The sequence below is a fragment of the Phalacrocorax aristotelis genome, chromosome 6 (genome assembly GCF_949628215.1).
Source record: "Phalacrocorax aristotelis chromosome 6, bGulAri2.1, whole genome shotgun sequence".
Lineage (NCBI taxonomy): Eukaryota > Metazoa > Chordata > Aves > Suliformes > Phalacrocoracidae > Phalacrocorax > Phalacrocorax aristotelis.
This window is the reverse complement of record NC_134281.1, coordinates 41,488,526-41,728,164: the sequence shown is the minus strand read 5'-3', so window position 1 is coordinate 41,728,164 and position 239,639 is coordinate 41,488,526. Positions and strand designations below refer to the sequence as shown.

The 239,639-nt window shown below is 40.9% G+C and overlaps 1 protein-coding gene and 1 long non-coding RNA gene across 4 annotated transcripts; one reads left to right on the top strand and one right to left on the bottom strand.

The window, feature by feature from the left end:
* The first annotated feature begins 3,559 nt into the window (after window positions 1–3,559).
* On the top strand, window positions 3,560–178,011 carry ROR1 (receptor tyrosine kinase like orphan receptor 1). 3 transcript variants are annotated; one of them, XR_012661197.1, is made up of 10 exons: window positions 3,560–3,772; window positions 121,606–121,677; window positions 134,161–134,448; window positions 135,916–135,946; window positions 162,946–163,073; window positions 164,294–164,611; window positions 165,524–165,769; window positions 170,169–170,380; window positions 174,999–176,592; window positions 176,810–178,011. XR_012661197.1 is itself a non-coding variant. In XM_075097368.1 (9 exons), exons 1-9 carry the CDS (start codon window positions 3,673–3,675, stop codon window positions 176,421–176,423), a joined length of 2,820 nt encoding a protein of 939 aa, XP_074953469.1. In that variant the 5' UTR covers window positions 3,560–3,672; the 3' UTR covers window positions 176,424–178,011. The 3 variants fall into 3 exon arrangements, 2 of the variants coding, with proteins under 2 accessions (XP_074953469.1, XP_074953470.1); XM_075097368.1 differs by having other exon boundaries at window positions 174,999–178,011; XM_075097369.1 differs by lacking the exon at window positions 165,524–165,769 and having other exon boundaries at window positions 174,999–178,011.
* Window positions 178,012–200,808: 22,797 nt separating this feature from the next.
* LOC142058362 (uncharacterized) lies at window positions 200,809–203,436 on the bottom strand. Its single transcript, XR_012660936.1, has 2 exons — window positions 203,349–203,436; window positions 200,809–201,424 (listed from the first exon to the last, which is right to left on the bottom strand). It is a non-coding gene; the product is annotated as an uncharacterized LOC142058362 (long non-coding RNA).
* Window positions 203,437–239,639: the final 36,203 nt, after the last annotated feature.

Sequence of the window (239,639 nt, the reverse complement as noted above, 5' to 3'; positions counted from 1 at the left end):
CCCATCTGCCATAGACTGCTTTTGTATCTTTAGGCACCCACTGTGGGTTATCCCTGGGCCCAGCTCAAAGGTATCTGGACCTCATGGACATCTTACTTCATTACACAACAAATAGGGAGATTAAGGAAACAATTTTGTGTTACAGGTAAACAAGTCTAATGGCAGGTTGCTCCCAAAAGCAGTGGTTCAACTGCTTCTACCCCACCCCTCAACTAAGGTCCTACTCGTCTTCGCTGGATCTAACACCCCAGCAGCTGTGGGGGGAACTGGCCCAGCTGGATGATCTGGAGGAACATTGCTCTTCTTTTCTCTCATCAGGGGGTTAGTTTTCCACAAGACCGGTTGGCTGAATGGACCTGTCCGGATGAACGTACAGGAAACAAAAGAGATTTTTTTTATTGCGGGTAGCTTGCTGTTAGATCAGCTTAGAAGTAACTTGAAATGTCACCTTAGAGGATCAGTGTAGGCAAGTCTGGGCCGGTACTGCAGAATTCCAGCTCTACGGCCTGACCTTCTCACCGGTATTAGCTCTAGTATTCCTCTACCTAGATGATGAGTGTCAGGACCCTGAGGGCACTCATAGCTCTTAATGACTGACCAGCCTCACCTGAGACCTCCCACCCTACCCTTGGCCAGGGGCTCTATTTAAGCTCAGCTCTGCCCCACCCTTATGTTCTCCCTGAGCTATGTTAGAGAACTAGTAGTCTATAACTTGGGCATCTCTGTACCTGCCTATGGACCCTGCTGGTCTGGACCCTGACATGTGGGATGACTTCCCTGCTTGATCTGCCTTATCACTATGGACCTGGCTGGCAATCACTGGGCTGTGTCCCAGTGACCATTGCTGGAATGGACCCTGACCTGTGGTTGACCTCTCAGCTTGACCTCTGACCTACCTCACCATCACAAACTTGCCTGATGATCTAGACCCTTTGTTGGACCTGGCCTTTGCTTGAGGGTAGTGGGACAGGTTTTGGCTGGTGAGACCCCTGCTCTGCTGGCTGTTGTACCCCTTCAACTCCCTGTCCCTTAAAGACCAAAGAGCATTTGCTGTGCCCTGGGAAAAAGGTGGTTTGAGGACCTAAATTGGCAGAAACATCTCTGCTCTGAAGATGTAACTAGCTGTCAGCTTAGCACTTCAGTTGTCTCAGCTCCTAGTTCCTTGTGTCAGAAGTGATGTGCAGGACTGGAAAGACCATGTGGCTGCCTGGGGAAGCTAATGGTGTGGTTCCTTCCTAACCTTGATTTGAATCAGCTCTGGCTGGTATGGAGGGGTTTGGCTTTGTGGTCAGTTTAAGCAGGTCCTGTGTGGCTGTGCAACTACTAGAGCTGACACAAAGAATGTATTGGGAATGTATGATTGGGAAAGGGAGGAGATGGCAGCATGGCTGCCTTCAGCCAGCTGTGAAACTGCATCCTAAGGCATATCAGAGCAAGGTCCTGCACCCTGAAAAAGGAACTACTTTGTCTAATACTGCAGAAACTAAATCCTACCATGCTGCAAACATAGGCACCCAGGTCCTAGAAGCAGACAATCCCTTCCATGTGTCATACCCAGATCATACAACAGCTCTGGTAGTATCAAGCTTGGCTTGCCTCTTCCATTTAATCCACATCTGTATATTGGTGAGTTTTCACTAGGAAATGGGTACTATTTTATCATTGTCCTCCTTGGTCTGAGAAGGAATATGTGCATGTTTGTATTTGTGAGGAGAAGGTGGTTTCAGACCTCAATCTCTTTCCCTAACACGCAGCCAGATGCTTATCTGGGTTTGTTCCTTCTCTTGAAACTCTATTAGTGTCTGACAAGATATACAAGATTCATATGGCAGAACGCAAGCCTAAGAGGGGCGAGATCTGATCTAGCAGGAAGTGAGGAGGAAATTCCTTTAATCTTGTCCTTGTTTCCACTCTGCTTATGAACTTTTTATTAAACAGTTGCTGACTTTTGAAATCCTAAACCTAATATAAGCATCCCAGGAATGTGATCATTCTCCTGAATGGAAAGTAGCTATCACTCCTAGTAGCTTCAACCAGCTCTGGCAGTGTCCTTCAACTCCAGCAAAACAGTGCTATCTGCTATCAAATCTTCCTGATCACAGTTACAGCTGTGATATAATGTATGGTGAACTGGTACTTTGTGTTGGCAGAAGAGAGTAAACTGCAACCCTCCTGCCCACAAAGCCCAGCTTCCTATCACCAGTGAGAGGGGAAAAGCATGTCTGAGGGCTGGTTGTGGGCACCATGTCATGGGCTGATGGAGCCCTTGTAATGAGGCCACAGCTGTGTAGGAAGCATGCTCATGGGGATGGTCGCCAACCCGGCCAGAGACGTGCTGGAGAGTGGGGGAATTAGAGCAGGATTAACATGCTGCTCTTGGCACTTAGGATCTTAGGCAGTAGCCACACCTGAGTCTTTTTCAGGTATTTTTGTATAAAAGCTAAACTAGGAGAAATTAGTATGTTAATTGTTAGTTTCACTAAGGTGGGGGGGGCTGAAAATTATTCCTAGGATGCAAACTGGACTTCTGAGGTCCTGACTGACAGGAAAACTAGGAGAGATCCAGTAAACTGGAAGTGTTGTGGGGAGAAAATTAGAAGCTCTTGACTATAAACCCACATATGAAGAACAGTTGAGAAGTTGCTTTTCCACACTGCTGGTTCTCTGTTTCTTTGCTTTGTCTCACCAGAAATGGTCCAAAAACTAGAACACTACATCCACAGAGCTCAGTGGGAAAAACTTTAAGTTACATAAACCTGATCAGCTGCCCTCCCCATTGCCACAGCTGCATCTGGGCAGTGAGTGATGCCCTTCCCAGGGACAGAAGGTGGCTGGTGTCGGTTGAGTCCCTCCATTGTGGCTCAGACATGCATCAGTAGCTCCTGACCACTGGGCCACCCCAATGCTATGAGCCCTCTGGGAGGCTTTGCTGTGGGGGCAGGAGGAGACCTTGGAAAATTAGGGATGGAGGCAGCAAGTAACAAAACTGGACTCTGTTGGGAAGAGTGAAGAGTGTTCCCCCCTGCACCCAAATGTAATAATCCCAGGCATCGTGTTTATTGTATGAGCAGCAGACCCTCGGAAAGAGAAATAGGGAGGGGAAGGGATGAAAGAGGAAAGCACAGAAGTGGTGCTTTCATAAATCCACCTGCTCGGAAGGGGATGGAATGAGGTGGGTTGTGAGGAAGGGCACCTCAGCCGTGTGGGCACAGCGGCCGACACCTCCCCTTGCCCTGGCTCACAGGGCAGGGACGCGCCGGGAAACCGCAAGGGTTTGGGGGGAAAATGGCGCCCGGCGGGGAGCGGCGAGGCCAGCGCCCCCCTGCGGCCGCCGGGCCCGGGCGGGGCGGGGAGGCGGCGGCACGGGCGGGACAATAGGGGGCGCTGCTCGGCCGGGCTGCGGCGGGGCCGGGGGGGGCTCGGCCGGGGCCGGGCCGGGCCGGTCTGTGAGCGGAGCTGGCGGAAAGTGACAAGTGAGGGGCTGAGGGCGGCGGAGGCGGCGGCCGCCCGCGCTCGCTTCCCCGCCCGCCAGGAGAGCGGCAGCCCCGAGGGCGCGGCGTGGGACGGGTCGGCGGCGCGGGAGGAGACGCGGCCCCGCGGCTGGTGCGCGGGCCGGCCCGGGAAGCCGGCGCTGCGCGGTGGATGTGCGAGTAGCGCGGCGCCGGCTCAGGAATGCAGCAGCCGGGCGGCGGGGACGGGAGCCTCTTGCTGCTCCCGCTGCTCCTGCTGCTGCGAGCGGGCAGTCGGGCGGAGCTGGGGGACGCCACGCAAGGTAGGGGGTGCGCGGGACTGCGTGCCAGGTTTTGTCCCGCGGGAGCCTCCCCTCGCCCGCGGCGGGACGGGGATGATTCTGTGAGGGGGGCCGTGATCAGCTCCCCGCCCCCCCATCCCCCGCTCCCCGAGCTCGCGTGGGGTCCGGCGCGGCGGGGCCGGCCTGAGGCGCGGCGGGGCCGGCCTGCCCCGGCTGCGGGAGCGAGCGGTGCGGGGCGCGGAACCGAGCGGCGCTGGCCGCCGGCGGGACGCCGCCCTGCCCGGGGGCTCTGCGGGGCTGCGCGGCCCCTCCGCCCGCCGGGGAGCCCGCCGGCTCCAGCGCTCCCCCCCACCCCCTTCCCGTTAACGAACTACGAGTTTTATGCTCGATCTGTGTTTAATTGCTTCGTAAAGAGCCCTTCCAAGTGTTTGGCCGAGCTGCTAGCGAAGTGTAACCGGTCCCAGGCAATCCCGCTTTTGAGAAGTGATTGATGGCTCCCGAGGTGGCGTTATCAAACGATGACTTGTCCTTTAGCTCCGGCTTTGGGGATGTTTTGCCGTCTCGTCGCCCTCGTTGCCTAACAAGAAGTTTTGTTTTGGCCTTTTTTTTTTTTTTTTTGTAACAATAACCTTAAAGAAAGGCTCTTTGATTCAGTTTTAACGAGTAATATTTATTTTGCGATCCTTCTGTTTTTTAGGGTTTTGATTTCAGCCTTTTGCAAATGATTTATGTTTGAAGCCTAGCACATGCATAAAGGGACCTAGATGGAATTAGGCAAGAAGGACTGATTTCTGAGGCCAAGTCAGTAAAAAGTGAGCAGTGCTTTTGGATGCCTGCATGAGAATTTCAGTGAGAGGTGGATGTTCATGAACTCCCTCTCCTTGAAGGTATTTTATGGTGGGTACTTAAATCACAAGCCACTTCTGAAAAGTGCTGGTTGATAATACAGCCGTACTTAGTATTTAAAGAAGGGAAAAAAGTGAACGCTAAAGAGATAAAGCCGTGAGTTTAAATACTTAGCAGTTCAGAACTGAAAAAGCTGTCGTTATGAAACCTCTGAGCCACATCGCAGATACTGTAGGATAATTGCCTTTAAAAAGCCAGTTGTAGGGAACGGATAGGACACTCTTGTTGTATACCTGTGGCTGAATTTCTCTCTGTGTTTCAGTGTGTCCCTAATGATGCCATTACTGGGGACTGCATGTTAGGTAGCAGATCTGTTTGAATGACTTCCAGATATCACAGTGCGACTCTGTTGGACAGAGGAGTCTCCTGGTGCAGATGCAATGGCTGTAAGATGTTCTAGCTTAGGGTAGGAATTCTCCCTGACATCTCAGTGGGAAGATTTTCAAATGTCATTTTCTAGTGTCTCCAGGGAATGCTGTATGTGCTTAACAAATAGCTGTAGTTTTAAAAGGGGTGGAAAAAAAGACAGGCCATCTTTTTTTTTCTTGTTTTTCAGTTAATTTCAAAACTTTAGGGTTATAATATGAAATTTTGTGGTTTTCAAAGAGCCTGGAGGGGACACCCCTACCCCCCAAAAAAACATAAAGCAACTGATGCATTAGGTCCAAAACCGGCCATTTTTTATTTACTGTGAATTCTGCTAGGAAGTATCTTTCCTTATATGAATTCACCTTTATGTATGGCTATTAATATAGTAATTATGCACAATTACTTTCCACAGTGAAATATTTCCTGTATTTTAACTAACATCTTTGGCAAAAACTTACGATGTTGACTCATGGGCAGATAAAGTGATTTATTTTTTTTACCGATAGACATCTATCACATATGTTACAACCACATTTACATTTTCCCCAAACTTGCCAAAGATCTAGGTTTTGAAGAAGAATAAGGGAACCTGAACATCTAATGCTCTAATTAAAAACAAACAAAACTATTATGAAATGTTTTACAAATTTCTTTAAGATAACTGTAGTGGCTGGGTGAATAGATTTTGTTCCATCAGAAACCCAGCCAACCATAGAGCACCCTTCAATCCCTACCCTTCTATCTCTAGATTTTTCAAAAAGATAGAATATGGACCAGCAAATAAGTAAAATACTTTATTTTTCCAGGCATGTCAAATAAGGACTGCAATGAAAGTTCGTCTCTCATGGTAGCTTAACTTCTACTACCAGAAAAGATGGGCTGGGAGTCCAAGATCTGACGGTCTAACACAATGAAAATATTGAAGAGTAGTTTGGGCTGTTAGCCCCCTGAGGTCCAGAAGGATCAGAGCCTCATTGTGCTGCACTTGGTCCAAACATCTGTGAAGACATGACTCCCACTCCAGAGACTTCCCAGTTTGACACTCTGATCCAGTAAATGTATACAGATGTGCAGAAATGGCCTCGTGAGTAGGCTGATGCAGCTCAGTAGGACAAGTCAGATGTGAATTTGCTTGGAGGCCAGGAACCTGTGCAGCCATTGTCACATCTCTTCTGGGGGGATTATTACCAAGTCATCCATTTAGTTGAAATATTGTTAAGTGACCAAAACTGTTTTGCTGTGTTGCCTTCCAAAAGCTCTTTTTTGCCTTTTCCTTTTCACTTTTCCCTGCTCCTGCTGCTTCCTTTTTGTCAATGACCTTTCCTTGTAGAGAGCAAAACAAAACAAAAAGCACATTTTCCTTTGTACGTTCGTACCGTCTTCAATGCGTGCTCTTCCCAAGGGTGCTCACCGGCTGGCCCAAGTGTTCTGAATAAAACCACAAAGTTAATGTGAATAGAAATAACAGGAACTCCCTAACTTGTATTTTTTTTTAATTCTTTGCAGTGTCTGACTATGAATATTACCACTTCAGCTTTATTATTCCACATCATGTAACTTTGCGAGGAGTCACAATGGAAGAAGCGTGAATAACAAAAGCTTTTTAAAAGCATATAGAATAACCATAGATCCCTAGATTATGTTTCAGGTTATAGGGGGTACTGTTGATTTCCTTGAAAGGCGCCTCTTGTGAGATAAAGTTCCACAGCTCTTGAGTAGTCCCTGTAATACCCCAGTGGTTAGTTGTTTCATCCATAGGTCAACAGGCTGCTGTTTCAGCCAGTATCCACTTATTAGTTTACAAACAAACAAAATGCTTTTGTTGCCATAAGCCTATAAGAAGATGAGAGTAGATGTCACTGTTTGACTTACCGTGATTGTAATCTTGCATTTCTTAAAGTTGCTCGAAGTATCAGCAGATTATCTTCAGGACATAATTTCTTTGTTTCTATAATTAACGTCTACTGAAACTGTTGTGTTGATTAGGTACACACAGGCATTTTAAGTTAAAGCATTGCAAATGAGATCTGGGCAGGTAAGGGTTTTAAATCCTGTGTATGGATTTTAAATACAGATACCCAAAGCTAGGCAAAGGGGGATGGTGGGGGAAAGCTTCCCTGAGGTGTGACACTAGATACCACTCTTTGGAAACACATGTAGAAATGCAGCAGTCTTCTGAGACTCAAAAGAGCACTTCAGAGTTGAAAACTCTTTAAAAAAGTCTCTAACTAAATGCAGCTGCTTTCCACATAGCAATTGTCTTTCAGGCCAGAAATATCTAGAAAGTCAAGTAATACAAAATGAAAAGTGTAAACCCTTTTTTCCCCAAGCCCCAGAAAAAAGCTCAGTCATCCTCAATTGCAAATTTTATGTTCACACAATTGTGCGTGTTTTTGAAATTTTGTATATTAAGAAACAATTTTTAGTAATCTGGTAGACTGTGAGCTGCAGTTATTTTGGGCTGCAAAGTCATGTGTTTTGTCCACTGTTCTTGTCTTGTTGTAGGTACCCAGGTAATATGTGCTGGTACTTCACTGGTGAAGTTGCTCCTGAACCAAAAGAAATGAGGCAGCTGGTGTCAGGGCTGGCCTTGCCAAAGCTGGAAAGTCTCACAACCAGCCTCGCATAGGTAGAGGCATGACAGTGATAATGCAGTTTGTTTTGATGGTGACTCCTATGTGTTGAAACACTTAAATGAATATCAAATTAAATGATTTTATTATTTAGATGCTATCTTTGATTCAAGTTTCTGCTTTTAAAAACTAGCAAACTGGGGCTGTTGTCTTATAATATTCTCTTGCACTTGAAAATGGAAGGAAAGTTTCTGTGAAATATGAGTCCGGTTATATGGTAGGAAACAATTCCTAGTGGTAAGGGTCAAGCAGCACTGGGAGGGCTGTGGATCCAACTCCCTTTAGCAGAGCTTAAAGAAATTCTGGGTTGATTGGGGCTGGGGCAGCAGTTGAATAGTTAAGTGACTTTGTAGGGCTGCTTCTGTCCTGATTTCTTTTTCATTCTAATCATGGAGATACTGGAAGTCAATTAATCTGCTCATTTATAAATGCAACAGCAGTGAAATGAATAAATGAGAGCAATTGTCTATGATTCTTTGGAAATAACAAAATACTGGTGTTAGCTGAAGGATGGTTCTGTAGTTCTCATTTTTTCTGTTTGCTTACAAGCAGAGTCACCACCACCCCTTGCCAGGAGTGTGGCATATGAGAGGCTTGGTCATGTTTACTTTCTTAGTTGGGCATTTCAGCCCAGACAAAATGCATGGAGGGGTTATGAAATTTGCTAAGTTGAAAAAACAGAGTAATTTCAGCTTAAATAGATACTACTAGTGTATTATGTAATAATAAAGATCTAAATATTAGCATTATGTAACAGTAAAGTTCTTTTAGGTCCTCTTCGGAATAGAATGTAAAATAAAAGAACTTGCATGTATTTGGAATCTAATGCAATGTGATATTGGAAGTTGTGCTCTGCCAAAGTCAGACAGCTTGGGAAAAAGAAGTAGCTTTAGAAAGGAACCCTTTAGTGAGGGAAAGCAATAACACAGGATTCTCAGCATAATTCCATGCCAGCATCCCGTAGTGAGGAAGATTGCTTTCTAGGATCTCCTCCTGAAGTGGAGACACTGGAGTGCCACTGTTTCCAAGTAAATCTGCAGAGCAGTATATGAAAGGAAATGGCTAGTGACGTGTGAAAAGAATCCCATGGTGCACATTGCTGGGATGGACACAAATTTGGAGGATGATTAGTTAGATATGATTCCTGAAAAATAATGCAGAATGGTCACCAACAGGAACAGAAAGCCACATTGCTCCCATTGAGGTAGATCTGACAGGTGTAAATTGATTGTGGGGCCAGTACTGTGTTTCAGCTGTGCTGGGTACAATGCTAGGCGTTTTCTAATGTATTTCAACAAGTCATTAGCTGGAGTTCATGCCAAAGGCATGAAGTAGGCTCTAAAGCAGTAGAAAGCCTCGGTCAAGTCTGCTTTGTTACTGAGTTCCATGGGGTAATTGTACTCGATACCCTCTTTTAGCAAAATCCCTTCAGAGCGCTGCATAGAGGCTCTGGTTGTGTTTAATCTGTGAGGTGGTACAGAACACCTTCACAGGAGATTGAAGAACAAGAAAAAATTGTCTCTTGTAGGAAGTATCCTGTATCGCTGATGGTGGCGAGGTCTGGGCAGTGTGTCCCTGTTGGCTGGGTCGGGACAATTGCATGTCAGTTCAGTAGTGCTGGTCCAGGCATGGCTTAACCCATGCAGGCCTTCCTCTTGCCATGTTGGAGGCAGGGAGCCAGGGCACGCTCATAGCATTTTGGGAGCGTCAAAGGGAAAGATCATCTGTCTGGCCTTGGTGTCTGGGAAGGTTTAAAAAAAAATACAGCTGAGGTAAGTCACTGTATGTAGAGGCAAGACACATTCCTCCTAAAGAGTTTGAGCAAAAGTGCTGGTTACTTTGTGCAGATATTGCGTGTTTTTTGTAAGTGCTGCTGATGCCCTGTTCTTCGTTGTGTTGTACAAAGATATGCTTCCACTTTGTAACAGATATTTGGTACTAGGTTTACATTAGGACTTAGCCATCCCAATACACAATGGCAAAGTTTCATAACTAGATGAGTTCTTGAGAAAGCAGTTGGTGGAGGCCCTGGTGGAAGCCTGTATTTTATTAAAAGATTTTTTTCAAACTGGTCAGGTCATATGTTGAAACTGATACTTCACAATGGCTTCCTGTGACCTTCTGCTCCTTTCCTCCAAGGGGTGTCAGTTGTGCGTACTCCTGTCCCATTCCCAGATGCTCTGCTCTGTCTGCAGCAGAAGTCTGAACATCTGCTCCATGCAGATCTGGGAAAGAAGCGGGATGGTGAAGCTCTGTGTCAGAGCATAGCAGCAGGCCATGGGAAATTGAAAGATCAGAGATAAGAAAGGAAAAATGTTCGGCAACTTTATAACCCCATCAGACATTCCCTCCAGAGACTGGAAATACATGAGGGTATGATTTTCTTACCCTTAGAACTTGAGATTATCTTTGGAAGGATATGTACTTCCAGATTTGCAGCATGAGCATTCCTCTTAAGAGACAGCTGTTTTGTCCTCCTCTGAAGGAGGTGACATAGTCCCTCCTGAAGACGCTAAGCCATGCTTTAAAGCATTGATGGTGCAAGTGTGATGTGCTGCCTGAGAGTGTCCGCATTGTGGCTGGTCAGTACAGAACATAATGGCTACTCAGAGAAACTGTGTGCTTCAGTGCTGAGAATACATGCTGGAGAAGGAGGGATTTTAGGACCTGTGTGACCTTATTTTCAGAACTCCCGAGGACCTTTATCTCTTCTCACGTTTACTTGGGAGAGCTGAGCACTTCTCAAAATCTCATCAGAAAAGGCATAGGGTGCAGGTCAGTCCAAAGGCTTCAGAAGAAGCCTGGTCAGGAGAAACGAAGCTGCTTGAGATCATGTAGTGAGTGAGAAATTTTACTAGAGCCCCTTTTAAGTCATGTTTGGTACTTCATCTCTTCTTGTTGGGCTAATACCACTTTGAAAAGAACATGTCTTTGTACTCAGTCTCCTAACCATGTCCAGGTAAAAGGCAGAAATGGCATTTATAGGGAAAAATGCTATCTTTCTTTAGCCTAGGTGACAAGCTTTTGGGTGCCGAATGTGGGCTTACACCTGAGAGCAAGAGTGGACCCTAATAATAACACCACCACCCTTCCTTGTTTCTTTGAATTGTTACAATCTTGTAACTGCCATTATTTGAAAAATAATGGCAATACTACCAGTAGTACATAGGCTAATTTGTGCTAGGCAGAGGCTGCAGGTTAGTATTTTGCTTTGTTTTCATCTAAGCATTTCCTTTAGCAGTAGCACCATAGAAAAGTTATTATGACATTTGCTATATTAAAGTATTTTCAGTTAAAGTCACTTTTCCACCATCTTCCAGAGAACTTTTGTCTGATTTTGAACAGAATGTCAGCGTCTGATGATAGGATTGTTCTTCCTGAAGGCTTTAGTTTAAAAGCAGGGATGTAAAGGTACATGGTACATGTACAAGGATTCTTGGGTAACAACAAAAATGCCAGGATGGTAGAATGAATTGCAGAGTGTCGTGACAAGGCTGGGCTGGTGGACATCCTAGAAGTTTAAAGCAGATACAATAAGGGCATAGGAGTATTGAAGTTCTCCTAGGAGAGTGTGTTGGTTGTGGTGAGAACTTATCTTTATTCTTAGACCTGGTACCAGCTTTTATTACACAACATTATGCACTGGGTATGTTGGATAATATAAAACAGCTTGCCAGAGATATTTTGTTGCAAATATGAACATGTTATGGAACTGCTAATCGTTGAAGTCCTTGGGATAGTCAGACATCTGGAAAAAAACCAGGAGGGATTAGTCCAGACTCAGCACACCCCATGAGGTCGGGAAGGTGTATTCTTGACCTTCTCTTACTACAAATTGAAAGGGGTTTGAATGTTTTTAGATGATTCTTGAATCTGATGAGCCTTTTAAGTTTTCATCCCACTCACAGAAAAAATTATCTATGCCTGTGCTTGTTACTGCTCTGACCTACAAAGCTAGTGTTAAGGTCACCTTTTTGACTTGGTTGGAGGAGGAGAAATGCTGTGTTGGAATGCTGTCATTGTGGTGTTAGCAGCAGCTGAATAAAGCGTACAAGCCTGTCCCACCACCTCAGCTTCTATATCTTTGAACATTGTGGAATATATATCTTGGAGAGGGGTTTAGTTTTCTTTCTGTTTAATTCATTTTCAGTAATTCTGTCCTCAAAGTTAAGTGTGACTGTGTACACAGAGCAGTCTCTAGGATAAGCCAGAAGCTTGGCCAAATGACAAAAAAAAGTCAGTGTTAGAACTAAGATCAGATCAGTTTTTGATCAAATGAAGTCCTCTTTGCAAAACTTGTTACCTCACCTTCCTCTTCATGGAGAGGCATCATGTTTATTGTACAGTGAATATCATTCTTATCCCTGACACCTTTATAGAGTTATTGTATATCTGAGCACTGTGGGTCTGCACTGTATTTGCAACAGTTTTAGCCTCTCCCAGTTTTTCCTGTAAGAGGTCAGTTATCATGGTTGAACATCTCTTCTCCAAAATTAACTTGGCTTCAAATAAAAGGAAGTATCTGTAATTGTTTTGTTTACTCTGAAATGTTTGATGTGCTGTATAAGTAACAAGCATTCTGTACATTTTAGTTTTTAATTTTATTTTATATGTTAATATGCATTCTGTATGTTTTGATTTTATTTTTTAAAATACATTATCACTCTGAATTTAGTGAAAATTTGTGGCATGATGGAGACATCTCTTTCTCCAGAACAAGCTGACTGCAGAGAGCACCATATTGAGCTCTGCTTTCTGTGTGTTTCACCCAGAATGACAAGAGGTCATTTAATTCTCAGTTGATTGTTAGGAAAATGGATTTATGTCATTAAATGCTTTCAAAAGGTCACAGAATAGCACTAGGTGGATCTTTGCGTCTGACCATTGACTTACTGTTCCAGTGTCTTGAACTGTTTTCTCTTCCTACATTTAAAGCTATTCTCCAAATGAAAAAAACAGTTCTCAGTTTGGATTTGTGTGCCCTTTGCTTTTTTATGAAGAGTAAAAGCACAGAGCTCTCCGGGGAGCTGAGTAGTCCTGGAGGGCTAGTAATACCCCACAGCTGAGAAACTGGCAGCGAGAGGGAAGCTGGTAATTAGAAGTGAAAATGAGGTCTTTAAAAAGTAACTATCAGCCAGCGATTAAATCTGAAATTCCAAGTGGGTTCTTCTTTTGTTCTGGCCCTGTCTGGGCATTTGGTGCATTTTGCTACTGCTGGGCAGGAGAGATGCATTTGCTCTAATTAGCAGTATGTCAGAAGTCCTCCTGGAAGCTCTGGCTGGTGCAAAGCTGGCCCCCTTCTAGCTGGTGTAGATGCTCATGAGGCTTGACTCTCTTCATCAATTTCCTTCTGATATCTGGGGCAACTTAATAGTGCTGCTGATGCTTTTTATGGCTCTGAATGGTCCGGAGTTGTGGTTTGAGTGCATGGTCCCTTTGCCCAGTACTGCATGAAGCAGTTAATCATAACTGGGGAATGCCGGACTGCTGGCATCTCTGAGGTTGAAACACTTCATGTTCATGATAGGATGTTTTTGAACTGAGGGCCCCTTGCTTTTAAATTCACTTTTCTTGGCAGTCTGACAGAGCCCAAGTCTGGCAACCTTTGTAAGTGAGATGCAACAAGCCTCACTTATTTTAGCTATTGGTCTGTCACTGTGTTTTTAATTTACTGTAGTTTAATAACTGACACAATGCTGGAATAAATAAATGGGCTGTGAACATTCTCATAGACTTTGGAAGTCCAACTCAGGGCAAGATTTAGCTTTTAATTAACACTGCCCATGAGATTTATTGTTAAAATTGTATCCTTTTAAATAAGTAAATCTGAAGTTGAGTAAGAGATGAATAATTGAAACCTGGTGTGGGATAATAGAATGCATTCTAATGCATGCAGTAGTGGAGCACAATGCCTTCCCCAGCAGAGTGAGTGGAGGCCCATCATAGCTGTAGATTCTGTTTCTCATAAGTTAAGGGTCATTCCACTGCTGGGCCATACATTGGATGTTGTCATTATTTATCCTCTCCCTTTATTTTTCCTGTGTATGGTATGTTGCTATATGTTGAAAAACACGCGTTGTTCATGACGTGAAGAACTGTAGTATCTCACATGTGTATAAACCAGATTTTTAGTACAGCAAAGAGCTTTAGGAAGGCCTTTGGATGCCCAGCTAAAAAGAACAGTCAAAGGGTTTTTGACTGCTACGTAAATTTTCCAAAAAGAGGCCCAGGCAGGGGAAGAAGCTGTACAGGCATCCTTTCACTGTAGAGCAATCTTAGTCATTAGCAAAGTTCTAATTCATCAGGGATCAAAAGAAGATGTTCTCCTGATTTTTTTTTTTTTTTTTTCCCATTATGTAGGGGGAGATGATATCTGATTTGCCATTTTTTCTTTTGAGTCTGTTTGTAGGGTGTGATTTATGGTCTCATGTTCCGGTTTTGTGATTTCTTTAAATTTTTTTTTTACCACAAAATCTTTTAAATCCTGAGGAGTGTTTCTGACTCTTACGACGGATTGTGTAGTGAACCCTGAGCAGTATTAAAAGGTTCACAAAACTTGAGAATATTTTATGGGCAGAAATTTGATGTCCCATATGGAATCTTCTTAAGATCTTTGGTCTCATACTTTTCGTAGCAGCAATATCATCCAGATATGAGGAGCTCTGTGACCAACCCTTTTTATTTACACTGAAAATCTATAGGGAATGTCAAAGTCAGACTGATTTGCTTTTAGTTTATTTTGTTGGCTGTGCTATTCAGGGCATGACAGATTAGGTTGGGCATTACACTAACTGCCCCATTTCTTTCTTCCTGAACTGGTTTTAATGCTCTCTTATTTGAGGCCATTCTGAAGACTCTGGGCTTGGAGCTCTTAAGCACTGGGCAAATTTTTTGGCCCGCAATATATTTATTGTGGGGTACCACTGGTATAATGGTCCCGTCCAGCTTTAAAAATCCACGGGTAGCTCTAAGAGCAGTCCCCTTTTTCAAGAGATTGACTGAATGCTGCACAAACATCTTAACTGGCATCGTTCTTCCTGTGGTGTTAATAAATGACTGAAGCCGTTGCCTTGGGTGTTGTAGACCATCCAGCAAGGGTCGTAACAGGGAGAGCAATGCTATCACTGCCTTTGGTTTGGGAAAAATGCAGTTTGAAGTGGTCTGTACTGTTTTGTATGTTAGGTGTTTTTTTGTCAGCTCTACAGAAATCCCCTACCCAAACCCTGTAATTGTCGGATGTTCTGTTTTACTGTTCCCCCTGCCAGTTATCTCCTAAGATTATCAAGAGTAACTTCATATGGACTAATTGTAGCAACTGAAAAGGCCTAAGGGGAAGAATTCTGTCTCGATGTTGCAAGTAGGGGATTAAGTGTGTGTATATTCCATGTAATTTACTGAGAGGTGTCTATGGACATATCTGTCAGAAGAACTGTAAAATAATTTGAAATACTGCAAAGGATAGTTATGTGGTGAAATGGAGGCTCAACTTTCTTTTGCTTTTGTTGCCTTACTTTATACACTTTTTTCTCCCCTTGCCTGTATGAGCTAGTGTCAGGCTCCTTGAGAGAAGGCACTTATGTTCTTGAAGGATTATTGTTCTAATTTAGCTTCCATTTCATCAGATATCAAGGCCTGTATTATCCTGCTATTTGTTGCTGTACTGTTACTGCAAATTACTGACACCAGAGATGGTTGGTGATTACAATGAAGATGACTGAGGTGCGGGAAGGAAATGTTAGTTTTTGATCTCCACTTACTTTGCTGTCTTAAAGATCCTACAAGTGGTTATGATCCTCTGGGGCTCAATCATTCAGTAATGCTGATTAAATAGTCAATCTGAGCAGCAGAGCCTGACAGATTTTCTGCCAGAGTCCTTTAAAGAATACATGTAATGAATCTTTTAGGAAATTTAGCAGGCAATTGCTTTCAGTCAGCTAAAATATTTCCCATATAAAATAATGCCTGCTCTGCTGGACTTGCGATGGGAAGTACTGTCATTTTGGAAATAACAGGCTGGATTCGTTACATCTTCTCCTTATTAGATATATATATTTTTAATGATCACTGTTTTTGTTAAAAATAAATATTAACTGCACTAAGTTTGTATTTGTTCCTGGGTTCGAAGTTGTTTGCTCTGAACTGGAGCGCATGGTGTCTGAAGCTATTCAGCATATCAGTTTTATTCAAATAAGGGGTAAAAAGTGAATTAAGTAACTGTTCAGGAAAGATTTATCTGTCTTAATTTTGGCCTCAGTGGAATCACTCTCTAAGCTTTTCTTGGGATTTCTGGGTAAAACTGAGTTGCTTTCACTGTGAAAGTGATGATGTGTGGTACAAACCCACCCCTTGAGTGTGATGATGTTGCCCTAAAAGATGTATCTTTAAGCAGTTAGCGTGAACTTATTCCTATTAATGATGGTACTTGTTACTAGTAGACATAGAAAGTAAATCGAAAAGTTACTTTGATATATTTTCTGTATTTTCAAAATCAAATCCACTTCTTTCATAGAAAATAATTTTGCTACTTTGTGTCCAGCCATGCTTCATCTAGCAGTGGACGAGGAGAGTTGTTTTATAGAAAGCACTTTCAGTGCTGAGTGTCCTAGAATATCTTGCCTGGAATTAGAGAAGTGCAATTCTTCTCATTGACTTCATTGGGACTTAAAGTACACGCGGTGCTTTAAAGAAATGGTGTTTTGTTTTGTTTTGCCACATTGCTCTGTCATACTGGTACGACTCCTGAGTATTTCCCGTCAACTTCAATATTGTTCAAATGTATGGTGGTACCACTGAGATGGTTTGTGCAGCAAAGGAAAACTAATTGACAAACAGTGGTAGTCTGGAGTTCTGCTGATGCCCCTTTTCCCATAGATGTTAAGTATCCTCTGCAGAACGTGTGAAATTTGAATACTTTGGATTTTGTCTTTAAGCAGAATATAGTGTTGCTTTTGCTTCCTGCACCAAATGCCATGGGGGAAAGGGCAGTTTTGATCTGTGCTATACATACTGTGATGCATAGCTGTCTCAGCTTTCAGGGATGAAAGACGACTGTCATTTAAAGCGCTCACCATATGAGAAAATAGCGTCTACTCTTGCATAGCTGTATGGGGGAAGGGAGGAAGCAAATGCTTTGCATACAGGAAAATACCTGCTCGGGGGGTATTTGATTTCACTAAACAAAATACTATCCAATCTTCTTTGCATGACTTTCATACCATAGTGGGGTTAAAATGAACAGCCAAATGCAAATGGTTGTTCCATATATGTTCTCATGCCCTCTACCAACCCTAATCATAATATCCTGTCTTTCTTCTTAAAGAAATATATACTAGGAAATTAAAAGGCATCTCATTTGCGTAGTAGTAAATAGTATAGAATTCAGTCAAATCCTAGTGAAAAGATACTGTTTATTTCTACTAGAAAAATTTCTCAGACTGGATTATGACTTGAAATAAGCAGTTTAATTTCCAAACTTTAAATCTATCGGTATGTCAGGAAAGCATTCGCAGTATCTGATGAAAGCCGTTGCTACTTGAGACAATATTTTTTTCTTGAAGCCTTTATTTTGTAATTGCTCATGCAGTTCAAGGAGAGTAATAGGTGTTCTATGAGTATGAACTTACTTTTCACATTTTGGAGGAATATAAAGATATAAAAAAAGGAAATATTTAATGCTGCAAGTATAAATTAGCTCTCTTGATTGGGAAACAACTCCTGGTTTTAGTCTCCTATGTGGCTTTTTTGCTTTTATTAGTTTCTCAAAACTTTTTGGAGTTCTGAAATGAGTGACTTTGTGTATGTAGAAAAAGGATTTTGTAATCTTCAGGATTTTTCTGTTTTGCCTGAATCTATCTAATGTTTGTTCAGATGAAGTGAAAGGGAAGACAGCTTAAAGTGTCTTTTTCCTGTTGCACAAGATTTGATCCTTGCTTGAGTTCTGCAGAATTTACTAGTTTTAGCCAAACTAGGAAACATTCTGGATATTTTATGTTCATTCATCTTTGATGTTTGGGATTTGGGACCTCAGTGGTTTATTTTGGATATAAGCCCAGGTGAAAATGTGCTGGAAAAGAGGTGCACCTGGCAGGCAAGGTTCTGGCAGCCCTTTTCTGGCCTGCACCAACAGGTTCTGTCCTGGGCCAATTTTAATCTGAGGTGTTTCTAGGGTTTCTATCTCCCTTGTATCTGTATACTGGTATGTCTGAAGATGCAATATACAGGAGGGTGACCCGTGGAGACCACAAACACTGAAGGTTTGGAAATTCATTGTTAGTGCCTGCTTTCCATGGAGGGTTTTTTGTTATTTTTTTTGTTCTGTGTTTTTCAATGAGAACTTGCCCCCTATGGAACTCTGTTTTTTGTTGAGATTTGGAGGTGAAATGGCGTTCACTGAACTTTGTGATTTATATTGCCTTTGGTAGAAGGCTTATTCAAAGATGCCAGGAGTGTTTGGAAGCATCATCTGATGCAGAGTGCAGCTGCATTTTCACTCACATTCTTTTATGAGGAGCAGAGCACACTTGCTATTGAGCTACTCTGACAAATAATTTCTATTGGCAATTCAAAGTCCCAGAGTTTTGTTTGGGTTTTAGCATATTCTTGTGTCAGCCAACATCTGCTTAGATGTTTTCTATTAACATCCCTTTAATTTTGGGGTATGCTTTGCTCAATTGAAACTTTGAAGTCACAGGAAGATGTTTTGACCAAACCTGTTCTTCCTTCAACTGATGTAAATGCTGAATAAATGCATACTGTGACTGATGCTGGTAATAAATTCTGTTTGTTGAAGAGTCCCTGATTTGAACGTTTCCAGTTCCTTTGGTTCATCCAAACTTCTTGACTTTCCAAGCATGCTGCAAGACTTGCCTGCTTGTCTGAGCTGCCTAATAAAGAATAGATGGAAGGAAGGGGTAGCTGTTAGAAATCATGAATGGGTAGGGGTAGTCACTGATAAGTGCTCCATGACATACTTTGTATGCATTGTTTTTAAAAAACTGTATTTCAAGGCACTTTTTTTGTACATGTGCCAAAAGCATAGGGCAGTTACAGTTTTAAATGAACACCCTGATCTGGTGTTAGAAACGTGGTATGGTTCAATTCTTAAGTGCACATGACGAACAGCAGGGAAATATAACATACCATGAAGTTATGCAGCAGTGCCAGCTCTTCAGTTTTGTGTTTATAAGCAGATGCTTATTCTTTAATCTAGGGAATGATTGGTATATTATCCACAGTGTGACTGATTTACCAAGAGATGCAATCAATTTGTTTCCAAGCAGAGACATGTCTGGTCTAATACAATACAGGCACATTAATGACAATGCAGTTTCCAGTGCTTTTTCTTATTTTCAAATTTTTAGTGACTGGGGTTATTAAAAAAAATCCATCTGTACCAATTTACTTTTTCAGGGGAGAATGTACTGGGCAGCAGGATTACAGATGTTCACATGCCCAAACTGTATAATGGTATTAGCAAATGACAGAGCTGCAATGCTATTTGGGATGGTAGCTAAAATGATTGACCTATTTTTCTTTCAAAAACTTTGTTTATATTAGAAGCTTTATATCTCAGATAAAATTAGCTTTATGTGAATGGGAACTATACTTGTAATGATTTAGTTTAGAAAAGTAATGTCAACACCCCAAAGGATTTCTGGCCTTTGATTTTTCCAGCATCCAATGGAAGCCTTTCATAGAGGCTGGATAATGTCTCGTTCTGACTTCTGTTGCAGCACACAGAGAAGTGTCTTGACAGCTTCCAAACCAATAATATCTTGCTTATGTTTCAATATATGAACAGCAGCACAGACTTTCTAGAGATTATCTTTTTGTAATGTCTTTAGTTCTGTAACATACTGTAGCCAGATGAATATAAATCCTTCAGCATTTTGAAGAACAGGAATGTAACCCTTTTAAAAATGTGTGTTATAGCAGGGGTGTGCAGTAACATCAATTCACTGAGCCAAAGTTGTATTCTTTTAATTAAGAGGTGCAGTTAGCAGAGCACATGACACTTCTTCCTTTTCATGCTGTTTCTTTCCTCTTTTCTAATCTATGTTCTCCAGTGTGGTTTTTTTTTTTTTTCATGGTCTTTGGGAGTCTGTCTTTTTTCAAAGAGATCCCCTGCTGACTATTTTGAGGTCTGTCTAAGCAGTTTCTTCAGCTCTGATTTAAAAGAAGTAGTTCCCTTTGATTACTTAAATAATTCCATTGCTGTCCGAGTGATTAGTTTCTTTGCGGTGGAAGAGCTGGGAGGAGAGGCCAAAGAGCTGCCAGTGCTTCATGGACCAACTGCTCTGATGATGTCTCATCCAACCAGGATGTGTCTTTGTGCAACCCTGGTTCGTCACCCTATGTTGGGGACTGTCTAAACAAGTCTTTGCATCAGATAGTGCAAGGACAGATGGGTGGAGAAGCCATTCTGTGCAAACTGGTGCTGGATATTCTCTGCTTCTGTTGAAAAAACTGTTCCACATGGTGTTGCTGCAGATGTCTCTAGTGGTTCTCAGCAGGCAAGTCCTATGGCAAGTTCTGGTGCTTTATCAGCTACAGCCAGAAGTGAGAGCTCCTCCTGCTAATCTTACAGAGGGAAATGCTGTGGCAAGGAAAAATGCCTCAAGCTGTTACCTCCTCTGCAGGGCTAGTTTGTTTTCCCGTTTCCTATTGTCTCCCTTTGCCCCACAGCATGTGCACCACTGCCTCTGTTTGCTTTTTTTTTTTCTATTGACAGTGAAATGTTGCTTATTTATTCTTGTCCTAAGGAAAACTTTGGAAATAGTAACTTGCTTTTTAATTTAATATCTGCTTGTTCATAGATTACTGTGGTGGCAGAATCTGAAGTGTTCAGACTGGGGACATCTGTCTTTGTTCAAGAAACAACAGGAGATGCAGTGGGTGGAAAATAGATGAAGTTTGTTTGAGGCACAAGAAACTGGCAAGATACCTTCAAGAAAGTGTTAAATAACAATCTCTGCCTTAAGGCCCCAATCCAGCAAAGCACTTAAACGTATATTGTAACTGTAAACAGTTGAGACATCCAGTTGATTTAAATGGGGCTAGTTTTGTGTTTAAAGTTAGATACTCGCTTGAGTGCCTTTCTGGATCAGGGCCTAAGTGAGTGAGAGTTTGAGCTGTTTTTCATTTACAAAAGTGAGACTTGAAAGTGAGACCTGACCAGTGGTTAGTAATGTCCCAGGGCATCTGAGATCTCAGAGAGACTTTTTAAGGCTGTGTCCCTGCTGCTACTTTCCTGCCACTTGCAAATATGCTTCTTTCTCCTCGCTTATTTTTCTGCTGACAAGTCAAATGACTTATGCAGAATGTGAATCTAAAAGGTGCAAGTAATTCATCGCATGCCAGGGTAATGGTGCAACTGGTCACATTTTTCAAGGGCCTCAACCCAACTTGTGCAATGGAAGAGCAATAAAAGTAGTGATGTAGAGGTGTCTTTCTAGTTCACTGGCATAAGTACATGTAAAATTCTTAGTTCTATGTAAGTACGCATCAAACTATAGGTGAGGTTTTAAACTATATAGGTCCTGTGTAGATAATCTGTATCTTTTTAATGAATATTCAATCTATACTAGAAGTGTTTCATAGGGAAAAAGGATTTTTTCAAGCAAGTATTCCCATATGATTTTCATTACTGGGAGGAACTTGCTTAGAGGGCTTGATCCCACAAACTATTTCTCTTGCAAGTTGTCTTTACTCCAGAGAGCTGACTGATGACTTCAGAGGAGACTGCTGTACAGAGAATGCTATTCTGCTTCAGGTTTGCCATTAATTTATTCTTCAAGAATTTGTCTCCTTCCCAATCTGTAAGAAGCAGGATAATAATGCTTACCCACCTGTGTAATACAAGTTCAGATGCTTGAATGAAAGGCCCTACTGTGCAAAAATATTAGGTAGAACTATTGAGGGGTGGGGGGAGAAGTATTCTATACCTGCAACTTCAGACAATCTACAGTGAATGCAGTAAAGTTTTTATTAACAGACAGGTAAGCCATACTTTGTTTGCACCAGTGCATGGTGTTGCTTTACAAAGAAAGAATATTAGGAAATAACACTACAGTTGTTACTATCTTAGTATTGGCAAAAATGTGAAGGGCAGCTTTCTAATCTTTTGGGTGCGGAAATTCTGCTGCTGCTATCCCTGGTTATTGCACTTTTCTGCTTCTGGCTAATGTGCTGCCTACCTCCTGTTCCTTTCCTGGCTTGCATGTCCATGTCATTTCTGACTCTAAATGCCATAGTACTTTGAAGGAGCTGGTGGAGGAAAAAGGTTGCAATAGCAGGGTGATGAAGAAGAGAATCAAATTTGCTGAAGAATAATACTTAAAGAACAACATTGGTTTTACTGTGTATTGCACCTGCAGGACCTGGACAAGATTTATGCCACAGTTGAGGTTGTGTACAAATGCCTGGTAAGGCACAGGCTCCTTTCTCTTGCACTTTTATAGTCTAGATCTCAGTGGTAAAACTCTATTGACTTCAACACAGACAGGAGTTTGCCTCTCCCTTCAATATATAATGAAGTGTATGAGGAGAAACAGTAGCCCAGAGCAGAGATTTGGCTGAAAGTCACACAACAGGTTAAAAATAAAGCACAGACTCTCCCAAGTCTCCAGCAGGCACTTTATAAGCTGCCCAAAACACTTCTCAAGAAGTAAAAGAATATAGCAAATGGTGAAATAAGCAGCTCTTCTGTTTATCTTCAGTCATCAGCAGTGTGTGTGGTGGGGGTGTGTGTGAACAGCATACTCAGTAACAACCCTTAAAATTGTTCCTACGCAAGCTTTGGGTCAGGAAATACACCTGACAAAGCCATAATTTGTAGACCTGTGCAAAATGCCTTTTCATAAGGCTTTGTTTCATATTTGTTTGACTAAATCTTCTCACAAAATTTCCTAGTGTTTTACGTGCACAAACTATATAATTGTTTTGGAAAATGCAAGTCCAACCACTGTAAATGGGTTTATATTTCCAACAGGGCAGTTATTTAATTTCCTGTTGGAAGTCTGCAAATGTTGGCACTGTTCACTCATTGGCAGGAAGCCAAAAGAGAGTACGGTATCATTAACATGCTACAGTCCATTCGAGATTTCAGTTGGCTTCATCCAAACTTTAAGACCGGACTATAACAAAATATGTATTTCTGATTAAACTTCATCAAAGCAGTCAGGGAGATGGGGGTGAAAGGGGGGTGATAGAGTATTCTTTAGCATGAAAACAGGTTTTTTTTTTTCTTCCTTACCTAGTCTTGTGCCGGGGTAATCCTCATTTTGCTGCAGACTTAATCTCACTTTGTAGTTTTCCATTAAAGCACCACAAAATGAAGGCTGAAGTCTGATCCTGAAATTGTCTCTTTCAGTATAAACACATCCCCTGATGCAGTTACCTTCCTTGGGATCTGTGTGCGCAGCCCCTGCGGAAGGTCAGGTGCTAAGGTTTGAACCTCTAATAGTCACGGTGATGTGACTGAAAGTCCTGAAGTCACCCAGGTATGTGTATTTCCAGAGGATTCCTCAGCATCCAGAGGACTGAGATATTTGGAAAATGCTGTCTTTAGAGACAAGTGCTTAGAAACGGTTTGGAAAGCAAACTCTTATTAAAAAAAAAATTTGTTCAGAGATTGTTTTAAATACACAGGTTTAACTCTGCAAAAGTGAATCAGACTAGTTTAGTGTAAAAACACATAATTTACTGTGGGTGCCTGGTGTAGGCTATCTACAGCTGCATGATGCTTCAGGCAAGGCACCTTCCTCTGTGTAACAAAGTTACTGGCTTGTGGACCTTTTGGTGCACCATTTCTGGTGCCCAGCTTGCTCGTGGAATTCCTCATTTCACTGCAGTTTGCAATGGAGATATATACTCTTAACATCTACAACTTGAAATAGAAGCCCTCTTCAATTTCCTTTTGTAATTTTTTCACTTTGAAAGGAGCTATATGTTGAAATCAAATAGTCAAATGATGTGGTAGACTCTTCATCACTTGGAAGCCTTTACATCAGGGCTGACTTTCTGAACAATGCACAGTGGGCTATGTGCAAGAACTGCTGGATGTAGGAAATTGTGGTGTGTGTCATGCAGGGGATCAGACTTAGTCTTTACTAAATCTCTTATAAGGCAATACTTCAGTGTAATCTGTTTGGATTTACCCTGTTCTGAACTGGAGTAGCTGCTTTTTTCTCAGTGATTTGGTGTGAAAGAGGAGGCGCTTATAGAGAAACTTGGACAATTTATTATTATAGTTAATATTTGCACTCACTTTTCCTAGCTTATCTGAAGCTGTAGTAAGTAAAGCTGTATGATGGAAAGCAGAAGGATAAAAAGGATGTTTTGAACAACTGTCATTCTTTGGTATTTCTTGAAATTCTTGGCTGCTGATAATATGTAGGTTAGACTATTGATATGTATTGAATCAGAATGGGGAGTGCCTAAACAACTTTGTGTGTCAAAAGATCAGGTTCCTTTTTTCATTGCACCCTGAGAAATACACAGTGCAACTAAATGAAAATGCACATAAAACTTACCAAAGCATATAAAACATGTTAAAAATTATACACCTGAACTTGTATACTGCAATATACTTCTCTCATGTTTTTTGTGATACTCATAAGATCTGTAGGTTTTCTTTTTTTTTTTCCAGCACACAGATGAATGCACTTACCTGTATTTACATCCTGAAAGGCAAACTCTAGAGAGTGTTCTTTCCATATGTGCATGGAGCTTACAGCAGTAATAAGTTCTGGGTGTTAAATTTCATGCAGAAAATATGATTTGCATTGCAGCTTCACAGGCTTTAGAAAAAAGCAGGTCTTTTTGATGCTCCATCTAAAAGAAATACAGCGTACTCAATTTTCATTTCTTTGCTGTCTCGTAGTGATATTATCCAGAAGTTATCAATTTCTTACAGTAGGTTTGAGCAAAGGATCTCAGAACTGTTTGTAAACAACTTTTAATTTTTCACTGTGTCTTGCTGTGAGTTAGTTATGTATTTTCTCCTTTTAGGTATGTGTAGAGGAGCACAGGTAAAATAGCTTGTTCGAGATCCCAAAAGAGAACCCATAGCAGGTCTGGGAGTAAAAGCCAGGGATCTTCTCTTCCACACACCTCTGTTTTACCAAAATTTTAAGATCAAAGCCCTGTGGGGTTTGGGTTTTGTTTGTTTGGGTTTTTTTGGTTTTGTTTTTTTTTCAGTAGTCTGGGACCTTTCCTACGTCTGACTCTTTTTCATGCTGCACATAAGCAGCCATCTTACATACATTTGGGCTTGCCCAAACTCCTCAGTTGCTGTCTCCAGCCCATGTACCTCCCAAGTCCTGCAAAAGCCTTCTGCTATTCCCAGCTGCCTACCTTCCAGGTCTGTAGATTTGGGGGTGGGAGTGGGATGCTGACAGAAAAAGTTGCTACCAGTTTGGTTTTGAAGTTGCTAATTATTTCAGAAGTTGTTACCTTCCTGAAATAAATGCATTTGCTAGCATTTCTTGAAATGGCATGACATTGGGTTGAAATACTCTTTTCTACACAACATTGCATACTGGTTTGTTAACTCCAGTTGCAATTGAAAGCTTGCTCTGCCGCTGGTGGAGATTGTCCCCGAGTTCTGTCTGCCACCTAAGCATGAAGAAGAAGCGTGAAGAGGTCATGGTGCACAGCAAGCTGACAAGAGTGAGGTCCTATATGGTGCTTTATGCATTTCAAATCAATGTAAGACATGTCACCTGTTCTAAATGCAGATTTGGACTAAAAACCAAATGTCTATAATTGACGTCTAAAAAACGAGGTTTATAATGCAAAGGGAGAATAAAAGAACACCTATCTGCCACACAACAAACAGTGATATCTTACCTGTATGCTAATATATATCCTGCTAAAAAATTGAATTCACAACATCATGTAAGTAGCATGAAACACTTCTTGAAACGTAACAACTGAGATGTTATATAATGTGAGAAAGTGCTTTTAAATTTGCTATCTTGACTTTGAAAAGTATTTTGATTAACGCTCTTGAGTGATGGAGTGAAATCCTTAGGAAATAGGGTTGATATAAAAAAATACTCTGATTTGGTATACTAAAGACTATAGTTCATAAATAAGGTCCTATGAGAAGCAAACCTTAAGAGAAAAAGTGTTTAAGGGAATCTATAGTTGCTTATAGAGATTGTACTTCTAATGTGTGGACATCCTCTTAGCATATGGGAATGATAGGTGTGAATAAGAGATGGCAACCTCAAACACAATAGGGAGGCATCTAAAAACTGTGAATGAGATTGCCAGAGATGGGTACGAAAGCTTAGGATAAACACAGCAACAAAATTAGAAAAGCTAAGGCACAGGATAGGACTAAAGCTTTAAGTGATAATAAGAGAAGCAGAAAAAGAGAAAGCTAGGAAAAATGCTGACTTGTGATTCAGTGCACAGGAAAAAATCCTGATAGGTGAAACCAAAGGCTAAAATCCTTAATGCTCTTTTTTTTTTTTGTGCTGCTTTCCATCCTGCCCTGAAAAAAACATCAAACATAATGAATGTACAGATGTAAAGACTGCAATCTCGGGTTACAACAAGAAAAAACAAAGAATATTTGGATAAATTAATGTTTTCAGGTTGTTCCTGTCAATTGGATCGGTCCTGTCAGTTGGATTGCTCCTGCCATCTAACAAGACCTGGACATGCTGAAATGCTGGGCCGAGGGGAACCTCATGGAATTCAACAAGAGCAAGGGCAAGGTCCTGCACCTGGGGAGGAACAACCCCATACACCAGTACAGGCTGGGGGCTGACCTGCTGGAAAGTGGCTCTACTGTGAATGACCTGGGAGTGCTGGTGGACAGCAGGCTGACCCTGAGCCAGCCGTGTGCCCTTGTGGCCAAGAAGGCCAACAGTATCCTGGGGTGCATGAAAAGGTGTGTGGCCAGCAGGTCGAGAGAGGTTATCCTCCTCCTCTACTCTGTCCTAGTGAGACCACATCTGGGGTACTGTGTCCAGTTTTGGGCCCCCCAGTTTAAGAAGGACATGGAACTGCTTGAGCAAGTCCAGCAGAGAGCTACCAAGATGATCAGGGGACTGGAGCATCTCCCTTATGAGGAAAGGCTGAGAGACTTGGGTTTCTTCAGCCTGGAGAAGGCTGAGGGGGGATTTCATCAACACCTATAAATATCTAAAGGGAGGGTGACAGGATGATGGGACTAGGCTCTTTTCAATAGTGCCCAATGACAGGACAGGGGGCAACGGGCACAAGTTGGAACACAGGAAGTTCCACTAAATATGAGAGAAAACTTCTTTCCAATGAGGGTGCCAGAGCAGTGGAACAGGCTGCCCAGAGAAGTTGTGGAGTCTCCTTCCCCAGAGATACTCAAAACCCACCTGGATGTGTTCCTGTGCCCCCTGCTCTAGGTGTGCCTGCTGAAGCAGGAGGGTTGGACAAGATGATCTCCAGAGGTCCCTTCCCATCCCTACCATTCTGTGATTCTTTGAATTCTTTAACTTCTGAGGAAGTTGTTCAGTTCCAGTCGGTCTCAGGAGTGAGAGCTGCTGTCCTTGTGGGGGTAGGCCTAGAAAATTGGGAAGAAAAGAGGGGGAGGGTGTGGGCAAGGACATATGTAAAACCTGTTAAGAAGAGAAGTGCCAAGGAATTATACTTCAATCCGCTTCACAACAGATAAGTTATGTGCAAGGAACTGGAAGATAATAAGGAGATATATAGCAGGCTAAAAAGGTTTTGTCAAGATCAAATCCTGTCACACCAATCTCCTTTCCTCTTACAGCATCTTATTGAGTCTTGTGGAGAACATGAGATGACGTATCTTGAGCTCATGTAAAATTTTGGTGTTGCATCTCATGTGCCATTTTTACAAGTCATCTACAGACAGAGGGTCTTAGTGAAACTAGTACAGCGTAAAGGCAAAACTGGAGTAACTGCGTGCCAAGGATGGCCCTCAGGGTTTGCAGGGGAAATGAAGATCCTCTAAATAAATGGAAAGCCTTGGGCCCTGTGGTTTGGAAAGGGAGTAGCAATTGTGCTGGAGGACACACAGGTGGAGGGACTGTGAGGGTATCAGCAGGCAGGCAGGTTTTAAAATGATCATGCTAAACTGGAGAAATAGAAGAAATATGATGGAGTGGAATAAGTGGAATACATTAAACTTCTAAAGGAGTTATCACCTGTATAAATTAAAGAATAGGAATGTGGTTAGGTTACAGCTCTTCTAAAATTATTTGGGAGTTTTTGCGGAACAGAAATTGAGCAGAGTCAACAGTGGCGTACTGTAAGGAGAAGGCAAACATTGTGTTTGGCTGCGTCAACAGCAATAGAACCAGCAGGGTACAAGAAGTCATCTGTCCCGCTGCTCAGCATGGGCAAGACCTCAACTGGAGGAATACTGTGCCTAGTTTTGGGAACCATATCTTGGGAAAGTTGTGGGCCAGCTGGAGAAAGTCCTGTGAGAACAGCAAGAATCATCATGGAGCTAAGAAAACATGACCCATGAGGATGAATGAACAGAGGTTGCATCACCAAATAGGAAAGGGAAAAAAAACCAGCAGATATTATGAGTTTCTAGTACATAAGATGTTACAGGGAGGAAGAGAATAACTTACTCCCGACGGTAGTGGTTGCTAGGACAAAAGATATTTGGCTTAATTTACAGCAGAATAGATTTAATTTAGATATGAGGAAAAAAATTCCCAGGGTAAGGAGAATAAAGCCCTTCACAGTCTTGGGAGGCTAGAGGTCTTTAGCAAGAGATTAGGTTTACATCTGTTAGGACTGGGTTTGGGAAGGGAGATGTGGCAGAGTCCTCTTGCCATCTGTTTTACCCTGGTTGACTTGGTGACTCTAAAGGGATCATAGAGAAACTAGCTTCCCTAGGCTCCATTTAGTCTTTGTGACTATTGCCCTCACTTATTTCTTCAGGCCTCTACAAATATACACATTAATTAAAGCAATAGTAGTATACTGAAATAGTTTCTCGCCTAAGACCTGATGGAGTATAAAATGTTTTCTTAATATGAAAGCTCACAGACAACAACCATTATTCATACCTAAACTGTAGTACGTGATCGTGAAACCTTCTTCTGTCCTTTTTCCTGGGACTTCTTATCAAAGGAAGGGAGCTCCTGCGCTACACATCTCTTGCATGTTGGGGGAAGAAAGCAGTGCTGTGGGTGGTACTCACCTGTGGCGTTTCTCTAAAAGCCTATTAGGCTTTTCTTGTAACAAAGTACATTTTTAGTTCTGTCCAAGGAGATGACAAATACATCTACTTTATTAATCACGAGTCACTTGAGAACAGCAAAACATCAAACATTTTGAAAGGATTGAGTATGTCAGAATCTCTAATGTTTTTTTTGTATCGGTGTAATAGTCTTTGATTCACTTCTGACTTCCCAAGTAGTTCAAGTCTGCCAAGAAGCCTAATCACTCAACACCAACCCACAAAACTGAATAGACTTAGGTTCACTGTCGTTTTGAGTTAATATATCAGTGATGAGTCTAGTCTAAGAGCAGAAAAAAAAGTGTTTTCCAGAGTTGTGTGAGCCATTAAGAGGGGTAGCTCTGCTGGGACTAGTTTACATATAAGTTAAATACCAGATATGAGGGGTTGTCTGTACTGAAAAATAAGTAGTCTGCGATTATAGAGAAAACAGAGGCCCATTTCTCTGTGTACATGTGTCTAACTCACAATTTAGGCCCCAAAGGATGTGTCTGTTGAAAAGAGGAGGCAGAGATTGCCAAGAAAAAAGGCATGCACTACTCAAATAACAAGTATTACTTTCCCCTTTCTCCTTCCTCCACCCCCAAAATACATATATACAAGTATTGCCCCCCTTTTTTAATACTCAGTTTTTTATCCAAATGGGCTGCACTGTAATCTCATGAGTCTGAATCCTATATTTAGCTTTTCTTCCTTCCATTGGAAACCCCACCATGGTTTTTTTCGTCACCATAACTTCCATCTAACATCACCGTCTTTGTGAAGTCTGCTGCTGCTCAGTGTTCTGTAAGGGTCAAACTCAGCTTTTTAATATTTATTAGTTAGACTTCAGTTAAGAAGTTTTGTGTCGTGTGTAAGGGTGTCAGTCACTTGTGCCAAATCACACAATTTTCCAGGATGCAGAATGCCTGAATTTTATAGAATCCTTATAATGCTTCTCGAAGGGAAGTGGGGACACCTAGTCCAACCCCCTGCTTGGAGTGGGACTGCCTTCCCTTCTGTTAAATTATCCACATGTGCTCTACTTTTCTTGGTGGGTTTCACTATTTTTCTTATGGTAGTTCCTCAAGGCCTTGTTAAGCTGCACATGATGCAAAGACATTTTCTGTAGGCCACAGCTCCTAGTAAGCTCGTGGCCTGGGTAATAAAGCCGAGACAAAGGAAACATCCAAGGTGACTTGCCAGAACAGAGCTGCAGTTTAAGCTCTCCTGGTTCTCAATGCCAGCCTCATCTCTTGCCCTAAATGCTCATTAACACAGCAGCCTTTAATATGAACCTTGCACATCGTTTATTCAAGTGTGTGTGTACGTATATAGATGCTACACTGGGGAGCACTGCAGAGGTGTTTGGGTTTTTCTCCTAATTCTGAATGTTTTTCTTTCTTCTGCACATGGAAGGAACCAGCTCATCTACAGCGTATGTAGTCACTCCAGGGAGCACTGCTAAAAATTTTTTGGTTTTTCTTCCCCTTTTTTTATTGATCAATAATGTATCCAGTTTTTCAAACACTGCTTAAATATAGTTTATTCTCATGCTGTGTCCCATGAAGGCAATGTTAACCACTTCTAATGCAGGAGTGGCGTCTGACCAGCTGCAGTTTGGTTGAGCGTTTATCTGTAGCCTTTGCTGGGGTACTCTGCATGGTATCATCACAAAAGAAGGAAAAGGGACTTAGTCAACTATAAATACTTGTTCCTAATATCTTGTAGTGGTAAAAACCACGCCCAGCTGATTTCTGTTATTTGGCTGAAAGGAACCTGAAAACAAATATACACAAGGCCAGTGAGGTTAGTGGGCTTTCTCTACAGCTGTCATGGGAGCACACCTGTACTGTTAATGTACAGCTGTGGGAAAGTTAATATTAGAAAAGCTTTCAACAAATTGTGGTGAAACTTTAGAGGAAAAACATCAAAATCAATTCCGTGATTTGTTTTTATTTAGGGAAAATGAAAACATGTTGAAGTTAAGAAGGATGATCTTTTGTGCACATGTATTTTTGATTTATGTTACTAGCAGGGAAAGGGGTATTATTCAATGCAATGCAAAGGAAGATATGACTATAAACAGGAGGAAGGAAAAGCAGGCAAGGAAGCCTAAGCTAAATTTCAGGAGCAGTTTCTGAAGACTAAAATTTTTTGGATTGAATAATCTTGCAAGGGAGGTTATTGAAGCTACATTGCTTGAGATGTTTAAATTGGACGGGGCAGAACTATGGGGGAATAAGTTTTTGGCAGCAAGTCTTCCCTGGCAGTGGATTGGATGTACAGGTTGGTCCAGCACCTTGGGAAGTCAATGTGAGTCTTTCAGCTTGCTCTGGATCCGACCTCTACTGAGTGAAGATGTTGCTTCTGTTTCTGTGATCTCAGTCGTGTTTAAATGTCTGAGCAGATTTTCAGTTTCCTAGACTGGTAGCAGGGAGGAGTGGCTGAGTGGTAGGACCACATTTGCCATCATTCTTTAATTATCTCAGACTGCTGCCTGTAAACGCTGCCGTAGAGTATTATTTTAATAGGAGATTTTAAAAGATATTTCTCTTTTGAGATGGGAATGTATCTTTTTTTCCCTCCTGGATTTTCGTAAACATATTTTTAACCTGCATCTATTTTATTAATATTAAAGTTGCAAGATTTTTCTTTTTTTAAAAATGTTTTTCTCTTTAATGCAAAGTCCCTGTAATGTGAGCCTTGTTTGGTGGTCTTGAAAGAACCCGAAATATAGATTTGGTTGATAATGTGTAATGTAAATACAATTAGTCGCATGTGCTTACTTGTTTGTTTGTTTTACTAACGGAAAAACGTCTGCAGAAAAATAATGGGTACCAAATTCAGGTCACAGGAAGGAACTATAATACATCCTTAGGTTTGTTACCTCAGATTGTGTAACTGCTCTTAGTCTTTAAATTCCAGAGCAATGAAGAACAGTATTTTTAGTCTCACAAATTTAAATAACACAGTATGATCCCCTGATATTGCTAATAAGTCTCTGTGGGAAAGAACTGTGGCATATTGTGTTTTTCCTCCCTCATTTCCCTGCCATATGTAGTTAATAGAATAATAGTTGGTGGTATGCCTATGCCTAGCTGCGGCTACCACACTGGAGGGAAGTTGCAGGGCCTTTGGGTTTTGCAGTTCGCCTATCTCAGCAAATCAGTTGCTTAAACAATGGAGCAAGTTCTTCACAGATATGTGAATCCCTTATGCTGGCACGTGGCAGCCTGCCTGCTGCTTAGCTTGTTGGCATAAAAATCTGTTTCTTAGGTATTTAAAGCTTTCCTCTTTGAAATTAGCTTTTGTTGAAGTTTATATAAGTCTTTGGCATTAGAGCACTTTTTTTTTTAAAAGTAAGAAAAATTACTTAAATCTATAAAACCATATTTTTGTTCCTAGAATTGTTTGGAAGAATAGAAACTGGTTTTTTTGTTTTGTTGGTTTCTTTGTCGTCATCTGAGCTTTGGCACCGTTGACACTTTACTACTTATTTCTGCGGTAAGTGGGAAGATACTTTTTCAGTCATTGCACAGCATGCTGCAGCTGCACAGAAATGGAGACAGCCTGAACTCTTCTTCTGCCTTGCCCAAAATCCACAGGGCAGATTTGTGGCCACCATTTTGGATCATCTCCTGAATGCGAATTCTTTCCCACAGCCATTTAAGCCTTTCTAAATGTGTTTTTCCATTGGAAAGAGACATTTGGGTATTAAACATGCGCTTAGAGTGTTGCCTTAACTGAGTATAAAGGAGAGGAAGAAAGTATTTTAAATGGGCACAGCAGACTAATTTCTTCATTCCCTGGGGGAAGCATTCTCCTCAGGAGGCTGTGTGCTGCGCATACCCCCGGCTGGCACCTAGGCACTTTGCTTCAGGGGAAGCAAAAAACTCTGCAATGGACCATGCGTTAGTGTGTTGGGATGCCAAAATTTTACTAAAGCAATCAAAGTTGTTTGGAGTTTCAGCCTAAAGAGGAAGCATCATTTAGAGGCAGTTCCAATTGTGTGCAGGTATTTGCTGGCAACGCAAGGAGGGATGAAGAACATTTGTAATTATCCATCCATTTTTAAAATATTACTGCTGGACGGAACCTATGGTGCTCATCAAAGCACTGTGAAGTGATTTCCGTCTTGACTTTTGGCTAAGACACAGTTTTTTCCTGTCCTCTGGTACTTAGGCAGTTCTTATCACTGTAAATACCCCAAGGCCTTACGATCTTTGACAAGATTTTTCTCATTACACTCCTTCTGAGGCAGGCAAAGACTGCTATTCTCATTGTTCACTTGGGAAATGGAGACACAGACAGGCTAAATAACTTTGTCTATGATGACACCAGACAAAGAGGGAGTTATGCAAGATGCAAACCTTGAGCTTTCCTTGCTGAGATGGATACTGTCACCTCCAGCCACTCACACAGAGCCTGGAGGGAGTGGTAGAACAGCCAGGGCACAGGTAGTGGAAGCTGCTGCTCACACTGGCTAGATACTGAATCTTGGTTTTATACCCAGGGTGACAAAACACTAAAGACCATCCAGACTCCCAGCATCCCCACCACTGTCATTCTCCACCCAGTTCTGTACTTCCAACCACTTATTTTTGCCTAGAAACATGATTTCGCTCCAGCACTGTTTCATTGTCAAAACACCTGAAGCCAGGAATCTTTCTGGCATAGCAAAAAAAAAAAAAAAAAGTAAGGGGATACAAATCCCCAAAGGTCCAGAGTGTGTGCATTTCTCCAGGTCCAGTCTGGCTTGTGGGAGCCTCTGGATTCCCAGTACCGTCAGCTCCCACTCAACTAGTCCTTGGTTCTGCCTGTCTGGTGTGTCTCCTTCTAGCTTGTTAACACCTTACCTGGTAGGTGTTTCTGTGTTCCTTTAAGATACTTCCTTGGGTTTTCTCCTGGTTTTTTTTCCAAGCTGTTAACTCATCAATGAACAGCAGTTTGTCAGCCTGTGGCAGCAAGGCAGTGGTAGTGGATGCAGGTGAGGAGGCTCAAGGAGTGCTTTTGTGTCCTGCCAGCTCTTCTCCAGGGAAAACCACTTCTTCCCTCTGGCATCTTAACTCCAAACTGTGCAAAGCACAAGGAGCAAAACCCCAGTCTCTTTCAGGGTGGCATTCAAATTCTAGTTAAGAAATCTTCATTCACATGTTTAGTAGACAAATTGTTTGGATCTACTTTTTATTGCCCAATTTTTTAAAAATCTGATTTTAGTTGGAAATCTTGAATTTACAGCAACATACTTGTTTAAAAATACTTCAGTGAAGAAAGAATGTCCTCAGGTGAGGAAACCACTGTTCTCACCTGCACTAACTGTAGTTGCTTAGCATTCAGATGCAACTCTCCTATAGCATTTGATTGTGTCCTAGGTGGGACAGTTCAGGGGTGTAGCCTTGAAAAAATCCAAACCAGCCCAGCAGTACTTTAGCAACAGTGTCAGGGAAAGTACCTGCTAAAAGTGCCAGGTACTTGATTCAGCTTTTAACTACAACATACAAAAAGCGATGAGATATGGTGAAGTATAGCCATAGACATGAATTAGTGTTTGTAAAATGCTGCATTTTATGGTTTTTAATCAACTGCATAATGCTTAACATGCAGCACAAACACCCCATTCCTCCATAGGGTATGCCTGAAGCAATTTTTTCATGTACTTTGAGTTAACTGTTCCTGTTTTGAGCACTTTGTGTTTTACATGTCCTGTTCTGCAATGAAAAGGCAATGAATTATTTCCAACTAGTTATAAGCTGCTCTTATTCTGTCAACACAGAGTAGAAATCCTGGTCATCTTTCTCTGTGACACAAATTTTCACGCTTTCTGCAGTTAATGAAATTGCAAACCCCGCCAGATAGTGGCCTGCTTTCTGGGCACGGGACTGAGAATGTGCATATTATCCCATATTTTAAAATAATTGGCCTGTACATGTTACAGAGCTTGGAACTTAATTTTGGAGAGCAGCACTGCTTCTTGGCAGTACTTCTTGGCACCAAGCAGTGTGCGTTTTTGTCCGAGGCAGCTCTGTTGAGGAGCATGAAGAGGGTTAATGCTGATAACACTGCAAAAGTCTCCTGGCTGCGTGGCGGGGGAATTGACCTAGCCTGCTTGAAACAGCAGGGAACTAATACAAGTTTTCTGCTCTATTCAGAGCAGGGTAGTCAAGCGTCTGAACTTCCCACCAAACTCTGTTTTCTATTGTACTTTTGATGCCAGCTTTCTGTAGCACTCTGCACTAAAAGACAAACATTTGCAACTCCATCCTTCCAATTCCAGCTATAAGGCATTTAGTCTTAAATAAAAAAAATAAATCTGTAACAATGCTAGTCTTATTTAAACAGACTGTTTGGGGAAAGGACCTTTGCTATTTACAACTAAGAACGTTCACTACGTTTCAGAATAGAGTATGTAAATAAATAGAGTGCACTTACGCTTGTATGCTGAGATAATGCTACTGAGTTAATCTTATCTTGAGTTTTCTTTAGAAGTAAAGCTTCTAAGTTTTGATTAGGGTGAATGTCAACTTTATCTCTGTTTAAAGCACCTATCGTATTGCAGCACTCTAGGTAAACAGCGAAGGCAGAGGACCTAATTTCTGCTGTCAGCTTCTCACTGTAGTCTGAGCACTGATTTTACATAAGCATTCCAATAAAATTTGACTTTCAAGTTAATGAAGCTCATTTTCCTTTGTGACATTTCCCTTTCTTATTTTTTTCTCAGTACATGCTTTGCTTTTGCATGTAATTTTATTTTTAAACAAAAGTACATGAAGAAATTTGCTCTACACTTTATATACATATAGACATGAGGATGACTTTTATCTGTATACTGGAAATATGCCTTTGGGTGGATTGCTAAACTTATATACTGCAAAAATTTTGTCCATCCATGCCTGGATATGGCACAGTGTGTAGCACATAAAGACGCAGGGTCATTTTGCCTCTGTGGCAGGGTAGGTAAGAAGACAGACACTCTGTAAAATGTATATTGCATTTGGATCTACACATAACTCTTGACCTAGTCCAGACAACTGATTGACATAATGAACAGGGGATATCTGAGCTCAAATACTTGGCAGAAACAAAACTGCCTTGTCCTGACTTTCTGTGATCCCTCAGTTGGAATCTTTTCGAAAATCATAATGATGGAGACCCTGTGCTGAAAGACTGTCTGGTAAGATGCAGAGGCAGGGTAAAACAGTTTCTGAAGAATTTAGAGCCTTGTTGATCTACTAACCCTATTGAAAAGACTAGCTGAAGCAGAAAGTCCCAAAGGGTTAAGTGGAGGCAGGTGTTCAGTGGACATGATAAACTATATCCCTTTCAGCTCTCAAGAAATATCTCATTTCTGCTGTGGGATGGAGACAGCAATGACTCTATGCACCTCTTTATACCTAAATACTTTCTAAGGACTGATTAAGTTTCCCTGATACCTGTTAGGAATATTCTGATTTTAAAAAAAAAAGAAAAAAAAAAAGCTTTTTTCCAAGGGACAAATGCTTACTGATTAGATGGTGGTGGATTTATTTTTTTTTTAAATAGGGACATGTTAATTTGCTCGGTAGCAGCAGATATTTGTGTGCAGCTGGCCCCAAGCAATTCTTGTGTGTCTCCTGCTGTAATGAAGGCAGTTCAGGTCTTGTGCTGTGAGCCAGTACAGCCATGTAGCATTGGCTGCTGTGAAACATTTAGTATGAAGTATGGACTACATCCATGACAAGACTGCATCCCTTCCAGATGAGCGATATCAGTATACTAGCTTGCAGTGTGTTTGAATGCATGTCAACAGGAGCGGTTATTTTAGGCTACAGAAAGTTTATCTTGAAGCAAGTGTGATAAAAGAATATCCTTTTTGTCATCCCTCCCCGCCTGAACCTAGACAAGCTCTGATTCATGTGCTCTCCTTCTCTTCTAAAACAACATGTAGGGTCTGAGCTACCTCATCCATTTGGGCTGTGTTCACTCTTTCAGTGCTTATTTTACACACAAGCTGTTTTCCTTTGTCTCCTTGTTCTCCTTCCCCTGTTCCAGGCATGGCAAACTGAAGTAGTCAAATTCAGGCTTGTGAGGGCTTCTTCCTTGTTCTCCTCTGCCAATAACACGTGTCTCCTAGTTTTACTGGACATCCTGAGAAGGTTGCCAGATGACATGTCTGGAAATATTGATGAGGTTAATGGGACATCAGGAGAAATATTAAAAATCCTGATTTATATTGGCACATCTGGCAAATTTTATTTCCAGAACCTCTTTCGGTGTGTAGTTGAATCCTGAAAACTCTTAACTTCATAGGATGTGCTTGTACGCTGCAGGATCTACTCTCCCCTTTGCAGCATTGTCCCCCCGTCGTGGCAAGTATTTGATGCTGTGTACCCAGAGCCACAACTGATTTTGCACAGAGCTTGTTTGGTCTTCTGACATCTGGCATGGCACATTAGTTTATTTCTGTTGTTTTCCTCTGCCCTTCCATTTCTCCAGCACTTTTAGAGTTGGTTGCACTTAGTTTTCATTTCATATAGTAGGCCTGGTAAAAAGTAATAGAACATTTTAAACTTTTAAAAAATGGGGCATTTGTACAATTTTTGGAAGGACAGACTCATTTTTTCTTTTTTTTTTTTTGTGTAATTTGTTTAAATTTGAAATATTACAGCACATGTTAGCATGAACAAAAGATTTCAGGAATTTTTCATTTACCAAAATGAATTTTAATTTATCAAAAGCTCCTGACATCTTGAGGCAAGCACGATGTGTTCTTTGTGTTTCAGTCTAATGCTGGCTCCCAGCCATGAGGCTGTGAAGGATCGTTTTCACCCGAGGCCTCTTGTAGTTGGAGGAAATCAATCTTGTGTGATACAAAATGCCTGAGCATTGGAGGCATGTCCATCTTCAGGAACTTCAAACTCATTCCCCTCCTTTCAGGGACTTGGCTTGAAGGCAAAGGCTGAACTCTCTTCTTGTCCAAGAAAAATGAACAAGCCTTGTAAAGATGCTTTCTGCTCTGACTGGATGTCTATTGAGCTGGAAGATTTTGACTTCTCCCTGGAGTAGGGAAGATGTGGGTGGCCTTCAGCAGAGATGAGGCTGCTGAACAATGCAGCCATTGTTTGAGCTCCTCCGGGAGGTAGCAGTGTGTTGCTTTAACATGGTGGTTCTGTTTCTGGTGGGCTGGTAATACTAAGGCATTGCTTTTTGTCATGTAATTATAGCACTATTAGCTAAAGTTTTCTCCCTTGCTAATATTAATTAATCAGTAATGTTGATGGGATAGTATTTGGGTTACCCTCTCTCCATGTGCAAGAAATAAGTACAGAATCAGAAAACATGTGTTTTCCCAGGGAACGAATTTGAGGTAGCAGCTTTTGAATGCTCTCTCCGTTATGGTTAAAAACGAATACTAACAACAACAACAAAAATCAAACTGCCATCTTGAGTCTCATAGCCCATTGCACTAGCATGACTGAGGCACTGGTTTCTGCAGCTGATGATACCCAGGCCCTGGTGTAGATAGGTGGTGTTGTAGTCTAGATACCCATTTAGAACAAGGGCTGGAGTAAGGGTTCAGCTGCTCTTTGCAGACTGAATTGGCTCAGGCCTTTTGTAGTTACTCCCTTTTCTCCTTTTTTTGATTAAACATGTTTAATTTGGGAAATTATTTAATACAGACTTCTGTTTTCTAGTTGTAATTTCTCTCTGTTGTTGTTTGGGGAAGAATTGTTATGGTCTTTGCTCAGGAGCAAGAAAGACACCTGACTGAAGGCCTCTGTGGTGGAAGCCTTTATTTTTTTGTGCTAATCTACAGTTTGTTCTGTTTCCCCACAGCTACATTTTGGAAAAAGTGTAATTCCTTCAAGTTGGTATTAAATTGAGCAAATAAGTAGTCTGTTTTCTCTTTGTTGGCTTACATGGCATTTTACTTTATAAATCTTCTGTTGGAAACATGTGGAATCTGGACCAATATCCATGGTGACACATTATGCACACATTGCACAGCTGTAAGTCTACGAGAGGTGAAATCTGGATGTCACTGAAGGGCATGCAAAATTCCGGTACGAGGCAGGTCTGAGATTTCACACTTCCTCTCCAAACTGCTGCTGGATGAATTGCTCGATGCTGGGTTTTGGGGAGGGGTTTGGGCTTTTTTGTTTGTTTTAGGTTTGTTTTTGAAATAAGGTAAGACTAAGCAGCTCCTGTTGCTAGAGTAATTCAGAATGAGTCATAAGGGGGTAGAGATGGAAATATCTTCAAATAATTGCAATTTGATTAAGAAAAATATACTCATAATTTTGAGGTGATTCAGGGTGTAATGAATGTATGGCCCTGCTTTCTCAGGTGAACAGAGCCTGTTCCTTTCTCTAGAGTGTGTATGACTGAAGATGCTCTGCACTTCTGCAAAGATTCAACCCCCACATCCCCTTCACAGAGAATGCTGTGCACATGGTATTATGTTCAGTGGGGAGGAGAGGAGTATTTATTTGAGGATTATGGTCCAGGAGGGCTGAAATCAGTGCAAAGGGCTTATTGCTGAAGGTGGGATGCTTTGCTCTCCCAGGAGGGCAACAGGCTATAGGCATCAGAATTGTGCTATTTATGTTAGTAGCTAAGATTCTTGGTCTTGCAGAATTATCTGGATTTTGCTTCAGCTCTAGTGCTGTGCTTCCAGACTCTGCCATGTTACATTACTGAAGGAAAGCACACCGTCTGGCATTGTCACCTGGAGAGGAGAGGCGATGATGACTCAGGCTGTTTCTTATGAGAACTCAGCCTGTTACTTTCGGTTGTTGTGACAGATCTTTATAAAGCCTAATCTTTGTGACTGGGGGCAAAAGTAAGAGAACTGAACAACGAAACAGTTGTTACTAAATTTAACTTTTTACATGCAGACATGAGAGGGCAGGCTTGATAACGTGCTTCCAATATGTTAAGGAGCTGCCACAAAGAGGAAGACAATAATTGTTCTTGTCCACTGAAATTAGGACTAGTTTAAGACTAGCTAGCTTTAAGACTAGCTGTCTTAAACAACAGCAAGGGGCATATAGACGAAACTGTTAGTTAGATGATGGAATAGCTTTCGTGGAAGTGCTGTTACTCATGGCCTTTGAGGATGTCTGCCACTTGTGGTACAGCTGATCCTGGTTTGAGCTGAAGGGAGGGAAGAAGTGATGTCTCCAGCATGGCCTCAGGTCTGCTTTGTGTACCACCCTTGCAAAGATCTACAGAATGGGAGTTGCCATACTTAGAATGGTAGAAATAAGGTTGCAGAAAGTATAGGTTTGTTAGATTTCCCTTAGCAAAAAGGTGAGGATCCTTATCTCTTCTCCAGTGATGATTGTGCTAATTTTTGTTCGACCCACTGTTGAAGACCATATCTGCAGGGTAACTGATGTCTTTGCTTTGCTTTGAGTGGAAAGTCATTCAACTGCAGACTAATTTCTCTTTGCCTGTTCACTAAATTGGTCCTCTGAATGTTACAGTGGTGGTTGTGTCACAGTGCCTACCACAGCTTTTTCTTCTGCTATTTATTTTCTAGAATAAAACAATGGATATAGTGGATAAATGAGCAAGAATGTGAACATCAGCATTGAGTTAAATGAACAGGGAGCGATGGTTTTTTTGCTGGGCTTCTGTCAGATAAGTCAGGCAAAATGTCATGGCACTTGGATCTATTATTTTCTTCCTGCCATTGGCAAATGTCCCAGTCACTTGCCTGTCTGCAGTGCTGGTTTCATAGTAATTCAGAGAACTTGCAGGGTGAGACTGCAGTTTTTAAAGCATGTTGCAAATATTAGTTGAAGCTCACAGCCTCCGAATGGTAGGTAAGCCCTGGCCTCTTCTTGCTGCAGCAGAAGTGGAGCAATGACTTGGCAAGGGCAACAAAAGAAGTTATTGTTAAAAGGAGCACAAGAAACTAGAGGCTCCTGGCTCAAAAGCCAGTGCCCAGACTCCCAGGCACATGACACAATTTACCAACTTGCAGCCTGTTTTTAGCAGTTTTGATGTCAAGCATATATCATCATTAGTCTCACTCCAGCAGCCTATGTATTTTCCTTTTCTTTATTTTCTTCCTGAAAGCTGTGAGCAGCTCCAGTAATTCTTGAGAATAAATCTTATTTCATCAAAGTGAGTGCCTCGTCAAAAGCACTGTTTATCTTTGCAGCTCTGTCTGGGCTTTAATGCTTGCAAGAAGTCAGGAGTGGCTGCATTGTGCTTCCTGACCAGATGTACAAATAGCAATCACGTGGATGCTCGGATGAGGTGCATTCCTATCATTATTTTCCAATGATAAGATCTATTAAGCTAGTAGGACAGTCGTTGTTTGTTATGTTGATTCATAACTTTATTCGTTCCCAAGGAGGTCATTGATTTGATAAATTCTGTCAGGAGCACAGTGCTGTGAAAAGAACTAGTAGGCACATGTAATTCAAATAACTTCTACATGAAAATCAAGTGCGTGCTCATAGCTTCTTTGGTGATTCACTGAGTACTTTTTCCAATGGGCTTTTAACTGTGAAGCTTTAAGTTATAGAAATGCCATAATTATCCGCATGTCTGTAAAGACAAAAATATTCAAATGATATTAAATGTTATGCAGTGTGGCTTTTGCTGGTGGTGTGTCAATGGAAAGAATCTAATAGCTTTTAAAGGCAGTATTTTGAAGTGGTGCTTCAAATGAAAGGAATTACATTGTTTTGAACTTTTGTACCTAATATTGCTACAAATACTACTGAAGATTGCAGGGTTACTACCTGTACTTTTCCTTACTTTTTTCAATTAAAAAAGTGATAAGAATTATGAAATTTGCAGTATAATTGGACACGCCTCTCTTGAAATAAAAGAAATTGAGTTTTTTTCAGATGGAGAATTTTTCTTTACATTATTAAAATTGAGATTTAAATTCATAAAAATGTGATTTTTTTGTTCATATCACTTGATCAGTTTGTTATTACAGATGCTTACATTTAATTATTAACCATTGCATAGGGTTTGCTTGTAGGTTGTTTGTGTAAATAAGCATAACTAAATCCAGATCTGTTATTAATTACAGATAAGCTCTGTGTAACACCCAGAGCTTTGTATGATCCAGCAGTCACAAAATCCGAACGTGTTTTGTTCAGCTTGATGGGTTTTTCCTCGCTTATAGATTGTTTCTTTTCATTTGTACAAAAAGGAAAATGGATAAAGTCAGTTATTGCCCAACTTTTATGTTCAGGTTTAAAGGGAACGTTAATCATCGAGGGTTTTTATGCCAGAAAAGTACTTCTTTATTGAAAGGAATACTACTTAATTTTTTTATAATTTGCACAGTGGTACAGGAATCATTGTTTAGTTTTCTTTTGAGGTCAGACAGAATTACAGCAGTGAGATCTTAATACTGATTACAAAGAAGTGTTTTCATAAAAATAAAGATATACCTAGATGAATTCATGCTTTTGTGTGCACTTTTAAAATAGTACTGTAATGGAAATATCGAGGTCATGGTTTCAGTTAATTAATGTAATTTAGAGGCATATAGAGGTTAAACTGAAACCCCATGTTGCTGTGTGGTTGTCTTTTGCCATGCAAGAGACATTTGATCAAACACTAATTATATGCCTACATAATTTTAATAGTTTGGGGTTTGTAAATGTGACTTTTGTTCCTGCGTAGATTTGAAGTAGTCCACCTTGTGATTAAGAACTGAACTCTGAATAAATACTAGACATTGAATATGTCTCAGTACATCACTGAAGAGCAAAGAGTGCACGTTGCTCTCAGTAGGTGGTTGCATTGATCTAAACAGAGGTGTGCTTTAGATCCTTCCCAGCAACTGCTTCTGTCTCTGTATCTATGCGGCTTTGTCAATGTAGGGTATGAAAACTCTGTACGTTCCTGTACTTGGTATGATGACGAGCAGCTGCTGTTCGCATGAAGTCTAGATGCCCAAATAAAGGGAGGGCATGTGTATTATATGCGTAAAAACTCCCCACTTCTCTGCAATTCAGAGACGTAAAGCAAAAATTACCTAGCAGAAAACAATAGTTTGTCTAGATTTATTAGTCTGGATCTTAGGGTGCTGTTACAACGAAAAAGACACCGAAGAACTGTATGGATTGTGGTTCGAGCTACTCTCTGATGGTCCCAGCAGAAGTGGTGGCATCCAGAAGCAGCTTGCAATTGCACTTTACATTTTAGCAGTCCATCTTGCAATTAAAATAGAGGACTGCAGGCTCAGTCCTTCTCAGGGATTTGAAGTTAAGTGGTATAAGCAGTCTGCTAATTGGGGGATATAGTTAGTAATATTTAAAATTCTTTTCAGTTCTGCTGGTTTTGTTATCTCTAAAATATAGGGAGGAATCACAATTCCTTGAAGTTCATGGCAAAACTGTTGGTTGTAGCAGAGATTGGAATGAAGCTTCAGGTTTCTGTCTAGAAATTTCTTTTTCCTTCTATCTGTAATGTTTTTAAATAGTAATGGCATTCAGGTGCAGCTATTGTCTTGCACTTGGGGTGACCACTTTCTACCCTGATCCTCCCCTGCTTTCAGAGCCATAAATCCTATGGTCATCAACTTCACCTGAATTTCTTTAAAGATACAGGAGAAAAAAAATTTGGAGGTGTTGGAGGATTTTGGTTGGTTGTGTTTTTTTTTTTTAATCTTTCTGGTTTTTTTTAATTCTCTTTAAAACAGGAGTTAATCTTATATGATCCCATGACTCCCAGCGCACAGCACAGTCACAGCTGGCAGTGCTGTGTCTTGTAGCACAAATTTTCTTCTGTAAGGATTAGCATAACGTCCTTTTCCACTATTAGCAGCAAGGTGGTTGCGCAGATGGAATAACTGAAGTTGAGCTCTTGGGTGGACTTGCCCTAAATTTCCCTGCCACTGAACCCAAGAAGATGCCTCTCTGTGAACATGCTTGTGCATACAGAGCGCTGTCCTGAACTGAGTCTGATCAAAGCATATAAATGATTTTTCCTGAGTTTGTGAGAGTCTCTTGGGCACAACAATTTAATAAATATTTGACCTACCCATGGGGTGGTGTCGGTGGTGGTGCTATTGTAGCTTAGAATGTTTTAACTCAGTGACTCAGGAGACACCAATCCAACAATCTGTTGATACTTTTAATTTAGTCTTTTCTGAATTTCTATCAGCAGTCTGAACATAGCCAGAATGGCTGCCTACCTCCTCCCTTGACAGATTATTTAACTGTGGTCAGTTCTGGATAGTTACGATTTATGATCTGTTGGTTGTGTTCATGAATGCTTTGGGAATGGTGCTCTTTTTTTGGACTGAGTTTGTCCAGATGTATCAATATTTTGGTTTGGATGATATAAAATAAATGGTCAAGATTAACTGTCTGCAACATTCTCTTTTTAATGACAAAGTAGAACCATTTTTCACTTCGGGAGATGTCTTTAAAACAAATATTGAGGTTTGCAAAATGGTTATAGCAGCCCATCCACAAGTGGCTATCCATTAGCTTTTGCTATATATTTTTGGCGTCAGCGTTAGACTGAGAGAAGACCATGGGGAATCCACTTCTGATGCTCTGTGATAAAGACTTCAGATTGTGTAATGATGACCTAAGTGTGAAAGGATAGGGTGAAATCTTTTCAGCGCACACTCTTGGGTGGCTAGTGCTGCTCTGGTAGGAGATGAGCTGGGAAATGGTTTGGAGAATTTTGTGATGAGAGTAGAAGACCTATAGTGTGATTTTATTTATTTTTAAATTTTGTTAGTTCTGTTCAAGCAGAGACTGATATTATCTTGAGCTCCTCACAGCCTTCTCCTTTGCTGCTGCTGTCACTTAGGGTAATGTCACTCTGTTATGTGCAAGGGACTTCTGAGTAGAGAAGGGGGAAGGTGATTGCATTACAAAAACATGAAGCTCAAGGTTGTTAATGGGAGTAGAAGAGCCCATTTCCCCTTAGTACCCGTCTCTTCCCTGGGTGTCAGTGGCACAGCAGAAATGGGTCGTTTAGAGCCTCCAACTGTTATGGAAAAAAAGGTGAAAACTCATCTGGGTGGTGTCTGACTATGGAAGGCTTGCTGATTAACATCCGTGGGTGTGAAAGCAGATTCCTCGCTGAAGAGCTGTTCTTCAGTGTGTATTTGTCATTTGTGGAACCACAATCGTTTACCTGATTTCCGTGGATGCTTGATCACTTAATAGTCCTAGGGTTCAGAAGATGGCCACAGGTCTACTAAACTGGACCAAAGACCTGTGTAGCTGAGCAGCTTGTCTCTGATGGACTACACTTGGGAAACAGGGTAAAAATCACTGGACAAATTGGATCCTCCCAGCTTCTGACAGGGAACTTCTTGGGCTAGAAGTAGGTTGTTAATTTTGTGATTCCATGTAAGAAAATCTGGTACAACAAAAATGAATGTAGGATATAGAGATACAATAAACCTGTTGTAACAGAGTTAGTGTAAATGAGGGTACATGGTTTTGTTTGGGGAACAGTAAGAGCAGTTTGCTTTTTGATACATTAATTTGTGCATTTAAAATTATTCCAACTAGGTAGGAAGGATCTTCTGCATAAGGCATTAATTGGGTTAGGCTGGCTTCCAAAGGTAACGTTTGACAGCATGACTTGAGTTTGACTTGAGGGACACTGGAAACGAAGTGATGTAAGTGTGAGTTAGCCAGACTGGACTATAGAAAGTCCTGACCCATGCTATACTTTACAAATGTATGAGTAAATTGGCTACTTCAGGGTTGAAAACAGTTGGATTTTTTTAAAGAAAGAGCTGTTCCCACAGGTTTAGGTCTTTGATATTTCTCAATTATTTTGTTTTTCTCAGCTAGAGAAAGCTTTGAGTATGTGATACCTGCAGAGCTAGTTTTGGTTTTGTTTTTTTTTTTTTTTAGAAAGCCAATCTGATAGTAATAAAATAACAAATGCAGCAAAAGGAACACTTTATTTTCTTGCGCAAGTATATAATATTTCATACAACTTTCATGTGCACTTCTAGTAGGACAGAGGTAATTAAAGACCAAACACTTGTTTTGTCTCTAATAATCAACACTGATAAACCAGGCTAAACTCTTAAATTGCAGGAAAAAGGTAGTTTTCTGTAAGAAATGTGTGTATCTCATTCTGAACTCTGAAGCTGATGTAGCTAGGGCCAGTGAATTTCCTTCTAAAGTAGAATTTAACTTTTTAAAAGAGAAAATCGGGTTACTCTAATCTTTAATGGTATAAGCCTTCTGGTATATTACCCATACCCTCGGTGTGTTGTAGTCTTTCAGTGGCAATGCCTTGTCTAAATGGGGAGTATTTTATTCCTTACTTTTAAAAAAACTGCTTCTTGAGTTATTAAAGGTATGGCTATAGTGAGAAGCTGCATATTTCACTTGAAGCTGATTACTTTAACTTTGAAAATATTTGTCTAAGCTTTCATTTGGTTTGCTAACTCATTATATAGAAGTGACAGTAGTTTAATTAGAAAACACAGTTTGTATTTATGGAAAGTGTTCACATGCTGCCTTTTGTGAAAGCTGAAGAATTCAAGAAGGAACATGATGTTTCCCACAAACCATACATCTCCGCAGTTCCACAGTCTCTCAGCAGCTGGGCTAAAAAGGTTTTTAATACGAGTTATGTGTTTAATTAGGGAAGGGAGCTTTGGCAGATCTTCTGACTTACAGTTCATTTTTAAAGTCTTCCAAAAAAAAAAAAAAAAAAGAAAAAGGAAAAAAAAAAGAAATCAATCCAATTTAGTTTAATTGTCATATATAAATTAAGAACTCATTTTTTTCCACTTCACTAAGATATCTTCTCTGGCCCCTCCTGATGGATTGCACAGGGCAATTACTTCCAAATGAGGAACGCCAGGCTGGAATTCAGCAGTGAGTTCTCATGGTCTCCCAGAAGGCCCTGCGCTGCCCTGGCCCTGCTGCAGATCCCCCCCGTCGCATCCCTGCGGTTTCACAGTGCTCTGCAAGCATTTGCCTCTACAGTTCCTCCCACAAGACAGTTGCCCAGCCCAGAGAGAAGGGCTTCGTCCAAAAGCTCAAACCCTCTTGAGAGTGGACTGTGGGTAAGAAAATATCTTGCAGGAGATTCCCGCCTGCAGTGTCCATCCTGCATGTTCAGCAGGAGGTGAGGCCAGGCTCTTTCAGGCTCAGGTTTTGGGGTTCCCCACTGCTCTCTTTCCTCTTTTCAAACTGGTAAATAATTTTGGGAAATAGAAGTTTATTCCCTTTGTACCGGTTCTGTGTGGGAGAAGATAAGTACAATTAGTAGAAGATCAAAAAAGAAGGGTTTAAACCAGAATAATTTAATGCAAGAATACAAATTGCCTACCACCTCCTTCTGTTAGGTTTAAACTATTGGTAACAAATCTAAAACAAATTGGAAAGAGAAGAGTTGCTTCAAGCTGACTAAAATTTCTATTGCGTCTTCACGGGGAAATACACAGTGGACTTGAGCTCTGGGATTATTACATGCCAAGCCATCTCTTAGCAGCCCTTGTTTTCAGGATAGGGTTGAATACAGCTAAGGATGGATGATTTTTTTTTTTCTTCAATCTAAAATAGGAAAGTTTCAGGGGTTGCAGAGGTTAGTAACCTCATTCATTAACTTCCTTTTAAGAACCACCATGTGTCACTGGGCTGCTGCAAGGCACCATTGCTGCCTTGCTGTCTCCTCCTTGACTTCAAGAAGCCAAAATGTTAAACTGGTGGAGTTTACTAGATCTGACAGAGAAATTCTTCACGTCTGGCCTAGATGTCTAACTAAATTTGGTATGTATCTTGTGGCCTGGGGCAAGTGCTGGAAGCTATTAGAACACTGAACAAAAACCTCTATTCAAGGACTATCACCTTCCTGTTGGGATAATCCAAGTATCGAAAATTTAAAAATATGGGGTAGGAGACTGTGGCTGCCACAGACGAGAACTTTTAAAGGTGTCTAGAACATCAGTCACTTTAAAATGTTGCTTCTATGCTTAATTTGAAAAATGCAACAAAGAAGCCCAATATAACATATACATATATATCCAATTAAGTAAAAATTGAACACTTCTAATAAAGTGGAGTTGCAAGCTGGTAAAAATTTTCTCTTGTCACTCAAAGTCAGGACAGGAAAACATTTTTCTTTCCCTTGGAATAGCTGTATTTATTATATCTGACCTGTTTAACATTGCTGGTTTTACTTAAGAACTAGAAAGAAACAAATGCTTTTCATCGTTTGATGCCTTTTTTTGTAGCATGAAATTGTGTTACCAAGAAAAATAAGGTAGAAATGGTTTCCAAAACACAGCCCAGAATAATCATTCTTTTTTTTAAAAAAAACCAAAACAAAACAATCCTGGTTAATTGTAATTGTTTGAATCTATTATAAATTATTTACTTCATGAACAGCAGCTCATTATTATTTTTAAGCTTTAAAACAGCTATATATATGGTTTTAAATTTTCAGTAGTTTCTTTAGGGAAGGTGAAGATGTGGTGAGAATACTTCTAGTGCTTAGAGAAAGCCAGACCATATAAACTGATTATAAACTGATTCAACTTCCAGTTAAGTTATCCTGTCTATTAGTTGCTCTTAGTTGCTTCCTAATGAAAAAGCTCTAGAGTGTAAGAGAGCCACTGAAGTCCATTCTGTGCTTGCTTTACTTTTAGTATATACTTTTGGCTATATTTTTGAGATATTTTGAGAATTTTTTTGGTGTCATGTCTGTAATGGGTTTGCCTGAAAAGCAGACCACCTTCATCATGGCTGGGCTAAACATCTTAACCCATGCTTCTGGCTGTGGAATGGCCAATTTATATTGTCTTTCATTTTGCTTCAACCATTTGATGTTAGCCAGTGAACTGTGCAGCTGGTACTAGGCAAGTCAAGTTAAAAATCGGCAATGTTGTGGCCCCAGGAGGCAGATGCTGAGGGTTTTGGAGTATTATGTTATGTTATGTTAGAGTATTACATATGTGGGAGTATTTCTGTTGGAATCACAAGAAATGGGCACAGATAAAGGAGCCAAGACCTTGATGGGGTGGGTTTATACACACAGAGTTGAAACTTGCAGCACATAATTTCACAGGAAAATCCAGTTGCGGAGATGCCTGAGGATGCTCGCAGGAGGGCCTGACTGATTCTCTCCTTTCCGACTTTTTCCCCAGTCCATTGTCCAAACATATCTTGAATGAACATTGGATGAATTGCTTATTTCCCCTCCCTGTTTTACCAGTGTATTTTAAATATGAGAGACAAAAAACCCCCAGTGTCTTAGTTTTACACATTCAATTTGTTTTATCTCCCTGGGGATTTTAAAGTGAGAAATGGCACCTATTCTGCATTAATATGCTATTCTCATTGTACAGAAGGCATGCAAGAAAAATCTTCCTTTTTAATAAAGGCCAGATCTAATGTATTTACTACCTATGGCCACTTATGCGTCTGTCTTGCAACTCTTTAAGGTTCAAAGGCAGCTGAAACGGCATAAACTCTGCTCATAGGGTAGAACCTTTACACTTACCCTGTCTTCTCTAGCAGGAATGTGAGCCAAAGCCTACTCAAGTCAATAAGAGTCTTTCCACTGCCTCTAGTAAGTGTTGGATTAGGTCTGTAATGTGAATATTGAGATTGGTTGAGGCAGAATGCTTTAGTATAAAAGTTTCCTTTATTTTTCTTCCATAAATGGCAATGAGCTGTGTTACAAATAAAATAATAATACAAGTCTATTATAGAGCTCCTTTTATCTGCTGACTTCAAAGTGCTTCCAAGTTTGCATGAAATTCCCAGCTTTCATGTTGGAGAAACTGAGGTATGCAGATATCAAATTCAAAATAACATGGTGCAGTAGCAAGACTCAGAATAGCACCTGGCCTAATTTTCATTCATATAAAGTATCAATTAGTGGTCATTAGTTTTCAGCTGTCCGGAATCAAACCCTAAGTATTTTTTGCCAACCAGGATGGCAGAGTACAGCATTGGTGAGAAGACAGTAAGTCCTGAATCATTAAGGTTGGAAAAGACCTCTAGGATCATCAAGTCCAACAATCAGCCCAACACCAGCACGCCTTCTAAACTGAAGTGTCACATCTACACATTTTCTTGAACGCCTCCAGGGATGGTGACTCCACCACCTCTCTGGGCAGCCTGTGCCAATGTCCTGGCTACAGACTTTGTAAACGTACCATTTTAATGTGCAAAGGGTGATGGTTTCATATTTCCATTGTATCAGTGTTCAATGTCATAACATAAAACTGTTATATAAAACATAGCAAAAGCTATGAAAACTGGTAATATATTCAGTTGTTCCTTTCCAATTTTCCTTCTTTATTGTCTGGTTTTCTCTTTGTCCTTAGTAACTTCCCTGAAGCATGTTTCTTATTTCTGTTTTCCAGAATTTGCTCTAGGAGTTGCAACTATACTGATGTAGAGTCACAAATGTATTTTAGGTGCTCTGTCGTTAGAGAGTTAAAACCAAGGTGGTTTCATGCCCTGAACTTGGGACACTGTGATGAGAAAACACCAACACATCCTCAATTCTAAGAGGTTTGCCCTTATTACAAATTGGAGATTTTGAATTCTTAAAACAGAAACTTAAGTTATATATCAAATTACATTTGTCTTTGAAATTCCTATGTAATGGATATTAATACCTGTTCAGCTTTGTTTGAGCTTCTGCTTCTCTGGACCCATATAGTATAAACACAATCTTTCACCTGATTTTTTTCCAAAAGTAATGTAATCATTTGGGCAGAAGACTTGTACTTTTGGCTGGCATGAGAGTCATAGGCTGAGCTGATTTTACAACCATCTGACTGCATGGATATGATACCGGTTTCTTTTTGGAGATTATATTTTCACAAATTAAAAAAAAAAAAAAAGAGCTGGAGACATGCACAGAACCTGTACGGAAAGGAGACGCAGCTTTTGTGTGTTTTCTGCCCTTCAGATGAGACTTTAATTTTAATTTGTTTAGAAAGGATTACTTTAAGCCATCCCTTGTAAGCTAAAAGAAAACTGGGAATGATTACAGTTGGCATAAAATTGCAGATAACATTAAAAAATAAGACTGCAACTCTTACACCTTCCACAGCCCTGACTGGGTACGGTTTGAAGGCAGATTTCTCTTTCCTGCCTAAATGTGGGGAGGTGTTTTTGGGTCGTTTTTGCTTCTTTAGCTCTCATGTTGGTTACTGTGAGAGGCAGGTTGCTGGGTTCAAGAGGCGATTCCCCTATTGCGCTGTTATCTCTGTTGGGTCTCTGCAATGGCAGTTGCACGTTTTTCTGTGCATGAAACTGTTGGAAAACTTTTATTTTATGAAAGTCTTTATTAACTACTTCTGTAATGTCAACATAAATAGGAAGATTGAAATTCTGATTTGATCCTAATAATGTTTAGGTAGAAAATTGGAAGGATTCACTTTCAAACTAGATGCCAAAAAATGTGACTGCTTGGCACTAATTTTATATTGAAAATTATAATACATGAGGAACGGGAAGAGTTGTAATAATTCACTGTTTGACTGCTATGGCAATCTGTTTTAGCTGGAGGGAATAATTTTTCTCATGGGACAAGCAGTATGATTTCTAGCTATGTGATCTAGTTGCTAGGTACTTAGTACAGGAGCAGTGGTAATTGATTTTAACTTTTATCAGTTTTGCTCTTGTAATTTTTGTCTTTGACACTGTGTTTGCTTTGATAGGGCTACATTTGCTCTAGATGTAAATTGGTGAATCTTTATGGCCTCCAGTAATTTGTACCTGGCTCCATGCTATTTCTGTAGAACAGACTTAGAATAGTTTGGCAATTTTAATCAACTACAGTATAGTGCTGAGGCAGGTGGTGCTTTTTGTATTACGTTTTAATTCCATTATTTGTGGAAGTAATGAAAAAAATAATAAAAAAAATCACCCTCCTGCTTTTAAGAGAAATGTGGTTTTAATTTTTTAACAAGTTAATAATTCATTACTTTGTTTCTGTCTGTACAAACACTAGTGAAAAGTGTTGTAAAGAACTACCTGATGGCCTGAAGAAAGCTGTTACATGTAACCATGCATAAAGAAAGGACAAGCACTTGCCAGTTCCTATGTAACGCAGGCCTGGCTTTAAACTCCGAAATAAGTATAGCAAATGGTATTAAAGTTGTGCACTGGGACCAGCTGATAATCCAGTGCTGAATCAAATTTCCAGATTTCACGTCTCATGACAATGGTATTCCAGGATGGCTTTATGCTTTTTCCATTTGGAAATAAATATATGTTTTTCTTTTGTTTTTTTGCCTCTTCTCAGTGTTGATCATTTTAAATCCATAATGTGACTGAGTCAAAGAGATTCCACCAAATGTTAGACATTTGGTGTATTCATACTGAAGACTTGGGCACTCTAAATGCCACGGCTGAAATTAAGTAAGTGTTTAATAGCTTGACCCAAAGTCTGTTGTGTCAACAAAAAGAGTCTCATTGAATTTTAGTGGGCTTTGATCAGGCTGTAAGTAATGTACAATTTATCAAGTTATTTCCATGCTATTTCTTTTCTGTAAGGTTCACAGAGGAAGTAGGTTTTATTAGTGACAAGAATAAATCTGAAAGATGAATGGAGGGGAAAAATTATGCATATGCTGAGGGCTTGCTCCTGCTTTCAGCAGTGCAGGTGTGGGTCTTGGTATCTTGTAAGATCAGCTGCACTGATGATTTTACAAGAGATCTGATGATTTACATTGTGTGCTTTTGTGAATGGGGTCAGCCTTAGTGATGCACACCTGTGTACCTGAGACTGGGGCAGGCTGCCGTCAATTGAAAGTGCAGGTGTTTTTTTTATATCTGTCATTTGCTAATGTTAAACTGATTTGAAGAAGGTATAGAAAGAGTTCACTATTTGGCAAGCGCATTACAGAACAAACAAATCTAGAAGGTATACCTTTCCACTGCAAGTTGTCTTGCACTGTCTCTGAGTCCTTGGCTCACATACTGGAACCCCTTGCCAAAGTCATGTATAGGGGCATGTTCTGGCATAATCAAGAATATATGGTGGACATTTTTCTGTATACAGGGCAAAAACTAGTCAAAAGAACTCCTGTCTTTTGACTACTATTAGAGTTCCCTGTGTAGCTGTTGTGTAGTAGTGCTCTCATGTAGACACCACTTTTGTGCTTCTCCTTCAAGACTTGGCTGTGTAAATGTCTTATTCACAAAATAAAATAATGCAACTGGTACAGAGTAGAAGCTTGAGCTAGTGGACGGGAAAAGTGTGGAAAGTCTTATTTCTTAATACCTAGCAAGTTCTCATGAGTTTTGTGTCCTGTTTTGGGGTAACTCCCTATTTATTCCTGCAAATGTTAATAGTAACGTCATCTTTTTGTGGTGTTTACAGAAGAACTACAGTGGCTGGGTTATGTGATATGCGGGAGGTGTGGGCTGCTGGTGTGTGACTAGATATGTCCATTTATACAAATACCTATGCTGCATGCAAAGTTATTTATGAGAAAGAATTCACAGTAGCTGTGTTGGCACACAAGGGTAAGGTATTTTTCCTGTTTCCAAGCTGGCAGCCTTTAGTGACTCACTTCAAAGGTAAAAACAAGTCTTTATTCCTGTATACCGTTGCCTTTCATCCTTCTGCTACTCCATAGGTTTGGGATATTTATCCCATGACTAGAACGTACAAACTGGTATATAATACAGAATAACATAGAGGGGGGATAAAAACCCCAACAAAAAAAGAATTTGAAGGGAACAGTTCTGTAGGTAGATTTATTTCTGTCTTGAGATCACTTTCTCCTCATTTTGATAGAAGAATGGAGATGGAAAGCATCATGAAGACTTGTTTTGTTTTACGGAGACCTGTGTCGCAGATAACAAACCCTTTGATCCGAGTCTCTGTCTGAGTTCAGTCCAGAGAAGTGAGGTACAAGTGAACTAGTCATTTTGGGGGAGCTGCCAGGTAAGAGTATAAGCAGAAGCAGTTACTGTTAGAGAGCAATACACTCTTCACTTACCTTGCAGCAACTTGTTTTTATGTCCATTTCCTGAAGTGGTTTTCCCTGTTTCTGCTGCTTTCTCATAGCTGTTTTTCCTGAGGGTTTCTTGGGGTTTGTGTTTTTGTTTGTTCTGCTTAGTTGTTGGTTTGTTGGGGTTTTTTTTTTTTGAGTTTGTGTTGTTTCTTTGAATGAATTGCTCCATTTCATTGGAATTAATAACTCTTTCTTTTCTTTTTGAATAACCACAAGTGGTTAAGACCTGTCTCCTCTGGTGAGCAGCACATGCAAAACCACAATAACTTATGCCTCTGTTGATTTGCTTTCTCCACTGCCTCCTGGAGTGATGAACCTCCGCAGTGCAGATTGAAGGGCTACATGTCACCTTCAGGGAATCACCATCAGTATTCCCCTGCAGCATTTTGCCTTCACTTGGAGGTCTTGCATCAAGACCTGATCTGACCTCTGTAACCTTCCTTGACCCCAAAACATCACAGCCTGAGGTGTTACTATTGCAGGAACACCTGTGACATGCATTTTTTTCCTACTGGGAAAATAAAGTTAGAGTTTTTCTTTCACACAGATTCCATCTAAGCACTATATTTTCGTCATTCCAGAGGTAATGATTTGAAATTACTTAATTTTGCTTCCAAGGATAGCAATCAAGATTTAATAAAAACTAAATTGACAGAATTTACTGTCTTATCATATGACATTTTCAGAATTGTGGAGAAAAATAGGAGAAGTGTAAGTCTGTGTGTACTCCAAGAAGAACAAGGCTTGTGCCCGGGTAAGGTCATGGCATGTTTTATCCTTGTTTGAACTTGTTAGGAAACTCATGATTTTAAAGCCCACTTAGATGTCTGTCTTACTGTTCTTGCTTCCTGATGTTTGCTGGCCGGTGGGAGATAGTTATACTTTGGGTATAATATATAAGTACGCAGTGCATGGTTGCAAGTCATTATTAACCGTGGCAGTTTATTTATAGTTCCACTTTTTGCTCAGTTTTTCTCCTGTACTAAAAGCAAGGCAAACCAATGAGCATGTTTGGGAGGTTTGTTATTAAATGCCTGTGATTTGCATATCTGATATATCCAACGTCTTTAAAGATTTCTGATGGATAAACATAAAATCACAGAGCAATTTAGGCTGAAAGGTAGGTCATCAGGTCCAAGCCCCTCTCAAAGCAGTACCTGCTTTGAAGTGTGATCCAGCTTTGGCGTTAAATCAGGATGCTCTGGTTAGATTCAGGTTGAATGGTTTGTCTCATGGACTTTGAGGAGTTAAAATCAATTTGATACGTGATAATACTTGAGGTTAAAAATATTTCTTGAACCTTGAAGTAAACCTTCTGGATGTATACCAGGTTTCAGTACAAGTTCATATTGTCACCAATAGGCTTTCAATAATACAGCATTTTCTCCTAACAATGGATTAGAGAGAAAGAAGGCTGCTTCTCAGTGATTAAATGACACTTATTCTTGTGCTCTTTATTCAGCTATTCCCCAGCTGCTGACAAAAGGTGCTTTCTCTGAATTCAGAGCAGCAAGCCATCTCCTTTGAGTTAGTAAAATACAGTAAATTCCAGATGCTTTACAAATAAGCTTGGCTGAAACATTGTGTTCAGGGGAAAAAAAAAGCCTTCTTTTTATTAAAACCAAACTTCTGTAGGAAATAATATATTTCAGATTTTTTTTCTATTTTTCCTCAAAAGTATGTTGTTTTGATTTTAAATTCTAATGAAATACTGAAAACTCATACGGATAGATTTTTGTAATTAAAGATTGTATGTGGGACAAAAACGTTTCCCACCTAGTTATTATTTTAACCTGCGCTCCCCCAATTCCCCACACTAGTGTTTGTCAGTAGTCCTTGTTCCCTGAGAATTTTCAGAGAGCGAATTTTTTTAATTAGGCATTTGCAAGCACACGTATGTTTTCATCAGTGAGTGCATTTTATCCGCTTCATGAGTGCACCTTTGAACACAGATTTTTGTGGGCATGTATATTTAACACGTATCTGAAAACTCTGCTCTTACCATAGCTGCCTTTTGAGCACTGGCGCCATAATTTCCTAAGGGAGGTGTGCTGCGGCACGCTTTCCAATCTGATCACCAGGACAGTGATTGCGGTTAGAGATAACTGGCAATATCTTTAATTAAAAGGCTTGCTGGAGAGCAAAGGGCACTTTGCCAGTCACCATAACAACTGTTGCTGCTGAGAAATTATAACTGCATGCTTTGGCACAAATGGCATGTGCCCGCCCACCCCCATGATTTCAGGTATGTTTTTTATCTCCTCATGACTTAATTGTTTTTGTTCACAAAGGATGTGGCAATTTTTTTTCTTTAACTGTCATGTGGTTTTCATTCTGCTGTTCTTATTGCGTCCAGGGATTTTTAGCCTTTTGCAGCAGGCACTGAGAATTGTTGCTTTAGTTTATAATGCTCTGTCAGGCTCTTGACCATAAATAATCCATAGTGGAGCAGTGATTACACTGCATTTCCTCAGGAGCTGCAGGCTATGTTTGCACTGGATGTACACCCACTGCATTGCTTTAGGCATTTGAGTGATTCCTATTTTCAGTTTATTTTAAAAAGTTGCAAACGGACTATTTTTTAAATGGATTGTTGTTGTTATTTAAATTGATTTAGTAGTTAGACTTCTGCATTTGTGCTTTAAAGGGACTGCAAATTAAAACCAGTGTGAGTCAGGAATGTGTATTCACTACAGCTTTGGAACTTGTATGGAATCTGAAGTTTATGGCTTTGAAAGCACTTGCCCTCTTTCAAATGTTTCTAATAAGATAGAGTGTGGTGATTTACACCTCTTGAGATATTGAACTGCTATCCAAGAATGTTTGGCTCTTAAAGAAAGCAAGTATTGGTAGGCCTAATTTTGGGAAAAGAAAAAAAAGCTGATGTTATTTCATTGAGACTTAAGCATTATGAGCATTATGTGTGTAAAAGAATTCATTATTTAACACTCTCTCTGCACACCTCAAATGCACTTGGGATCCATCAGCAGTTCGTTTCTGGAGAGGACAAAGAGGAGAGCAGAGCCCTCGCATGACCTGATTTTCCTCCCGCTCCAAAAGGTGTTGCTGTACCAGGAAAAGAAAATTTTACTCTGTTCCCAAAGGAGGCTCTTTTGTCTCTCCGCTCCTGGGCTCTGCAAGGTGATAGCACTGTCAGCAATTCAGATCCACAGACTCTGGGAGCTGTGGCTGGTTTATACAGCCTGGGTTATACAGCTCGGCGTAATGCAGGTTGATCACGACTGGGCTCCCCGACACTACTGCATTGCAGTGCTAGCAGCAGTAGGCTGTTCACACATAGGAGAGAAGACATTTGGAAACAGTGAGCTGGGATTTTTTTTATATGTGTATACATTTTAATATAAAACAGGGTGTGTAGCTCTTAAGTGCTCAAGGGTGTGTTCTAGTTTTGGTGCAAAAAATGAAGCATGGGTAGGGAAAGCAAAGGGAGAGAGGGAGATAAATGAAATCTCACGCCGCTCATCGGAAGAGGAAGGACTTGTAACAGGGGTGTTTTGGAAGAGCTTCTAGGAATGGTGTCTTAACTTGGGAATCTGTGATGTGTTTCTTGGAGTGATTTTTAAATTTTTTTTTTGTTGTGATTTTTAAAGGGGTGTTTTTCCTCACATAAAATTGAGAATGTTGTGATTTTTCTAGATTACTTACACTCACTCCATCCCTGTGGGCCAGCGCTGCTTCCGCCTGTGCTCTTCCTGACTTTCATTAGAGGTTATCAAATTACATTTGCAAATCCTGAGATGAGTTACAAATGATGTTTGCCCATTCATTTGACTAGAAGAACTGGGGAGGGGAGGCATGAAGAGGGCAGGAGGAGGTTCAGGTCTGTCCTGACGAGTGTGGTTTAAGTTTTAATCAGTGTGGTATTTCCTCTTCCTGCAGGCCAGAGAAACACCTGTGTTTTTCTTGAAGTATTACAGGGGACAGTTGACGAGCCCTATCGTTTTGAAGGGAAACGTATTAGACCCCATCTGTATATGTTGGCTTCAAAGCATGTGCACAGTGCTCTGGCTGATTTTTTTTTTAAAAAATTAGAGCGAGTGAGATCTCTGATGCTTATACAACTCCAGTTAAACTGCGTTAACAAAGCATCCATCCAGGAGGGGAGACCTCAGGATTGATATAAAAGGTCAGGTAGGTTTTGTGTGATGAAGTTTTAAAGCATTTCTTAACCTTCAGGGCTAGTTTCTTATTCTGAGGTTGTGTTTTGTTTGAAAGGACAAACACTATTCTTAATTTCATTCTTTGTTTCATATAAACCTATTTTAGAAAGTTGTAAAATTACATACATTATTTTCTGTTGCGGATCTTTTTCCACTCCTGAGAACTTTAATGGGAATAGTCACTCCCAGGGCCGTTTTGCAGCTTTGCTGGTGTGTAGCAGCACAGTATTGCCCAAATGTCTCCAGCACCTTTGTTGGCACATGTTGGGGGTTTGGCAGGTGAGTGCAAGAAAAGCATAGCAGGCAGTGCTGTAACCATGTTTTGGAGGCAGCTCCAAGAAAGCTGCAGGGGTGCAAATGCAAGCGGAGGATCTATTTAATCTACAAAACTGGGAACTGTTTGCTCCTGTTCTCCTCCATGAATTAACTTGTTTGTGTTTTTAAAGAATTAAAATTTTAGTTCTGTGGAGAAAGGTGATTACCACTTGTGGAGGACTAGAGCATTAAAAAAGCTGTGGTTTTGTTCAGGGTTGCACTGAAAGCCAAACGTGTGAAATCCTCCCTAAAGGGAATGGGGCCCTAACTCAGGGCAAGCTGCCTGGGGGGGCACGTGGAGCCATCAGCCTAGAGAGCTGGGGTTCCTTATGAGACACAGTCCTGGGAATGATGTTTCCAAGCTTTGGGCTGCCCTTTAATCTGCCAGGTGGGCTGAAGGGAAGCCAGGAAACTGGAAGTCTTAGGAGCCACGGCTCCAAAATGTCTGGCTCAGCTATGGTTGCAGGCTCTGGCTCCATGTCAGCTACTGATAGGGAGCCAGAGAGCCCTGCTTCCCAGCAGCCCCCCAGGGGAGCTGTACTGGAGGGGGGGCATGCTGACAACTGGGAGCTGTGTGAACTTGAAGGCATGTTTCCAAAGGACTGCAAGCTGGAAGGGCAAACTCCCCATTAACCTAGCAAGGCTGCTTGGTGGGGTTGAAGTCAGCAGTGAGGGTCTCATCATAACCTTGGCAGGGCGCCGCAGCAAATATTTCAGAACTGAACCATCTCCAGGTAATGTTTTGATTGTGCAGGTTTGGCATTCTCCAGTGGAAACTCACTCAAAGAATTTCTGACCAGCATTTTTAAAATCCAAGAATTTTTTCCTTTTCAAACATAAATAAATTCACCTGGGGGTTTTTGTGCCTTTGTTGCTGTTTGTTATTCAGGATTTCTAGTTAGCTTGCCATATCAAATGTCCAGGAGTGTGATAAATACCTCTTTCATATAGAATCATAGAATCATTAAGGTTGGAAAAGACCTTTAGAATCAAGTCCAACTGTCAACCCAACAGTACCATGTCTCCTAAACCATGTCCTGAAGTGCCACATCTACATGTTTTCTGAACACCTCCAGGGATGGTGACTCCACCACCTCTCTGGTCAGCCTGTGCCAATGCCTGACCACTCCTTCAGTAAAGAAATTTTTCCTAATATCCAATCTAAATCTCCCCTGACACAGCTCGAAGCTGTTTCCTCTCATCCTATTGCTAGTAACCTGGGAGAAGAGACCAACACCCACCTTGCTACAACCTCCTTTCAGGTAGTTGTAGAGAGCGATAAGGTCTCCCCTCAGCCTTCTCTTCTCCAGACTAAACAACCCCAGTTCCCTCTACCTCTCCTCATAAGATATGCTAGAGTATAAATTCAGTCAAGTACAACGTGGGGAAAATCTGGTTCCCACAGAAGTCAGTACAAATTTGAGACAAATGAACTTTACTGCAGCATGCCAGAACTAGAAATTTAGGCCCTGGTCATGTAATCACATTGATTTATGTGGCATTGTAATGAAATATAGTCCTTTGAAATATGTTGATCAGATCTTAGAGAAGGTGCATTTTCAGTCAGAAGGTGTATTGGAAACACTGCTTGTAATCATCTGTCATTATATCAAGAAATTGCATATTGCACCTGAAGTGGGGAAAGCAGAACAAAACCCCAAAACCAAAAAAAAAAAACAACCCCAAGGATCCAGGGAAAACCACTACCTTTACAAACCACTATAAAGTCATATTAAAAGACCTCCTTACATTATTTGCAGTTATTGCATAAACATGTTGCACAACAGCTATACTGTTAGCAAAATACACAAACACATACTTACAATATTTCTCAGAGCAGATCATACCACAGGGGCTGCTAACATGTTCTCAGGGACTTCGCTAGCTATTCCAGCCAGCCTGTTTACAGCTCTGAAGGGAGGAGAAAGATGAGGAGCTAGGAAGACCTCAGTGTGCTTACACGTAGAATGCGTGTGCCCCAGTTTCTTGGACATGCGGTCTTCCCAGGGTTGCAGTTTTCCTTTCCCAGCATCAAGATTATGATCTTGGCTTTTTATTTTATTTGCGGCTGTTGTGCCCCTGTCCAGCCCATCTCATACATTCTCATTCTCATTTAGCAATATGGTCCCTCTCCTCCTTTCATGCTGTTTTTTCTAGTACCCATCCTGGTTTGGTTTTTTTGTTTTTTCTTATAACTAATCCTGTTTGTGCTCACCATGTAAAGTTGGTGTTTCTTGATGGAAATTCGTGGTCCAGACCAAGCTCTGTCCCTTTGAAAGAAGCTCTTTATATCTCAGTTGGTTTTCCTAAGAACCTTTTTCCTTTGCCTGCTTATTGTTCCAGGTAAATAGGCATTTTGTGCCTGATTTCTCTAAGGTAATATTCTGTCCTCTATTTGTTTTCCATTTGGGAACACATGGAGAACATGGATAAAAGCAGAAAGGAAACGTGAGTCTACCAAGTAACAGGATATTGACTGGGAATCATCAATGTGGGCAGGCAGATGAAAAAGCAAATGACGTCTTAGGGTGTATCAGGTAATCGATACGGCCTGGAGAAGAGAAGATTGAGGCGGGATTTCATCAACACCTATAAATATCTAAAGGGAGGGTGACAGGATGATGGGACTAGGCTCTTTTCAATAGTGCCCAATGACAGGACAGGGGGCAATGGGCACAAGTTGGAACACAGGAAGTTCCACTAAATATGAGAGAAAACTTCTTTCCTGTGAGAGTGACAGAGCAGTGGCACAGGCTGCCCAGGCAGGTGGTGGAGTCTCCTTCCCTGGAGACATTCAAAACCCACCTGGATATGTTCCTGTGCCTGCTGAAGCAGGGAGGTTGGACAAGATGATCTCCAGAGGTCCCTTCCAACCCCTACCATTCTGTGATTCTGTGATATTAATAGTGGAGCAAGGGAAGTTTCAGTGTAACAGTAAAAGGTTCTGGAAAGACCCTGTCTGTAATTCCCTGCACAACTTTGATTTATGACTCTGAAGACCATCACTGATATGGACAGGCTCTTCAGTGAGACTGCAGATACGGCTTGTTCAGTCAAGCCAAGTGCTTGCTACAGTGAATATTACTGCTGTATGTCAATAAAGCATTTATCCTCATAAATGCCAGAAAGGCAGGGAATCTATCTGAGGTGGAGATTAATGCTGATGCAAAGTTAAATTTGTCTAAACTGGCCATCAGTAAATTTAAGTTAATGTTTCAAAGTGGAAAAGCTGTTAGGCACTGGAATAGCTTTCCAACAGGAGCAGTTTGGACAAGAAACTTAATTAGCTTGAAGATGGCACTCATTCAGTTCATAAGTAGTACAGCATGCCTGCAATAAAAGATGCCTGCACCAAGTCACCCTACATGTCACTTTAAGCTGTCATGGCTACATGCGTCCTCCAGCTTTCCCTCCTCTGGAGGTTATCCTGCACCTCCTGGCACCCCCTGGAATTCCCCCTGGCAGCTGTCACCTCCTCAGTGTCTTGCCCACCCCCTGCTGCTGGCGGCCCACCCGTTCCTGATGCTTCTCAATGAAAGGACATTTTGTGGAGCTGATTCACTGCTGTGTTTGTACTCTTTGCTCCTTTGTATAATCCTTGCTCTTTCAAGCTAACAGCTTCCCGTCAGATGGTTTGCCAATAGCAATTGTGATCTTAATATTTCATGCCAGGTTCATCTCCCTGTCTTTGCAGGATAAATGGGGCTTATGTGTACTCCAGAGACTGCATCTTTCCTTTTGTAAGGCCACAGTTAATTGCGATTAAACAGCCAGCCTTTGTAAAATTAATATTATTGCTATGCTATGCATGTGCTATAACATTGGGAATGGCTAACAAATGTCAAGCAAATAGAAATGGAGCCCTTTGCTTACTGGGATTTTTAATATATTTTAATCACCTGTTTGCCTTGGCAAAAACGTGTATTTTAGATATTCAAATAAGTGGGAAAATAAACTAGTAACTTTGCTTTAAGTATAGTCTGACATCTGTTCCTTTCTTCTTCTCTGTTCAGCTTCCTTCATTATGCTTCTTCACAGGTCTCTTTGTTCTTGAGTATGTTAATTTCTTGGGTTGTTTATACCACATACCTAAAATGTGAATTCTAAAGAGTTCTTTAGAATTTAAAGTTGCTCTTAGTTTCCCAAAACCCAATTCTACCACCACTTGTACAAGTACAAGCTGAGCTTGTGGGAGTAACCCACACAGCAGAGTTACAAACCTTGAGTGTTTCCAGACCGGTGGAAGTTTGTGTTGTACATTCGATGTGACAGGACTGACCATCCGAATGAACTCTGCGTGCTTTTACTTGTAAGCACGAAACTAGCAGCTGATGGTTTCCAAGCTGAGCCAGGCGTTAGCTTCCTTTTCTCAGCATCTGTTGCTGCTGCCTCATGGAGCCTCATGGAGCTGTGGTTCAACTGCGCTAAACGTACGACCTTGTGATTGCAGGATCCTAATATTGGGGTTAACTTCCTGCAGTCATGGTCTTCAGCAGAACCAGCATGAGCACAAGTAGGCCATAGGAGGTAGATCTCTGCAGGTTACCATATGGATTATTTCATCTGTTCTCCTGGACATGGCACAAATGATGAGACAGTATGATGCTCCCTAACAAATATAGATACTATGTAATCTTGCTTAATGAATCGTGAGCACAACTGTTTGCTGACAGACCTATTTGAAAGAGAAGGAAAGTATTTTTACTATTATGGTTTTAATGGTGGTGGCAGCCTCTCACCATTGAGCAGGAGAACTCCCAAAATACTTAAATTATTAAAAATTTAGCGCCCCATGTGAAACAAAGTGGGCGTTGCCATCTTGATCCCAAATGAGCTATTGTATCCCTCTGAATAGTGCCTCATGTAGTTCCCCAAAACTTGCCCCATTGGAAATAAGTGTTACTTAGAAAGAAAACCCCAGAAATAACCTTCTGACTGCAGGTCCTCTCAACTGTACATGTGGTTAGGTTGGAGGTCACGGATGTGTTGCAGAAGGAGCGGGGCTCTTTGCAGAGACTGGAGATAGAAAGGATTTCAGTTCTTCTCATGACTGGTTCCTAATGTTTCACAAGTACACATTTCTTTCAAAATTTAAGAGAAGAAAAACTGTATTTTGACTAAGGAATGTAATTCCCTCTCCCCCAAAAGAGATATTTATTCAAAAGCTGGATCAGGTCCAGTTCAAATGTTGAATACTGAGCCAGTACAGAGACATATAGCACATGTTCATCACCATGCAGGTGCGAGGGGAAAGGGAGTTTAGGCTTGAGCCGTTTTGAAATATTACTTTTACCTACATGTTTGACATTTTCTAGCGCTTTTATAAGGAGTGATGGAAATCTACGTTTTTCCTCCTTTAATAAAATGAACTTCTTGCTCGTTAAAGGTGCTAGATTGACAACCAGGGAGACTGAAGTCTTCTGTTTACCCAGAGAATAAGCACAGCATGGGAAAGCTGCAGTACAGACTTCCTTCAGGTGCTGCCTAAGCTAATGTGCCTCAGCCTTGACCTGGTGAGAAATTCATCCATTCCCATTACAGCTCTAGCTTTTGTGATTGGACTCTGAAAGGGAGGAGTTAGTTCAGGCTAGTTCTAATGATGCTGTTATTCCTTTAAGAATTTTTTTGGACCTAAACAGACCACCCCAGAAGCTACCTCCAGAGCGTGTGCAGCAAGCAGAGCAACCTCATCATCTTCTCTTTCACTTTGTACACACAAAACTGAACACGTCTTTGATGAACCCTGGGTGAAAATTCAGAGCTTGCCATGAAAAATAAGTAGCAGGAAAAGATGACTAACTGAACACATACATTGAGAAAACCTCAAACGACTCCTCATTTTCCTCTTCTAGTCTTAATCACTGGTGTATTTGTCCTTCACAATTAGGGAATGTCTGAATGTGTGTGTTTCAAGACAATAATAAATAGTGGCTTTGCATTAGGAGAGGTCTGGTCTACATATCCCAGAAAAAGTGAAGGAGAGAAACTGAAGATTAAGTACAGAAATCTTCACACCTCTCTCATTTTTATGGCTAGCAAAATTCAGACAATTTAGCTTTGGAAAATATGGCATATAGCCTAATAGGTCTTCTTGAAAAACATTTTGTAATGATTGACTAACTTCCAAGAAGAGAGGTATACAAACACTCCAATTCAACAGATCACTTAAGGATATACATTTATGCGTAATGATAATCCTACTGACCTCAAAAATTTAACTTGTCAGTTAATGTTGATATAGACAACATTTCCATTACTGTCCTGTCCTATAACCCATTTTTCTTTTTTTCATATTACCAGTTCAGTGGAGAAATAAACTTTGGTAAACTTACTTGTGATGAAACTGATAACAGTGAGATCTTAGCATGTTAAATAGCAGATTCTTTAAACATAGATTTAGATAAAGTATTTCTAATGTAATGTTAGAAAAGATTAATTTAGAGGGTTTGCAATAACTAGTGGAATTACTAGGGGCTTTTCTTACTAGAAAACACTCTTTTCTTTTGGAAATGTACCCCCACTGTGCTGTTGGTCTTTGTGAGCGCCGTTCTGATAAGCTCAGTGAAGCGTGGTCCCACTGTATTCTTAGTAAGGAGACAACTGGGCTGTAAGAACAGATCTTCTTTGCATTATCTTCTTCAGTAAATGTTGTCTTTGATGAAGAACTAAGAGCTATTAGTTCTTCTAATATACTGCAACTAGATCAGCTTTCTGGACCTTACACAAATAGAAATGCTCTTGGGGAAAACATTTGTGCCAATGTGACCCTGCAGGACAAGAGTCCTGTGGATGACCTGATGCACTTCCTGGGTTTGTCCAGTATAAGAAAGTCAAATAGGATAATTTACTTCTGTGAAAAGAGAAATACCTTCTACTTAAACCACTGGACTGGGACATAGGAGAGATGTAGATGTCAAAAATGGCAAAGGATGAAGATTGTTTCCCGTTGAGTATCAAACAATTTGTTGAGGGCCAGTGGCTTAAAACCCCCAATATGTCTAAAGGATACTGATATAGGATAGCAAAGATCTGTTTGAGGGGAAAAATAAGCCTGTCAAAAATAGTTGTATAACTATGTATACATATGTACGTATGCAATACGTGAGCTCAGAAGTAACCTGTACCCTGAAGAAGACCAAGTCTTTTGGGAACTTTTGGAAGCTACACCACTTGGAGTCTGCTACTGTGTAGTTTTATGTGCTCCTGTGAAATGGGGATAATGTCTCTTAGAGCACCCCATCTTGGCTATAACCTGTAACTCTCCAAGGGTGCATCTTTTAATTTGTAGCACATTTGTTTCCTTCAAGCCTGTTGATATCCTCAGACTGTAGGTAAGTAATGTGATGACCTACAACCTCACCAGGGCAATTGCAGTCCAGTTCCACTAAAGTCAGCATAAGTCTTGATCTTTTTTTAAAATCAAAAGAAAAGTCTGTGCTTGTACGGTTTTATTTGGGGAGTTTATCTAGTGTTAAGGTTTTGCGCATGTGTGCTGTGACAGTGTGGGCAAAGAATCCTGCAGAATCATGCTTCGCTTAGAATACATGTACTCAGAGTGCTTAAGTCAGGCTTTTAATGATGGAGGATGATATTGTGCTATTGGGGCAGTAATTTTCAGACAAGGTTTCCAGACATGATTTGTGCTTTAAGACTTTGCCAGTACTAACATTAAACAAGCTTAAGTATGCTTCTATTTTTTTTTTTATCATCTAGATACATGAGTTATTAACGTAACTTTTAATTTACATGTCAGAGTAGAGATAAAGCCCATTTGGATTACTATCACCATGAAACTGCTGAGATAGTGAATTTTAGGTGGGTGACTGTGTCACACTAGGGAAGGGAAAAAGCAATCAAATGTAAGAGGGCTAAAACGCTTCAGGGTTGTTACAGATTCCATATGGTAAGAAATAATTTTTTTGGCAATTTTCAAAAGATAGCGATATGATTTCACCCCTTCATGTCTGTCACCACATCATCTAGTGTGGAGAACAGCACAGAGGAATGTGAGACAGAGTTAGCATGAATTTAACTCTTCTGAATTTAGCATGTTTGCAATTTGGCTTAATATTATACTTTTAAAACTGGCTTTTACTGAAATAGTTTTTAAAGTTTGTTTTGGTTTGAAGCTATACGTTACGCACTTTCAAGAGACCCTTTGGTGATTACATGGGAAAAATGTGTTTCTTTTCTTTGTCATTTTTGTAAGGTTATCTTTCAGTGCATGTTAGTCATTACTGGTTCATTTTTGTTGAAGCTCTGAAGGAATGATGCAGTCATTTCTGTGACACCTGGTTATTTTTTCTTTGCATTACACTTGGAGTACAAGAAAGTAACATGCACAGATCCACAAGTCTCTAAAATTCTCTGCATCGAAATGTTCCCCATAGAAACTATTCACGCTGCCTCTTAACAGCGAAGAAAGGGGAGCAGTCCTTTTAATTAGAGTAGGCCTGAAGCCATAATGATTTCTGAAGTCACTTGGGTCTCTACAATCCACATGTTTTGGTAGAGCACTGGAAGTCCTTTTCAGTGCTTAGGCTGATTACCTGCAGGCTTGGAAACAGCTGTTTGCAACACCAGGTATAGCATCTAGCAGACTGTGATAGTGGATGGCACCAGGGCTGCTTTCAAATAAGCAAAATGCTAACAAGCAGGACCAGAAGGACCTGATTAATTATTACATATGAAGTTCACGTTACATGGGTGGCTGTATAAGGCTTGATCACCACTTAAGTCCCCAATAGGCCCATTTGTGAATGGGGAGGAAGGGGCATCCTCCAGTGTGTGCAAATTTACTTCCCAGTAATTCCTACTAGTACAGCATGTACTAGTAACTATTCGTGTTTATTGGTGACACACAGAGGTGGAACGGAAATAACACTAATAAAATTTGTAGGTACATGTTGGATTGCCAGTGATGTGGCAATCCTGTCGGTGACTTTTATATTGAACTTCATCTAATAATAGTGTTGCCGACAAACTTCTGTTCAGTCTCAGTGATAAAGTTGCCTTTTCTGACTTCCCTTACTACCCATGTTATTTTACTATGCTATAAAATGTAGTATTAGTAAGTGTCACGGGTTTAGTATGGTACTAAAGATAGTAAAAAAAGGCAAGAATATGAATTAAAAGTTATAAGAATGTGATTGACCATTTCTGACTTTGTACAGGAGTAGAACATCTGTTATTTCTTACATGTGCATCATTTTATATCATGTAAGGACTAAACTACAGCATTGTGTTGGCCTTAACGTTCACAAGTCCCATTTTCATTCATCAGAGATAAGTATCTAAAACTCTACACTCTGCTATGAAATTCTTTACAGAAAAGAAGTATTTTATGTGACGTTCCCGCAGGGAGGTACTAGTGACTCTTGTTATATATTTGAGAATATGTAGTTCAGAATCAGACATTAAGCTCCAGCTAACTGTAGCTGTTTCTTAATTCTCTGTGTAATACATGGATAATTTATGCTTTGGAGCCTGAGATGATATCTACAAAAGATAACTATTAATGAAAGTATTAATTGTGGATTAGAATTACTATTGCTAGTGGGTAATAGATTTTTAACTTTTAACCTCTTGGCTCTGTTGTCTGTGCTCATTTTAAAACTATATTTTTTTTTATTCAGAGAAAGATTTTTAATACCTATTATCTCCTCTCACTATTTATTCCCTAGAGTCGTACTTTTGCCTTGTAAAAAAAATGCTTTCACATGTAGTGATACCTGCAAACAGGAACCTGCTGACCAGATTTATATGTACAAAATGTTTAACGGGGCCATAGTATTATCAGGGATCATTTTGCTGGGACTAGTTAGCAACTTGACTCTTAATTTTAGCCATAACATAAGCTTAGCATGCTGAAGAAGAGAAAATGAGCGTCCTTGAATACAGTTCTTTATTGTACATCCCTAAGGAGCAAGATTTTATGTTAGCAGTTCACATTGTGCAGGAAAGTACCGTTTAAAGTAGTATGAATAACAGCACAGTAGACTTGGGATTGTTTGATTTAGCTTAAAGTTGAAGTAATTGACAATTTTCTCATTAAGTGCCATTGGAGTTCAATGAGCCCAAGATCAATGACTAAATCAGTAGTTCATATTCTGCACCCAGTTATGTGAGCATATTAATCTTGAAAACTTTCATTAATTGGCACCAGTTTATACAGTGATGCAAAAAAAAAATCTGTTTTGTGACTTGTCCAAACATTCAGCTGTTACTTGCTCTGGGCAAATGAGTATTCAGCAAAACAACTGGCTGTTCTGAGTGCAAGACTAAAGGTTCACAAGTTGCACAAACTGGTGTCCTGACACTTACTAATTATCCTCTAAGTTAGCAGACTGATTTCTCAAGAGTTTATACAAAAATGTACTAAAGAAATTTGATAACGTTATTTATAAAGCACTCTGCTGCTTCTAACATGAAAGGAATAGTTTTAAAATTTTCTCATACTTGTCTAGTAACTTTATTAGATATGTTTCCTAAAGGTTTTTTAACTCAATTTTATGCTTTACCCATTAATAGCTTCCTTCTAAATGCAGATTTTGAAGTTCTTATTCCTTCCTGCTTTCCTTACACATTTTTCGCAAAAATTAATCAGAGTGCTGCTCTCAGAATGAGCTCTCTTGCTTTTTTCTTGGGAGGAAACGTGCTGCGGAGTATTGAACAGACTGGTGCTTTGTACTGTCTTACTGAGTTGTTATTGGGCTGATTATGTCGAGCACTTTTTCATATGCTGTCTCCTGCTCTAGTATAGTGAAGAATTTAAGCATCTGTTTAATTACTGTATTGAATCCACAGGTTGCTTGTTGTTAAACTTTCACAGGTCCTTATGCAGATTTTATAGATGATATGAAAAACATGCATAGGTGAAAAACACCAACTCAGGAACCCAAATATCTGCAGGATGCAAAGGAGTGGCTACCTTTAGGATAACAAACTCCCACACCCTTTTTGTTACAATATTACTTAAGGGAAGGCACAAAGGGTGTAAACAAGAGCTATTAGAAACATACTGTGGTGCCTAGTGTGTATTTGTATGATGCTGTAAATCATGTAAGGGCCCTGTATGTTAAGAATACTGGAGGAAGTGAACAAAGGAAACGAGTTAAGCCTGAAGTCGTATTTCCCACAGCACACGCTTTTTACTCTGAATTGCTTCTACAGACTGTGACTTTCTGTTGTTGTGGCTGAGTGTCACCTTGTTTACTTATGATGCGGGAGTTACTCTGTGCTTTTTGTTCAGCCCTTTGGGTTTTCCTTGGGCAAAAGCCATCAGAAGTTTTTAGTATCCTGCTCATTATTATCCAGTGAAAAGATGACAAGATGCTGGAAACCACAAACATCCATCCAGCATTAGACAATGCAAAGAATGGTGAAATAGAGTATTTGGCTATTTCTTATACTTGTAAAACAGTTACTAACTATTCATTTGTTTGTGGATGAATCACTTGCCTAATATATTAAACAGGCTTTCTTGTTTTAGTAGGGTAGGGAGGTCCGAAGTCTGCGTGCTGGGAGCAGGGAAGTCTCTTGAAACAAATGTGTGTAGGCGAAGTATTTAGATACATTTTGCCTTAGAGTGACCTTTCAAAGAATTTCACACACACTATGGGCACTGGGTTTCTTTCCATGGGTTTACCCTTAAGTGCAAAGCCATATGTTTTAGGTAAGGTTAAGCAATCAACAGGTTGTACGCTTAACCCTTAAGTGTATATCTGGGACTAGACATTTTTATTACATTGCTTCATTCTGTGTATTACTGTACTATCAAGTGAGAATTTAAAAGGTTGATTCAAGTGCCTCTTGAATAGTATATTTTTTTAGCTAGTTGATTGATATTTATTCCAGATGTAGGTTGTGATTTTTTATTTTTTAAATATACTTCATAGCTGAGAATCAGTACCCAATTCTGGAAGGTGGTCCTCCCGGTGGGGCTTGAATACATTTCAGCCTGTTGAAGTAAATGGCAAGTGAAAGTGCCTGTGATATGTGATTAGGCCCTAGCTTCATGGGACAGATGCTATCCAGTTTTTATTTACCACAGTTGTCTAAGTAGTTACTCCATATTCTGCCAGCTGCTGACATTTGAGGAGCTATATAGTGTCCTTAAGAAAATATGTCAATACTTCCCTGTTGCCCCTGTGATAAGGAAGTGTCAGAGTTTAGCAAACCAGTTGTAACAGCACTGAGAGCTGTCCAAGCCTCCTAGCTTCTTGTCTGGGCAGATCTAACAGTTTTTTGTGGTTGTACTTCATGGACCTCAGAAAAGACTGGTCCTATCCCCACGTGGTGGCTAGTGTTACCACCTAAATGAAGGTCACAATATGCTTTGTTTTCTAGCAGTACTCAGACGGAGAATGTTTGTAATAAAATGTGTGAAACTATGGCTTTTTTGTTGGGAATGTGAAACTCACCCCCTCTTCCCCTGTCTCGGAAGAAGCGCCCTCTATGTACCTACCAAAAGTATTCTGATCTTACAACTGATGTAAAGCAGTGGCATAAGCTGATTAATGGCATGGCTCACCATAGCTGACGTTTGGGTTACATTTTTGAAAGACACTTCTGAAATTGAGCTGCTAATGTTATTTTAAAGCCTTTTTTTTTTTTTTATGCATTGAAATTCCTCTAGCAATACGGAAGTTTATTTTAACTTTTTATCAAAGTTTAAGGGTATTTCAGCTATTAAAATTAGTTACTTCAGCCAAAAATCGTACTACAGAGAGCTTCTTTGACCTCGTAAATAACAATTATATTAGCAACAGAGTAAATATTGCTTTGTTTGGCATCTTGTCAAAAGACAGTTTCACAGGAAGATGGGAAAAATATGTAAGATTGCTTGGGACAATTTTTAACATGTAAATGGATGGTGAACATAAATTGTGATAGTCCTGCTAAATTTAGTGGAGCCATCCGAGTGTACAGTTGGTGAGGATCTGTCTTGTCCTTCCAAATACATCCTGGAAGATATGTTCCACCAAGTGCCTGCTTTTGAATTAGTTGTTAATCCTGGACTTGCAGGTTTATTGTTCATCATCAGAAAAAAGAAAGATGGAAATGGAATATGCTGGCAGCAGTTATCCAGTATTGCCCACTGAGCCAACCTGTGCAAGGATAGCCTTCTCCTGGAGATGCTTCTTTCTGCCAAGGTACAACAAATACTAAACCTCTTAGGTTCAGCAGTGCTGCCACTTCTGCTGTATCCGAAAGGGCTGGGGAGTTTTACACCACCCTTCTTGTTGTTTTTTTTATGGGTGGTGTTTTTTTTTTTTTAATATTTACTCAGTAACATACGGTTTAATAGAAAGCCAAGAAGACATCTCTGTATATAGGCCAGAAGCTTATCTGGATTTGTTGTACTCCAGCTTCATTTACTGAATCGTCAGGCAGGGTGCCGCAGAGATATCAGAGAGGAATTTGTGTTGAATGTCATTAAGCACTTTCAGCACCTTGCCACGTGTATTGTTTGTGAAAAGAGATTTTCTGACACTTCTACTATTTTGTAAGAAATAATTTCCATTAGGGGGATGTTTGGGGTGGTGTGAAGGATAAAGATGATGTCCTGTTGAATTAGATTTGGACTGTGCTTTTTGAAGGCAGTATTACCTATCTGGCAAATTGATGCTTTCATTTGTCTTCCATATAATGAAATCAGAGAGTGCTAAGGTAATAGGCCTGTCAGATGCCCTGTCCGGTGCTATACTGTGTGCTGGTTTTGGCTGGGATAGAGTTAATCTTCTTCAGAGTAGCTAGTATGTGGCTATGTTTTGGATTTGTGGTGAGAATAATGTTGATAACACAGGGTTATTTTTGTTACTGCTGAGCAGGGCTTACACAGAGTCAAGGCCTCTCACCCCAGCCCACCAGCGAGCAGGCTGGGGGTGCAGAAGAGGCTGGGAGGGGGCACAGCCAGGACAGCTGACCCCATCTGACCAAAGGGATATCCCACACCATGTGACATCATGCTCAGCCTATACAGCTGGGGGAAGAAGATGGAATGGGGGGACCTTTGGGGTGACGATGTTTTGTCTTCCCAAATAACTGTTATGTTGGATGGAGCCCTGCTTTCCTGCAGACGGCTGAATGCCTGCCTGCCCATGGGAAGTAGTGAATGAATTCCTTGTTTTGCTTTGCTTGTGGGTGCAGCTTTTGCTTTACCTATTAAACTGTCTTTATCTCAACCCATGAGTTTTCCCACTTTTACTCTTCTGATTCTCTCCCCCATCCCACCTGGGGGGAGGGAGCGAGTAGCTGTGTGGTGCTTAGTTGCTGGCTGGGGTTAAACCATGACATACTGAAAGAGATGCATTGTTGGTTATTTTTTAAACATAGTAAGACAGTGTGATTATTTGGCTAGTTTAGCAGTTTTCATTTAAGTTTTTTAAATGCATCTTGAATTTTTTTTTCTGCTGCAGTGAAAGGAGTAGGTAGGGTGGTGCTTTTCTACTTAGCATCTGACTTTCTTTTTGTATAGAAATACAAATACAAATGATTTTTTTGTGTGTGTGTAGAAATTATCTGCTGTCAGCTTTTCCAGTTTAAATTCTATTTTCAGGGATTCTTGTGTTACATGTGTGGCAAAAACAGAAATTATTTTCTGGTTTTATGAGGGATTGTCTTCTTTAAAAAAAGTTTTGTAAATCATACGAAAATGGGTTTGGTTTTAGTAAGTTCGAAGTTTTCCAGGCAATTAGCTCACTATATGGACTAATGCCTTTTTGATAATTTGGACAGGGAAAACAATATGAGACTAATGCTCTCTTCTTTTTTGGGGAGTCACATGGCATTCCTGCTTTTCAGCAAACATTTAATCAGGATTTGTGACTCTTGGGAGTTGCATGCATGCACAACAGCCAAATAGTCTCGGGATTTAAGATTCCCTAAATACTCGTTAGCATGATAGACTACTCCAGTGCTGTGAAACCTGAAGGTCAAAAATTGCCTTTATAAAAGTCCCCAAATACAGGTTTAGAATTCAGAGTTTTTAATGTCTACTGGCTAAATACTACCTGTTAGGAAAGATGTCCTAATACAGCTGGGCCAGACAGAAATTTTTTTTTTATGTTGACCCTGAGTTACTGCTTGAGAAGTTGCTGTAAGTGCTTTCCCTGAAGAACAGCCTTGGGAAGAAGCTGACTTGGAGGAATCATGGTTCATTGCCTGACCCTGTCTGGCTTAGACGTAAGAGGGGACAGCCCAGGAAAAGGCATTACTGCTGTCTTCTCTCTCTCTTCCTTTCCATCTCTCAAGAGCCTGCTCAGCTGCCTCTCACCCTTTTTTTTCCCCCTTGATCACAATTTTCTGTTTAGAAGATGTAGTAAAGCTTCTTTGAACCACAGCCAAGATCTGCATGGGGTGGCAAATCCTTTTTGCCCAGATCCAAGTAAGACCAGGGCTCAGCTGATCTATGTCTAACAACTGTTGGTAGAAAGACCACTTCTTTTCTAGCATTCTTCTCCATGAGGAGGTTCAGAATTACATTCGCTTAATAGTATTTTAAAATTTAAAGACATATGAAAGGTTGAACTTATTTGAACTCAACAAAACCACAGTAGCACTGAAAAAGGAAATTGGATTTCTTTGTAGCTCCCCTGCCTTGTTCACAGAACTAGAAAATCAGTTTCAATTCTAGCATCACCTCTTCAACTCCATTGTTTTCAGCTGTAATTGTGCATCTTCATGGGTGGCAATAGGTTTACTGTTACAGGGCTGAAGGATGAATGAAGTCAAGGTCAGCGTTTAACCTGTAGGCTCCGCAGTTTTGGGTAACAGGCAAGAAGCAAAGGTAAAGCACATTCCTGGGGAATTCATGATACAGTTTCAGTTCTGAGTAGAAATTCTCTGGCTTGTTCAGTTTCTTGGAGTCCTGCAGCAGTGCTCTAATGCTGTATCTAAATGTGGATTCAGTACAAAATTTAAGCATCTCAGTATGTGCTTGCTATTGTAGTACTTAACTATAAAACATTTTATGTTCTCATTTAAAAAGCTCCATTTTATACCTAGTTCTTAAAAGCCCCATAATTTTCTTTAAAAGGCTATTTTTAATTATTGCTTTTAATAACCATGTTATCCATGTTAAGCTCTATAGATGAAAACCTAACCTTATTGAGGAACTTCAACAAGGCGAGGATTTCACTCTGGTTTACAAGTGTATTTTAAGGGTGTTGTTACAGGCAAGTGGCCAAGTGAGCTATCCCTGAATTATAACTGTTGCAACCGTGTGATAGGTACTGCAATAGTGTTTTGGAAAGTAACTGCTGAGTCTAGTTCAGAGCTGTTAGTAAATCCTTCATATGGCTGATGATACATCTAAAGTAAGTTTTTGGGGCTGTCTTAATTCAGTGTCTTCGTCAAACACCTCGCATGGCCACGTGGCATTAAGCAGACTACCTTTTTGAGAAGGTCTGGAAACTAAGGTACCTTTCATCTTTCCCCAGTGCTCCTTGGTAAATGATGAGGATGTTAATGGAGTAGTGCTTAAGAAATTTAAACTGCTGCAACTTGTGCTTTCAATGTATCATGGATAAAAATGTGCCTGTTTTGGTCAGGACTGAACATTTTCCCAGAATCAAACTTAAAAAAATGCAGCTGTCTAGAAAACAACATATATATGTTGTTACACAAATATATAGAGACTGTTATATATAACATATAAAGGTACCTTTATAACTTAATTGAATAGCTTCCCTGAATATATGAACCATTATGTCTCTGCTTTAATGGAACTTCAGCAGAAGGAATCATGAGTTCTACATTAACTTAAAAATCCCACTAGCAGAACTTTTTATGGGTGGATTTTATATTGCCTTAGATATTTGGTGATACAGTATCACATCGAAAGATGTCACATGTAACACTTCCGGTAGAAATTCTAACTAATTGACAGTGAGCCACTGAAGAATGTTTTAGTGTTGTCCACAAATTAAACAGTTTGCTCATGTGATTTATATTTTTTATTTTAATATATATTATTTTTAAGGTCAGGCCATAATTAGAGATATCCCGTGATTCTGTCACCAGCGTACTTTGTGTTGGTAGACCTCTGCAGAGCCCTCAATAAACAAGCTGTCAGGACTGTTTGGATAAGAGCTAGGGAAGGGACAATAATAAACAAATGTACAAGAAGGTTTGAAAAGCCATGTTATCTCAGACTTTATTTTTAAAGGGCTTCCACAAATAGAAGGTACTTTATTGTCTGTGATACAAATAAATATTAAGAAGTGTGCAGACCTTTAGCCACTTCTGAACCTTGGAAGTTGAGTTATTTGCAAAATATAATATCTCATATTCCTTCAGAAAATCCTGTCTGGTACAGGAGAAAACAACTTGTACGCTGTCATTTAAAAGATACATAAAGATTGGAATTTGTCATGGTGGCTTTAGAAAGCACAGATAAATATGATGATGTACAGGGGTAAAGGGATTTTGGCATCACCAGTAGATGGGACAGGCTGTTTGTAAAGTCTGCAGCTGCCCTTATTTTAAAAAGAGGTAAAGTCCACTCTTAACTCCAAGGTCATCAGATCTGGTTTTTATAATTTTCCTGCATAGACTAAATAGCAAGAAATCCAAAATGAATGCCATGTTAATAAAAAGAAACAGTAAGATGTTTGCTGTATTTTTAAAACCAGGCTTTCTTTTTGTGACAAATCACCTGTACGCTCCGATCCGAGGCCTGAAATCCTGCCACTTTCACAAGTCCCAAACCGCTGATGTGGAGTTGGAAATCCCACTGTCACTTTTTGCAGATTTAGGCTTGCCTTTCCAGAGCTGCTTTGCAGACCGTCTCAGGAAGACGTGTTTTAAACATTTAAAACTCCAGCCTCTGCTCTTGACAAGACCCTCTGGAGTCTGTAGTTAAGAGTCTGTCCTGTAGTGGTCATCTGTGGTTTGTGTGTATCTTCTTGTGTCTGTATTTTCTCCGTAACATATAATGTCGATTTTTTGCCGCTGAGTTAGGAATGAACTTAGCTGAACCAAGTCTAATACACAAAATACAACTCCTGGATGACTTGTCTTTGATTTTTACTATATTATTTTTCTATTCTTTGGTTGTGTGTGAACAAGGTACTTACAACTGTGTATTGCGATAGTGCACATACATAAGTATTTGCCTGTTTTACTTCAGTTTTTCTTTTTAAAAGACACTAAAAATAATAATCACAGAATCACAGAACGATAGGGGCTGGAAGGGACCTCTGGAGATCATCTTGTATGGAACAAATGGAAAATGTAAAAATAGTTGTTAAAATATTGGAAATATTGGAAAAAAGATTCACTTTGAGTCAAAGTATTTTATTAGAGAAAATCAAATCATCTTACTTGGTTTTGATTGTTTTAAGTTTTCAGTTGTATTCAGTAACAATTTGAAATGAAAGGTCATTTCAAATGAAATAATTACTATTTCCCTGAAGCCATCCAAACAGGATTCAGAATGGTATGAAGCTTTTGTTTCTACATAAACAATTCATTAAGATCAACATGAACCTGCAAAAAATTGTCTCATCAATCAACATGTGTTTTTGCTTTAAAAAAAGCCAGTTCGAACCAAGAGATCTGGGTTGATTATTTTGCACCAGCACAGATTTATGGGTGGCTGTAAATCAGCTTCCCCCTCCCAAGTTGTAAAGTAGTGATAATACTGTTCTTGTTCAAATTTTGTATTTAGATGGTAAACCTCACTGAGAGGAGGGTCTGTTGCAAGCAACTGGTTATAAATTGATAGGCCACACTGAAGTCTGCTTGGGCATGTATCAGGGATAATATAAGGAAGTGATGCAGGTAGTTCCCTTTGGAGATGGCAACTGTCTGACACAATCCAAAAGAGGGTCTTTATAGATTTTTAGCTTTATTTTACAAAAACAGTGCAAATGAGAAATGTGGTATCTTTTGATTTATTGCCTGTGCAGCCTTCTGGGAATTAATTAATAACTTTTGTAGGTTGTTTTTCTAGGTCTTAAGTAGCAGGATATTATCTAGTCTGTCTCGGGGCTTCACCTCCTTGGAGTGGTAGCCAGGATGTTTGAGAGGGTTTTGAGGGCTTTTTCCCCTCTTGCAGCCCATCTGGTACCTTGACGAGCTGTACTGGGAGTTTGTTAGTCTTTGAAGTTTGTTTGGAGTCCTGTCTAGACTCCCAAAAAATTCCATCCTCCCCAGCTTTACTGTGAAAAAAATCTTTTGTCATCCAGTACCAGCTAAACTTGTCTGAAAGCTGTGTGATTACATCAGCGAGGTACTGGACTTGTTTTGGGTGACAGAAGCTTTTGATATTCAGGTGGTGGCCGCTAAACTGTTGCCCCCCCCTCCAGTTTCATATATCCCAGTTTCTTTGCAGGCAGAAATAAAATCACTAAATCTGTACAAAGGCAATCTCTTATATTTGGGTTGCATATCCAAGTTAGTAATATGTCCAGGAAATGCCACATTTTAATATCTACAGTTTTGCTTATTTTTGTTTTGGATAAGGCTCACAGTTGATCTAATGCACAGATAATGTGGGAAGATATGCTTTATTGCTTTAAAAATCTGCATAGTAACACACTATATATTATTTCTCAGTCATTGCTCATTTTTCGAACATTTTTTCACATAGCCAAAGAGACTTCGGGATTTTTATAATAATTAACTGGAGAATTTAGAGACAAGTGTAGTATTTTCTTTTATAGATGACTACTGTTGATTGTCCTCTTAATGCTTTTTAGCTTTTACGTGCAGTCGTTTCCTTGAGGTTAATGTTTCTAGTGTTTAGTCTAGATTTATGCTTAATCTTAGTTTCAAAGAATCGTAAAAATTATGAATACATTTGTTTCAACCAAGTTTTCATTCCTAGGAAACACTGTGCTTATTGGAGCTGATCTACAAAATAACACTCATTGTTACAGTGCCTATCTTCTTTTAAAAGAGACTTTGTTAACAAGCTGAGCAGGCTTTGCGCACTTAAAGAAACACGGAAACCATAGGGAATTGTGGTATAGCTTTTTATCAGTCAGAAGTTCTTTTTTATTCCTAGGCTGTGCAGAAATCATGGCAAAGTTTTGACGTTAATTCTGTTTTATATTCTAAACAAAAGGAAAAAAAAAAGCTGTGAACTTTTCCTGACCCTTCACATGGACCATGCTTGAAACTGGCACAGATTTCATCTTATGAGGGAGTAAAATGACATTACTTCTCCTCCCCAACCCCACCACCTTCTCCCCAGCCAAAACTTGTCACAGTCCAAGGACAATGTTACTCGAGTTGAACACATGCACCAGGTTAGATGACAGAGGATCCTGGAAACCAAAAGCACATACAAGACCATTAGCAGATCAGTTTTGGTTTCATTGCAACGGTCTAAAAGACAGCAAAGGAGTTGATCCTTATCTCTACTAATAAAGGAGGATTGATGATTGTGTGATCATCTCTATGCCTAAATTATTTGGAGAGTAAAAAGTACTTAGTGGATTCGCCTTTGCTGGAAACCTGATGGATGCTCCTATCCTGGCCAAAGCCAAATGGGTGAGAAAGGAGTTTGCCTGCAGTGCAAAGCAGGGAACTTTTTGAAAGTGATTTGTACCTGAGCTATCTCCCCTTCCTGGGAATGTCATACTGCCTGGGAATAAACCTCTACTCAAGGTTTTTCAAAATTTCAATTAAAGTAGTTTTGTTTTCCCCAGCTGCCTTCTTATCTTTCCTCCAACTTCTCATTCATGCAGGTCTCCCAGGTGGCAAAGCTGACTCTCCATTGACTCTCTGAGGTCAGAATAAAAATAAGGTGGCTTTATTATTTTGGTAGATGAATCAGTAATTGGAGAGTTGTGCAGATGTATCTAAACCTTGCCAATGAAAAACATGTGAAGTTTGTTAACTTCAGAAAGGCATTTTTCGTCATGAGCAATGGCATAGGTGGGGCTGACGTAGTGCATGCCAAGTGTGAAATAAGTTTTGCTCAGGGAAAATCCTCATCAGTCTCCTAAATGTGGGGCTCCCACTGCAGCTCAGGCAGGCTCTTTTACCTGTGTAGATCAGATGAGAGACAGGGTGAACTCAGGGGAGTAAGCTTTTATAGCCAGATATGCCAGAGCAGTTGTCGTCCTGACATTCTTCCTCCCCTATTTCTGGGTACCTTTTTCTCTGATGAAATCCAGTGGACACTCTCTTCATATCTTCATAGGGGAAAGTACATGGAGTTGTAGTCTATAGCAAAAAAACCAGTCCTGAGAGTCCTCAGGAGGCAGGCCAACTGGACTGTGGCTGACACCTGTTTAAGAAACTCCTTTTAGTGCTGAAAGATGTATGGAAAAAGGGAGCCTAGCAAAACCACAACAGAACAGTACAAGGGAAAAGAAAGTGTAGGATAAATCCCTACAGTTAAGGATAAATAATTCAAACTTTTTTTTATTAAATAGGACCATTTCAATGAGTGTATTTCCTTCTTAAACAATTAAAAAAATTAAATTTATGAGAAAGTTTTATTTATTTTTGATTTTAAGACATACAGATTTGTAGTCTGGCTCCAAGTTTTATCTTTTTAAAAAATACATGTAGTAATAGGATATGTTCTTAGTTATAACAACTGACATGTCTTGCTCTTGGGTAAAATATCGAGCTTATTATATATGTTGTATTTCTACTTGTCTGTTGTTCATAAGTTAGAGGCAGGGAGTTGTACTTTTTGGTGCATATGTAGCATGTGTTTTCCTAAGGACCATTTTCTAAATTGCTTTTAAAGAGGTGCTGGCGAGGTAAAATGAGGGGTCCAGCTTTAGTCTCGACTTCCACAGAAGTGGGATTTGGCCTCCTGTTTTACTGCCAATATTCAGTTTGATGTCTTAGCTTGCAGCATGCTGACTACGAAAGGACAAGATCTTCCTGTGCAGGCTGCTGATTCAGGGAACAGTGGGTTGGTAACCTGCTTGCAGCATTCTGCTGATCTAGTGTTACAGTAATTAAACACAAAGGGTTCGGGATAGCAAACACATGGACTGAAATCTTCCCTGGATGTCAAATGCAATCTGTCTTACATCAGTCGCTCTGGGCTGTTTCAGTCATGTGATGTCATAACCCTGATGACATGATCTGCTCTGACAGCCAACCTGATTGAGGCACATGCTAGAAAAAGAAATCTTGGGTGCGTGTGGGGAGGTAGATGGATCACTTTCCCCTCCTCCAGATGAACTGTGCACGAAAAAGTTTTGGCCAGCTATTTCTGTTGAAAGCTGTGTGGGATCTTAGCCCTGGAGCTCTCTGAAAGCTGATGTTCTGATACATTGCCAGAGCAACACTGCTCACTAAAATGTATTTTTGAACATATTTTCCTTTAAAAAAAGCAGTACTTCTGGAAGAGATATGTGGGATGGGGATAACACTTTCTCGCACGAACACACAGCAAAAGTCTGTTGTTGTGAGCAGACCCAACAAGCTGAAATCTTGACTGCTGCTTTGTGATAATGTTAGAGGATTAATAACAAGTGACAGCTGAGTCTCTTGTTGCTCGTGGACCTGCCTTTCACACATACTTTGTTCCTAATACCTGTGTAAGCATAATAAAATGATGCATAGAAGTTAGAAATCATATAAAAATGTAGGTGGGAAGGAGCTGCTGGCATCAGCTCATCTAACCTCCTGTCAAGACAGGGCTAACTTTCAAGTGGTTTCAAGTTGCCCAGGACCTTGTCCAGTCTGGTGTTGAAAATATCCAAAGATGGAGGTGCTCCAGCCTCTCTGGGCCCCTGTTCAGTGCTCAGCCATTCTCATCAGGGGTTTTATTTCCAACTGTAGTGTCTCTTCGTGCAACTTATGGGTGTTGTCCTTTTTCTGTCCTCTTCCAAGAGGAGCCTGGCTCTGTCTCCTCTGCTCTGTGATCTCTCCTCTGCTTTGTCTTCTCCAGATGACACAAGGCCAGGTCCCTGGGACTCCCCTCCTACATGATGTGACCCCATCCTCTGACCATCTTAGCATCCTCCTGCTAAACTCTCTTTAGTCTGCTGCTATCTCTCATATGAAAGGTATGCAGAAAGGTAATACTGGGCTCCAGATGCAGCCTCACAAGTCCCTCCTTGAGGGGAATGATTGCTTCCCATGGCCAGCTGGCTAAGCTGCTGCTAATGCAGCACTGTAGGCGAGTGGCCTGCAAGGATGTGGTGCTGCCACGTGTTCAGCTGGTTGTCCACAGGGTCCAGTTGAGAGAAAAAATTATCAGCTACAAGGACATAGTATCATTCCTCATTCAAACACATATACTGTGTGACCTGGGTAAATTCTGAATTTTCATGTGCCTCTTTTGTGCATCTGTAAAACTGATGATAACACTTCATTCCTTTTTTTTTTTTTTTTTTTACTGTCCATTAAGCTACAAGCATGTGATTGGGAACTGTCTCTTAATACGTTTAGACAGTAGCTGGGGCTTTACTGGGGATCCTCAGGTGTGACTCTGATCTGAAATGATGAAATGACAGCAAGAAAGACACCAAGGACATAAACCTGTGCAAACATTTCTGAGATGATCTGAAAATACCCTGAGTTGTTAGCAAGGTAAAAGTCAAATGCTTTAACTGCATACCTTCTAATTGAACCAAGTTGGTCCAGCTACATACATCCAAGTCTTTTTTTTTTTTTTTTTAATATGGCAGATCAATGACGTTTCAGCTCTTCAGTAATTATTAGGAGTGTTAATCCTTCTTACTTCCCCTTTCAGTTTTCGAACAAAAGTGAGTTGGAAGCTAGTGTTTAGGCAAGGAAGGGAAAAGATGCAGTCAGCTTCAGGTTATTATGAATACAATAGTGTGGAACTGGTTTTGCTTTATATAGGGAACTGCTAATTGGATGTTAGAGGCTGTTAACTTTATAGCCTTGTAAAACTGCAATGGCTGAAGCTGACACTTGTATAAAGTCTCTAGGGAGAAAAGAAAGTTTTCATGTCACTCTAAGGAAAAGGTTAAGAAACAAACTGAAAGAACAGTTGTTTTGGTGTTTGTCCTTTAGTCATCTCAGTTCTGTAACTTAAAGAAGTTTTTAGACATCCTCATGGTGTTTGCAAAACAGTTGTAAGTGCTCATACTGAAAATAGTGGAACAGATTTTAAAATGGTGTAGGTTTAATTTGCATATGGCTAGACCCAAATCTAGGTTCCCATTCCCTCTGTTGTTTTCAGAGAGCCAGCAAGTTGAAATAAGTTTCCTGCAAGCTTGTACCAGCAGAATACAGGCAGCTGTGCAATCCAGTGTTTGTATCTTGTGCACAAAAATAGATTAACTGCTTGCATCTGCAAAACACAGTGTGTACTGGATCTTAAGAGCAAACAAAAATATTTACTGTAGATGTTTTCCAGAAGAAGCTAGCTCTATGAGTGCCTGCCTGTAGCACCCATTTTGCTCATTAGTTGAATCCTTGTGAATCATCATTCCCAGGAGAGGGCATAGTGGAAGTTCTGTGTGGAAATGCTGTTCTCCATCCTGCCTGGGTCCAGCTAACGAGGTAAAATACAGTGTCAATATTTTCTACTGGCAGAGATGAAAAGAGCCTATAGTTTTAAATACCGGCCACTCGTAGTTGGTACCTGTTTTCTTGCATAAATAACAGAAATGACAGTGAAAGGGTCTTTAGGATTTTTACAAATCAAATCCCTCTGAGAGAAAAAAAGCATCATTTCCTTAACTTTTAAGATGTGTTAAGAGTATATAAATCTGTGTATTGGGCCTTGAGGGACTGCACTCCTGGACTTATGCAGGTGCACACAGTAGTAAAAGCAATAAAACATGCTAAATGGTTGGTACACTTTTGTTTCGCTCGGATCAATTACTGTGTTTTCATGTATGAAAACTGCCATGCCAGAGATGACCTAGTTCCTTTTAAATGATATAATAAAGTGCAGTGTTTCTGAAGGCTGCTTGTAAAAAACTCAACATAATGAGGTTAGAAATAAACCATTTCTAGGTGGCTGCTTTGACCTTCAGGTTTTTCTGAGATAGACCCTGAAGGTGTGAGTTTTATAAATAAAGTATTGTTGTTAGAGGTATTGAGTACTTCCCTCCCACTGCTTACTGGGGTGCTGAGAAAGGGACACGGTCAACTGTGGTTTTAAATGGAATGGCTGATCCTTTGCAGCAGCACATGGCAATTTATGGTCTGGAAGTGACATGGTCAAGTGTCTTAAGCTCAGAAAGAAAGAGAATGCCATAAGAAAATGGGTGTAAGGTGACGAATGTTCTCCAGATGACAAATGTCTGTGTTCCTTTACATCACTCCCTTTGCATTTGAAAAATTAGAAACAACTAAATGATGCTTTATATGGTGGAATAATGGTTTTGTACATTTTGTGGGGAAAAAAACCCCAAACCATGTGCTGCTTCTGGGCAGTGCAAATCCTTGATTCTGGTTCAGACATAAAACCCCCACTACATAGCTATGGAGAAATTATGTCATCAGCAGAAACATAACTGTGAATACAACTCCAGATTTATCATGATTATAAGGAAGGGCCTCTCCAGCACCTCACATCTGTCTGGCACAAGACGGCTGGCCAGCTGTGCGTGCAGGAGCCAGCAGTGGTTTCATCTCGCTGCCCACTGCAGTCTGCTCCAAGCGGCATGGCAGCAGGAGGAGAACTGTGGCAGGCAGGCCACCCTGCTTGGCCAGGCTGAGCACGAGAGAGGAAGATCATCACTGAGCTGATGCTGACACACTTGTTCCTAGCAAAGTTCCCGCTGGCGGGGGAGGGAGGGATGAAGTTTCCTAGCCAAGCTGGAGGTGAAAGTGCACTTTTCCCCTGCTCCCTGCTATCTGGTTATCCAAGTTCTGCAAGGATTCAAATAGGACTGTGAAATGGGCTCTGTATAACTTAGATTAACAGAGGCAGTCTGCCTACAGCAGAAGGTGGAGTCAGTGACTTGGCTAGCTCCAGAGGGGTCAAGCAGTCTTGGTCATGCAGAGTTCTCTGAGTCTCCAGAGCTCTGAAATACCTCTGTAGCTGAAGGAGATTTTCTTTCTGTCAGTTATGCAGGCAACAGTAATCTTCCCATCAGTTATGCAGCCTTCAGACCTCCTTCCCCATCCCTCAAATCCTCACTGTGGTCCTCCTGCTTCAGAAGTGCCACTCTCTGGATGCGTGCCAGATGTCTTGGAAGAAGTAGGGGGTAAAGCACGGTAAATTATGCTGGTATTATTCTTAGTCATTGAAGGAAATGAGTGATTAAGTGTACATGGGACTCACAAGTGTCCAACATATTATCAGTGCTGGTATTTAAACTATGTACAGCATATCAGAGAGAAGTATTTCCTTATATCTGTGTCTGCCTTTCTTCTTGACTTTGATACAAAGATAAGGCCTATGCTATAATGAATCACTATTGTGGGAGATAGTAAGATTGATTAGGCCTATTACTGAGTGAATAGGTCAGATACTTGCAGTACAAAGCTAAACTTCAACTTTGATAGCTCTCAGGCTATGCTTTTATGTTCCCTCCCCGCCAAAAAATAGCATTTATATCTACAAAGAGATGTTTAACTGCTTAAGAAAAGTCTGTTCGCAAAATCAGGATGGACAAAATAAAACAATGACTGGGCTGACGGTTTACCTACAAATCTTCCTAGCTTTTGTAATTACATTTAGTCTACTTTTGAATATCAGCTAAATTACCAAGGTGGTGAGCATCTTACATAGTTCTCCTTTTAATTGTGGAATTAAATATGTTCTCTATATTCTTATTTAATTCAAACAATAAACAGAGACAATTATGTGTTTAAATAATTTAAAGATGTCTGTGGGTGTATTTTAAAGGTTGTTTCTTAAAGGGCTGCTCACTTTTGAAAACATTAGGGCTGAACTGTGACTCTGAAAATGCTGAGGGGACAGCCGGGAGGGCATGACTAGCCTTCTGCACTGGAGCTCTTTATCCTCCAAGGGTCAGATCTTGCAGGAGTTAACCCTGACAGACAAAGTTAGATCCTTGATAGGCTGCACACCGTGTAGTTATGACACCCTTAATCCTTGCATTGCTGAAAAGGACTACTTCATCAGTGGTGTGGATTTCCATGCCCTCTTCCGAACTCACCCTGGTCATTGGCAAGGAGTGGTAATAATGAGAATTTGTTAGCTTTTCATGGGCTTTGGCAAAAGGCATTTGAGTCTTTCCTTTCTGAACATCCCAGACTGCCTCGTCTTACGTGAACTCTGTTGTCTCTGGAGCTGGAAATGCTGCATCCAACTTCCATGGCAGCATGGTGTCTTTATCAATACAGGATAATTACTTTATTTTTGTGTGTCATAGGACAGTTGTCCTGTTTTCAGTATGTCCCTGTGCAGGACCATTTAACTGGCACCTACCTTGAAAATATTTTCTTGTCTTGCAGGGGTAGAAGTTTTACTGGGGAGGGTCAGAAGACTCCAGCCTTTGAGCACTGCATTAGCATTGCCTCCACTACCTTCCCACCTTCCTCTTCCCTCCTTTTCAGACTGAGGCTGTATCCACTGGTTTTTAAAATCCTTACCTGTGGACTCTTTAAAAATAAAACTATGAGGACCTGTTTAAGGATGGGAAAATTGCCCTTCCAGGATAATCCTGAAAGACTTATGCAGTAAAGTGAGTAGATAATTAGTGAGATCTATTAAGGAATTAATATGTTTGGTGAAGGTGAGACTTCCTGAGCATTCCCACAGGACTTCTCTACATAGATGTATGTCGTCTTCTTTTTGGTGCGAGATCTTTATGGCATAGCCTGGTGGCTTAGGGAGTGATTTTTAGCTGACTTGAAGGTTTCTGTCACATCCCAGCTGAATTTGTGATTCCAAATATAGGTTTGAAGACTGAAGGAGGTTTTGTAAGTTGTTGACCAGTGCATCACTCAGAGACAGTGGAAACCCACTTTCAGCACTGTCCAGATGATATCTTTGGCCTTGCTTTTCTAGGTTTTCCAATACTGAAGCAAAGTACATTGAACTGGTCCGTGGTTTCTCAAGACATACACTGTCGTGCCAACATGTCTTGCAGGAATAGTTGTCCCTGATGCAGCTGCTTTGGCTAGATCTCAGAGTACAGTTCTTCTGGAACATTGAAAGTACTCTCAGAATTTACAAGAACCTTTACTTTGATTTTTAAAAATGCTTAATTCTTAGCAATTGCCAGCACCTCTCATAAACAAATCATATTTATGGTACTGTGTGAGGCTATGAGCTGAATTTGGGAGCCATATTGCCTTCATATCTGTCCAGGTAAAAGTTTGATGATGAGGACACAAGAAAGTCTATTGGAAGGTAGCAAGGAGTCTGCAAACTATGACGTTTGGAATCCACAGCTTTAAATATATGTATTCAATGATGGGAAATGTCTTCTGTGGACCAGCATGGCTGGTAAAGTAATTTTGCTCATTACCAGTGAGAATAATTTACTGCTTGACTGCTTATTATGATGTTGTGGAATACGAGGGAGAGTCCTCTACTGTCGCTAAAAAGTGGCAGGTGATTTCAGAACATTTCTATATAAACAGACTTGAATTTACATGGCATAGATGGTGGTAATTACAATACTTTGAAGCAGTTACATTTTTGTTAACTCTAAAGACTACTGTGGTAACTATAGAGTTCCCTTTGTAATACCTGTTTTGGCAGTTCTGGGAATGCCTTCACAGCTTGCTTTGGCATAGTTTGGTCTTTTGTGGTTTTGTTTGCTTTCCACTTCATGTGCCTATTTATTTCTGAAAGATGAGTAGTTGTTTATCTTGATCACTGGGGAATATCATATCTGTTGACATATAAATAAAGGAAGCTATTATTTGTAGAGCTTTTGTGGTCTGTGATCTACAAATTATTATGAAGTTATTATCTTTGCTATTGTACTGCAACGCTGCATTCCTCACTACTTCTGTAAACTAGATTTATGTGATTTTAATGTGTCCTGCATATATATATATATAAAAAAAGCAGTAGTGAGTAGTAATCAAATGATGCAAATAAAAAAACATTTCACAACCAATCAGATCCCTAACCTAATACTAATGGAGCGGTCCTCACAAAAATAGTGTTATCCATGAATACAATATCTGTGAATATGTATATCGTTCTGCTGTGCAGCAGTTGTTGGTTGAGTGGAAGCGGTTTGGGTAGCTTTCTCCAGCTCCTGAACCCCAACTAGCCTTCCAGCAGCAGACCCTTCTGGAGTGGTGGTTGCAGCCACCAAAAGGCTCCAGCGCTACTGGGCTTCTGTGGAGAGACGTACAGAAGAGGGAAATTACTCTGTCAGAATTTACTAACAGTTGCTTTTTGGTGTCCTACAGCAATCTTTGAAAACATGGAAATAGATGAGAACGACTTGAGTTGCTGTTGAGATTAGGTATTACTTCTAGCCGTTTTAGAGTAAGAACCTAACTGCTGAATTGCACCGCTGAAGCCAAGTTTTGTAACCAGCTTCTCAGTTTTTCCCTTTCATCCATTATCTTTACCTCGGGGAGATTACTCATGTAGGTAAATGTTACTGATGTGAATCAAGTTTGTAGGACCAGATCCATAGACCTCATGTTTGTATTGCTGTTAGATTACAGTCTCATTTAATAGGGCAGCATTAAGTATAACGTTGTTGCAACATGTTAAATTGCTTTAAATAGAATCAATCTTCACATCATGTTTTGGGCTGATCGTTGCCATATTTGTAAAAGTAAGGCTGAAGACGTTTTCTTGGCATGTTCCAAACTACATTATACAACTCGTAATGCAATCGTTTATTGGAAGGGCTTTAGTACTTTTAGAGCAATGGTTACAGGCCTGGGAGCCTCAGCGTGGAGATGCTGTCACGCATGAGTCTGAAATCGGCAATGATGTGAAGGCTTTTAAAACGATCTCATGCAGTAATTTAACTTTGTTGAACTAGATTTAGACAATTTTACTTCTAAGATCTTTTAGGTTACTTTCTAATTATTTCAAATGCCCCATGTGACACAATGGAGATAACACTAAGTGGTTGTAGTTTACTTTTGCTGTTAAACTCTGCATTTGAAGAGAGCTTGTAGGTATACATTTGTTTTCCTTGACACTTGGTATAGCCAAAAATGCACAGTCTTGATAAAGACATGATGGCTGAGGTGGCTATTAACTGGGGAGGTTTCCGTATTTGTTTTTCATACATCCCTAGCAGATTCTGCAAAGGGAGAGCTCCATCTGGCTTGCGAAGTTCAAGCTGTAAAAGAAAACCTCTGAAGATTACTTTACTTATCCTGTAAACCTCAAATCTCATTTGTCAGCTCAGATTTTTGAACACAGTATTAAAATTGAACTGTAAGCAAGAGATTTCTAAGTAAAATTCTAGCTGTCTTGAGATTTTATTCTAAGATAAATACTTCAAAAATATCACTCCAGTAAGCTGAACAGAAACTTTTCAAATCTCTACATTATTGAGTACCACTGATATGTATTTATAAAATTTCGTGTGGATTTAAACAACGAATTCAGTCATTCTGTGAGTAGCTTCTGAAACACCATTGTTCCCAACCATGACATTATTTTCTGGGTAACTATCATGTTTCAAAGTTATTAAATGTTATTCAGCCCTCCTCTTACCTCCTTTCTTGAAATTCTCTCAGCAAGCATGTGCCACTCTGCCGTCCCACTTGATTAGACTCTGTTGAGAAATGTGTAGGTGAATGATCTTTTTGTATTCTTGTCCACTGCAACGCAGTATTTGAGAAACTGGGAATGAAGGCTTATATTTCCCCAGCGGGTTGTTGTTAACTCTCTGAATTCCTAGGTTATAACAACATGAGTTTAGCGTATCCTTTTGTGTTTGCTTCTCCATGAAACATTGCAATGGAGTCTCTTCTCTGCTAGGGTGAGACGGCAGTTCCATAGGAAAATTTATTCTGGTTGCTTGGACTTCAGCCACTTGAGCAGGAGAATTTTGGATTCCAACCAGTTTAATATTTTTTTTTTCCTCCTGAAACACATAGCAAAGGAACCAGGCGTTAAAATGCAGCCTTTTGGTAAGGTTTCAGGCCTTGGTATGGGAGTTGTATCAGCAGGTAGGTGATGAGCACAGGGGTCTGTCACACAGGAGGGCACAAAAGTTCCCAAACTAAATTAGGGAGGAGGGAAGGAAAAAGGAGATTATACCATAGTCTTCCTAATCCTTTAGAAATGCCTAAAAGTGGTACATATAAACTGTATATAAAATATCCTGAAACTGGTTGCAGAAAACATTTTCTTCTCTTTTTTCTTAAAAGCACTTAGAGACTTCATAAAATTGTCTGGAAGCCCTGAGAAACTTGTCTGAATGTGGAAAGTAAAAAATCCAAAATCAACACCTATCACTCAGCCTCAAGTACATGCAGCTTGCCTAAACAGCAAGGACTTGGAGAGAGGGGAGGAATGTATTATCTCAAAGTACATTTGTAATTATTACAATTCAGCCTTTGCTAATAGTTACCACACAATGTCATTTCAGATGCCACGTTTTCCCCTCCAAGTTTAGAATGGCAAATAGCTCTGTGGGAAATGCTGACTCTCTTGAAGTGGGCGGTATTGGGTAGTAAAGGGAAAAACCAAGAAAAAAGAGGAACTGTTTTAACATGGTCCAAGGGAATGATGGGTGAAACTGAGAAATGGAAAATACAGAGCAAATGTCAGGAATTAAGTCCTTATTGCAGAATTTTTTAGCCTCAAGGATTAACTGTGAAAGTAAGTGGTGGGAACTGTGTTGCTTGGGTCAGCTGCAGTAACACGAAATAAGCTTTTCAGAGAGTGCAATAGAGAATAATATTGCATAGGTAAGAGACAAGAGTAGATGAAAATGTTGATGTGATTTCCCAACATAGAGGGGAAATTTAGACACTCAGAAAGGTCTGCTGAAGTCTCAACATGATTTAACTTCATGCGTGTTGCCAGGTTAACTTAGCAATTGTTGATTAGACAAAATAAAAAGCATTCTTCTGGCCCAGCCTGACCATGTCGCAATTTTGGGGCTTTTTATAAGCTGTTAAATGAGATGCTGACATCCTGTGTCTAGTATCTACAGATAGGCTGATCTGAAAGCCTTGGAGACCCTGAGGGTCTGACCTACATTACTGGTACTGTCAGTACAGCAAGCTCATATATCTTTCAAGCTTTTTGACAATTTAAAGGGCAGTCAGCCTAGCCCAAATAGTTAATCTCTCTCTCTGTCTCTCTTTATCTCTCTTCTCCCTGCCTAAGATTCAAAGAGAAGGGAGAGTGCTAAGGAAAAATTTATTAGAGCACAGCATGCCCGTTTCTTTAAGTTAAATAAAAGGGTGTTGGATTTAGTTAAAATATGTTTTTGTTAAAATGGAAAAGGATTTAACCTCTTACTTTCCAACAGTGAAGAGGGAAGAATCTACACAATGCCTGTGCCAACGATAGCCTATTTGTTGTTTTTAGGTTAAAAAACACATTGTCATCTGAAGGTAGAGTGGCTTCAGCCTGAGAAACACCATTCTAAAGCAGATGAGCTCTTTAGCCAGCAAAAAACAATCATCAAAGATGTTGGGAGTCAAACTGTGGAGCATCTAAACTCATGTGGTGTTTGAGGGCCAGAGAACCTCCTGACCTGCAGATCAAAGGCTGACTGAACTCTTTCGCCATGCCCCTTTGGGAAATCAAAAGTCTGCACCTACACCATGAATCCTCCAAAAGCAACAGTAAGAAAGCATAATGTGCTCCATTCCTCCCCCATTTTTTGTGGAACAGCATGTCCATTGTAGGGAAATGAAAGTAACATCCATCACTAAATCTGCATCCAGTTGTTCTTCTATCTGTTTCCTTTGATCAAAGCGTTTGGTCATTATATATATCTTTATAGTTCCATCCAAGGATGACACTCAGAGGCACATTTTTCATCATTCCTCTCTTTTTACCGTTAGACAGGACAAGCGTATAACAATATATTACATGTAAAAAGTCTATAAATAGCTGAACAGAAGAATTGTCTCATGAAGGTTTGTGGCTTGTTCCTGATCTGTACTGAAACAGGCTGACAGACAACCTCAGAATTAACATGGTTTGGAAGAAGAGGCAGCCTCTGTGAAAACCAAAACCGCCCAGCCCCTGCTGTGTTCCTGCTCTCTGGGAAGCAGCCTTGCGCAGCAGCAGGTATTGGTGATAAGGGCATCGGTGCTATCTGGCCTCCTTCAGAGGCAGCATCCCCGAGCTCTTGCTGGGTCCCAGCTGGAGAGAATCACCAGAGCACACTGCTTTTCCCTTGCAGTTTCTGGCCAGGTTTAATCTGATTTCCCTTCCCCCAGGAATTGTACAGCATGAGCAATGTGAAACAGAACTGAGTATGAGCACATGAACTAGGGAAACCTGGTTTCCTGGGGATTTATGCCTTATGGCACTGACTGCAAGCTCAAAGGGAAAGACCTTTTCACATCTGGAGCATTTAAAATTGCTCTTTGCCATGTAGACTCTGTGGTGGTTGTAAGGGCTGAGCTCACAGTTCTGCCTGTCCTCTGTCAGGGCATGGAGAATTCCTTTATCCACCCATCTATATTAACACACAAATTTAATTATAAATCCCTTATGCGCATAGGGGAATATACACCCAACTAAGAGCCAGCCCAAAAGGGGTTAAATAGGACGCATATGATGCAGTATAGTAAAAATAAATTCTCTAGCTATTCGCTTTGCCTAGCTCCATTTTCTTTGTGTGCTTTCAACTGCCTCTTATTCATCTTCTGCTGTATCAGATGTGAGCTGTTTCCCTTCATTTTCAAAGTCCATCGCAGCCTGTTCTGTTCTCTATCATATTTCCTTGGGCTCAGAAGGGGAGTGCCTGCCTTTTGCTGGCTCAGCCTTCATCATCTACTCATTAAAGTTTCAAACAAATGACTTTGTGTTTTCTCATACCTCTCCCCTCATGCATGGAAGGAGCTCCTCATCAGTATCTGCAAAGCTATTTCATTATACTGCTTCAGAAATCCTTCCTTAAAGTTTTCCTTTGCTGAGATGCTGACAAAAAAAGCCTTGTTATCAGTGGGGCTGCGAAGGCGCTGAGCCTGCTGCTGGTCACACTGACCCTACTGTTTCCTTGAGTCTCCCTCTCTCTGGGTCGCAGAGGCTTTCTAATTCTTGCTGGCAGAGAATGCAATGAAAATTCAAGCTGCTTAACCCCATCCCGTTTTGATAAGGCATGGGAGGCAAGAGCAGCAGTGGTAGAGGTAGATTATAATGTCCTGGTAGGCGGAGAGGAGAATGGGAAAGTGGCCGCTTAATTTGGACATGTGTAATGGTACACCTCAGGGACCCGTTAGTCTGAATAAATGAGGAATTTAAATTGGGTATAAAGGAGTGTTCAGTGTCTGGGACACTTCACGGGGAAATAATACTGTATGGATCCAATCCCAAAGTCTCAGCGTAAAACATCTTAATTTTTCAGTTTTCATCGACTCAACAAGCTATTTCAAGACTAAGCATTCATTTTTTAAAAAATTATATAAAATTGTTTTTTAAAAAAATGTTTTAAAAAATATCAAGGCCAGATCATTTGGGCAGGTAGTATGAACAGCCTGCAAGGCAAGTGACATTTCCTAAGGACTCCTCAAAAACCAAACCAAAATGGCACTCGATGCAAAAGGAATAAATTGTTATCAATTGCTATGATCTCTTGTTCTCATTGCCTTGACTCCCTCTGCAGTGTAGCCATGCTCCCTAAAATCCAGCAAGTTGGATCAGTCAGAGGAAGCAGCTGCAGGATAGTTTTCACAATCCAGGAAACAAGTTCAAATAGTCTAGATATTTATCAGTCAATGTCGGGATAAATTTATTTGGAAGTTTAACTTAAATTATGATAGATCCATTCTATTCCCGTTGTTTCTTTTCCTGTGCTGTGTGTTTTTTCTTTCCTGAAGGTATTAAATTGCTACATAAATCCTGGTAATCCTTCATTCATGGGATTTAAGGAAAAAATCCAGGAAGAAAGTTGTCAGGAGAATGGACAGTTATGCAGTTATTTCCAGAGTATGTGCTGCCAAAAAGCTAATTGTTCAAGTCTTCAGATAGGTTCTGCCACATTAAGGAATTAGTTAAATAAGGTGGTTTCTTGTAACAACTTTTGCTAAAAAGTTTGGCCACTTGTTTCAGGTCTTACAGCAAACCTTTTCAGATGGAAAAATAAGCACTCTCCATAGGGAGGGAGATTGTTTTCCCTAAATGTGAATTATTGTACTACTGTTGTAGACAGCCTGGTAATCTCTTTTTAGGGTGGGAATGAATGGCCTCACTAATTTTAGTGATTCTTGACTTTTAAACGATGATACCACTTCTGGAAGTTTTGTGCATTGCTTGGATTAACACTAGGATTCTTCGTTTGCTGTGCAATTACTACAAAACTGGGAAGCAGTCAGAATAGTGATGAGATATTATGATATAATTGATAAAAAGGCTTTGCATCAATATGGCCATTAAACAAACAAATCTGAATAATTACAGGAAGCCTATAATCTACTTTATGAGCTGTGTTCCTTGTATTGCCGTTGAGTGGGAGGTAGACAGAACAGGCAGAGCAATATGGCACTCTAATATTGCAGCCCAATCAACAAGCTTAATTAAAAATGTGATTTTTAGTGTAATCATATTGCTGAATTATTTTTACCTTTATGGTTCTTTCCCAGATTTGTATCCCAAAGATCAGTGTATGTAAAATGAAGAGGCCTTTATCTCTGTATGCTTAAAGAGTATAAAAAGTCAGATTGGACTCTGGCATTTACTTTTATTCAGTTAAACTGCAGATAGTACTTCCGAAGCCTAACCTGTCATCTAAAGTTGTAGCTAAGCTGTCCTTTTCCCTGTCTGTTACAATATCAGTTAAAATGGATGCTATAAATAATATCATAGCTTTAAGCACTAGAAAATGTGAAAATAATTCTTCTTATCTCTGTCCTCTACTGTGCATGTTTCTCAGGGATAAGATTTTTTATTTTGTATGCAGAGAGTTTTTGTTGTGTGTATGTATGATATGTGAGGGAAACCAAGAATATAATCCCAAGAAAACAGTTGAATTGAGTAGCTCTAAGCTGTGTGTTGGAGGCAGCCTGGCCGGAGCAATCCTGATTCAAACCCAGTCTAAGTCCATGGAAAAGTTCCTATGTCTTCAATGGCTTTTGGATCTTGGCCTATGGTTCTGGCTTCCCACCTTGTTTCCAGCTGCTGAAGTGCATTATAAGATGCTAAAAATATATCAAATAGTTTTCTAACATTTTTTCCATGTAAGCAACTGCCTTAGTTGCCATTTTGTCTTGTGTGGGTGGTCCATGACCCTATCTATTGATACCATAGTTAATGCTGTAAAGAAACTAGAAGGCTCTGGAGTGGATACTTTTCCAGTTAGCAAGTATAGTTTAGAGGCAGAGGAACTGTACAAGAAAAATTTAATTGTAAGTCTCAGCAATTGTTTCTAGTCTCATTGTGCTAATGCAGACGTCTAAAGGGATGGTGTAGAAAGGAAAGAAAGAAAAAAAGGTTTATATTTTAAATGTAATTTTAATTTTTGAGTTGAGAGTGCGCCTTCAGTATATGATAATGTATGCAAGGTCTGATTTATTGAACATGTTGTGTAAGGCTATGTGGGTGGGTGTGTCTCTGAGCTGTTACATCCAGCATACTTTTCTCCAGGCTATTTCTCTTTTTCAGTGACAAAATAGGGATAGGGACATAAAGACTTAATTTCTCCCTATCCAAACGAAAGATAATACAGGCACCAGCATCCAAAGGATGAATTTACATTTCAATGAATCGATTTAAATCAGTAGCAAATAACCCTGATTTCAACAGACTTGGCTATGGCTTCAGATTCTCTTTGTTTTTGAGGACGATAACTGATCAACCTCTCTCTGGCTCTTGGAGAGCACAGGTCAGAAGGGATAATGCAGTGCAGTGGGTTAGCACACTCTGGCTTGGGGCAATAGTTACCTCCATCATTTTGCTTGAGCACTGGTCCATCCTTTCCCCTTCCTGTGTTTTAACTATTCAGATCATTAATTCTTTTAAGCAGGGCCAAATCTTATTCTTTATCAACATGGTATTTCAAGCATACAGTAACTGGTGGTAGCAGCAGTAGTGATGTTTTCTTGAGCATTGTCTCAGGAAATGCTTGACCAAAGCCAGCTATATCAGTTCCCAGCTCACAGGATTTGTGATTCATTTTAGCAATGTATCAGAACAAAACCCAAGGATTTGGGATAACTCTGAGCTTTGGAAAAAAGTTTGATTCTGCTCTAAACGTGAGCAGTGATGCTTTACTTTCCAGAATAAAAGCCCTGCCTGTGAGCATCTGTGAACTCTGTACAAGTTCAAAAAACAGAACCAGACCCACATTTTGTGGCTTCGGCCCATCTTTCATTCATTAATTTCTAAAGTATTTTATGGCCTTGGTTATCTGGCTGCTTCCTGATGCCTTTAACAGCTTCCTCATAGCAAGTGAAGCTAATAAATTTACAGTCACCATTCTTATGGAAGCCTTAAGCAGAGTTACTTTCTCAAAAAAAAAAAAAAAAAAAAGAGGGAGGCTTCATCGTTTGATCTCTAATGTCTGGCAGGGGAACAATACAAATAATAATTGTGACTGATGAAATGTATAGGAAGAAAATTTGATAATTGGGCATGCAGCAAAATGTATGACCTGGAAGATGCTGGATCAGTCACTGGAACTCACCATTTGGCTTAGGAAGCAGTATTCCCAGTAGCGTTCCCAGCTCAGGGCCCTCTATGGCAACACAACTTGTTAATCATCACACCATCAGACTGGCCAGAATGCAGCTGTATAACTTAGGCTTTTGTGTTGCCGTGGATGCTATCTAAGCATTCCTGGAACAGTAATTTCCTTTTTGACCTCCATGGAAACAGTCATAAAACAATTCTTAAAATGTCAGGAGAAACTGCATCTAATGGTGGTGCTTTAGCCAAAGAAAACATACTTCAGTTTTGAAGCATTCCCACCAAAACACTGGAATCTTAAAGCTACTAATAGGCTGTGCATCAGTGCCTGAGCGCTTTACCATGACATTTAATAAAATGTAATTCATATACCAGCTTTACTGAAATCATAGTATTCACCAAGGTACACTAAAAACTTTCCAAAAGAGATCAGACAAAGAGAGAAGGGCACTGGTGACAGCTGAGCTGGAGGCAGAGAAGGACCAACTGGCATGTATGCTTCAGTAATATTGCAGTGTTGAAACTGGTAAATATTTAAAACCATGTCACGCTCCTTTAAATATCTGTCCACTAATGAAAGTACTGTTGGTGCTATTGGTAAACATATCACACAGTAAATTCCACAACAAGAAAAATGTGACATCTCTGAACAAGTCAATGCATACAGACAGTAGTGTGTGTCCACATGTTTGCATTCTTATAATTATTTTATTTTTTTCTGATACTGCTTTTTGGCAGCAGGGTAAAGGAGAAGATTCCTCATGCGTTTTTATGGATAAGTTTCCTCTTGAATCTCAGGTCTCCTGTGCTTTAGTGAATTTGAGGAAGGAGGGGAGGGACAGTGAAATACGCTAAGCAAGCAGTTGCAACTCCTTTTGTATCATACCTAAATGATTTGTTGCAGTTAATGGTCAATGGCTGGGAAACCTTTGTTGTTGTTGCATCATGTCAGATTGGATCCAGTGCTCGATTCTGCGTTTCCTCTGAAGCAGGGTGACCATCTTTAGTTTAATCAGGTACCAGTGCCAGGAGCAGTGTCACCCCTGGCCTTGTGCTGGGTGATACGACCAGGGAGAGCTGGCACGGTAATGCCAGACACTGCTATGTGTTGGGAGATGCTGGGCTTCCTCCACTTCCGGTGAAGCTGGTATATTGGGGTATTCATGCACTTTCAGTTCTGGAGATGCTCGCTCACTTTATGCTAGGAAAATATGTCAGCTATTTCAGAGATAATGGCACCACTGTGAGCAGCTGGCTGGCCTTCACCTGCTGTAACGTTGATGCACATCAATAATCTGGTAGGGCAGACTTCAAAAGAGTCAGAGAGTGAGTTCATGCCAGCACACAAAGTTAAACTGCTTATGGGAAGCCTACCCAAGCATATCAAATGCTTCTGGGCTGGAATTTGGACTATGAATCTTTCAGGATTAGGCTCTCTTTCGTCTGCTGGAGGACAGTAATTCCTGTTTCCAGCAAGGCTGGAATACCATGAGAATAGACATCTTTGAAATTTTTTGAGATTTGAGTTTCCATCCCAAAGATTATTGCCTGAAATCAAGTTGTGCTGATAGATATGGGAAAGAAAAGAGCACTTAACCAAATTTCTTCAGTGTTGGGTGTGGCTTGGGTGTGTTTCAAGTTTTTGATGAAAGCCACAGTGAGCTCTTTATTAAAACTGGCTAACACATCCCCAGTTTGTGAGTGATTGTCATGCGGATCCCTGCTTAAACCCTGTGTTTCTATAATTCACGGGTGTTCCAGATTGCCTTCATCTTTTCATCCTTGAATATTTTATTTTAATACACTGTTAATATAGCCAAAGTGTGGAAAGGTTTAAAAAATTCTACATGAAACTATTTGTACAATATTTAAAACCTTCCAAATGTCTTTAAATATTTCTCCCTTATTAGGTCCTTCTGCACTTTGGAACAGTTTTGAAAGATGCTGCCTATTCATTTTATTTTTATAGTTTTATTTTGCTAATATTTTTTTAAATTGGGACTGAGCTAAGCTCATTCTCTAGAACTGATATGGGTATCATTTAACTGATGTGGGCGTAAACTTTCACCCTTAAGACAATTTTAAAATTATATTTCTAATCCTCTTATCTCTTCCATGAATTGTCAATCTTGCTTGTAGGTTTTCTGGAGAGAATGATTTAATTATGAATGAATTCTCTCCATTTGGATTTGTTTATTTTTAAGAAAGATAAGTTATCTTTCTCCCCATGAGGGAGCATGATTAAAATATTTCTAATTATAAATTTGAGAGTGGTGCAATTCAAAGTACTTCACTGACTGTTTGCTGGTGTAGCAGAAATATAACTAATGAAAATGTATCAGAAAATTGATGAGCATGTGAATTTGAACATAATGATGAAGCGATATGAAAGGGAAAAATAACAGAAAATTGCAGGAATAGTGAAATAAACAGAGATAAGTAATCAGTGCATCTTTCCTCTTCAGTTACCATTTAGTTTCTGCTATTTATAGTGGTATTTACTCTTCAGCCAAGTCATTTGCTTGGTGTAGACAGGCAAGCTCTTTAGAAACCTACCTGAATAAAACCTGTAAAATGTCTTTTACTTGATTCTTGCTACTTTGTGTCTGAGAAGACAAGCTTTAGGGATATATGAGATCCAATAAGAAATAAAGTGATAAATACCCACTTGGGGCTGGAAGTGTAAGTGTCAGAAGTAAGCCTTAAGGGAGAGAGAGGGAGTGCTGTGGGTTATAATTTTGGCATCTGAAGGGGAGTAGGTATCACACAGGACCTTGTGGAGAATTTACTGGGTGGTAATAATGTGGAGGAGCCTGGGGCTTTTGGGGAGTGAGGCCAATACAGAGAGATATTAACACCTGGCAAATTTTGTTATAATCCTTTGTGATCATCAGTGTATGGAAGCAGGAATCTAAATATTCCTTTTGTTCACCTGGATACAGACCCGGTGTCCGTAATGAGTGATACACGGTGTCCCAGAGGTAGGCAATTTCCACCTACTGAGGATGAGTCAAAGCAGTATGGTGAGGGGCCCAACCTCAGTCTTCTCCCACATTTTCCCACGTCAAGAGCTGTGATTTCATCGGGGGCCTCTTTCTAGCTGAAAAAAAGATTTTTGCATCTGTGCTGCCTTGCCCTGTGCTCTTGGATGGAGCTAATGCTGTGGCAGCTAGGAGGAAATCCCAGTTTTCCATGTTCATCTGGTGTTCACAGGGAGCCAACATCCCACCAGCAGCATTTACAACCAAAAGGTCTCAAATAAAGTGGGTAATCTGATTTCCAGCCTTCAGTCAAGTACAGAACATACAAAGGCTTTCCCTGTGAAATCATCTGTAATAATACTTCCACCTTATGTTGCTGTTTCCCTTCAATTATTGCAAGTTCTTTTTCAACTGAAGACGCTGGTTTTGCTAGTGCCATCATTTCATTAATTCACCGGACAGATTCTGATAACCCCTTCGTTCAAAGCTAGGGGAGGGAAGCAGATGGCAAGGACTGTCTAGCAAAAGGTCTTCCAAGTTTCCCCATTGGCATCACCTGAAAAGGAGAATAAGCACGACTGCACTGGCGTTTGGGATTTACTGCAATGCACATTTCAGGCCATCTCTGGAAAAATAACTAAGGGATGTTTTGTCTGCTTTTACTGATACATCTTGAGGAAACTTTGAGCCTTTTCAAGGTGGTGATATATTAATTACATGGTGCAAACCTTCCTTAGATATACATGGTTTATTCAAAAAAGAAAAAGCATTCAGTGTTTGCATTGTTAATGGAAAAGGTATTTAAATTGGAACTTTTTGGACAGACTCTCTTAAGTTCTTTTATAATCAATATTTTTTTACATAAACAAGAACCTAGAAATAACCCAAATTTATAAATACAAAAATTTTGGAAGAAGTGCATTCATCATTTGCGTCACTGTAGACAGTTACAATTGAGAAGGTCCTTGAATACTCAGAAACAACACTCATGCATTCACACATGGGCTAAATAAAAATTTAGTGTGTGGGTAAACCCAGAAAATATTAGTGTGCTATTTCAGTACGGTAGAGTTTAATGATACTCAAAATAAATCATGTCTTTTGCCATCCTTTGTAAGTAATCACTTGATGGGATCAGGTTACAATGTGCTTTCAAAGACTGATGCAGAATTTTGCCTCTTCTCATCAACAGTTATTTTGATGGATGAGTAGTACATTTTTATCCACTAGAGAAAAGGACTGTATATTAACACTTTCAATTAACATGGTACATTCTTGTAATAAATAGACCATGAGATGCTCATAAAACAGATATGGACAGAGGGTAATTCACGATAATTCTTCCTTTAGAGCTCAGGGACCCAGGATCATCTAGTATCCTTGGCATTTTGGACTGGGTTTTTCTGGTTCTAATCTCTTTATGATATGGACCATGAGCCCCTCTTACAGTAAAGTATTTAAGCACATGCTTAAGTCTTATTACTCAGGTGCTTAAGCATTCCGCTGAATGGGGCCCTGACACGTGTTCAGGAAAAAATGGATTTGAGGCTTTTTTGTTAAAGTTTTCCGGGCACTTGGCACGTTGTGTGTCATACCCAGCTCCAAGTAATTAAAATTCCTTTTAAGGTTTCTTTAAAAGTTCAGCATTATGGGATTCTTCTCAAAGAACTGGCTTTAAACCTATGACCTTTCAGAGTATTTCTAAGGAATTAGAAGGATGGATATGTTTAAACTGAGTTGCTCCTTCCATAGTAAAATGTATTGTATTGATCTGAGTGGCCCAGAGAGTCTGCTTTTGGGGAGAGAGAGCACAAAAAGGGACTTCGGTGACTGGTAAAAGGTCCCAGGCAAGTTCTTTATAATGGGTGGCTTCCTGCTGGAGGAGGGAAAGGATGGTGGAAGATGTTCCTCTTCACCTGGCTCAGGTCTGTACTTCAGGGAGCACATAAAATTAAGATAGGGCTGCTGTTCTTCTGGAATAAACCTCACACCTTCAGAAAAACTTACTCTAAATGGTGTTTGAGGAAGAATGTAATTTTTCTGCAGCATGAAGCATTTTGAATGGTTATCAAACCCTGGCTCATAGCCGTCAAGATGAGTTATGAACTATGGGCATGGAAGAGTGGGGACATTCTACAGCAGAGTTGAGCAGCTTTGACACAGGAGAATTGTCCTTTGTCTGAAAAATAAGAACCGGCTTCTCCAAAACTTCCAATCTCATGCTTTTCCCAAAGGTCAGTGTTGGAAGGGGCAGTTCATGATATTTGATGGTCTCAAAGACAGAAAAAGAAGCGGGGTGAAGTTTTACTATATTTGGATAATCCTCTAGCACTGAGGCAATCCAGTATTTTGTTTCAGATGGCTGAATTTTTTTTCCCTTTCCTATGCAAGCGAATTGGTACTTTCTTAAATATTGACATTAATCTCCTCAGTTGGAAGCAAACCAAGCTTCTGTATTTCTTATCCTCCCAAATCATCTGTACTTCAGATCTGTTTACCAAACGGACTATATTGCATTCCCATAAATCCTGTAATTTGAGTTTGCTGTGATATTAATTTATTAGTACGCTTGCATTTTCAACATCAATTATGCTCTATCTCAACAGACATAATTCTTTCTTCAAAGGAGATAGAAAGCTGTGCAGCTCTTGGGTTTCCACATCCCCTCCCCTCCCTCTGCCCTGCTGCAGAGCGGCTGAGCTCAGCCGGGCTTTGAGGCACCGGGAACCTGCATCTGTACAGTAGCAAATAGATGAATGAGAAGCACCACTACTGCAGTGTTATTCTGGGTTTCCTGATATTTTGCTTGAATGCTGTGTTTGTACAGAAGGCAGTTTTCACTGAAAGCGAAACCACTCTGTGTTTGTAGGAGAGAGCTTGAAATTCTGATGGGAGTGCAAACTTCTGCCTCAGAGAGTAGAAGAGGGCATTGGCTTTCAAAATGTTGTAATCTGAAATCAGTTTTGAGATTTTAGGGGAAAGGAAGAACAGCAACTTTTTTAACTGAACAGCTGGAATAAATGTCTACAGATGTACACGTCTTCATTTATACCCAGAGCTTCCCACTACACCAAACATTGCCTGTTAAGGGAAAACAATACCAAGTGTTTATTTCTTAAAATGACAAATGACAAAAGACAATTATTTGAAAAAGACCTTTGTACCGGATCTACTCTCTGTGTCCTAATATTGCAGTACTTGGGGGAAGAAGGCAATGGAAAGGAAAAACTGCTTTAGTGAAAAAGGGTTAAGTGCCTTCATTTTCTTACTTGTGTTGGGCTGAAATATAAGTGTTGCCTTGTAAATGAAAAAGAACTTCTCTTTTAGATGACCTGTTTAAAACTGGAAGTACCATTATAGTTTAAGAAATGCTTGTCAACTGCTGTCGGGGGAAAAAATGAGAAGCATGTGGGACTTTGATCCAAAATTTTACACAGTTTTACCTGCATCCACTATGCTTGTAGGTACACAGGCTTGTTCCTCAGACAGAAGTGTTGCAGAATGCATTCGATTTTGTTAATGTAGATTTCCAAAAATACAAACTGTGCTTTCCCTTCATCACCAATTGATTGTTTAGTGAATCTGCGTGTAAAAGTGGGAGCATTTCCCTGGTGTTTGTTGCCAGAAATAATTATAATCATTGCCCCTGTTTTCTTCACTCAACATTTCAGGATTTTTCAATACTTGATAGTGAAATGAGGAGGTCCATTTTTTTCTAATGAACTAGTGAACAACTGCAATCCAGATTGCTTCCTCCCATGGTGACACTTGCAAGGGCTGTGAGGGGATCGTAGAGGCAGAAAACCCCTAGTATTTTTCTCACTTCCTTTTTTTTTTTTTGTTTCCCCCCTAGTTGCCCACTCGGCCCAGCCAGGGCAGCTCTAAATCCCATGAAATGATGAAAGGTTGTGTTTCTTGCAGCTTGCTATCCCTTTGAGATTTGTTTCTGTGCAAGCTGCTGCAGGATTTCCAACCTCCCTTTTATTCTTTCTAATTTTTCCCTAATTTCCCCCGTTTCTATATTTTTAATTTAAATTCCCCTCTCCTTTTTTTTAAAAAAGAAGTTTACATTACTTATTCTTTAGCAGGTTATTAATTAAAATGGAAACTGATTTTTTTAAGGTCCCTTTCCATTGGGATACCTTTCCAACTTGCCACACTAAACTGCAGCACAGATGTTAAGCACATTTAACTGTACAGTCAGTGTGTGCATATTTTTAACATAACTTGTCTTGAAAATATTTATTCAAGCCAAGACAACAGAAAATTAGAGTAATTTGATTGCTCAGACTTAAGGAATAGATTACTACTGTTCCAGATGTAAGAAACAACAGCCTACTTACTCTCTCTAGGCTGAAAAAAATGTCTTTGGCTCCTGATACCAACCATGTTTGCTATTATGTTAATAGTAAATCTTTTAAAAGTTGAATACCTTTAAAGATTTTCAGTTTAAACTTTTGCCAACTAGTGTTACGAGAACTTCACCCCAAAATAAGCTCATTATGAAAGGGTTTCAAGATATTCAGTGCTCCAAGGGTGCAGTATTACAAAGCAAAGTTATAAATCATCTTTGCTGTGAAATAAGCGTACTAGATATCTATCTCTATGGCGGACTTGGTACTTGGACTATGCAGGGCTTTCAGCAGTCATTAATGATTAAATTTAAAGATCAGGCAGTTGGCACAAAAGATGTGTGATCTGGGGTGCACCTTTTTTTCTTCTTGTCTTTAACTAAATCTTCTTTGTTTAGATTTGCAATTATCACTCAACCATTTGAACCTGTTTTTTATTGGGTTTTTTCCCCTCTCTTTGTATGACTTAAATGCAATTACCGTTTTTATGCTTATTTGTTGTATCACTCACCAGGTTTCTGAATGTATAGAAATATGCAATAGGAAAGCAAGACAGAAATGCTAGCTGTCTGACCCAGGGTTTAAAATACATATTCCTAATAGCTTGTGTTAGTAACTGTTTGTACAGTCAGATTGTCAGAGCGCTGTGGGACGGTGGAAACATACTTTAAGATACTTTTCTGCAACTGCAGCTTCTGTATCAGTCCTTCAGAAGTGTGTTTTGAGATGTAGGCTTATATTCCAACCTAGCATCCAAGTACCTGAGCTATTTTTATGTGAACTGATCATACATGAAATGATGGTCCAGTTTGCAAGTGAGGCTAAGGCTAATGGGCCAATGCTTTGCGTATTCTCATTTTTCCACTCATGCATGTGAATTGCCTTAATACACTTCACTTTGATGTTTTACATCTAGATGTGTTTTTTACTTGTTAACCAAAATGTGGTGTCCACAGATGGAAAGCTTTCTTTATGTAAGAACTGCTTATGCAGACGTAGAAACCAGGTTCACAGCTCCTAAAGAGTGTTACCTCCAAGTTGACTATAATCAAGTGGAGCTGGGCAGATACTCTTGGTGAAATTACCATTTTGCTATGGGTCTCCTCTCCATTTTCTGCTAGGTACCTTTCTATTTAATCTTTTATTTCTGGTGGTATTTGCCATTTTTATGACCCTGTCAAAGGCAGAGAGTCAATGGTCAGTAAAGAGAGAGTCAAGGTGTAGGGGTTGCATACTGTTAAAGAAAGGATCATTCTCAAGCTGTTTCTGCTGGTTCCCTCCAAACAGTGTGCAGATCCTTTCTCCTCCGTAGGCTGCTCTGTTTATTTGGAAGATTATTTTTGAAGGACTATCTATCTCTTTACCCTCACCACCACCCCCACCCCCCTGACCTTTTTCAACAAAAACCCACAATGTCTTGGGTTTTTCAGAAACTGCACCATGCAACTTAATGCATGCTTCATTACAGATCTTCCTTCTCTGTCCCATGAGCTGTCTCTGCTCCAGTAGTACACAGAAAAGAGACTATAAAACCCTCAGTCCAGTGTCTGGTTTTACTTAAAGACCGTATTATTTTAGGGTGAAGATGAGCATGAGGAAATAGTCTTCATAACTGCTCTTGTACAACAGCTCCCTGTGTTTGAAATTACTTCCTTAAATCCATTCTTCTTTTCTCTTTTCTGGACAGCAAGGAATGCCATATTTTCACTTCTCTTTCTGTAGTAATGCCACATATTTTTTCTGTCAGAGCTGAGTGGAAGGAGTCATTTGGCGGTGAAGTAAAGCACCATTTCCACTCCTTTTTGGATCAAACCCCATGCCTCTATTAGCCTGGGTATAACTATGGAAATCCTTATTGTACAACTGCTATATGCCTTAAAGCCGGTCTTAGCCATCAGTGTTTGTGAAGAACAGCACTTTAAATCATGGTTCCCTAAAACTGAGGTAGTGAAAGCAGAATCTTTAAGTGGATAAATGTTTTTGGGCTGCTAATCAAGTAGTGTGGAGCCTAATAGTGCTGTGTATACACTAGCTGCTGGAAGTCTAGTTTAGTTGTCTAAAGGGAGATTTCCTTCATTCCTGTCCTTCTACGTTCACCTTTTAAAGAATACAAATGTTTGCATATAAAAGGTCATTAGGGGCTGACTTACTGCTTAAATAACAGCACCTTGTGTCATTTTTCACGTAATAGCTGGGATGGAGCACAGCACCCTTTAAAAGGGAACTTGAGCCATACTGCTAAATGTTAACTGACAGCCTAGTAAAAACAAAAGTCTTCATTTTTCTCATTTGTCTGCTTTCTAACCAGCCAGAAATTGCGCAGAGTGCTCTTATTAGATCTCCAAGCATGCAATGCGGAGGATTCTAAAATTGCTGAGTACACACAAATGGTGCCACAGTGTCCTCGTCCTGTGCCAAAGCAAATCTCTGAGTTATGTAATTCTTCTCCTCAGTATTTGAGTTAGGTAAAATGTTTAGCATGTCTGAGTTGCTTATAAGAGCGCATAATCTGTAGGGTCCTGCAGTTTATCAAGGTGCCATCGGCAAACACCGTGGCATTGGATTTCACACAGCCCTCCAGAGCGGGGTTGGCCACGCTGGCTTGTGCTCGCCGTCGCGGGAGTGCCCCGGATCAGTGTCTGCTGCTGATTTCTAGTAATATGGTTCTGTGTGTAATCTGTGTCTTTTAGGTCAGTCAGAGTGTACGGGCCAGAGAACGCCGTGTTCATGTGCTAACCCCGTTTAGCCCAGGAGGTTTTTCATGTGCAAGAAAGCTCCAAACCAACAATCAGTCTAAGTCAAGGGGCTGTGAGCCCACGCCACAAGACTGGACAACTATTCCAGCTCAATCAGTCCTGGCCTTATTTTATGTCTGCAGTCTGCAAAAGTGCCAACTATTTACGTTCCATAAACTTCAGTAAGGTGACTCTGGTGGCTGCAGAGAAGGGATTTTTCCCTCTCCTGAATTATGCTATACCTAGCATGTAGAAATAAACAATAAATTTAATTAAAGCCTAGGCCAAGATGAAGTGGCCTTCAGTAGATAGTGTGCGGATGAAAGGGACTGCGAGAGAATTTTAGCTGCTTATCTAATGCAGGCAGTCAGCATGTGATGGTTTAGAGGGGCTTTCGAACATTTTCTACTTCTTTCTTTGCTTTAACTTTATTTTCATTGCTTGTAACTTGTAGAGCAGTTGCGAGCCAATAGCTTTGTAAAGCACTTTTCATCCACTTGTGCAGCTTTCAAAAGTGCTCAGCATTTCCTAATTGAATAGCAGCTTTACTGTTTACTTCAGTGGAAGCACAAGTGAGACCAAGAGCCTCTTGAAAAACCGCATCAGTTTCCCCTGAGTTTTCTCTTTTTGACTCTTAGTCCACAGAATAAAGCTAGCAGCAGCATCAAGTGATATTTGTAACAGCTAAAATTTCAGCATGTTCCCCGATTTCTGTGTTTGATCCTAGTGTCACTAGACGATCCTTTTGATGGGACTGTAGTAGGGGTGGGCGATGTACAGACATTAATTAGCTGTTAAGAGTTAATTGCTAAGGAAAAGTTCCTACTCAAATCAAATATGTCTCTTTTCTAATTCTGCATGTTGGTTTTGCTCTGCGTTTAACTGCTCAGTGTAGGGGAATCTCCCGCTTCCCATAGTGACGTCTGTCTAGCCCGGTTCTTTCCATTCACCAGTGACACTTGTTACCACTGGGACTTTCTTCTCAACCTACTACATGAGGAATTAATTCCACCACACTGTTCTCTGCTGACTTCCAAGTATTATGAAGTATTTTTGTATTTATTTATTTGAAAAGTAAGCCCACCTGCACTGCTTTACATAAATACGTGCTGAGATCTCCAAGACTCCTGTGTCTGCAGTGCAGTGTTTATCCACTTGGAGCAGAGATCAAGTTCTCCTTGCCTGGCACAATGTCAAGCATAATGGCAATAAGTAAGCCAAATCTTGAAAGCTTTGGGCAGTCCTTTATTTATCCTTGTTAGTCAGAACTCCCTCAACCACAGTGGGAACTCTCCCAGAACTGAAAAGCAATGTTTGGATGTGGACAGGAGGGTCCAGCGGAAGACCTCACAGCAGTACGTGCAGAGCTGGCTCTGTGCGAGGTGCAGGGTGTCCCTGAACCCAAAAGGTCAGCTGTGCTAATGTCTGGAGGTTTGCCAGAAAAATAAATCAGCTTTTTGATTCTGAGAAATCAGCAGTCTCTTTAGGGTGACTCAGTGTGCGCTGCACAGGGTATGAATAGAATGAGTATACATCTTTTCTTTTTCCCCTGCCACACTTAAAGGTCTCAGGGTATAAAAGGACATGTCGCACAAGAGTCAGCTGGAAGACGCACGGGTGCATTGTCCTGTTCACCACCTCCATCTCCTCTCATCCCTGGGAAGTAAGTCTGTCTTTGGGCTGATACAAAGTGTGCAGGATATAAGGATGTCAGTCTTGTCTCTGATTCCATTTGCTAAGTGAGTTTGTTATGTGTTTAAACCCAGTAAATTGTTCCAAAAACCGTTTAGTTTCTTTCTTGGAAAGCAAAGGTGGGAAGAGCAATATCCACATGTGATAGAAGACTAGTTTTGTTCATCCTTGCTCTTCGTTAGGCTTGCACAGAGAGGAGCTCTGTCACCTAACATCACTTATTTCTAGATTAGTCTTCTGAATTCACACGCCCCACTGCAAGACAAATTAGTTGTCATTTCTATCCTTGTGCTTCAGCTTTACATTAGTATAAAGCTGCACGCAAATGCACAAATATGTTTAATAACTATTTCCATCCTGGAAGGGGTTTAACAGAGGTTCTGCTCATCAATGGAAATAAAAATTGAATTTGTTGCTTTGGATACAACAGTGCAGGTTACTAAAACTGCAGGCTAATTGTGTTGTGAAGGGCTAAGGTAGAAGTGGTTAAAATTTGGTAGCATGATCTGTGTCAATAACTCCTTGTTTTCAACCAATTTTAGGTTGAAGGAGCAGCAGCAAAACTTTGATTGGTAAACATGGCCACACTGTTTGTCTGCATCGGTTGCATAATTGAAATGCACTTTATTAGTTGTCAGAGTTTCTTCCCACCAGGCAGGACTTCAGGGTTCCTCATTCTTTATCAGGACTTCATAACTGCTTTGGTCACTGGGGAATGACGTGAGTGGGCATTTGCTCCTGGTGGTTCACGTCATATCTGTTTTCCATGTCTGCTCCCACTGTAGCTCCTGGATTCCCGGTGTCAGAGAACACTGGGAATTAACACTTTACCCCAAATAGCATCCAAAACATTTGGATGCGTACCTTCCCCCACCTGTGTTTAAAGTCCATGTCCAGAGCTGCGTGTGCCTGGTGCATCAGCAGGTGGTTCAGTTTGTTAAAACAGAAAGCCCAAGGCAGAACACAGTTATGTCGATCACCACAAGAAATGCCTCTCAATGAACACTGTGCTGTGATTTCTGCTGTGAAATTCATGACAGGTGAGATGTTCAGGATCTCCTCTCTGTGATGTGACACTGCACGTGCAGGACTTTGTGTCTGGATCCAAAATCTGTATCTGCTTAGTTGTGTGCACATGCATATGTGTCTATGCATATATGTAAATGTGTGCATATGTATTAAATGGTTTCAAAGCTTTAATCCAGTAATGCAAGGAAACCAAAATCACAGGGCATGATTTGCTCTGTGGTTTGGAGAGAACCACATCTTCTGAGAATTCCCTCCTTCGGCATACCAAGCCCAGGCATTTCAAACAAGACACGCTTTGCTGAGAAATGTGGTGAAAAAAGACACTTCCGCATGATAGATATTTACGGTTTGTGTATGTTTGTACTGCAAGATAGGGCATTGCTCAGTGCGATCTCAATGGCCCTCAATGCAGCGGAAGTAATTTGATCACTTTACCCAGGATATACCTCTCTGTTGAATCTATTTCTCCTGGTCTATTCCAATCTTTTTGTGAATATACTTCCTATTGCAGTTCATATCAATTTTTATCCTGCCTTTGTCATAAATGGAGAACATTTCAATTTGGATTCCTATCACAACAGTGAGATTTTCCTCATTTGCAGGCTTAGGACCTGTGAAGTTCAAGGTCCTGAAGTTCAAGGTCCCTCAAGGCTGAGCTGTTAATATCCCAGAAGAGTACTTGGTGCTGAGAGGTCACTCACTGGGAGAGAGAAATTCAGTCCTCTGGCTCTTAGAGTTGCCAAGAAGGTTACTGCATCTGCTAGTTATGCTTTCTGTGACAGGGATGTTTGGCTGCTAGGAGTTGGACTGAGATGACCAAATATGATGTCATTATCAAATCAGGTAACCCACAAGAAAATCTCTCCTCTTACTTCTGTTACACCCCTTCTGAGACTAATAGCTAAATTTTTAAAAGATTCTAGTAATGTTATAATCTGTTATCCCTGGCCTTATGTAAACAGCAGGACTAACAGCGGCACACAAATCCACTGTCAAAGTCAATTAATTTGGGAATCTGGGTAAGAAAATACACAACTTATCAATGCTGTGTTTCAGAACAATTAAAGATGTGCAAAAACCTGAGACAGCATCCAAAATCATTAACTGATGCTGAATTTTCCAGGTATCTCAGTAGAGGCTGGATTGTATTCAAATATTCCTCGAGCATCCATGTATTAAGTAATGGAAAGTTTTTAGTCTTGTACAGCCACAGGGTAAGGAGTTTGATTGCTTTTAATTTAAACTAAACAGGTGGTAGATTGTGATATTTGACCAGAATCACAAAAATGAGAAGGTAATCTGCCAGAATAAAAAATAAGTGTTTCCAACATCTTTCTCATATCACTGATGGAGTAATTAGACTTTGTGCAATCAATGCTCTGTATCTCTCAGACAGGAACCCTCCTCCCAAAACTGCAGCCACCCCTCAGGAGACCAAAACTGAATTTTGTTCATGGTCTTTCTCCATCATTCATTCAGAGGCCCCTCTGGTAGCATCAAAACTTTGGGGTTTTTGGTGTACATCCTGTACAAGATGGTCAGAGCTGAGAAATGGGACAAAACGGAGGGTGTAGCTGCTGGCGTAGTGAGGAAAGGACCCATGAATGAACTTTAGAAGAGTTAAAAAATTAAACAGCAGAAAAATTTGGCTTGACTATAGGAGTGGTTTAGGAACTAATCACAGATGAGTGGATTAAAATTGGGGGAGCAGTTTGTAAATACTAGGTATGAAACTAATGAGAAGGCTATGGGACGTTCTACGATTTCATTTTCCCAGTGTCCTGTTTGCTCCAAAGCTTTCAAGGAGAAACTGTGTTTTCCTTTACTTGCAAATAGTCTGTACAAAATATTTCAAAGTGTGTCTGGATGCTATCAGAGCTGACTAATGTTAATGAACCCACTAGTCAAATTTAGCCCTGTAATAAGTATGTGCTCATTTGAACTCAGCAGAATCTGCACACACTCGGGCTTACTTTGGCAGATGCTCGCTCTTATCACCTGCTGAGCTTGATATTACTGCAGTCCTTTTGCCTGAAGAAAAGAAATTGGGAACAGCAATCAAAAACTTTTGCGCAGCTCTGTGGTTTGCAGCTACTGGGCAAGCAGTTGGTCCACTGGAACTTCATCTGGGTGTACTGTGCTCAGCGTGTTTATTTGGATTGCCCTGTCTTTCAGAGAAAACCTATATCCATTTCCAAGCTAACTAGTTTCTTAAAGCATGGCAGCTGCCACGACTTTGAAACATAATCTCTCTAGATCTGCAGTAGCATTACATCAAATGCCTAGCTTCTTGTTTGTTGAGCTAATAAAAAAATCATCAGTGGTTTTTCCTGCCATGAGGCTTCAGCGGCTGCAAAAGCAGTTAAGACTGAACAAGCCAACTTTGCCCTGCTCCTGTTGATTTCCTATTGTACAGGCTATTAACTTTTAGAGACTCTGGGGTTTTTTTTTTGTGGCAAAGCCATTACAGGGTCACGAAGACTACAGACATTTGTACTTCTGGGTGCAATTAAGATGAAGGCTTGCTAAGTCTTAGTTGTGTTGTTTAGAAGTGGCTCTTTTGCACTAAGCATTTCCCTAGTCCTGACTGTGCTTGAGACAATGCATAAGGATTGCTGCATAATTTGGGATTAATTTTATCAAACCTGTGGATGTGGTGTCAATTATTAAGCTGCCAGCATGAGGTTTGTGGTGCTGAGGTCTGCATGTCCATGATGGGGTGTGTTCAGTAGCCCCTGGAGGTTTGCATAATTCTAGTACCAGAGGGGAATGTAGTACCAGAGCATGCTTAAGCCACTGATGAAACAATCTGAAGATCGCCCAAATGAAATGAAAATAAATTTGGACCTGTTGTTAAGTTTGGATTTAATTTTTCTTAATGATAGAGAGTATCTGAATCCAGGAGATCCTGATGAACCTTGGATTCAGGGAAATTTCCTATAGTGAATAAGTTGTAACTGTGGCTAAATCAGTACATTAACTCATTCCAGCAATGAATGGATTAAAAATAAACCTCTGAAGCATTGATGCAAACCTTTTGCTCAGACTAATTCCCTATATAGTTGCTTTTGTTAGCTAGCATGTGGACAGCCCTGATCTGGAGTCCCATTAGGGAAGGATAAGGACAGATGTGCCTGTGTCATGTCACCGTTGTGTCTGAAACCCAACCTGGAGCCATGAAAAGGGAGTTTAGTCTTCACCTCTGAGAGACCTTGCCCTCTCTTGAGGCTGCTAATAAACGCAAATTAGTTGGAGGGTCTTGGTTTGGTTTTGGTCTCTCGAGGATGCTGTGCCTGCGTGTGCTGCAGACTGAGGGATCTGGCTCAGGATCCTGCCTCCTGGCACTTCCCTTGTGCTCCTAGCTGAAACCTCAGTTAAGCCCAGTTCTCCACATGCACGCTTATCTGTTCTTACTCACAAGTGTCATCTGGTTGACTTCAAGACAAATTTTGAAACCAGCATTTTAGCAAAAGAAATTAAGTTTTAAAGATACCTTCTAAAATGTATAGGCTTTAGGCCTGTCTGAGATCAGGCTTGTGTGGGTTTAGACCAGGGTGTAAGTTCCTCTTGAACAATCAATGTAGCTCAGTCCTGACTTGGCTAAAGCATCCAGCTCTGGCATCAGTTAAATATTTACATTTCCCCCCTTTTTATATAAATTGTGCTCTATTAGCATACGTTTCACAGTGTATCCTTGTGTTTCAGCCTCTCTATAAATTTGGCAGTTTGTACATTAATCAACATCAACCCATGTAAAATCCTAAGCATGATGTTGAAGCCGTCAAACGTGCAACGTTTACTGTTTCATCATACGCAGCCAATAAGTCATGTTGCAATGTATGCCTTGTACCAAGAGGATATGGTATAAAATGGAGCATGTTTACACTAGGGAGACTTCTGTGTATTTAAGAAGTAATTGTTTCAGGACCATTCATTAATTCATGAGCTGACATGAGTACATTTTTCCTCACTGCAACAAAAATAATTATCATGCTCAAAAAATAATAATGAATTTGCACATGGCAGACTTCTACTGTAATTTTCTTCACAAGTTATAAGGGTTTAATTGTAGATTGCTAGTAGCCTTATCCATTTCAATAATTCCTGGCCCTCAAGTGCTGAGGTGCAAGGAGTTACGGTGTGCTGCAATTTATGGTGGATGTAAACTATTTCTTGTTTGCCCTCCCTGTACTTGGCTGGATTTGCCTTCTTTAAAGCATTTGTGGGTGGATTTAGTGCAGTGGCACTGATGGAAGCCAGGGACAAGCAAGCAGGTGCCCTGTCCAGGCACTTCATCCTTCGTCTGCAAACACCTCTATCCTAACCATGCACTTGTGGGTGCTGCTCAGTCTGCTGTTTTGTGAGATAAATAAATGGGAACCTCTGTGGTGGTTGTGTCAGTAGAGCAGCAGGCCCCCAAAAATGCTCGTGCATGGCACTGATGCCTTCAGGAAAGCAAGAATCCGTAGTAGGTGTGGGCTGGGTGATATGGATCATTCAGAGTCTCAAGGACATTTAGGGCTTTGCAAGAGAGCCTTTTTCTCTCTGTTTGGAGGGATCTCAGTGCTCTTTAGATTCAGGACCTCTTAGAATTGTTCTTAGGGGATTCTCCATCTCAGGCAACCCAGATGTTGCCACCACAGTGCTGCCCCCAGAAAGTGCCTAGAAGAGAATGTTGCCTCCTCCCATTCCTCCCTGGATCTTTCCTCACCATTCCTGGCCTTGAAACATCTTCACCTAGAAGTGCCTCAAGACGTCTTTCTCTACCTCCCTGCCTTCTTGATACTGTGGTGGGTTTTTGTGACTCCTCTGTTTATTGTCACATCCTCTTACCCCAGACTAGCCACCCAGCAATTTCTTGCTGACACTTTGTGTTTTGCTTTCTTCTGTTGCAATCATCCAATTTCCTTTGTGCGGTTCCCACTTCCACTTTCTCTTCTGTCTTTCTGCCAGTCTGAGGTGCTCAGAAGACAATAGCTCAGGGCGTGGAAAAAAATTCAGTATTATCTCAGGTAGGTTTGGAGAGATAGGAAATTTGCCTTTATTATGCAATTACCCAACCTTTATAGGTTTGCTTGACAAACAGCTGTGCTGTGCTCCCTTTCAGGGTTATTAATACTGAATAACAACCAGATTCTTTGATATCCGTGTCCAATAAAAGCCGCCTTAATGGGCAAAAAATGATGTGTTCCTCCAATATCTTGCTTCCACATCCCTTGTTTTCAGATTGTGCAGAGTACAAACAGTTCTTCGTAGAAAAAGCACTGGAGGTTGTTTGGAGGCTGTCAGCTTCAACAAGAGGGGTATGTTCCTTCTGTATCCTTGTCTCTGCACTGCCAGTAGAGTCAGGACAGTCCAGTCACTTGTCTACAAAGTGCATTTGCTTCAAGTTGACTTAGAAGCCCAGCCATTATTTTTCCTCTAGATTTGCCCCTGCTTCCTTGGCAGTAGAGGTAGAGGTCCTGTGAGTTTGTGCAGTGCAGGATCATGCCCGGCCCACCTGAGCTGTGCCGTTCCCAGGAACGCCAGGCAGAGCGTTTTTTGCGCTAGGCTCGCGCGCCTGAGGTTCACATCTGCTTGATGTGCATTGAAGTGCGATGGTAGCCACATTTCTACAGTTCATAAGCACAAAGACTCAACTGTGTGCTATGAAATGCTGGCATTCAGCCAACTGGCCATTTCTTTTCTTCATTCCCTGTCATTAAAGCTGTGGGTTGCTCCAGGGTGCAGTGTTTTGCTCTTCTTAAGTGGAACTGTTAACGACCCAATTTAGAGCAATGTAAAGTGCACCCAGATTCCACAGTGACTTCTAAATCCATATAACGTTAATGATAATCTGTAATTAATATCTGCAATCAAAAGGAATTGTAGTTCAGTAATTAGGAATTTAGGATTAAAGTATTAGCATATTAAAAAGGCCTCTTAACAACCTCTTCTTCCAAGAGATGGCTCTGATTCCATGGAAGAAAACAGTTTTTAACTGATCTGAGCTTAGTCAAAGACCAAGTTACTAAAATATTGTATTGACCTGACTCAGTGTCATTAGACTACTGCCAAAACATTGAAAGGTATTTTAAGAGTTTGCAGGTATTGAGTACGTAGCAATTGCACAATTTTGTGACGACGTTGCCTATTGATATTCCATAACAAATTGTAAGAACGGTGTGTTTGAGAACAAGCTTCAATCTCCTCAGTAGGCCTTTTGGGGTGGGTATTATTGTTATCCTGTAAGTACAGGAAACCCCAGTGACAGCCTGTCTTTGAGTCCAAAGCTTTCCTGGTGTATCCTCATCGAAGAGAGCAGGTCTGCAAGAAGACATAAGGCAGAGGTGTCAGGTGCATGCAATGCTCTTGGCTTCCTGCCCTGTAATCACAAATATGGCACTGGCTTGCTTTCTGATGGTCCATCCTGAATGGGCTAATCCTTTAATGTATCTCTAGCCCTCAGGAGCTTGAGGCATTTAGAAAGACTCCCAGGTGGAGAGGTAGTTCATTGCATACGTGCTGATGAAAGTGCCAGTAGCAGTGATGAGGTGCTCTGATAGATGGAATAGGCTGTGGTATAAATGAAGTTCCTAACAATTTCCAGTCCTGCACTGAATTAAATCGTCCTGCTGCATGTCTCACTTTTGAATCTGAAAATTAAGGTATTGTATGTTTGAAATCCACAGAGCTCAAATTGTTCGTTGGTGTTGAAAAATTCCCTATCTAATGCCAATTATTAACCTACCCCAGGCTATCAGTAATGATATACTACAGATAAATAAGACAGATGTGCTTGAAAGTTTTACATTCTAATAGTGTGAGGAAAGTTAACCATTTGAAAGTTATTAGCATCATGCAGTATCATCTCTGCATAGAACGACCTGAAGAGCTCCAGCAGGTCCTTTGCCAGCAGTAAGTGTGGTTTCTGACACAGCCATGGCAGCAGTTGTGAACTCTGCAGGAACAGTCTGGTAAATGCTATCTCTTGGATCTGCCTATGCAAGGTTTTGGCAGAACAAGCTTTGCCTTTGCTTTTTCAGCCATTGAGTAACCAGGTGGAGTAAAGCTAACTAGTTAATGTTAAGCATTTGAAGGAGAAAAGCCATCATGCAGCATTTCATCTTGCTTACCAAATAGATCTTCAGTTAAGGTCTGTTCTCTGACAGTTTTGTATTGCATGTAATTTGTAGACTGCTCTCTTTAAAAATATTTAAAGTGACAGTACGAAGGCCAACAGCTTCACCTGAACATGCAAGGCTGAGTCTTTTTACAGGGATGTATTTTTAATGTGGACTGTGTTTGCTGTAGGCTATGTATACAGTATTTTTTACACATCGTTTTGGACTGAAGTTGCTATTTCATAACTAATCAATGGGAGGTTTGACATTGAGCTATGGTATTGCATACTGTTAAAGGCAGTATATTCTCCTTGAGAGACACCTGCCTTACCTGAAGAGCAGAAATGGTCTCAACAATTTCCCGTCTTCATGCAGTTTTGTCTCATTCAACTGATTGAATTATTTACGATTCCTGCCTCCTTTTGAAACTCAAGAATTGTATAATGCAGACACATCTGCTGGCATGCAGAGATATTGATGTCATGAAAATAAAATCCTTTCACAGATTAAAGGTATAAGCAAAATTCAAGGTATATATTATGGAAATTTCAGGATGGTGCCAATTTTCAAACAGACAAGAAAATTGGTAAATAATAGGTCATATCCATTACAGTCTGCAGAAGGTATGTCTAGATTTCCTTCAGCACCTCCAGGGTGGGCTGTGGATAGGCTGGTAACTGGATGACTGCAAAATGTAATATCTTGAGAAATCAGATTAAAATGTGTGGGGAACTTACAAAGGATCAGTGAAACAGAAAATGCAAAAGGCAAAAAAGGAAGATGAGGGAGATATGACTGAGAGGAAAAACAGCCATGAGGCACATCTGTGGGAAGATCCTGGAAGAGATCAGTCAGGTAGGAACTAGACAGAGAGAAAGATGAAGCGTCGGCCTGGAATGTGCAGAAAAGCAAAAAACACTGAGCACTTAGTTAATTAGGTTTTGCTCCAAGTCTGTATAACTTTATAGCTTATCTTATTACTCAGACTTCTAACTCCTCGGTTACTTTAAATACCTCCTTGCTCTTTTTGCTATTTTGGGTATTCTACAGTGAGATCTGGATTGTGTACGTTGCAGTCACATTCATATTTGTATCAGAAAAAATTACTTACGCCAGATTGTCTCAAGGGTATAGAATTAGGGTATAGAATGACCCACTGGTGTGAATATAAAGTAAGACAGAGGATGCCCGTTAAGAAGATGCTTTGAAATTTTGTTTGCGTGTTTTAAGTAGACAGATCATCTGCCTGGTATTTTCATCTCTGCACTTGAGAAGAAAGTCTGTCCCAGGCAACATTCTGTACTTTCCTATGCTTAGCAGCCATACAGACCTCATGCATTGCTCATAGTGCCTTGCAAGTAGAATATCCACATTCTTAGACTTATTTTTCTCTCTGCTTTGTTTCTGTGTAGCAGATTTATTCCTCATTAAAATCTTCAATCATTTCTGGGTTTGGTGTCATCTTAGTTATCTGCCTTCTTCCTGTTTTGACTTATATTCTCTTTACTTTACGTTACAAATGCATCACATAGAGATATTAATTAGCCTGGGCAGGGGGCCTGGATCTTCTCCTATTTGGTTCTGTGGCCAGGGGATGAGGCTGCCCCATCCTTTTGGTGGGTCTGTAACTGTGACAGTAAAAACACTGGAGCACTGAGTAATGTTTGGTTCTGGTGAGAAAATGAGAGAGTAGTGTGTGCCTGTGATAAGAACGAGCTCTGTAGTTTTTCTTCAGAGGCAGATTTTTGTAAACCTTATTGAAGTTTATTTAATCACAAAGGCTTTAGAAGGACTGGCTTGTGTGAAATTCACTCTACGCTTATGCAATATGGTAATAAAATCAGATGTTAGTCAACTTCTCTGTGGGGAGTATATTTGAATACACTTTACTTGGCTTTTCACAGGGGTTATAATTGACTGTTGTGATTTCTCATTAACTTAAGACCAATGTTTCTTAATAGTGATAGAGATTTGGACAGATACTTATCTTTCCAGTATTAAAGATAAGATTCGTCATTCATCTGGAATGATTTCTTCTATAAATAAAATCTTAATGGGGTAATGGTTCTCTCTGCTGATGACATTTCTCAAGTTGATTTTTTTCAAAACAAATCTTATTGTTCAGATAGTTAAAGTGGGGGATAAGAGGGCAGTTTTAACAATTAAGGATTTTTAAACTGCTCATTTGAAATCCAGTTGCAATATTAAGCAGATTTTTTTTCTCTTTTTTTTTTTTTAAATGGTGACAAGTGGGCAAGCCTGTTTCAGTGCCCCAAATGCAAGTTGCTGTGTGTAAATCCTGTATATGGGATTTACAGAATAAATGGAGCAATTGGTTAGTGGGAGTTTAAAGGTTGGGTGTGTGAGTGAAGTGAGTGGATGGGCCATTTGCAAGCGGAGTGATGGATGCTGAGTGCTGCTCCCTGGTCTCCAGGTCGTGGTGGGTGGAATAGCTGTAGGTGTCTCGTTTTTGGTGTGACTTTATTGGTGCTCCAGCTCTTTGGCACACTGGCACACAGTGGGTCCCGAAAGGGAAAAAAGACCTACTCATTCCCAGTCTGTTTTTTTAAAACACATTTTCCTCCTGGAGGCAGAGTTACTGAGCAAGGCAGATCACGCAGGAGCAGGAGGTGGGTTTGGTTCCAGGGTTTGCTTAGACAAGTCTTTGATCCTTCTCCCATCCATGATTCATCTGTCTCCTTGGGCTGGCTGGGAGCTCACCATCTGACAGAGGGTGCTTCCGATTTGGCCTGAAGGTTGTAACATAGTTTTTCCAAGGAGGGGTACCACTGCTCTCACTTTCATGCACAGCAATCCTAAGCGATCGCAGTTAGAAATTAAATCCATGCATGTCTTGTAGACTTCTTTTCTGGGATACTTTTGTTTTCGGCATTAGCTTTGAATTGACAGTACGTTCCCAAGCTGTGTATGTTCCTTTCAGTCAAATAAAATGTTCACTAAGGGCACAGTAATATGCTGCTCTCAAATTGGAGCTTTAATTCAAGAATATCAGAAAAAATACCAGTTACCAGCCTGCAGGGCTATTTCACAAATAGTAAAGTTTGGTCTTCTAATGTGGTTTCTTCTGTAGGTCAGTTGATGGATGTCTGCTCTGTGAGATTTATGGTCATGTTTTCAAAGCCTGTTTAAGAAAACATTAATAGGAACACTCTGGAGTTTTAAAAAGCAAAATATTAATTTGGTCATAGCATTATTAGTACTTTTTTTTCTATTTCAGTTAATGTGTGTTAGCTGCTTGCAGAATGTGGTTCATTTGTAAGCTTTTAATACTAGAATATTTCCAGGTGAACAGAAGTAATATTACCTACAGAAAATATATTGTCGAGTGCAAAATTTGAATGTGTGAGCAGTGTGAATGACATAACCCATTGCCTGAGGGTTTGAGCGGTGCCCTGTGGCCATAAAAGATGAACCTGTTTGTCTCAACGGCAGGTGTGAGGGGCAGTGGCACCTCAGGTCCCTCTCGCGGAGCAGTTTTATCACAGGTCTACAGGAGCTGCCCCATTTTTTGGGTACGAGGGATGGAAAGGCAAGGGCCCATGGGAGGTTTAAGAGATTAAGCATCCCAACCTCCAGCACCAGCCTGATACCAACCAGGTCCTGGTCAGCATTGGCCCACTGGTTATTTGTCACCTACCTTACATCTCAGCATTAGCCTCAGAGCAAATCCGTCAACCACAGTGTCCTGTCTCTTGGATGATCATGGTCACCATAAAGATGGTATTAGCACTGGATCCATTTTGTTTTCCTTAAACCTTGCAGGTCTTTCAGCCACGTGGTCCCTAACATTTGGGTTAGGTAGGAAGCTCAACTGTTAAAAAGTAAAGAACAAGGAGGGATGGACACAGTGGGCCAAAATCTCAGCTTGTGTAAACACATGGCACTACTGAGTTCAGAGCAATGCTATTTCACATGGGCTTAGCATCTGTCCCCGTCAGTGGGTTTCTGCCCTGCATATCTGTGGAGGCCAGGGGCATGTTCATAGGTGAGTTATAATGCCTTCAGATTTGGTGTTTACATTGGAAATACTTGACAGAGTCTTAAATAAGCAGTGCTACCAGGTGGGCTTTTAAGAAAGACTATATTTATAAAACATGTAGTGGCTGTATCTTAATTTAACAGCTTCATGAGTTTGTATGAATTCGTGTTAACAATTTTCATGTGATTTTTTAAAAATGAAATAGCTTAGTTGCTAACTGGTCAAATAAATGCAGAACATTTTTGGATATCCTTGCGCTGCCCCAGTTTTATGAGTGAAATTGGTTTGTGGTTTAAAAATGTCTAGGAACAAGCTAAAGAGATGGTGTCAAAATAAAAATAATACAATTCAAAATATTCCTGTTCTCATCTGGGATCCTGCTGACACTCAGCATCCTGACTCTGCCCTCGCTGTGCACCTATGGGACCAAGGGAATCACCTGGCACTGGGGGTCCCGCCAGGGTGCAGGATTGGGCCACAGGGTGTTAATTTGTAGTGAGTCTTCATAGCATCTCACTCAGATTGGGTGCTGACACATAGAAACATGCTTGTTTTTATTTCAAATTCACTCCCATTTCCAGTGCCGTAGCACTCCTCTCCAGCGTTGCTCTCCTCCTTTATAAGGTCAGGTTTCCTGGGGCTGGGTGGACACAGGGAATTAGGAGATGCACTGTGTTTCTGTGCTATGTAATGTGTGTGCACACCCCTTCTTCCCACCCTTCCCATTATCACTTACTAAAGCTGGCATATATGTGTATTAATCCCTGGGGGTTGACTCTGAGAGATAGCGCTCCAAAAGCAGTCTTTTCCATATGCCTGAAGAGCCTCGTAAGGCACACGTGGGTCAGCTGTTACAAGGGGACAGTAATTCCCCCCCGCAACATGTGATGATGCATTTACACTGCTGAACGTAGTTTTGCAAAAACCCTCGGGGAGCGAACAAACAACTCATTATGGATACTGCACCCGGCCACTGCAGCCTGTTGGGATGTGGCAAGTGCTATGGCAGCAGTTACACATCAGAGACCCCATATCGGTGTTTGATGAAATCGTCAACATTCCAATACAGGGAGGTATTTTAGCATGACTTACAGCTGAGGCTGGAAGTATGCTGGTAGTTCCCTCAACACCATCCTCTGTACAACTTACTGTTTGCATGTTTAAAAAAAAGGTAAAAATATAAATGAAGATTAAGGTCACCATTCAACTTTTTCTTGAAAAGGAAATAAGTATCATAGCAATGAAAAAACTACTGATGATCAGATTAGTCTTTCCAGCCTGTGTTTACATGAGTTGCAGGAAAATTTTTCATACAAGTAGCCCTATTAACTTCAATGCATAAACTGTGTCCCTTCTTGTGCACATGGGTTTGCAGGATTAAAATCGCTTGTAAATGTTAATAGGTAACATGTTCAGCAACCTCGCGGCGTTTGTGTTTTTCTTAGCTGTAGCACTGCCGAGTCATTCTACCTCTATAAAATTCGGAGAGATTTTAAGGTGGGCCAAATATATCTCAAAGATTGGTTGCTTAATTAACACAAGGCCTCACTGTGACAGCACTGCAAAACAAACTCCAGCACTGGCCCTGTGCCTTTTTCCACTTCGCTGGTTCTGCTACCCATATGTGTCAGCCTGCCAACACAGAGCATCAAGTGCAGTTTAATAGCTGCTGTTCTTCAAATAATTTTATTACTGTGACAGAAACTTTATAAATGCCTCTTACTCTCCTGATGATACAGAATTGATATATTAACAGCATTTTTTTTTCTTCCCTATTTTTTCCTTCCAGGAGCAAATTCATCAGTTGTTGCTGATTTCATGCCTACATCATCATGGAACATCTCAAGTGAGTTAGATAAAGGTAAGTGGACAGAAAAAAATAGAAGGATGTGAAATCAGGTTTTAAAATCTCAATTCTTCTTCTTGTCTTGGCCAAAACGGCAAGCAAAGGGGTAAGGGGCCATTTAAGATAAACTTAGTTTGCCTTGTGATTGACATTTAATTATGTGTGGTTCTGTGATTTCTGGAGAATGCCGTGTTCATTTCTTGTACTAGTAAAATGTTCCACATGGTAAAGCTATTTCAAGATGTGAGTTCTGTTGGTTTATGAACTGCTTGACATTTTGTCTGGTGGATCTTAGGATTTGAACTCAAAATTAACAAGCGTCAAGGAGGCAGTTTGCCTTGATGTGTTTTATTATTAAATTTTAAGGCTTTAAATTAATAGATGGGGAAAATACATTTGCAGGTGGTAATTATGTGTGAATTGGAGCTCTCTGAAGGGTGTATATTGTGAAAAAAGGGATGTATTTCCTATTCCCCTTTATTTTGTAAATTATGCACCACCAATTATTTAAGCCACATTGCTTAGCTTCCTCTAGCCCTTATTGAAAGGCAGTGTCATGCAGCTCCTGAGTCAGTCTGGTCTTTGGAATACTTCTAATGTAACATTTGCAGTGGAGGATGCTGTTAGCCACACTAACTGTGCAATTTGTCAACCACTCTTTTCATTTGCTTATAACTTTGCCAACCATTGACTATTTTGACTGAAATTTCCCATAGTGGAGTTCTAGCACAGATCGTTTTTCCAAATGTTTTTGTCTGTATTTTGTTTTTAGTTTTTTAATGAACATGTGTTCATAATGTTTTATGTTTATGCATAAATATGTTGTCTGTGCTTAAGTATGAAGAGCGTATGTAGTTCTGAGTACTTTAAGGCAAGGTTGACTCTTTCATGTCTGCTTTCCCACCAGGGAAGGAGCAGTACTTTCTGGTGATCCAGGATAGACTGGAGATTAAGGAAGTCAAAGGGCTTTTGCTTGCCGGTGGGAAAGGGAGACAAGCATGTAGTCATTAAGGAGAGGATTCCCAATTCACAGGAAATTGCTGAAAGGCATTGACAGAATGGATGTCCTATCTCACTGCAGTGATTCATCCAGGTGCCAATGGCAGGTCGCAGGTCCAGGCTGTGTACTGGGGACATCCCGAAGCTGTGGAGAAGTGAAGGCAGTCGTTCCCCCAGACAGGGTGCTTGCATGTTTCTTTACTTCTTTGGCAGCTTTGTTTGTTTTTTTTCAAAAAGTAAGTAATAAATAAGTGGCCTAGAAAAAGCAAGTTAAGGCCACAAAGCCAAACACTCGAAAGTTAGGAAATGCCAGAGAGAAGGCAATCAGACAGTCTTAATTCAAGCCTTTTACGATATCCTTGACAGCCAACCTTTACTAACCTACAGGGTAGATTTTTCTGTAGGAAGCCATACCATGATCACAGAAGAGGGTCACACTTTGTTGGAGTGGTGGAAATATTTTTTGCAAATGATCATCAGTGGTATATTTGTTGTTCTCCACTGTGAGCCCAAGGGTTCAATTGGTAAAGATTGCTATACATTGCAGGGAGAGGTGCGTGCCTCCAAACAAAGCCTACATAGAGGGAAAGGTACAGAACAGATATTGAAGATAATGTAATTTTACAGTAAATTATATCTGATCTGTGCTGAAAAATAGGTCCCAGTAGCTTCTTTGTTGTTATTCCTAACAGGAGGTTTTGTGTAGACTGGTTTCTTACGACCAGGGTGATGTTTAACCCATGTTTTGGTTAGGCTTGCCATCAGCTGGTAGTCCAAATGCTCCTTTTTTTCAGTAGCATGTGCCCCAGGTGGGCCATCTCCAAAGCCCTGCTTGATTCACGTAGCTAGGAAACAGAGGAAGATTCCTGGTGGCAGCATGGACTGCCTGCCTCCTTTGGTGTCTACTTTCTTCAAAATACTCTCCTCGCTGGATTGTATCAACCAGGGTTCAGGTGTCCCACCCTCGGTGTGCCGGCTCTGTTGGAAAGTAGCAGCTCCAGAGCTAGCAGAGGTAGAATTCACGGCAACTGCCACCATCCTGGATGTTGAGTCATCTTATTGCCCAAAGCAAAGCTTACACTTCCTGTGCCAGTGCTGAGGCTGCCCTCTACGTTAGTAATTAAACCATTTTCCACATTACTTCCATGGCACCTGTTCCTGAGCTATATTGTCAGAAACAGGTAAAATGAAGTTTCATGCTTCTAATCTACCTGGAATGCAGCAATTACCACTTGTTGGGCTGAATCCTGCATTCCTGGGGGATTACCGGCCCCTTTGCTCGCTCTGATTAGCATTTAGACTGCTGTAAGCTTACACACCTAAACATGGATTTACATATGTGATTAAAATGCATTTGCTGCCCAAAAAGCTTAGTCAGAGGGGCGGATTCTCCCAGTGTGCCTACAAGCAAAGTAAGGCACACACGTTTTGTCTTGTGTAAGAGAGAAGCAGGGGCTTTAATGTGGGAGCTACTGGTTCTACTAAAGGTCTTTGAAATTCTCGCTTGTGTAAGGCCAAATATACTGCAGTGCATGCTGACTTGGTGAGTTGAAACCTCAGAGGAGAAAATTAGGCGTGCACTTGGTTTCCATTTCTTTTGCAAACAAGCATCTCAAGAAATCAACATCTACTTGTCTTTGCTGCAGTCAGCCATGAGGTCACGCAGGCGTCCCAGTAAAACTAATTTTAAAGCCTATTAAGTTCACCACATGAAAGTGGTTTCCAGCCAAATTTCCCAGTTAAATGGCTGTCTGCTTTAAGTGGCTTTAACTCTACCTGCTGCCTTTTGGAAATGAGCATCTCTTCCTCAAATATGTCTCCTGTGTTTGGGAAGGAGAAACAGCTCATAGTCTTGCAAATAATATTCTGCCTTTTGAAATAATTACTTAATATGGTGCTTTCCCTTGCTTGGGGAGTTCTGCAGTGATTATCTTACAACTGAGCCCTATTCAGGTTTCAATTTCTATTAAATAAGCTAAATCGACAGCATTAAACAGTTGCCTGTTTATTCTTTTTAACAGGAAATGAATTTAAAAGAGATGCAGCCACCCGTGAAGAGCTGTTGAAAGCAACGATTGATGGGAGGGAGGAGGTGGTTTCTCACCAAAACCTTAAAAAAACAAACAAACTGTGCATAAAAAATAAAAAATAATCACTTCTGAAATAGGAGAAATTTAGCTATGAGCATTTCTCTCTCTTTTCCAACTGGTAAATCATGGAGTGCAGAGGGAATGCTGTGAGGGAAAGGGAAATGAAAATGTGATCCAATAAATATTTAATTTTATAAGAAACAACGAGCGAACTTCAGGGAAAAAAGGGGTCTCTGGTGGTAGGAAAAGGCCCATCTCAGGGGGTTGGTGGCAGGATGCGAAGCCTTTCACCCCAAAGTTGCTAGCTGAGATTTCCCTCGACTGGGAGAGCCTACAGCTGCCTGGCAGGCAGGAGACATCCAGCGGGGACCGTAGTTCATTACTTTGTGAGGCTCAGAGAAGTCCCCCTTCATGCGTGCTCCTACATGGCCCTATGGCACCAGACTTTGTAACCGCTCCTGACACTCACCATGGCTCAGCCATTCGCTCTTGGTGGCTTAAAGCAATTTCCTTTTCTGGAAATTGTTTGACATTGACTGTGGCAATAGGTGATATCTGAGGCAAAGGGAAAAGGCCAGATGAAACCGTGAGTAAGTGGAGTTCACGAAGATGCTCTGCCCTGGTGCCGGCTTTTAGGGTCTCTGCTCTGTTCCTTAATGCAGTTCTTTTTTGGGGTGTGTCAGCAGGCAAGGGAGCAGGGCAAGTGGCCCTGAGCATTTTTTTAATTTGTCTGTCTTCCTTTTGTTTAAGGCACTCTGATTTCTCATCTCTCCTTGCCTGTGCATTGCCTCCCCTCTCTCCCCTTACACCATGGAACACCAAGCTCCTGCTCCAGCTCTTTGTCTGAGAAAGCTGCTGATTTACCATGAGCTCTTCTTTTCCCTCATCCTTATTTAAAAAGGTGAAGAGCCCTTCATTCAGCTGCTTCTCTTCCACAAAAACAATTGTGGCTTTCCCTTCTGTCAGATGTCAGTTTATTTACAATGAAATAGGCCTGAATTTGAATGAGAGCCTATTTACATCTGGTACAGCAGAAGAATTGTTTGGGAACTCTTCATCCTTAGGCAAAGATAATATTGGAGCCTTTGCCAAGAAAGAGTCAGCTTTGAAATATTGTTTTCTTTTCACTGTGAGTAGGATTCAACTTCAGTGGACGTTTACTCTACAGGAGAGAGAACGATATAAGAGAACGATGCTGTCACTGCAGCTTCCCCTGATCAGGTCCTCCTGGTCCCCCCCATGCCCGCCTGCAGCATCCTCAGGAGCTCGTGTCATCATGGCAGCTCCCTGACCATGCACAAGGATGTGTTCTGGCCGTGGTTGAGCCAGAGCTGAGGACACCAATGCTGGGTTGCACCATGTTAGCTCATTGCTGATACCTTCTCCACCCAGGAGCTCTTCACTTGGTCCTTCAGTTTCCAAAGAAAACCGATTAGCGTGAGTTTTTGCAGGTACTACCTATTTTCCTCTCCCTTTCATGGCATATCTGCTTTGCCAAACAAGTATAAAACATTAGAATGATTCAGGGCTTGGGAACCATTTATTTCCAGACATTCACCATCCCAAGCCTGGGCGTTGAGCTCCCCACCACTCGCAGCCTCTCTGTGTGGCATAGACCTTGCAGTCACTGCTTCAGCAGCATTAGCAGTCTTGTGGTGCTCCAGGTGTTATATGGAAAGCAAACATTCCCTGGAGAGCTTGGCAGCAAGAGTCAGGATTTTACAAAGTGCACCCCAAATCACTCAGTGGTTTAAGGTTAAGCTGAGATTTATCCTTAAGTATTCAAAGGCATATCAATACAAGGATTACCTATAGCAAGCATCCCTCCCCTGGGATGGTCTGGGGATCCAGAGCAGAAAATGGCTGTGGAAGTCCAAAACAGAGGATGGAAGAGCTGCAGTATTTGTTCCACTACCCTGTGCGTGGGACTGCGTGTCATTAACTTCTTGGAGATCCTTCTGCGGGCAGATCATTCTCTGGCAGGGTGGGCTGGACGACAGCTACAGTGCAAGAGGAGGCCATGGAGCTTAGAAGGGGCTGCAGGACATCCGGGTGGGTACAGCCACTCTGCTGATGGACCCTTTGCATCTGGGGGCTTCCTGAGGGGTGAAGCAAGCCTTGTCATCCTTACTGATGAATCCAGGCTAAAGCTGTCACCTTGGCAAGTCTTTCCAGGCAGGTAAATGACGTGGCTATGAGTTCTTATAGGGAGAATCTTTCTGATGTCCCAAGGAGAATTTGACTCTTAGGCAAACTACATCTTAAAAAACATAAACAAAACCAAACGTGGAGAAAACCAGGTGGATCAAGGCCTCCTGACATTGGCCCCAGTTCTTTAGAGATTTCCAGATTTTCTTTTGAAATCACTGGATGTGAATTTGATACACGTGGTGAAAGGGGAGGAATTACAGCTTTCACATTCATGCACAATTTACCTTTTTATTTTCCTTTATTATCTGGGGGATATTCAGTAAATCAAGCTCCCCTGATGGGGCTCAGGATTCTGATTCTATTTGTGGGGTCCCATTAGTAGCGAGGCAGTAAATTACTGCTACTTTGTTTTAAAATTTTTTTAGCCACAGTACATTAGCTCCTTTTGTTTGCTTTTCCACTGATGGAGTGTACATTTTTATTTGAGAATTTGTGTTTCTTGAATGTCTCATTTTATAAATAATACAGGGTGTGAAATTTGAAGGTCACAGAACACAACCTGAAAAAGAAACCACCCTGAGTAATGTTGGGCATTCATGGCAAAAATATTTCACAAAATGCTTCACTTATTTTGGATTTTTTATATAACCTTAGTGTGTGCAGTGAATATCTGACCATTATACATAAGGTAACTATATATAATAACCTTTTCCTGGCTCATCCAGCTATCTTTGTTTATTTGAAAGATTGATAGATCAGAGGGTCAAGGGACGTGTTTTATTGTAAGTTTCTGTTCCAAATTTCCTGACATTTTTGGTTTAAAAAAAAAAAAAGACCTTTAAAAGGCACAGAAAGGGCTAATAAGAACCAGATCCTAAAGTGATGCTGTGTCAAAATGTCAAAAATAACAGCTTTTCTTTGACTCTACAGCATTAATCTTAAGGCACATACCTTTCTATACACCCTTCCTTTAACAGCTTGAGTTTTTGTACGTGGCTCTTTACTGCAGAGCAGCTTCTAAAGTGACAACAAAATCCCTTGATGGTTTTCAGTAGTTGGGTTTATAGCTGGATATGGACGTTTGTTTACCTATTCCAAATCACTTTTTTTGTGATAAAGTTTAGAGGCTTCCTACTTGTGCTATAAAACTGGTTCCTGAGTAAAGAAAAGCTTCATTTCCCCTTGCTAAATTATAGCATCAAAGCTATCACCAAGACATCTGTCCTTAAACCTGAAAGTTGACTCATAAAAGGAGAGGCAGATGTGGACTCTCAAATGCATTTTAAGAATTCATATTGGCATGAAGGTCAGTGAGTTGTCCAGTTCCTGTCCAAAAGCAATGGGATTCAGGTGCTCAGCCCCTGATAATTTTTTGGCAATCTGTGGGCATCTGTGCACTGGTTTCCTTCCACAAGCTCTCCCTTCCCTGTGGTCCAGGGCAACCTCTAAGCTGCTGATTATCAGAAAGGAGCATTTAATTCTGAGAATCCCAAATACAGTGAATGTCACATGTGGACATCTGAAAAGCCATAAAGCCTCGGGCAGTGGTCAGCTTGTTTCAATTCAGTAAACTATCCTCAGGTGGCACTAAACCCTCTAGATAGTGTCTGGGAAGAGAAAGCCCAACACACAGCCGCAGCGTGTATCCGGAATGGAGTCTTGCTTATACACATCGCTGAGGGAACTTGTTTGAAAATAAGCTGGTCAGACAAAGGCAGTAGAGTTATTTCCTTTTGTCCCAAGACAGTTGAAATTGAATATTTCTGCAATGCTGGGCTTCTTTAACTCTGATATTCTTCATATGGGTTGCCAAATCATGGGTTGAGTGTGGTATCCCTTTCTTCCTACTGTCATTCCTCTACTTTTACTCATTTAAAATAAGTGAAATTCCAGCTGGGAGCCTTCCTTTTGCCCCTTTTATTAACAAGGGTCTGTTGATCAGACCCACAGATCGGACCTGCCAGGAGTTGTCTTCCTTTGTGAGTTATGGGCAGATCAAGCAATCAATGGTTAATCCTTTTTTCCAACTGAGAAGAATATGCTCTGTCTATGGCCACACTTCAGTCAAAAATCCCGCTGGTTCCTTCTTTAGCTTAAAACTCAAGTTGATTGAACATATGGAACAACCAGCAAGTCCCTCCAGTGTCTTGAGGCTGGGTAGGCTCCATATTGTTGACTTTCTCCAAAGAGAACAATTCTGTACAGAAAATTTCCAACAGTCTGAGCTCAGTGGCAGTGCCAATACATCTAAGTATGGGGTGCGTCCAAGTGTAGCATCAGACTAGACTAACGTAGATAATCCAAAGCTCTGAATGAATGAAAATGCTTATTTCCAGACTGTGTCAGACCCTCTGATGTGCCTAACAGGCTCTTTTCCTTTAGACAAAGGTTATCAACTCTTTAAGTTACCAATCACTAAGCATATCTGTCTTGCAGTCACTGACTGGGACACTTTTTGTATCTCTTCTTGTCAATGTATGCTATGACAAAGAACCAGTGAGCTGCTAAACCATTTGGTGAAAAAAGATAAATGCAGTAAGCAGCGTGGAAGACTGATGTCCCAACTAGCTCACTCCAACCAGGTCAGGTGGTTGCTTTACGTGCTGCAATGCAGATTTGAATTTTCAAATCCAGAATTAATTTCATTCTCCAGTCCAGCAGCTGGAAACAGTGTCCCCACAGCTGTAGGTTTGCTTGAGAAATGGTCTGGGGATGCTCCTTTCCAGACAAGTGTGTTGTTACACGTCTATAATGGAAAGTAACTTGTTACACCGGCCTCTCTGTTGCACCTGGATTAAAGCTGTTTTCAGGCTTGCAACAGCTTGAAAGGAGACTTTAATTTTAGCTTTTCTTTGAATATTCTGAAAGATCAGAAGGGCATAAAGAAAAGGATAAATGAAACAACAATTATTCTCATAAAATGAACATTTCAGGGTCTAATCCTGCATCCCCATTGTGCTTTAAACACCTAGTGAAATCAAAAGCATATAGCACACACAGTGCTTGAGGGAAAAAAAGGTCTCACTGTGGCCAGCAAAATCCTCCTCCAAGCAGAGAGGGTGTTACTGCTCTAAGATGTGTCTTTGGTAATTTAAGATAGAGTAACCATGTGGTCACAGAGGAGATTAACATTCCTTGGCCAGAGAGGACGAGCTTTTATTTTGAAAGCCACCTGGGTTCCACTTAATAGTAGTAGAATGCTTCAGGATTTATTACGACTGGGCAGGCTCCTATTTAACAATGTCAAGACGGCTGTGGAAATACACACACTTTTCTTCTTTTGAGACACGCAATGCACTACATTTTGTCCTTGCACAGCTGTTGCTATTCTGTAACATCAAACCAGCAAAAAGTTTGGCCATGAAGGATACCTAATATTTGGATTTTATATGCAGTGTCTCCAATTTATGCGCTTAGAATCATGAAGATGACTTATGATGTGTTGTGTTTGCATTGGCAACAGCTCAAAACCAGAAATATATTTCAGGCTTGGCTTTCCAGATATTATCTCAAGTCATTTAAAAGTTCATTATAGGGCACCCGCCAGTGCTGCTATAGTAAAGGGGCTGTCAGCATTTTTCAAGGGTTTATAACTCAGCCATTAAAAAAAAAAATCTCTGTGGGCTAAAACTTGGCATTCAGGGCCTAGGCCCAGCAGTAAATTGTTTTTACAAATTAAAAAAAAATCAGTTTGACTATTATTAAATTATAGGTGGGCTAAATTTTATTTAGAACTTTTTCAGGCTATTCTCCCATACTTCTTTAAATTAAAATGTTTCCAAAATGTTTTTATAGAGTGCTACTCTAAAATATGGACCGGCTTTTGTTATGTTCTTGAAACCCTGAGATTTAACTTAAAATATAATAACAGTGCTTATCCCAGCATAGCACTTTTCACCTTCAAAGTGCTTTATGAGCATTATCTCATTAATGTACATAACAGCCTCCCCATGATGTAAGAGGGATTATTATCCTCACTTTATAGCTGGAGAGACTGAGCCAAAAGGTTTAAGGCTGTTTTTAAAAGGACTTAGTTGCACAAATCCCATGTGAGCCTTGATTGGCTTTGGGTGTCTACTTCCCTTTGGCTCTTCTGAAAATCAGAACTGAAGTGATTCACCCAAGACTACTCAGAGCCAGGATTAAAACTCAGACTTTCCAATGGCCAGTGCCACCAGACTGGTTAATTCTCAGAAGTGCAGTAATTACTTTGTACATAAGAACCATCGTGTTTCTAAGAAATTGTTCTTTAGGTCAGAGGGAGTCAACTCTGGGCGTCCGGGGAGACTGTCAAATGAAATATGGTAAAACATGGCGTGCTCCAAGACCATGGCCATGAGACACAGTGTCTTCCTCGTGTATGCAAGCAGTGGGTCCATCCCGTTTCATCAGCCCTGTTTGCCTCCTACTAAAAGCACAAAAGGAGGATTTACCACCATTTTCTTGGCCTTTGGTCCTAAAAGGAGGAGATGTTAATGCTGATGGCACCAGAGAGTGGCTGACAGAGGGTGACCTGGACAGAAACCTGGCCACAGGCAGAAGCTATTTTATATGTTCTCTGCATAGTTGTTATTAAAAGGAGAGGTTAATGGCGGTAGTTTAGGAGATTTGATGGGCTTTGGTAGGTAAGAGTTAGACACAATTATTAAAAATAAAATTGGGCTTCTCTTTGGCTCCTCCATGACAGGCAAGGGCAACATTGGATAGCTTTTTGCATGCCAGGGAAGAAATGCTTATACTTTTGTATCCCTTAGGAACAGTCCAAGGTTTTTTAGAAGCACTGTTAGCCCTTCAACTCGTTTTCAATTACAGAATTGCTTTATCTGTGAGAAACATCTTCTCATAAAGCTTCCAATTGCTTGAAACCTGCCCTGTTTAAATCTCATCTCAGGTGATCCGCTTGATCTGATTTATGATTTGTATTCAAAATGTATGGATTTGAGGACTAAGCTAAGCTGAATTCAGCAGAAGCATTTTGGTTTAGCGTTTCTGTAGTAGTTAGTGGAGGAAGGTGGAGAACAGTTAGAGAAGAGTCATAAGCTCCTGATGCTGAGAGGCTATTTCTGTTTGTACCTACAGAGAAGTTCCATCTTAGCTCTTGCATTACAGCCATACTTTTTCACTGACTACTGTTGCTAATAATACTTTAAAATCCTTCTCCAGGGAGAGAAAAACTCTCAAAAAAATCCAAAAGAGACTGGAAACCTACCCTGCATCCTTACTCCTTTATTTGTCTCTCCTGTACACATGTGACCTTTAAAATATTACATATACTGTGGTATTTGTCAGCAAGACCATCACAGGACTGAGGCCGTTCTGTTCTCTGACTGTGTTACACTGTAGATGTCTGAAGCAGTCTGAAATGTTATCAGGAATTATATAAATGACTGTGGTATAGAAATGTTACATTGGATAATTAAATGCGGTTATCCAGTTCCATGCTATTAGTGTGATTTTATTAAACCCAGATTGTGGAGAGAACCCAAGAATACGTGTGCTGACTTAGATTATGCTTCCTGGTGAGGTTATTAAGATAGCAAGTCAGACATATTTCTAGTCTTGCAATGAAGCATGCAGAAATTATTCTGGAGAGTTAAAAGGCCTGTCTGACACCCCTGGCAAGAGACATCAAACTTTGTTGCCTATCTTCACCGAGGGCTGGGATCTCTGCCCTTTTTACCCCATACATAGATTTCCTAACTAATTAGATCCATGGGAGCAGAGGTAAAAGTTGGGTTCTTTTGCACAGTGTCATACCTGCACATGAAAAGGCTAGTTGATCAGTGAAAAAGATACGTGTGGGCAGTTCCTTTGTGCTAAACGTTTATCCTAATAGCTCCTCAGGACCAAATGAGAACAGGGAGGCATGATATAAAGTGCTATGCAAATACAGGGTAACAGTTTACATGCTAACGGATTAAATACAAAGAAAATGGATATTGATATACTCAAAGCATCATGAAGGGAGTAGCCAGTGAAGACATAATTAAAATAAATAATTAGGGAAGTGGATTAGTTAGGCAAGTTAGTTGGCTGAGCTGGTTTTATACATGCTAGAGATTTTTTTCATACTTTTAGGCAGGCTTATTGCTGGAGTTAACAGTAGATGGACCTGAAAATGATGGAGCATAAGCAGCACAGCACAGCGCAGCTTTACTTACTGATAGGCTTTTCTTGACCTCCTGGGTTGGCTGTGAGAGCACAGGAGCAGAGTACAGCCTCTAGATTTCTCATTCCTTGGCTGCCCTGCTGAGGCAGCTAGCAGATGATAATGGGGTTTGGCCCCTAATGACCACCGTTAGATTTGAACCTGTGACACGGAGATGAAAGTGCATGTATTCCGTTCCCTGTACCCAATCTAACTTGCTCTCTGCCTTTAAAGGATTTAATTAAATGTTGAACACAGTTAACTAGAAATAGTCCTCTTCTTGAATGATGCAGAATGAAATAGCACTTGACAGGAGAAAGCAATGTTCCTAAATGGATTAGAAGAGATTAATTTTGCTAAATTTTGATTTAGCATTCTCTATCTTAACAAAAGAATCTTTGATCTTCTGCTTGCACCTATCATGAGACCTATTTCAGATATAAGATAAACTTTAGTACTCTCAGCAAGGGAAATACTGAGTGAGAAAAAAAGTCTCCATCACCTAGATATGATCCTTATTCCTTGTCTGTGCAGTTAGTGCTTACAAAATCATTGGCAACATACTGTCTACACTGCTCTGCAAATCAGTTAAAAATAGCTCCGAGATCTTAACTTCTGAGTAATTAATTTCATTTATTCCTATATTTTGTGGGTCCTAAGATGAGCAGAGGCAGATCTGCATAGGCAGAGGCATCAAAATGAGCAGCTGGGTTTCTGATACATGTTTTTCATGTTTATTGGTTAGCAAAAAAGAAAAATAAAAGAAAAAAGAGCAGCAGTGTTACCTCCTTTTTCTGTGTTGAATGAAGCCAAATAGGATGGTGGTGAGAAAGTAGAGGGGATCCGTGGGTATATGAAGGAAGTTTTCTAGAAATACAACATTACTATAGTGCAATGGAAATTCCAAAATTTGTTCCTTTTATTACCATGCAAAACTATGTGGGACCTACTGCCTGCCCTGAAACATCACTTAACAGGTATTAACGTTTTCTACTAAACCTGATAGCCGCTTCCTTTGTTTTCCTTTCAAAGACAAGCATGAGCTTTCTTTGAAATGACATTTCCTGAGCTGGAGTTCTTTAATCACCTTTTTTTCTTTTTACGTAACAGACTACTTCCTGACACTTGATGAACCTATGAATAACATAACTACCACCCTTGGCCAGACCGCAGAGCTGCACTGTAAAGTCTCTGGCAATCCTCCTCCGACGGTCCGCTGGCTGAAAAATGATGCTCCGGTAGTCCAAGAACCCCGGAGGATCTCCTTCCGTGCCACAAGCTACGGGTCTCGACTGCGAATAAGGAACCTTGACACCACAGATACTGGCTACTTCCAGTGCGTTGCGACTAATGGCAGAAAGACTGTTTCTACAACTGGCGTGCTGTTTGTGAAATTTGGTAAGTTTTCTCCTTTTAAACTGTTCAAACCATTACCTAAAAGAACAACTCTGTAGAAAAGTGTGTTCATCCACTGAAAATTAACACACTGATGTAGTTATTTTCAGCCGGTCTGATTCAGCCTATTTTTGGGGTGGCAGCTTATCTTCTCTGCGTGTTTGCTCTTTGCTCAGTTGAGATGTCTGTGTTGCCAGTAACGGTGGCTTTTACTATATAAAAGCCTACTGGAAGCAGGATTGAAATGCAGGGGTCACTCAACAGCAATGTTCATTAATATGCTACCGGAGTGGATTCAGACCGGATGAGAAAAAATGTTTTATTATCAAGTGACCTCCTTTGTCTCTGGTAAGTGAGAAATTTCAGCTTGGAGTGTAGATTGGAGGCATGTTAGTGGTACATATATATACACACACACACACCTGTCAGGTAAAATAAGCACATTTTCTTCAAAGTTTGTACTGGGATAATTGCCTTCAGAGCTGATCTGAACAACTGAGAAGATTCCAAACAAGAAACAGGTTTTGTGTGTCTTCTGCTCCACCTCCACATTCAAAGGGAAATAGTTCACTGAGATGAAGGTGTTTGCACAGAGTCCTAGTTAATCCTCTTAGGAACTGGACAAATAACACACAGTGAATGATGTATGTAATGAGCTTCATAGTCTTTTTTCATAAATCTCCCACATTTTCTAAATTCTAATAAGAAATTAATAATTAGGTGTTCTCTCATAAGGCAGTTGTTGTCCTTTAAGCCTGTATCTGGAACGTAGGAGATTTTCATCTGAGAAAAGATACTTTTATAGATGCTCCTGTAGAAAACAGTAAGTGTTTTTCTTTTTTCTGACTGGAGCAATATTTAATGTCACAGTTCAGTTTCTAGAGCGAATACTCATTAGTAAGAACTTCCCTGAAATCTGCTGCAGCTGACTGTTCAGTCTGTGCTGTGCTGGTGAACATGTACTCCAGCCTGCTCAGCCCTTCCAGTAGCTGCCAAAATATAAGCACCGAGGGCAGTAGCAATGAAACCCTCTCAGCCAAAGCCCACTGAGGTCAGAACAAATTTGATCAATGCATCTGAATCAGACCTAGTATGAATTCCCTGATAAATAATGAAGATTGATAAGGGGAAATTATGCTGTTTTCTCCCACTTACAGTTAAAACATGCATTTCTACAAGCCTCCTGTGGTTTGCTGTAACCTTTTCTATGATTGCCTAAGACACAGTTGAACTGCAGGATGAGTGCCTCACCTGTTTATTGTCTTAGTCTATGGTATTTTGCAGACAATCACTGCTACGGGATAGTGTCTTCTCTTTGGTACTGAGAAACTGCAACTCATCTGTTAAACTACATAAACCACATCCAACATGACAGTCTGTTACTTTTATCTTTTAAAAGGTTTTCAAAAGCTTCCTGCTTACTACCTTACCATAACTCATCACACTGTTTTTCTTCTGTCACTTTTCCAGGTCCCCCGCCAACAGCAAGTCCAGGATCATCGTAAGTTGTTTCATGTCTGTTATGTTGATTCATTAATCTTCCATTTCAGCAGTCAGAAGTACATTTTTCATTTTGTGTGACAGCAGCACTTTTACATTCCACTTTAAGTCAGATAGTATGGTAATTTATTATAACTGAATTATCTGTCTTGTAGATATATTTTCATGTTATCATGTCAACTCCTATTTCTTACCCTAGACTTCTTAATTTCCAATACTATAACCTTTAGTTCCTCTGGTGCCTTCAGCCTTTTAACTGATTTCAGTGTACCTACAGGTGTGAGTAGAAACTGATCTTCATACATGTCTCAGCCCAATTCAGAAAATACTTATCACTATAAGTAGGTTTTATTACCTAGGGGCTTCTTACTAATTTTAAGGGGACTGATGATGCTAAACTGTATCTATATCTACCTCTACCTGTATTAGTAAACTGTCTTAAAACTGGGTTTTTGAAGATTGAGTACGTGAGTGAGAGTAGTGGCTGTTTTTACAACAGCTCCCTGTATCCTGGAGCTCGGGTTCTGTTCCTGCTGCTGGGCCCATGCTGCTGGGTCTGAGCAGTTGCCACGCTGTTGTATTTTGGCAGTGGGGCTTCCATCTTTGATAGCTTTTGAGAACATACATTTATCTTCCCCTCTAGTTTCAAGCTACATGATAAACTTGCTCACCTTTTGTAGTTCATTATTGTTTTCAAGTGTGATCTTCAACTGTTCTGAAGTTTTAAATTAATTTTGTGATGGCGTATCCAGCTTATTCACATCTTATGTGCATGGAACAATACTATAAATCCATCTCTCCTGGTAAGGGAAGCTGTACCATTAGAAGAGAAATACTGTACCAACTAAAACATAAAATGAAACTATTAATACGATTACAAGGGATGCAAATGCCCATTGGGGATGTGAATGTTACCGACTGTCCTTACAGGAGGTCATTCACAAAGTATTGCAGAGGATATAAATTAGGGGAAACATCTGACTACAAAGGGACATGCTAGGATGCCCTCTAATGGAACATCATAAAATGTGTTTTTGTCTTCCCTTTTGAAGGTACTTAATATGAAGTTACTGAGTTTGTTTTGGAAGGAGAGCTCTTTGCTTGGACTTAGGCTCCTTTTTGTGAGTGCGGTGTTCTGGGGAGGAAAGCTTCATGGTGGTGTGGGAAGTGGGGGCTGTTGTGCTCTTTAGCAATTTGGAGACTTAATGGGTTGAGATGATGTGTATTTTTTGTCTGCTTCCACCTAGTTTGGGGTTTCTGACATTTTTAAGGTTAAGCTACATGCCCTTGGTGGTCAGAAATCCATGGGAGAGCAGTGAGAGCACAGAAAGCAGAGACCTGTGCTGGAATTTCACTGTCTAAGCCACTCAGGATTGCCTCACTTTTTAAAAACAGAATAGATTTGGGAACCTTTTTCCCATTTTTCTTTCTGGCAGGGTTTTGGGGTTCTTATGTACCCCTGAATAAAAGGAACTACAACTTGAGTACCTAAAAGCCTCCCCCAGTTATGGAGAAGTAACAGCAAATGGTCCTTCTAATTCAGTGAGTGTTAGGCTGAGCTCTAAGGTGATGTCTGCACAGCATCATCCAGACCATGAGGAAAACATAAACTAGTGTCACAAGTGCTGGTTTGGAAACTAGTAGTATTACACTCCACCTGAGCTAAGCACCCTTCTTCTAGCTTGACATGGCCCTGTCTTATTCTGCGTGTAAAGCTCATATATCCAGGGAACAATCAATCACTGCTTTCTGTATGCACCGTATCAAATATTAAACCGGCTTTAAAGTGGCTTAATCCAAGATTTTCGTTTTGTTTTCAGCATTGACTGTCCATTGGTATACGTGTACACAACTGCAAAGAAAGTGAAGAGGTGAAAAAAAGTGAGATGTCTTCTAATAGTTGACTTTATAATTTTCCCTTACAATTTTGTAACCAAAGAAGATATTAAATCACACTTCGTTACCCTGGGAAGTTGTGGGCTCTGTCTAGTAAAAGGTCACATTGTCCTAAACATTGGAGAGAAACATACCCAAAGAAATGTGCAGAGGGATCTCTGTTTTACTGGATGGAGAACATTTACATTCCTGTAGAAGCTAACCAGATTTAATCTATGAAACAAGAGAATCAGGAAGGAGCTTATGACAAAGAAGTCATAAACTTGGAACTCATGCTAAATAAGAGTAAAAAAAAAAGTCCATGTATGTCATCTTGAGCCTATCTCATATCTGCTGCCAGTGGCATGAGTGCAGGAACCTTACAGATAGCAGCAGCGGGTTAGGTCCAGCTGTGTGAAGCAAAATTGCAAAGCAAAATTGCTTGTTGTGGAATGCAGGAGGGAAATTGCCTCAAGATCTGTTCCTTGCTGTTTGCTGTTCTTTCCATGCAAACAATATCTTGAGTGTTGCAGCCTACTCATGCATAGCCTTCTCTCCATACAAGTTGGCAAACAAATTTGTAGCTATTAAATTAATGAAAATTTGGTGGAAGTGCCTGTGGTAAGAGTGAGCCCACATTATGTAAGCGTCACAAAAAAGCATTTGAAGAAGTATTGGGTAAAGGCAGGAGTACTCTTCAGCAGAGAGGAACAGAATATTTTGTACAGCTCTGCTAAATTTTTTGTCTGCAAAGCAAATTTATTTAAGTTGTTCTAGAGAGCAATACCTCATTTTTCTGGCATTTTGAATGCAAATTTATTCAAATATGAAGAGACCTTGGAGTCTGCTCCCTGGGAGACCCTTGAAATCCATCAGCCATCAGACTATTACATTGTTTCATAGTCTTGATGCCATTTTAGGGCTCTTCATTGCTATTAGATGAGCAACAGGTATAGTCATGAGAGACACCTGTTTTTTTTCTGTGAAAACCAACCCCATCTATGCCAGCCTCAATTTTCAAGTTCCAGAGTGATAGGTGTACTCCATGGTTGACCTCCCTCCCCACTGTTTGAGACTCACGGGAGTCCTATGGGGAAACACTTTCTTCAAGGAATAGTCCTGGAAGCTAGGTCAGAAAATATCTTCCTGCTATTTTTTCAAAAAAAGTTAGGGCATTGGTCCTGGTGCTTTGGCTAAACTGGCTGTGGGTCCATGGGTTCAGCTGATTTTGGTTCCCCGAAATACATTCACAAGAACCTATGTCTCATCCCCTGCTGTGCAGGCTGACTGCTGGTGTTGCCCTGAGCAAATGGACACTTACTGTATGTCATCATAGGGATATATCGCATTATTTCACAGTGGTTAAATGAAGGCTAAATATGGAAAGCACTTTGAAGGATGTTGTGGAGATGAAAACTCATACTTGGGTAGTGTTTGTGCCTTATCAGAATGAGTTTCTTCTCCTATGATAAGGCAATGGACAAAATCGATGGCAAGTAGCAGCCTTACTCAGTGGGCGTGCTTTTCCCATGTTGTCTTTATCAACCTACCCTGAGTGGAAGGTTCTGTTCATTTAAGGATTTAATTTGAGGATCATGTTTTTAAAAAAATCCATATGCTCAGCACTTTTTCTTCTCATAATTTATAGGTGCAGAGTTCTGCTCTGATGTAATGGCAGAAAAATAGATGGGCCAACTGTAGCTTAAAAATAAAAAGGTTAAACGGATGAGTTCTGTAAAAGAAGACGGACAATACTAGATAACATAATAATTCATGTGTGTGTTATATCCTTATTCTTTCTGCTTTCCTTAAGCACTGTTATAGTTAGCTAGAGCCAAATGTCTGATTTGCAAATCAGTCTGAAGCGAATGAAAGAAACTCCAGCAGAAACACACCACTGTAGTTGATAAGGAAATTAAGAACCCAGGGTATTGCTGCAGTGTAAAGCACTGGCTGACCTGAACGTCCTTCCTTTAACTCTTGTGTTTGGCAAAGACCAGCTTTAAAACCCTTATCTGTGAGGCCATGGAGTTACATTCCATTAATGTGCTCTGTGTCTCTGACATAGCTGGAAGAAGCTTCTTATGTTTTAAAAAATAAACCAACCCACACTCCTGCTTTATAAATAAATCATAATTTTATCTTTCGTTTTGCCGGAAGGTGCTACAGATACAGGGCCAGCTACAAACAGCTCGGTGAGCTGTGGGGAGAGTGCCAATGCCTCTGTCCTGCAGTCCGGATGCATGCCCAGGAGCTGGGCGGCTGCACCGTCTCTGGCTCTCGGACTACTGGAATAGTTTCCATAAAGTGGATGATGTCAAGGGCACCTCCACAACAGGCAGGAGTCTGGGCGGGGGGCTTTTCTGGCAGATAAGTCAGGTCCTGCTGGCTCTTGGTATAAAAAGCCACCATCAGCTAATTTAGCCCTTTCTTTTTTCCATTGAATTTATGAATGCAAACTAAAATTTAATTAATTGAACAATTTGAGGAAGATCAAAGGGAACAGTTTGCTAGTTAACTATTTTCCAGCACGTGTCAGTGTATACTTGTGCGTTGCATATTTCTCTGTGTGTATATATATTGTACACACATATATATTCATGGCTGTAGCCATCAGTTCTGAAAATATCCTGAAAGACCATAACTTTAACCTTATTTTATTTTTGAAGTTCCCATGCTTCGCATCACTTTGAAATACGCCTTTTATTCATTGTCCATGGCAAGGTTTGGTCCTACATCAGATCTCCCTGGTTGCTACAGAGATCAAAATCAGAAAGGACTGAGGTCAGAGCACAGCAGATTCCTAGAGATGAGAGAATTTAATATAACAGTAGAGATACTTTGGCCTGGAAAGTGGTTGTGTGCCCAATCTTTTTCATTATTATTGTCCCCTTTTTTTCTCATTCTGTATTGTTTCCAGTACCTGGAGTGATGGCCCTGTGCTTGCCCTGAACTTCACCTACTCCAGAAGGAATGCTAGGTGCCAGTCACTGAAATTAGAGGAGGTGGAGCACGCATTCACTCTGATCAAGAACTGCCACAAGAGCTATAGTGGGAATGAAAACAAAATGCTGTTTTACAAGGTCCAGTCTAAAAAAGAGCTAGACAAACCCTGATGAAGCATAGTCCAGTGGGAAGAGTTCCCGAAAATGCTGTGTATATTCTGTGTCAGAGCTGTACAAATACCACATGCCATTTATTGTGTTGTGAGTACATTTCAAAAAGGCTTAACCTGCAGGTGAAATATTTCACTCAACAATGCAGGCTTTTGACTTTATTACAATGGAAACATTGGAAGAACAGCATGACACCTCTTGGAAGTATTCTGTAAGTTTGCAAGACACAGTGTCTTAGGTTTTAAAGGATAAAAATGACTAGCTCATCAATATTACTGCTCTTGGATGTGCAGTGCTTACTGTGCGGCAGAGAGACAACAGCGTGAATGTAAATCAGACTGGGTGTGTATACCACAGACTGGCACCTCCTGAGTATATACAGTCCTTATGTCAGTATTGCTCTTGAACAGTCCTTTTATTCTTAACGGAGCCTTTTCTATGCATATAACCTAAATATGGTATTGTTTTGTTCTTTATTTAACCACTGGGGGAGAGGAGAGGAGGAGAAGAGGAGAGGGCTGTAATTTTAAGGGGCATTTGATTCATAAAATCAAATGGGGTTTGTGATTCCCAGAAATAGCGTGCAAGGCTTGTGAAACCACAAACCTCACAGGATTCTCCCATCCTCTTTTTCAGTGATTAAGGTTGGTTTTTTTTTTTAGTTAAACACATCTGGGTTTTTTAGTAAAACAGATCTTTTATATAGTGGCTCTGTGTGGCTGGACGTCAGCATGGTTCCTTCAACGAGAAAACACACAACCACTGGCCAGCATCCAGGTGAGACTTGGCCAACTGTGTATTTGATTGTGGATTTCAAAGAGTAACAGAGAGACTTTCCTCTTTTGGTCACAGAAGCTAAATTTTATAGAAGAAAAATGCCGATAAACAGGCAAGAGCAGATTCACAGGAGAGCCACTCCAGCAGCATCCGGAGACCAACTTCCCTGCTGCTGCCTACAGCTGGCCCCCAGCACCCGGCACGCCAGGGCTCCTGCGCCTGGGCTGGGCACCAGGCTTGACCCACAGGATCTTGGTGAAGGAGTATTGACTTCCAGTCCTGTACATGGTTTGTGGCTGTCACAGAAACTACCTCAGTGTTGCTTAGTGACAGTGGAAATTTTGAATGAGAACTGAAGGCAAGTCCCACGAGTTTTGGCACAGGATCTTTTATAGCCCTGCTGTGTATTGGTGCAACGGCTTGTACATACAGCATATAGGATCTGAGGCACAAACCTGAAGTGGGATATTCTATGTGGAGGCCAATATAAATATATTTGTGCAAAGAAATCACGTGGTATGAAGATGAAGTCTGAGTGGCTGATGCTGACAGAAACCATGTTAAGTTCTGTTGCATTACTTCATTTGAGTGAAAATAATACTCCCTTAGTTTTGCCAGGGTCTGAGAGTCAGATTATCTGCTGTGAGCATGCCAGCTGTAGAATTCAGATGTTTCCAGGGAGAGCTGGACATGTCCTCTTCACTAGGTCTTTGATCTGGTGCCCACTTATTTGTTATGCCACTGTCTCACCTTTTCCCATGTTCTGATTATTCTGCTGAGATTTTCTTTGTGACATTGGTGTAGCGTTGCAGGCAGTAAGGTGACTGCTGAGGTACCCTCGTGTACAGTTTAGGGGGAGGCACACTCTGGGACTTTTCCTGAGCAAGCAAAAATAAATGAAAATGCCTGTGTAAATGTGGTACAGAATTTAGAAAGCCATATTTGTGTCTTGTATTAAATGAATTAGTTATAGACAGTATGCTAGTGCATTTTATCTACCTCAAGGTACTTATGTAGCTAAATATATACATTATCTGAGAATCCCAGGATCCTTTGCCTCTTTACCTCCTCTTATCTCCCAGACCACATACAGGAAACTAAGCCAGAGTAAGATTAAAGGTGTGTTTCAGTTGCCTTAACTGTAGCTGTTTGTGCTACTTCAGATGCAGCTAAAGTCACCCTGGTCACCTTCTCTGGGTTTGACACCCTGGAGTGGTTTGCCCAAGCATTGCATGTGGAGCCTGAAATTAAATAGAGAATTGATCTCTGTCTCTGGACGTGCAGGCCAAAACCTGTGCCACTGGGTTCTTGTTCTTGTCTGGTGCGGCTGTGCATAGTCCACTGGTTTTCATGTGAGCAGTGCTGCAAAAATCTGAGATCTTTGCCACAGAGCTCTTACCCCAGCTCTTACTGGTGAAGTGGGTTACATTTTATTTTGTTACACTGTGGTAAATCTACAGAAAAGAAACTGGCCTGTAGTTTGCATCCAGATTGACCTTAGAAAGTGCTTTTCACTTTTGAAAGGGTATCTGGTAAATATTTTTTCAAATTTTAGCTGAAGTGTTCCACTCTTATCTGCCTGTAGTGCAAACAGAAAGCCCTTCTGTCTTCATGCGGCATGAAGGAAAGGTATGACACGATACAGATACATAGTTGTATTATCTGAAAACAAATTAATTACAGTGATGTCAATATTTTTTTAAGTGGGGAGGGAAAAATGAGTAAAGTATATTATGACTTGGACATCAGGAGCCAGAGTTCCCTAATGTATTTTTGTAATACAAGGGAAAAGACAATGTGCTATTAAGAACTGGATTTGTTTTCATTCTGCACAGGATCACCCATAGCAACTACATATGCAAATAAATGTTTGGTATAGAAATGGCCTTTGTGGAATGCTACAGCCAGTATTTGAAGAGTATTTGGACTTTTATTTCTATGAGGCTTTAACACGACCCAGTTGCATAGTCAGTGACCCCTGACATTGCACACAGGATTTGTAGCAAGGCTCCGGGAGACTGGGGGAGTTGAAAACTTGACCCCAGCATTTTGTTCCCCTTGTTCTGAAGCCAACTTGTCTACTTATGAGCGGCACCATTGCCTGCTCACCACATCTTTTTCAAGCACAAGTCTACACAGGCAGCTCAGTGCAGCATCCTGCCTCACCCCGCTCACTTCAGCAGCTGCAATGTGGTACTTGAGGACGGGAACACAAGCACTGCTATTTCATTTCTTGGCAAAACCAGTTCTCAGCTCTGCATGGTGGCCTTTGTCAAGAAGTGGTAACACAGTTCTTGTGCTAGTTCCCACTGCACATCCAAACAGAGGAAAAAGTATGTACAGTGCATTTCATACAGTGAAAGAGTTTCTTGACATGCCCGCAGAGGTCAGAAGGAGGCAGGCGGTGTGGATTGTGTGTCTATTACAACCCACAGTGGAAGTGAAGATGAAAAGATGGAATTGCTTTTACTTGCTTGGGAAGTGCTCAGCTTTCAGCATTTTGGAAATACTGGATTAGGTCTTGTGCCTTTTTACATTTAGCTGCTTTTTGGTATGTTAATTTAGCCTTGCTGCATTAGTCCTGTTGCACTGAGCTTGTTTGACCATGTTTGATAAATGCTGAGGATAACACTGAAAGGTGAATTTACACTGTCGTTATAAACTAGGTTCAGATACCTTATTGTCATTTTTTAACACTGTTGATCTATGAACATTTCAAATTCCACACAGGATCCTGGGAGGGGCAATACATAAAGTGCAGGTAGAGGATAAATTTTCTTTTCTCTAACTGTCAGTCACCTCAATTGTCAGTGTTTATGCAAACACTTAAAGAAATCCTGTAATTATATAATTTGAGAGTTACAGACTGTGTGTGTATTTTCCTGATTTGTTTAAAAAGGAGCAAAGTGAGGATCATTTTGAAGTTTCTTCTGTTCAGCAACAGAAAGGAAAAAAAATTACGAAAGGCTGAAAAGTTGCATTACTTACCCTGATCACCTCCTGCAGCCTTCAGGGTATTGTGTTTATGGACATATTCTTTAACTGTTGAAAAAAAAAATAATCCTGATGCACAGTTGGCAATCTGTGTCTGACTAATAATAAACTGAGTCTTGTGAGTTAAATCAAATAGTCAGACCTGCCAAGTATTGTTCCTGTTAATGCTATATATCCTTAATGTCACACAGAGGCCCTTTTCCCACTGAACTCACTGGCAGAAGTTGTCTGGGTAGGAGTTCAATCCACCCCAGGACAGAGAACTTGTGCTACTACGGTCCATATTAAGGCTGCAGCTCAGACTGGTTGGGAAAAAGTATTGGATTTGATTTAAAATATTGAGCCTTCAATATCTGGTTTTATTCCATGTTGGAATGAAGCTGAGACCATTAGACACTTTTCTCAGAAAATAAATGTTGCATCGCCCCTAGCCCAGCATATATTCACTTGTGAGGAGGAAGATGCTTTAGAGCGGAGGTATAACCTGGCTTTCCCATATTTCATGTGGTCATTCCAGATAACAGCTGTTTTGAAGCCAACCCAAAAAATCCTTCTGGAGCTGCTAAAAGATTGCAGCAGGAATTTTGTCCAAACCACTGTGTTTTTGTGGAACATTCCAGTTTTCAGAAGATAATGTTTTCTCTCTAAGACAATTTTCATCCAAAAAATTTTCATTTAGCTCTAATCATAAGAGCAGTTTAAATGACTTACAAGGATTTCTTTGAGCCTGCAGGCTGTGAGGCAAGATCTGACAATATTACAATTAATTTCACCCTTCCTGGACAGGGTCAGGTTACAGTACTGGCTAAACAGAGCCTGTCTTTGTGTTGCTTTATTTTGGAAAGGACTTGCCCTGAATGTATGTCTTGTCCTCAAAAAGGGCAAATTTGAAAAAAAAAAAAAAAGTTTTAGAGTGTCTCTGCGTTGCGTGGGATTAGACCTGATGTCTGTTGTGCTTGGACCACACAGTGTCTTAAAGTTTCTGGCAGAGATTATTGGTCTGTTGTTTTATTTGCATATATTTACAACACCGTACCTTCTTCAATGGCCCTTCATCTAAAAGTTGCTAAAATAGAAATGAATACTGTTGTTTTGGGGAGGAGGGGTGTGCCAGAGCCGCCTCCTTCCCAGTCCCAGGATTTTGGAGCTTTCTGTTATATTTTGGGGGTTTGTTGGTCTATCTTAATCAGTTAAAAAACACAACAAAAAGCTAAAAGACTGGAAACCAACCCCCTTGATTTCCCTCCTCACCCGCCTGTGGTGGGATGACAGTCGATGTAAGACTCTGGCCTTGCAGGAGAATACATTACTTGAGTTTCTCTTGTCTGGCTGTTGTCTCATTAGCACTATTGCCTGAAGTGTACAGGTGTTATTTGTGGGGAGATGGGTGTAAAGGTCTTTAGATGTAGGAGGAAAGAAGGGAAATAATCGTACAACCTGTCATGTACTTATGGTATAAAATGATTTCTAGCTGTCATGGAATGAGTTAAATGTAACTAAGTCAGAAAACTGTAAATGAAATTGTTAATCAGTCAACTTTATTATAATTTTCTGCAAGAGAAAAACTAACTTCTGTCACATGGGGCAAGCATGTTTAAAAGTCTTGTATGGTCTTGTTTTGCTTAAAACCCTGCAACTTCTGGTGGTCAAATGTCCTTACAGCACTTTCCTGGGCTTCTGGCAGTTTGCAGAGCCGTGGGAGTTGGTCAGGTGTAAGAGGTGAAATAAAGAAATAGTCAAACATTTCAGAAACCAGTTAATGTCTGAGGTCATCTCCAAGCTACAGTGAGATTCCTTTATGCCGTAAGGCCTTTTAATTATAAGGGAAATCCTATTTAAAGGCCTATAATGTTTCTGTGGTTGTAATAAAATATCCTGCATAACCAGGTAGTAAAATCTCAGTGGGAAAATCTCAATCTCTTTCTCATTTTGGTCTTCTTTTACTTTAGTGCCCAGCTGTTGTTGATATTCCTTAAACAAATCCTCTTCTGCTATTTTCAGTTTGTGGTGTTGGGGAACCAGGAAAAGGAGGAGCAAGGAGGGATCTGTTGGAGGTTCATCAGATCATAATGGCATGCCATGGCTCAACTCTGGGGACAACTTCAAGCAGGTTTTTGTTCTATCTCCTAGCTGCCAGCCCACTGAAAAGTGAATTAAGATGAAGCATTTGAAACATTAGGGTAGTGAAAGCTCTGGTACCTTGTGGTAGGAATTATTCAAGAGAACAAAATAGAGTAATAATAATAATTACAGTATTTCAAACAAAGCGTTGGGTACTGGAAGGGGGAGAGGCAGTGTCTGTGGCCTGTGTGTGAGGAATTTGTTTCCTGTCCTAGGCTCTCTTTCACCACCTGAGAAGTTGTCTCTGTCCGTATGTAGCCCCCTTCTTCCTGTCCCCCCTTCCCATGGGCACTTTATGCTTCTCCTCCCCTTTCAGATGGACTCAGTGCTGAGCCTTTGCTTTTTCCCCTAATGAGACATCCCAGGACGGGGACCCACAACTGTGTGCTGGACTGCTGCTTGTCCCTTGAAATCACTGACCCAGCCAAGAGCTGGGCAGCTGCAAAATTTCCTTCATTAATCAAGCCCCATGTATCTTTAGATCTTCTGATTTCATAAATGGTTCAGTGATTATGGGGTGTTTCTCCTTCCACCTTGAATAGTGTCCTGCATCCCCATGTTCAAGCGGGTTTCTCTTGTGAAGACCACTTGAAAATCAGCAATTTAAAAGGGCCACCCAATGCCGTTGACAGCCACACTGTAATGAGCCAATGTCAGGAGTGTTGTGAGCAAGAGCCCTGTGACTAAGGGGCTCTGAAAGCCCACATGAAGCTGGAGGGTACCATCTTCACCCTGAACAAACAGTGTGGCTCCTTGTTGCAAGGATATGTCAATCAAAACGAGCTCAACTTAAGAGTTTACCCTGGGCTTCCGCAGCCTTTAGGAGAGCCAGTGGTTTCAGTCTTGGGGCAAGTGTTCATTCAGTCTAGTAAAAACATTAAAAATGGGAGTAAATCTGTATTGACCCAAGCTGCTTTCACTACTGCGATACAGTATAAAACCTTCAGAATGAGTTTTCCTATAAACATAACATTGTTGAGCAGCCCGTCTGCATGTAGTTACCTACTCAATTGCAATTTGTGTTACTCCATCACAAAATCATTAAGTGCGGGGAAGAAGATTATAAGGTGTTACATTATTTATCCTGATAATTAAAAACATACATGACGCTCTAGCTTTGGCCATTCAAAGCAATAACCCTGGTTGACTTAAAATACTGTAAAAGGAGCTAATCATCGATTTCAGAATGTGTCAAGTTTATTGATCTTGTTAACAGGAAAATATGTGTGGGCACCTCAGCGGGGAAGAAAAGCAGTTATCATCTGACTTGTTATTAGTTGGATGCTATTATTGATGCTTGCACCAACAAAGATCTGTGTTAGAAATTAATCACAAATGTTACCCTGCCATAGTTTTCCAGGCAAATTTCTCATGTCAGTAAATTTACCTTAAATAAATAAATTTTCTCTCAGTTCTGATTTTGGTCGGGATGAATGGACACATTCTTTAGCCACAGTTCTGCCCGGCAATTAGCACCAAGAACACTTAGCAACTCCTCTTTCAAGGTTCACAACTAGTTTAGAGATTTGGGGGTTTTAGAGGTGAGAAGAGACTCTGTCCTCTGTCTAACCGTGCTGGGGACAGCACAAGCTGTAGTGCTTCTCTCAGGTATGTTATGTTCCAAATCCAGTGGTTTTGAATTAACTAGGACACACACTTGGGGAGGGAAAAAAAAAAAAAAGGTCTTGTTGATTTTATCTGTCTTTAACTTCTGAACATGCTTGTGCTGTGTCAAGTGAAATGCCTTTCGAAGATTCTAAATATACAGACATTGTTATCTTTACAACCTAACTCTTGACTTCTCCAAAGCACATCTGAGAGGCCTCTTTTCTGTAAGCTCCTGGGAATTGCCACCAGGTCTGTTACTGCCTTAAATCCTGTGTTGTCTGGGCTTCGTTTCAGCCATTCCACTGTTTTGTCTTGGATGGAGAAAGGCCAGCAGTTGCGGAGTCACTTGGGTCTTTCGTTCTTGACCTGCCTATGTTTAAAAGATCTGGTTTTAGTAGGCGCTATCTAATGTCTTCTTTAGTTACTTTTGGAATCAAAACTTTTTTTTTTTTATTTATATGATAAATAAATAAATGCATTTACTACGCATTATCGTTGACAGTTCCACCATTTCCTTTTTGTGAGAAACAAATATGAATTTTAGCAGAATCTCTTAATCTTGGACTTAAAAGCATAGTAAAAGCCCATTCTCTACTGTTTGCAGCTATGCTCGTTTCAGAAATCTTGTCTGACTTTTGCTTCTCACAGCAATTTTTTAACATTTGTTTAAAATACGGTGGTGTCAATTTTCCTCCTTGATGCATGCCAATTAGCCCAGCCACAAGTAGCAGATGAGGATTTGACCTTCCATGACAGTACTGTCTCTTGCAGATTTGAAAGGAACAGAAGATAATGTGAGAAAATATCATTCTAGCAATGATAAATGTGAGGGAATTATCTGGAGAATATTTGCTTTGTGTTGGGAGCTGTGTTTGGGGCAGTAGTTGGCATCAGGAGCTGCAACTGTTTCAGAGTCTGATCTCAGCTGTATGGGGATAAACCCAGAGGAGCTCCATGGGTTTCTGTGGAGCTGCTCCATATTTTTCCTCAGTGTGAATAACACAGGAATGTTACTCCATCCTGGGCATACAAAGTGTTTTTGTGAGGCAAAATGGGCAATCGTCGTCCTGCCAAAATAAAGTTTCTCAGTTGGATAAAAGGAGCAACGGTATATAAATACCAGTGTTCCCTTTGATTTTCATCTCACACACACTGTGCGTAAATTGCTTTGCTGCATGGATGGTATGTGTGCATGCCTTTTAAAATTATGTTTGGCTTAATCCTCATTTAATTTTTTATGCAGTTGTAAAATACATGTTTTATATTCCCAGACCATGATAAGAGTTAGTATTGATACGAACCAGCACTTCACCTACTCAAAGATAAAACCCAGCTTTTAGATTTGATAAAGTACAACTGCAAAAGTATGCTAGGACAGACTTTATTAAAACAAGGTTCTAGAAACAGTTCTATTATCTTAAATATTTTTCCAGTGAGGGAATGCGTTAATATAATACATCACATGCATATAACTTTATCAATACCAATTAATTTCAGAATTGCAGCTAAAATTTTGGTGTCACGCAGCTCAGCCCGTCGCGCCATGCAGAGGCGGATAGGAAGTCTGGCAGACACGGCTGCGCTTTCTTACTGAGAAATAGTAGAGCCGGATGTTATGAGTGCCTTGAACATAGTTTGCATCAAAGAACACAAGTAATCATGTGTAAAATGTCTTATTGTGATCCATTCACACTGGCAAGTTAACATAATTGCTTCTAATGCAAAATTCAATCAAATTACTGTTCTCAATTGCTGACACACTGGAATAATAAAATGAAACTAAATAAAACAATTGGGATACGTTGGTGGCTTTTTTTGTGGTGGTGGTAAATAGCAATAAATTGCATATCCTGCAAACTTGGATAAATCCAGAAAATTATGTACCTTTCCCTTCTTCTGCCACTTGAATAATAAAAAACATGGTGCTGGTTATGGGAGGAGGAAAGTGGGTTTTTTCATCTTTAATACCAATTATTGGCTGTAAATGAGCTGCGAAGTGGCATTAGCTTACATGTTTTCTACAAACACCTTGCTGCAAACAAGCTCGGCTTTTCTTTGAGTTGCTCTGAGAAACACTTTAAGCTTGTAGTGTTTCGAACTGGTTGGCCTTGCAAAATTAAATGTTTCTATCTTTGTTTACCAAAACAAGAAGTAAAAATATTGGAGGTCAGAATTTACTTAATAATTCTTTAATGCTGCTGCCAGAAAATAGGCAGGAAGGTGTGTTGCAACATATTCACTCTTTTGGGGTAGCAGGAGGAAAAGGCAAAGACTGCTTTCTTCCTAAGAACAAAAGTTTCAGATGGGATTTGTGTTATTTCTGAGTAGAAAGCAGCCATTTTTACACAGTTCTTCCTTCATAATCAGGGTTTTTAGGGCTATCGTCCTCCTCAAGGCTAACTGAAATATGTATCTTTTGGTCCTCGGCCTGCTTGCTGAAGTGTGATTGCTTCATGCTGGTTTGTGCAGCCTACGTAGAGAGGCAAAATGCTTTTAAAGTAAACAAACAAGTTCTCTATGCCTTATCCGATTACCATTAGGGAACGGATGGACAGATCTTAATTTTCACTGAAGCATATTTTTGCTCATGTTTGTTGTCTTAAGAATGAGTTTCTTATCTCAAAAGCAATCTTTTTCACAAGACATTCTCAGTTTAATATAACTCATGATACTCTTTAAAGCAGACTGGCTATTCCCAGCTGAGGAGCCTCTATTTATGTGTGTCTGTCAGGAGCAGAATTTATGATAGACCCGCAAGTTATGTGAACTTTAAATGTTTTCACAGTTGTTAAACTTGACCAACTACTTCAATAAGACTAACTGCTTAAAACAGTTTTGGATTTACCAGCTACCCCAGCTGAAGTATGAGTATTGTGCTCATAAACCCAGCAACCCCCAGACTGCTCATCAGTGGAGAAAAACGCTATATTCCTACCTTGACATAATTCTTAGGAAGGCCTTTTAGAAAAATATGTTTTCTGCTAGATTTTTTAAAGGAGTCTGGAATTTCAGATCATCTTTTTTTTTCATGTAGCTGCTCTCCGTCCACTGGCTTTACTTTGTAGTGCAGGGCCTCTACCCTGCCCCATCAAAGGGAACCACTGAGAGGGACACGGCTACATGCCTGAAAAATTAGTTATCTGCAACTGATTATTGGTATCTGAATTAGTATTGTGGCATCCAACAGCAATGCACAATGCTGAGCAGGCACAGGACTCAAGCCCTGGGGTACCGGTGTGCCGAAGTCCGTACCCATGCCCCCGTGTTCAGACAACCCTCACACATGCTCTGTGCATCTCTTTGGTTGGGGTGTAGCAATTTGGCTCAGCAGCTTCGGCAGGCTCTGTGAAAGCTTTGGTTAAATAAAATGAGAAGTAGTATAGCTAGTTTTTGCCCTGAGTTTGAGCTTATGTCGTTACTGTTATTTTTGTAGCAATTGTAGACCATAGCAGTTATTGATGGGTGCAAATTTTTGGTCAAATAATAGTTTAAACAAGCTAACATTATGCGTATTATTTTTAATTAACTTGTGCTGAGGCATGTGTTTCAATTTTAATTCAAGTGTCAGATTTGTGAAGTCTGTTTTTCATCATGCTTAAGGTTAAAATATTAGGTCACCAGAAGAAAGACCTATTTGAGTCACATAAGACAAATTAAATGTTAGAAGGAAGGAGAGGGGAGGGAGGAGCAGAAATAAAGCTGTGATTTCAGAAAATAAGGTAAAGCAGGAAAGAGTTAGTGAGAGATAAAACGGGCTGCAGAAGTTCTGAAACTCATTTTGTAGTGCTCGGTATTGACTTTTGATGCTAACAAGTTTTTGTATTGGTTAGGAATAGTTCAAAGCTGAATTTGCAGTGTCCTGAGGTCCAGGAAGGAGCAGGATATTGCCTTCTGTAAGGAGCCCCTCCAGGGCAAAAACCTATTTGCAATAGTTTAATCAGGGAATAAGGCAGGTCTTTAAGACACGTTGCAGGAGAATGGGAAGTTTGGGTGTCCTTTCATAGAAGAGAAAGAAATAAAATGCATAGGATTGAAAAAATAGCTTGCAAATGAAGATACTTTCCCATGTTATTGAAATAGTCTATGTGTTAATTCCACCCAAAAATTGTCTTTGCTTTAGACTAAATGTTTTGGTTTTGATATTCTCATTGATGAATGTGTTCCAGAAAACTTGACTGTCCTGTTGCAAAGGTAGGTGTATATCATACTGTAGCAAGGAAAATCTCTTTTGCCGGGCACTTGAGCAATTTCAGTCCTCAGCAGTGAATAAGCAGTTGTGGGAGAGACAGGAATCATTAGCAATGCTAACAGAAAATTTTAAAACGTTAATTTTTCCTTAAAAAAAGGACATTTGACAAAAGAGATTTAATGTAAGGCAAACAGAAAGGTGTTACTTAAAACCTTGTTATGATTCTCACCCTCTTCTAATCACAGGCGTTCAAAGTAGCCTGGTCCCTGCTGTTTTCTGAAACCTATGCTCCTCAGAGGACCCAGCTCCTCATGCATTAAAGCCTGGTTATGCCATGTTTTTGGTGTAAAGAGACTTTCTCATGTGGTGTCAGTTGCATGAAACTCGCTCTGAGGCCCCATTATGCCTGTAAAGAGGCAGTCAAATATTTGGGAATAAAGCCCTTAATGTCCAGATCAAGCTATTTGAAAGGTGGCTCAACCTTGACTGTACTTCTCATGTTTAAAGTTTTTTTTTTTTAATATATCACAGAGGTGCACTTTTCTGTATATTATGAGGGGGGAAAAAAACCAAATTTGTGGGGGAGATGCACAATGTAATCTGCAACTTATTTTATTGCTCAGTGAAATCGGAACAACCTCTGTAACTTCACGTGACTAAATAATGAATAAATTCCTAGTCTGACTAGAGACTAAATACAATCTAGAGGTTGTCCTTTGTGATACGACCTATTCATTGTCCCATGTATGTCCTCCTGGCAGACCCCAAGAGGCAGAAGGGTGTGTTGCTCTCCTGTTCCTATGTGGAAAAGTGCCGGCCTTATGGAGCACAAGCAATCCTGTAGTAACTCTCCCATATGGCAGTGTTATCGATGGAGAACGGTCTCAGGGGAATATCAGCTTGCTGGTTAAATAGGTCACTTAAATACTTTTCATGCATATGAAATCAATGAGGTGTTTGATTAAGGAGCTCCATTGTATCTGGTGACTTGATGTCGCTTGTACAAATAGAGCTGCACCAAGTCGTGATGGTTGGGCATGGGTGGCTGATGGAGATGCAGCAGTCAGGCTGTAGTACACTTTGAGGCTGCTCATAAAATGTGAGTTCAAAAAGGACCCAGTTATTAGAGATTTGGACAAAAATCTGAGGGATGGGGCTGAGGCACTTAGAGGAAGTCTCTTCCCTTTGCCTGTCTGTCTTATTTTGTGTCCAGCTTCCCGCCTCAGTGCCCAGGGGTTGCTATCTTGCTGTGTAGGAGATGGATGTGGATGTGATACTGACCGGTCCTGTCCGTCCGATCCCAAGGGCATTCAGACCAATGGCCTGAGCCTCTGTGGGGCAGAGGAGGAGTCTGGTATAACTCCGGGCAGAGTGGCTGCAGTCGATTTATGGAGTGAAGCTGATGATCGTTCTGTCAAAAACTCCTTATCTGAAGGTTAATGCCTGATGAGAGGTGGATAAGGAACGTGTGTGTGAGATCATTGCAGCTCCGTGAGGGAATCCAGGAGGAGGGAGCGTGTTTTTCTGTGCAGTACAAAGGTTTGATAGAAGAGGCAACATTTAGCACTTGTAATCTTATCCTGCTTGACTACTTTTATGTTTTTTTTTCCTCTGCATCTAGAAACTTGGACGAACCGACCTTCCAAACGTAACCTTAAAATAGCTTTGTCAAACAAAACATAAGTGCAAGAAGTTTCCTGCCATTTCCATAACTACGAGCATATGATTTGCAGTTCATCTTGAATAATGATGTAAGAATTCTGCCAGGAAAGATCCAAATGCTGTTACCAGGGCTGTTTCCTAACCAGCTGCAGCTGCTGAGCAAGCGTGCGGCCAGCTTGCACCCTCGTTTGCAGGAATGCCTATTGACTTTGCAGGAAGAGTTTTCGTAGGGAAGGGATTGTTATAAAGTGTTTAAGAGGAGAAAAAGAGTGAATCTCAGAGGGTAACAGCTAATTTATTTATTTTTGGTCAATATTTAGATCAAAATCATGGCCACCGTTATTGAGCTTTTCTAGGCAACTTTTGCTTCCCTAAAATGAGTAATTTTGATGAAGACCCTGTAAAACTTTCTTATGATGACAAAGACAAACATGCAGTAATTGCTTTGGTGCATCCTTGCCAAGGGATTAATTGCATGAGAGATGTATTTTATTAAGCTTCCAAAACTGTGGATGCTGCCGCACTGCCCAGATGAGGTTAGTAGAAAACACATGTCAGCTCTCACCAGTGATGTTTATGTCTCTGCACAACCCTGCCTCCTTTCAGCACCGAAATCCTCTAACGAGAAGTGACTGGGGGAGGGGAGTGTAATGATATGCAGCCCTGACAAATGCTCAGACGAATATGTTTGGGTAATTGTAAGATTTTTGGGGTGTCAGGGAATTTTGTCTGTCCCAGTTTTAGCGGAGAATGGCCATAATGTGGCCTCAGCACTGGCCTGGGCCACTCAATGCCATCCCACGTGCTAAACTGTGCAAAACAGCATCCCAGACACATAGTAGTTTTGGATGCTTTATCTGTCTCTGGTCAGAGACATCATGTTAAACCAGCTATCAGTCTGGAATGTGAGATAACGTCTAAGTAAAGTAGTAGTTACTTAGGCAGATTGTATTTGCATATTGATTTTTTTAATTATTATTATTTTTAGGAACCAGGTGCATTAGTGGTGCTATGGGACTCTGTAAATTTAATGATGTCAAAGGGACAGCATTATTAATTTTTTAATTTTATGCCTATCCTTTTCTAGTGAACCATTTAAACCCTAGCTGCCCAGTGACTCTAAAGGGGTAGCAGAACAGCAATAGCTTGTATTACACAGAACTTTTCCTTAAATTACACAGTGACATGCAAGTCTGGGCAATTCTCTTCTTTTTGCAAAGTAAAATGCAGCCCGCACAATTCTGAAATATTGTTATGAAGCAGAGCCAATATGTTCCCATTTTCAAAGTGAGGCACAAGCAACTGGGTTTTGCTCTCTGGAAAGTATGACAGAATGTTTTTCATCTGTTTGCTTTAAGGGATATCTGCCAAGTAAAAACTCCTTTCATTTTATTCTGTGTGAAGCTGGAACATGAGTACAGAACAAAACACAATTTATTTAACAATGTACAAATAATTAATACAGCATTAATGCATGTACAGAGGGTGTATTGGATATATGTAATGAAAATAATTTATTGAAATACCTTTTAATTAACTGCAAAGTTTTCTACAGTATGTTTCTTCCCACCATGCTGTCACCTATCAGCATTCATTATGAGCTCAACTCCCCTAAAGCAACACCCTCCATAACCCCCATTGTAGGCTGCAAATTTGTAAGTGCACGATTCAAGCATTAAGCAGGACCCTTTTAGTGAAGCTCTTGAGAGGGCAAGAGTCTCCTCAGGCGCTGTGCAGATCCCTGGCTCTGCTGGGGGACTTGCCCGTGCCAGGGTGACGGGAGCTGAGCCATCCGCTGGCACTTCCGTTGTCCCACTGCAACAAGCAGCAGTTTTTCCTTGGAAGAGAAGGGTATAAAGCACTTGGTTGTCTGAACTAGGCAACGTTGGCTGCATTTTCCCATCAGTACTCCGCTGTTGGATATAAATTCTTTAGATAAACAGCTCTGACTACTTTAGTGCTATGGTAGAACATTTTTTTTAAGCAAGACAAAATGCATTTCACTTTATAAGTGAAAAAAATGTCTGGACAGTCTTCACACAAAACTGAAGCTACTCCATCTCAATTTGGTAGATCTTGGAGATAATACAGCATTTATTTGCTTTTGCTCATCAAATCAGTAAATCTTCATAAATCAGTCTGGCTTTGCACGCACACTTTAACCCCATGATGGCTTTATACGTCTGTCTTCCTGTGTCGCTGAACATTAAGTTGTCCTTTCCCCTGCTGCTTTTATTAATCCTCACTGCCTCTATGTACACTCCCCTATTTACATTGCTGTCAGTTAGAGATTTGGTTACCAAAATAATGGTAATCCAATGGTCCCATGTAACCAACTAAGTACAGACCTAAGTGTAAGTAGATGTCATAGCAGGCTGGTGTTGGAACAGGCATCAGGAGAGACAGTGGTGCTCCTACCTCTTGTCTTGGGACACTCTCAGCATTTGGGACTCTGTCTTCCCTTGTCCCACATCTCTCCTTTGCCCATTTTTGCTCAACGAGCCAAAATCAGTCCTGTATTTGTGATCCTTTCTCACTGGGTACTCATGCAAATCCTTCTTAAAGCAAAAGAAAAAACAAGGGGAAAAAAAAAGAAGTAGTAAATCCATGGGATGTGTTAGAAATGACCACACAATTACACCATCTTTGGAATATGCATTTTTAATACATTGGATATTGTAAAAATAAATACCACATGATCTCACAAGGTTTTTTTTTTTTCTGTTAATTTATTAAATACTTCTGAGAGAACTCCTGTTAAAGCCTGGTTACAAAGCTTTTGTTAAACTAAGTTCCTGGATCTGTTGTTGACGTTTGCTGGGAATGTTGTTTAGATTTGGGCAATTCCTGGTAATTTAGAAACAGACTGGCAAAGAAAAGGCAGTATGTTGGGAAGTGGACTTTGACAGAGGATCTTGCAGAAATGGCTTGTATTTAGAAACCAGACTGCAGACATGCGTTTGGATGAGGTGAATACCGTGCAGCCCCTGAAGGTTTAGTGCGAGCTGATAAGAAACAAATTGCAATTTGATTGTTACTGCTTTTCTGCTGCTGTAAGCTATTTTGCCTGGTTTGCAATGGGGATGCTTAAAAAGCTGCTGCTGTTTCAAGTCAGAGGCAATTAGAAATTTCTCCAGTTTTAGGCTGCAACAGAAAGGTGCTGTGCTGGGAGGCAAATCCACCTTTTGATTCACTGGAGCCATCACACCATGAGCAGAAGGGATAGATCTCTCCTGATACAACCCTTGTAACTACCTCCTCTGGGATCTCAGTGCAAAGTCAGAGATTTTAGTCCTCCCTCCCTTTCCTTCCACATTTTTACACATTACTGTATCTCCCCTAAGAAACGACCCTCTGGGAAGCTTCTATTAACAAATCACTGTCTTGGGAGTGTCTCCTGCTCTCAGTTCTGCTGCCTGTTGCTGATCCTGTGTCTGCCTGGAAAAGGGCCAGGGAGTTTGTGGCACGCGGGAAGCAGCAGACATCAGTAGCAGGGTAACCTTTACAGAAAGCAGCACCTCTATCGCACATACAGAGCACCCCTGCATTTCGACACCACAGCGATGCAGCAGTGCTGCAGCAGTGGCAGACCAAGCATTGGATGGCGTTCGAGTCTTGAACAGGTCTGCCTTTTCTGAATGTGCTTTTTCATTCACTGTAAGACCTTTGCACATGGAGCCATGTTGCTTTCATGTTTACCTCTTCATTGTGCTAAAGTTAGATGGGGTGAAAGAGAATATCCCAGAGAGAAGAGAAGGATCTCAATGCAAAGTTAGGTAACACTGAGAAAGCCACTGGGAGGGTGTGAGTGAGGAGCAAAGGGAAGGAGAAACATGAACTTGCACCAGCCATTCTTTACTTCAGGGTCGGTTTATTATCTTGTTACAATTTCAGTGTGTGAAAAGCTGCTGGTGACCCCGGGTTGACAGATGTATATATTGCTAGCACAAAATAAAAGAATATTAAAGAGGGGAAAATGAACCCAAGCGGTGACAGTGAATTCTTCGTCAGTTGTTTGCAAATTTTTTTGTGTGCTGTGACTTGGTGTCTCTGGCTTTGTCTAGGTGACCCTTGTTGAGACCTTTGTCATCTTAAACTACATATGAAGGACAGGGTCCTTTGATACACTCAGGCACATCATATTCAGAGGGACCCAGAGAGACATGAAGTACCTTACTACAGTGCTGATCTTTCTGTGCAGCCTCTGTAATCTGTAGAAAGAAAGATGCTTGTCAAGTTGGCCTGTGTGAAGGCCGAGTGCATCCCATGTTGGTGCGAGCTCCAGGTTAGGTCAGATTACATTAGTGAATTGGTGTGGACGCCTTTCAAAGCTCTTATTCAGTCTTCTGTAAACTTTGTACAATCAGATAAAGACAGCTGAGTATAGTGTAAATTTAATCTCTGGTACTATTATTACATGAAGCCAGAAGTATTGTCGCAGACAGAACTGTAGCAGCATCTAAAAGCAATGGGCAAGCTCCAAGATAAACAGCAATGCTAGCAACATTTGAAGATCCAAACGGAAAACAGTGGAAACCAAATCTGAAAAGAAATCATCTTAAAATGCCACAGTGCTGAGCATCTGTCTGTCATTAAAATCCAGCACTTCCCTTTTTCTTGTGTAGTCTTCACTGAACGGTTGCCAGGGCTTTTCTGGGTGCAGGCGGTAGAAAGAGCAGGAGTTGGGGCGGAGGGGAGGGAGCAGCACCCAGACCCCAAAACCTGTGTGGCAATTAGTGCTGAAGTTGCTGCTGCAAGCTGGCATCCGTGGTTTTCTCCTGCTGACTGCTTGCCTCTCTAGTTTAGCAGAGGATTTGCACAAATGATTAAGTTCATCCTCAATCAGCAACTTGTAGGGCTTAGATTGACTTCTATTTCATGAGGACTTAAGCTTGACTGTAAATTTTAACACACTAATTGCTTAATCAGGCCTAATTTACCTCCTATTTGAGCCAAAGAGACCCATCCTTTCTCTGTGGGTGGAATTGGATCAGGACCACAAAGCAGGTACACACTCTCACAGTGACGCTGTGATTTGCTTACAAAAAGCATGTGAGGTATGCAAAATGTGAACTATGTAAAAAGAATCAGCAATCTCAGCCTTGATCCCAAGAAACTGATAGCTGTGTTTTAAAGCCAGCTGCCGAAGTGGCTGCCAGTTGGCAGCAGGAGGTGGGGAATGTGTTTAAGCAGTGTAGGAGCTCTGCGTGCTACTGTGGGCTCCGTGTCAGGGTATGGCTCTGGTTTTAGATGAAACGTCTGGTGAGCAGAGGGTGTTCAGCATCAGCAGCAATCTGTTCAGTGGGAAATGGTCTTAGATGGACAGCTGGCGGCCACCCCATGAAAATGCTGTATTGTGGGGAGCGATGGCTTAGGGAGTGTCTATCTGGCAGAGCTGCAGCTGCATTGCATTGGCAGCAGTGTTGTCTCCAGGGCTGCCCTGGATATTGCTGGGTACAGCTTCAGCTGCCCGTCAAGGACCAGAAGGATGCCCAGGCAGGCCCTAGATAATAGATGTAAACGTTTCCATCCTGAGCCGTCTTATAGAAGAGAGCTGCAGGAGTGAGAGGGGGAAGAGACATCATAAGAGATGCAGAGGGAAGAGGGGATTTCGTGTGACCCTGAACAGCTGATAAAGGATGACACAGAAATGGAGCCGGGGAGTGAGATGTGACCACTTGTTCATTGATGAGCATGTGCCGGTAACCACAGTGATGTGTTACCAGCCTATAATTGGGATTGCTATCGTGGGACATACTGTTTTGAGCTCCTGATAGCTGTCAGGAGCAATAGATGAACTGGACAGCCCAGTACTTCCCTTCTTTATCACCATGCCCTGGCTGACCAGCTCTGGGAGTGGAGACCAGGGGACTGTGTCCCCTCGTGTCTCAGGGGTACTTCTGCCATACTCTGATGCTCCTGTTCTTTTCATTTGATTTATCCTTCTGCCCCATTATAGAGCTGATTTCCAAAACAATTCAAAGTAATGCCTGCTCCATTTGGGGTACTAATCTTGTGTTTTACCTCTGTGAATTCAAGGCTGGCATGCAGCGGGGTGGGGTGCCAAGGTGGTGGGATCCAGGCTCTCCTCTTTAATCTTCACCTTCTGAGATTATCTCTAAAATCCTGCTCCTTGGGGCATTTCCATCCAGGTAGACTCGGGTCCCTGCTTACTCACAATTCTTGCTGCATGCAGCTATTGCAGTTGAATCTTCTTTAGTTCAAAGGTGAGCATCAGTGAGGTGAGTTTGCTTTGTTGATAGGTTAATTGCATTCCTCCTGGTTTTGTCTAGTCTATCGAGTTGTGTGCTTAAATTGCAATGCTTGATTACCTTCGAAAGCAGTTGCTATTAGGTGTAGTCCCTGAGTTAAATTCTGTAATAAATTATAATAATTAATAAATTAATAATAAATTATGTCCTGTTGAGGGATTTATTGACTGGAAGATGGAGAATTGACCTCCAGAGCCTGCAGTAGGTATTGCGGTTTTTCAGCTCAGGTTGCAGCTGTTTCATCTTCTTTTCAAGAATGAACAGAGTACAAATGCTTTTGCCAGAGCTGACTCGATGCAGAAACACATGGATGTGTTTGTGTGTCTTTGTTTACATCTCAGGGTACCTATGTTGGCTGGGTACTACCCATTATCAGAGGCATCGCAGCCTATCATCACTCAAGTTAATGAAGGGTTTAATTGGCTGTTTGTTTAAAGGTTGCGCTTTTGCAATCCAATTTTCAGTGTACTTGGGAACATCTTGGGACCATCATCCAATGAAGCCTGGACCCCTTCCCATTGATTTCTCAATTGAAGTGAGATGTCTGTAGAAGGAGGTTCCCATCTCTACCATCCCTCTTTCCCACCCCCCTGTCTTCACAGTCATAAATTACTGCAGTTAATTCATGGTGTCTAGCTTCTCCCTGTGAACTGGGAAACAACGCTGCGTGACTCCTGGGACAGTGTGCTGGAGCTGGTAGCTGAGGAGTGCCGGGAGATATTTGGGGTGTCCTGGAAGGCGGTCCTGGCACTTCTTCCCGCTAATCCCATTAGCTCCCCCTGGCCGCTGTGACAAGGCGCTGGGGAGCGCGGCTGCGAGGCTGGCCACTTGCTCTAAAGCCATGCACACAATGAATGGGTGACTTCAAAGAGGCTAAATGTAATTTGCATTTCCAAGCTCTCACAGCCAAGGTCTTCAGGAGGGGATGAAAGTGTCTTTTGTTAAACTTAATGGCAGAGTTGATTAAAAAAGCTCTGATTTTTCCCTATTAACGGTATAGTCTGATTCCACTGTTAGGCTTTCAGCATCTGGGGGAGGATGAATTCTGAAAAAAAAAAAGCACGCAAAGAAAGTAACCTATTGCCTACCCAGCTATGATCATACTTGGGGTTATTCCAGTGTCATTTTTCCTAGTTTGAGAGCCATGTAGTAGCTGTTTTAGGTGAGTACCAGCCCGAATAACAAAGAAATTATCAGCAAATTTTCACTGGGCATCTCCCTTTGCCAGGGCGTCAGCAGAGCCGAAGTGCCTGTCCTTCCATAAAACGGTTCCCTAATATCTCCAACTCGATTCTCAAAGCAAGAAAGTAAAAGGGCTGATTCATGCAGTTGGATGCATATTTCAGCGATCAAGTATGCAAGTCCCTCCTCAAAACATCCATAAAACGATCTGTTGTGGGCCAGCACTTAGCTGTTGATTATCTGCTCAAAATAAGCAGTGACTGATCTGGTCTTCAGAGGTTTAGTAATTTCCTTTCTTTGCTTTGTTTGAAGAATATTGGCAAATAATTTCACATCTGGATTTATGTATTAAATGTCTCCTATATTGCATAAAACAAAGCACCTAATGAAAGAAATCTGTCTATTTAACTCCTGTCTTAGCTTTGGTTCTGTTTTAGCAATAACTGTTACCACACTCATGGAAGATTGAAGCAACATTTCCTATTTCAAGGGTATCAGTGCTGGGAGTGGTCTGATTTTCTATATACACTTTAAATTCTGTCTCTGCTGGCATGACTCTTCCTGCTGTGTTTATCAATATTAAGTAGCATTTTGGTTCAAAAATAGAAAACAGCATGTTAGCTGCTTTAAATAAACATAAATCTTCTTTTTTTTCTGCACTCTTCATGTTTGCTCTTATAATCAAGGCTGGGTATATTCCTGAATATAGCCTTCCCTCTCATGCAAAAAGCATTCATTTCATACAACATTAATGCATATTCTGTTTAACCTGAAACGTCACTAATGGTTTTATCAGGCAGCTAATGCTTTTTTTAAGAAATAAATATGCAAGATCTTGTTTAATGTAATGATATAACCCTTATATTCACTTTGTGATCGTTTGTGAAATAGTGAAAACTACCTGCAGCACTGTGGGAATCCTTTAAGGTTAAAATCATCCAGGGCACAAAGCCTGTGCCATGCCCCCTGCACTACCTAAAGACCATATAATCCCTTATCACAGGCTCTTAATGGAGGGGAAGGCAGCATGTGGGCTCCTGCGCTGGGTGAGCGTCACCCAGAACGAATCGCAGAGTGCAAGACAAACACAGTAAGCCCCTCGCTTCGGCCTCTAATAATACAAGTGCCAGCTCCCTGTAGTGACATTCTGTTGCAAAGTCGCATGTGAAATGTTTCACCCTTTTGTGTTTATGATTGATTTCAGTGACGAGTATGAAGAGGATGGTTTTTGCCAGCCCTACAGGGGGATTGCTTGTGCACGATTTATTGGAAATCGAACCATTTATATGGAGTCTTTGCATATGCAAGGTGAAATAGAAAATCAGATTACAGGTGGGTAAAAAATGAACTTGCTGCTTCTCCACGAAGCTGTCTTTTCCCAAAAAGCTGCTAGCGTTTTATAAACTGCAATACTGTTTTTATTTGTTCTTTATGCTCTCTTGCTGTGAGCTTCCCACCAAAAGCTGAGCCGCGACTCCTGCATTGTGCGGTGTCAGTGGAGGGAGTCATCTGAAGAGTGACAATCTGAGCAGCCTTCATGTCTCTGCTCATCCAGCTCCCCAAAAAGAAACTAAGAAATGTTTGTCCAAGGAGAAGGGGCTGTGTATTTACAGCTTCTGTGAGTCTCATAGCTAGGCTACCTTGTGCTGCTGTTACCCATGCAGATTTTAAAAGTGAAGGGAGGCCAGACTTCGTTGATTTTTACATGGTTGAGATCATTTAGGTCCTGGGAGAGGCTGCATGAATAATACAGCAGGTAGTGGTAGTGGTTTTCCTTTAGATTTAATAAAGAACTGGTTTTCATAGTTTTTGTGGGAGATGCTTTACTGTTGGGGGTGCTGAATCAATGAGGGTGAGGCCTCAGCCTGAGGCTTCATAGATACCATGATGCTTCTCTGTTTTTTTTATATAAATTAACCATGGCCAGATCCTAGCCATGGTAATAATTTTCTCTATACTCAGATTTTCTCTTGCTGTCAGAATATTCCAAATTTCTCTTCCCCCTAGAGTGTTCTTCCTTTTCTCCAAACACTGTCAGCATTGCAAAAAAGGCTTTTGCATTTCTCACAGGAAAGGCCAATGGTTTCTGTACAGCCAACTGTTCATAATCTTACACCATTTTGTTTGAAAAGTAATTTGGGGTAGTATGAAAATGGTCATTTTCCAAAAAGGTACTGGTACTGTCATCTTGCAGCCTGCAGGAACTTTGGTTTTTACCTGGTGGGCAAAAGGCATCCAAATATTACATGACTTTGCAAACCATTATAAATTATTTGGGGGTGGGGGGTGGAGTCTAATTAGGTTTGGGATTTTGGTAACATGTTTAACATTAATCCCGTGTTGAAAACCAGATGTATTTTCTCTGTCAGCGAAATCATCATCGTTAATAACTTTTAATGTAATTAGTGCTCTGTATTTCTGGAAGGCCCGTTCATCACCTGAACATCTGAAAATAATAGTCGCAATGGGAAGTGAGGGTTATACTGGGAAGGCAAGAGCACAGGAGTAAAATTCCCACCGGGTTAACTAAAATCCTTTTGTATATTTTACAGCTGCCTTCACCATGATTGGCACTTCCAGCCATTTGTCAGATAAATGCTCCCAGTTTGCTATTCCTTCGCTGTGCCATTACGCCTTCCCATACTGCGATGAGACCTCCTCAGCTCCCAAGCCACGAGACCTGTGCCGCGATGAATGTGAAATTCTGGAAAATGTTCTGTGTCAGACAGAGTATATTTTTGCAAGATCTAATCCCATGATTCTGATGAGATTAAAACTGCCCAACTGCGAAGATCTTCCCCAGCCAGACAGCCCCGAAGCTGTCAATTGTATCCGGATTGGGATTCCAATGGCAGATCCCATAAATAAAAGTAAGTGAAAACTGCGTGTGCCTCCATGCAAAAAATACTGCTGTGAAAAGGTTGGCTGTAAGGGCTTGTGTATCAGAATTTGAGCTAGTGCTGGGCTAGTGCTAGTGCTGAAATCTCTCAGATGCCATGCTCTTGAATTACGCCACTCCCGCATTTCTCCCCTAGCTGGTCCAGACCGGGTGGAAATTCAGAAATATTTTTTCAGTTATTTCTTTAGCTTCCTCTGGCTTCATACTAAATGTTGTTTATTGGCTTCAGGTCTTTTCTAATTAGTATGAACTAGGAAACAATGACAGTGTAGGCATTCAAACACCGGGGAACATTGGTATCTTCAGTCGCCCTGTCCTCCTACAGCAGCCCGATATGCTCCAGCGAGACCACGGGTGTAGTATAGGGTGCTTATCAGGAGGAACATTTGTAGGGACTGGGTCCATGGCGCACTCTGCCTAATACAACCTAATTTTAGGCATCGGCTGAGCTCGCTCTTTGATCAGGCTGGGCTGTAGCCTGTTCACAACCCTTACACATCTGAATAGGCAAATATAAAACGTGTCTCCCACAAATTCTCCACCTTCATATGAAAATAATGGCTGCAATTCAGGTTCCCACTGTAGTTTTTACTTCTTTTGTGTATCTTATATTAAAAACGCTTGGCATAAGCTGTTTTCATTACAGAAGCATAAGCTTTAAATCCTCCCAGGAATGTGAATGCAAAGCAGGCCCTGCATTACAGCCACAGCAAATTGGGAGCCTGTGCTCCCAAACTGGGTTTACCAGCCCCAGGCCGGCAGCAGAGCACTGGGACTGGGGGATGCCGGCAGCTCCCTGTCCCCACATGCTGCAGCCGTCTGCCTTGCCGCCACCAACTACTCCTTTGGAAATTCTTTTTTTTTTTTTTTTTTTTTTCCCCAGATCACAAATGCTACAACAGCACAGGAGTAGATTACCGGGGGACGGTGAGCGTGACCAGGTCGGGGCGGCAGTGCCAGCCGTGGAATTCACAGTACCCCCACACGCACACCTTCACTGCCATCAGGTACCCTGAGCTCAACGGGGGCCACTCCTACTGCCGCAACCCAGGGAACCAGAAGGATGCCCCGTGGTGCTTCACATTAGATGAGAACTTTAAGTCTGAGCTTTGTGACGTCCCGGCATGTGGTAATTACTGGCCTTCTTTACATTTCATTTTGGAGCAAAAAGGGGAACTGTTTTGTCATATCCATACAGCCACCCTGCAAAACAGGACCTTGTTTTTTGTTTTGGACACTTGTGCCCAAAGGGTCGTCTTTGAATCCCTGAAAAGAGAGCTGTAGAAAAGGCTAACTGCAGTGTTTGTAGCTAAAGCCACAGCATCCCTGCCCCAAGGAGACCTCTGAGCACTTAGTGCCCATGCAGCTGGCAAAGTGGTGGCATGACAATATTTTACTAGGGAATGCCTGAGCGGTCCCCAGAAGGTGGTGAAGCACCAGCACATTACCAGCCCGAGTGTCCCAGGCCTTCCAGACTGCTGTTATGATCCATACAACTACTGAGTCCAGATTAATCAGATCGCAGAAGTCACACTGTTGACACTGATCCACAAAGTGGTTGTAAACCTTCTCCATTTCACTTGGTTTATTAAGGGGCATTCTAATAAATGCAAACCTCACTTAACAGAGCTCGGGCCTTGTTTAAAAAGTAGAGATGATCTTACCAGATCCTCTTAGCTCTATTTTAAGTTTGTGTTTACAGAACTGCCCTGGCTGCATTTTAGCTGCGCAAAATGAACAAAAATGGAGATTCAGCTCTCGTTTTATTCTGCTTTTCTGAGATCCAGGGGAAGTGGATGGAAGACCTGAACAAATGGTTCCTAATTGTTTTATCTGCATTTAAACATAACAACATTGATAGTGTGCCAAGAAAAAAATATAGCTATTTGCATGGACATGCCAGAAATGCACCCAGAAATGTTCTGGAAATTCACGGTACAAAGTTTCATGCAAAATTTTATGTTGCCTACAAGTTGTCACGGTAACGTTACCTTTCCCCTTGGAAAGGAGATACCTTTTGATGTTACTGTTCGATAGCCAGAACCAAATGAAATTATTTCTGGTTATGGTTATGAACATTTCTGCAGTGAGACATGTTCTGACCCTGCTCCGAAGTCTTTTTCAATTAATGGAAAGGTGGGAATCTATGCCAAAATGGGATCTAAGTTATGTTCTTACTGAAAAAGTAGAACAGGGGAAAGGCAGTCAGTCTGGGCTATATCACGTGTATCTCAAACCTTCTCTAACTTTCTCATACACTTTCTTAGAGTCCTGTATCTCTTTTGCTATTATTTCAGCGCATTTATCTTCTGTTGTTTTTCTTGTAATTAGGCACAGCAATAGAAGAGTAGTTCAATCTATATAAACTGTTCTGAAGATCTTTTTCAGCCCTTCAGTACAAAAATCTGGATCTAAGTAGCAGTCAGCAGGACTCCCCTTAGCGTACTGTCAGCTCTTGGCTCCCCACCCTGGGAGGTGCACGGCTGCAGGCGCAGATGGCTGGGCTGGTCCGGGTGAGGAGATGTAGCTCAGACCCAGGGGGTTTGGGCAGCTCAGTTTGGGCAAACTCAGGGGTCTCTGCATGTCCACCACCAGCAATGCTGTTGAACTTTCTGTACTCCACTGTACTGTCGCTGTGCGACCTTTCAGCCATGTGCATTTTGTGTTTTCTACCACTTCTGGATAATTGGGCAATTAAGAGTTGATGGGAGGGCTGCTTATCAGGCCCCATCGAGATGGGCTCTGAGATCCCAGGACTGGCTCAGTCTTTTGATCTGAAATAGCTGAAAGCAGGACACTTTTGGATGTGTTGCAAAAGTCTCTGATTTGAACATTTTACTAGATAATAAATGAGATAGGCTGGCTGGCTTGAAGAATTCCTGACAAGGGTTTTAATTACCTCTCACCACTACCTTAAATGGTACTTGCTGTACACTGGGTTATATGGCATTATTATTCTAAATACAGACAAATAGAGCTATATCAGATGAGTAGTAGTTTAATTGTTTAAATGCCAATCTGCATATTAAAACCAAAATACCACGTGGGCCTTGCATTCTGCTGGTCTTTCACTGGCTGAAAGAGCCATTTCAGACACATTTTAATAAGTATTGTGCATTCTGCCTCACCAGGACATGCCTAGATGGGAAATGGATTTAATTAGGGTGGCTCCCAAGAAACCTATTATCCTAATGAGGCTTCATGGCAGGGGCTGCTACTTAATAAGAATAATAATTGCCTTTGACTGGAAAAGCTCAGGTGATGAACTAGTGCCCAGGTCTCTGTCTGCCTCGTGTTGATGCTTTCTTTTTCTTTCTTCAGCTGTATCTTTCAGTTGTCTCACAAGCTGCAATAGATTCATTTCATAAAAGTTTGTCAACCTGAATGTAGGAAGATGTGAAACATGGAGCAATTCAAGCATGAGTGAGGCTTAGCAAAGGCAAACATAAGAGGTTTTGAAGGAGAGGGCAAAGCACTGATTGTGCGTCCATGCTACAGGGTAGCAACTCACGAAGGAAACTCGCAATGGGTCCACACTGTAGAGCTGGACATTCACTGAAGACAGGGCAAGAGCACACACTGCCCTTTTGCTGGACACAGGGAGACTGTAACGGGGCCAGCGCTTCAGTCCTCTCTTGTTTCCCAAAGGCTGTAGAAATATTTGGACTACCTCTCCTCTCAATTAAAAAACAGATGGCACAACTTAGTCTAAAAAGAATGGTCAAAAAGCAGTGTGAGGGGAGCAGAAGGACAGCGCAAGCCTGTAACAGGAGAGGGGTTATGCAAAGTGACATCCAGAACCATTTGAACTTTGCCTCTGTCACAATTTGAGTCAAACCCAAGCGTCAGATCAAGTTCATGTTTAATTAAGTACGTAAAAGATATCGGTGTGGGCTTCTGAGCACTTCTACAAATCCAGCGTGGAAAACACAGACAAACAAACCGAAATGACCCTGTAGGAATAATAAAACATTCCCCATTCTGCCAGAATCCACTAAGCCTGATGCTGCTGCAGACATTCACCATCTCCCTTGGAAATAACCAGGCAACGGCCACCAGTCCTGCTGCTCAAGGTGATCCTGAAAGTTCTTGGGGTGCCCTATAGTTAGTGTGTTAATCCATGTGTAATTATACCCTAAACTTTATGAATGCTCCTGGGAAATACCAAAGCAAAGCAGGTTTCAGCGTCCCTGCGCTCAGAGCAGTCTGACTGGAAGGTATGTCCTTGGCAACGCAAGTGGGTGCTGCGAAAACACAAGGACATGAGCTCTTTCTCGAAGCTTCTCTCTCCTCTCCCACTGCACCTTTCCTCTAAGCAATGCGCCCTGTGAAACCAGAGCCAGCTGGAGGTAGGTGAGCGTCTGATGTCCCAGCTATGCCTTGCTGGGCAGTGGTAGAAGAGCATTTCATGTTTCTAAAATTAATCACTCCCTGGCTGTGAAGAGAGCTGTGTGCAGAGGGAGCAAATATTGCAGCTAGCATTTGCACTATGTTAAATAAACCGGCTTCCCAACCTCTTCTGGATCCTTCTTTTTTATCCATGCTTTACCTTTCCTTTCAACCATCATTGCTGTATCCTTTGTGCCAGTGTTTGCCACCCTGCTCAGATGACACACTATTAGTATATAGTTGGTAGAGGGGTGGGTTTTCCCGTTAGCCTGTTAATCCTATGAAGACCAAGTCCTCAATATCTAAGATTTTTTTTTTAAGATTATGATACAGATTTTGTCTGTATTCAGGCTTTTCGAACCCCTTTCCTGACTTCCTGGGATAAAAACAGGACTGTTCTCTCTGTTACTTGCCATCTCCATGCATTTCCTCCTGTTTCCCAGGTGTCCTCCATTTCTTCTGCTCTAGAGTTCCTAATCATCCTGCTCCTGCACCTAAAACTAACTAGAAATTAAGTTTTCAGATGCACATGTTGTTTGTTCCAGTGCCCTGGGTGGCCACACAAATGCTTTGGCTGGTGCTAGAATATGTTGAGAACAGGAGGAATGAACATAACAATCCTTTTTAACGGCTCCCCATATTTTTGTTGGATTAAGGAAACCTTGTATAATAATATATTATAATACATACATATTAAATAAAATACATATTAATAATACATATACAACATACATATTACATATATATATATGGATATATACATATGATATACATATTAAAATAAGGAGTCCATAATCCCACCAGAGCCTTTCTTTTCCGTGGACCTGGATTAGACCATTACTTCCTTTCACCCCAAGCAAATGCCACCTCACAGTATTCAGCTATTTCATGACCATAAATAGGTTTGAACTGACATGCTGCAGGGAAGTTGTTCCTGGGAATTCTATGTACTTACAGAAATGTTACTCAACAGAATTAATTGCTCTTTTAATATTAAGGAAATAAAACAGCATTCAAGGTGGATTGCAGTAGTATTACCTGGAAGTTTTAGTCCTCTTAACACTTCTGGTTGACCCAGGAATGTATTTGACTCCGTGGGATACTTCATTCATTGTTTTGGTTTTTTTTTTCTGAACCAGATTACAAGGATTCCAAGGAAAAGAATAAAATGGAAATCCTGTATATCCTGGTGCCAAGTGTTACTATTCCCCTGGCCATAGCCTTGCTCTTCTTCTTCATCTGCATCTGTCGCAACAATCAGAAGTCATCCTCCCCTCCCGTTCAAAGACAGCCTAAACACGTAAGAGGACAAAATGTGGAGATGTCAATGCTCAACGCCTATAAACCAAAGGTAATCCCTCATTTCTGCTCAGTATTTGCTGTCTGTAAATGCAGGGAGTGAAATACTTTGATTAACTCAGTGCTGAAAGGTTAAGCTGATTTCCAGCTTGCAGTTTCTGCCAGCAGAATGCCTTTAGCTGTAATTTTTGTAAGGACTTTTCTCGTCAGCAGTATAGCAAGTGTGCTGGACCTGTGGAGGTAATTCCTATGTGTCCATGTATGTGGATAGATAGGAGCTGGAGTTTTTCTTTAATAAAGAAAACAACCCATTACTGAAGCATATCTAAACTGCCTCATTTAAGATAGAAAGTAGTGCAGATAAAGATGTGATTCAGCATTTTCTCAAGAGAAATTTTTCAGGGGTCTGCTGTAGTCATGTGTCATCTGTCACTCAGCTGAAATCACTTTGGAAAGATTTGTTCCTTGTTTTTTCAGGCTTACCCATTCTCTCAGTTAAAAAGAGAAATTACCAAAACAGAGCCTCAAAAATCTGCCTGCAGTTCAGGCCAGCACAGCTGGTGCATAGCAGATCTCGTTGCTGGTATTGTTTTGCTTCACTGTAGTCCCAGGTTCATGAAGCATTTTTAAAAATCATTTAAGATTTAAGCCTGATTAACCTTGAAACTCTTTGTTTATTGGCAGAGCAGCCAATTTGCAAACCTGTATGTATCACCCATTTTGGGGCTGTAACTGCCTTCTGCCACCTACAGGCAGAATAATGCCCTGGGAAGAGTATTTGCCTTGTTTTTCACACCATGCCTGTTCTCTTCAACAACTTGATGGAGATTGTTATTTTGAAGCATTTCAGAGTGAAAATCAATATCTACAAGTAATTAGAATAGAAACTGTGTAGACTGTAGTATCTGAAACAGTCAGACATGCCTTTGAGTAAGGTGATATTTTTCTTTAAAAATGTCATAGCAAAATGTATCCAAATTCAGATTTTATTGAGTTTCCAATGTGAACTCTAATCTTCAAATATTGCTGACACAAGTATTGTTTCAGCAGAGCTAGTCACTCAGCATCAGGAAAGGTTACCCTTGTATTTCAGGAGCTGTGTTCAGCTCTGAGTAAATTCTGAAGTAGTTTTCTTAAGTTTGATAAAGCAGCTATGGGATGCTGCTGTTGCTTGCCCTTAAATGTCAAGTTTATAGAATTAGGTTATAAAGAGTTAATTGTGGCAGCCTAGGGAAAAGAGCTTAAGTAGCTCTATCCTGTGAGATAATGTGATGTTGACAGTTGGACTTGATGATCTAAGAGGTTTTTTTCCAACCTTAATGATTCTATACGGGGGGTACACTACAAGGGGCAGGGACAGATGGAGCTGTGCCACCCAGGCAATGATTGCTCTTTCGGGGGTGCTGCCCTGGGTGTCTATGGAGCCGCAGTCTCAGTGCAGCAGGGTCAGGCACAGAAAGTTGTTGCAGAGGAAAATTCCAGCTCACCACCATCTAACAGAAAGAATGGGAGAGTGATAAAAGTAAATCCACTGTGCAGCTGTGCTGGAAAATGCAGTGCTGCTTTTGCCCATTAGTAATACAGACTGCATACAGAGAAGTTTTCGTGCGGCGTCACACGCGTCATGCTAACACTAGGATTCCTGTTTTAAATAGTGTGGCAGGCACTGGGTGCTGATGTCATGATGCCACCAGGACTGTTGCGCCGGGTATCTGTTCAGGCTGGCCAGACAGTTTAGTCTATTGTTGTAGACAGCCGGCCGAACATGAGCCAGCAGTGTGCCCAGGTGGCCAAGAAGGCCAACAGCATCCTGGCATGTAGCAGGAATAGTGTGGCCAGCAGGAGCAGGGAAGTGATCGTGCCCCTGTACTCAGCACTGGTGAGGCCACACCTCAAATATTGTGTTCAGTTTTGGGCCCCTCAGTACAAGGAGGGCATCGAGGTACTGGATTGTGTCCAGAGAAGGGCAACGAAGCTGGTGAAGGGTCTGGAGAGCAGGTCTGATGGGGAGTGGCTGAGGGAACTGGGTTTGTTTAGTCTGGAGAAGAGGGGTCTGGGGGGGAGACCTTGTTGCTCTCTACAACAACCTGAAAGGAGGCTGTAGTGAGGTGGTGGTTGGTCTCTTCTCCCAAGCTACTAGCGATAGGACGAGAGGAAATGGCTTCAAGCTGCATCAGGGGAGGTTTAGGTTGGATATTAGGAAAAATTTCTCCACTGAAGGAGTGGTCAGGCATTGGAACAGGCTGCCCAGAGAGGTGGCGGAGTCACCATCCGTAGAGGTATTTAAAAGATGTGTAGATGTGGCACTTCAGGACATGGTTTAGGAGACATGGTAGTGTTGGGTTGATGCTTGGACCTGATGATCCTAGAGGTCTTTTCCAACCTTAGTGACTCTATGATTCTGTATTTTAACCCCTCAGTCCCACACACACTGGCCCAGTGTGAATTTATCTTGATTTTCCTTTAAAGTTCTTACTTTCAGCTTTCATTTACAGCTTAGAGTAGCTGTATATCAAAATGTTTGTAATAGTACAAAAATCATTTAATTAATTGTCAAAACTGCATCTTGCATCCACCTCCATGGAGTATTTTGTTAAATTTGGATTTGCTTCTTGGTCCCCATTCTAGATATTTGGGGTACAGTCCTGGCTAAACTAAAGGTAATGGGAATGTCAGCATCATTTCCATGAGGTCACAATTGCTAACTAGATTGCTGACACACTAATGCTTTATGCATACAACATAGGAAAGCAACTTGCCCAGAAATCTTTGCAAATATAGACCGCACCGTTTTCATGCTCAAAGTCATATGCTGCAAAAAGCTTTCCATCTTATTTATTAATTCTGTATTTTCCCACTGGGAAACACAGCTCTGCTTGTCTCAAATGTTTTGATTGCCTTTCAAACAAAATTTTAAAAGAAAGGAAGTAGAATCGTATTTTTAAATACTGTATCCAGTATTAATGTCAACTTTGGGTAAAAACACGCTTAGCCTTCAAGCTCCAACTGAGGTAGATGTGTGTTTGCTCATACAAATAAAAATGTTAGTGTTTCATCCAAAAGCCTGTTTCAGCTTTAAGGGATTTTAATTGCCTTCAAAAAATATAATAAACTAATCTCTTCTTGTCATTCACCTAATGGAAGGAGCCGATAAAAAGATAGAGGCCATGGGCTTCACTCTTACTGTTCTCCCTTTGTACTTGGTTTACTTTGGCTTGCTGCCTCATATGTATTTTACACTTCTTTACATTTTGTACACCGATGTATGACAAATACTTGTCAAACAAAAACTAAGCAGATTTATAACAGCTTAACTTGAAATGAGCCCTTCCTGCCAAAACTTTATGACTTCATTTTCTTTCATAGTTTTCCACTATGTTGGTTCAAACAGACGAACCCAGCCTCAGGTCAGACAGAGGTCATTTCACTTTCATTACTAAAATATAATTTACAATATGCCAGACCTAAACAAGTTTTAGCCTAAAGGATTTGTGTAATATAAACCATCTGTTCCTCAACAATATAGCTAATTTCCTGCCATCACCATTGAGTCTACTGGTTCCCTGGTCAAATGGCTGCTTTATTACTATTATTATTAATAATATTAATAATATTATTAATATTAATTCAGTAGTTGTCTAAAGGTCATAAGTGGCCATTCTGATTAGAATTCACTTATTCAAAAATGTATTTTAAAACGATTTTTTTAAATGTCAGTTCTTTACCTCTATTGCCACTGTAAAGCTGCTGTTATATTATTTCAGGAACGCAAATGCTAATGTTTACACTAATTTACGAAACATACATCCCAAACTCATTACCCTTAAATTGCTACCTATGGCTATACTGAGAACCCTAGATGAGTGGGCTTGGGTGTAGGTGTTACAAGCACATGTGGAAGTTAATGTCTGAAAATAATACAACTTCTTTATGGCCTAAGAGTGAATATGTGCACCCTGAATAACAACAAGAGTTTTAAAAAGATTGCTTTTCTTCTTTGACCACATTCTCATTTTTCCAGCTGACTCTGTCCTGAGTGTTTCAGGATTGAACATTCAGTCATGTGTGAACAGAAATAGTGTCTACTGTACATTGAAGGGTTAATAGCAAAGTTGAGGAAGAATTGGCTACAAGGAGATAGTTTTTTTAAAAAATGTTTTCTGCTGAAACTTTAGGCCCTGGCCCAGAAAACACTTCAGCATGTACTCACTTAAAGTATGTGAATTGCCTCAATTCCTGAAATTAGTCAGATTCAATTTTAAGTACATAAATATCCAAGCCCAAGTACATAAATGCCTTTGCTGAAATGCTGATGGCCCCTGCATATATTTAGATCTACTTGTATCTGATCTTGTGTAGAGGGTAAAAAGTAATTCTAAGTTTAGTTTTGGAGCAGGGTGCACAGAGATTAGGAGGCACTCAGCCCTGAGCTTTGCCTATGTTGGCTTACCGGTGTACCTCAGGCTGTGCCTGGCCTGGGGCTGGTGCCATTGCACAGTGCCCACGTCCTGCAGGGGTGAGCAGGATTGTTGCCAAATGGGCCTGCGGCCCTGGGAGTTTCCAGTTCAGTCTGCTTGGCTTTCAGACTTCCTGTACAAACAGATCTTTTTCTTAAAAGTACATTTTCAGTCCTCTTTTTCTGACGTGTTTTTCTGTCTTTTCTTTAACAGAGTAAGGCTAAGGAGTTGCCTCTGTCTGCTGTTCGTTTCATGGAAGAACTGGGTGAATGTGCTTTTGGCAAGATCTACAAGGGACATCTCTACCTTCCAGGCATGGATCATGCTCAGCTTGTTGCTATCAAGACATTAAAAGACTTTAACAACCCCCAGCAGTGGGCAGAGTTCCAACAAGAAGCATCTCTAATGGCCGAGCTCCATCACCCTAATATTGTTTGCCTCTTAGGTGTTGTGACCCAGGAGCAACCTGTCTGCATGCTTTTCGAGTACATGAACCAAGGAGACCTCCACGAGTTTCTCATCATGCGATCGCCGCATTCCGATGTTGGATGCAGCAGTGATGAGGATGGGACTGTAAAGTCCAGCCTGGACCATGGGGATTTCCTGCATATTGCAGTCCAGATTGCAGCAGGGATGGAGTACTTATCAAGTCATTTTTTTGTCCATAAAGATCTCGCCGCTCGTAACATTTTAATTGGCGAACAGCTACATGTGAAAATTTCAGACCTTGGACTCTCAAGAGAAATCTACTCGGCAGATTATTACAGAGTTCAAAACAAGTCTCTCTTGCCAATTCGCTGGATGCCACCGGAGGCAATTATGTATGGCAAGTTCTCTTCCGATTCAGATATTTGGTCATTTGGAGTTGTTTTATGGGAAATATTCAGCTTTGGACTTCAACCGTATTATGGATTTAGTAATCAAGAAGTCATAGAGATGATCAGGAAAAGACAACTGTTGCCATGCTCTGAAGACTGTCCTCCCAGAATGTATAGCCTGATGACAGAGTGCTGGCATGATCTGCCATCCCGGAGGCCACGATTTAAAGAAATCCATGCCAGGCTGCGCTCGTGGGAGGGTCTTTCAAGTCACACTAGTTCTACTACCCCCTCCGGTGGGAATGCCACCACTCAAACGACTTCCCTCAGCGCAAGTCCAGTTAGCAATCTCAGTAATCCTAGGTACCCTAACTACATGTTTCCAGCACAAGGTATACCACAAGGCCAAATCGCCGGGTTCATCGGACCACCAATACCTCAAAACCAGCGATATATCCCCATCAATGGATACCCGATTCCACCAGGATATGCTGCTTTCCCAGCTGCCCACTACCAGCCGCAAGGTCCACCCAGGGTAATCCAGCACTGTCCTCCTCCAAAGAGTCGTTCTCCGAGCAGCGCCAGTGGATCGACTAGCACAGGTCACGTCACTAGTTTGCCGTCTTCGGGGTCCAACCAGGAAGCAAATATTCCTTTGCTATCTCATATGTCAATTCCTAGTCATCCAGGGGGGATTGGTATTACAGTTTTTGGAAATAAAACTCAAAAACCATACAAAATTGACTCAAAGCAGTCTTCCCTATTAGGAGACTCCAGTGTCCATGGACCTAATGACTCTATGATTTCAGCTGAATTGTAAATAAGCGAGGCCTTTGTACATATAACTATTTACAATACAAACTAGAAGGTCGTAGAAAAGATTTATATTCAAATATTTTATTAAAGATTCTTCTGGTTGTTTAACAGACATTGCAGCAAGTATCTTCTGTGAAGTTTAACTGCTTAACAGGATGGGCAGACTCAACCAGGTAAAGATCATTGTGGTATGAATACTCAGCTTTGTCAATGGACGCATTGTTTCTCTAAGTGCCACCAACAATTCAAAAAGGGGAAGGGGGATTTTTTTGTTAAATAGAAACATTTTATCATATGCTTTTTCACAGCTTTTTAAACCTCTGATGTGGTTTAAATCACAGAAACTTTTTTTATACTGAAAACATATTTTAATATTTGTCTCTTTTTTAGGAGATGCAGATATTCGGAGATCTACTGGGTGTGCAATTTCAATTCCAATAGCTAGTTAAAATATTTGTAAATTTTGCAGTCAAGGATTGTGTTTCGAATATGTGATCTGAGAGCTGGATAAATTACGTCAGGTAGGATTTTGGTCATTTGTTAATTTGGGAGTCTGAGTTCATATTCAGACCAAAAAAAGTCATTTATATGACAGCACAATAGCTTGAGTTATCAACTCGCAGTCTACAAAAATCATCTGCCATTGGCTGCTAAAGATGGCTGGAGTTCTAAGAAATTGCCTTAAAGGAAATGAAATTAAAGTGTTTTAATTTCAGAACCTGAATCAACTTATTCAAAGATAACATTTCATAATCTAGTAGTTAAAGCAGAAATTTTATATCCTTTTGTTGCTGTGCAACTGTTTAATGGAAAGGCTCCAAACTGCAATTTTATATACGACAATCAGTTTTCCCAGGAATATTTATTGTTTCAGATCAATGTGTAATTTCAGTGACTATGACTCCAGTAACCCTGAAAAAAGGGAAACTCACATTCCATCAGGCAGCAAATCCATTGATAGCAATTTTGTCTATCAATTCTAACAATGTGAATTAGTGTTAACGTTCAACTTAGAAATATGACATTTGTATAATTACTAAAAATTCATTCAGGTATAAGCAACCTAGATTATTCATTTGAAACCACTTTAATGAGTTACAGAAGTGCTGTGTACGTTAGTTTTTCACAGACTCTTTCTTGTACTGAATAGTATTTTTATTGTACACAGAACAAAAACAGTCTTTTGCTCAGTTGACAATGTTGTATAATATGACTTTATTTTTATCCTTTTGCACAAAAGTGTGATAATGTTTTGTACAGCAGAAGTGAAAATACATCTCTGCGTTTTATATCTTGGTCTGTTTCTTTTTATTTTTAACCTGATGTAGATGTTCTTGAAATATATTATGGTGATATTCAGCCACTACCTTATACAAATATTTTTCTTTGTTTTCACTGCATGCATTTAATCACTGTATTACTTGATGATTGATTTATTAATTACGGGCATTTCAATTAGGCAAGCATGAAAATGTAATAACAAAGGCTATTTTATAATTGATATGTGCATTTTTGTATTTCACATGCCAGAGATGATATTAAACACTGATTATTTTATGCTGCTGTTTATTAAAACATTGGTTTAACATAAACGTATCAGTATTTCCTCCATCTTGGTGTAAGATATTTGAAAAGTTTTGTATTTAACAGAGAGCTAAAATCTGCTCACTCAGCCCAGGTAGGGAGTCTACTGAAACGGTCACTTGAATGGGACGAGAGTGTTGCAAATAATACTTGCAGACAGATTACTTCAGGGTAACATACAGAGGCTTAAATGACTATTTGACTCTGCAGATATTTGCACAGCACACAAAAGAAGTGGGACAGCATAATTACCTTGTGAGAATGATGCAGTCTTTGCTGTGATCTCATCGGTGCTGCTTAGCTCTGTACCAAAGGCCAGCATCGCCCTTTCGGCCCCCTGCTTAAGTTTTATGTACTGCTGCATCGTATGAACTTTCATGGTACGTTGTATTGCAGCTGCATCCAGAGCTGTCAAGCATCCTCTCCATTGCACAGGTGTGAAACTGTCCTTGCAGATTAAGAACCATCAGTAATTATATAGTGAGGACTTTTATGACTTCTGAGATACTTTCTGAATTTGAGATGTCAGCTTCCATGTGGACTGAATTTACATCTGGATCAGTAATGAAAATACATTACATGTTAGCTAAAATTGAGTTTTGACTGAAGATTCAGGCAATAATTACACCTTATCAACTTCTATATCTGTGTCAGGCTATCAGACTCAAAGGCTAAAAAGTTACTTTTGACAGAGGTGTTTTACAGGAATGGATGAGATGTTTTTCTCTTGAGCCATAGCATAACCAGAGGCTACGGAATTGCTTTCTCACTTACATCCATACACAGCTTTGCAGCGCTCGCTTAGCATCTTGTTCAATAGACAGAAACTGTATTGTTGTTCTTGATCCATCTTTTCTCTCATCTACTCCTGCATGCTTTTTTGAGTGGTTGCACCAGTGCAAACAATTCTTTTGCATCTTATGCATCAAATGCACCGTGAAGGAAGCAGGCTTTTTTTTCACCTATTTTTCTTATGGGATTTCTTAGCCTGTACCATTAAGGGCTTGAAATTTCAACAGTGCCAGTTTAAAGGCAGTCTTCAGAATATGGTTTCAGAAACATATATGTAAGAAGAAAGAAACTATACGCAGCCAAACAGGTCTGTGGTTCGTAGGTTATGCTGTTATTGCAAAATCTTCAGTAGTGAACATGCTGTACATGAAGTAAATGGAGAAATAGGAATCTTTTCCGTCATAACTGACACACATACTTGTGCAAAACCATGGCTGAAAAGGTACTGAGGTATGATGATCAGCGATATCAAAGGATTTGCTCATCACTGTCAAGAAACAGCCTTCACTGAGTGAATGTGTGAAGAAAATGGAAGTACCTTCAGGAGGCTCTCTTCATCTGCACAGACTGGAAAAGACAACCATGGAGCCAGGTCCCGAGACATCTGGACAGATGGTCTCTGCCAGTTGGGATGACAAGTGATAAGTGTCCCATCAGATCAAATCTGAACATGTTAGGCTTAATGCTATAATTCAGGTCAATTCTGTAAAATAAGCACGAGTCACGCTCAAGCCAAACCGCCCTCACATCAGTACTCCACACAGTTAGCTCCCACAGGACTGCCATCTTACACAGGTAAGCTTAGCTGTGAATTTGCATACTTAGCTTTAATCACCCTGATAGGAAAGCAGTAACCTAATACTTAATGGAGCAGCAATGGGAGTCATAAAATAGTCCCTCACACACTTTGTGGTTTTATGTTAAAAAAACGAGCTCTGGTCCAAGCCCACTCACAGCTCAATTTAGGGTTTTTCCTTTATTTCAAAGTAAGCTGGGTCCTTAAGGTTAAAAGATTTTTAGACTCACAGACGTAAACCAGAACTGAACAATACACCTGAAAACTCTTGCAAAGACCTCTTCCTGCCCTTCTCTCCCTCTCTCAGAGGGTGAAGTTTTGTGAACCTTGAGGCTGAAATCATGGTCTGGCTCACGACCGATGCATACGGAACAAATGCTAACGCAGAGAGGCAGGAATTCACTGGGGAGAGATTAGAGGAAGAAAATCTTCTAAAACTCAATTAGATAATGTGGAAAATAAATGTTGCCAGAAATTAAGGAATTATTCCTCAGGTGGGAATGCAGACATACAGATGAAAGCTATTTTCGTGGCAAACGCAGGAAGAGGGAATTTTCCAGATTCCTAGTGCTACATGCTAGAATCATCACCCCTTCTTCCTTCAAAGAGATAGGACAGCCAAGACTGTTGGAAATGCAGCAATGGCTTGAGAAGCTCTAGAGGTTTGGAAATAAAACTGAATAAACACTGTTTAGTAAGCCTACAATCCAGAGAATCTCATTCCCTCTGGGTTAGCTTATATTTCTGTAAAGGAGAATAAATATTTGCTGATTTAAACCCAATATGCAGAGACTGAAATGGAGATTTGTATCCTTTGTTCCCATGGAGGAGTGATTATAGTGGGTTTCTGCATTTTCTGGATTGCAAGCAGAAAGTAAAGCAGATAACTACTTGTGCAGAAATTTGGGCTGGAAAACTCAGAAATACCAGCATGTGTTTATCCAGAGCATCAGAACTTGTCAAAAAGGAATCTACTGTTTGCTTTCCATGAATAAGGATATCCAAGAAGATTGCAGGCTTGGAAATACTCTATTACACTTGCTTGTTCCAATACTGTTCTGTAACCTACATTCACCAGGAGAACTTTAAAATGTCCACCTAACTCGGAGCACTCCTGACAGTAAGGCAGGCAATACAAAACCTATCTCAAGTACAAACACATGCTGTTCCCTATGGACCCAATTCTGTGAAATGAGTACCGTGAAATGAGTACCTTCAACATCTACTGGCTCTGGTTATTGTATTTATCAGAAGGTATTTGACTCGTTGGCAGGATTCACTCTTTTCAGTTTGCCTCCTCACAAAGTGGAGTCATTTGACCAAAGGATACCTATTTTCTTCTGTTTCATACCATTAGGCCTAGCTTGGTCAAAGTAGGCTAGGCTCAGCCCAGGCTAAAGAGGGGAGCTACATAGCCAGGACTGCTTTTCAGGAGGCACTGGGGAGTGCTCGTAGGAAAAGGGTGATGGGCTAAGCCACCCCCCGTCTTTGCACGCCATGTCACACTAGATGTTAGGTACACCAAAGGACTAAGGTAGCTATGTCTTTATCATCCACCCTCCCCATGCGAGCATAAGATACAATAACTGGTTATGTTATATATTACTTAGAAATTCATGAACTCGATAAAGCTGCAGGTAGGGAGAGAGGGCTGTCTACGTGTGGCAAAGATGGTAATGTCATAGGAAGGCCAGTTTTGTGAAAAATATACTTCTCATTGTTCCTTATGGATTGACATAAACCACACTGAAATCCGCAGGAGTCTTCGCTGATTTTACTGGTGTCTGAATCAGGCTTTCTACCTTCTGGAGAGTCCTTAGGAGTTTTAATGAACTTGATGAAACCCTGTACCTTCAATCTGTACCCATAAGAAATAAAATCTTGCAGCACAAGTCCGCAAAAGGTTCTGATGCATGCACAGTTTGTTACAAACCAGGTTCCCAAGCCAGCAAAAAGAAGCATGTTAACACATTTGTTCAAAAGAGCAATTTTGTTCAGAAACTGTCTTTTGTTCAAAGTACTACAATAAACAAAAAAAAGGTCGATTTTTTATGTGCCAGAAAAAATTAAAGCATCTTTACTGTATATTACAATATTTTAACCAGTATTTCTTTAGAATATTAATTCATCATAATTCTGTGGTCAGGGAATGGAATGAGCAGCCATGCTAAGCTGAATTTCACCACTTCTGGTTCTGCTGGAGAACCGCAGTGGAAAAACGAGGAAACCAGGTTAACCTGATGGAGAACAAATGTCTTTTGGAGAGAAAGCACTAGATGTATTTTGAAACAGCACCTCCTTTGTGCCCATAAGATCTGGGTACTGATTCCTAAATTCCCCTCCCCAGATAGCACAATGTCTTCATGGTATGCAAACTTGCACCTTTGTCCCAGATATTTCTTTTGCTTGAGACAGAGCCAGCACATTAATTCCTGTGAAAAGACAGTAGCCAAACGATTCTCAGCTGTTAGACTTGCAGAGCATGGCTAAACCAAGGAGGTCTGAGGGTGCTGGGACCAATCTTAAAGCATGTAGTCACCCAAACCACATCCTTGAGTTCTGTGAGAGCATGCTTTCTTTTGGCTGCATCTTCAATGGTGATGGTTTTTTGTGGCCCCAAGTCTGCTCTCTCCACGGGCCTGAAAGCCTCTCTTAAAGATGGAATCTGAGAAGCAATTTTTATCTTGCTGTGGGCTGTCTTTTATAGGAGGAGAGAATATTGCCCCCAAGTCACTCACTCTCTATCCCATCATATTTCTTCCTGTTTGATCTCTCAAAGATTAAAGTTCAGTATATTTCAGGACAGTTATATTGCTGAGGTAATATAAGATTATTAAAAACAGAGAGAGAGAGACAATATTGTGACTACACATCAAAAGCTCTTTAAGACAAAGGAGGGAAAATTGACTTGAAACTGGAATTATTAGAAGCATCTGTGGTGTCCTTTATTTTCCATTTAACAGTGCAACACATTTTGGAATGGTGTCTAACTGTTTCGAACTGGCAACCTGGTACTGCCTTAATTTTCTGATTTGTACCCTAAACCCAATGGTTTGTCTGCTCCTGCAGAGGGGAACCGCAACTGTTGGTTAATGCATATTGATCTTAAGGCACAAAGCAACATTTTCCAATGCTGCAACCTATAACCTATATGAAGAGGCTGGGTTATTTTTTTGCTCAGCTGAGGAATTTAAAACAAAACAGAAATATCTATTAGATTAGAAGCACATGAATTTTTAAACCACAACTCATGCTTGTACAATGTGCGTGTGTTTGTTTATATATGTGTGTACATGTGTCTATACACCCTGAAATGTTTTTGTAGTTATTTTCATAGTTTAAAAAATCCAGTAACATTTTGAAACAGGAACTAGGATAACATTTATTTCCAGTCACCTTCAGTGTAAAGGCAAGTAAGCTTATTTGGGCCAGTCCCGAGCTGTGGAAGGCAGAAAGTGCTGCCTTTATGGCGTGGTCTGCAACTGATGGGTCCCTATGGAAGGAGCACTGCCAGGTCGCTCACGTTTGGATGCTCGCTCTCAGCACAGCTGTGGGATGATTCAGCCACTGGCCAGATGAGGAGCCAGGTGGCCAGAGCCATGGGGAGAATGAGCGAAACACCTCATCCTTGGAAAAAATACTTTATAATGTGAGCTCACCTGCCTTCACACACATCTTCCTACATTTTAAGGCCAAAAGAGGCGGAAAAGGATAAGTGCTTCCTAACACCGGACATCATATTCAGCCCTTCTCACACCAAGCCCAAAGCACTGCTTGAGGCAGAGTATCTCCTTTTAAGCAGGGCTGTACAGCACATGGCTGGTGGATCTCATGCGGCCTGAGATGTGCTTTAGCTGGCTTGCTGACAAAGCATGTGTTACCTTGCACCAGGCGGTAATGGCCTGTGTGCGCCCTCTTCCTCTCTGCACAGGATGGAGTGGCCACCGCTGTGGTTCCTGGGGGCACGGGCATGTACAGAGATGGGTCCCATGGAGCTGCAGAAGAGTGACAGTCCCTCTGCCACGTGCACCTCACGCCAGGGAGGTATGGCATGGGAAAAGCTGGGCTAAGTTTGGATCTGGGAAAATGAGATGGATGTCTGAGGGAACAGACAGGGCTGGGGAGGCCACATGGAGGTGGATGAGGGCTGAGGTAGGAGCCAGGAGGCAGGTGAGGAAGATGGGAGGGTGGAGGAGATGGGATGGAGGACTGCAGGGGGTGAACACTGCAGCGTGGCAGGTGTGAGGGGATGGGAAATGAAGGTGGGGGACCCCTGCAACCGGGGAGGAGAAGGAGGATCCCCTGTTCTAGAAAGAGTGACTCCCCTGGGCCTGGTCACAGGGAGCATGGCCCCCCTTGGCAGTGCCCTGGGGTGGGTTACCTCAGGGAGGCCACCCACTGAGGAAGCTGCTGCTGAGGTACCAACTAATTTACCCTGCACAGCCCTTATATGGGACGACTTCTCCACAGTGCTGGCTCCTGAGCCCTTTCCTGAGCTCTCCATAACCATCTCCTGAGAGGCTAGTGCAGTATTTCCCAGCCAAGGTCTGTGTTTCCCCCTGTTCTGGTTAAATTCACCTTCTCACACCCAGCTTTCTGGAACAAAACCTGTGGTCTGTGAAGGTGGCAGCTTGTTTTCCTTAAAGAGTACCATCTCTGTTTTGCATTGTTATTACCCAAATTCATTGTGCTGACCCAATGCTTTTTTTAAACAAACTCTGTTGTATGGGATTCCTTTCTGGCTTATTCTCAGGTTTCATCGTGAGCTGCAGGAAAGGTGATCGGCCTCTGAAGGCATCCCTATCGCCACTCAGTCCTGATTCTGGTTAGTCTCACCTTGCTTGTGCAAGGCTACAAGGCGGGAATTCAGCTTGGCTCAGAAGCCACCTTAAAATTGTATTTGCTGATCTGTTGCTGTTACATTTCATAGCATATTCTCTGTCTCTGAAGTACTTTTATGCACCAAAGGACTTGAATGCTTTAGAAAGTCTTTTTTTTTTTTTTTTTTGGTTAAAAAAAGGGCAAATTAGTGGTTAAAGGCAGTGCAGAAGCTTAGTAAAAATTCTGCTGAGTAGCCCATGCTGAACTTTTCTGCTGGTTTCTGCTGGTATGACTGTCCCAAAAGTTTGCCTTTAAACTTTTGCTACTCCCCCTCAGCCACTCCTCCTGTATGGTGACTTACCTGACTCTGCGCCTTTTCAAGCTAAGCACGCAGTGTCCAGAATAGAAATCCTCCCTTTCCTCACAGGATCAACCAGGACTGTCAGGTTCTTGTCTGCGCACTGGCTTAAACCAGCACTTTGCTATAATTCCTCCCACATCGTGCCATGATTCATTTGGACTTCTATGGAAGAGGTATAGAAGGACAACTGCTGGGCAGTGTGAACCTAACTCTTGTTTACTGTGAATATGCTTTTCTGTACATATGGGCAGCTACTTTGTCAGATGGCCATGGTTTCCTTGAAGAATGTCTGTGCTGATGCAGTAAGAATATTGCTAGACAAGGAGAAGGAAGAAACTGAACAATTAGGTTTTTAACATGACTCCACACAGTGACGCTGACTTCTGGAAGAAGAGGGGGATTCAGAAATGTAAGGTCCCCACTCTGAAGAATAACAGTGACTGTGGACAATCATATTCATAGAGGACTGTACGGAGTTTACTGGTGAGCAGGAGCAATGTGAGTGCTCTTCTTCCTCTGGAAGATCATTGCCTTTTCTCCCTTGGCACTCTGAGAGCTGCCTGCAGAGCCTGATAATTGTGGTAACTCCCGTTAGGAGTTCAGGCTGTGCAGAGAGCAGCAGGTCCCAGTGGGAAGAGCAAAAACTCTGTGCCTGAGCTGCCTCACTGAGGGTGGGTGGGATGCTGAGTATGTAAAACCACTGTTAGTCCCAGCCATAAAGGGGTGTATGTGTCTTGTGTGCTAGCATTTCAAAGAGGTCAAATCCAGGCAAACTAACTTAGGAGCATTAGAGAAGACACAAATAAACAGATGGTCTGGACACTATATTATGGTAGAGCAGGAAACAGTGCCAGAAACTGAATAATTATTCCAAAGTAGATTCACAGAAGCGATATCCAAAGATAGTTGGCAACAAATGGATTACATATTTGATAAAAAAGTTAAAATTACTTTTGCATGTGGGAACAAGTTAGTTTATGCTGGAAAAAATCTCCAGTTCTAAGGAAGCTAGCTTTCCTAAGTAGCCAAGCCATGAAGATTGCACAAGAAGCCATAAATCTGGCATTTCCTAATTTCTGAGTGCTCAGCATTGCAACACAAATAATACCCCTTTCAAACATTGCTTTGTAGGCAATTTCTTTGCAATATAATTTATGTATTTATTTTCTTATCTGGTAGTTAGCTTCAGTCCTGAAAATAGGCAGACCACTTAACAGAGCAGGATCAAGACTTTACACTACTATTGGTTTGTATCCTACAAAAACTGCTGCGGTGCATGGTGCAATAGCTGTCAATAGTGCAAATGCTGGGTTGTTCCATGCTGGTGCAGAAAGAAGGATCATGTGCTATTTCTCCCATATTCTGCTATTGCAGCAACTGGGAGGGATATAGGGAGAGCCTCGTTCTCATGTCATTGTTTTTCATCTTGCTGACTGTAAGGCAGTTGTGTTTATTCACTGCTGGCTGCTTCATGAGGGTTTTGTTCAGCTCCTAAAAACGATGCCTTTCCAAGTGACTTGTGGAAGGTGGCAGGAATCCAGCTGATGGTAGCACTCAGTTCTTTGTTTGATCCTGCAGTGATTCAAAACACTTAGGCTGTTGTTAACATGAGGTGGATGCTGCCAACCTAACAGCTCTTTGCCATGGAGGAGAGGAGGACAGACCCACCAGATTGCTCTGGCAATTACTGTATCGACACACCATTAACTAGAACCTCAGAGAGGAGTGTGTGAATTCCTGAAAAATCAGAAAGAGCAGAGGAGAATGGGGAAGATAACAGTACTGGGTCACCTGGGTAGTGTTGCCATATCTCTCTCCAGGATAAGAAGCAGGGACACCTTCCAGGTAGGACTTGCTGCATACCGCTCTTCATTTTATCAGTTCGTCATCAGAATTTGCAGGGCTGAAATACAACAGGCTGGTAGGAACTGTTGAGCTGTTGCTCTAGCCTGGCCATTAAATGTTGAAAGTCTTGGACAAATACAGAACTCTGTAGATAGGTTTTTGAGTCATTTAAAAATACAAGATATACAGGGCAAACAGTAATGATCTCTAGTTCCTTTAGTGCCTAGCAACAAAGCTGTCCTATCTTAAATTTACACAGCATCTGAATGTTTTCCCTTTGTGCAGTGGATCGGTACTCTGGGAGGCCATGTAGAGACTTCCTTGACAACCCTGAGAAGTGGAAAGAAAATAACATTTTACTTGCTCTCTGGGTAAGGAAAAAGATGGAGATTTACTTGTCTTCTCTGTCAGAAAATATTAAAATATGCTTTGTGTAGTGGTTGTGAATTTTAAAATACACACTACCAGATGACTCCCAAGCTGGGGTAAACAGGATCTGTTGCACATTCCTTTTTGCAAACAGGAATAATTTCTGTTCATTTCTGCATTTCTTCACCAGTGACTCTTGGCAGCTCCTTAACTCTGATGAAAACAGATGATGAAATGAATTACTATCATTGGAGTTGTTACCAATGCTAATTTTTAGATAGACCAGGCTAACAAGTTCCTTTGATCTTTAGAATTTACACTCTTTTATCTTGCATAAGTCAACTGCTCAAGAGGCATGTACCCACCCAGGTGTCTACACTTCAGAAAAATGCTTTAAAGAAGCTGATAATTTTACTTTTAAGTTTTCTGGTCTATCATATTGTCAATCTTGATCAAGAGTGTTGGGATGAGTCTTAAGATCAGTGATAAAGTGTTGTATCATTTTGCCACATGGGCCTCTATGTTTCCAATTTACTGTCCCCTCTGTTTTTGTTGGATTTTTGTTTGGGGTTTGTTTTGGTTTTGTTTGTTGTTGGTTTTTGGTTGTTTGTTTGTTTATTGATTTGTTTGTTTAAATACAAATTAATCCAGATTTTTTTTCTTGGAACACTCTTTGACCTTCTTTCTGTCCTCATTTCCAGCCTCACTGCCTGCCATCGCTTTAAATGACAGTATACTCTCCTCTCACAACTGAATGTGTCCCCCAGATGTAAGCATGATTTTTCCAGACAACTCTGTATTGATTGCAAGTAAAACAAAAGGTAAAGTCATGTATCATTTACAGCTGTCTGCTAGGATTTATAAAAGAATGAAGGGGAAAATTGAATGGAGCAAGAAGATTGTGTCCTTTTTTTCAAAATACCAAAATTAAAAGCCTACTGTGACTATTCTGGCCACAAAGCAACCAGTTTAACAGAACAGAGTTGTGTAATTTTACTAAGTGTGAAATCAGGGTTTTGATAGTTTATGCTTTGTAGACTCATGTGCGTGTTCATGTTTCTTTAGGTGATGCTTTCAAACCCAGTAACAGAAAATGCAGTGAACATGGATGAAGCAGAAGTGGTGAAAACCAATATATCTTTATATAGGCAAATGGTTTTGCAGTGTGTTAGAAAGAGCCTGCACCCAGAAGGTAACACTGTCTCTTTTTTTGTTGTTATTTTTCATAAATAAACATTAACAATTTTTAAAACTTTTTAAACAATTCTAGAACCTGCTTAACAAGTAAATTTGACTGATGATTTAGTTTTAATGAAAAAGAAGTAGAGTTTTGAAAGCAGATATGTGGCCTGGTCTTACAAACGGTGTAGTGGTGAATAAGACGTAGCAAAATTCATGCATTCTGATGAACACAGCTGAGATGAAACAGGGAGATGGGAAGTGCTGATATTTTCTCTCTGACACCCCAGCTGGTTTCTCTACTCTCCAGTCTAAGCACAGCACAGTCGCTGAACAAATATTGGCTTTATTTCAAGGAAACAAACAGAAAAAAAAAGTCTGTCCATTCAAACCACCCAGAGAAAGCAGCCAGAAACCCTCATTCACATCTCTTTCTCCTCCACTCAGATATTTCTGGAATGGAGGAAAAAACCTTCTTTCCCAAAGGAAGGTCCCTAAAAGTCCTCCACCTCCAGAGGAGCCCATTTCTGCCCTTCCTTCCTGGCTGGCCCTTAAATAAGTCCTTTAGCCAGGAATCCTGTTCCTTAGTGATTCCCAGCAGTGGCTTGCTGGTTCTCAACACAGTGGGGCAAGTTCTTCTCCAGGCTTTTTAAAGGATGCATGTGTCATACTTGCAGCACAGGGGCTGATTAAGCCCAGTGCTTCTGTTTTACAGCAATCAGCTGCCAGAATGGATTGCCTGGAGGGTAAGAACTGTGGCAAAACTTCTCTCAGTTTGCTTACTAAGTGCCAACAGGGAGAGGGAGGGTGCAGGTATGGATCCTGCAGATTTTTTTCCACTCAACAAATCAGACACTTTAGCCCATTACAGGGGCAGAAAGTGTCCAGAGTCTGGTGATTATAAAGAAGTTCCCGTTAGCCTGAGGGCAGGAAAGCTGTCAGACCTTCAGAAAGGCCATCAGAATCATGGGTCAGATGCCTCTCCATGTTCCTTCATTTCCTGTATTCTTCTGTTACACTGCTGGGGTGAGATACACCACATACAAACAAGAATTAAGCCCAATCTCTATGCAAATGCATGCATAGCCAGTTCTTGGCTACATGGCTATTGAAGGTAGGGAAGGAAGGTAAGTTCCTCCTCTGTTACAAGGTCAGCACAGCTTCAGGTTATGCTAGTAGGATCTAGATGAGAAATGTTCTAAAAGACCCTGTTTTCCATTGCAGAACTTCCTGATATTGAGAAGGACTGTTTTTCTTCTCTGAAGTTTTACCAGCCAGCTGAAGGGTCTTCTCTCGGCTTTGCCAGGTAACAAATTACAATGCACATTCTGCTTTACTGCCACTATTTCAGAAAAGCAACAGAAGTCCAGGATGTTTGGGTCTGTATACTAAAGAGAGCGATTATTTTCTTTTTCCTGTTAGTGAATATTCTCAATTATTTAATTTCCTATGGAGACATTTGGCAAGCAGTTACCTTCCCAGCTACTGCCAGCAGCTCTTGTTCCTAAATGAAACAAGTTCTTGGCCTACAGGAGTATAGCCAGGAAATTTGTCATTGTTGGGCCAAGTGATATTTTTATTTGACCTAATCAATGACATTTATTTCAGGCAATACGTATTTTAAGATAATTTATTATATTAATAAATAGCATAGGAAAACCAGTTAATTCACTGCAAGAAAAAAAAACAAACTGGATCATTTTGATGATGTATTTCTTTTTGTACTGCTAGGGTTGTACATGGCATCACTGTTGAAATATTTCTGAAGCTAACTTTCAAACTAGCAGATGGAGCCAGATTCTTTTTTTCAGTTCAGTTGCCTTTGCTTCCTTCCAGAATTTGGCAGTACTTGGCCTGCTGACAGTTGTCTTAAGGACAAGAAGTTCTCAGCCCTGGTAATACTAGTGCAGTGGATTCCTAGCTCATTCTATTTCCAGACCCTAGCAATGGGGATGTGCCTGGGACATTAAGGATTAAATGACGGCCCTGCTGAAGTTAAATTCTAATTCACACTGGTGGAAACAGGATTTCATTGTAGAATTTTTGCTCAGGTAGAGAATCAGATTGTTTGCAAACCCCAAACAAGTGTCTTCAGTTTGTCTTCAAAGCTGATCTTCTCGTGCCTTTGATGCTTAGGTACCACTTCCACCAGTTTCTTCACAATTTCCAAGTCTGGAACAGAAGGAAATTGAGATCTGTAATGGAATTGTTTCCTTTTATGGGCACAGCTTTAAATATTGCTAAAAGCAGAAGGCCTCTGGCGAGCAGCTTTTGACATTTTACAGGACTACAATGGCAAGGGAGGTTGGAACAATATCAAAGAGATAAAAATAATGTTGATCACTGCACTCAAGGGTCCATGTTTTTCATAACTGGTGTCTTCCTCTCACTTTCATTGTTACTTCCTGAAAGATAATAGACAGTAGTGGGATCACAGGGGATTAAATAATTCAGACAGTGGGTGATTCAATGTTTTGTTATGTATAAAATTGCATTGACCCAATGAGTGTTGTTTACAGTTTAATCTGCCCCCCCAATCAATTATTTTTATAGAAGCAGGAGAAATAAGAATTAGATAATGCAGAGCTTTAGGAGGGCTCCAAGTGAGACAATGCTGGCTAGCCACAAGTAGACAAGAGTCTCGTACAAGTTTGCCAGGTTTCTGGTAGAGGCCAGTTAAGGGGATGAAATTTTAAATTTTTCTCCTTCCCATAAAAACATCTTGCTAAAGAAATCTTCAGTATTCTGAGTTGTTTCAGAATAAGTGTCCTAAGATGGGATTTGGGAAAGTGGTCAATGCTGGCTTCCAGCACTCTTGACAGCTATTAGTGTTATGGTGGTGGAGCCGCAGGGCCACAGTCTTCAACCAGACCCATTGCTGTAGGAGTCCTTAGAGCAGCGTGGGAGGAGAAGTGTTTCCTGTGCTCTCATGGGCACATTGGCCCTCAGGAACTTTTTTCTTGCCTTACTCTAGGACAGATACAGACATAATAAAAAATCTCATCTCCTGAGGTCAGTGGTAAAACTGTGACATAAAACCACATGGGGCTAGGGTAGTGGCAAGGAGTGTTACTCCAGATGAGATGAGATGAGCCAGTGTGACTTCTGTCAAAAAAAGGAGGGCTCACTTCCCTTCCTGTTCCCAGATCTGCAGCCCCGCTGTGTACCCATACCAGCTCTCTTGCAAGTCACACCCTCCCATGAACCACATCTACTCAATGACCATCCCATCCCCAAGTCCAGAGAAGGAAGGGGCTCATTCCCTGCTTTGCCTGTGGACTGAATGAGCTGAGAGAAGGATTCCACAGATGCCAAAACTGGCTCTGAGGGGAATGGGAGTGTGTGGCAGGAGACTTTCTGATTAAAGATGATGGTCCATGGGAGTTTAAAACTCCCTAAAGCAGCTGTAGTCCTGCCCCTCCCTAACCCCAGCGCTGTGCCTGCCTGACCCTGCAGTGTCATGGCTCAGGAAGCCAAACTAGGAGAAAATGATCCTTATTTTATTTTATTTTATTTTACTGGTTTTCTGATGGCTTCCCTCTCAGTTCACAGCAGGATCAGATGAACCCTGGGGAGGGATAGGAATGCGTGGACAAAAGCACAGGAGACGGTGGGGTCATTGCAGCACCAACTTGGGCTCTTTCAAGCTGTCATGAAACTGAAAAGTGCCTTACCTTACTTAAGTTGTGGTTTCTCTCACTTGGTTTAGTGAAAGATAACATAGGTATAGAGTATATATGAGGCAGGAACAAGGCCTACAGTGTGAATAGCCCATGCAGCAATGTGATGAATCATAAAGAAATCATAGTTAAATAGGCAGTTTTCTTCACTTATTTTCAATGTTTGTGTAGTAACTTCAAAACTAAGGCAGAAAACTCTTGCAAAAATACTAAATGGATTTTACAAAACTCTACCTAACAGCAAAAGTATTTCTTCCCTTGGCTTTAGGTTGGCTTTATGAATAACTTCAAACAGTATTTTATTTTACTTGGAGTATAGAAGGGAATGACAAAACATTAAAATAATTTTTGCTTTTGCTTTTAACAGCAGTAATGAACAGACATACCAATTTCTTGTGGAACTCATTCCTCTTCGGTTTGCTGGAACTTTATGCACCTATTTCTTTCTGCCATTTGTAACTATTAATACTGTAGGGCTTTAAATCCATTCTTTTGTGAAAATTATACCAGTGCCCATGTTAACTAACAAATTCTATAATTGCCAGAAACTCCTCCCTTCTCTATTCTGTATTTATTTTTTTAGAGGGATTAGAAGCATTTCATCTGAAGATTACCACAGGATATGGTCTAGAACAGCTACATCAAAAGGAAGAGAGCATTTTAAAGATTCATGTAAGACGCCATGCCTGGTTTAGCAAAATTGAATATAATGGACTTGATGCTGTCTTTGTGCCAGATTTATCTTAGTGTAACCAGGATATTGTCTGTGGTCAGGCTGTTTTAGCCAGGTGTCCAAAACTTGCAGTCAAGATGATGTGTTGACGTGAGCTCATGTATCCCGGGACAGCCATGTCAGTTTACACCTCCTGGAGATCCAGCCTTCAGTACCTGATTTGGAGTCAGGCAACATACTGGCATTGTACCCACCCAGCACAAGGGATGATCCTTACCTCAAAGGCCATTTAGTTTGAGAACGACCTTGTTGGCAGTGGACAGTCTTGGAAGTCTGAATTTCAACTGGGCACCATCGTACTGAGGAGGCATTAATTACAAGTATTAAAGCATGTAATTACAAGTATTAAAGTGTGTATGTCAGCTATGGCCTTTGTGAATTCCAACACTCTACTGCTGGATTTTGCTGTACCTAAATTACTAATCAAACTGAGTAACTGCTAGTGTCTTACAAGGGTTTTATATAGGGTCATTATTAATCTGGGTTGGTGGCATGAGGGTTTTATTATTATTTGTTATACTGTATGGAACACAAATAGCAGACAGTCCCCATGTTCTGTTTTCCTGCTGCTAAGCAATTCAGTGTTACTTCTGGATTCCACCATGAAGACAAACCTAACCATTTCTCTGTTATTTAGGAGACTAGGGATAATGAAGGGTGAGGAAGCCAAGCAGCACAACTAAAGCAAAAACCATAAGTAGCCCTACTGCTGCTAGACACAGGTAGCTCCTAACAAAGCCGCCTCTGGCACTGAAGTCCCCAGTACGTTTGGTTTCAGGAAAACTTCCTGACAGATCCAACTGGGGTCCAGAAACAGATATCCAAGTGCGATTACAGTGGAGACCTAAGGGACCAGACCATTCATCCCTTTCCTTTCCCTGCACTTACTTGCTCAGTGTCCACACTCTATCTTTGGAGAAGTCTATTTGTATGAGACTGATGGAGAGAGCACAAACTCTGTTGGAACCACAGATACTGCAGAGCTTTCTGAGGGACATAATTTCAGACAAAGGCAGCTGCCCTTCCTCTCATCCTCTGGTGTCTTTAGAAGTAGCAGAGATGCGTTTTCATGGAGCAGTGCCTGAGGTAAGGAGTGTAGACTGTTCTGGCCAACACAGAGCAAGTGCCAATGTCTCTGAACCTGTGGAATAATATTTGCAACACAAATAATCCCTTCACAGGCAGGCGAGGCTGTGCTTCAACTGTATGTGTGCTGTTTTGCCACCCTGTTATGTGTGAGTAGACAAATTCAATCCTAAATTATGCTAGAAAGTGTTAGGGTGATTTCTACAAAGCGACAAGGTGATTTTGATAGAGTTCCTTTGAATTTGCCTGCCATGGATGTGAGATCAGTGGTACGGCATGGGGTCTATATTTAGTAACAGTACTCAGCTGTAAATTGCTTAGGTCCTGAACCAGTCTCATCGAAATACAGAGGAAAATTCATAGTGACATACAAGAAAATAAAATATGTATAACTAAGTATAATAAAAAAGGGATTTTATTATAAGCACTGCAAATATCAGCAGGACTTATGTAGTCACTAGGTTTTGGGAATTTAATGGTTGGTGTGTAATTCTCTCTAAGTGTAATTTTTGATAATTGTGCCATTTTAGTTTCTGAAGATCCAAAATTCCTGGGATACTACCATGTCTGGAAGGCAGAACATGTGAAAAGAACAGACATCTGGGGTGAGGATACATAAGTTTAAACTGCTGAACATTTACACCTGGAGGTCTTTATAATTGCAGTGGCAATATTTGGGTATCATGATATTTTCAGATTCTGGATGGTTGTCCCTATGTGTCCTTAAAATATAGCAGTTCTCACCTTATCTTAAATTTCAACTCATAAGTCAAACAGTGCCTTGTAAGGTGCATCTATGGGGGCAACAAGTTGGGGAGGGAAGGGCACATGGTAGCCAAGAGGGAACCTGCCCAAACCAGCAGCTTCACTGCTCAGAAAGGAGGTGCTCTCTACCAAACACAGCTCTGACTTACTGGAACAAATTCCTTGTTGCAACTGTGAAGCTAAACACACTTAAGGCCGACTGAAGATGTGATCAAGGCTCTTAAATTTTACTCATGAATTCTCCTGTGGCTTAGTTAGCAGAAAAGATTTGAGGAAGTTGCAAAGCCAGGATGCTGCCTTGTGTCTCAGAGGCGACTGGAGTTTTCTTCCTTCTTGTTTCTTATGTGGTAACTCTAATAGTTTAAAAGAACACCCCTTTCCCTTTGAATCCCATTTGTTTTCAACATCAGTTAGAAAGGAAAGGACTGCTTCATTGAATTTGAAGGACAGCAAGTCCTGAATTCAAATTAAGAGTATTTTTCCCTCCACAAGAAGTCCCTAGAATATAGGGTTAATTTTCCTTTGACATGGCTTCCTTGTTTTTATGTCCTTTAACAGAACTCCTTTGTTTTATATGTTTGATAATTGTTTCATTATGCAGTGGCACAACATCCTACCAGACTGTAGAAAATGCTGCGAATGTCCCTTTTTGTGCATACAGCTCAGGCAACCTGGAGTTGTTTTAGGGTGGTGTCTTCATCTCCCATTGTAGTGATTCCCCTCCACCCCCCCGCCCACCATTAAATTCATAAGAACTAGAGAGGAAATTGCAAAGGTGAACTTTCTGATTTTGTGGGGAAGGGAGGTGAGGGCCAGATGCCTGGTGATGGGGAATGGGGACATCTCGGTGCCACCTGGTGGCAGCAGAAAATGGGCTTTTAACAGATTTCTTCTTGCCTTTGAACTGCTGGGTCTGATAGATCAAAGACAGGTCCAAGCATTCAGCTGCAGGTTCAAACACAGGGTTGCCTCTCATTTGGTATTTTTTTCCTCTCAATTGCAAACAGCTCACAAAACATGCTTGTTTTTTAAAAGCTTGCAGTCTGTTCTTAACTCCTGGCATGGGATTAGAGAGGAAAGAGGCCAAAAATTTGCTGACATAAGTGCAGCAACAGAAATCTTAATTTCAGTTATATAATAAGGCAAATGTTCATACTTAAATGTGTTTTCTTCATAAAATTGGATCTCTAAATTCAATTACTTCCATAAAAGAGATTTGAAATACAGCTTGTTTTTGTATAATATGCTGTTCACATTACTGTGAGCAGTTTGCCCCTGTTGAGTTTTTACATGTTCACTAATTACAGTGGCACTGAGTCAATTTTTACATCGTTAAATCAGTGTAAGCCTTCAGGGACTAGTGATTTGTCCTGGTCTAATGAGCAGTTTGTTGCACATCATCCTTAGGAAGAACTGAATATCGTTAAAGAAATGATGGTGAAACACAGGGAAATGTGGAGGTGCAAGGTATAAAAATGCAATTATAATTTGGTGAGCTTTAGGAATCATAGGGCACGAAGCAGAGGAGATCTTGAAGTAGCACTTAAGGAATCACAATAGAAACTGGGGTTTTTTTTTCTGATGGTGAAGGCCAGAAGTAGTATTTATGGTGCAGGAACAAAAAGAATAAAACCAAAAACATGTTTTCAGAGAATTTGTTGAACAAACAGAGGGGAATGGCAGGAGAACTGGTGGTGGGCATGTCTCTATTGCAGTGACAATAGTGTGTGCCAGAATTGTGTACAGTAGGGGAGGAATACCTTCAGAAGTGTGGCTATCATAGCATGAAGCTCAATACAGGTTGAAAAAATCCACCTGAGAAGATAGGTGATGATTCAAGTGGCCAGACATGCTATTCTGCAGGCATCAGAGGCAGAGCTACAAGCTACTTTCCAGGTAGCTGGAAAATTTCTGCAGCAGTTATGCTTGCGGCCACAGGGTAGGTGTTCTGGTGACCAAGACAGACATGCAAGCAAGAGCCTCCAGTTCCCAGGAAAGGATTCTCACTGCAGGCCTACGTCTTCCTGGGAGCTCTCCCCCTTACTCATGAACACCTGTGAAATCCACAAAACAAAAATGTGCACAGTAGAAATGTACCGAGATCTTTCGGCTCTTTTCCATTTTCCTTTTCTGATATAGCAGGCATTCCCAGCATACGGATTGACTGCCCTGTGCTCTCTAAAAACCACTGCTGCTAAGAGAAAGTTGTAAAGAATTTGCAGTTAGAATTTAAACTATTTTACAATATACAGTTAGAATTAGCGAAGATTTATCATATTTTAGAATATGCAGTTAGAATTTGTGTATGTGTTTTGCTAAGCTCCTTAAAAAACAGAGGTGATGTGATTTAATTGCATGTTAAAAGCTAGTTTGCCATCTTGTGGCCAGGAGAACGCAGTAACCAGATGCTCTATTTTGATGACTGCTTGGTTTCATTTTGTGAGAGATAAATTAAATATCTGATTAACAGCAGTATATTTAGGAACCGTTGTCCCCCACTACAAAAATAAATGTTCCAGGAAGCAGGAACATAAAAAATATCCTCTAAAAGCCAAGGCAGAGTGACAGGGTTAGACAAGTTACCGGTTTGGCTTATATTTTAAAGGATATTATTCTCTAATTATTTTTACTTTACAGTCCAGCTCAATTATATTTTTGACACAGCAGAGAAGTGAAGAGAAGTCAAACCAAAGAGTAGTATTTGACGCCAGGGAAATAGAAGTGTAGGGCATGAGTGGTTTTTAAGAATTTTAGTTAATCCCTCTCTCTTTTGTACTATTTAGTTCCTGGTACACCACTGCTTTTCAGAATAGTAGGGGTTTTTAAACAAATTTAAAATAGAAAGCAAGGTTGCTTTATTTGCTAAACCTGGACGGCATGTGGCAAGGCTAAGAACCATATGGTGATAGAACAAAGTTGTGTGTACAAATGTTATTAGTATTACCTGTTTTTTTAAAAACTTGTTAGGATACAAGCAACATAGTACATTTTTCATTGTTTTCTCATGGTTACCTTTTACATTTCTCATCTTTTGGAGAGTATTAATTGTTTCAGTCCATTTCATATGCTTCTGAGACTTAGTCCTGAAAGGTGTTCAGCAATCTAGTCACGAGCCAGCAAAGTGCTTATCACATAATTATCTTCAAAATTGTCGGCTTGGCAATTAACTCAAGCTATTAACTTCAGAGTGCCTTACTAGTGCTTGTACATTTAGTTGTGTGATTAGTGCTTTACTGAGACTTGGTCAAAGCTTTTGGCACTTTACAGGATAAAACCTCTCTAGCCTGTGTGGTTTTCAGCTATTTATATGCTACATCTGCTTAAACAAGTGGTTTTTGCATCTTCCAGAGGTTTCTTAGTTAAAAACCTTCTTAGGAAGAGATCAGAGAAAGAGACCTGTATACATCCTGTCTTGCTGGCCTAGGATACAAGATTTGATAGTCTAATTCTCTGCTTTGACTCAAGCATAAACTTTGACTTTGAACTTCAAGACCAAAAGGTGGTGAGAAAGCTGGGCACAGAAGGGGAAGGAAGTATTTTTCAGTTTAAAGAGATCAAGATACAGAGATGTCAACAATATTGACATCCTGGTCAAAACAAGTGTGTGTGTCCCTTCAAGCATGAGTCATGAATAAAGACCAAAACAAAAAATCAAATACATTTCTTCAGAAAACTCTCACTCCCATCTGCCCCCAAATGCTTTTTATAAGCACTTGTTTAAAGTGAAGAACAGCTGAAGTGCGCATTGCATCAGTTTTGTGAAATTGTCTTAAAGAAGTGTATGCTAAATTGATTTTATCCATCAAGTTATATTTTTGCTTACAGGTGCAATGCTATCATCTCTCTGCTCATCAGAAAGCAAAGGAAACAAACAGCTACAGGATTGTTTGAAATAAACAAAACCAGCTAGAAAACTGCCCATCTCCAGGTAAAGAATCAGTACCACATAAGTTAATCTTTCCTATTAATATGTATGACATGATTTCATTCTCTTCTTTCTTTCACCAATGTACACCTGCCACAACTTCATTGTAATTTAATGCTATTGGGAGTCTTGAATCAAGTATCTTAATGTTATCATTTGTGGATTTAAATGTGCTTCTATCCAGGGGAAAAATCACGTTGCATGTTACGGACAGAACCAGACGCTATGGAAGAAAAATTAAGGTAATTATAAATACATTGCAGATTCCCAGCATATTAGTAGCGGTCACAGGTTACTTTTTGACATATTCAGAAGTGTAAATGTTAACAATATATGACCATTTCTTCAGTGAGAATTGAGTAGGAGCCTGCTCTAAACCATGCAGTGGATAATGTTTTGGCTGGAGTTTGTAGGTTTGATTTTCCCTTACTAACCAAAGGAAACTGGGATCAGCTCAACTCAAATATGTAGAAACTTTACCAAAATAGAAGTTATATAAATGAAAGAAGGATTGGGTTCTACATATCCAAAGTCAGGAGGTAGGTTACACGCTTTTATTAGCATATGGGGTTTTTTGGTGGTTTTTTTTTTTTCATTTTTTTTCCAAAAGAGAAGAAAGAACAGATCTAAAGTTGTTATGTAGAGATACTGTTGGAATACAGCTGTTACACACTCAAATACTTATTACTTCATGGGAGCACTGTTAATGGCTCTCCAAAGCTTGTAATTGTCTGCTGCCAGAGGAATCTTCCTAGTATTTCTGATATATTTTGCTTTGACTCAAACTAACTCTTCTTAAGATTGCTAAAGTACCCAATCATCAGAGGCCCAAACAATACTGCATTAGATTTGTTTGTTTCAAATGACTCAGTGTCTGAATCAGGTGGAGGGATTTAAAACTAGAATATTGGGACCAGATTTTCTTATCAAGAGCTAGACATAGAGAAGAACTTGAACCTCTACACAGTAAGAAAAGAATCTTCCCCTTCTTTTTTGCCAAAGCCAAGCAGGCAGGAGGCACATGGTATGGCTGCAGTGCTGAGCAAGGCTCCTGTCCCAGCAAAGCTGTGATATAACTGGTGTAACCGGAGGACTCCAGTAGCCACCACAGAGCTGCTGACTCCACCCGGTGCCCCGCTTGCTTTAGCTTCAGGGTCCTGCAGCCAGTTGTCACATGAAGATCTCCTGAAATGTCAATTTTGTATGGAAGAGACTGAAAACTGTAAAATCCTGCACAGCAAATCACTGCAGCTTGAACCTTTCATAGTCGGTAAGAGAAGGAGGAGCTCTTAAGGCTGACAGTCCGAGAGAGGGGAAGCTGTTTATTGAGACCACATGACTGAGCAGTGAACTCTCTTGCTTGATTACACTGTCTTATGATTGCTTTTTTCCTTATAAGCCTGTTTTTGTTACCAAGCCTGTGCTTGGAAAGAAAATAGGTGACATATTGAAAATGACATTTTTGTTAGTACCTTAAAGGGAAAATGCCATACATGTTCTTCATAAGTGTATGGGCTGTTGTTTTGTAACCTGAAACATTTTAATCACATGTTTTGCATGTGAAAAATATAAGTTTCCTAAGCTGTTTTTTTTTTCCCCACAGAAGAGTATGCAAAGCAAGTTTAGTGGTTTGGAGCATTGTGATTTTCTAACGTTCAAAGTAGATGACATCACTAACTGGCTGCAAATTAGTCAGAAAAAATGTTTAAAAATAGCACCATTTTCTCAATAAATCTGTTCCTTGTGTGTATTAAAGGCATATGGGCTTACTTATCTGACAAAAACAAATTATAATACTGTTAACACAGCAGAGTCCTAGAGCTATAAAAGAGCAAATGGGGATCCTGCTGACAGAATTGTTAATATTGGTAATGCTGGGAGTGGTGGAAAGGATATTTCACTCATTCAGAACACAACATTGTCATTCAGAGCCTCAGAAAGAAACTTTATTTTTGACAGGTTAAGAAGCAGTTGTCCAGAATAGTTTGGAAGAATCTATAAAGTGTGAGTTTAAATGGATTAGTGGTGAGATTTCAGGCAGAACTGTCAGACAGATGAAAAATGTAGTTCATTACATTATTCTGCAACTTGTTATACAAATGCTTCTCTATTTATAGTGCATGTGAATCTTCATGTTCCCTGTGCATTCACAGCAGATGCAGTTTCATGTATTATGACAAATTCAGGCCTGCATTTAAAACGAAAAATATGTTTTGGCTTGTTTTAGAAGCATCCTTTCTACTCTTTCCTGCTGTGCTTTGTTTCCTTCAGTCATTATTGACCTTCCTTGTTTCAAACCACAGATGTGCCTGAGCTCCTATCAGAAAGGCAAATAGCTGATGAAGATGGACATGACAACCAAGAGGAACGATGGGGGAAGGAAGTGGACAGTATAGTAGCTTGGACTAACTCTCTAACAGAAGATCACAGGATTAAATCAGGGAGACTGGATGTACAGATAAGCAAGTACTTTATTACCTTTTAAACAGTCTAAGGATTTTTGTACCGTTCCCACCAAGCAAAACTTCAGTTGTTACTTAGCTGGATTTTTGTTGGTTGGTTGGTTACTTGGTTTTTGCCAGCATGGTGCTATCAGCTTCAGTTAGAGGTTGAGTAGGAATGGAATAAGAATCTGGTTTATGCATGCAAGATTGGCTTTTCACCAGGTCTCGTGCCTTCCTCTTGCCCTTGGTGGTTTGTTGCTGTGTAATTTTTTTTATCTTATTGTCGAAATAGCTTGGTATTTTCAGGTGTTCTAACCTCTGCTGGGTCTAGAGCAATGGCAAGATATAGGAGAAACATCTAGTTTTGAATGCACAGGAGAGCATCTCTATTGAGTGAAAGGATGGCATTGCTTGTATCGAAATCAGACTATGGCTGTGTTCAGAATTGAACACCTAACAGTGGTAATTTTGCAAAAATCCCTGTGTTCTTCTGCTCTTTACGCTGGATATGCAATGTGTGGATGTGGGGTATTGTAGCTTTGCTAAAAGAACTGTATGTCTCTTAAGTCTTCCAGATATATCAGTTGTAGCCATCACTAAGAAATTCACGCAGCTGTGTTGAGACCTATGAAAAGGCAAATGACATGTAGGTAGACAGGACAGTAAAGATCCATACAGCTTGGATCCAGGCTCAGGTTTCAAAAGCCAGCCAGATACTGTCATTAAGTAAACAAGAGCCACAGTGTTACAAAGTCTGCAGAATCACATTCACAGAAGATCTCTGAGATTACAAAAGAAATGTGTTTTTATCATCTTCAAGTCACTGGCCTCTTAAAATGACTGTACACTGCCTGAAGAGCGGTATAAGTGTATTTTATGCTTGTATGCTGTGTCCTAGAAAAAAAACCACCCACAGGACTGGTAAAAGACACGAGCACTTTGCTGTAGGAATCCATTAGAAATGTGAGTTATATAATAAAACTTAAAAAATATTTATTATCTGACTACCTAGAGATAAAAAAGATAAGAATGTCCCGCCTGTGAAACGTTTTCCCTGACACACAGTAAACAGAGTAAACAGAGTAGCTGCCATAAAGCAACTCTGCTCCACAACTTGCTCTGTGTGTGTGTGAAATGCACAAGTGTTAAAATTCTTGTCAGTAACAGATATGTAGTGATTTTTATGTCTATGAGGACGGTCCTGAAAAACTTATGACATTGGACATACATGTAGAACAGTGCTTGCAGGCATCAGTCTCTAAGAAAAGAGCACAGGACTGGAGGGTGGATAATCTGTCACCTCTCCACAGTTGTGCCCCTACGATATGACCATGGTCAAGTCATTTCACCTTTCTGAGTCATCCTTCTCATTTGACCTCTCTCTCATCTATGTGGAATTGTAAATTTTGGATCAGAATTTGTTTCTGTGATGTGCTTGAACGTTCATAGCCAGTCTGGTCATGCTCTGAAAATATTGTACTGTTTCTGAAGCAAAGCAGTAGCCACAGAACTTATAAATAAACTCACTTTTCTAAGAAAATTCTTACATTAGCCTTCAATACATGAGGAATTATTATATCTTGTGTGTATTACAAGCTCTGTTGAGTTCTGACTTCTGCTGAATTTGGGCAAGTAACATAACTAGGGCTTTGGTAAGCAAGGGACAGCACTGCATCCTGTATAGACCTATACATGTACATCTGGAAAAACTAATAAACATTCCTGGTCTAAAATGAGTTTTCATAATCAGTGGGCACAGAACATGGAATAGATTTGAACAGGTATTGGCTCTGTCAGACCGGCATCCGAAGGGATAGAAGGTCACTATACCATGTCTTTGATGGTGCCTTTCTAGAAGCAGTTCGCAGCCAGGAATACAAACAGTATATAACTGAGTGAAACTGTAGTTTGTACTTCAGTCTGGATGCAGATGATATCACTTTAATCCTATTGACCACATGTGGAAAATTATCTCCAGCTACAAATGCCTTGCATCTTTTCCAGTGAAAATCCAGCTCCAGATTTTCCAGTGTACAGGGTAATGGGACTCCGAGCTGCAGTCCTTTAAATTTCACACTTCTTTATGGGCTCCTATCTGTGACCTTTACTTCATGTAACATATTATAGGGAGAGTGTAGTTCAAACTGTGTGTACCTGCTATGAGAAAAAGCAGTGTAAAACCCATGGTGGTTTCATTAACGGAGAAGATTGTTCACTTGCTTTTTGTCAAATGCCTCTAGAAAAACTAATCAACAGCAGATACTCTCCGGACCTGTTTGTGGTTTAATCACAGGTGTAAGCCTGACCTCACTGAAGCTGCTGCAGATGCACACCAAGACTGCCCAAGGGCAGTTTCTGTTGCTGAAGCTCCTTCTCCTCTAGATGGCCCTGTGCTCCTGCCTGGGACACGCCGGCTGCTCCCGGGCCGGGGAAAGGGCTGCTGCCTGCTTTCAGAAGCTCCTTGTTTGGGAGTCAGCTGCCAGAAGGTACGGTTCTGCTTATAATAATCTATGAAAGCTCCTCGGCATTTCAACAGTGTGTAGTCTTACCTGAGAAGGTGTTTAATGCAGCAGAGGGGGAAGCTCCTTGGAAAGACTGTTTTTGAAATGTTGTCTCAGCTGATGCCGAAGGAATTGCCTCCATGCAGGTCATTGTGGTTTTGGTGTATGCGCTCTGCTTGTTCGTGTAATTTTCAGTCTGTGATCACCAACTCGAAGAGCACTGGCAGAAGAGCTACATTGAATGCTACATTCCCATATCAGTGTCAAATGTATGTACCTTGCACAGCCCCTCAGAAAGCATTGTCTGAAGAAACAGAGTACGGTGCTGATGAACACTGTAAAAGATCAAGGGAAAATATATGAGTCCTGGCAGCCGCACTGAAGGGGACTTAAAGGGAACAGGGCAAAACACAGTGTCTTATTTTTACATGTGGGTATCTAATGATGTTGTTACACAGCTTCAAAGATGTGTTTGTATATAAGCACTGAAGTATAGCAGAGACTGTATGCTGTCTTCAGGCTATAATATAGGTCAGCGATGCAAAGAGACATGCTCACATGGAGCTCAAGGTTCTTCGTCTCTTGTCTGCTATACTTTCTATGGACTACGTTGTGCTATTAGCATTTTCAATAATATTCTTCAAATAATCCTGAGAAAACCAGCAAGGTTTCGTGCAGGGGAAGGTACTACTTGCTCTGTACACAATGACATATCATATTAAGGACTGGTTGAAAAATATTTTAGAAAGGGTTAGTAAAGTAGAGAAGACCTTGTTCATAATGTGACCAATCTTGGAGTCAAACAAGACAATGAACGGTTCGTTACCCCTGGTAGCAAGTTCCACTGGTAGAGTATTTGTAACCGTATGTATTACACTGTGTATTTAGGTTCATAAGATGTTTATAACAAATGTGTACTCCTTTTTATAATTATGCTTTTTTTAACATTAAGGGTGACCTCGCTCAGAGCGTGGCTGTAAGCTTAGGTGACTTCAAAGTGCTGCCCTAGCTCAGCAGAAAATTTTGATGGCAAGGGATTGCTGAAAGGCTTCCTCCTGATTCTTTTCTCACTAGGGGTGTCCTGTGGTTTAACATCCGACAAGCAGGTTGATCAAAGGTATCCAGTGAGAAACAACATGACTGGCTCAACCAAGGGGTGAGAGAATGAAAGTTGAAAGATCTCTTTTATCTTAAGCACACTGTAAAATATGTTAATAATTTAGAGCATCCAAGGACAAAAAGATTGCACTTGAAAGGGAGGTGAGAGAACGGCAGAAGTTTATAAGAGTTGTTTGTAAAGCTGCTAAATCAAACAAAACTTTCATTTGACTCTAAGCATACGAAAGAGGTGTGAACAAATTCTTAATTAGATTGATGCCCAAGGCAAAGTGCTTTATGCTAAAGTTAGTCTGCCTAAGTTTCTTTTGTGTTGGTTTTTTCTTTTTTTTTTTTTAATAAAATAAGGAATTATCTTAAAATCTTGAGGCCAGGTCCCCTGTTTTGTTGGTTGCTGGTGTGAATAGCCCTAAAGGTTGCAAGATTTGCCTTGAAGTGAATCCCAGCCTGTGGAGAATCTCTGCCAGCACCACAGTTCCTACTCTGCCCCTCTCCCACCTGCACTGAATAGCAGCCAGCAGGGTAGAAGGCAGCTGGGGCTGCATTGCTTTTAAGATGGAGCAGCCATCCTTGCGTGCTGCTCTTCTACACCACTAAGTCAGGGATTTTGGAAACTCTTAGTGTAGCTCTGAGATAGCCAGGGAATGCTGCTCGGACACTCTATAGAAGACACAGGGCATTCTTATAGAGCCCCATGTTTTGGGACATGATTAGGAAAGCAGTCATTATGTCTTATTCTGGTTTTCTGAGAATAGCATTCCCCATTCTCCTGAACACCCTAGTAATAACCCATATGGCAATCTGAATTTGTATTTTAGCCCCTCTCCTCCCCAATACCTTCCACAGGTGTATCAATTCTACAATAGATGACTCTGAACCTCTTAATATGACCAGTCCAGCAGCTCCAAATACAAAGAGTGCAAAAGAGCTTTCCCCTGCCATGTTTGCTGTTAATGAAAAAACCTAGTCTTTCAGTGTGATGGGTGAGTTAAGAACAACTTTACAACTTCTCTAGCTTTTGTCTGTTTTGTCTGTATTTAATCATCCTCTGGATATAGCTAATGCTGCTTCTTCAGTGTATTTGAGTACAGCGGTTTAAACAACCTGAATGCATATGCTTCTTGTGGGTAATGGAAAAGTAGTTAGCATTAGCAAATAGGTGATTGGCCTTCCTTGGGTGCAGGCAATGTTGTTCTGCCCTGGAGACAGTAAAAGTCCTAAGTAGATTGTGGAGAGGTTGAGGGACAAAACCAAAATGCTCATGGCTGGGCAGATGAGCCTCCCAGAACCCAAGTCTTTGAAAGCTTTCCAACTATTACCCCATCTCTGTTGGATGTTGTAGCTCTGATGACTTCCGTGTGTCTGCAGAGCAAGGACAGCTGCAATTTAAAATGATAGCACATTAATTGTTAAATTACATCGGAGAGCCCAGGAAATGCATGTTAGTGCCACATTAAAGCCACATTAATTTATAATGATTAATTGCACAAGAAATATCAAATGAATTATTGATTGGTCTCTTATTACCACAACAGCTGTCTGTCATTACTGCATGTGGTGGTTTGTGATAACTATTACCCTTGTCATTTTCTGGGCTAAAGCTCTGTGATGAATCATAATCTACATTCCCACAACTAACAGTTGCCAATTTTCATGCTTTCAGTGGTCAAATGAGTAGGTATTAAAGTTAGGATAGACATAGACTAAATAATCTCGTAGCATTTAATATGTTGTGAAGGACTGGAGAATTATACTGTCCTGGAAATACAACCAAGAATGGGTACTAACACCCCTACTGTACCTATTATGGCAGCCTTTGAAGAAGAAAACTGCTAGGTTCTGCATGTTAAGGTCAGCTTTCATTTTGACTGTACTTGCCTTGAGTTCGGTGTTATGCAGTATGGATCAAGTCCGCACAGTAAGGCGTAGCTGGGGATACACTGATGTGAATTTTGTGCTTATACCATTGCTTTCTCTCCGGCTGGAATGAGGTGCAAGAACCTCCCTCCCACTCTGTCTACTTGTTGACAAGCCATACGTTGTGCCCAGCTTGAACAGGCAGAGGAAGGTTTATCCTCACCCCAAGAGGCATAGTCCTGCATTCACAGAAGACACCAACACAATCTTAATTTTTAACTGTAGGTTAATGTTAGATCAACTTGCCTATTTCTGCTACTTTTTGCCAAACACAGTGCCTGGCAGTCACTTCCTCTGGTTGCTTCTCTTTCATGATGTTAGGGAGCGAGCTTTGTTCCTAACACTATAGGAACGACTTGGTGAGATGTGATATGTGAGGATTATAATGTGCTGAGAGGGTATGACTAATTGCAATGACAGGGCAGAGCTGGTGGATTCATTGCAGAGAAATTAAATAGCACATTCCACACCACTGTCTGATCAGCTGTCGGCAAGAGAGGAAGGCACATACAATGGGAAAGACAGGCCAGGCTCCAGAGACAACACCCAGATCCCCTCCTCGGCCAATCATCCATTCATGCTGGGAATTATACCAGTGTGTGTGTGTGTGTCAGAAGAAGCCAAGCTGACATAATGGCCATTAGTGAAATAAAAAGAAAAATGCAGGAGTGAAGACAAGAAAATACATCTCCTCAGGGCAGGTATTCTTTGTGCTGTGCTGAATCTAGCATAGTTTTGTCCTTGCCCACCATTCCGAATTGATTTTAAGTGAAACTATTAATACTTGCACTCTCACACTAAAGTGAAAGCTGCAATTTCCAATGGCAATACATAGACCAACATCATATGCTTTACGAGAGAAAGCATCATCTCCAAAGCTGAAGTCAGAAGAGGTGAATTAACTTACTCACGGTCACTGGAAGAAATAGAAACCATTACCCAAATCCTGCAGGGACAGACTACAGCATCCACCAACACTGCTGCTTCTAACGCCAGTGGTGGTATCCTACCACAAATCGTACCAGTGTAAAACAGAATTTGGAGGGTAATAGCTGCTAGGCTGTGACCCTAACTATACAACAAATAAGATGCTGGGTAAATGAGACCAATTTGGCAGATGTCTTCCCCTTTCTCTAAGAAGTATGTGTCTGGCAGTCAAAAAAGAATTCTGCGCAGTGTTGCTGCTGAGTGCTAACAGCAAGGGGGTCAGTGTTCATGACAGCCTCACACATAGTTTGAAAACATTTAAAATTGAATGCTATTATAGAAGAAAATATTTTTACTTGCAATGAAAGAAAAGGTGAAGGAAAATTCAAATACAACTACTTTACTTGCTGAAAAATGCAATTTAAGCTTAGCCCAAATAGTTAGTAAACCTGCGTTAAATTCAGTGAATGCGGTCAGTTTTCTGTTATAATGTTGAGCGGTTGCCATACTCCAGTTAGTAGAAGAATGCAGATAAATGGAGAAGTATCATCCTGCACAAAACCATTCAGGTCCATCAGGGCTGTTAGTTGCAAATCAGCTCCATCCCCACTGGCTCTGTGTCTTTTTTCACCATGCTCTGCTTGTGCTGTGCCTCCTGGGAGGGTCTGTTGGCTCTTCTGGCACCAGGACTGAGGTGGCTTTAGGGACAGCATGGCTTAGATTAAGTCGAAAGACAAGATCCACTAAGCAAAGAAATAATAATCATATAATCCCAAAGCTCTTCATATAAAAACTCCTGACAATAGTCAACACTATCTCCACATCAAGAAGTAACATGGGTGGAGAAAATGGAAAAAAATTACTCTTTTCTGTGTAAAGAAATGGTTTGGACGCTAGCAGATGGGGTTGGGAAGATGAAAGCTCTTTTCTTGCTTCTGCTAGAGGCCAGGAATATCATGCAAGGTGCCCTCCTTCACTGTACTACATTTTCCCTAGATATAAGTAGTGAGATAATCACTGTGACATCTCAGAAGTCTTTAAAAGCTACAGATGAAAATTGCAATGTAAAAGTTCTGTATTGCTATCCATGCCTAAACATCTCTGGTTTGACTTGGTAACAGTCACGAAATTTTTTGCAAACTCCCTCTCCTTGTCCATTAATTTAGCTGCAGACATGAAGGTGAGAAGGCTTGAAGGATGCAGGAAGGGAACTGGTAGTATTGTAGAAGACCACGGGGAAGAGAGCTTGGGGTGATGCACTGGGTGGAAGGCTGGGCCCATAGACACAAACCGGTTAGAAATGCTCTGTTAGTTGTGCTGCTACTCACAGTACAACTTGTTTTTATTAGGCATTTCATTCAAAGACTTTTGAAATAACTGAATGAGCTAGTTAAATTTTAAAAGTGAATTGATGTACATGGTTTTGATTTACCATGACAGCTTAATTTATTAAAGAAGAAAACCTCAGTCTCAAAGTAACTTTTCCCTTCCCGTATAAGGCTAAAAAAGGGGGCAATTAAATATTTAAACCTCTCAGTCTCCTTTGCTGTGCAATGATACTAACACATGCAAACCTAGACTCTACCTAATGGTATGATATTTTTAAAATGCATTGAGGTATAGTATTGCAGTAACCAGATCCTAACTGGTGTAAAAATGATGTATTTGCATTAGCTGGATGGAGCAGTGCCAGTTCTGGCCCTCTATTTTGAAAGATGCACTTCTGACTCTTAAAAAGAACAGAATATCTTTCTGTGCTCAAAAGTAAATGACAAAGCACAGACCTTTTCTTTTTAAAATCAGCCGCTGAATTCTGATCAAGTTAAATGAGAGCCAGATTGTGCCCAGATGCGTATTGAGAGCTGGAAACAGAAGTGGAGAGGGTCTCTTTAGTCTCCCTCCACACCATTACTGCATGGCAGGGAGGAGTGTCCTGTGAACTGAATATCAGAACTTTCTGGGGCTCATTAGGTGGGGTGTGCTGTCCTTCTTGCCCACCTGCAGTAGAATTCAGCAGGCAGCCCTGGGCTCATTGTCCCTGAGCCCCTGTGCCTTGCAGCAGCAGGATGCTCACTCATCACACCCTTCTCTGCCACAGCTGGATTCTGCTCCCCTCTGCCCTTGCCAGTTCCCACCAGGAAGGAGAGACTCTAACTTTCCTACATTTGATTCAAAGTCATTTGTGCCGATAGGGCTTTTGGTCCAGATGATCTGTGGCCACCCAGCTGGCTAGATGGCTGTAATTGCCATTATCAGATGCAAGGTTAAAGCAAGAGGCAGAGTAAAAAGCATAAAACTTGGAGAAGAGGGAAGACATGTAAATGAGACATTTCTGTGCCACTTTCCCAAAACAAGATTTAAGAAGTAATGAAACCCAGCTACTTTTTCTAGAGTGCCACAGCAAGGGGTAGGCTAGTGCAAAGTGGGAGGGAGAGCTGCAGGCAAAATAACAGCTCAGGTGAAGTCTGCCAAGGCTGTTGCTAAATGATTAACTTCTCTCCCAAGGGGGAGGATGGCTGTCTGCAGCAGCTGCAAGGGCTGGAGGAAGAGTCAACACAGAGCTGGGGAGGGAAAGCAGAGCTGGCCAGAGTGCTTTAGAAGTTGTTTCATTAAGCTTAAATCTCAGTTCAGCCATTTAGTCCAAGGACCTGGAGATCTTCCTGAATATTCACAGTGGTTGTGGGGCAGTCAGTTGCTCACCTACATGTGAGTTAATTGATAGGATCTGCCCATACCTAATGGCAAGGAAGGATCATATAAAAGTGTCCCCAGCGTTGTTATATCTGCAAGGGCTTACTGCAAAGTCAGTGGGCCCAGTTCTTCATTAGGACAACATTATGCTAATGGAATTTGATTGGCTTTTTAGTGAAGACTTGAGGAATCAAAGAAGGTTCACTCAGCTGCAGGGGGGATGTGATAACACCAGATGGGCAGGCTAGTAGCAAACTCTGCTCTCAGAAGCCCACATGCTCAGCTCCTCATTCTAGGGAGACTAATTTTGAATATCTTTGGCTCTGCTTGCAGGTATTAGCAGATATAGAAGGAAAATGAGCACGAAAAAGAAGTGGGGGAAAAAACATACACATGAGGCAGATATAACGTTTCGGTTTATTCTAATCAACTATGGTCCCTTTATGTGGTTAGTATTTTCTTAAGAGGCATCCTATAGATGTGACAGTATCTTTCTGTCCCTGCTGTGGGATTGGGAAGGATGCTTTCCAAGTCAGTGCTTGGGCTCTTGTTCCTTATGTAAAGCATCTTGCTTGGATTCAGCATGTTTGTGGTGTTTGCATGGTGTGCATTTTGTTCTTTTTTTGGTGTGGAAAACCTGTCTCCTCTGTGTTTGGCAGAACTATTAGGGTGAGCTGCTATTTCAAAGTACATCATATGTAATGAAACAAGCCACTCTGTGTTTGCAGCCAGAGGTTATAGGATCATTAAAGATTCTTTACCAAAAAAACCCCCAACAAAACAGTTATACCCTCAGCCACAAAATAGAGGAAATATCCCAAATCTCCACCAAGGACCTCTCTCTTCCTGGATAAAAAGGTAGTTGGCCACAAAGAAAAGATTTTGACTTCCCAGAATCAGCTTTTGGGTGCCTGGTTTATAGCACAGGAAGGAGAGAGAAGGGAATTGAAGGTTTGACATATTAGTGTGGTTGAGAATAGGGCAATTCACTGCAATTCTTGTAAGCTGTGTAATATTCCCATGTCAGGACAGATTTTAACCTGGGTTAGCCTTTCCTCCACCAAACTCTTCCTCTCCCCTTCAAAACTTTCTCCACCAGCCAATTCTTTCAACAATAGTTCCTCTTCCTTTTCCTTGCTATTACTTTTTCCACACCTCTTTTTTTTTTTATACTCCTCCCCCACTCTCTCATGCCCTGTCTTTATGGTGTCTGTTGGGTGATGAGAACTGTAGAGGAGAAGAGGTGCCCCATCCTGCATTTGGAAAGCACTGCGTACGTGACTGGAGCTGCCTAAATGGTTTGCTGTAATAACAACTCTCATGCGTTGGTTTCCCACCCCCCACCCCCCGCCCATTTCCAATACGATCCCTCCACCATGAGCTTGCAGAGTAAAAACTATCTAGCTAGTCCACATTTTGCTGACATTTTAATATTTGATTATTTGCTCCTTATGTTGTCTTCCACATATGTAAATGTAAAAATGTAAATCCTGGGGATATAATAAGGTGATGTTCAATCTTATCCCCTATATGTCACATTATTTTAAATCATGCAAGAGAAAAGCTTATTTAGAGAAAGGAAATCTGTGGTCTAGATTTCATTATACTTCCAGCATAGACACTGCATGGATCAGAGACATTTTACATGAGCAAGTCAGTGTGCAAAACCTGAGGATAGATTTCTCCTGTTTGCACTCCTCCATCTCTCCCCTGCCAAATGCAAGGCAGCTTATTCCTATTCCTCTGGAAGACAGGAATCATCATAGGAATCCTTGTAGGGATTATCTAATGCTGGAGATAAGCAGGCCTGAACACTTAGCTGGTGCTGTGAGTTCATGCTCCTTTTCATCTCTTGTTTTCAACTTGTGAGAGGAACTTGGTTCATCAGTGCTAATTTTTTTCAAAAAAAAAAAAAAAGCAATCCTTTCTGCCTTGGGCAATTGCTAAGACCTCATAGTATCTTTCATATACATGCAATTTGTTCTTATGTCAGTACATCACAGCTGCCATTTCGACTGTCAGTTGTTCTGTAACAAGTGGTGGTTGTGTTTCTGGCTGGAGATGAAGGTATTTCCTTGCTACCCTGCATGGGTGTTTGTGAGGGTACAGTGTGCTGACTCAGTTAGTCTGGTTTAATAGCTGAGTGCCATCATGAGGGCTGGTTCTGCTCTCCTCCTCTGATCGGGCTGCTTGCTCCTGTACTTGTACTGACACAGATGCTTATCTGACCTCACAGGTCGTTAAATTGGCAGAAATTGAGTCATATCAACAGCCAAAATCCCCATCAAACCAGGACTGATTTTCTTTTGTGAGCAATTTTTTAGTCCCAGTAGTGAACTGAAGGGCCAGTGTAGGGTTGGGTGAGTACAGAATCGGTGTGAGTATAATAGGAGGAAAGTAGACGGGGGGGATCACCCTCTGAGATTAAGCAGGGAGTACATGGGGCAATCAAAGAGTGTAAGACAAAGATCTGCAAATGACAGAAGAGGAATTACTAAAACCTGGAGGTGCCAAATCGGAGGTGTAGGCTCCTCTGTCAGGATGTGGATCCAGCTCTTGCAAGAAAAACATCTCATGATCAACTTTCAATAGCATAAAGCACTTTGTCAACACTTTAAAGAATATAATTTCATCCCGTTGCTTTCATTCCTTCAGTAATGAAGATTGGCTGTTCAGTACAAATTTTTAACATACTGATTTTGATCTCTTTGCATCAAGTGCTTTTTGCTCTCTGTAGTGCATTCAAAGGACATCGGTGTAAATGGCTTTTACTCTTTGCTTTGGAGTGAGAGCAGTGACTTGAATATATACTTATTTTTCTGAATGTATTGGAAAAGTTCACTGACATGAACCCTAACATTACGGCTGAAGAACTTGGACTGTATTTTTTAAACATGTTAAGCTAGTATTTCTATGATTCAGTTAGAGGTAAGAAGAAGGAGGAAGCTTTGAAACCATTAGATGAAAGCCTGACTGTCAGATGAGTTTAGAGGATAAGCTTCCTTCTAGATCATATTTTTCTAAAAAGTAGGCAACATGCTGCATTGCTTCCAGAAATTGCCTCCTGGCTTTGGTAAGAGCTTGCAAGTACTGGACTGGGGAAGGGAAATAAGTCTTTATATGGACTTCTCTGGTACAGATTGCACTGTGGTCATGGGACACCCCTCTAAAGCTAATCTATTCATAGCGCAATGCCTCTGAGCGCAGCTGCCTTTGCTAAAACCTTCTTTTACCACTGAGATGGTTCACAAACTGAATTTTGCCATATGTTTTGCTACTCACTTATTTTTGGGAGAATGGAAGGGATTAATGATTTTAGTGTAGAAGAGCTCTCCCTCCATACCAGCCTTGAAATTCTGCTGGCTGCACTCCCCGTGCCTGCCTCGTTTGGGTTTTCTTCACAAATGTGATCTAGGTTCAGGCAAGCAAAATATTCATTTGTAAGGACATGCCAGAACTGGGACGTACATTTGTAAACCTCATACCTCATGGTACTGATTGCCAGACCCGTGAGAGCAATTCTTAGCACTTAAACCAGTCAGAGGACAACAAGCTTTAAAAACACTAGCTTTTTAACACCCAAACCACCTTTGCCAAGTAAAATATTATTTTGGAAGTCAGAACCCTGCATCATCAGAAACTAGGAGCGATTCTGCGAGAGCTAGTGTGGAGGTGGTGCCACAAAGCTGAAGCCTCCTCTGCATTGCTGAGGTCTGTGTTCAATATCTATACCTTTTGATCAAGTTTGCCATGGCAAACTCTTGATTAATCAAGTCTCTTGATTAAAACCTCATGTTGCCAGCAGTCCTCTCCTCCTCTCTCCTGAAACAGGAATTTGCAGAGCAATCAGAAGAATTTCCACTGTTTTCCATCTGTCTGGGACCCAAAGCCTTCAAAAGGAAACCCTTTGTCATGGTCTATCGCCTGTCATTTTAAAGATCCCCTAGATTTATCTAGCTATAGCTTTCATTCATAGATCTGAAAGCATTTCAGACTTTGTTAAGAGATTTATAATCTACTGTGAAAACGGAGATGTGATCTTTATCTTGTCACTCAGCAAAATGCATTGAAAGCCAGGGAGCTGAGAAATTCCCGTTCATCTTGTACTATCTAGCACTGTTTAGAAATAGGTTTAACTAACTATTCAGACTAATTATAAAGCTACCTATAGAGAAATCTATATAGCGTTTAATATGTGTTTTATTTTGAACTGTGGATTTTTAAAAAAATCATCATTATCAATTCTGATCGTTAACTGGCTCTTTTGTAAGTGTATTTGTTAGTACCCTGTAGAATTAGTTACATCTATCTGTAGAACAAACTGACTTCTGTAGGTTTTCTATCACTTGTGAATCAAAGTTTGTTTTGATAAGTATTCAATTATGACAAAAATAATTTGCTAGCAGCTATAGCTGGACAAACTCAGGTCTACCAATTTTTATCATACTGTTTCTATCATTTAACCAAGAGTAGCTGTCTTAACTTTTTTTTTTTTTTTTAAAGTTTCTAGCTCTGAATCATTGTATTTCCTGAATGTCTCTGTATGACATAAAATTGAAGAGTAATTTTGCTTTTCCAAAAGAGATATAGACAAACATGCTTTAATGAAGACACCTCTTTACTTCAGGATGTGCTACTCTGCATTCTGTTTGAAATACACAAACAGCATGGTTGTAACAGCAGAAAAATCACTATTAATGATGAGTATTAACGGCAAAACTTGGTCTGATCTTGCATTTTATTTTTGAATGCACTCTCCTTCCAAAAGTTACCTAATAATGGGTATCTAATAAACACAATCTGACTTCTGTATTTCTTAACATGCCGGTGGCTTCCAAGACAATCCTAGCTGTAATTGCATACCCACTGCATAAGTGAACCGGATATTCTTCAGAAATAATTCACAGTTTGTCAGCAGATTTTCCTGGCTCCATCTGAAAGTTTGGACCAAATACGAACCCTAGTGCAGCATCTAATGAAGCTGAGCACCCCAGAGAAATGGCGGACAGAACTGGCGGCATTGGCTGTTGTTACGGTATCCTGCAGCAGCTAGACGAACAGTTATTTATTAAGGCCAGCGCAAACAAAGTGCGGTGCTTTAGCTTTTAGTAATGGTGTGCTCCACGTGTGGAGAGGGCAAGTGGGACATCTCTTCTGCTGGTTGGCCCTGATGCCATTGTCTTTTTTCCTCAGCACAGAAATTCTATACTCTGAGGGATATCCCTCTGACTGTAAATCACAGCTTTTCTTTTCTACTGAGCACGAATGTATTTTTCTGCTTAGCACACCTTCACAGGACACCTTTACTTTGAGGTCTGCTTTTACAAGCTGAAAAATAGTTGTAAGGGTCAAGGAGAAATATCCCTTAGTTGTAGCAACAGTTTGCTCAGCATAACAAACTGGCTGGTTTGCAACTGTTCCCCTAGTTAGAGTGGCATATCTCGCATCCTACTCAGTGCTTCAGATCATACTCCATATATACATAGATATCAAAATATAATCTGGTGTATCTGAGGAAAGTTTGGTACTACAGGAGCTCAAGCATTGTACGTGGATTACTGTTGGCATTGTCTGTGACTGACAGCATTGTCTGTGTAAATGATATTAGGGGCTAACAGGGAAAAAATTATGAAATTAAAAACTATGATTATGCTCTTCATCTGTAAAGTAGTTTAAATAGTATCATTTCAGTCTGAATATGTAATTCAGCATTAAAATCTCATAACAGGATTAGCCCATCACTCATAGACCCTGCAAGAATAATTTTAAAGGAAGTTATTTATGTGCAGAAGCCAAGACACTGCACTTTTTATGGGCAGGTAATGGAGACTGGAGAATGATTTATGCCAAATGGAAACAATTCCTCATAATTGTATGAAGTACTTAATATTCCGTCTCTGCCCCCATGAACAGGAAACTGTCTGGGTTTCAATTTATGGTTAATTTGTAATAATCATATATTAAATCTATCATGTGTTTAGTTGCACTCTGAAATACAATGAAGTCTTTTCCCCTGAGAGCTGACTTCCAAATCCTCCCTAACCCCTTGCGGTCAGTAGCATCACTTCCTTTCCTTACATCATGTGCCTCTAATGAATCAGCCTGTAACCAGGAGCCGCACATTTAATTCAGCTAATATTTGGAAACAAAATCTGTGAATTCATATCTCTAGCAGAACAAGAACTTCTGAATATACTACATGTGTCCCAGGAGGGGAAAATACACCTTCTTTCTGTTACAAGCTGAGATGTAGCAACAGGTGTAGACCAGGGCAGTGAGAGCTATTGTTCACAATATTCTCTGCCAGCAGGATTTCATTATTATATCAGAGCAGGCGAGGCTGGATGTGGAGCAGAAAGTGCTTGTGTGTGTCTCTGGGCTGCTGTGCAGAGTGGCACCCACCGCTGAACACAGCTGGGAGCTCCAGCTCTTTAAAGGCACAACTTACTTGAAGTTAAATTGGGATCTCTTCCGTTTCTAGTAACAGTGTCAGAGGAGTTTGCCTGGAAATCGGTTTGCATTACAGTGGCATGTTCATTTTCTGAAGCTTAAGGATCTTGGCTTGAGCTCTGAATAAAAACCCACAAACTTTAATTTAGTGGGATTTAGTGGCTTGAAATCGGGACTCTGCCCTCCAGCAGACCTTGACATTAACTAGCTTCCCCACCATCTCTTCTTACCAGTATAATTACAGCCTGAAATGCTGCCAGGGTATGTATGCCCAAGAGGGCAAGGAACTGATTTTGGAGGCTGTAGGAATGTAAATAGTCAGAAATATCAGAGCTGGGAATGCATGGGTTAGGCTGCTTATTAGGAAACAAAAGCACAGGCTGGCAGTGAGGTCTATGAGTTTCTCTTCATAATTTTCACAAGAGGAGGAGGAAGAAAGCAAAAACAAAGATTCTTTCAATTTGATCTGAAAATTAAAAGCCTTGGAAGCTATGCTGAAGGAGACAAGTCTGCACTAACATAACAGGCTTCCTGTGCAGGAAAACCCAGTGGATATTCCTGCAGGCTCTAAATAAGACTCTGTATGTTTATTCCAAGCAAATAGAGCATAAGCATGGAGCCAAGTATGGAAAAATTCACCATAGATATTTTGTGAGAAACCAGGTTCCTACCAACCTACCTATGGAGCTGGACTGACCCATGTGGATGCCACAGTGAAATAGTTAACATGGGAGGGAGATGAGCAGGGAAATTTGCTGGGTGGAAGAGTTCAGTGGAAGGTTTGACCCAAGACAAACAACTAATCCTTTATGCTCAGATAGAAGAAACTCAAAGCTGCAATTCAGGAGTCTCTGCTAATTTGGAAGCACTGCCTGTTTTTAGAAAATATCTGAAGGAACTTGCTCTTTAAACCGTGGTAAATCTTCTTGCTTTGTCTTGGATTACAAAATACCTGGAAAATAGCTTTGCAAACATCATTGTTCTTGCAGGCATGCTCTGTCTGCACAGCAGACTGCTGCCCCTCAGCTTCCCGAAGCTTTCTCCAGGCTATTTTATTAGCACAAAGTCTCCTGCAGCCCAGCAGTGGGATGGGGCTTGGAGCAGGCTGAGCTGCTTATATTGGCATTGCATAGTAATTAGCAAGAGCAAGTATGTCAGTAAAAGTCTTATTAAAAGAGCATGAGAGATACAGCTGAATTAAAGAGCTCCATTATGGAGTACCTACACGTTGCAATTATATTCACCAGGAGTCTGGGGGAATGTTTCCCTCCAAGCACAGAAACACTGGAAGATAATGTTTTGCAACAGAAGTCTGAGCATCAGGAATAATAGGCCTATGTTTCCTGTGGACAGGAGTCTTGCATCTTCCTTCTATTCCTTCCTCCCCTGAGACAGGCAAGTGATGTAATTGCAATATTGATTACATGGGACATGGAGCATCATTTGTAATGCCTGAATCCAGTAGGAATCCATCATTATTAATAATAATGTGTTTCAGCACTACATCCACACCCTTCCGTGGTCCTTTTCTCATCCCTCCCTTTGCTGTTGCCCTGGTGACTTTTCTAGCCACTGCTGAGCCAGGGTACATCCGTCTGTTAATGCTATTTCCAAAGGCAGCCTCTCAGCTGTGGTTGTTCCTGGGAAGGGAAAAGCTGAACACGAGTCAGAAATACAGCTGTTGTCAGCAGGCAGTACTCGTGATGAATGAAAACAAAACTTTTCCTGTATGCTCTCACGTTCTTTCCTGTCTCTCCATCGCCTGTCCTTTGCATTCATCAACCCTTTCATCCTGCTGCTGTTTTTAAGATGGTGCCTATGGTCAGAAGAGTGCTGGTCCCTCTGAGTTTGCATAATAGATGTTGACAGTGAATTGAACACAAAAGGGAGAGATTCAGCCCACAGCCACGGCCTGAGCGGAGGTTTAATGGTTCAAAGACATCAAGACAGCCTCTGCACAAGGGGAGCATCTGGAAGAAATAATAATCAGAGGTTTATGCAGCTGGTTAGCACAACAGCACTGGCTGGCATGTTCTGAGCAGGTTGGACAGTACATGTGCAGTAGTGTAAAGTTAAAATTGCCCTCTAATTTTGGACTGCTCTTGTACATGTTCAAGTAGAAGCTTGCTGGGCAATGTGCCTCCTAAGCTGCTCAGAAACCTGCTGTTGGGCCTTAGATTCTGGTGAGGATTTAATAGTAAAGCTTGGAATCAGAGTCAATCTGATTTTATTTAATTAATTTTTTTTTTTCAAAACATATGCAGAAGCAGTTGCTAGAACAAAAGGCAGTATTTATAAATGTTGAAAAATGAATTATATAGGCATGCATATGCAGCTAATCATGTAATACATTGGTTTTGTATTAATGTATTCTGTGATATCATAGACCAATACATCTATACTTACGTATACCGTGTATTTGTGTACACACGCATATACTTACATATGGTTTATATATGCAAACCATAACTGTATTGTATATCTAACCCTAGTTCTTGTAAGGCTGGTCCAGGCAGAGAGCAGACAGCAAACGTGACATAAGAAAATTAGGGCTCTGAGTAGCAATGGTTCTTCAGCTCTGCATCTCTCAGGCTCAGCCCTTGTAAAATAAAACTCCTGAAGTTTCCTGCTGCCACATTCAGCCTCATCTTCTTTGTCACCTCTGCCAGCAGCAGAGCTGCCCTGGGAGTTGAGAGGTGCCCAGGTCCCCAGCACTCCACCCATACAGGGCAGGAGGAGTCCTTCCATCTGCACACTGGGTAGAACAATGCTAACTTAGATGCATGGATTGTCCACGCGGGTATGTCCTCTGCTGTTTTCTTTCCCCTAAGAAAACAGTCACTCCAGTGTAGCTTTCTGCTTATATCCATGATTAATTAATATTTTACCCCTTTTCTCCGATCACTAAATTTTGAGTGATGCTTCCCTTAGCTCCAACCTGCCCCTGTGCTGCTGGCTGACCTGCAGCCTGGTGGGACACCTGATTTTGCAGTCCGCATTTCAAATGCCGTTACATCAGGGTTTGCCGGTGCACATGGCATTCCCCTCCCATAGCTGTGGGTTGACAATGGGGAGCGTGTTACCAGCTGTGCGGTAGGGATCGGGGGCTGCAACCTTAGCTAGTTCACGTTAGCTGAGCTTCCTTCGCGTTTACAAAGTGATGCTATTTTACACCAGCAGAATATCTGCATCATTAAAGCTAAATACCAGTCAAAGCTGTTTGATTTGATCCTGCAGGCATTGTCTTGCTGTTGATAACTGTGATCATGGGCTGCAGATTGCTGTTATTCCCTTCTTGTGGGCAAATCCTGTTTCCAATAAGGAAGCCCCATTGATCCTTGCTCTGACACGGCACGTCAGCTGGGTCGTATCCTGCCCAGTGGGCTGTCTCTCAGCCCCGCTGCCAGAGTGTAGGAAAACATCTGAGGGCGTTGTACTGTATTTATTTTCCTCAGCTTTTCTGCAGATGCGCCCAACCCAAAATGTGATCTCAATTATTTTTGTCATCATCAATGACAGTTGTGATTCATCATCTAGTTTTATTTTCTTGCACATAATAACTTCTATGGAGCAGAAATATACTTCAGCTGCACATCTGTCAACAAACCATGGTTGCTTATCCAAGTAAACAAAATAACTTCATTTATTCTTACTAACAAAGACATTTTCTAAAATCTGCTGTAAATATTTAGAATGAGTTGCATTGCTGTGTGATCTTTATACGCCTCCCAGATATTTATGTTATTATGATCTATACTAAACAATTGGATTGAAATACAAGCTACATGTGCCATTAAAGGAGCAAATAATAGCATCAAAGCCTTTTGTGGATGTATAGGGTAATTGCTCTTAGCACACTTTAGAAGTCAAACTATTGTAGCTTGACTATAATTGCTGTATATGTACTCAGATAAATAATAACCATTCTAATGCAGAAAAGAAATTATCTAAAAAAGCCCAGTGCGTTGCCTGGGCTGTTTTATATGAGCTGAAGTTCATGAAGGCCTAGCTGGCCAAGTCCACATTGTTTTTAGCTAGCACCACATCCCTTCCCTGCGTGTGCTGAGGTCTCAGGACATGCACTGCCAAATCTGAGCAGCTTTTCTCTTCTCTGTCATGTCTTTGGGACAGTACGTGGCACGGTTCTGCTCCAGTGCATCAGATGGTGCTCAAGCCTCAGTGCATGCCCTCACCCACATGGTTTGGAAGATTTAATATGTGGAGACCAGGAAGAAAAACCCCAAACGGTAATTGGATCTAAACATGATATTGTAGCAAGAAAGAAAAAAGCACAAATATTCAAAACACATGAAATGCTATGCTTAAGTACAAACACAAATGTCATTTATCTTTGACCCCTACATAAATGGCAACAGCATCTTTGCTGTTACAGATCATGAAGCTCTTTGGCTGCAATAAAGTACCCAGTTTGGATTCAGGCTTTTGCTACATCCTTTGATCTGTATTCTGTTCGCTGATGCCTGGCCCTTTACATGTGGTTATTTGTATATTCTGGGAACACCAGCATCACATTACAACAATAAGTAACATTACACAGTTACTTTTCATTTCTCCTTTATTTAAATTTGCCACTTAAGAACACCATACTGCTCAACAGACACAGATTATTTAAATCACCCATTGTCCATTAACTTAATTCCAAATTCCTATAAAATATAGCCAGTGATCAGGAGCTATATTTTTGCAGTACCCTCTTTTTTCATATTACGAATACAAGTAAAATACAGTTTATAAAATCATAACTTTCCTCCCTCGCATTGTTTAAAAACTAGCTATTACAGCCCAGCAAATCTGAGATGAGGCTGACTTCAAAGGTTCCCATTGTCTGAACCAAAATGTAAAATACAGCCAAGGAGCAAACATAATAACAAATAAACTGGAGGTTACAAATTTATTCACCATTAGGTTGACAGTTTCTCTTTAAAGTGTTGTGGCTGGAATAATTTGGATTAAAGTCAATAATGAGGCACCAGCAAGTAAATGCTGGATCTTTGTTAGAGCGGTAGCAGTGGGGTCCTGCGTGGGTTGCACAAGGGCGATGCCGCTGGCACCCCGAGGACATTAATTTGACATCATGCAAATGACTAGTGTGGAGCCAGAGGAGCAAAAGCTGAGCTGTTTTGCTGCATCCCACCCATCTGCCTCTCAGGGCAGAGTTTTCCCTACAGCATACTATAGACTGTGTCATGTAAGAGTTTTTTTCACATGGTCAAGAGATTGCTAGTGTTGCCTGAGTTTAAATTTTATTCTTATTGAAAATAATTGTAGAAGGGAGCAGAATGTGACTTGCTGGATGGGGTTTATAAGATATTTTTTACTACAGCTGGCAAAGTCAATGCCTAAAATATTTTCCAGTGGAAATTAGATTTTTTTCTTAGGTAAGCAATTCAGCAAAATCTGTTTTCTACCACTGGTAATTCTTAATTTTTAAAAGTAAAATCAAAATTTGGGCTTGAATTTCCATTAAAATGTGAAGGGGTATTTTTTGGAAAACACTGCCCTGATCCCTCCTGGGAGCTGGAACTGCTGTCCTTTCCATGTCTGTTCTCCTGGTTTGGTCTCCCCCATCCTGCACTGGTGGCTTTTCAGAGAGGAGACATTAGGGCACCTGGCAGCAGATGCAGCCTGAGTGCAAAGCCCAGCATAAAATAAAGTGAGAATAGGGGTGATGGTGAACGTCAGCCCTTTGAAAGTGATTTACTGATGCTCTGGGTATACACAGGATGAATGAGCCTTTGCAAATGGCAGCGGGGTATGGGGACAAGTTTGGACCAGGCAGGTTTTTGACAGAGATGGAAGTGTCAGATGGTGCAAGTCTGAAGGGAACAGGCAGAAGAACCTGTATCCACTTTGAATCACAGAAAGAAGTTAATGGCAATCGTGACAAGAAATCCATGGGGAACATCTTTCTTCTTACACCAGAAAAGTGTTGAGTTTGGGGCTGTAAGTGTGGATTGGCAATAAGAACAGAATAAAGTATTAAATGGCTTCTTGTTAAATGAGGACTAAACTAGGTAGTGAATGAGTCAACGGTATTTTGAGGAGAAAATATAAATTATAGTGTCACATAAATTAAGTGCCCTAATCACTACCTCCAGCAGGGCTCAGCTGAGCCTGCACACAGCCTCAGTTCTGGGGTTTCCTTCCTTTTTGCTTTCCTTCCTTTTTGCAATCTTAGTTCAATATATGTTGCATGTATCTGGGATGTGCATACATTCATATGTGCACAGGCACAAACTATGTATGGATTCATTAATGTAGAGATCAAGTAGCTTTTTCATAGGGTTTATGTTCTAGAAATTGGCCCAGTTAATCACCACACCAAGGAGGGGAGTGAGTTAGTGTGTCTGGACATTCTCGTCTGCTTTTTTTCTTTCATAGTGAGTAAAAAACAGATAGCGGTAAACCTATTGATATCTATTGATCATCTTTAATAGATGCCTGTCTCACCCACTCTTAAATACCCATGATGGGATCCACAAGTTCTATCATATCTACTGCCATACTTCAGTTGTATTATATTTGCTATGTTTTTTCTAAGTATCTAGCGTAAATCCCTCTTGCTGTGAATGGAACTGATTTATTCTCTTTTTATTCTTGGTGGACATGGAAAACAGTTGATAATGGTCTTATGTAAAATAACCTATGAGAATTGTTAGTGTCTTTAATCTGTCTTCAGTTTTTTGTATGAAACAAAGTCAATACTTCCCAACTTTCCTCATGCATCTTATTTTAGAAATGTATTGTCATTCCTCCGAACCTTTTTCCAGTTGTCTGTTGTGGGGGTGCAGAATAACTGTATCAGTACAGATACAACATTCCTTCCAATACTTGGCAGGCCAAGCTCTTCTGTAAATAATACAGCAATACTCACTCGTGCCTGGCTCAAAAGCAGGACTAATGAGCATTTGATCTCTGTTGCAAAGCTCCTTCCGCCTCTGCCGAGATACTCATAGTCACTTCTGGTCTCTTCATCTGGTATTTGCTTTTGGGTAAATCTTTGCATGTCAGAAGCAGCCCAGCAGAGGGGGTGCAGATGTCCTTTTCAAAATAGGGTTAAGACATTATTTGCATTGAAACACATTAATTGCTTTTTATTCTTGCACCACCAAAGTTTCACTTTATAAAATCATGCTGGAGCTGTATATATGACCAGATGGTTGCTGTCATCCGGTGTCACCCATGCGAGCATTGATTGAAATATTTGCTTTGCTGCTACTTGGAAACAGTCAGAGGACCAGAGGTCCTTCATCAATGTTTAATCAGTGCTTAATGGGGCAATATTTCCTGTGACCTCTGATAGTGCTGCTTAAGCAAGAATTGCAAAATTCAGCCTTTGGACAACAGTCTAGTGATAGGGCAGGTTCTTATTATGTGTCAAAGCCATGCAATTTATAAAGCAAGCTGAGAGCAGAGGTGAGCCTGAGGGACAAAAAGAGATTTTGTAGCTTTTCCCAGAGGCCAGGAAGTAATTTCGGGTTTTGGATACATTCCTCCCAGAGAAATAATTGCAGCAATACTTGCAGCTCTCAAGTGAAAACAAGTAACTACTAGAAAGAGTGCTCAGGGTTGCTTTTTCCACATACATGCAGTGATGGTGAGCCTGGCAGAAACTGGTACAGTATTAATTATCAAGGGAAACATGCCCTGACATGCCCTGAACTGAAAAAGAAAATGTAGAGTCAAATAGGTTAGTACTAGAATATCACAAAACATAAACAGACCTGGATCGTCCTCTTAATATAGTGGCACACGTCGGTGAAGTTATCTACTGGTGTAAATGAAAAGAGACTTTAGATCATCAAATAAAATAAACCTGGAGTTTGCCTACATTGACAGAACCCCTTAAGTCTTTGAGATGCTTCCCGGTTAAGTGGGTAGGCTATGAGCTAAAGTAACAGTGGGATACATGTGACTTTTGTCCATCCTTCTTAATGGAGAGTTAAGATAACAAGTGGCCTGACTGCATAGCTTCTCAAGCTGATGCTTTGGAAAAGGCAAACGTGCTATAACATAAAATACTCAGCTATGAACTATGGCAAGACCCATGTGTGCACTGCAGTTTGAGTCTTCCCTTGTTGGTGCAGTATCTCAGCAGGGCTGGAGCAGCCAGAGATTGGGAAGTCAGGTCCAGCTCTTCCCTTCCTTGTGCAGTCAAGCATCAAGAAGCTGAATACTTCTTCTGCAGGGACCCAATTAAACACAGGAAACACTTCACCAGGCAGTGAAAGTTTCCACCTCCCCGGTTTTCAAACTGCATTCCTTTGAATGGAGATAATTTAAAATAAACAACAACTTGTCCCAACTTTGGCATTGAACAAAAGGGGATTTAGTGTAAACCAAGAAGCAAGTCCTCAGGACAAGCCAGAACGCAGTGCCAACGCCCCCATCCCTGCCTGCCCCAGGAGAGCTCAAAAGCAGCCAAGAAACCAAATGCAGTTTGCAGCATGGATGTTTTATCTTGTCTTATACCCAGAAGATGGAAACACATCTCTCAACATTTTTTCCATAGCCAGGCAGCTGCTATTGGGCAAATACAGTTCTTCCCAGGTAGATGAAGGGATAAAGCAGCAGCAAACTTCCCCTGGCGCTAGAATAGTGCTGTGTTTTGGCTGACGCACGACTGCTGCTGCCAGCCAGGGAAAGAGCAGCTTGGGGAAGGGTACAGAGCAGGGTGTCTAGTGTGATGGGAAATGTAAATTCCTGAAGATGTAGTTTATGAGGGCTGCAGATTTATCAGGTGGTCTCTGGGGTGTGGCTTTGTGACATCTTTTAAGTCATATTTGTCATGCTATCTTTTTTTTCCCCAACTAAAAGGAAGAAACTAAAGAGATGGCAGCATGGCATCTCCTGGCCCTAGAGGAGGGCTCACAGCCTCAGCTTCCTTTCATCAGGAAAACTGTTATCTTTACAGTGCTTTGCACAGAAGAGCTGACTCTGCTCATCCCACTGCGTGGCTGAGATAGGTGAGCTGACGGATGGCTGAGAGCCTGGGGACACTTTCCAGCATGATTCTGTGAACCACGGCTGCTTTTGCTAAGCTCCAGTTTGGAAACCTCTGCCAGACCTTTCCTCATTGCACTGGGAGAACAACCCTGAATATTATGGAGCAATATGGGCTTCATGGTGTTCAATTCAGATTCAGGCCCTTTGTCATGCTAATAAGGACCGACTCTGCTTTTCAAAGACAATTCCTAAAGAAGGTGTTGCCCCATCTTACAAAACCCAAATAAGCAGTTTGTAGCTCTCTGTAATAAGATGGTCTGAAATATAGAACACCAAACATAGCAAAAACAAAACAGAAATAAAATCCATAGTCCTTAACCATAATCATAAGCTGTACCAAAAGCCACCCCAGCCACTGCTCTGCCCCAGCATTTGGTTTCCCTCCACAGAGAGGCTTTAATTCGACTTCCCCAAAGTACCTCACACCCCCCCAGGCAGTACTTACCAGCTCTGTGCTGAGGTTGCTTGTGGTGCTGTATCATTTTTTATTTGTCCTGCTATTTGTTGCTAGGACCATAGAAATGCAGGAACTGGGGACTGGGAGGGACTCCTTGGCCCAGGGTGGCCAAGCCCCTGGTTTTGCAAGGCACCACATCATCCAGCTGCTCTTCTGCACCGAGTGAGCGGGGTTTTCTCCCACTCTTCTTCCTTTTGAGTCAATGTTCCAAAACACCATGTCCCAGTGGCTAGAGACAGTCTAACCTCCCGTCCAAATGTCTTTGGTCAATTTTTGCCCTTATGTTCTTTGTGCCAACATTGGTCCTGAACACAAATAGCTCTTCTCTACTGCTTCTGCTCCCTTCCTCGGATATCACCTTCTGGATGCTCTTCCTACTTTTATCTGCTGACCTTGTGCAAGTTAGAGCTCAGTATTTTCAATGCACTTACAGTACCTAGTCATGATGTTTTGGGAACCTCTAGGCTTTTTTGGAGAAGGCCTGATATTATGCCCCTTGTGAAGCATGCCTGCAGCTTTTCTGTCATGACATGGTTGCATCTATGTCCAGACCTCTGACAGTGATGGTTACATGCACTGTCCTATAGCAACACTTCTTCAAGTAACATTCAGTTTATTTCCATTGTTTACACTAAAGTTTTTACTTTTTTTTTCCATTTGAAGATGTAAAACTTTGTCTGAAAGTCAGACAAATTAATTTACAAGTATGAAGACTGTATTTGCACTTTGGATGCCTCATAGGACCATTTTCTAACATGTGCTGGGTTCCCTGCTCACATTGCACCTGTCATACCCCACGTGCCCCTTGGTGCCGAGGTGTTCAGCATGCCATCACATTGCAGCTTGCAATCCCATTACAACATTGCCATCTCATTGCAGTGCTGCCATCTCATTCCAGTGTTACTGTCTTATTGCAGCCTGCAATCTCATTGCAGCATTGCCATCTCAGTCAGTAGATGTGCTGTGGGTGAACCAGGCACCTTTTTTTGGTCCTGGCCATTTTCATGGTCTCTGCAGGATGTATTTTTCTATAACCATGAAGATGATTATAAGGCACTGTTATGAGGAGCAGCTGAGGAAACTGGGGTTGTTTAGCCTGGAGAAAAGGAGGCTGAGGGGAGACCTTGTTGCTATCTGCAACAACCTGAAAGGAGGTTGTAGTGAGGAGGGTGTTGGTCTCTTTTCCAGAGTAGCAAGTGATAGGATGAGAGGAAACCGCCTCAAGTTGTGCCAGGGGAGATTTACATTGGATATTGGGAAAAATTTCTCCTCTGAAAGGGTTGTCAAGCATTGGAACAGGCTGCCTAGGGAAGGGGTTGAGTCACCATCCCTGGAGGTATTTAAAAGATGTACACATGTGGCGCTTAGGGACATGGTTTAGTGGTTGACTTGGCAGTGTTAGGTTTATGGTTGGACCTGATGAGCTTAAAGGTGTTTTCCAACCTAAATGATACTGTGATTACGAGGATGACTTCAGGGAGTCATGAAACCTTATCTGGGCCAACAAAACCCTGATAGCTGATTTTGTTGACAGTGGTTGCAGCAAGTGCTGCAGAGTGTTCAGTGGCAGGTTCTTGCTATGGATGCTGCCGCTTGCCCAACCTGAACTCTACCTTTCAGCCTGGGAAATGTATCCAAGACAGTCTTGTCTTACAGGAAACACATACTGCGTGTGTACAGGGTGTAGGGGGGATTGACTGAGCTAGATTGTTTTCATCCAGGGAAGTAAAGGCATCCTGGATTTGTTGGATCTTGATGAATCCTTCAAACACCAAGCCACTTTTTTTTTTTAATAAAAAATAGCCAATTTATTCCACTAGAGCAAAGTGCTAAAGCCTCAATTACAAGATCAGAAATTATATTAAGAATAAATCATAGAAACTAAAAAAACATAAATTAGAAGGTGCTCTGCAATCACCATTGTTCTAGCTGTCATGCAGGGTTTCTCTGCAGCCATCTTCAGCAAGGAGCAAGGTGGAGCACAGTCTCTCCCTTGGATTTCTTTGAAGCCTGGGTCAGCTCCTGGGCAGAGCTGCAGCTCAGCACTGCAGCTCAGCACCACAGCCCCCACAGGATGGTCCTGGGAAGCCCAGGCTGGCTGCTCGCAGGGTCCCTGGGGTTGGCACAACCCCTCTCCTCTTCTCCTCTGCTAGCTGCCTGTAGCTTCCTGCCTCCTCCTTCTTCCCTGCTGTCTGTATAATTTATTATACTCCCAAGCTCTGGTTCAGTGGCTTTTTGCAGAGACAGTGCATAGCAGATGGGTAAGACGTCTGTTACCATCGGCGTGAGAGCCCTGAGTCCATCCCTGTCCCTAATCCCTGCTCAGCTTGTGGTCTTTGGCTGCTCAGTCCCATGGCTCCATTTGCTCCAGGACTCAGAAATGTTCCCAACCAGCCTATTCCAGTCAAACCAGATGAGCCAGAAATTAGTGGAAACCTCTGGTACCTGCTGTGATGGAGGCCCAGCCAGCCTCGTGGCAGTCAGCAGAATGCCCCAGCACAGAGGTGGATCTTGGGAGGGCTTAGCTCTCCACAAAATAGAGCGGGCCAGGTGGGGCTTTCAAGCTGCCAAAGCTCAAAATGCAGTCTTCATTTTAATGAGATTATATCATCTTCTGTGCTACATGCCTTCAAATGTTGTATCTTTACTAATGTCTTTTAAAATTCATTTTCCCCGCTCTGTGGGAGCCACTGACCTCCCCTACCATATTGCCTCCAGATGTCCAGGGGGGAGCAGGGCAAGTGATCCCCACAAGCTCCTCAGCCCCTGCTTGGCTGGCAAAGCTGCTGGCTCCTCTCACTAATGTTATATTTTTAATCAGTTTAAATGAACATCATCCACAGACCCCATCAGAAAGATAGTTCTACCGCCTCTGTCCCTGGCTGCTCTTTCCCTTTCCATCTCCTTTGAACCATCTTGGAGATCTGATCAGGATTTAAATCACTTTTTTCCCCCCCAGTGGTTTGAGTTTAACCCAGATGGGTTGTTTTAACTGGGACCTTGATCGCTGACACGACCTCTGCAGCCGCAGCTCAGAGTGGGGTGGCCATGGCAGGGACCTGCAGGGCAAGGAGGAGGCATGCAGACTGATGTCCCCAGAGCTGACAGCCTCTAGAGCTGCATAAAGCAGGAGAAACGTTGGCTGCACTGCAAAAAGCTTTAAAAAATGTGAAATAACTGAAAGCCAGCAGGTGAGAGAGCCCTGCGCCCGCTCCCAGCCCATGTTGTGCAGCATCCCTGCTCTCACCACATCCCGGGTAACAGAAGTTTGCCAACATGAGGCTTTTCCATGGGCTGTTTATCTGCATCAATATTCCAGGCTGCTTTTTTATTTGCTCCAGATGGGCTACAATAGTTTCCTATCTTCCTCCTTTGGTCTTTTTATCTTTTATTTCAATCCAAACAATTTCTGTGCTTCTTGCCAAACTATATATTGTATCACATTCTTTCCTTCTTCAGACACAATATCCTCCTTGACCCAGGCTGGCATGTTTCCACCTGCCCTGTTGTGTTTATTCCTTCTCCAAACTCTTATTTCAGCATTAAAAGCAAAACCAGACGGATGTGATATCCTGTTGTCTGTCATCCCAGTTACATAAAGTGTCTCTTCAACATCAGGGGGACAAATTCCTATCCCCTAAACCTCTGCAGCTGCCCAGGAAGGCTGGACTGAGACTGTCACTTTAATACACATTTTGGTACATACTTTTGTTAAGCATCTCTTTTAAGTGAATTGTCTGTTTGCATGTGTACCTGGCCTCTCTTCCAGGTTGAATCCTGCAGTTGCATACTGCTGCATCTGCCAAAAAGTACATTTCAAATTTCTAAATTGTTTCTGCTTAGCAAGTCAGGACAGTGTTTAATTGTGTAGATACACCTCTGTCTCCCAATGCCGCCTACTTTAGAGCAAAACCTATTTTTATTATTTGTTCCAATTTGTTATTTCTCATCTTCAATGGCTAGAAAAAAAATTGGGAAGACCCTTTTGAGTGTTTCTATGCACGTTTTCAACATTTCCACTGTCATCTCTGCATACTTCAATCTTTTGAGGTAAAGCTAAGGATAGCCTGCATATAGGAATAAATGAAAGCTACTCCTACTGATGAGGAGCATTTGCAGTACCAATGGTACCATTGTATTGTAACTTCTCAGCACCTCCAAATGCCAGGCAATGGCCCCATATAACCACAGTCACTTAATTTAACAGATTATGCTGGATTTGCTCTCAATGCTTCTGTTTTCTGTTATTTTTAAAAAATTATTTTGCATGGACAATCCAAAAGAAAAATGAAAAGTAAGCAAATTATTCTAGAATCTCCAACAGAAAAAGACAGAAACTGCTTTACTGATAAGTTCAAACTAATGCGACTAATATGTCAAAACTAATTCAAGCAAATCGTAATGATTGGGTAATATACTATCATTTGAAAGTGAGTGCAAAGGTACCTTTGAGTGGTTAATCTAGTCCACAGACTTGTGAAGGGGTTTTTGAGATTAACGATGTGCAAGGAGGAAGAACCTGGTTTGACTCTTGATATGTATGAATATTAGTATGTTTGCATTGGCATATTGTGGATGATTTAAAATAAATTTAATGTCACCATGGCAAATCCTTAATACAGGTGATGCATTCAAATTGTCTTTTCTTTTTTTTGTATAATTGTTTAAAATATATTTACTTTGCACAAGCTAAATTTTGCTGCCATAGAAATGGCATTTTAACGTGGGATAATTTGTGTCTGTTTGTACTTCAGGAAAATATTTCAATGTTGCTATCCGAGCAGCTTTGACTCAATGTTCTATTTTAACAGATACTCTTCCTGTAAGAGAAATGCAATTTAAATTTGCTTAATTGCTAAATAATTCAGGAAGTGAAAAAATTAATGTCTTTACAGACTCAGACCCAAACAAGTGCCAGCTAAAAGCTGGACTGTTATCTGTAGCTTTGCTCTGATGTATCTGAGGCTGTTGTATCCATGGCCCCATCTTAATTTGTCATTCACACTGGAAAGCAACTAAAGGGTCTGCTGGGAGATCTTTTCATTGCTGCTGTTAAAAAAGGCCATTTTCTTTGCAAGCCATTTGTCTCTGTCTTGTTTATAACAGCAGGAGGTATGGCTGCACATGTCTATCATATTTTAAAGGCCCATTGGTGATAAGATGATCAAAAGAATGCAGACTCCTTGCAACCACTTTAGTCCAACAAGCTGTATATATTCAGTATGACGAATGGATTATTCTACTTTTCTCTTGTTTTAAATATATGGTCGTTTCCACTAAGACTGTTGGGTATGAACATATTCTGCAGAATATATACAGTGGCTGTGTAGTGTTGTCAAGTGGATAATTAACTGATAAGGGTACCAGCAGCATTTAATAAATGATAAGTACTCCTTGGTCTTTGATGAATCATTAGCAGTAAGTTTGCAAGAGGCTTTGTGGAAAGTCATCATCAATTTTCACAATTGCAGTAACATTCATTCCCTATTAATTTGTTGGTAGGTAGAAGTAGGCACCTGGAAACCCCCCACTCTGTAATGACTCACACTGAAGCAATCATATGTGCTAGACATTTCATTTTGATTAGGGTAAAGATGATCTCCATCAATGCATGGGGGACACTGTATTATTTAGCATCCATCAAACATTCACATCATGAAATGAGATAGTTTCTCAAGCAGGGATTGAGACAAACCCACAACCAATCTAGACTTCATGGTTGCCATAAAACAATTCAATATTCACGGTGTCAGCACTCTACAAAATGCACCCTCTAGACTGCAAAATATAGAGTCTTGCCACTTATATTAAAGAGGATGCTCTGCTGATTGTTGGCCACACTGAGCCTATATATACATACGGGTTCCTTGCTGGGAGGGCTAACGATGCCCATACATGATAGCCAAATCGCTTTACTATTTCCTGCGGAGTTGAGATCTCATTAGTACGTAGCTATAGTTGTACCACATTCCTTTGAACTTCCTCCTGCTGCAATGAAGACATGGAAAAACTTTAGACAAGTTCAGTCACATATTAACAAAGGATTCATTACCAACGTTTGGTTTTCTCCTTAACACCGTGGAGGGCTGTTGTGTTTTTACCAGGTTTTTGGCCTTTAATGGTGAACTCACATCTTCTTCTTGAATAGGATATACTCCAGGGCCTTCAAACACATCCAGAGTGAACACGTTCTCTTGATCACGCTTCCAGAATCTGCCAGCACAGGGAGAAATTATAAGCGAAGTCAAGCTATGATTACATTACGTATTGCATTTGCTGTCACATGCTAATCTACTAAATTAGCCTTTTAATATGTTGTTATTGTTTTTGTCTACCCTCTGACCCTACTTTTGTCTTCACTCCCAATAACGACAGCAAATAATGCCCTGTGACATTTAAATGCAATCCCCTAACAGGAGCTGTTTCATATATGTTAGATTCAACCTTCATGATTAAGGGCATGAATAACTGGAAAATAAATGTCTGGTTTTTTACCACATCTCATCTGTTCACTAAGTGGTGAAGCTGAAATCTGTGATAAGAATCGGAAGGCAGAGCCAAACTGATAAGTATTGTAATCCTGTTGATGGAAGAAGAAAAAGAAAACCAGCTGGGATTTTTCACTCTTTGTTTCTTTAATTAAGTCGAGACTATATGTGTTGTACAGCTTGGAAATATCTGGAAATATTTACCATATTGCATTCTGATTATTATGTCAATAATCAAATTAAAAGAATGAGCAGAGATTGGATTTAGAAAAGAAAAGAAATATCTGATTTGCAGATCCATGCTGCTTAACAGAACATCCCTGAACTTCAAAGACAAAAATGTTCTTTCTTCCCAGTTTGTAAAATTTATTCTAGCCAGCACTTCTGGTTCCCATGAAACTAGAATTTTACATCACTAACACCAGAGAAGTGATGTGGTTGAGAAGATTTCATTTCTTGCCCTCTTGGTTTTCCATTTAAAAAATAGAATACCCATTTCAGCCTTCAAAAGGATTTTTCCAGCAAATTGCAAATAGTGTAAGAAAAAAGCAACTACAGATTTTTACGATCTCTAGTCTGAAATTTTAGTCTTCACAGATTGTACACAGTTTCAATCTATTCCTATATATTTTCTTTTAAAAGCCTGTCTTTAATAAAATAACTAAGGCTTCAAACCTAAAATGACTTATGTGTGTGTCTAATTTTAGGTTAGACGAGAATTTCAGATTAGTATCTGTGTACTCTAAATATAGTAAAATAATGGCAGGATTGGAGTTTTCTGTTGATACTTGCTATAACAAAGAATAAATAGCAATGGACAAAAAGCAAGCCAAAAAAACCTGTGGAGGCATGGAGCAACACATAATGTTAATAAGATATGCACAGATCACTTTTTTCTCTCTTTCTTTGTTAGCTGCAGTACTTAAAACAATGCTTCATCTAGTCACAAGTCAGATTTTGGAGGAGAATATCTGTATGTATGATCTGTCATCAAAGTTGACAGTGACATTTACTGTTTTTTCAAGAAAAATCTTTTAAGAGCAGGTAAGTGACTGGATCTTCTGGATTTGTAACAGAAGTGCATGTTTTGACTGTTATTTAACTAGCCTATAAACGATCTGTTTAATTAACAGGTAGACTAAGTAGTTCAGAATATAGAATTATGTTCCAAATACAGACTTAAAAACTACTCTCTTCAACGGCTTATTTATTTTTTTCCATTCAGGCATACTTATTTAGTTGATCAGACAAAAAATGTTAAGTCTAAAGTGAGTGTGTCGTTATGTGCTATTTTCCATCAAACTGGAATTTCTCTCTCTGAGGTTTTTTTCTTTTTTTCTTTTTTTTAATCTTGTAACATTACAAAAATCATTTATTCAGATGCATTCCAAACTTTCTATTAGCAGACCTATATTTCTTTCACTGTTACTGGTAGCAAAATTCATTACTGTGCTTAAATGTGATCCCGAATCTGTGGAGTTTACCATCCTGTCCACATGATACCTGTAATTTGCAGTGACAACACAGGTCTAAGATTTTGCAGGAATAAATTCTACTAAGAAAAGTAGATGTCGTATATAGCCACAGTGGTGTAATGAGATTATAGGGGATACTTTTTTGGGGGGGGTAAAGGAAAGGGATAGATCACAAAAATGTAGTAAAAGCTGTAATAAAACAAAAGATAGCAATGTCCTCTGAAACAATAATGACCAAAAAAAAAAAAGGCAGATATCTTGATTTTCTTAATTTTGGTGCTTGTTTACAATCTGACACTGATTCACTCTGATAGCATTCCCCAGAAGGTGGCAAATTCTACCTCTTTGTTCATATCTCACAAGATAGCAACATTCAAATCAGTATTTTTCATCTATTAGAATATGCATTTACTTTACTTCTGTAGGTCCTAATCAGTGGCCAAATTCCAAACCACTGAGCTGGATACACTGAAAATGTAACTACCTGCAAATGGTGTAATCTAAGCATTTATTTAGGTCCAAATTAAGTATTCCTAAAAATGTAATAAAAGAAAATTCCACCTATAGACTGGCTAATTTCAGAGACCATAACCAGCTCAAGGTGTTCCTGGAGCACAGGCTATGATGAGGATCCCGTTGCAGCCTGGCTGCTAAAGGCTAAAGAATTCCAGATGTGCTGGGGCAGAGGAGGAGGATGGGGAGGGTATGACTCCAGGCACAGAGTAGGGTGTTCATTACCCAGGAAGGAGCCCTGCATTTTGGCCTTCGTTCTTGGGATTACATTTTAATCAATGGTTGTTGGTTGAATGCAAAATGCAGAAGAGAGGAGCAGAGCACAGTTCCCAGGCTTGGAAGCTTGGCTGCTGAGTGATGTACCCAGTAGACAAAGCTGTTGACTGAGGTGGACACCATCGGGCTGTCTCCTGAGAAGGTGATGATGCGCCACGGAGATGACTGTCACCCAGTGTGGTGAGCAGAGCTCCACCCTGCTGTAAATTCAGAAAGGACTTCCTAGAACAGTGGGAGATGGAGAAAGAGAGGCCTGGGTCCTGCTGAACGTGCAATCCCGGATCACAGAAACGCTCCTCAGCCACCTCCTCCCCGACTGGCAGCATCCCTCATCCAGACAGGCTGGTGAAACCTGTTAGACAGCACTCTCTCATGGCACCGCTCTCCTCCTGCTTGCTTACAACTCTTCTCAAGCTTTGTTTAAGTGCTGGAGCTGAGAGGTTTAAATTTCATGTGCGTGGGGACAGCTGTGTCAGCTGGCAGCTCTTGGGGCACACTGCTCTGTTCCCAGGAGCACACTGCATCCTTTGCCCGATTAGAGAGCGTGTTCCTGGAGACAAAGATCTTGTCAGCCTGATTAGAAAGTGCTCCACAAACCATATCAGGAGGTCTAGCAGAAGTTACTGCTTCACACTACAAGCCTTGCCTCGCATACAGCCGGGCCCTAGGTGACGGTGATATTCATAGCAGCGCAATAGTGCGTTCAAAGTGCCTGCTCAGCATTTAGAGGGAGGTTCAGAGTAGGACCCTTGAGGAATCTCCATGACAGGGACAGCTGAGATACAAACTGTTTTCCAAGAGGCAGGAGAGAGATGGGTGGCTTTCACTTTCTCCCTGTCACCACTGCAAACACTTCCATCCAACTGATCTTGCTGTGACAAAGTAACACTCTTTTGGTCAGATGGGAGATCATCCTCTTATGCCCTTAAAAAGTGCTCACTGCTATGTTTACGTTCAATCCTGTAGCAAGATGTGGTCCCCCAGCCGACAGAGGATAACTGCACCTCCTCCCAAGATGGGAGTCCAGGAGTGCGTGGAAGGTACACCAGAACTTTTGCTTTTTTTCAAATAATAAAAATGAGGCTATTTTAATTTTGGCAATGAAGCCAAAGGAAAAATAAAAGGAAAAAAATATTTGGTGCCATGAATTCCATGGCATCAATGTGAAGATAAAAGAAGAGATCCAGAAGGAAGATAAAGAGATTAGGGTATCACAATTATTACAAACATTGCCAGTGGCAGTGCCTGTTCCCAAGGCTGCCTGCCATTTCTCAATGATCAGATCCAGGTTTTCAGGTTGGGGTTTTTTTCCTATTTGTGTTGGAAAGCTCCTAGCTGTTTTTTGCTTTTGGACTCCAAGATATTCATGCTGAAGGGTTCAGCCATTTCTACAAATGAGGTTACAGAAAACTATAAACAAAGTTGTTTTGCTGAGAGAAAAGCTGAGGTTGTTCAAGTTTTGCCACACTGTCCAAGCGTGTGCCCTTGGATACACCTGTGAACACCCAGCCAAATTTAGCCAAATTATAAGTCTCTGGAAAACTACGGCTTGCCTATAATCAGTGAGTCTTCGCTAGAGCCTGGCAGCTCCAAGGGTGGAAGCATACTGTGGAAAGCTGGTGATCCTCATAACTAAGGTAGAGGCATATATTTTTCATGTGATCAGTGAAAAGTTTGATGCTGACTGTAACGAGAGAGCCAATCCTGTACTCTCTGACATCCAAGATACACGATGTCAGTAGCTGTTCTGGCCTTGTGAAGGTTCCTGTGGGTCTAATTTGGCATCTGCTGCTGAGATTCTGTGCATTCTCTCCAATGCAGGGGGCTGCTGAGGAAAGATGATACTGAAATAAAAAACAAGTTTAAAAAAAAAAAGAAGGTATCTGATGCTATTTTTAGAAACATTTTTCAGACTATCCTAAAATTATAGAAAAAGTGCAAGTAACACAATAATCTCACAAATAGTATCTTCCTAATCATGCTTGCTCTTTCCATTACCTGTGTGTAGCTGAAATATAATACAGAATGAGAAGAACCATGGAAGAATGAAGAGATCAAGAAATGTGAATTAGGAATTTGTATCCTTTGTTTCACAGAATGGGCATGTCCTTTTATCCGTAAGCATGAAAAATGCTTAATAATCCATATGGTCTTGATTGAGGAGAGAACCATGGGTATTCAAAGAATTCCTTAAACATGTTTCAAATGTAGCTTGCTTCACATTCACAATTTGCTTGGGTTACCATCTGGTTAACCATGATGGTCCTTAATGGAGTTCCCCCCTGAGCTGCATGCCATGCTGCTAGAAGGGGTTATCCCAGGTATCATATGGGCAAAGGAGACATGCTGAAGGCATCAGGTTGCTGGAAAAAGGAAAGCTCATGAGCCTAGAGCTAGGATGAGGTTGTGAGCCTATGGAACTATGGTTTCTGGAAGAGGCTCCAGCACACCTGCCTGCTGCCCAGAATCAGTCTGTGGATGAAAGCACAGCAGAAACCTTGGTAATGTTCAAGTGTGGTATGGCAAGAGCCGGATGAATACTCTGATGTCTGCTGTGGCTGGTGAACTATTAACAGCCTAACAGGCTGGTTCTCCTACAGGTAATTATGTGATTATGTGAAGGTCATGACTTAAAAATTGCCATGGACTGCTGGACAACTGGCTAAAAAAAAAAGCCATGCCACCTGCTTTTATGGTTATATTAATCTCAAACTGCTTGACTGCAGCTTTCCTACACTGTCTAGTCGTCACTGTCTTCTATACTGTGATAAATTGTGTCTATTATTTTTCCTATGTCATGAACTTCTGTTTTAACATCATGCTCCCACAGTGGTTTTGTTTCAGGAGAAACAAGATGTGCTGAGACGCCCTTGTGCCCAGACCCCAAACAACTCTTTCTAACAAAGGGTGAGAAAATGCTGGAGCACCAGAAAGCTCTGCAGGGGGAAGTTTCTTGCTGGCTTTGTCTCCCATTTTCTCCCTCTGGAGCCAGCAGGAGCAGCAAACTGAGCTCCTTCCACCCCTCAATCAGCTTCCAGTGCCCAACCCACCCTTTCCTGTGGCTGTCTCTTCTCCATGGCAAGGATGCCTCTGCCTGTCCCCCTGTTCAGCAGAGCTGCTTGGGTGGGCTGGGTTAGCTCTGCCTACCATCATTCACCTTTGATATCACTTTACAATTAGTTGACCTGAAAGGAGACCACACCAATAGTGCTGTGATATAGCTATGCAGCTAGCATCAGGCTTTTTCAGTGCTGAGCTGTACAGCTGGGTACAATGCTCACTTTGAAATCCCACACCACACATGTGATGGCTTTAATTTAAAATATTACCTGGTGATGATGGTGCTATGGAAAGAACGGTCTCATAGGCACACTTACAGACCTGGGCTGGGGAAGGTGGACACCAAGGCATTTTTTTCCACAATCATTACTGGTTTGTAATTTATAGGGGAATGACTGATCGGGTGGGCAGATGTTGCATTGACTGTGAGATAAAACTTGGATTTTAGAGTCTTACAGGCGCTACCATGTGATACGCGTGAAAATGGGCACGTACAAGGAGTACAGACTTAAGAATGGGGTTATACAAATGGTATCCCCATCAGCATTAATGAAGGATGTTCAAGGGACAGTTATTTCCAATGCATATCACGGTTTGTAATCTGCATACAAGGAAAGAAAGTTTAGAGTTGCAGTTTCCAGATGCATTAATCAATTGCTACTTGAAACACTCTGTGCTAAATCAAAGAATAAGAGATGCTACCCTTAGCTTAATCCTAGTCAGTGTGTTCAACATGTAACTCTTGTGAGTAACCAAAGATCAAACTTATTGAGAAAGCAAGAAACATAGCCAAAACTAACACAACGATGAAACTTCTAGAGAAAACATTTGAAAATATAACGAGATGTGTGGGAAACTAAACATGAAAATCAACACGGAGAAATTAAGCCCTTCAGACTTAGCCTGTATACTTCAGCTCACTGATGACCACAGTAGAAATCAGAAATAGAAAAGGAGTCAGATGAGAAGCTAAAAGCAAAGCACATAAATTAGGAGATACAAGAGGAAGACTGCAGCAAAGCCAAACGTAGTAGCCTCATGCAAACTTCCATTTTCTCTATTTTTAATCTGGATTTATACCAAAAGATTAAATTTAGTCTTTCCTTTGAGGTAAGAAATGAAAGCCACAAAGAGTTTCTCAGTTCCTTTCTTGGTGAGTGACTAAGTATCACTCTGCCTTTTCGGCGGTTACTGGATGCATAGTTTGCACACGACCAGATAGCAAAAGGGCTATGGACCAGGATAGAGGATCAGGCAGAAACTATGAGGCTGCCAAACATTCTGTCTACCTTATAATTTTTTTGGAGTGTATATTGTATTGCTTGCAGGCGTGAAGATTAGTATCATAAAAGAAGTGCCACTTTCAAGGAGCTTTTCCAAAGGTCAGACTATGCTTTTTCAGCATATGATGGATCTCCTGATTTGCTAGGAGAGCGCAGGGCCTTGCTACAAAGTGAAGCAAGCGCAGCAGCCTGGGGGTACCACAGGAGAGACCTCTGCATTCATATGGGTCTGTACCTGTATATACAGTTAGATTACAGTTTTAAAAATATAAATTAAATATTTATCTGTAAAGAAACTTTAGAAGATATACCCATGATGACATGATCTCTACAGAGGGATATACACAATTAATAAACCATGTTGAATCACACACTACAGAAATAGTGTTTTTCTTTGGTGCCGTCACACGTACCAGCTATTCTGCAGACATCTCATTTGTTCTGTTTCCCAGCGTTGCCGTATACTGACCTATTCGGCATCTGCGTGTGCTGCTGTCAAAAGCATGTTTACTCCCACCATGGTGAGGGGATTTATATCTGACATATGTTCCTCTTTTTCCCATACTCCAGCACTTAAACTCAGATTCATTCTTCTCTTGCTCTTTAAAAAAAAAAAGAGACAAAAAAAAGACATATTCCTAGTGTGGCCTCATTTTTGC

What these genes read in the sequence shown, in the direction of transcription:
- ROR1 (XM_075097368.1), top strand. Translation starts at nt 3,673, where the DNA reads ATGCAGCAGCCGGGCGGCGGGGACGGGAGCCTCTTGCTGCTCCCGCTG. An exon ending in AATAGAAAATCAGATTACAG is followed by an intron (nt 163,074 to 164,293) that starts GTGGGTAAAAAA and finishes TATATTTTACAG; the next exon opens with CTGCCTTCACCATGATTGGC. An exon ending in TTGTGACGTCCCGGCATGTG is followed by an intron (nt 165,770 to 170,168) that starts GTAATTACTGGC and finishes TTTCTGAACCAG; the next exon opens with ATTACAAGGATTCCAAGGAA.